Source organism: Phoxinus phoxinus (genome assembly GCF_949152265.1).
Source record: "Phoxinus phoxinus genome assembly, chromosome: 22".
Taxonomy (NCBI): domain Eukaryota; kingdom Metazoa; phylum Chordata; class Actinopteri; order Cypriniformes; family Leuciscidae; genus Phoxinus; species Phoxinus phoxinus.
In genome coordinates, this window is record NC_136897.1 from 12,182,724 (window position 1) to 12,471,081 (window position 288,358).

Below are 288,358 nucleotides of genomic sequence, written 5' to 3' on the forward strand. Positions count from 1 at the left end.
CTTGATGAAAGTTATGGAAAACTTAAATGTGGTTAAACAGCTGTTATGTTTTTTGTGTTGTTGCTGAATCAACTTGAAGCATGCATTTGAACAAACATAATTATGAAAAAAATATATGTAAAAAAAAAAAAGCTTAAAAAGGAGATTGTAAAAAGCTTTAATTTACCCTGCCTTATTGTAACCTAATCATATGTTTTCGTACACTAGAGGTCGCTGTGATCCACTAGATTCAGTGTCAGCGCTGATTCTCACAGCTCTCGCCGGGTGCAGTGGCGCGCGCCTGTAATCCAAGATACTGGGAGGCTGAGGCTGGAGGATCGCTTGAGTTCAGGGGTTCTGGACTGCAGTGGACTATGTCGATCGGGTGTCCACACTAAGTTCGGTATCGATATGGTGCTTCTGGGGGAGCCCAGTACCACCAGGTCGTCTAAGGAGGGGTGAACCGGCCCAGGTCGGACACGGATTAGGTCAAAGTCCCCGTGTCGATCAGTAGTGGGATCGTGCCTGTGAATAGACACTGCAGTGCAGCCTGAGCGATACAGCGAGACTCAGTCTTTTGTGTCCACAGTTATACCCAGTGTCGAATAAATTCAATCACATCAATTCATTATTTTTCATCAAGATGGTAAATTAAATGTGAATATTTTGCACTGATAATTATTTTAACAATCGAAAAACAACATCTGTAAATCTATAGATTGCCTGAAGCCATAGCAAAATTATTCATTTATTAAACTATAAATCAGTTTGATTAAAACGATAATCAGATATGTTAAAATGAATGAGAACAGATGACGATAAATAATCTTATGTGAAAGGCTAGTTGAAATTTATGTCTGGAAAACTTCTGCTATGTGGCTTAACAGTTATTGTGTGATGTTGTGTATTGTGCTAAAACCAGTTGAGGCATCCGTAAAAAAAAAAATGCAATTTTGAAAACACTTAGCCTATATTTGACCAAAAAAATAAAGCTACAAAAGAGATTGTAAAAAGCTTTAATTAACCCTGCCTTATTGTAACCTAATAATCTGTTTTCATACACTAGATGTCGCTGTGAGCCACTAGATTCAGTATCAGCGCTGATTCTCACAGCTCTCGCCGGGTGCAGTGGCGCACGCCTGTAATCCAAGATACTGGGAGGCTGAGGCTGGAGGATCGCTTGAGTTCAGGGGTTCTGGACTGCAGTGGACTATGTCGATCGGGTGTCCTCACTAAGTTCAATATCGATATGGTGCTTCTGGGGGAGCCCGGGACCACCAGGTCGTCTAAGGAGGTGTGAACCGGCCCAGGTCGGAGACGGAGCAGGTCAAAGTCCCCGTGTCGATCAGTAGTGGGATCGTGCCTGTGAATAGACACTGCAGTGCAGCCTGAGCAATACAGCGAGACTCAGTCTTTTGTGAGTTATTTTGTAGTAACAGTTAACAGTTATTGAGTAACAGTTATTCTGTGGGTGTCTAAACAGCAGCAAAAACGAATGATCACAAAATAAAGCCCTTTATTGGCCAAATAAATTCATCCAGTCCATTATTCATTTATTTTAATAAAGCACATTTTTCTATATAGCTACCCTGTTAGATAAATTTATACCAATGCGTTATATTTTTCTACTGAATATCACAAATGTAATTTAGATGTCAATATTTTACAAATAGCCTATATAATACTGATCAAACAGCTGAAAATCTATAAAGCAAATGATTAATTGGTTAAACTAAGATTTTTTTTTTTTAAGTTAACCAATTAGAATAGATTAAGATAAATAGGCTGCTCATATGGTAGATTAAAAAGTCAGGCTAGGTCCTACATGTGGTTAGACAGCTATAATTTAAATGTAATGTGCTAAAATAATTTAGCAATTAAAAAAAATGTTTTTGAAAAAAATGTACCACTTACCTTTAACATAGCTACCAAAGAGATTGTAAAATGCTTTAGTTAATCGGATCCCATGCCTAATCGTTTCCTGGAATTTAGTTTTCATACACTAGATGTCGCTGTTAGCCACTAGATTCAGTGTCAGCGCTGATTCTCACAGCTCTCGCCGGGTGCAGTGGCGCGCGCCTGTAATCCAAGATACTGGGAGGCTGAGGCTGGAGGATCGCTTGAGTTCAGGGGTTCTGGACTGCAGTGGACTATGTAGATCGGGTGTCCTCACTAAGTTTGATATCGATATGGTGCTTCTGGGGGAGCCCGGTACCACCAGGTTGTCTAAGGAGGGGTGAACCGGCCCAGGTCGGACACGGATTAGGTCAAAGTCCCCGTGTCGATCAGTAGTGGGATCGTGCCTGTGAATAGACACTGCAGTGCAGCCTGAGCGATACAGCGAGACTCAGTCTTTTGTGTTCACAGTTATACCCAGTGTCAAATCAATTATATTACAAGAATTCCTTATTTTTAACTATAGTCTTTCAAGATTGTAAATTAGATGTCAATATTTTATTATAATAATACATAGCCTAGGCCTATATTTAACAATCGAAAAACTGTAAAGATAGCCTATATAGCCTAGCAAATTATTCATTTATCAAACTAAAATCAGTTTGATTCAAAAATAATCAGTTGCGTTAAAATGAATGCAGATGAGGATAAATACTCTTGGTAGCCTATATGCGCTATGAAAGGCTAGATTAAAGTTGTGTCTGGAAAACTTCGGCTATATGGTTAAACGCTTATTGTGTGATTTTAAATATTGTGCTCAAACAACCTGAGGCATCAGGATTTTTAAAAAATGCAATTTTGAAGACACTTATCTTTGACCAAAAAAAGCTACAAAAGAGATTGTAAAAAGCTTCAGTTCATCGTGCTTACGTCTAACAGTCTGCTTTCATACAGGGTGCTATGCTATGAACAAACACTCTTATGTGAATTGCATAATGAAATGCAATAACTCTTGATGAAAGTTATGGAAAACTTAAATGTGGTTAAACAGCTGTTATGTTTTTTGTGTTGTTGCTGAATCAACTTGAAGCATGCATTTGAACAAACATAATTATGAAAAAAATATACGTAAAAAAAAAGCTTAAAAAGGAGATTGTAAAAAGCTTTAATTTACCCTGCCTTATTGTAACCTAATCATATGTTTTCGTACACTAGAGGTCGCTGTGATCCACTAGATTCAGTGTCATCGCTGATTCTCACAGCTCTCGCCGGGTGCAGTGGCGCGCGCCTGTAATCCAAGATACTGGGAGGCTGAGGCTGGAGGATCGCTTGAGTTCAGGGGTTCTGGACTGCAGTGGACAATGTCGATCGGGTGTCCACACTAAGTTCGGTATCGATATGGTGCTTCTGGGGGAGCCCGGTACCACCAGGTCGTCTAAGGAGGGGTGAACCGGCCCAGGTCGGACACGGATTAGGTCAAAGTCCCCGTGTCGATCAGTAGTGGGATCGTGCCTGTGAATAGACACTGCAGTGCAGCCTGAGCGATACAGCAAGACTCAGTCTTTTGTGTCCACAGTTATGCCCAGTGTCGAATAAATTCAATCACATCAATTCATTATTTTTCATCAAGATGGTAAATTAAATGTGAATATTTTGCACTGATAATTATTTTAACAATCAAAAAACAACATCTGTAAATCTATAGATTGCCTGTAGCCATAGCAAATTATTCATTTATTAAACTATAAATCAGTTTGATTAAAACGATAATCAGATATGTTAAAATGAATGAGAACAGATGACGATAAATAATCTTATGTGAAAGGCTAGTTGAAAGTTATGTCTGGAAAACTTCTGCTATGTGGCTTAACAGTTATTGTGTGATGTTGTGTATTGTGCTAAAACCAGTTGAGGCATCCGTAAAAAAAAAATGCAATTTTGAAAACACTTAGCCTATAATTGACCAAAAAAAAAAAGCTACAAAAGAGATTGTAAAAAGCTTTAATTAACCCTGCCTTATTGTAACCTAATAATCTGTTTTCATCCACTAGATGTCGCTGTGAGCCACTAGATTCAGTATCAGCGCTGATTCTCACAGCTCTCGCCGGGTGCAGTGGCGCGCGCCTGTAATCCAAGATACTGGGAGGCTGAGGCTGGAGGATCGCTTGAGTTCAGGGGTTCTGGACTGCAGTGGACTATGTCGATCGGGTGTCCTCACTAAGTTCAATATCGATATGGTGCTTCTGGGGGAGCCCGGGACCACCAGGTCGTCTAAGGAGGGGTGAACCGGCCCAGGTCGGACACGGAGCAGGTCAAAGTCCCCGTGTCGATCAGTAGTGGGATCGTGCCTGTGAATAGACACTGCAGTGCAGCCTGAGCAATACAGCGAGACTCAGTCTTTTGTGAGTTATTTTGTAGTAACAGTTAACAGTTATTGAGTAACAGTTATTCTGTGGGTGTCTAAACAGCAGCAAAAACGAATGATCACAAAATAAAGCCCTTTATTGGCCAAATAAATTCATCCAGTCCATTATTCATTTATTTTAATAAAGCACATTTTTCTATATAGCTACCCTGTTAGATAAATTTATACCAATGCGTTATATTTTTCTACTGAATATCACAAATGTAATTTAGATGTCAATATTTTACAAATAGCCTATATAATACTGATCAAACAGCTGAAAATCTATAAAGCAAATGATTAATTGGTTAAACTAAGATTTTTTTTTTTTAAGTTAACCAATTAGAATAGATTAAGATAAATAGGCTGCTCATATGGTAGATTAAAAAGTCAGGCTAGGTCCTACATGTGGTTAGACAGCTATAATTTAAATGTAATGTGCTAAAATAATTTAGCAATTAAAAAAAATGTTTTTGAAAAAAATGTACCACTTACCTTTAACATAGCTACCAAAGAGATTGTAAAATGCTTTAGTTAATCGGATCCCATGCCTAATCGTTTCCTGGAATTTAGTTTTCATACACTAGATGTCGCTGTTAGCCACTAGATTCAGTGTCAGCGCTGATTCTCACAGCTCTCGCCGGGTGCAGTGGCACGCGCCTGTAATCCAAGATACTGGGAGGCTGAGGCTGGAGGATCGCTTGAGTTCAGAGGTTCTGGACTGCAGTGGACTATGTAGATCGGGTGTCCACACTAAGATCGGTATTGATATGGTGCTTCTGGGGGAGCCCGGTACCACCAGGTCATCTAAGGAGGGGTGAACCGGCCCAGGTCGGAGACGGAGCAGGTCAAAGTCCCCGTGTCGATCAGTAGTGGGATCGCGCCTGTGAATAGACGCTGCAGTGCAGCCTGAGCGATACAGCGAGACTCAGTCTTTTGTGTGAACAGTAATTCTTTGGTTGACTAATAAACAGCAGCAACAACAAATGAACACAAAATAAAGCCCTTTATTGGCCAAATAAAGTTATCCAGTCTAGTCTTCATTTATTATAATAAAGTACTCAATTGTTCTTAATGGCTACCCTGTTAGATACATTTACACCAATGCTTTATATTTTTTTCATACTGTATCACAAATGTAATTTAGATGTCAATATTTTACGGATAGCCTATAATAATACTGATCAAACAGCTGAAAATCTATATACAGCAAATGATTAATTGGTTAAACTAGATCATTAAAAAAAAAAAAAAAAAAGTTAACCTGATGTATTAAAATGAGCTATAAAAGATTAAGATAAATAGGTTACGGAAAACTCAGCCTAGGCCTACATGTGGTTAAACAGCTATACATTCATGTTGTGTATTGTGCTGAATTAATTTAGCTTTTTTTAAAGTTTTTTTTGAAGAAAATGAACCACTTACCTTTAACATAGCTACCAAAGAGATTGTAAAAATATTTAGTTCAAAACGCCTAATCGTTCCCTATAGTATTTTGTTTTCATACACTAGAGGTCGCTGTGATCCACTAGATTCAGTGTCAGCGCTGATTCTCACAGCTCTCGCCGGGTGCAGTGGCGCACGCCTGTAATCCAAGATACTGGGAGGCTGAGGCTGGAGGATCGCTTGAGTTCAGGGGTTCTGGACTGCAGTGGACTATGTAGATCGGGTGTCCTCACTAAGATCGGTATCGATATGGTGCTTCTGGGGGAGCCCGGGACCACCAGGTCGTCTAAGGAGGGGTGAACCGGCCCAGGTCGGAGACGGAGCAGGTCAAAGTCCCCGTGTCGATCAGTAGTGGGATCGTGCCTGTGAATAGACACTGCAGTGCAGCCTGAGCAATACAGCGAGACTCAGTCTTTTGTGTCCACAGTTATGCCCAGTGTCGAATAAATTGAATCACATCAATTCATTATTTTTCATCAAGATGGTAAATTAAATGTGAATATTTTGCACTGATAATTATTTTAACAATCGAAAAACAACATCTGTAAATCTATAGATTGCCTGTAGCCTAGCAAATTATTCATTTATTAAACTATAAATCAGTTTGATTAAAACGATAATCAGATATGTTAAAATGAATGAGAACAGATGAAGATAAATAATCTTATGTGAAAGGCTATTTGAAATTTATGTCTGGAAAACTTCTGCTATGTGGCTTAACAGTTATTGTGTGATGTTGTGTATTGTGCTAAAACCAGTTGAGGCATCCGTAAAAAGAAAAAATGCAATTTTGAAAACACTTAGCCTATAGTTGACCCAAAAAAAAAAGCTACAAAAGAGATTGTAAAAAGCTTTAATTTACCCTGCCTTATTGTAACCTAATCATATGTTTTCGTACACTAGATGTTGCTGTGATCCACTAAATTCAGTGTCAGCGCTGATTCTCACAGCTCTCGCCGGGTGCAGTGGCGCGCGCCTGTAATCCAAGATACTGGGAGGCGGAGGCAGGAGGATCGCTTGAGTTCAGGGGTTCTGGACTGCAGTGGACTATGTAGATCGGGTGTCCGCACTAAGTTCGATATCGATATGGTGCTTCTGGGGGAGCCCTGGACCACCAGGTCGTCTAAGGAGGGGTGAACCGGCCCAGGTCGGACACGGAGCAGGTCAAAGTCCCCGTGTCGATCAGTAGTGGGATCGCGCCTGTGAATAGACACTGCAGTGCAGCCTGAGCGATACAGCGAGACTCAGTCTTTTGTGTTCACAGTTATACCCAGTGTCAAATCAATTATATTACAAGAATTCCTTATTTTTAACTATAGTCTTTCAAGATTGTTAATTAGATGTCTAAATTTTATTATAATAATACATAGCCTAGGCCTATATTTAAAAATCGAAAAACTGTAAAGATAGCCTATATAGCCTAGCAAATTATTCATTTATCAAACTAAAATCAGTTTGATTCAAAAATAATCAGTTGCGTTAAAATGAATGCAGATGAGGATAAATACTCTTGGTAGCCTATATGCGCTATGAAAGGCTAGATTAAAGTTGTGTCTGGAAAACTTTGGCTATATGGTTAAACGCTTATTGTGTGATTTTAAATATTGTGCTCAAACAACCTGAGGCATCAGGATTTTTTAAAAATGCAATTTTGAAGACACTTATCTTTGACCAAAAAAAGCTACAAAAGAGATTGTAAAAAGCTTCAGTTCATCGTGCTTACGGTAGTCTAACAGTCTGCTTTCATACAGGGTGCTATGCTATGAACAAACACTCTTATGTGAATTGCATAATGAAATGCAATAACTCTTGATGAAAGTTATGGAAAACTTAAATGTGGTTAAACAGCTGTTATGTTTTTTTGTGTTGTTGCTGAATCAACTTGAAGCATGCATTTGAACACACATAATTATGAAAAAAATATACGTAAAAAAAAAAGCTTGCAAGGAGATTGTAAAAAGCTTTAATTTACACTGCCTTATTGTGACCTAATCATATGTTTTCGTACACTAGAGGTCACTGTGATCCACTAGATTCAGTGTCAGCGCTGATTCTCACAGCTCTCGCCGGGTGCAGTGGCGCGCGCCTGTAATCCAAGATACTGGGAGGCTGAGGCTGGAGGATCGCTTGAGTTCAGGGGTTCTGGACTGCAGTGGACTATGTAGATCGGGTCTCCTCACTAAGTTCGGTATCGATATGGTGCTTCTGGGGGAGCCCGGTACCACCAGGTCGTCTAAGGAGGGGCGAACCGGCCCAGGTCGGAGACGGAGCAGGTCAATGTCCCCGTGTCGATCAGTAGTGGGATCGTGCCTGTGAATAGACGCTGCAGTGCAGCCTGAGCGATACAGCGAGACTCAGTCTTTTGTGTTCACAGTTATACCCAGTGTCGAATAAATTGAATCACATCAATTCATTATTTTTCATCAAGATTGTAAATTAAATGTGAATATTTTGCACTGATAATTATTTTAACAATCGAAAAACAACATCTGTAAATCTATAGATTGCCTGTAGCCTAGCAAATTATTCATTTATTAAACTATAAATCAGTTTGATTAAAACAATAATCAGATATGTTAAAATGAATGAGAACAGATGAAGATAAATAATCTTATGTGAAAGGCTAGTTGAAATTTATGTCTGGAAAACTTCTGCTATGTGGCTTAACAGTTATTGTGTGATGTTGTGTATTGTGCTAAAACCAGTTGAGGCATCCGTAAAAAGAAAAAATGCAATTTTGAAAACACTTAGCCTATATTTGACCCCAAAAAAAAAGCTACAAAAGAGATTGTAAAAAGCTTTAATTAACCCTGCCTTATTGTAACCTAATAATCTGTTTTTATCCACTAGATGTTGCTGTGATCCACTAGATTCAGTATCAGCGCTGATTCGCACAGCTCTCGCCGGGTGCAGTGGCGCGCGCCTGTAATCCAAGATACTGGGAGGCTGAGGCTGGAGGATCGCTTGAGTTCAGGGGTTCTGGACTGCAGTGGACTATGTAGATTGGGTGTCCACACTAAGTTCGATATCGATATGGTGCTTCTGGGGGAGCCCGGGACCACCAGGTCGTCTAAGGAGGGGTGAACCGGCCCAGGTCGGACACGGAGCAGGTCAAAGTCCCCGTGTCGATCAGTAGTGGGATCGTGCCTGTGAATAGACACTGCAGTGCAGCCTGAGCAATACAGCGAGACTCAGTCTTTTGTGAGTTATTTTGTAGTAACAGTTAACAGTTATTGAGTAACAGTTATTCTGTGGGTGTCTAAACAGCAGCAAAAACGAATGATCACAAAATAAAGCCCTTTATTGGCCAAATAAATTCATCCAGTCCATTATTCATTTATTTTAATAAAGCACATTTTTCTATATAGCTACCCTGTTAGATAAATTTATACCAATGCGTTATATTTTTCTACTGAATATCACAAATGTAATTTAGATGTCAATATTTTACAAATAGCCTATAATACTGATCAAACAGCTGAAAATCTATAAAGCAAATGATTAATTGGTTAAACTAAGATTTTTTTTTTTTAAGTTAACCAATTAGAATAGATTAAGATAAATAGGCTGCTCATATGGTAGATTAAAAAGTCAGGCTAGGTCCTACATGTGGTTAGACAGCTATAATTTAAATGTAATGTGCTAAAATAATTTAGCAATTAAAAAAAATGTTTTTGAAAAAAATGTACCACTTACCTTTAACATAGCTACCAAAGAGATTGTAAAATGCTTTAGTTAATCGGATCCCATGCCTAATCGTTTCCTGGAATTTAGTTTTCATACACTAGATGTCGCTGTTAGCCACTAGATTCAGTATCAGCGCTGATTCTCACAGCTCTCGCCGGGTGCAGTGGCGTGCGCCTGTGATCCAAGATACTGGGAGGCTGAGGCTGGAGGATTGCTTGAGTTCAGGGGTTCTGGACTGCAGTGGACTATGTCGATCGGGTGTCCGCACTAAGTTCGGTATCGATATGGTGCTTCTGGGGGAGCCCGGGACCACCAGGTCGTCTAAGGAGGGGTGAACCGGCCCAGGTCGGAGACGGAGCAGGTCAAAGTCCCCGTGTCGATCAGTAGTGGGATTGCGCCTGTGAATAGACACTGCAGTGCAGCCTGAGCAATACAGCGAGACTCAGTCTTTTGTGTTCACAGTTATACCCAGTGTCAAATCAATTATATCACAAGAATTCCTTAATTTTTAACTATAGTCTTTCAAGATTGTAAATTAGATGTCAATATTTTATAATAATAATACATAGCCTAGGCCTATATTTAACAATCGAAAAACTGTAAAGATAGCCTATATAGCCTAGCAAATTATTCATTTATCAAACTAAAATCAGTTTGATTCAAAAATAATCAGTTGCGTTAAAATGAATGCAGATGAGGATAAATACTCTTGGTAGCCTATATGCGCTATGAAAGGCTAGATTAAAGTTGTGTCTGGAAAACTTTGGCTATATGGTTAAACGCTTATTGTGTGATTTTAAATATTGTGCTCAAACAACCTGAGGCATCAGGATTTTTAAAAAATGCAATTTTGAAGACACTTATCTTTGACCAAAAAAAGCTACAAAAGAGATTGTAAAAAGCTTCAGTTCATCGTGCTTACGGTAGTCTAACAGTCTGCTTTCATACAGGGTGCTATGCTATGAACAAACACTCTTATGTGAATTGCATAATGAAATGCAATAACTCTTGATGAAAGTTATGGAAAACTTAAATGTGGTTAAACAGCTGTTATGTTTTTTGTGTTGTTGCTGAATCAACTTGAAGCATGCATTTGAACACACATAATTATGAAAAAAATATACGTAAAAAAAAAGCTTAAAAAGGAGATTGTAAAAAGCTTTAATTTACCCTGCCTTATTGTAACCTAATAATATGTTTTCGTACACTAGAGGTCGCTGTGATCCACTAAATTCAGTATCAGCGCTGATTCTCACAGCTCTCGCCGGGTGCAGTGGCGCGCGCCTGTAATCCAAGATACTGGGAGGCTGAGGCTGGAGGATCGCTTGAGTTCAGGGGTTCTGGACTGCAGTGGACAATGTCGATCGGGTGTCCACACTAAGATCGGTATCGATATGGTGCTTCTGGGGGAGCCCGGGACCACCAGGTCGTCTAAGGAGGGGTGAACCGGCCCAGGTCGGAGACGGAGCAGGTCAAAGTCCCCGTGTCGATCAGTAGTGGGATCGTGCCTGTGAATAGACACTGCAGTGCAGCCTGAGCGATACAGCGAGACTCAGTCTTTTGTGTGAACAGTAATTCTTTGGTTGACTAATAAACAGCAGCAACAACAAATGAACACAAAATAAAGCCCTTTATTGGCCAAATAAAGTTATCCAGTCTAGTCTTCATTTATTATAATAAAGTACTCAATTGTTCTTAATGGCTACCCTGTTAGATACATTTACACCAATGCTTTATATTTTTTTCATACTGTATCACAAATGTAATTTAGATGTCAATATTTTACGGATAGCCTATAATACATGTTTAATGATCAAACAGCTGAAAATCTATATACAGCAAATGATTAATTGGTTAAACTAGATCATTAAAAAAAAAAAAAAAAAAAGTTAACCTGATGTATTAAAATGAGCTATAAAAGATTAAGATAAATAGGTTACGGAAAACTCAGCCTAGGCCTACATGTGGTTAAACAGCTATACATTCATGTTGTGTATTGTGCTGAATTAATTTAGCTTTTTTTAAAGTTTTTTTTGAAGAAAATGAACCACTTACCTTTAACATAGCTACCAAAGAGATTGTAAAAATATTTAGTTCAAAACGCCTAATCGTTCCCTATAGTATTTTGTTTTCATACACTAGAGGTCGCTGTGATCCACTAGATTCAGTGTCAGCGCTGATTCTCACAGCTCTCGCCGGGTGCAGTGGCGCACGCCTGTAATCCAAGATACTGGGAGGCTGAGGCTGGAGGATCGCTTGAGTTCAGGGGTTCTGGACTGCAGTGGACTATGTAGATCGGGTGTCCTCACTAAGATCGGTATCGATATGGTGCTTCTGGGGGAGCCCGGGACCACCAGGTCGTCTAAGGAGGGGTGAACCGGCCCAGGTCGGAGACGGAGCAGGTCAAAGTCCCCGTGTCGATCAGTAGTGGGATCGTGCCTGTGAATAGACACTGCAGTGCAGCCTGAGCGATACAGCGAGACTCAGTCTTTTGTGTCCACAGTTATGCCCAGTGTCGAATAAATTGAATCACATCAATTCATTATTTTTCATCAAGATGGTAAATTAAATGTGAATATTTTGCACTGATAATTATTTTAACAATCGAAAAACAACATCTGTAAATCTATAGATTGCCTGAAGCCATAGCAAAATTATTCATTTATTAAACTATAAATCAGTTTGATTAAAACGATAATCAGATATGTTAAAATGAATGAGAACAGATGACGATAAATAATCTTATGTGAAAGGCTAGTTGAAAGTTATGTCTGGAAAACTTCTGCTATGTGGCTTAACAGTTATTGTGTGATGTTTTGTATTGTGTTAAAACCAGTTGAGGCATCCGTAAAAAAAAAAAATGCAATTTTGAAAACACTTAGCCTATAATTGACCAAAAAAAAAAAGCTACAAAAGAGATTGTAAAAAGCTTTAATTAACCCTGCCTTATTGTAACCTAATAATCTGTTTTCATCCACTAGATGTCGCTGTGATCCACTAGATTCAGTGTCAGCGCTGATTCTCACAGCTCTCGCCGGGTGCAGTGGCGCGCGCCTGTAATCCAAGATACTGGGAGGCTGAGGCTGGAGGATCGCTTGAGTTCAGGGGTTCTGGACTGCAGTGGACTATGTCGATCGGGTGTCCGCACTAAGATCGGTATCGATATGGTGCTTCTGGGGGAGCCCGGGACCACCAGGTCGTCTAAGGAGGGGTGAACCGGCCCAGGTCGGAGACGGAGCAGGTCAAAGTCCCTGTGTCGATCAGTAGTGGGATCGTGCCTGTGAATAGACACTGCAGTGCAGCCTGAGCGATACAGCGAGACTCAGTCTTTTGTGTGAACAGTAATTCTTAGGTTGACTAATAAACAGCAGCAACAACAAATCAACACAAAATAAAGCCCTTTATTGGCCAAATAAAGTTATCCAGTCTAGTCTTCATTTATTATAATAAAGTACTCAATTGTTCTTAATGGCTACCCTGTTAGATACATTTACACCAATGCTTTATATTTTTTTCATACTGTATCACAAATGTAATTTAGATGTCAATATTTTACGGATAGCCTATAATACATGTTTAATGATCAAACAGCTGAAAATCTATATACAGCAAATGATTAATTGGTTAAACTAGATCATTAAAAAAAAAAAAAAAAAAAAGTTAACCTGATGTATTAAAATGAGCTATAAAAGATTAAGATAAATAGGCTACGGAAAACTCAGCCTAGGCCTACATGTGGTTAAACAGCTATACATTCATGTTGTGTATTGTGCTGAATTAATTTAGCTTTTTTTAAAGTTTTTTTTGAAGAAAATGAACCACTTACCTTTAACATAGCTACCAAAGAGATTGTAAAAATATTTAGTTCAAAACGCCTAATCGTTCCCTATAGTATTTTGTTTTCATACACTAGATGTCGCTGTGAGCCACTAGATTCAGTGTCAGCGCTGATTCTCACAGCTCTCGCCGGGTGCAGTGGCGCGCGCCTGTAATCCAAGATACTGGGAGGCTGAGGCTGGAGGATCGCTTGAGTTCAGGGGTTCTGGACTGCAGTGGACTATGTAGATCGGGTGTCCTCACTAAGTTCGATATCGATATGGTGCTTCTGGGGGAGCCCGGGACCACCAGGTCGTCTAAGGAGGGGTGAACCGGCCCAGGTCGGACACGGAGCAGGTCAAAGTCCCCGTGTCGATCAGTAGTGGGATTGCGCCTGTGAATAGACACTGCAGTGCAGCCTGAGCGATACAGCGAGACTCAGTCTTTTGTGTTCACAGTTATACCCAGTGTCAAATCAATTATATCACAAGAATTCCTTAATTTTTAACTATAGTCTTTCAAGATTGTAAATTAGATGTCAATATTTTATAATAATAATACATAGCCTAGGCCTATATTTAACAATCGAAAAACTGTAAAGATAGCCTATATAGCCTAGCAAATTATTCATTTATCAAACTAAAATCAGTTTGATTCAAAAATAATCAGTTGCGTTAAAATGAATACAGATGAGGATAAATACTCTTGGTAGCCTATATGCGCTATGAAAGGCTAGATTAAAGTTGTGTCTGGAAAACTTTGGCTATATGGTTAAACGCTTATTGTGTGATTTTAAATATTGTGCTCAAACAACCTGAGGCATCAGGATTTTTAAAAAATGCAATTTTGAAGACACTTATCTTTGACCAAAAAAAGCTACAAAAGAGATTGTAAAAAGCTTCAGTTCATCGTGCTTACGGTAGTCTAACAGTCTGCTTTCATACAGGGTGCTATGCTATGAACAAACACTCTTATGTGAATTGCATAATGAAATGCAATAACTCTTGATGAAAGTTATGGAAAACCTAAATGTGGTTAAACAGCTGTTATGTTTTTTGTGTTGTTGCTGAATCAAACTTGAAGCATGCATTTGAACACACATAATTATGAAAAAAATATACGTAAAAAAAAAGCTTAAAAAGGAGATTGTAAAAAGCTTTAATTTACCCTGCCTTATTGTAACCTAATCATATGTTTTCGTACACTAGAGGTCGCTGTGATCCACTAAATTCAGTATCAGCGCTGATTCTCACAGCTCTCGCCGGGTGCAGTGGCGCGCGCCTGTAATCCAAGATACTGGGAGGCTGAGGCTGGAGGATCGCTTGAGTTCAGGGGTTCTGGACTGCAGTGGACTATGTCGATCGGGTGTCCACACTAAGATCGGTATCGATATGGTGCTTCTGGGGGAGCCCGGGACCACCAGGTCGTCTAAGGAGGGGTGAACCGGCCCAGGTCGGAGACGGAGCAGGTCAAAGTCCCCGTGTCGATCAGTAGTGGGATCGTGCCTGTGAATAGACACTGCAGTGCAGCCTGAGCGATACAGCGAGACTCAGTCTTTTGTGTCCACAGTTATACCCAGTGTCGAATAAATTGAATCACATCAATTCATTATTTTTCATCAAGATGGTAAATTAAATGTGAATATTTTGCACTGATAATTATTTTAACAATCGAAAAACAACATCTGTAAATCTATAGATTGCCTGAAGCCATAGCAAAATTATTCATTTATTAAACTATAAATCAGTTTGATTAAAACGATAATCAGATATGTTAAAATGAATGAGAACAGATGACGATAAATAATCTTATGTGAAAGGCTAGTTGAAAGTTATGTCTGGAAAACTTCTGCTATGTGGCTTAACAGTTATTGTGTGATGTTGTGTATTGTGTTAAAACCAGTTGAGGCATCCGTAAAAAAAAAAAATGCAATTTTGAAAACACTTAGCCTATAATTGACCAAAAAAAAAAAAAGCTACAAAAGAGATTGTAAAAAGCTTTAATTAACCCTGCCTTATTGTAACCTAATAATCTGTTTTCATCCACTAGATGTCGCTGTGATCCACTAGATTCAGTATCAGCGCTGATTCTCACAGCTCTTGCCGGGTGCAGTGGCGCGCGCCTGTAATCCAAGATACTGGGAGGCTGAGGCTGGAGGATCGCTTGAGTTCAGGGGTTCTGGTCTGCAGTGGACTATGTCGATCGGGTGTCCGCACTAAGATCGGTATCGATATGGTGCTTCTGGGGGAGCCTGGGACCACCAGGTCGTCTAAGGAGGGGTGAACCGGCCCAGGTCGGAGACGGAGCAGGTCAAAGTCCCCGTGTCGATCAGTAGTGGGATCGTGCCTGTGAATAGATGCTGCAGTGCAGCCTGAGCGATACAGCGAGACTCAGTCTTTTGTGTGAACAGTAATTCTTTGGTTGACTAATAAACAGCAGCAACAACAAATGAACACAAAATAAAGCCCTTTATTGGCCAAATAAAGTTATCCAGTCTAGTCTTCATTTATTATAATAAAGTACTCAATTGTTCTTAATGGCTACCCTGTTAGATACATTTACACCAATGCTTTATATTTTTTTCATACTGTATCACAAATGTAATTTAGATGTCAATATTTTACGGATAGCCTATAATACATGTTTAATGATCAAACAGCTGAAAATCTATATACAGCAAATGATTAATTGGTTAAACTAGATCATAAAAAAAAAAAAAAAAAAAGTTAACCTGATGTATTAAAATGAGCTATAAAAGATTAAGATAAATAGGTTACGGAAAACTCAGCCTAGGCCTACATGTGGTTAAACAGCTATACATTCATGTTGTGTATTGTGCTGAATTAATTTAGCTTTTTTTAAAGTTTTTTTTGAAGAAAATGAACCACTTACCTTTAACATAGCTACCAAAGAGATTGTAAAAATATTTAGTTCAAAACGCCTAATCGTTCCCTATAGTATTTTGTTTTCATACACTAGAGGTCGCTGTGATCCACTAGATTCAGTGTCAGCGCTGATTCTCACAGCTCTCGCCGGGTGCAGTGGCGCACGCCTGTAATCCAAGATACTGGGAGGCTGAGGCTGGAGGATTGCTTGAGTTCAGGGGTTCTGGACTGCAGTGGACTATGTAGATCGGGTGTCCTCACTAAGATCGGTATCGATATGGTGCTTCTGGGGGAGCCCGGGACCACCAGGTCGTCTAAGGAGGGGTGAACCGGCCCAGGTCGGAGACGGAGCAGGTCAAAGTCCCCGTGTCGATCAGTAGTGGGATCGCGCCTGTGAATAGACACTGCAGTGCAGCCTGAGCAATACAGCGAGACTCAGTCTTTTGTGTCCACAGTTATACCCAGTGTCGAATAAATTGAATCACATCAATTCATTATTTTTCATCAAGATGGTAAATTAAATGTGAATATTTTGCACTGATAATTATTTTAACAATCGAAAAACAACATCTGTAAATCTATAGATTGCCTGTAGCCTAGCAAATTATTCATTTATTAAACTATAAATCAGTTTGATTAAAACAATAATCAGATATGTTAAAATGAATGAGAACAGATGAAGATAAATAATCTTATGTGAAAGGCTATTTGAAATTTATGTCTGGAAAACTTCTGCTATGTGGCTTAACAGTTATTGTGTGATGTTGTGTATTGTGCTAAAACCAGTTGAGGCATCCGTAAAAAGAAAAAATGCAATTTTGAAAACACTTAGCCTATAGTTGACCCAAAAAAAAAAGCTACAAAAGAGATTGTAAAAAGCTTTAATTTACCCTGCCTTATTGTAACCTAATCATATGTTTTCGTACACTAGAGGTCGCTGTGATCCACTAAATTCAGTATCAGCGCTGTTTCTCACAGCTCTTGCCGGGTGCAGTGGCGTGCGCCTGTGATCCAAGATACTGGGAGGCTGAGGCTGGAGGATCGCTTGAGTTCAGGGGTTCTGGACTGCAGTGGACTATGTCGATCGGGTGTCCTCACTAAGTTCGATATCGATATGGTGCTTCTGGGGGAGCCCGGGACCACCAGGTCGTCTAAGGAGGGGTGAACCGGCCCAGGTCGGACACGGAGCAGGTCAAAGTCCCCGTGTCGATCAGTAGTGGGATCGTGCCTGTGAATAGACACTGCAGTGCAGCCTGAGCGATACAGCGAGACTCAGTCTTTTGTGTTCACAGTTATACCCAGTGTCAAATCAATTATATTACAAGAATTCCTTATTTTTAACTATAGTCTTTCAAGATTGTTAATTAGATGTCTACATTTTATAATAATAATACATAGCCTAGGCCTATATTTAACAATCGAAAAACTGTAAAGATAGCCTATATAGCCTAGCAAATTATTCATTTGTCAAACTAAAATCAGTTTGATTCAAAAATAATCAGTTGCGTTAAAATGAATGCAGATGAGGATAAATACTCTTGGTAGCCTATATGCGCTATGAAAGGCTAGATTAAAGTTGTGTCTGGAAAACTTCGGCTATATGGTTAAACGCTTATTGTGTGATTTTAAATATTGTGCTCAAACAACCTGAGGCATCAGGATTTTTTAAAAATGCAATTTTGAAGACACTTATCTTTGACCAAAAAAAGCTACAAAAGAGATTGTAAAAAGCTTCAGTTCATCGTGCTTACGGTAGTCTAACAGTCTGCTTTCATACAGGGTGCTATGCTATGAACAAACACTCTTATGTGAATTGCATAATGAAATGCAATAACTCTTGATGAAAGTTATGGAAAACTTAAATGTGGTTAAACAGCTGTTATGTTTTTTTGTGTTGTTGCTGAATCAACTTGAAGCATGCATTTGAACAAACATAATTATGAAAAAAATATACGTTAAAAAAAAAGCTTGCAAGGAGATTGTAAAAAGCTTTAATTTACACTGCCTTATTGTGACCTAATCATATGTTTTCGTACACTAGAGGTCACTGTGATCCACTAGATTCAGTGTCAGCGCTGATTCTCACAGCTCTCGCCGGGTGCAGTGGCGCGCGCCTGTAATCCAAGATACTGGGAGGCTGAGGCTGGAGGATCGCTTGAGTTCAGGGGTTCTGGACTGCAGTGGACTATGTAGATCGGGTGTCCTCACTAAGATCGGTATCGATATGGTACTTCTGGGGGAGCCTGGGACCACCAGGTCGTCTAAGGAGGGGTGAACCGGCCCAGGTCGGAGACGGAACAGGTCAAAGTCCCCGTGTTGATCAGTAGTGGGATCGCGCCTGTGAATAGACACTGCAGTGCAGCCTGAGCGATACAGCGAGACTCAGTCTTTTGTGTGAATAGGTATTGTGTGGGTGTCTAAACAGCAGCAAAAACGAATGAACACAAAATAAAGCTCTTTATTGGCCAAATAAATTCATCCAGTCCATTCTTCATTTATTTTAATAAAGTACATTGTTCTATATAGCTAGATACCCTGTTAGATACATTTATACCAATGCGTTATATTTTTCTACTGAATATCACAAATGTAATTTAGATGTCAATATTTTACAAATAGCCTATAATACTGATCAAACAGCTGAAAATCTATAAAGCAAATGATTAATTGGTTAAACTAAGATTTTTTTTTTAAAGTTAACCAATTAGAATAGATTAAGATAAATAGGCTGCTCATATGGTAGATAAAAAGGCTAGGTCCTACATGTGGTTAGACAGCTCTCATTTAAATGTAATATGCTAAAATAATTTAGCAATTAAAAAAAATTTTTTTGAAAGAAATGTACCACTTACCTTTAACATAGCTACCAAAGAGATTGTAAAATGCCCCATCGTTGCCTGGAAGCGCGGGATCGCACCTGTGAATAGACACTGCAGTGCATCCTGAGCGATACAGCGAGACTTTTGTGTGAACAGTAATTCTTTGGTTGACTAATAAACAGTAGCAACAACAAATGAACACAAAATAAAGCCCTTTATTGGCCAAATAAAGTTATCCAGTCTAGTCTTCATTTATTTTGATAAAGTACATTTTTCTATATAGCTACCCTGTTAGATACATTTATACCAATGCGTTATTTTTAGCGCATGATTTATTTTTTATAAATATTTTTATTATTTGATAAAAAATGCGATATTTTTATCAACCGTAGCAGGTCAAAGTGTCGATTAGTAGTGGGATCGCGCCTGTGAATTTGCATTGCAGCCTGAGCGATTGCAGTAAAGTAGAAAAAAAATTTTTATGATTTTATCACAACTTCTCTTTTGTCAAATCAACTTTGATAACTAATGTGTGAAGATAACATACTATTTGGGTTTCTGTTTATTAAACCATTCTTATTCACTGTATTACAGTAACTCAAAATTTTAAGGCAACAAGGTAACTTGCTTTTTTAAGTTAAACCAACTTTTTTTTTTACAGTGCAAGATGACAGTTGCAGTGTCTGTTTAAATTGTGCATGCTCAAAATGTAGTCTGACCGCATTAAGTACATCTTTAAGTGTGTTGCCAGAATTGTTGGGAAAATGGTTTACACGAAATGTAGTGCTGAATAAGCACATCTAAACCACTTTGATGGTGCAAAAACAACTGAAATAGTCCAAACTGTAAAAGAAGTCTCTGCAGACCATAATGCGAAGAAACATTTTTATTTTGTCTTCATCAGAGCATCACAGGGATGCCTTTTAACAACCACACAAAAAAAGCAAAAATACACATAATTACTGTGAAATAATATTAAAGAATATTTACAAAATGTACATCTTTCCACTGTCTAATATTGATGAAATAAGTAACCCACTATATTCTGCGAGGTGTCAAACTACAGCATTCACGTCTGCTTACAAATCAGGTGAAATGCAGTCAATTTCTCGCCACAAGTTTGACATTAAGCTAATGTAAAAAAAGTAAATCTGACATGTTGTGTTCTAAATGTGACAAACTAACAGCACAGGTACAGATGGAGTTTGTGTGAAATGGCATTTAGCGCGAGTCGCTGCAAAGACAGTTTTACGCATTCAAAAAGCTACTAGCGTTTTTTAACGCTAATTAAGGCCTTAATTTTACATTAAGGAATTAAAGGCTCCGTGGACATGTATCCAACGTCGAAGAATTCTTGATACCGTTGACTGATGAATCCTGAAGAGCTGACCTAAGAATTCCTCAGACAGTTTGAGGTGCAGCTTCATCAGAGTAAGAAGAAGTTCCTGAGTAGGCTTGAGCGACTGTTTTGCACTAATAGGAACAACTGATGACACAGAACTAAACAATAGCATGAAAGTCTGTAAATTGGGTAGTCCTGTGAAATTTTTCATTTTGTTGTCATCAAAATGTGACGGATCAAGAGAATGAAGTTTTAAGTCACTTTCTAATCCATAAACTTTTTCTCTCAGTAATTGGCATTCAGTGTTTAAAGATTTGATCTGTTCATGTAAAGAGGAGATGTCCCTGTGTGTTTCATCCGTCTGGACCTCAGTGCCTTGGACTTCAACCGTCTGGACCTCAGTGCCTTGGACTTCAACCGTCTGGACCTCAGTGTCTTGGATTTCAACCGTCTGTAGCTCTTTCTTTAAAGCAGAACTTTGATGCAGGTTCATGAGAGCTGTTGCAGCTAGCTCTTTACTTGTGTTGGCACTGACAAATCGTTTCACAGAAACTTCTCGAAATCGTTGATATCTTTCCAGGTTGTTGACAGCCCGAATTCGATCAGCGGTGGGCGTGAAACTGAATAAACTTGGCACATAGTCAGGGTGTAGAGGATCATCACTCTTTTTACCTGAAAGAAACAAAAAATGTTTTAGTAACAACATTTGGACTAAATTTCTCACAAGTTGACTAAATAATCTCTATTCTTAGCCACTGGCTAATAAATTGTTATATTTTGTTTGCCACACTGTAAATTTTTTTGCTGCATTACATTTTTAAGTACAATCAACTTGGATGTTTATGTCATTTGAACTTAAATTACATTAAACTAACTTAAAAAAAAGTTGAATCTTGTATAACTTTTTTGTATAAATTGTATAAATTTATTGATCATATATTTTTTTTTTACAGTGCAGTGTTTGAGTTACAGGTAACGAATAAGTTTAGCACAGATATTTTCACTCGCCTAAATTTGACCACACTGAGTTTTTGAGACTTTCACTGTCTGTGTCTTTCCAGCAAGCGCTGGCATGTAACATGTAAATAATGTTTTTTATTTTTATTATTGAGACTAATAAGAAGCCACTGATGGTGTTCTGAATTATTCAGTGTCTGAGATATTAGGTGGAACTGGGCAGCGCATACAAGAATAATCATGAGTTTCCGGTTTCGTGTTAAAATATTAGTGAGTGCTCTTTGGAGCACAGAAACTTTCAAAAAGGTAATTACATCAGCGTCGAAGAAAGTTAAAAATATATAATTGTTCATCTAGGCATAAACTTATATAGATTATATTGTGTGTTAATGTTTATTTAAATATTCATCATAACATATCGTTAGGATATGCTAAAGGTAAATGGGCCAACAGCTGTAATACAAACTTATAGCCTAACATTAAATTGTGAAATTACAGCAGGGTTGCTTATTTTAATTGACCAACACACATTTGATAGTTTCATCAGAACTTTTCTAACCATAGTTACTCATACACTAAATATCTCGTTTTGGAGAAAAAAGATTGGGATTGTTTATCATCTAGGCTACACTATTCATGCATGTGAAAAACTTCAGAGACTTCGCTTTGTGATTAAAAGCCTTTTGGAATAGATTAAATGAGCAACAAATTAAGGACTAGCAAAAATAATCATGAACATAAAACGAATTTACTCATACCATAGAAATAAAATAGAATTGAAAGGAAAACAAAATGATATGTTGCTTCTCTTATAAAGCAACATTTACTTCGTCGTAATATCAGAATAAAGCTCATTACAAAATTAATAATAGTAAACACGTTTATTGGAGAGGATGTCAGTTCATAATAGGAAAAACCCAAACAGTTCTGACACCAGCAAACATTGACTTCATGAACAAACTGACAACAATGGGTTTGAATAGGTGCTAAAGATAAAGGTCGATCTATACTTTCGGACTTGGGGCTAAATTAAAATATCAGGGAGGTGAAGTGCTGAATCTCAGGGGGGACAGAATATTTTACGTCTAAGGGGTTCGGCTAACAAAAAAACCCGTCGGGAACTCCTGGGAGGTGTGATCGCAAAATTCACCATACCTGACACAAAATGGCAACTGCAAATCCAGGTTTCGCTGCCTGGATTCCAGTTGTTTCTGCAAAGTGCAGCGATCCATTTGGTTCTCTTTTCTTTTGCTTTCGGCAGTCTATAAAAAGATAGATTCGATTTCTTGTTGAACCTGTTTTTACAGTCAATCGCAGAACAGCTCTTTCCCATAGTAGTGTTTTCTTTTTTGCAGTGCTTTCAAGCTGAACACAGCACTGCCACTCAGTGGGTTTAGCAACCACAGTGACTTCCGCCTATGACGTCAAGTGCAGCAGAGCATTGGGTACGGTGACCGAGAGAGCTCAACGCACTGCAGAAAACGCATGCATATAGAGAGAGGACACCAGTGGGACCAGCAAATATGGCTTGTCATTGGGGAAGAGCAGGAGAGAACAGTGTCAATTCTTAAAATGACTGCACACTGTAGTGAAATAATTCGTATGTGCGCAGGCGCGTAGCTATCTTTCTTTACAAAGTGACATCGTAAGCTACTTGTCCGGCATGCATAGCCTAATTCAGTGTAGTTTTGACAGATCTGTGAATGGGAATAACCATAACGTTGTCATCTGTACAAAGAAAACACCTTTCTGTTTTCAGCACATAGGCCTAGTTGTCGTGTAAACGTACCCTCAGAGAACTTCTAGTTTGACAACGTGTAAATAGCCTAATCACTATACTCGATATCTGATGTTTAAAAAAATTCACCTTTCAGATCATGGACAAAATAGTCATAAATAGACGTAGAGCGATCTCCTATTAATATTATGTCTTCAGTTCATTAGCAAACAATAAATTATTTAGGCTACTATCAATAACATTTTGTGTTCATGAAGTAAAAAAAATGACATCGAAATTACATTTGTGATAGGCCTACAGTATGAAAAAATAGAATGCATTATTGTAAATTTATCTAACAGGTTAGCGAGACAGAACAATAGAGTAGCACTTTATTGATAAATAAAGACTGGACTGGTAACAATTAAGTTTGGCCAATAAGGGCTTTTTGTGTTCAGCTGTTGATATCATTCCCACAAAATAAACTGTGCACACAAAAGACTGAGTCTCGCTGTATCGCTCAGGCTGCACTGCAGTGTCTATTCACAGGCGCGATCCCACTACTGATCGACACGGGGACTTTGACCTGCTCCGTCTCCGACCTGGGCCGGTTCGCCCCTCCTTAGACGACCTGGTGGTCCCGGGCTCCCCCAGAAGCACCATATCGATACCGATCTTAGTGAGGACACCCGATCGACATAGTCCACTGCAGTCCAGAACCCCTGAACTCATGCGATCCTCCAGCCTCAGCCTCCCAGTATCTTGGATTACAGGCGCGCGCCACTGCACCCGGCGAGAGCTGTGAGAATCAGCGCTGATACTGAATGTAGAGGCTAACAGCGACATCTAGTGTATGAAAACAAAATACTAGGGAGCGATTAGGCAGGCTGAACTAAGGCATTTTAGTATGTCTTTGGTAGCTATTGATAAAGTTAAGTTGTACATTTTCTTCAAAAAAAAAAAAAAAAATTTTTTTTCTTTTCTTTTTTTTACATTTGCTTTAAATTAATTTAGCACATTGCACAAAATAAAAAACAGCACGTTTGTGTTTACAATTTAGCAGAGCACGCATCTAACAACCAATCAGAAACAAGACTTACAGTAAGTGAAAGTGTGTCCTGGATGAGATTAAATTATTCAGTGTTGTGGACATCACACCTGACAGGGAACTGGACCTTTTGAAGTCAAGTTGGTCTTGGCATCCTTATTGGCTGAAGATCTTGTGAGTTTAGAAACACTAAACTACAGACAGTTTTGATTATGGGTTGAAATGAACTGACTATAGGCCTATTAAGACTTCATGAACTTAAATGGATAGTTTCATTAAAAAATAAAAATAATAATTCTGTCATCATTACTCACCCTCAAGTTTCAAACCTGCATTTCTTTCTTCTGCTGAACACAAAGGAAGGTCTTTTGAAGAATATGGGTAACCAAGCAGTTGATAGACCCCATTGATTTCCATAGAATGGAGGGGGGAAATACTATAGGTCATTGGTCCCATGAACTGTTTGGTTACCGACATACTTTAAAATATCTTCACAGAATACGAACCAATCATGACCATTACATTGGGATGCACTGAGGATGAATTGCCTGTTTGTCTGTCTAAATTGCCTGTTTGATACACCTTTTTGTGTCATGTTTTATGCAGAAGTTTGATTATCACACAAATTAGAGTTAATCATCCCTACTCCAAAGAAGTTGCAGCAACAATAACCTTAATGACTACTGCCCTGTAGCACTCACACCCTTCATCATGATGTGCTTTTAGAGCTGATTTTGGTCATGACCAACATCAATGCCACTATCCCACCCACACTGGACCCTTACAGTTTAGATTCAACACTGCAGATGCCATGTCACATGTACATAATCTTCAGCCATGTTCACTCTGGACAATAAAGACACTTACATCAGAATGCTCTTCGTTGACTTTCATCACAATAGTAAACTCACCAGCAAACTCTCCATTTTGAAATAGATCCTTGTTGCTTTTGTTATAAGAAAGATCTTGTGCATTCAGCATAATACCTCCTTTTGTGTTCAGCAGAGGAAAGAAAGTAGCCTACGTCTCTGAAACAACATATTTGAGTGGCTACAGGATAACACCATTTTAATTTGGGAGAATTAGTAATTTAACACCACACTTTGTAACATGATCTTGACTTCCCAACTAACATATCTCAGACAGGTCAGAATTATCTACTAACATCTGGCTCATGGAGCATGTGCAATGACCACAACAAACAACTAGAGCACTAAAAGCACTGACTGAATCACAGTCTCACAGTTCCAATTTCTCAGTACTGAGCAAAAAAAAAAAAAAAAATTGGCCTATATTTTATTTTATTTTGAATATTCTTTAATAAAGAATTAGCTTGCTGAGGAATAATTGACGAATGGTGAATTATTAGAAAGGGTGTGGATTATTCAGTCAATTATTTTTACACACCTCGAAACATTGTTCAGGTAATGTATTTCAAGACGTTTTTCTAGTTTTTGTCATTAAAACGCTCTTGTGTGCAGGACTCATTTTAGAGCTATGGTGGTTATTAAAGAGAGAGAGAGAGAGAGAGAGAGAGAGAGAGAGAGAGAGAGAGAGAGAGAGAGAGAGAGAGAGAGAGAGAGGAGGGGCATGTGCGTCAATATTATTTAATTTATTAATTCATTCGTTTGAATTGATTCGTTAATTCTTTTTTTCTATTAGCCTATTGACAGTAGGTTATAGCCAAATAAACGAAACACGGTCCGTGTACGTTTTGATAGTTTGTTTTTTCGTTTGAACCAAAAAACAAAATAACGAGAAACCACCTTATTTTCGTTTGTCGTTTGAAGCCAAAAACAAAGAAACGGTCCAAAAAGAGCCGTTCTCCCGTTTTTGGTTTCTGAATCCAAAAACGAAAAACGTCTAAACCAAATACAAATAACGGTCCGATTTTGGTTTTTGGAAATTCCTTTTTTCATTTCTCCGTTTGAAGATCGCCTTAAAAGAAAGATAGGTTGGCCACGTGACCTGAAAATAATAGTAAATATAGCCTATCAAAATAAAAGCCAAGCTTTTAGAGCGGTCATAATATGCAGCACCAACGTTATACCAGAGTAACGTTGGAAGAAGAAAAAAAATCAATAAATAAATAGGCTTATATAAACCTGGACCGAAAAAAATATGTTAGCAACAGTGGTTTAATATCGTGCCTATACACATCACCACGTTTAATGAGCGCATTTGGTTCAATACAGTTGGTAATATAGGTTAAGAACTTATTGTGTGTGCAGAGTTGTTACTGTTAGCGCTATATTATATAATTAAATTAATATTTATTGTGGTTTCCACCGTAATGGTGGAAAAATAACTAAATATTCAGACGCCTACCGTAGGCTATACGGTGATGCATTGCTGTCACATAAATATATATTTTTCCCCCAAGGACATGTAGTCATACAAAATATGCATTTATCTCCTATGATTTATCCACATAAAACTGATCGCCTATCATGTCTTTATCATAGCCTACATCTACGTTCAAAAAGCTTTAAAAGCAAATAGTAGCAGCCCCCAATCAGGCAAAATTAATCAATGACGCCCTTTTTTTAAAATATATTTATATAGGCCTAGCCTATAAGTTTTTTTTTATATAATTTATTTTTGTTAATAGGCTATATTACCTAGAGATATAATTAAACAAAACACATCTAACAAAACATAGCCTAAGTTGTTTATTTTCTACAACATTGTGTTGTTCTTATTATGTAAAATTAACGAAATGTAAATCTTCGTCTTTATAACAGAAGATACAATAAAATACAATAATCTTCAAGATACAGCCTACAATCTTCACATGTATGGTCACCTTATAAACAGTCCTTTGTGTGGTGGAATAAGCAATGTTAGCTATATATAGGCTAATGGTTAGTATCTTAATTTAAACTTTATTTTATTATTTTATTAGTTCACTAATTATGCTTACTCAACTAATTTAATGTAAAGAGCTGACTACTTAATGTCAAATATTAAATGTAGGCTATTGATTAGAGTTGCCATAGATAGACTAAAGATTTTTCTAGTCATTAATTTAAGTAATTAGGACTAATCGCGCGTTTATTCAATCCTGGGTGCATAGGCTATATTCCGCGCTCAAGCGCATGCATACAATTTGCCACAAAGCACCGGCAAAAGTAGGCTAATGATAATAAATGTGTCTGAAAAAATAACGAAGCATTTTAATTGTTTATTAATGAACTAGTCTTTTCTAAATCAGTGTAGGCTGCCTGCAAACATATCTCCATACATCTCCGCTGTAATTTAGCCTATGCGCCTTTCATTCTGACAGGATTACATCAGCCTATTTGCTTTCGATTGGATTTTTTTCGTTGGTGGACATTTTTTTATAAGCTTTAAATAGGCTATAGATAGCTATATTTCTCATGTCTGTGAGGCTTGTCTATACACTGTTTTTCAGTTCATTTTTGAGACACGCTCCAATTCACAAAGATCATGAAAGCACACCCTGTTCGTTTTATTTTATTTTACAAAAGCACAACGTTTTCTTGTTCTTGTGAGTTTACACAAATAAAAGTAGTTACGACTGATGTATTATTCTTTTCTGTATGACCAGAAATTATGGAGTAGGCCTATTTTAAGTTGTTTCCACTGTTGATAGGAAAATGCGAGTGATGGCACCGGCGCCTCCATGTCATGCAGTGCGCGCTCCACACTCCGCACAAACACTCGGATATGCGCTTAATGCGCTTAAATAGCAAACATTTTACTTGGTTAATGTTAGAGCGAGCGGCCATGCCAGACGGATAATGCCATAGCCTACTCTTCATGTTTAACAAATCAAATTCTGTTGGATTTTTTGCGCCAGTTTGAAAAGGGCGGCTGAAACACTGCATACAGATGCGCTGGTGTTTTTCTTTAAATAAATTCGTTTAGGCTTTAAAATAAATATTGGTTGTGGGCTAATGCCACAATAATTTGTTAATTTTATTGGCAACTTATATTTTTCGTTTTTTGTTTTGCATTGAATAGGCTACCATTTAAAGGATTTGCTGCACCGCAATGCCATCCTCATAGAAAGACACGTTAAGAGCCACCTTTATTTTCTTTATAATAAAAGGGTTTCTAAACGCTGCTGCTATTGGGGGCTGCTATTTCTTCAGCTTTTTGAACGTAGATGTATGATAAAGACATGATAGGCGATCAGTTTTATGTGGATAAAGGCATATTTTATACATGACTTGTTGGCATCTTCGAGAGACAATGGTTTAGAAACCAGGACTACACATGTCCTTATAAGGCCAAGAAAATATGACGTTTTAACGACATAGCATCTCATTATTATGACAATTGAGCGGAAAAAAATAATATTTATGTGACAGCAATGCGTCACCGTAGCCTACGGTAGGCGTCTGAATATTTTGTTATTTTCCCATGCACCCTTACGGTGGAAGCCACAATAAATATTAATTGAATTATATAATATAGCCTAGCCCTAGCGCTAACAGTAACAACTCTGCACACACAATAAGTTCTTAACCTATATTACATACCACCTGTATTGAACCAAACGAGGCGCTCATTAAATGTGGTGATGTGTATAGGCACGATATTAAACCACTGTAATAAACTACTGTTGCTAACATACTTTTTTCGGTCCAGGTTTATATAAGCCTATTTATTGATTGATTTTTTTCTTCTTCCAACGTTACTCTGGTATATAACGTTGGTGCTGCATATTATGACCGTTCTAAAAGCTAGGCTTTTATTTTGATAGGCTATATTTACTATTATTTTCGGGTCACGTGGCCAACCTATCTTTCTTTTAAGGCGATCTTCAAACGAAGAAATGAAAAAAGGAATTTCCAAAAAACAAAATCGGACCGTTATTTGTATTTGGTTTAGACGTTTTTCGTTTTTGGATTCAGAAACCAAAAACGGGAGAACGGCTCTTTTTTGACCGTTTCTTTGTTTTTGGTTTCAAACGACAAACGAAAATAAGGTGGTTTCTCGTTATTTTGTTTTTTGGTTCAAACGAAAAAACAAACTATCAAAACGTACACGGACCAAACACAAAGCCCTTTTAACCATTTCCTATTTGGAATGGAATAACGAGGAATGAAAAAACAGCTCGTTTATTCGTTTTTTTGTTTAGTTTAAAAAACGAAAAATTAGATTTTGGCTCGAATTTTCATTTTTCGTTTGTGGTTTACAAATCGGTTTATGGGTTCGATATTTCGTCCGCGCATGTGGGCGGCGCTGAAACGCCCCTTTCATCTGATTGGTCAAACCGCTCCGCCTTCAGTACGAGCTTTTCTTTCTGTCGGCAGAATAAGAGTCAGTACGAGTGCGGCACTAACATTATTGCACTTTGATAAAATAATGTCTGAAACCACCACTCACTTTTAAGTTACTATGCACAATATTTGAAACAGAAATATGTTCCAGCGACCCCATTAATGTGAGCTACAGTAGGCTATGACAGATTATTTTAGCATGATGTATTTCTCATTGATAGTGCAAATAGTTCCGTCTCTTTGGATAAAAGGGAAGTGGAAATAAAAATCAACATATAGGCTGAACTGTACCATGTCCTTAACATTAGATGTCCGTAGATGGCCTAACTGTTAGCTACGTTAGACTTAGGGGATAACACAGTGTGTACAGTATAAAATCATTATGGTTCCCATAAAACATGAAAACCCAACAACCCAATGGGAATATATCCTTGTTGTGTAAAACATCTGTTCATAATCCGTAATTATACAATTTCAATAGGCTACGAATAGCACCGGGATCGAGGCGTCTGGAATAACTGCAATGATCAATCCGCATTTTTAAGACAGCTAATTTTATAGGCTAATATTCAGAATGTCCTCGTATAATGCCAACGACCGCTTCCTTTGAGAAATATGGCAGACCACCTTTTTTAAACTGTTATTTAAGATTATTTGTGCATAAATGTTTGTGCATAAAAGTCCGGACAGACAGACAGACAGACAGACAGACAGACAGACAGACAGACAGATAGACAGACAGACAGACAGACAGACAGACAGACAGACAGACAGACAGACAGACAGACAGACAGACAGACAGACGGACAGAATTTTAAATGTGTTAGGCCTATATAAATTTAGGCACAAGTATTACAAACTACAATAGCCTAAACAGAACATGGCAAGCCATGGCAACTTGTAGGCTATAGCCTACTTAAAAGGAAAACAAATTTGCTGAGTAAAAACAGAGCTTGTGTTGTTGAATCATATTTTTTCTAGTATATCTTAAAATATAGAGCTCATGACAAATAAAAGTTCCAGATGGACAAATTTAAACGCAAAAAACAGTGTGAATAACAACATCTTAGAGTGGCAAACTTTGAAGTAGGGTTCAAGTTTTAATTAGTTGTACAGCTTGAAGTGTAAAGCTTGTTCTCATACACAGATATGGCCTATTTATGAATGAAATTCATGCATTTATTTGTCATTTAAACTGATGCAAACAGGAAAAGAGAGTAGAAAAGACGTATTATCCTGTCGCCCCCTCTAGTGGAGAGCATGAACTATTACGGCCTTCATTGCTCAGATAATGCAAGTCAATGGATTTTTTGGGAAAGTATGTCTGACCAGTTATAAACATAGACAGGATATAAAGGGTTATAAATGATATAAGCGAGTCAGACCAGTCTGGAGGTCTGAGCTGAGTTTGGTGAAGCATTAAAGTGAAGCACTAGGCGGAGTCAATTTCTCATAATAAATAATAATAATGTTTAAAATATGCTGCATGGCTTTCTCAAGTCAACATAATGAAGACAACTCAGAGAAACATTGACCAATTCAGAATGTAATAAAATCGTATTAGTTTATAATAAAACTAATAACATTTTAAAGGTATGCTGTGCTCTTCAACCGACATGATTTTAATCAATCCCAAACCCTGCTAATTTTGACAGTATTAACGTTCACTGATTTTAGCTTCTCTCTTTTCTTTCTCTTTCTTTTCATGTGAACTGAGTAGGCTACACATGCTTACATTCATAAATATAAACTTTATTTCTATTCAATTTTCAAAATTACTAAATTAGTAGAGTGGTAAATGTTACACATTATAATTGTGTTACATATAATAGTAGCCTACAGTTCAGCCTATTATTGGTTTTTATTTCCACTTCCCTTTTATCCAAAGAGACGGAACTATTTGCACTATCAATGAGAAATACATCATGCTAAAATAATCTGTCATAGCCTACTGTAGCTCACATTAATGGGGTCGCTGGAACATATTTCTGCTTCAAATATTGTGCATAGTAACTTGAAAATGAGTGGTGGTTTCAGACATTATTTTATCAAAGTGCAATAATGTTAGTGCCGCACTCGTACTGACTCTTATTCTGCCGACAGAAAGAAAAGCTCGTACTGAAGGCGGAGCGGTTTGACCAATCAGATGAAAGGGGCGTTTCAGCGCCGCCCACATGCGCGGACGAAATATCGAACCCATAAACCGATTTGTAAACCACAAACGAAAAATGAAAATTCGAGCCAAAATCTAATTTTTCGTTTTTTAAACTAAACAAAAAAACGAATAAACGAGCTGTTTTTTCATTCCTCGTTATTCCATTCCAAATAGGAAATGAAATGATCGGATGATACACGGACCCTAGGCCTATTCATATTTATTTATTTGTTATATTATCTGCAATAGGCTAATTAACGAAAACCCGGGCAGCAGGACTATCAATGTATTTATATATTCAGTTTACTTTTCTATTGATTATAGATATGACTATATAGGCCTACTTTATTTATATAGGCCTACTTTATTTATTAAAATTAAACTGCACGTTTCCATTGACTGAAGTTAGACATCGAAAATGGCAGATCAAGCGCATGGGGCTACATGTTTTTTCTTGTTATGAATTGTATCCTATTTTCCGTTATTACAGTTAACTACGCTAAATTAAATTAAACTGTAATGGGGTCAAGACCTGCCTGGAACTACTTTAGCCGTGCGTTTCCCTGAAAATAATAGCACACCTTAAAAGTCCGTCAACCAATCAGATTCAGGCATTCAAAAACTCCGTATAGTAGCCTATCCAAACAATTATAAGGCATAGTAAATGGTTATATAATAAACGCAACGTTTTGGATTTAAACATATATATATTTTGTTAGATTTGCTCATTGAATGCTAGTGTCAAGCATTAATACTGTCTGAAGAGTTTTGAAGATGAAGAAGATGAGGATGGACTGAAGACTGATACAAACGTAAACGGCATAGTGTTCATGTAATAGCACTATACACACGAACAACAACCTACCAAGAGTAAATGTGAGGAACTAAAATACACATGGTGGTGAAATAAATTATGAGCTGTGATGATTTATGTCCATGGAAACAGACGAGTGGCGGGAAACAAAGACAAATAACAAGTGTCTGATGAAAACAAAACTAAAAGTCTATGAAAATGAACCTAACTAACTGAACGTAACAGAATAAATGTACCGTTTGATGGGGAGATGCAGATGTTTTGTAGCACATTTTATTTCTCTGTCTGTATATGGCCTGTTTTTTTGTGCCATCTCAAACGTTTATAATATTTTCACTTTTAACTGATTTTATAGTTTAGAAATATGTAGGCCTATCCCTAAACTGTGTTAATATCAAGTACATACAATATTCTGACTGTAGTTTCAACCAACTCACTATCAGGGTGTGTTAAAGCATCAATACAATTTTGCTAATCTTTTTAATTTGAATTAAAAACTTTTAACTTTTGATTTTAATCTGTACTAGCCTACTATTGCTATAACCAGCACACAATAGACTAAATTAAAGACACTTCCTTAATCTAAGGATAGGACTCCTAACAACCTAATGAGTGATAAATTATAATATTCAAAACTATTATGAAAGTACACTCAGTCATAAGCTTAATTCATGGGTGAGGCTATACTTTTCTCTAATGTCACTATAATGGAAACTGGCCATTTACAAATAGCCAAATAACAGCAGGTGCTTAGGTGAGACATTTTAAAAGATCACGTATTAGTAAGTGTTATCAACTTAATCTTATGGTGGGGTGAAACCATATGACTTCACTTCATTCAGTCAGCACATATGCTCAGCCAGATAGGACTTAGCATATACTGTGATGATGAAGGGCATGGCCCCATGTTTAATTCACATGTAGGCCTATAACTTATAGTGATTATAGGCAGTAAAGAGTTCAACTTATTTGCTCCGCCCTACACTTGTGCACATCAAAGAAAGCTTCAGTTTTGGACGTTACCCATGACACACCCACACAACTCCATAAATATGAAAATATTGTCTTATTTTTTGATAATGAAGATTTACTATTGCAATGGCTTACAGAATGGATCAAATGCAACATGGATTGTTAGCAATAACAAAACCTACAGAATACTGCATGGTGAACTGAAGTTGTGTTCACAGTTGTATTTGCTGTGAAATATTTGCATTTGAGAATTTCTTAACAAAATCTGTGATTCTCTCAGTGAAACCTATTGCGGCATCCAAGAATGTTGAAATTTCAATCTCATGGCATTTCCTAACTATTTTACGGTTTGGCAAATTTGAGGTCAAACCTCAAATCTCAAAAGTTTTTTACAATCTGCTATGACTCATTGATACAAATTCATATGAAATTCCCACCTTATACAATGTAAAAAAATATTGTTGGTTTAACTTTATCAAAATAAAGTGAGTAAACTTACAATTTTAAGTTAATATTTGAGTTAATACAACAAAGGAGATTGGTTTGATCAACAGAAACTCAAAATATTATGTTATCTGAACCACATAAATTATCTCGATATCTCGATTTGACAATAGTAAAAATGTTGTGATAACAAATCATGAAAATATATTTTTTATATTTTTTACAGTGTAAAATAGTGGCGAAAATGTTGGTATAAAAATTAACATTTGCACGCCATCAATGTGTTTTTAATCTCTTTTATATCACACTGCAAAGAAACTGGCCAACCAATTTTGGTCACATGCCTGTTACATAAAACTATGACTTCTGGCACTCATGAACAGAACAACATTTTACTAAGTGACAGTGCAGCAGATATTTTGACATTTCCATTCTAACTTTTTAAGAGTACAGTAGCCCATAGTTTTAGCGGGACAAACCATTTGCTTATAGTATTAACTCAATTACACACCTAACACTGGGAGAAAATATATAAAATGAATAAAGGAGATAAATCATTTTAAATGGACAACAAATAACCAAAAATGACATTCAATTCCCACAAAACAATACATTGGAAAATCTGACAACATCAGGTGTGGAAGAATTTCATAAATCAAGATTTGTGTCATAAATTCACCATCCTTGCATAACCTTAAATTGCATGAACTCTTTTTTTCAGCTCTTAACCGACAAAGGGCGTAAAACTGGCACAAACCACTTTCACACACACCCTACACCTCCTCCCATCGACAAAGTGCAGGACCCGCCCTGGGTTTCCATCTCTATAAGAGGTCAGAGCCAAGCTCAAAGGTGCCATCCTCGCCAGGACAATCTACCGGTTTCCTTCAGTGTCCTCTCTGGATCCATCTCATTTCTGCATTTATCCACCATGTCATTCTCTATGCGTACGTCATCCTGCCACGGTCCCAAGACCATGACCTCAAAATCCATAGTTACTCCAATTAGCTGTGGTACAATAACTACCTGTAAACCTAAAGCCTACAGTGTGTGTGGCTATGATTTTGGAGGAAACACTCGCATCTCTTCCTCCTGTTATCGCAGCGTTGGTTGCTACCCAGATCTGCGTTGCAAAATTGGTGGAGGATTTGGACGTAGTGGCAGACTGAACAATGGAGGAGTGGGAACCATGTTTGGGAACTGTGACTACAACCAGCTGAATGAGAAGACCACCATGCAGAGCCTGAATGACCGTCTGGCGTCCTACCTGGAGAAGGTGCGTTGCCTGGAGGCTGCCAATGCCACTTTGGAGGGGCAGATCCGCGAGTACTATGAGAAGAAGGCGCCGATCTGCCTGAGGGACTACAGTTGCCACTGGAACACCATCAATTGCCTGAAGGAAAAGGTACACGTGTACTTTCATAAGGGATGAAATTATGAAAAACGTAAGTATGCTCTAGTCTATTAATATATTTTTATATCAATGTTCTACATTGTAGATTGGAGCTGCTACAATCCACAACACCAACATCCTCCTGCAGATCGACAACTCTAAACTGGCTGCTGATGACTTCAGGATGAAGTGTGTTCTCTTAAATATATTCCTCTGTAACCAGTTTGGTAGCTTTAGCATCTTAACAGATTGTATTGTACAGATTGCTAAACATGATTGTATATTCCCCATCCTGCCACTCTACCAATTAGATATGAGCATGAGTTAGCAGTGCGGCAGAGTGTGGAGGCTGACATCGCCAACCTGCGTCGCTTGCTGGACCAGATGATCCTGTCAAAGGCCGACCTGGAGATCCAGATTGAGACTCTGCTGGAAGATCTAGCGTGTTTGAAGAAGAACTACAAGGAGGTTAGTTTGCCTGTAGCAGATTAAACGTGGTCTTGACAGCTTGAGTTATGAGCAAGGTGTGCTTAGAAAGAACTTGCAATTAAATGAAAATTCAGGAGCCGTGTGTAAATGAGATATAAGACCTGATGCATGAGTCATGTGTTGTTACAGGATATGGAAGCACTACTGTGTCAGTTGACAAACACAAGAGTGTGTGTGGAAGTGGATGCCGCTCCTCAGCAAGACCTGAACAAGGTTTTGGAAGACATCCGTTGTCATTATGAGACCATCATAGATAAACACCGCAGAGAACATGAGTGCTGGTTCAATGAGAAGGTGAGACTTCAGCCTCTGTTTCTTTGATTCATCTAGAGGTGAATCCTAATTTGCCATCATATATAGTGGCAGACATTTGATATTAAAACAGTAAACAGTACATTGTGACAGTTTGCATTACAAATTATTATAGTTCTCATGTTGTGTGTGTTTCTTACTCTCTTTAAGACGGCACAACTGTGCAAAGATGTGGCCTGCCACACAGAGTGCCTAGAAACCTCTAGGTCACAGATCTCAGATTTGCGGCGTACCTTGCAGTGTCTTGAGATCGAGCTACAGTCTCAGATCAGCATGGTGAGAAATTCATGTTTAACACGTTCATTAGCTAAACTAGCCTGAAAAATATCATTGTTTATGTGATTTGAGCTAGAATATCCGACTGTTGAAATTTGAACAGATTTGAAAACACTGCATCATAAACTATATCGTAAATGTTTAAAGAGAAAAACTGGGTATCATACACTAAACCACTGATGATCACACACTCACAGACTTTTATGTCATAGTTATATTTCGGGTCTGTTATGAATATGGCCCCTGAGTGAACTGGCATGCCTTAAAAAGACTTTGGTGAGATAGGAGGAGGAATTATCTTGAAATTGTATAGGAATCCTTTATTCCTTCTGCCTCTTGTCTTCACCCACACAGAAAGAAGCACTGGGGTGCTCCCTGAGGGAAACAGAGGCTAGGTACAGCGCTATGCTAGCAGGCTTTCAGAAGCATATCAACTCATTGGAGGCAGAGCTTTGTCAGGTGCGCTCTGGCATTGAGCAGCAGGGCAGAGACTATGCTGTACTGCTGGACATCAAGAGCCGTCTGGAGCAGGAGATCGCCACTTACAGGTGCCTCCTGGATAATCAGGGCATTCAGTAAGTTCATCTTTTTATTTTTAAACAACTGAACAACACAAGGATGGGGAAATGGGTGTTGCATGATGTTTTCGTCTGAAAAGACTTCACTAATGGACTAATCATTTTCCCCTCTTACAGGACTCAAGGACAGGGTAAATAAAATCTCTCTTATTTTGTGGCTGTGGGGGTTATTTGGGCCAGCTTCAGATTGTACATTATTTAATTATCTTTTTTTCTCTCCCTTTCAGGTGAGGTGTTTCTGTGTGCAACACCATCCAGTCTAAACATTAGTCAAATGTAAACAAGCCATATGAACAACATCAAATGTAAACAAAGAATTGAATGAGGTTGTAATGAATCTATATTAAACATTCTGTATTGACAGTCTTACAAGTTAAGTTGAGAAGCACAGTTTTATTTTCTGTCTTGATGTATTTCATGTTAAAACAGGTAGCTTGGAAATCTGCAGAAAGTAAATTTTGACTATGTTTAAGAGTCCATTTGTTTAAAAAATAAAAAATATGTATTTTAATTGATATTTCAACAATTGATATTCTGACTGAAGAGTCATAATTATGCATCATGAGTCATGACCTTTAATAAAATTCGACCCCAATATTTTTGTCTCTGTTTCTATATTTTAATGGAATGTATGAATCAATGATAAAACACCTTGTGATTATGTTATATGAATTAGAGTTCCTATTTCATAGTTGAGAGGTTATTTTAACTTTATCGATCCACTTTATTTATTAAATATGATTTATGTATTCATATTAGTCTAATTAATAGGCTAGTACTGTTTGCATGTTTAAAGGATAGACCAGATTTACATGTTGATAAACAGTCTCACGGGAGTTCGTGACAAAGTCACGAAATTTAGTCTATGTCGATTCATGATCGTGAACACGAATTTCCCTTTTTTTCGTGTCACTCAGCACGACTTTCAATCTAAAGTATTTAGGAAGTATAAGCTATATTTCGTGTCTGCACCACGTTTTTCTTTCTACAATCTTGAGCATTGTTTTTTCTCATTTGTCATTATTTTTTTTAAACTTTAAGCGCCACATTAGGCTACTCAACATTCTGGTCCAGCAAGCGACGCAGGTCTTTTGTTTCAACAGTTATTCTGTGGGAGTCTAATAAACAGCAGCAACAACAAATAAAATAAATAATTATTTACCCAGTCCATTCTTTATTTATTATAATAAAGTCTAAATGTACTAAATGCCCTTAATGTACCAAATGTACTAAAAGTCTAAATGCCCTTTTAGATAAATGTATATTATAAATGTATATGCATTATATTTTTATACTGTCTCACAAATGTAATTTAGATGTCAATATTTTACAAATAGCCTACATGTTTTATTATCAAACAGCTGAAAATAGATATAGCAAATTATTAAATGATTAATTAATTTAGAAAAATTAACCAGTTGTATTCAAATGAACTAGAATAGATTATAAATACCTACTCTCAGTGAAAACTCAGGCTATAGGGCCTACATGTGGTTAAACACCTATCATTTAATCTTATTGTGCTAAATTAATTATGCAAGTAAAAAATTTTTTTTTGAAGAAAATGTACTACTTTAACAATATAGCTACCAAAGAGATTGTAAAATGTTTAACATTCTGAGGGAACCCGCTTATTATAAACCCATCCAATGTGCAAAGGTGCATTTTTGACATAACGCATCACCCAGCATACCCTATTAAAAAAGTCACCGCTCGCTATTGTTTAATTTTGTGCATTGCACTACATTACTTAAAGCATTAATGTTTAAAAATGCATTTTGCCTGTAACCAGCTACCAAAGAGATAGTCAAACATACTTTTTTCATACACTAGATGTCGCTGTTAGCCACTAGATTCAGTATCAGCGCTGATTCTCACAGCTCTCGCCGGGTGCAGTGGCGCGCGCCTGTGATCCAAGATACTGGGAGGCTGAGGCTGGAGGATCGCTTGAGTTCAGGGGTTCTGGACTGGAGTGGACTATGTAGATCGGGTGTCCTCACTAAGATCGGTATCGATATGGTGCTTCTGGGGGAGCCCGGGACCACCAGGTCGTCTAAGGAGGGGCGAACCGGCCCAGGTCGGAGACGGAGCAGGTCAAAGTCCCCGTGTCGATCAGTAGTGGGATTGTGCCTGTGAAAAGACACTGCAGTGCAGCCTGAGCGATACAGCGAGACTCAGTCTTTTGTGTGAATAGTTATTCTGTGGGTGTCTAAACAGCAGCAAAAACGAATGAACACAAAATAAAGCCCTTACTGGCCAAATAAATTAATCCAGTCCATTCTTCATTTATTTTAATAAAGCACATTTTTCTATATAGCTACCCTGTTAGATAAATTTATACCAATGCGTTATATTTTTTCTACTGAATATCACAAATGTAATTTAGATGTAAATATTTTACAAATATATAATACTGATCAAACAGCTGAAAATCTATAAAGCAAATGATTAATTGGTTAAACTAAGATCTTTTTTTTTTAAGTTAACCAATTAGAATAGATTAAGATAAATAGGTTGCTCATATGGTAGATAAAAAAGTCAGGCTAGGTCCTACATGTGGTTAGACAGCTATAATTTAAATGTAATATGCTAAAATAATTTAGCAAATACAAATTTTTTTTTTGAAAAAAATGTACCACTTACCTTTAACATAGCTACCAAAGAGATTGTAAAATTGTTTTCATACACTAGATGTCGCTGTGAGCCACTAGATTCAGTATCAGCGCTGATTCTCACAGCTCTCGCCGGGTGCAGTGGCGCGCGCCTGTGATCCAAGATACTGGGAGGCTGAGGCTTGAGGATCGCTTGAGCTCAGGGGTTCTGGACTGCAGTGGTCTATGTAGATCGGGTGTCCTCACTTCGATCGGTGTCGATATGGTGCTTCTGGGGGAGCCCGGGTCCACCATGTCGTCTAAGGAGGGGCGAACCGGCCCAGGTCGGAGACGGAGCAGGTCAAAGTCCCCGTGTCGATCAGTAGTGGGATCGCGCCTTTGAATAGACACTGCAGTGCAGCCTGAGCCATGCAGCGAGACTCAGTCTTTTGTGTGAACAGTAATTCTGTGGTTGACTAATAAACAGCAGCAACAACAAATTAACTCAAAATAAAGCCCTTTATTGGCCAAATAAAGTTATCCAGTCTAGTCTTCATTTATTATAATAAAGTACTCAATTGTTCTTAATGGCTACCCTGTTAGATACATTTACACCAATGCTTTATATTTTTTCATACTGTATCACAAATGTAATTTAGATGTCAATATTTTACAAATAGCCTATACAATAGTACATGTTTAATGATCAAACAACTGAAAATCTAGAGATAGCAAATTATTAATTGGCTAAACTAGATCATTTTATAAAAAATATAAAAAAGTTAACCAGATGTATTCAAATTAACTAAGATTAAGATGCATATTCTAGCCTACTCTTATGGTAGATGGAAAACTCCGCCTAGTTAAACAGCTATACATTCATGTAGTGTATTGTGCTGAATTAATATAGCCTTTTTTAAAGTTTTTTTTTGAAGAAAATGAACCACTTACCATAAACAGTAGCTACCAAAGAGATTGTAAAAATATTTAGTTCAAAACGCCTAATCGTTCCCTATTTTGTTTTCATACACTAGATGTCGCTGTTAGCCACTAGATTCAGTATCAGCACTGATTCTCACAGCTCTCGCCGGGTGTAGTGGCGTGCGCCTGTAATCCAAGATACTGGGAGGCTGAGGCTTGAGGATCGCTTGAGTTCAGGGGTTCTGGACTGCAGTGGACTATGTAGATCGGGTGTCCTCACTAAGATCGGTATCGATATGGTGCTTCTGGGGGAGCCCGGGACCACCAGGTCGTCTAAGGAGGGGCGAACCGGCCCAGGTCGGAGACGGAGCAGGTCAAAGTCCCCTTGTCGATCAGTAGTGGGATCGCGCCTGTGAATAGACACTGCAGTGCATCCTGAGCTATACAGCGAAACTCAGTCTTTTGTGTGAACAGTAATTCTTTGGTTGACTAATAAACAGCAGCAACAACAAATGAACACAAAATAAAGCCCTTTATTGGCCAAATAAAGTTATCCAGTCTTCATTTATTATAATAAAGTACTCAATTGTTCTTAATGGCTACCCTGTTAGATACATTTACACCAATGCTTTACATTTTTTCCAACTGTATCACAAATGTATAGATGTCAATATTTTACGAATAGCCTATAATACATGTTCAATGATCAAACAGCTGAAAATCTATATACAGCAAATGATTAATTGGGTAAACTAGACAATTTAAAAAAAAAAAAAAAAGAAAAAAAAAAGTTAACCTGATGTATTAAAATGAGCTATAAAAGATTAAGATAAATAGGCTACGGAAAACTCAGCCTAGGGCCTATATGTGGTTAAACAGCTATACATTCGTGTTGTGTATTGTGCTGAATTAATTTAGCTTTTTTTTTTTTTTTTTTGAAGAAAATGAACCACTTACCATAAACAGTAGCTATACCAAAGAGATTGTAAAAACATTTAGTTCAAAACGCCTATCGTTCCCTATAGTATTTTGTTTTCATACACTAGATGTCGCTGTTAGCCACTAGATTCAGTATCAGCGCTGATTCTCACAGCTCTCGCCGGGTGCAGTGGCGTGCGCCTGTGATCCAAGATACTGGGAGGCTGAGGCTGGAGGATCGCTTGAGTTCAGGGGTTCTGGACTGCAGTGGACTATGTAGATCGGGTGTCCTCACTAAGATCGGTATCGATATGGTGCTTCTGGGGGAGCCCGGGACCACCAGGTCGTCTAAGGAGGGGCGAACCGGCCCAGGTCGGAGACGGAGCAGGTCAAAGTCCCCGTGTCGATCAGTAGTGGGATCGTGCCTGTGAATAGACACTGCAGTGCAGCCTGAGCGATACAGCGAGACTCAGTCTTTTGTGTGAACAGTAATTCTGTGGGTGTCTAATAAACAGCAGCAACAACAAATTAACTCAAAATAAAGCCCTTTATTGGCCAAATAAAGTTATCCAGTCCAGTCTTCATTTATTACAATAAAGTAGCCTACTTTTCTTAAAATTGTTCTTAATGGCTACCCTGTTAGATACATTTACACCAATGCTTTATATTTTTTCATACCAAATGTAATTTATATGTCAATATTTTACAAATAGCCTATACAATCGTACATGTTTAATGATCAAACAGCTGAAAACTATAGAGATAGCAAATTATTAATTGGCTAAACTAGATCATTTTATAAAAAATATAAAAAAAGTTAACCAGATGTATTCAAATTAACTAGAAAAGATTAAGATGCATATTCTAGCCTACTCTTATGGTAGATGGAAAACTCCGCCTAGTTAAACAGCTATACATTCATGTAGTGTATTGTGCTGAATTAATATAGCCTTTTTTAAAGGTAGCCTATATTTTTAAAGAAAATTTACCACTTTCCTTCCACAGTAGCTACCAAAGAGATTGTAAAAAATATTTATTCACCCTGCCTAATCGTTCCCTGGAATTTTGTTTTCATACACTAGATGTCGCTGTGAGCCAGATTCAGTCTCAGCGCTGATTCTCACAGCTCTCGCCGGGTGCAGTGGACTATGTTGATCGGGTGTCTGCACTAAGTTCGGTATCGATATGGTGCTTTTGGGGGAGCCCGGGACAACATGCAGGTCGTCTAAGGAGGGGTGAACAGGTCGCAGACGGAGCAGGTCAAAGTCCCCGCGTCGATGTATTGTACTCCGTTCAGGTTCTGGAGTCACCTTTTCATTTCCATGAGACCTCAAAGTGCTTTGGGGGAAAATAGAGGAACTTCAATGCTATAAAAGGGTTATTTAAGATATTTTAACACCTGTAAGATCTCTTATGCACTTTAAAATGTAATAAGTTGACTTTACTTCAACTTGTTAATCAAGTATAGCCTACTCAAGTAGCCTACTCCTGAATCAAAATCATTAGTTGTGTTAACTTCTCTTTAGAGTTCACATTACAGGAAAATACCAGGAAACCGATTGCCATAAAAAAAAACAAGTAAAGTGAAATAGAAATAGTATGTAGTACTGATTACTTAGTTAGTATAGTTCATTAACACAAAAGAGAACTAAAAAATACCTGTAGAGAGTACTTGATAATTTACTTTAAATTAAATTTAATTGTTACCATTGTTGTGTTTTGCATGCTGAATATTGAAATCTGTGTGACTCAAGCGAGATCAATTACAAGATTGTCACAAATATAAAGAGATTATATAAACCTAATTAACATGTTCACAAACTGTTTAGGACATAGGCCTATAGGTGTGTATGGGTTGTTAAAAATAAAATAAAAAGATAATTTATAAATCACAAAGTTGTTTGTGGTGGTGGTGATTAGACAATATTTGTGGTGACGTCACAACCGTGTTGCATTGTGGTATATGGAGCTGCCTGAAGTGTACATATGAAGTAGACCCACTCCCTCGGTCAAAATCGAGGGAGCGAGCGAGGGTCTGTCCATAAACTCCCCTCGTCCACTTTACGAAGTGGAACACACTTCAAAATGGTGCCAGGGATTCCCCCGAGGGGAAGTGCTTAGGCAAGTTCACAAGTGTGTGTCTAAAGGTGGACTGGAACACTACGCAGCCCAGGAGTAGGCTACAAGTGTGAATATTTTTTAGGACCATTTAACATTTCGAATCATGCCCATTGTAAAAGTATAAAAAATATCTGTGGTATCAGAGGCGAGGCCAGAATTCTCCGGATCGTTTGAGAAATAATTTAATTTAATGAGTGAAATTTAAATATTATGAAGCTAGTGTACTGTATACCCTTTTCTTTATTTGCCTCATTGTATAAGCCTAAAGGTAATGTCTGCAGTCCTGTATGACTATCCCAGCATGCACCATGGCAGTGTGGCCAAAGCTTTTCAAACAAGTATAATTTAAGCTACTCTTTTGAAAGAAAGAAAAAAGTTAGCCACACAAGCTTACAAAAAGGCTCTTAATACATTGAACATAGCCTACATTAAATATACATAAATATGATATATATAGACCTATAGGCCAGATAATTACTAAATATCAATATATTCAAAATAAGATTCAAAATAAAAGAAGAAAACAGAAATGTATTTGCCTTCGTCTTATGTCTTTTTTGTGGTATGTGATCACATACCATAAACAGCATGCACCACCATTAACAGGTGAGTCTCCTAATCTCATTTTACTCACACGCACACGTCATTAAAAAGAAAATTGCACATAAAATTACACATGGTTCTATTACAGTAAGTCAAGATATTACTAGACATTCCATTGCTTTGTGTGCCCTTCACTAAACAGCTAAATTATTGAATTAGTCATTAAGTGTAATGAGGCTACTTGATTTTGCAGGCTGGTCACACATTTACACCCATGATCAAGGTATTTTTCTTGTCTGGTGCTTTCCGGGTATCCGAGCCTTCACACATCTGACTGGAAGAAAACTATGCTGGAGCAAATACGATAATGAAATAATGCTACAGGGATCCCTCATTTTAAACATGCAAACACTTTGCAGTCTTTTTATCTAACAGGTTCTTTATAAAAAAAAGTCTATAGGTTATTTTCCTCTTAATATCTAAGTTAAGAAAAATCTTTACCTGCTTTCCTGCATATACTTCTGTGGCTACAAAATTTCTCTTATTAATTTGCTTCTCTATAATTCTTGTTCTGTGATGTGCATGTTTTTCAAACATTCTTGTTTAATGCAATGTTTAACACGTGTGTGTTAAATTAAAAAATATATATATTTAAATCACACGTAATATTACTTTAAAATGTTTCTTGTCAATGACCTGATACGTTCTTGCTTGATGTTTTTAAAAATGAGCTGATTTAAGTCTTGAATCTGACAAACACGCATAACTTGCTGAGTAAAAAAACAATAAGTTAAAGGTACTTAATTTTTGTATGCATATTTTGCATTACGTAAATTTCACATATGAAATTAAGTAAACTCTACTTAATTTCCTGAAAGCAACAAAGAAAATAAGTCATTTTAACTCGGAGGGTTGAGTAATAACTATTTAGTTAAATTTTCCTTTGCAATACATTTCACTTAAACAATAACACATTGAATTAGACTCCACTTGTAAAGTATATGCTTTATTTAAAACATCTAATAATAAATATGTCCTATGTATCTGAACGTATCACTTAAAAACACAGAGACCTCAATACTTGGTACACAATACACAATGACGGTAACATTTGATGGATTGTTTTTTTGTTTGAATGTGTCATTTTGAGTAGAAAATTAACTCCAAATGTCACAAAATGCCAAGTTACTAATCGGTGATAAATGATCAATGATAAAACAGTGTAAATACAGCTGGAAAACCTCATTAATTATTCAAGGCCCAGTGCATGATGGGAACACCAGTATCAGAAAAGTTGAGTAAATTTACTTAATTTTATAAGGTTGATATTTACGCTTTAATTTCTACACGCTTGAATTGAGTAGGCCTACTACTAGAATTTACTTTGTTTTTTTTATTCTTGTCTGAACTAACGTTTTCATGTAAATTACATTGGTTTTTTCTGTTGTATTTACTTCACCACAAAATAATTTTTATCAGTACAGTTTCACATAAGCCTCCATATTAAAAGAAAATTCTGAGGAGAAATCTTTGGAAAAAACTGATTTCTTGTATTGAAATGAAGCCTCAAGAAGATTGAAATACTTTTTAGATGGAGCAGGTTTGAATATCCTTGGTGGAATCACAAACTTAAGCCTTATTTTCTGTTGAGACTTTTTTTTGGACTGATTTTATGTTTTAGGAGACCTAAAGAGACCCCAGTGATACTTGTAAAAACAACAACAAAAGTCATTTTTAAAATTCACTCTCGTTTTATCATCAAATTATTTTAATAGGCCTCTCTGACCTTACCATGAAGATTAAGTTTTGTTGTGCTTAAGACTGTCTTTGTTGTGAATGCATTAGTCTGTTCAGTGACCTTTGAGTCATGTGTATAAATTAAACTCCACCCGAACTGACTCTGCTATTTGTTATGTCTGCATAGAGTATGAATTGTTAAACTTAATCATAAGTTTCTGCTTAATCCACTGGGGCACCATCTTTTATTCAGACATAAATACACACACACATACATTCCTTTGCAGTTTCCTCATTAGGGTGGAAACTCAACTCTCTGGTAATTGAGTACCAATGCTGCTGGTGCACGCACACACACACACACACACACACACACACACACACACACACACACGCACGCACACACGCACGCACGCACGCACGCACGCACGCACGCACGCACGCACGCATGCACGCACGCACGCACGCACACACACACACACACACACACACACACACACACACACACACACACACACCCATCAACAGAGTGTAGAGCCGCCCTCGAGCTCTAACTATATAACAGGACAGAGCTTGGTTTAAAGGCACCATATACTTCAGGACAACTCTAAAGACTTTTTGTGTCGTGTCCCTTTTGCATTCATCCCATTTCTGCATTGATCCACCATGTCATGCTCGAAGGCCTGCACCGAGACTTCTCTGAAGACCTGCTCTGAAACCTGCTCCATCACATACCCTGACACCTGTCTGAAGACCTGCCCTGAGACCTGCTCTGAGATCTGCTCCAAGCCCTGCTCCTTCACCTTCCCTGAGACCTGTCTGAAGACTTACCCTGACACCTGTCTGAAGACTTACCCTGAGACCTGTCTGAAGACTTACCCTGAGACCTGTCTGAAGACTTGCTCTGAGACCTGCTTAGACACCTGCCCCAAACCCTGCTCTTTCACCTTCCCTGAGACCTGTCTGAAGACTTACCCTGAGACCAGCTCCGAGATCTGCCCCAAGCCCTGCTCCTTCACCATCCCCGAGACCTGTCTGAAGACTTACCCTGAGACCTGTCTGAAGACTTACCCTGAGACCTGTCTGAAGACTTGCTCTGAGACCTGCTTAGACACCTGCCCCAAACCCTGCTCCTTCACCATCCCCGAGACCTGTCTGAAGACTTACCCTGAGACCAGCTCTGAGATCTGTCCCAAGCCCTGCTCCTTCACCATCCCCGAGACCTGTCTGAAGACTTGTTCTGAGACCTGCTCTCACACCTGCCCCAAGCCCTGCTCTTTCACCTTCCCCGAGACCTGTTTGAAGACTTGCCATGAGACCTGCTCTGAGATCTGCCCCAAGCCCTGCTCCTTCACCTTCCCCAAGACCTGCCCCGAGACCTGTCTGAAGACTTACTCTGAGACCTGCTCGGACACCTGCCCCAAGCCCTGCTCCTTCACCTTCCCCGAGACCTGCCCCGAGACCTGTCTGAAGACTTACTCTGAGACCTGCTCGGACACCTTCCCCAAGCCCTGCTCCTTCACCTTCCCCGAGACCTGTCTGAAAACTTGCCCTGAGACCTGCTCTGACACCTGCCCCAAGCCCTGCTCCTTCACCTTCCCCGAGACCTGCCCCGAGACCTGTCTGAAGACTTACTCTGAGACCTGCTCTGAAACCTGCCCCAAACCGTGCCCTGAGACCATAATCATTCCCCGTCATTGTGGTACAGTTGCACCCAAAGCCTACAGTGTTTATGGCTGCGGTTTTGGAGGAAGGACGCGCATCTCTTCCTGCTCTTTTCGTTCGAATACTTGCACCCCATGTCCACCATACAGAATTGATGGAGCATACGGATGTCACGGCGGACTGTACAGTGGAGGACACGGTGAAAGATTTGGTGCAAGAATCATGGCTGGAGGGTGCTATGGAGATTATGACTACCTCCAGAAGACCGAGAAGGCCACCATGCAAAACCTGAATGACCGTCTGGCATCCTACCTAGATAAGGTGCACTTTCTGGAGGCTGCCAATGCCACTCTGGAGAGGCAGATCTGCGAGTACTATGAGAAGAAAGGGCCAATCTGTCAGAGGGACTATAGTTGCTACTTAAAAACCATCGATTGCCTTCAGGAAAAGGTACAACATTGAAGTTTTGAGACAATTAAGGGTGGAAATCTTGAGTCTGATATCTGAGATTCTAATAAATATGACACAGATTCCTGATTCAGATTCCTGTGAAGTGAACTGAAATATCACTGCATATAAAAACATTTTGCAGTAACACAATGTAAATATTATTGATAAGAAAATAGACAAATGTTTGTTTCAAAGTTATAAATGAGCTACATTGATAGATTTTTCAATGCTCTTCATTGTAGATTAAAGATGCTACCATCAACAACGGCAAAATCCTCCTGCGTATCGACAACTCTAAATTGGCTGCTGAGGACTTCAGGATAAAGTGAGTTCTGTAAAGACATTTTCAAATATAGTTATTTTCATACTTTTCAAAAGGCAAATAAAGACAGAATGATAACCCATATGTTGGAAATGTAATATATGTACACATATGAAATATACATATATGAAATATATCCACATATATAAAATATATATGCCCATATATAAAACCTATTAGAAAATGGAACAATTGACATATAAAACCAGCCCATATATTTTATATATGTATAATAGTGTTTTTTCATATACATGTCACATATAATTATCAGTTTTCAAATAGAATTTGTGTAGTATTTGTTTTGTTTTTATGAGCTGGTCAAGAAGAAGTAAAATAATAATAAATAATACATTTTATTTAGATTTAGAATCTTTATAAGATTCGAAAATGAGATAGAAATTGAAATGAAATGTGGATATGTACTTGATCTATAGACTTGAAATAAATAGTTAAATAGTAAATAGTTTGGCATAACATATCGGTGAAATATGGTCAAAACATACAGTATATGAATAATATATAAATTATATAAATAATAATCATATACATCATATTAATATATGTCAATAGGCTATACTCATTTATTATGGCAAATTTATATATGTTAAAAACCTATATCAACATATATGTAGAGATATGTATATATGTGATAGCAATATATTGTCTTATATTTAGCATATATGACGGCATCACTAGCGATAGGGACATATGTCATATATTACATTTCCGTAAGGGAAGCTCTAATTTGTGTTCCTTTATCGTGTAAGTAAACAGTAAAGCATATTACTTTTTTTTTAAAGACAATCAAAAACAGAATAGAATGGCAAATTAGTCCCTCAAAGTGAAGCACAACCTCTGGCTGGCACATATATAAACACAAATGCATCCAAGCAAATGCACATACATACATATACAGATGTTCATTTGAACAGATGTAATCCAGCCATATTTTTATATAGTGATAGAAGAAACAATGAAAAATAACAGCTTACTCCCTAATCTTTTAAATTTAACCAATAGTTAAAGATGTGTTGCTATATAAATCTTTGTTTGTACATAGATCATTGTCATGTTTAGACATGATCATTTCATTCCCCTCCGACCTTTTCACCAATCAGATATGAGAATGAGTCGTCGATACGGCAGTGTGTGAAGGCTGACATTGATAACCTGCATTGCATACTTGATAAGACATGCCTGGCAAAGGCCGACTTGGAGATGCAGACCTGCGCTCTGAAGGAGGAGCTGGTATATTTGAAGAAAAGTCACCAGGAGGTTTGTAGCAGTTTGCCTGTAGCAGAATAATCGTATGAGAATTTTGTATGTTTTTACAGTAAATGAAGATGGAAGGAATCATTTAAATTCACAATTTAAAGCCATAATGCTTTAACTATGTGTGCTTGCAGAATGTGGAAGCACTACTGTGTCAGTTAACAAACACAAAAGTGTGTGTGGAAGTGGATGCCGCTCCTCAGCAAGACCTGAACAAGGTTTTGGACGAGATCCGTTGTCATTATGAGACCATCATAGATAAACACTGCAGAAAACAGGAGTGCTGGTTCAAAGAGAAGGTGAGACTTTTAATTCCTCTACATGTGAACACTAATTAGCCATCATAGTGGCAGACTTTTGATTTTAAATTGCGGTTTGGAGTGGTATTACAGTAATAGTGAAACAATATAGTCCAGTGAATCACAAGTTAATAATATGTGTGTTTCTGACTCTCTTTAAGATGGCAGATCTGTGTAAAGATGCTGCCACCAACACAGATTGCCTAGAAACCTCTAGGTCAAAGATCTCAGATTTGCGACGTACTTTGCAGAGCCTGGAGATCGAGCTACAGTCTCAAATCAGCAAGGTGAGACACATGAAATACAGAATGTGATGGACAGAAAGAAAGAAAGAAAGAAAGAAAGAAAGAAAGAAAGAAAGAAAGAAAGAAAGAAAGAAAGAAAGAAAGAAAGAAAGAAAGAAAGAAAGAAAGAAAGAAAGAAAGAAAGAGAAAAGGATTGTGAGAGGCAGTGGAAAGAGAGTTTTGGTAATACATCATCTGAGAAACGAAAAAGGCTTAACTAATGTTAAATGTTGAGTTGTAATATTTTCTCACATATGTGCGTGTTAATCCATGACTTCCAAAACTAAATTAAGGCAAAGTGGACAGTGAAGCAGTAGCTGTTGTTTACAATCGCCAAAAGTTTTCAGCCTTGTTCTTTAGGTACAATTTTTAGCTGTCTTTGTTTTGTTCTATTCAAGTTAACTGTTTTTGGATTCATGTAAATTTTTCTTTTTTCTTTTTGACTGTTCTCATCACCCACACAGAAAGAAGCACTGGGGTGCTCCCTGTTGGAAACAGAGGCTAGGTACAGCGCTATGCTAGCAGGCTTTCAGAAGCATATCAACTCATTGGAGGCAGAGCTTTGTCAGGTGCGCTCTGGAATTGAGCAGCAGGGCAGAGACTATGCTGTACTGCTGGACATCAAGAGCCGTCTGGAGCAGGAGATCGCCACTTACAGGTGCCTCCTGGATAATCAGGGCATTCAGTAAGTTCATCTTTTTATTTTTAAACAACTGAACAACACAAGGATGGGGAAATGGGTGTTGCATGATGTTTTAGTCTGAAAAGACTTCACTAATGGACTAATCATTTTCCCCTCTTACAGGACTCAAGGACAGGGTAAATAAAATCTCTCTTATTTTGTGGCTGTGCATGGGGGTGGTTTGGGCCAGCTTCAGATTGTATGTTATTTAATTATCTTTTTTTCTCTCCCTTTCAGGTGAGGTGTTTCTGTGTACAACACCATCCAGTCTAAACATTAGTCAAATGTAAACAAGTCATATGAACAACATCAAATGTAAACAAAGAATTTAATGAGGTTGTAATGAAACTGTAATAAACATTCTGTATTGACAGTCTTACAATTCACAATTAAAGACCACTTGAGTTTTCTTTTCTGTCTTGATGTATTCCATGTTAAAACAGGTAGCTTGGAAATCAAGCTCATTTTGACTATGTTTAAGTAGTCCATTAATAACTCTAATTTTATTTTAACAAGCCTTTTTTAATTGATATTCTGACTGGGAGAGTCATCATTATGCATCATGATTTAATAAAATTCAATCCCAATATTTTAGTTTCTATATTTAGATTATTCACTCAATGTAATGTATGAATAAATAATAAAACACCACCTTGAAATTGTTATATGAATCAGAGTTCCTATTAAGTGGTTATAATAACATAGTGTAGGCACTTCATTATATATTAATTATGTATTTATATTAGCTATAGAACTATTTTTACAAGTTTAAAGGATAAACAAGATGTAAATGTGTAAACAGAATTGTTAAAATATATAACATTTATTCTTATTTCTTTTCTTTTCTTGAGGTTTACAAAAGTTCAACATTTTCAGACAAAACAAATATTTTGACAATATCATTACGGACCTGTTATTAAAAGGTTAATTTCATATCGGCCTGCAGCTGAATTATTACCCTATCAATATTACTAAAGCAATAAAAGTATGACGATAGAATCCTACAAAAGAGATTATAAAATGCTCTTACCGGGAGCTTGGTTTTGGATAGACATAAACACAAACCTGAGCACCCGGTGAGAGCATTTTATAATCTCTTTGGTAGGCTATATTGTTAAATGTAAGTGGTTCTTCAAAACACACACACACACACACACACACACACACACACACACACACACACACACACACACACACACACACACACACACACACAAATAGCACATGCAATTAAATTATAGCTGTTTAACCACATGTATGTAGCCCATTTATATTAATCTATTCTAATTTAAATAAAATAATCTTAGTTTAACCAATTCATCATTTGCTGTATAAAGATTTTCAGCTGTTTGATCATTTGTATTATAGGCTATTTGTAAAATATTGACATCTATACCGTAAATTACATTTGTGATAGGCTACAGTATGAAAAAATGTAAAGCATTGGTGTAAATGTATCTAACAGGGTAGCCATTAAGAACAATTGAGTACTTTATTATAATAAATGAAGACTAGACTGGATAACTTTATTTGGCCAATAAAGGGCTTTATTTTGTGTTCATTTGTTGTTGCTGCTGTTTATTAGTCAACCAAAGAATTACTGTTCACACAAAAGACTGAGTCTCGCTGTATCGCTCAGGCTGCACTGCAGTGTCTATTCACAGGCACGATCCCACTACTGATCGACACGGGGACTTTGACCTGCTCCGTCTCCGACCTGGGCCGGTTCACCCCTCCTTAGACGACCTGGTGGTCCCGGGCTCCCCCAGAAGCACCATATCGATATCGATCTTAGTGAGGACACCCGATCTACATAGTCCACTGCAGTCCAGAACCCCTGAACTCAAGCGATCCTCCAGCCTCAGCCTCCCAGTATCTTGGATCACAGGCGCGCGCCACTGCACCCGGCGAGAGCTGTGAGAATCAGCGCTGATACTGAATCTAGTGGCTAACAGCGACATCTAGTGTATGAAAACAAAATACTATAGGGAACGATTAGGCGTTTTGAACTAAATATTTTTACAATCTCTTTGGTAACTACTGTTTATGGTAAGTGGTTCATTTTCTTCAAAAAAAACTTTAAAAAAAGCTAAATTAATTCAGCACAATACACAACATGAATGTATAGCTGTTTAACCACATGTAGGCCCTAGGCTGAGTTTTCCGTAGCCTATTTATCTTAATCTTTATAGCTCATTTTAATACATCAGGTTAACTTTTTTTTTTTTTTTAAATCAAATGATCTAGTTTAACCAATTAATCATTTGATGTATAAAGATTTTCAGCTGTTTGATCATTAAACATGTATTATAGGCTATTCGTAAAATATTGACATCTAAATTACATTTGTGATACAGTATGAAAAAATATAAAGCATTGGTGTAAATGTATCTAACAGGGTAGCCAATAAGAACAATTGAGTACTTTATTATAATAAATGAAGACTAGACTGGATAACTTTATTTGGCCAATAAAGGGTTTACAATATTATTTGTAAAATATTGACATCTACATTTGTGATATTCAGTAGAAAAAATATAACGTATTGGTATAAATTTATCTAACAGGGTAGCTATATAGAAAAATGTACTTTATTAAAATAAATGAAGAATGGACTGGATTATTTTTTTTGGCCAATAAGGGCTTTATTTTGTGTTCATTCGTTTTTGCTGCTGTTTAGACACCCACACAATAACTATTCACACAAAAGACTGAGTCTCGCTGTATCGCTCAGGCTGCACTGCAGTGTCTATTCACAGGCACGATCCCACTACTGATCGATACGGGGACTTTGACCTGCTCCGTCTCCGACCTGGGCCGGTTCACCCCTCCTTAGACGACCTGGTGGTCCCGGGCTCCCCCAGAAGCACCATATCGATACCGATCTTAGTGAGGACACCCGATCTACATAGTCCACTGCAGTCCAGAACCCCTGAACTCAAGCGATCCTCCAGCCTCAGCCTCCCAGTATCTTGGATCACAGGCGCACGCCACTGCACCCGGCGAGAGCTGTGAGAATCAGCGCTGATACTGAATCTAGTGGCTAACAGCGACATCTAGTGTATGAAAACAAAATAGGGAACGATTAGGCGTTTTGAACTAAATATTTTTACAATCTCTTTGGTAGCTACTGTTTATGGTAAGTGGTTCATTTTCTTCAATTAAAAAAAAAAAAAAAGCTAAATTAATTCAGCACAATACACAACATGAATGTATAGCTGTTTAACCACATATAAGCCTATATGCTGAGTTTTCCGTAACCTATTTATCTTAATCTTTTATAGCTCATTTTAATACATCAGGTTAACTTTTTTATTTTATTATTTTTTTATCAAATGATCTAGTTTAACCAATTAATCATTTGCTGTATAAAGATTTTCAGCTGTTTGATCATTAAACATGTATTATAGGCTATTCGTAAAATATTGACATCTAAATTACATTTGTGATACAGTATGAAAAAAAATATAAAGCATTGGTGTAAATGTATCTAACAGGGTAGCCATTAAGAACAATTGAGTACTTTATTATAATAAATGAAAACTAGACTGGATAACTTTATTTGGACAATAAAGGGCTTTATTTTGTGTTAATTTGTTGTTGCTGCTGTTTATTAGTCAACCAAAGAATTACTGTTCACACAAAAGACTGAGTCTCGCTGTATCGCTCAGGCTGCACTGCAGTGTCTATTCACAGGCGCGATCCCACTACTGATCGACACAGGGACTTTGACCTGCTCCGTCTCCGACCTGGGCCGGTTCGCCCCTCCTTAGATGACCTGGTGGTCCCTGGCTCCCCCAGAAGCACCATATCGATACCGATCTTAGTGAGGACACCGGATCTACATAGTCCACTGCAGTCCAGAACCCCTGAACTCAAGCTATCCTCCAGCCTCAGCCTCCCAGTATCTTGGATCACAGGCGCGCGCCACTGCACCCGGCGAGAGCTGTGAGAATCAGCGCTGATACTGAATCTAGTGGCTAACAGCGACATCTAGTGTATGAAAACAAATTTCCAGGCAACGATTAGGCATGGGATCCGATTAACTAAATATTTATACAATCTCTTTGGTAGCTATGTTAAAGGTAAGTGGTACATTTTTTTCAAAAACATTTTTTTTAATTGCTGAATTATTTTAGCACATTACATTTAAATTATAGCTGTCTAACCACATGTACGACCTAGCCTGACTTTTTGATCTACCATATGAGCAGCCTATTTATCTTAATCTATTCTAATTGGTTAACTTCAAAAAAACGATCTTAGTTTAACCAATTAATCATTTGCTTTATAGATTTTCAGCTGTTTGATCAGTATTATATATTTGTAAAATATTTACATCTAAATTACATTTGTGATATTCAGTAGAAAAAATATAACGCATTGGTATAAATTTATCTAACAGGGTAGCTATATAGAAAAATTTACTTTATTAAAATAAATGAAGAATAGACTGGATTAATTTTTTTGGCCAATAAGGGCTTTATTTTGTGTTCATTTGTTGTTGCTGCTGTTTATTAGTCAACCAAAGAATTACTGTTCACACAAAAGACTGAGTCTCGCTGTATTGCTCAGGCTGCACTGCAGTGTCTATTCACAGGCACGATCCCACTACTGATCGACACGGGGACTTTGACCTGCTCCGTCTCCGACCTGGGCCGGTTCACCCCTCCTTAGACGACCTGGTGGTCCCGGGCTCCCCCAGAAGCACCATATCGATACCGATCTTAGTGAGGACACCTGATCTACATAGTCCACTGCAGTCCAGAACCCCTGAACTCAAGCGATCCTCCAGCCTCAGCCTCCCAGTATCTTGGATCACAGGCGCACGCCACTGCACCCGGCGAGAGCTGTGAGAATCAGCGCTGACACTGAATCTAGTGGCTAACAGCGACATATAGTGTATGAAAACAAAATACTATAGGGAACGATTAGGCGTTTTGAACTAAATATTTTTACAATTTCTTTGGTAGCTTCTGTTTATGGTAAGTGGTTCATTTTCTTCAAAAAATTAAAAAAAAAAGCTAAATTAATTCAGCACAATACACAACATGAATGTATAGCTGTTTAACCACATGTAGGCCCTAGGCTGAGTTTTCCGTAGCCTATTTATCTTAATCTTTATAGCTCATTTTAATACATCAGGTTAACTTTTTTTTTTTTTTTTAATCAAATGATCTAGTTTAACCAATTAATCATTTGATGTATAAAGATTTTCAGCCGTTTGATCATTAAACATGTATTATAGGCTATTCGTAAAATATTGACATCTAAATTACATTTGTGATACAGTATGAAAAAAATATAAAGCATTGGTGTAAATGTATCTAACAGGGTAGCCATTAAGAACAATTGAGTACTTTATTATAATAAATGAAGACTAGACTGGATAACTTTATTTGGCCAATAAAGGGTTTACAATATTATTTGTAAAATATTGACATCTAAATTACATTTGTGATATTCAGTAGAAAAAATATAACGCATTGGTATAAATTTATCTAACAGGGTAGCTATATAGAAAAATTTACTTTATTAAAATAAATGAAGAATGGACTGGATGAATTTATTTGGCCAATAAGTGTTTGTGTTAGATGCAATGAACAACCAAGAGCTGATTCAATGTGCGTCTTTATTCTGCATACTCCATCTTGAACTAACGTCAAAACCCGGGACCAACCACGTCACAACAGGATACAACCATATATGGCATTTCACCGTAACATCTCCCTTTCTTTACAGCGTTGCCCTACTTCACTAAGAACCCTCTCCATTAATTAACAAACCCGAACATGAGAGTTTACTAAACCAACTTATGCTGTGCATTACCAAAACTGAACTGTATTACTGGTGCGTTAGTCTGTCTACAGCACTAAGGGAAACTCATAAGTCAAGTCTCTGTGGTGGACGTGACTGACGGCCGCTGCGCGTAATGATCAGGGTTTCACGCTGTGCAGGCCAGTTAGTCACTGACAGCCTCCGTTCTTGAACTTGCTCTGGCCCACATTCTGTGCTGCCCGATGTGTCGCCCTCTCTAATTGCTGTTTCACCGTCGCTGGCCACCGAGCCCTGACTGATCCCTGCTTCTTGGTGATTAAACTGGGCGGGGCGCTCAGCCCTTCGCAAATCCACGCGGTTGCGCCTGTATAATGTGCCATCCACATCCACCACATAAGACAGCGGATTCACTTTTCCCAGACACTGGCCTCTCCGCCACCGTCCCGTGCGGTCTCCAGGCAGTGGTTTCATCCTGATGTGTTCGCCGACATTAAGCTCTGGGAGGTCTTTGGCTCTCGCGTCGTAATGGAATTTCGCCATGCGCCGTTTCCACCTCAGTTTCTCCGAAACTCCTTCGACCACCTTGAGGAAAAGCAAAATGTTTGTCATGGGAAGTCCCGACCTAAGTCTGCGTGACATCAGTCGCTGTGCAGGACTGCTGTCCAATCCCTCTGTAGGCGTGTTTCGCCAGTGTAGAATTGCTAGCCATGGATCTGTTCCGTCGAGTTTTGCCCTCTTACAGAGCGATTTCGCAATCTTCACTGCAGATTCTGCCTTTCCGTTAGATTTTGGGTGCTGGGGAGAGGATGTGACATGCATGAACCCCCACTGGGTCGCAAATTTTCTGAACTGTTCACAAGCGAATTGCGGCCCGTTGTCAGTGATCACTTGATCTGGCTGGCCGTGACGCGCAAACTGCACTTTGCAGCGTGTAATGACTGTGTCCGCCGTCAGATCTGGCAACTGATCAATTTCCCAGTAATCTGAGTAGTGGTCCACTATGATCAGAAATTCTCTGCCACCGTACGCATACAGGTCCATACTAACCATTTGCCAGGGGCGCACAGGGATTTCATGGGACATCATCGTTTCCTTTTGCTGGTTGTGCGCATACTCGTTACATGCAGGACAATTAGCCACATAATCATTTATCTCTCCACGCATGTTGGGCCAGAACAGCGTTTCCCTCGCCTGTCTGTAACAGGCTTCTCCTCCAATATGAGTGGCGTGAATGCGATTGAGCATTGCTGCTCTCAATGCCTTCGGTATAATGGCACACTGACCTCTGTAAAGCACACCATTCTGAATGTTCAGTTCATCTCTGATTGGCCAATACTCGCGCACCGAGAGCGACACGTTTTCTTTGCGTTCAGGCCAGCCAGTTAACACGATCTTTGCTAGCTCCTGCAGTGCGTCGTCAGCTTTGGTCTCAGTCACAATTTGACGGAGACTGATGTCTGTCACGTTGAGATGTAGGGCTTGGTCTATGAATGAGAGCACAACCTCGGCGCTGTCCATGGTACTCACATGTTGTTGTTGTGGTCCGGGCTCGCTGAACACCTGCTTGTCGAGCGCCGCCCTGCTCAGTGTATCACTTATGTACATCTCTGGACCAGGCTTGTACACAACATTCAGGTTGTAGCTTTGAAGCTGTAATAACATGCTTTGGAGGCGTTTGGGAGCATTAAGAAGTGGTTTCTTAAATATTGTCATGAGGGGTTTATGGTCAGTTTCAGCAGTGATTATCTCCCTGCCGTAGAGATAGTGATGAAACCTCTGACATGCGAACACGATGCTCAAGCATTCCTTTTCAATTTGGGCATAATTTTGTTCAGTTCTCGTAAGCGCCCGAGAGGCGAAAGCCACAGGTTGTCCTTGCTGCATCAGACAGCAGCCCAAACTGTTCTTGCTGGCGTCGCTTTGTATTGTTACTGGCTTGTTTATGTCGTAATACTTCAAAACGGGCGTGTTCGTAATCATGCGTTTTATTTCTTGAACTGCCTCTTCGTGTTTAGGGAGCCAATGCCACGCTACGTCTTTGTCCAGAAGCCTGCGAAGCAGCTCGCATACCTCTGAAAGCCGTGGGAGAAACTTGGCCAGGTACGTCACAAATCCAATGAAACGCTGAACTGCTTTTACATCCTGCGGTGTCTGCATTGCCAGGACTGCTTTCGTCTTTTCTGGGTCAATTCGTAATCCTTCCGCTGACAATATGTGGCCATGAAAGTGCACCGCTTTGAGTTTGAATTGCACCTTTTTTTCGCTCAGCCGGAGTTTCACAGCTCTACATCGCTCCATCAGAGCGCGGAGATTTCTGTCGTGATCTAACTCGGCCTCTGCGTCCGAGTCACCGCAACCAACAACCAGTATGTCATCCGCTATGGGCTCTATGCCTCGGAGTCCCATCAACAGCTCGTGTTGCTTACGTTGATAGATTTCTGGTGCTATGGAGACGCCGAAGGGCAGTTTACACCATCTCATCCGCCCCCATGGTGTCCAGAAAGTTGTCATTAAGCTGCTTTCATTATCCAGTTTGCAGTGCAGAAAGGCATCGCGAACGTCCACCAGCGTGAACAGACGTGCTTTGGGTAGTTTATAAAGAACGTCTTCCAGTGTTGGCATGTGGTAGTGCGATCTTTGCAGTGCTTGATTAAGGTGTTTTGGGTCTATACATATTCGTACTTTGTCTGGCTTGGCTATGACTACCATGTTGCTGATCCATGGTGTAGGTTCCGTGGCATTTGTGATGTGTCCGTCTCGCATGTATTTATCCAGCTGTTCTTTTACTCTGGCTTTCAAGGCCACTGGCACGTTCCGTGGCGCGCATTGCACAGGTGACACGCTGCTGTCGAGCACAAAACGGACCTCTCCTGGGACTGACTCGACTGGGTCATTAAACACGTCCTTGAAATTGTCAGTCAACTGTTGCTTTGTGAAAGACATGTCGGAGTGTGCAATCAGTCTATGAAGCTCTTCTGGGATGGTAAATTTCATGAGTCCTAGACGCTCACATGTGTCACCCGAGAGTAATGGCTCTTGATCGGCCTCGACCACTTCAAAAACTAGCTTGTGTTTGGTGCTTTTTACTATGCATTCTGTTTGAAATCGTCCTAGGGAAAGCATTGTGGCACCAGAATACAATTTCAGTCTTGTTGTGCTCGGCTGCAGGGGGCTTTCTGGATCCAGTTTCTCTTTGATTATACGGCTCATAACGTTGCAAGTTGCTCCCGTGTCTAGCTGACAGGCCTGCTTTCTTTTGTTAAGCGTCAGGTTAACGAACCATCTTGGACCTGGAGACTTCACTGTGTCAATGCATTCCTCAGCAGCGAAAAGTCGACCCTCGCTGTAGGGCCCTTGCTCGTCCTGACCATCATCCATCATTACATTCACTCTGCCGGACCTGTCGGCTCTCTGACGGGCTCTACACACCTTAGCGAAATGATTCAATATACCACATGATCGACAAGTCTTTCCATATGCGGGGCACTGATCTCTGCCTTTCTTGTGACCACCCCCACAATACTTGCAATTCACAGTTCTGAGCGTTTGCTCGTTATTCACTTCCCCATTCCTGCGTTTCAGCCTTTGTGCTTGTGCAATATTCACAGTGTCATTGACTGTGTTGTCGATAGATTTTACCCGTTGTTCTGTCTTTTCTGCCAGAAGTCAGCTGACGTTCACGCAACAGGTGCCGCCTTGTGTTCTCATTTGCAATGCCCAAGACAAGTCTATCGCGAATCATTTCATCTTTGAGCTCCCTGTATTCACAGGTTGATGCTCGTTCCCGCAGCCTCGTGAGAAAGCTGTCTATAGGCTCGTCCACCTCCTGCTTGCAGCAACCGAACATATATCTTTCGTAGATCACATTTTTCGCAGGCTTGAAGTAATCCCCCAACGCATCAAGTATGAGTGTCGGATCCTTCGTTTGTTCCTCACTCAACACAATATTATCACTGTAGATATGCCGACATTCATTACCCATTAATCGCCGCAGCGCTGCCGCTCTCACCTCTTTGGCCATCTCAATAAGCCCGGTAGCTAGCTCATAGTCCTCGAATTCCGCTCTGAAATTGTCCCAATTTTTGGATATGTCCCCTGACATCCGCATGCCCTCAGGGGCAGGAATGCTGCTTAAAGCCATGTTCAGGATTTGGTGTTCACGTCTGACACCATGTTTGTGTTAGATGCAATGAACAACCAAGAGCTGATTCAATGTGCGTCTTTATTCTGCATACTCCATCTTGAACTAACGTCAAAACCCGGGACCAACCACGTCACAACAGGATACAACCATATATGGCATTTCACCGTAACAATAAGAGCTTTATTTTGTGTTCATTCGTTTTTGCTGCTGTTTAGACACCCAGAGAATAACTATTCACACAAAAGACTGAGTCTCGCTGTATCGCTCAGGCTGCACTGCAGCGTCTATTCACAGGCACGATCCCACTACTGATCGACACGGGGACTTTGACCTGCTCCGTCTCCGACCTGGGCCGGTTCACCCCTCCTTAGACGACCTGGTGGTCCCGGGCTCCCCCAGAAGCACCATGTCGATACCGATCTTAGTGAGGACACCCGATCTACATAGTCCACTGCAGTCCAGAACCCCTGAACTCAAGCGATCCTCCAGCCTCAGCCTCCCAGTATCTTGGATCACAGGCGCGCGCCACTGCACCCGGCGACAGCTGTGAGAATCAGCGCTGATACTGAATCTAGTGGCTAACAGCGACATCTAGTGTATGAAAACAAAATTCCAGGCAACGATTAGGCATGGGATCCGATTAACTAAAGCATTTTACAATCTCTTTGGTAGCTATGTTAAAGGTAAGTGGTAAATTTTTTCCAAAAACATTTTTTTTAATTGCTAAATTATTTTAGCACATTACATTTAAATTATAGCTGTCTAACCACATGTACGACCTAGCCTGACTTTTTGATCTACCATATGAGCAGCCTATTTATCTTAATCTATTCTAATTGGTTAACTTAAAAAAAAAAGATCTTATTTAACCAATTAATCATTTGCTTTATAGATTGTCAGCTGTTTGATCAGTATTGTTTGTAAAATATTTACATCTAAATTACATTTGTGATATTCAGTAGAAAAAATATAACGCATTGGTATAAATTTATCTACCAGGGTAGCTATATAGAAAAATTTACTTTATTAAAATAAATGAAGAATGGACTGGATTAATTTTTTTGGCCAATAAAGGGCTTTATTTTGTGTTCATTCATTTTTGCTGCTGTTTAGACACCCAGAGAATAACTATTCACACAAAAGACTGAGTCTCGCTGTATCGCTCAGGCTGCACTGCAGTGTCTATTCACAGGCACGATCCCACTACTGATCGGCACGGGGACTTTGACCTGCTCCGTCTCCGACCTGGGCCGGTTCACCCCTCCTTAGACGACCTGGTGGTCCCAGGCTCCCCCAGAAGCACCATATCGATACCGATCTTAGTGAGAACACCCGATCTACATAGTCCACTGCAGTCCAGAACCCCTGAACTCAAGCGATCCTCCAGCCTCAGCCTCCCAGTATCTTGGATCACAGGCGCGCGCCACTGCACCCGGCGAGAGCTGTGAGAATCAGCGCTGACACTGAATCTAGTGGCAAACAGCGACATCTAGTGTATGAAAACAAAACTCCGGGCAACGATTAGGCATGGGATCCGATTAACTAAATATTTATACAATCTCTTTGGTAGCTATGTTAAAGTTAAGTGGTACATTTTTTTCAAAAACATTTTTTTTAATTGCTAAATTATTTTAGCACATTACATTTAAATTATAGCTGTCTAACCACATGTAGGACCTAGCCTGACTTTTTGATCTACCATATGAGCAGCCTATTTATCTTAATCTATTCTAATTGGTTAACTTAAAAAAAAAAAGATCTTAGTTTAACCAATTAATCATTTGCTTTATAGATTTTCAGCTGTTTGATCAGTATAATATAGGCTAGGCTATTTGTAAAATATTTTCATCTAAATTACATTTGTGATATTCAGTAGAAAAAATATAACGCATTGGTATAAATTTATCTAACAGGGTAGCTATATAGAAACATTTACTTTATTAAAATAAATGAAGAATGGACTGGATGAATTTATTTGGCCAATAAGGGCTTTACTTTGTGTTCATTCGTTTTTGCTGCTGTTTAGACACCCACAGAATAACTATTCACACAAAAGACTGAGTCTCGCTGTATCGCTCAGGCTGCACTGCAGTGTCTATTCTCAGGCACGATCCCACTACTGATCAACATGGGGACTTTGACCTGCTCCGTCTCCGACCTGGGCCGGTTCGCCCCTCCTTAGACGACCTGGTGGTCCCGGGCTCCCCCAGAAGCACCATATCGATACCGATCTTAGTGAGGACACCGGATCTACATAGTCCACTGCAGTCCAGAACCCCTGAACTCAAGCGATCCTTCAGCCTCAGCCTCCCAGTATCTTGGATCACAGGCGCGCGCCACTGCACCCGGCGAGAGCTGTGAGAATCAGCGCTGATACTGAATCTAGTGGCTAACAGCGACATCTAGTGTATGAAAACAAAATAGGGAACGATTAGGCGTTTTGAACTAAATATTTTTACAATCTCTTTGGTAGCTACTGTTTATGGTAAGTGGTTCATATTCTTAAAAAAAAACTTTAAAAAAAGCTAAATTAATTCAGCACAATACACAACATGAATGTATAGCTGTTTAACCACATGTAGGCCTATAGGCTGAGTTTTCCGTAACCTATTCATCTTCATCTTTTATAGCTCATTTTAATACATCAGGTTAACTTTTTTTTTTTTTTTTATCAAATGATCTAGTTTACCCAATTAATCATTTGCTGTATAAAGATTTTCAGCTGTTTGATCATTAAACATGTATTATAGGCTATTCGTAAAATATTGACATCTATACATTTGTGATACAGTAGGAAAAAATATAAAGCATTGGTGTAAATGTATCTAACAGGGTAGCCATTAAGAACAATTGAGTACTTTATTATAATAAATGAAGACTAGACTGGATAACTTTATTTGGCCAATAAAGGGCTTTATTTTGTGTTCATTTGTTGTTGCTGCTGTTTATTAGTCAACCAAAGAATTACTGTTCACACAAAAGACTAAGTCTCGCTGTATCGCTCAGGCTGCACTGCAGTGTCTATTCACAGGCGCGATCCCACTACTGATCGACACGGGGACTTTGACCTGCTCCGTCTCCGACCTGGGTCGGTTCGCCCCTCCTTAGACGACCTGGTGGTCCCGGGCTCCCCCAGATGCACCATATCAATACCGAACTTAGTGAGGACACCCGATCTACATAGTCCACTGCAGTCCAGAGCCCCTGAACTCAAGCGATCCTCCAGCCTCAGCCTCCCAGTATCTTGGATCACAGGCGCGCGCCACTGCACCCGGCGAGAGCTGTGAGAATCAGCGCTGATACTGAATCTAGTGGCTAACAGCGACATCTAGTGTATGAAAACAAAACTCCGGGCAACGATTAGGCATGGGATCCGATTAACTAAATATTTATACAATCTCTTTGGTAGCTATGTTAAAGGTAAGTGGTAAATTTTTTTCAAAAACATTTTTTTTAATTGCTAAATTATTTTAGCACAATACATTTAAATTATAGCTGTCTAACCACATGTAGGACCTAGCCTGACTTTTTGATCTACCATATGAGCAGCCTATTTATCTTAATCTATTCTAATTGGTTAACTAAAAAAAAAAAGATCTTAGTTTAACCAATTAATCATTTGCTTTATAGATTTTCAGCTGTTTGATCAGTATTATATAGGCTATTTGTAAAATATTTTCATCTAAATTACATTTGTGATATTCAGTAGAAAAAATATAACGCATTGGTATAAATTTATCTAACAGGGTAGCTATATAGAAAAAATTACTTTATTAAAATAAATGAAGAATGGACTGGATGAATTTTTTTGGCCAATAAAGGGCTTTATTTTGTGTTCATTCGTTTTTGCTGCTGTTTAGACACCCACAGAATAACTATTCACACAAAAGACTGAGTCTCGCTGTATTGCTCAGGCTGCACTGCAGTGTCTATTCACAGGCACGATCCCACTACTGATCGACACGGGGACTTTGACCTGCTCCGTCTCCGACCTGGGCCGATTCGCCCCTCCTTAGACGACCTGGTGGTCCCGGGCTCCCCCAGAAGCACCATATCGATACCGATCTTAGTGAGGACACCCGATCTACATAGTAGTGTTAATTTTGTCACATATTTTTAATTTAGTCTTAGTCTTAGTCTTGTGCCAAATGTCCTTGTTAGTCTTAGTCATATTTAGTCATTCACAGATCTTTTTTTGTTAGTCTAGTTTTAGTCTACTAAAAGTCTCATCATTTTAGTCTAGTTTTAGTCAAAGGAGAACTTAAGGTATCTTAGTCAAGTTTTAGTCGGCTAAAAGTGTTTTCATTTTAGTCAAGTTTTAGTAAAAAAAATAGTCTTTTTTTTTAAATAACACATTATTACTGAGATTATTTCTGATTAACATTTCAGTATAAAAGTGTTTCACATATCTCAAATATTGGTTAAATGTCAGAACCTGACAAAATACACTTGTTGAATGATTTTTGTTGAATGCAACTGTTAAACATGTCTGGTTTTCAATTTCTGAGGAGACACATTTACAAATGAGGAACCTGTTCTGAAGAGTATTTTATTTTAACCAACATAATTCAAAATCTGGGGCCCAACAGACGACTGAAGTTACAAAGGCGCGGGAAGACGTTTCAGGAAGGGGTGCTCCCCGGTGCTGAGTTTTTTTCACGATGATACTTCATGAGGCACACGCGTGCGGTCTCTTGCTCTCTCTCCGCCGTGCACGCGCTACGCGGTTTGGAGCACAGTCTCTGTCTTGCGGGCGCGCTCGCTCTAGATTCCGGAGATTTTAACTAATTCGTGGGCATCAGTGAGCCGCTATAAATATGCGGGAGACTCCCGGAACTTCCAGGAGGCTATTTTTTTGCAACAGCGCGAACTCATTCGGAATATTTTAAAGGCGTAACAGCTGATGAAAAAGCAGAGACGATTGTAGACGAAAATGAAGAGAGATTTTATCTTATTTTTTATTTTATGCAAAACATTTTCGTCTCGTCTTTTTTCGTCAACAATAATGCATGTTAATTTAGTCTTAGTCAGCGTTTTTGAACAGTAGTGCAGTCTCGTCATCGTCTCGTCTTAGTCATGGAAAAAAAAGTCGTTGACGAACATATTTCGTCTCGTCTCGTCTGACGAAATTAACACTACTACATAGTCCACTGCAGTCCAGAACCCCTGAACTCAAGCGATCCTCCAGCCTCAGCCTCCCAGTATCTTGGATCACAGGCGCACGCCACTGCACCCGGCGAGAGCTGTGAGAATCATCACTGACACTGAATCTAGTGGCTAACAGCGACATCTAGTGTATGAAAACAAAACTCCGGGCAACGATTAGGCATGGGATCCGATTAACTAAATATTTATACAATCTCTTTGGTAGCTATGTTAAAGGTAAGTGGTTCATTTTCTTAAAAAAAAACTTTAAAAAAAGCTAAATTAATTCAGCACAATACACAACATGAATGTATAGCTGTTTAACCACATGTAGGCCCTAGGCTGAGTTTTCCGTAACCTATTTATCTTAATCTTTTATAGCTCATTTTAATAGATCAGGTTAACTTTTTTTAAAACTTTTTTTTATCAAATGATCTAGTTTAACCAATTAATCATTTGCTGTATAAAGATTTTCAGCTGTTTGATCATTAAACATGTATTATAGGCTATTCGTAAAATATTGACATCTAAATTACATTTGTAAAACAGTATGAAAAAATATAAAGCATTGGTGTAAATGTATCTAACAGGGTAGCCATTTAGAACAATTGAGTACTTTATTATAATAAATGAAGACTAGACTGGATAACTTTATTTGGCCAATGAAGGGCTTTATTTTGTGTTCATTTGTTGTTGCTGCTGTTTATTAGTCAACCAAAGAATTACTGTTCACACAAAAGACTGAGTCTCGCTGTATCGCTCAGGCTGCACTGCAGCATCTATTCACAGGCGCGATCCCACTACTGATCGACACGGGGACTTTGACCTGCTCCGTCTCCGACCTGGGTCGGTTCGCCCCTCCTTAGACGACCTGGTGGTCCCGGGCTCCCCCAGAAGCACCATATCGATACCGAACTTAGTGAGGACACCCGATCTACATAGTCCACTGCAGTCCAGAACCCCTGAACTCAAGCGATCCTCCAGCCTCAGCCTCCCAGTATCTTGGATCACAGGCGCGCGCCACTGCACCCGGCGAGAGCTGTGAGAATCAGCGCTGACACTGAATCTAGTGGCTCACAGCGACATCTAGTGTATGAAAACAAAATACTATAGGGAACGATTAGGCGTTTTGAACTAAATATTTTTACAATCTCTTTGGTAGCTACTGTTTATGGTAAGTGGTTCATTTTCTTAAAAAAAAACTTTAAAAAAAGCTAAATTAATTCAGCACAATACACAACATGAATGTATAGCTGTTTAACCACATATAGGCCTATATGCTAAGTTTTCCGTAACCTATTTATCTTAATCTTTTATAGCTCATTTTAATACATCAGGTTAACTTTTTTTTATTTTTTTTATTTTATCAAATGATCTAGTTTAACCAATTAATCATTTGCTGTATAAAGATTTTCAGCTGTTTGATCATTAAACATGTATTATAGGCTATTCGTAAAATATTGACATCTAAATTACATTTGTGATACAGTATGAAAAAAATATAAAGCATTGGTGTAAATGTATCTAACAGGGTAGCCATTAAGAACAATTGAGTACTTTATTATAATAAATGAAGACTAGACTGGATAACTTTATTTGGCCAATAAAGGGCTTTATTTTGTGTTCATTTGTTGTTGCTGCTGTTTATTAGTCAACCAAAGAATTACTGTTCACACAAAAGACTGAGTCTCGCTGTATCGCTCAGGGTGCACTGCAGCGTCTATTCACAGGCACGATCCCACTACTGATCGACACGGGGACTTTGACCTGCTCCGTCTCCGACCTGGGCCGGTTCGCCCCTCCTTAGACGACCTGGTGGTCCCGGGCTCCCCCAGAAGCACCATATCGATACCGATCTTAGTGAGGACACCTGATCTACATAGTCCACTGCAGTCCAGAACCCCTGAACTCAAGCGATCCTCCAGCCTCAGCCTCCCAGTATCTTGGATCACAGGCGCGCGCCACTGCACCCGGCGAGAGCTGTGAGAATCAGCGCTGATACTGAATCTAGTGGCCAACAGCGACATCTAGTGTATGAAAACAAAATACTATAGGGAACTATTAGGCGTTTTGAACTAAATATTTTTACAATCTCTTTGGTAGCTACTGTTTATGGTAAGTGGTTCATTTTCTTCAATTTTTTAAAAAAAAAAAGCTAAATTAATTCAGCACAATACACAACATGAATGTATAGCTGTTTAACCACATGTAGGCCCTAGGCTGAGTTTTCCGTAGCCTATTTATCTTAATCTTTTAAAGCTCATTTTAATACATCAGGTTAACTTTTTTTTTTTTTTTATCAAATGATCTAGTTTAACCAATTAATAATTTGATGTATATAGATTTTCAGCTGTTTGATCATTAAACATGTATTATAGGCTATTCGTAAAATATTGACATCTAAATTACATTTGTGATACAGTATGAAAAAATATAAAGCATTGGTGTAAATGTATCTAACAGGGTAGCCATTAAGAACAATTGAGTACTTTATTATAATATATGAAGACTAGACTGGATAACTTTATTTGGCCAATAAAGGGTTTACAATATTATTTGTAAAATATTCACATCTAAATTACATTTGTGATATTCAGTAGAAAAAAAATAACGCATTGGTATAAATTTATCTAACAGGGTAGCTATATAGAAAAATGTACTTTATTAAAATAAATGAAGAATGGACTGGATGAATTTATTTGGCCAATAAGTGTTTGTGTTAGATGCAATGAACAACCAAGAGCTGATTCAAGGTGCGTCTTTATTCTGCATACTCCATCTTGAACTAACGTCAAAACCCGGGACCAACCACGTCACAACAGGATACAACCATATATGGCATTTCACCGTAACATCTCCCTTTCTTTACAGCGTTGCCCCACTTCACTAAGAACCCTCTCCATTAATTAACAAACCCGAACATGAGAGTTTACTAAACCAACTTATGCTGTGCATTACCAAAACTGAACTGTATTACTGGTGAGTTAGTCTGTCTACAGCACTAAGGGAAACTCATAAGTCAAGTCTCTGTGGTGGACGTGACTGACGACCGCTGCGCGTAATGATCAGGGTTTCACGCTGTGCAGGCCAGTTAGTCACTGACAGCCTCCGTTCTTGAACTTGCGCTGGCCCACATTCTGTGCTGCCCGATGTGTCGCCCTCTCTAATTGCTGTTTCACCGTCGCTGGCCACCGAGCCCTGACTGATCCCTGCTTCTTGGTGATTAAACTGGGCGGGGCGCTCAGCCCTTCGCAAATCCACGCGGTTGCGCCTGTATAATGTGCCATCCACATCCACCACATAAGACAGCGGATTCACTTTTCCCAGACACTGGCCTCTCCTCCACCGTTCCGTGCGGTCTCCAGGCAGTGGTTTCATCCTGATGTGTTCGCCGACATTAAGCTCTGGGAGGTCTTTGGCTCTCGCATCGTAATGGAATTTCGCCATGCGCCGTTTCCACCTCAGTTTCTCCGAAACTCCTTCGACCACCTTGGGGAAAAGCAAAATGTTTGTCATGGGAAGTCCCGACCTAAGTCTGCGTGACATCAGTCGCTGTGCAGGACTGCTGTCCAATCCCTCTGTAGGCGTGTTTCGCCAGTGTAGAATTGCTAGCCATGGATCTGTTCCGTCGAGTTTTGCCCTCTTACAGAGCGATTTCGCAATCTTCACTGCAGATTCTGCCTTTCCGTTAGATTTTGGGTGCTGGGGAGAGGATGTGACATGCATGAACCCCCACTGGGTCGCAAATTTTCTGAACTGTTCACAAGCGAATTGCGGCCCGTTGTCAGTGATCACTTGATCTGGCTGGCCGTGACGCGCAAACTGCACTTTGCAGCGTGTAATGACTGTGTCCGCCGTCAGATCTGGCAACTGATCAATTTCCCAGTAATCTGAGTAGTGGTCCACTATGATCAGAAATTATCTGCCATCGTACGCATACAGGTCCATACTAACCATTTGCCAGGGGCGCACAGGGATTTCATGGGACATCATCGTTTCCTTTTGCTGGTTGTGCGCATACTCGTTACATGCAGGACAATTAGCCACATAATCATTTATCTCTCCACGCATGTTGGGCCAGAACAGCGTTTCCCTCGCCTGTCTGTAACAGGCTTCTCCTCCAATATGAGTGGCGTGAATGCGATTGAGCATTGCTGCTCTCAATGCCTTCGGTATAATGGCACACTGACCTCTGTAAAGCACACCATTCTGAATGTTCAGTTCATCTCTGATTGGCCAATACTCGCGCACCGAGAGCGACACGTTTTCTTTGCGTTCAGGCCAGCCAGTTAACACGATCTTTGCTAGCTCCTGCAGTGCGTCGTCAGCTTTGGTCTCAGTCACAATTTGACGGAGACTGATGTCTGTCACGTTGAGATGTAGGGCTTGGTCTATGAATGAGAGCACAACCTCGGCGCTGTCCATGGTACTCACATGTTGTTGTTGTGGTCCGGGCTCGCTGAACACCTGCTTGTCGAGCGCCGCCCTGCTCAGTGTATCACTTATGTACATCTCTGGACCAGGCTTGTACACAACATTCAGGTTGTAGCTTTGAAGCTGTAATAACATGCTTTGGAGGCGTTTGGGAGCATTAAGAAGTGGTTTCTTAAATATTGTCACGAGGGGTTTATGGTCAGTTTCAGCAGTGATTATCTCCCTGCCGTAGAGATAGTGATGAAACCTCTGACATGCGAACACGATGCTCAAGCATTCCTTTTCAATTTGGGCATAATTTTGTTCAGTTCTCGTAAGCGCCCGAGAGGCGAAAGCCACAGGTTGTCCTTGCTGCATCAGACAGCAGCCCAAACCGTTCTTGCTGGCGTCGCTTTGTATTGTTACTGGCTTGTTTATGTCGTAATACTTCAAAACGGGCGTGTTCGTAATCATGCGTTTTATTTCTTGAACTGCCTCTTCGTGTTTAGGGAGCCAATGCCACGCTACGTCTTTGTCCAGAAGCCTGCGAAGCAGCTCGCATACCTCTGAAAGCCGTGGGAGAAACTTGGCCAGGTACGTCACAAATCCAATGAAACGCTGAACTGTTTTTACATCCTGCGGTGTCTGCATTGCCAGGACTGCTTTCGTCTTTTCTGGGTCAATTCGTAATCCTTCCGCTGACAATATGTGGCCATGAAAGTGCACCGCTTTGAGTTTGAATTGCACCTTTTTTTCGCTCAGCCGGAGTTTCACAGCTCTGCATCGCTCCATCAGAGCGCGGAGATTTCTGTCGTGATCTAACTCGGCCTCTGCGTCCGAGTCACCGCAACCAACAACCAGTATGTCATCCGCTATGGGCTCTATGCCTCGGAGTCCCATCAACAGCTCGTGTTGCTTACGTTGATAGATTTCTGGTGCTATGGAGACGCCGAAGGGCAGTTTACACCATCTCATCCGCCCCCATGGTGTCCAGAAAGTTGTCATTAAGCTGCTTTCATTATCCAGTTTGCAGTGCAGAAAGGCATCGCGAACGTCCACCAGCGTGAACAGACGTGCTTTGGGTAGTTTATAAAGAACGTCTTTCAGTGTTGGCATGTGGTAGTGCGATCTTTGCAGTGCTTGATTAAGGTGTTTTGGGTCTATACATATTCGTACTTTGTCTGGCTTGGCTATGACTACCATGTTGCTGATCCATGGTGTAGGTTCTGTGACATTTGTGATGTGTCCGTCTCGCATGTACTTATCCAGCTGTTCTTTTACTCTGGCTTTCAAGGCCACTGGCACGTTCCGTGGCGCGCATTGCACAGGTGACACGCTGCTGTCGAGCACAAAACGGACCTCTCCTGGGACTGACTCGACTGGGTCATTAAACACGTCCTTGAAATTGTCAGTCAACTGTTGCTTTGTGAAAGACATGTCGGAGTGTGCAATCAATCTATGAAGCTCTTCTGGGATGGTAAATTTCATGAGTCCTAGACGCTCACATGTGTCACCCGAGAGTAATGGCTCTTGATCGGCCTCGACCACTTCAAAAACTAGCTTGTGTTTGGTGCTTTTTACTATGCATTCTGTTTGAAATCGTCCTAGGGAAAGCATTGTGGCACCAGAATACAATTTCAGTCTTGTTGTGCTCGGCTGCAGGGGGCTTTCTGGATCCAGTTTCTCTTTGATTATACGGCTCATAACGTTGCAAGTTGCTCCCGTGTCTAGCTGACAGGCCTGCTTTCTTTTGTTAAGCGTCAGGTTAACGAACCATCTTGGACCTGGAGACTTCACTGTGTCAATGCATTCCTCAGCAGCGAAAAGTCGACCCTCGCTGTAGGGCCCTTGCTCGTCCTGACCATCATCCATCATTACATTCACTCTGCCGGACCTGTCGGCTCTCTGACGGGCTCTACACACCTTAGCGAAATGATTCAATATACCACATGATCGACAAGTCTTTCCATATGCGGGGCACTGATCTCTGCCTTTCTTGTGACCACCCCCACAATACTTGCAATTCACAGTTCTGAGCGTTTGCTCGTTATTCACTTCCCCATCCCTGCGTTTCAGCCTTTGTGCTTGTGCAATATTCACAGTGTCATTGACTGTGTTGTCGATAGATTTTACCCGTTGTTCCGTCGCTTCTGCCAGCCGGCATATTTCGACAGACTGTGACAAAGTCAGCTGACGTTCACGCAACAGGTGCCGCCTTGTGTTCTCATTTGCAATGCCCAAGACAAGTCTATCGCGAATCATTTCATCTTTGAGCTCCCTGTATTCACAGGTTGATGCTCGTTCCCGCAGCCTCGTGAGAAAGCTGTCTATAGGCTCGTCCACCTCCTGCTTGCAGCAACCGAACATATATCTTTCGTAGATCACATTTTTCGCAGGCTTGAAGTAATCCCCCAACGCATCAAGTATGGCTGTCGGATCCTTCGTTTGTTCCTCACTCAACACAATATTATGACTGTAGATATGCCGACATTCATTACCCATTAATCGCCGCAGCGCTGCCGCTCTCACCTCTTTGGCCGTCTCAATAAGCCCGGTAGCTAGCTCATAGTCCTCGAATTCCGCTCTGAAATTGTCCCAATTTTTGGATATGTCCCCTGACATCCGCATGCCCTCAGGGGCAGGAATGCTGCTTAAAGCCATGTTCAGGATCTGGTGTTCACGTCTGACACCATGTTTGTGTTAGATGCAATGAACAACCAAGAGCTGATTCAATGTGCGTCTTTATTCTGCATACTCCATCTTGAACTAACGTCAAAACCCGGGACCAACCACGTCACAACAGGATACAACCATATATGGCATTTCACCGTAACAATAAGAGCTTTATTTTGTGTTCATTCGTTTTTGCTGCTGTTTAGACACCCAGAGAATAACTATTCACACAAAAGACTGAGTCTCGCTGTATCGCTCAGGCTCCACTGCAGCGTCTATTCACAGGCACGATCCCACTACTGATCGACAAGGGGACTTTGACCTGCTCCGTCTCCGACCTGGACCGGTTCACCCCTCCTTAGACGACCTGGTGGTCCCAGGCTCCCCCAGAAGCACCATATCGATACCGATCTTAGTGAGGACACCCGATCTTCATAGTCCACTGCAGTCCAGAACCCCTGAACTCAAGCGATCCTCCAGCCTCAGCCTCCCAGTATCTTGGATCACAGGCGCGCGCCACTGCACCCGGCGACAGCTGTGAGAATCAGCGCTGATACTGAATCTAGTGGCTAACAGCGACATCTAGTGTATGAAAACAAAATTCGAGGCAACGATCAGGCATGGGATCCGATTAACTAAAGCATTTTACAATCTCTTTGGTAGCTATGTTAAAGGTAAGTGGTACATTTTTTTCAAAAACATTTTTTTTAATTGCTAAATTATTTTAGCACATTACATTTAAATTATAGCTGTCTAACCACATGTAGGACCTAGCCTGACTTTTTGATCTACCATATGAGCAGCCTATTTATCTTAATCTATTCTAATTGGTTAACTTAAAAAAAAAAGATCTTAGTTTAACCAATTAATCATTTGCTTTATAGATTTTCAGCTGTTTGATCAGTATTATTTGTAAAATATTTACATCTAAATTACATTTGTGATATTCAGTAGAAAAAATATAACGCATTGGTATAAATTTATCTACCAGGGTAGCTATATAGAAAAATGTACTTTATTAAAATAAATGAAGAATGGACTGGATGAATTTATTTGGCCAATAAGGGCTTTATTTTGTGTTCATTCGTTTTTGCTGCTGTTTAGACACCCAGAGAATAACTATTCACACAAAAGACTGAGTCTCGCTGTATCGCTCAGGCTGCACTTCAGTGTCTATTCACAGGCACGATCCCACTACTGATCGACAAGGGGACTTTGACCTGCTCCGTCTCCGACCTGGGCCGGTTCACCCCTCCTTAGACGACCTGGTGGTCCCGGGCTCCCCCAGAAGCACCATATCGATACCGATCTTAGTGAGGACACCCGATCTACATAGTCCACTGCATTCCAGAACCCCTGAACTCAAGCGATCCTCCAGCCTCAGCCTCCCAGTATCTTGGATCACAGGCGCGCGCCACTGCACCCGGCGAGAGCTGTGAGAATCAGCGCTGATACTGAATCTAGTGGCTAACAGCGACATCTAGTGTATGAAAACAAAATAGAGAACGATTAGGCGTTTTGAACTAAATATTTTTACAATCTCTTTGGTAGCTACTGTTTATGGTAAGTGGTTCATTTTCTTCAAAAAAAACTTAAAAAAAGCTAAATTAATTCAGCACAATACACAACATGAATGTATAGCTGTTTAACCACATGTAGGCCCTAGGCTGAGTTTTCCGTAACCTATTTATCTTAATCTTTAATAGCTCATTTTAATACATCAGGTTAACTTTTTTTTTTTTTTTTTATCAAATGATCTAGTTTACCCAATTAATCATTTGCTTTATAGATTTTCAGCTGTTTGATCAGTATTATATAGGCTATTTGTAAGATATTGACATCTAAATTACATTTGTGATATTTAGTAGAAAAAATATAACGCATTGGTATAAATTTATCTAACAGGGTAGCTATATAGAAAAATTTACTTTATTAAAATAAATGAAGAATGGACTGGATGAATTTATTTGGCCAATAAGGGCTTTATTTTGTGTTCATTCGTTTTTGCTGCTGTTTAGACACCCACAGAATAACTATTCACACAAAAGACTGAGTCTCGCTGTATTGCTCAGGCTGCACTGCAGTGTCTATTCACAGACACAATCCCACTACTGATCGACACGGGGACTTTGACCTGCTCCGTCTCCGACCTGGGCCGGTTCGCCTCTCCTTAGACGACCTGGTGGTCCCGGGCTCCCCCAGAAGCACCATATCGATACCGATCTTAGTGAGGACACCCGATCTACATAGTCCACTGCAGTCCAGAACCCCTGAACTCAAGCGATCCTCCAGCCTCAGCCTCCCAGTATCTTGGATCACAGGCGCACGCCACTGCACCCGGCGAGAGCTGTGAGAATCAGCGCTGATACTGAATCTAGTGGCTAACAGCGACATCTAGTGTATGAAAACAAAATAGATGTGTATGCCACACAGAGTGCCTAGAAACCTCTAGGTCATAGATCTCAGATTTGCAGTGTCTGGAGATCGAGCTACAGTCTCAGATCAGCATGGTGAGACAATTCTCTGTTTATTTGAATCCACATGCGCATTAGCTTAACTTGCCTGAAAAATATAACTGTTAGTGTGATTTGAGCTGGAATACACAACTGTTGAAATCAGAATAGATTTTAAAACACTGCATCATAAACTTGGACATAAACAATTGGCACTCACTTTGACTTAGCGGTCCACACATTGCACAAATAGAGCAGTAAAGGAACCCGCATGGAAAAAAGAGAAGGTCTTGCTGACCTCCTTAAAGACGAGTTAGGTTAAGTGAACAAGGACCCCCAGTCAGGCCGGCCAGCGCAGAACAGCCCTTTGTTGTGTGGATTCAATTAATTTACACATATATACTCATACATATAGGCTACTTATTAAATACATAAATCTGGATCAAGTAAATCATATTATGTTGTGTATGTTGAGTATACTTACGCACAGGATCCAAATTCATATTTATATATTGTATACCCATATACTTATATACATATACATTAATATGCAAACGCTCACATACACACACTCACATAGATATAAATAATTAACTGTAAACTATAGCTTGTTTTTAAAAATAAAATATGGTGTGGCAATACAGTGTTAGTCTTATTATCCTTTGGGGAATCAATTCATTGGTGCTATTTTAGCATCCAATGTAATGTAATATGACGACATTGGATATGATATCAGATACAACTAGTACAGTATTATCTAGATAAAAGAGGAGTGGAAATTGTTTTGTGAATGTGTCCATAGATTTTTGGCTATTGTAGTTAGTCTTTAATCGGATATGTTTTCTCTTAGAATTGAGTCCATTGTGCAATAGAAATCAGTTTTTTTTGTTTGTCCAGTGTAGGAGAATTGTTTTCTAGCTAGAGACAAAAGTACTGGAGCAGTGTATTCTATTGTATTGGGTGTTGTTAAGGACGCCTATATCAGGCAAAGTAATCTTTTTAAAGAACAATAGTTAATGGCTATTCATGTTTGCAGGATCATATGACTAATAATTCTTAAAGCTTAATACACATATTTAAACATCAAACCAGCTGAAATCTATAGATATAGCAAATTATTAATTTATTAAACTAGTCAGTTTAATTTAAAAATAATCAGATGTAGGCTATTAAAAATAACGTGAATTGACTAAAGGGGTGATGCCATTTTCACAAGATGTAAAATAAATCTCTGATGTCCCTAGAGTGTGTGTGTGTGTGTGTGTGTGTGTGTGTGTGTGTGTGTGTGTGTGTGTGTGTGTGTGTGTGTGTGTGTGTGTGTGTGTGTGTGTGTGTGTGTGTGTGTGTGTGTGTGTGTGTGTGTGTGTGTGTGTGTGTGTGTGAGAAGTTTTAGCACAAAATACCCCACAGATATTTTTATATAGCATGTTAAAGTTGTCATTCAAAAACGCACCGTTTTGTGCCTGGCCCTTTAAATGTAAATGAGCTGCTGCAGAGGGCGGGGTTTCAAGTGCTCATGTGTGTTAGCAGCTGCGATTACCTCAGGCAGACACACTAAAATGAGGAAAGCAATTTAATGACCATACATGCTGGAAAATAGCTATAGAGTTTTGTTAAATATGTCCACTATATTAGGCTACATATTATATTTTTACTTATATCATTAAAATATTATAAAATTTATATTATAATAAAGAACGCATTATATTTCAAAGTTGTTATTTTTAACCTTTAAAAATAGGCTAGGGGCAAGGGCTCTCTATGTTTAGCATTAGTGATTTATTTTTTAACATGTATCTACTGTAACTAATAATTATCGAAATGAATCGATATTGAATCAAGATGTCAAACAATAATAAATACAATAACCTGCCAGTTATTGTAACCATGCAGCTAAACATTGTAACATGTTGTCAGTAAACTTAATAAAAATAAGTTACCAAATGTTTTGACAACCACAACTTATTGTGATGCAAGTTTTATTTTTTTCACCTTTGACAACAATATACCAAAGAGATTGTAAAATGCCTTTGTCCACATTGCCTAATCGTTCCCTAGTATTTTGTTTTCATATACTAGATGTCTCTGTGAGCCAGATTCAGCATCAGCGCTGATTCTCACAGCTCTCGCCGGGTGCAGTGGCGCGCGCCTGTAATCCAAGATACTGGGAGGCTGAGGCTGGAGGATCGCTTGAGTTCAGGGGTTCTGGACTGCAGTGGACTATGTAGATCGGGTGTCCTCACTAAGATCGGTATCGATATGGTGCTTCTGGGGGAGCCCGGGACCACCAGGTCGTCTAAGGAGGGGTGAACCGGCCCAGGTCGGAGACGGAGCAGGTCAAAGTCCCCGTGTCGATCAGTAGTGGGATCGCGCCTGTGAATAGACACTGCAGTGCAGCCTGAGCGATACAGCGAGACTCAGTCTTTTGTGTGAACAGTTATTTTGTGGGTGTCTAATAAACATATTTTGTGGTTGTAGCTTGTTCAGTGGGATATAAGGGTAAAAAAATAAATGTTTATAGATTGATAAATTGACTAGCTAGCCTATAGGAATTACATTTATGAACTTGAATTTGAATGAATTTTATTCGTTTCTATTTCACTCATTTACTCAGATGACAGAACAAAGTCATTTTTGCAGGTTTGGAACAACTTGAGGGAAAATAAATGATGACAGAATTTTCATTTTTGGGTGAAATATTCCTTTAACCCCACATACTTTTCTCACTTTCAAATTTGTAAACTTTCTTAGTTGTTCAATCTTTATGGCCATTGCTGTTTTGCAACACTGAACGGCGTATCAAATTGTTGGTTTTATATCGCCTCTCTCTGGAAGATATGTGAAATGTTTGTTAGTATTCATTGACTGCATTCCATGGCCGGATGGAGGCGCTGTTTCACACTTTATTAATACCCTTCCCCAAAATGAGGCCAATCTGACTTTTCAAGAACAGTGCTCAAAGTATAAGAGCAGTCTTGTAGACTCAGATGGATAATAAATAAAGCTTTACAAAATGCTTTGTACAAAACATGTCTCTTGACATGGGCAGGGTCAATATCTGCACACAAATCCCATGTGCAGATGGGGGGTAATATTCAGGTTTCATTGACCCTTTACATTATTAACTCTTTAAAGAAAAATAAAGAAAGATCAAAGTATTAAAACTGAATACAATTGGATTTAAAGTTAGTTTAAAAAACAACCCTGAAAAAAACAAAGGCTTGCCTAATCTGACTGTTTCTGGGCCAAAAGTCATAGCATGTCCCAATTTAAATATTTATGTCATAACACATATTTATTCTTAGAATATTCACAAAATATTGCTATTCTTATTTGGATACTTTAAATCAGTAGTCTCAGATCTATTTCAGTTATAACATCCTAAAGATAACCTATTGATAGCATTAACACCTTCACATTTTTAACTATAATAGCAAATATTTTTATTAAAAATTGCAATATGTTGTAATTTGGAACTGTTGTAATATGGAAAACAGCTGATGATTCTTCAACAAGTCTCTTTTTTTGTTTCACAGAAAAATAACAAAACTGTAAGTAAACAATGACATATAACCTAGTATAAATTCCAATAAAATCCTAATCAAAACCACTAAGGCTTGGGCCATGGCGCGCCCTCTACAGATTTAATTTCATATTGCACAGATAATCAAAGCATTTTCCCGTCCAGATGTTCCATGTGTTCTGTTTTTCCGTTCTGCTCAGTTCATCAGAGAAAATAGTGACAAGTCCGATTCATTTCCGAGAATCGATTCTTTTGAACAGTTCATTTAAAAGAAACGTTAAAAACGGATTAAGCTAAATTTGCGTCGTGACTTGGCATGTTACATGCTTTAGTGTCATAAGCTCTACAACACTCACATAAAAAACAAACAAACAAAAAAAACATACAGGCAAACATTGCTATTATTATGTTTTGTAGTGTGGCAGTCCAGTTTCGTGTAGTTAAGGTTCTTCAGCTCATAAAATCATTTAAAATTTATGAATATAATTTGAATTTACACTAAATATAAAATTATTAAAATTTGCCATTTGCAATGGTCAACATTTCTAAACATATTTATCAAAAACATTTAATTAAATATTTTAAATATATACTAACATTTCTTTTAAAACAATTATTTGTAACATTTCTGCACTTTGACTTTTAAACTAGCTACTTTTTGCTGAATCAGTCAAATCCACGATTTTTGTTGCGGTCACAGTTGTTTGGCGAATTTATATATCAAATCAATTCAATTTGAGCATATTGAGCTATTTGAGCATACGAAACAACATTTATATCAGATTTTGTTGCTGGTTTGAAATATGTTATTTAATTGTGTGAGCTCGGCCAGCAGTTTTGGAGATTTCAGAATTCCCCCATTGATGGATGCCCGAAATAGCGGAGTGCCAGGAGTCGTTGCAAATATGGCCAGCACCGAGTGAACAGACTTTCCTCGAAAGGGACTTTGGTTCAAGTTGATAACGCAAATGCGCCGCCTTTACCAATCCGATTTGTTAACGACTCGTTCATTTAGATTAGTGAACGAATCATTCAGACCGGTTTGGTGAGCCAATTTAACCGATTCACTGAAAAGCTTCGGACATCTCTACCCGAAGAGGGGGCGGGGCACAGCGAGGACCATCTCCAACGGGTTGTATGTTGTTTTTCATGAGTTGTCGGGTGTCTCTGTCAGTCATACGGCTAGCCCTACCCCGCAATCCGACTCCAATAGCGAAGCCCGTGTCTCCGACTCTCCGAGCAAGCAAACTCCCAGTCCGTTTTAATTCGGTCTCCAGCGTATCGACATTATTCAGCATGCCCGAGCGGAGGCCCTTCGTGCGGTTGCCCACTGACGTCTACCCCGTCAACTACGGGCTGCGCCTCAAGCCCGACCTCATCGACTTCACCTTCGAGGGCAAACTGGAGGCAGCCGTGGAGGTAATGTTGAACCTGATGCCATGCAGCCCATCTGCCCCCCTCTGGTCTGGGCCCCAATGTCATGCCATTTTAATGTTAAGCCTAGTTTTTCACTTTGCATTTTTATAACTGCTGATAGTGTTGTTGCTGCTAATCTAACGAGCTACCTGCTAGTGAACCAGACAGCGGCTTTACACACCACGTCTTTCATATTTACGAGTCCCAGCATGCTTGAATTGTATGATTTGTTACTAAATACTTAAACCTGGTATCCTCTGAGGTCTCACTCTCACAATAAAGAGAAATTAAGCAGTTAGTTTGTTGCCCCGCAAGCTAAAGCGCTAACTGGCGCCACACTGCTAACCACGTTAGCCTGCAGAGCTGCTGTCAAAAAGCACGTATATACACACTTAAATGTCGTAATTTAACCTCCTTCCAGGTTATAGTTTTCACGTACATGACCGAGACGGTGAATCAGTCCTGTCTACAAGCTCCTGAGTCACTCTGAGCCTGTCTGACAGTTTACATGATACTTTATAGCTTACAATAATCACAGTGTAGCGCCCGAGGAAATGCTCAGGTGCAGGATGGACTTTGTGGCTGGGGATAAAATAAGTCTAAAACACATATAAATCATCAAAATATGAGGGTCGTTAAAACTGATAAAGATTATACATGATCTTAATTAATCGTTTTATGTCTTTCATAAATAGTTGGTCTTCTCTCTCTCTCTCTCTCTCTCTCTCTCTCTCTCTCTCTCTCTCTCTCTCTCTCTCTATATATATATATATATATATATATATATATATATATATATATATATATATATATATATATATATATATATATATATATATAGTGTGTGTGTGTGTGTGTGTGTGTGTGTATATATATATATATATATATATATATATATATATATATATATACATATCAGTGGATCTTTGTACAGTCGCAGCCGTTACTACTGGGTAAATTGCTGGGGTTGATACTGTAAACAAATAGAAAAGACGGTGGAGGTAAATGCGGGCCAGATGTGATGAAATTGAGGTCCGGCCTATATCATTGCCCTTTGCGTAAGATTGTTTGTGGAGCCTTTTTATAACTCAACAGCTTCACACGTTTAGTCATGTTGTATCCCACTCTCATGCAGCTGTGTTGTGAAAGTTGCCTTACAGTTGATCTTTGTCTAGATGCCAAAACTCATTGGAGCATGAGATTAACTACATCCCCCACAATGCCAAACACATTATGACTGTCATTGTGGACAGATATGGCTCCCGTTGATAAACACCATTAAAATAGTGTACTGCTAGTGGCGGCCTTTTGTCACATGACCAGCGAACTCATTGCATCCAAGTCACATCCAGCTTCAACAAGCCACATGTGCCCTCTAAAGCTTTACCTTGGCAGCCTCAAGCCGCTAAACACAATGCGTACCTTTATGTAGGATACAATTCACCGTAAATGAAGCGTGATAATAGTTAGGTTGAGGAATAATTAAAACAGACTCTGGGATGTATTGTGTCTCTTTGTCTGTAAAAACTAGCTTATGGACATGAGAGCCTGAAAGCTATTGATCGTCCCGGGAAAGTTTCACTTCAGCATTATGCAATAAATGCAGTCTTAAACAGCCCATTGCAACATAAGAGGCCATGCAAACTGTTGGTCTTTTTATTCGTAATCTGATTATATATGCGCACGTCAGAATTTCATAGCAGCAGGAGATGGCCCTTGAGCCTCAGAAAAGCCGTGAGGATTCAGGCGGTTCTTTTTCCATGTGCTCTATATTTGCTTGTTCTCCTGGAGATTTCCTACAACAAAACGAGAAGAGTGAAATCGAATGTGATATGAGCAAGGATCGAGCGAGCGATAGGAGCGAGGATCCCAACACAGTTGCTCAAAGTTGTTTCCTTTTTAGTGTTTTTTGAAAGAAGTCTCACCAAGGCAGCATGTATTTGATCGAAAAAACTGTAATATTGTGAAATATTATTACAGTTTTAAAATATAGTTTATTACTGTAATGTGTCAGGTGATCCTTCATAAATCATTCTAATTATTCTATATGCTGATTTGGTGCACTAGAAGCATTTCTTATTATTATCATTGTTGAAAACAGTTGTGCTGCTTAATGTTTTTGAGGAAACTGATGCATTCTTCAGGATTGATGAAAAGCTCAAAAGAGCATACGAATATATTTATTTGGGCATTTCAGCATTTATTTGAAATATAAATATTTTGTCACATTATAAATGACGCTTGATCAATTTAATGCATTCTCACTGAATAAAAGTATTTGTTAAAAAAAAAAAAAATCTTACCACAAACTTAATTTTATCATTTTAAATGTGAGGTTTATTTATCTTTCTGCGTCAGAGAAAGACCCTGGCTTAGTATTTACTAAACCAGGAAGAATTTTTACTGCACTGATTCATTGTCTGGATTTTATGTAAGTGACGTGAGATCGTTTCATTTTTTTTTTTATGACTGTTATCTGATACAGTTTGAAACAAAGGAAGGTTCATGACGCTTGCAAAAGGCGATGAAGTGTTAATAGAAAAGAAACCACACACCAAATACTGAAAACTGAGGATCATGAAACTACTGGACCCATATGAACATTAAAACCGAACTGTATGTCATTGTTCTTGACAGGTTACGCAAGGGACAAACCAGATTGTGATGAACTGTGCTGATATAGACATAATTACTGCTTCTTTTGTGCCTGAAGGGGGGGAAGGTGAGTGCAACTCAACTGTAATCCACATTTTAGTGATGTATTTGCTCGACTTTTGCCTGATTGCTTGTTCGACCTGCATTCAATGTTTATAGTCAGTTTTTTATTTTTAGGATTAACCGTGCTCATTTTCTCCCCGTCCATTTAGAAATTAACGCTACAGGATTTAACTATCAGAACGAGGATGAGAAGGTTACCCTATGTTTCCCCAGCACTCTGCAAAATGGTAAAGAACTCATATTGTGGCCTGGAAGAAGCCCTCTGCTGTCATGTCAACAGTCTCTGTGTAATGAGTTGCTATAGTGGGTTTATTGACACATGAAAGCGGCTTCAAAGATTGAATGGCCTTTCTTGCTCTGTCCTTCTGTTTTATGTGCCTTTTGTTTGGTTTTTTAATCATAGGCTTCTTGTTTTTCAGGGTCAGGATCATTGAAAATAGACTTTGTTGGAGAGCTGAACGACAAAATGAAAGGCTTCTATAGGAGTAAATACACATCTCCTTCGGGAGAAGTCCGCTTCGCTGCCGTCACACAGTTTGAGGTAAACTCATATCAGGGTACGCGGTTCATTCATTTGTTTGCTTGCTCACTTTCTCTGCCACTGTTTGCTTTATCATTCGTCATGTCCCTCTCTCACTCTTCCTGCTCAGTCATTCACTTTCCTCTAAGATCTTGACTGTGTCTCTCGATAAAGACATTCACATTCGCTTTTGTCCCAAGCGACTTACAAATGAGGAAAAACAAGCAATTTATTATATAGGAGCCTATAATGGAGTCATGCAGAAGTAAAACTAAATAGTGAACTTTTTTTTCAGGCCCCCCGTTATAATGTATGTCTGGCGTGTTGTACCATTTTAATATATTTACTGGTTTTATTTTGATGCTTGCATTATAAATCCATTAAAATATTCATTATTTAAGTACTCATGCTTATTACATTCATACTTGATAGATTTTAATGTGGGAGGGATATGTAACTGAAAGTTTAGCCTCTTAGCTTGAGCTTTGGTTGAAGTTAACTTAATCAGGGCTCAATGATAAGGATGTCCCGCTGGCTCTGGGCCAGTGCAAGAGAGTTGATGGAAAAGTAATTTGCCCTTTTGGTTGAGTGATGCATTGCCACTGAAATATTTACATGCATTGATCTTGTGCATCCATTTTTATGCCTTGCCAAGATTAAGCATTTGGTTTTCGTTGATGTTGTCTAAACTGTTGTTGTACATTTTGCTGATTCTCCTGCAGGACAGTGTTATCTAGCTGACTAAGATAGAAGAGGTTTTGTCGAAATTAGCACAAAAAAAGCTTGTTATAGTCTTGTTAAACTACACACCAATCAGTAATGTTTTGCATCGAATGCCTTCGTATTCCAGCTAAACTTGTTTTATTTACGGTTTTACATTACATATGTGTAATATTTCAAGCTTATTGCAAATTAAAAAAAAATTAATGAAGAAAAAAAGTTGGTTACTTAAACATTTTGTTACTTGAAAATGTTAGAAAAAATTATATATATATATTAAAAAAACGTATAAAAAAAAATATATATATATAATTATTATTTTTTTATCAGTAAAGTTTTGCATTGCATGCCATAATTTTCCAGCGAAAGTGTGTTTTATTTATGGAGTTACATTACAGATTCCTTTTTTTTTTATAAAAAATGAGAGAAATTGGTAACCTAAACAGTGTGTGAATTTAACCGAAAATTAAATTAAATTAAATGTAAATAATTATATAAAAAAAAAATTTTTAGCACTTGGCAATTGAAAATATTGGCAGGGCAAGTAAAGATCGAAACTGCTGGATCAGAAGATCAGAATAGGGTGCTTTTGTGCATCTTCAGTCTTTGATGCCATGCAAATATCCCTGCTCGTGTTTGCATCACTGCAACCCATTCTAATCCTGAATCCTCTCTTCCTGTCTCGCTGTCTCCATCTCTCTCGACGTCTCACCCGCTTCAGGCCACGGACGCACGTCGAGCTTTCCCTTGCTGGGACGAACCAGCTATCAAAGCCACTTTTGACATCACCCTCATCGTCCCAAAGGAGAGAGTAGCCTTGTCGAATATGGTATGTGTCATTTTTCTTTTTTTAATCCTTCCCTCTGGAAACAAACGTCCCTAAATGGCTTTATTCACATTACTGTCAGACTTGTGTATTATCTAACCCAGGCCCAGAGGCATTGTGCCTACCCTTGCAAGTCATGACACTTGGCACACATTAAGCTTACTGCGGTAGTCGGTGTTACCGATGTTACACAGTGCTGTACACCGATTAGATTACTTGGCCACCAATGTCGTTTAATTTTTTTATAGAAAATAAAAAGCATTTAGTTGAGTTGGACATGGATGCTATATTTTTAAACTGAAAGTGTCTGCTCTGCTTCAGCTGAGTTTATGATGATAGTTCGACGTGTGGTTCTGAGAGACTAGTTCCCATACTGAACACACAATATTTCAATCGTGTTTCACTCTCTGCAGAATGTTGTTGACCGAAAGCCATATCCAGAGGATCACAGTCTGGTGGAGGTGAAGTTTGCCACTACACCCATCATGTCCACCTACCTGGTGGCGTTTGTCATCGGCGAGTATGACTTTGTGGAGAATACGTCGTCGGACGGTGTGACAGTCCGTGTGTACACCCCTGTCGGAAAAGCAGAGCAAGGGAAATTTGCACTGGAGGTATGAGAGCTGTTCCCTCAGTCTGTGATGGTTTGCTTTTTCTTTTTTGCTAATCAAATTCAAATCGGTTTAGCTTTCTGTAGTCTGAATCCCCCAGATGAAATCTGATTTTTACAAACCTAATAATATTTTAAAAATCTAAATTTTTAATGTTTTTATTTTTTACAAACATTTGATTAAAATAGAAGAAAAAACGACACTACTGTTTGACCGTTGAGTCAGTATGTTTTTTTTTAAGAGGGAGAGAGAAATTATTACTTCTATTCAGACAGGATACAAAAATGAATGAAAGAGTTTTACAAATAATTTCTGTTTCAAACAAATGCTGTTGTTTCTTTTTATGATTATTTTATTTAATAATATAAACATTTTAGTACTATATATGGTATACAGTGTATTTTTTCATCTATAACTGATAAATAGCTGATAATAAAATTGTATAGTATTTGGTCTAAATAAAAAATAAGCGCTAAAAACTAAAATAATGATGCAAGTGAATTTAAACATGTCAACATTTTAATGCACAGTATGAGAAATAGATATTAATTTATTTAATGCCAGCTGTGGTTGTAATAATACTTTGGTTGTTAAAGTATAAACCTTTTTTTCTTTCTTTTTTCCAGGTTGCTACAAAGACCCTTCCGTTCTACAAAGATTATTTCAATGTTCCTTATCCGTTGCCTAAAATTGATCTAATTGCTATTGCTGATTTTGCTGCTGGTTTGTATCCTTTACATTATAAATTAAACATCTGTCGTAATACACTTTGTCTATTATGTTTAACTAGTTTTAACTTTTGGATTTCTCTTGTCCTGTAGGTGCCATGGAAAACTGGGGCCTTGTTACTTACAGGTGATTTTATGTTTTAAAAGAAACGAATAGCAAACCTGAGACTTCATAAATCATCATGAAAACAGAACCTTGTGCCTTTTAAAAGCAGCTATTCAAGAGAGCTTCATTAATATTTCATCTTTCTTGGTTGCATGTTAATCCCCAGCATACCTCAATAATATGAGATGCATTATGTTGTTTCGTTCTTATGCATTTTTTATTAGAAAATGTTGTGATTGTCCCCTTGCAGGGAGACAGCTCTGCTGATTGACCCAAAGAACTCGTGTGCGTCGTCCCGGCAGTGGGTCGCCCTGGTAGTCGGCCATGAACTTGCACATCAGTGGTTTGGGAACCTGGTTACCATGGTGAGTGTGTTCAAATGTTCATGCTACATAACTTTTTTGTAGGTCACAGTGGTATTTGAATATAACCGTGTTATTCAGGTTGCTGAGAATATGTCTCTTACTGCAGGAATGGTGGACTCATTTGTGGCTTAACGAAGGATTTGCATCTTGGATCGAGTACCTTTGTGTTGACCACTGTTTCCCTGAGTACGACATCTGGACCCAGTTTGTATCTGCGGACTACACCAGGGCTCTGGACCTGGATGCGTTAGATAACAGCCACCCTATTGAGGTCTGCATGAGATGAGTGTGTCTCCCCCATAACCCCAAGCTCTCCCAGTGTGTGTCTCTGGTGTTTGTTGCTTTTACGTGTGTGTGTGGACAGCAGGAAGTTTTGATTTGCACTTTGTTTGTCAGTCCGTCTGTCTACTCAGCCATATCTCTTACAGCATTTAAATTCCAGACCCAGATTTAGCCTAATGAAATATTGATCTCCGAGTCATGTTTCAGTGCGTGTGTGTGTGTGTTTCTTTTGCATCGTAGGTTGATGTCGGACACCCTTCAGAAGTGGATGAAATATTCGATGCCATATCGTACAGCAAAGGGGCATCTGTCATTCGCATGCTGCATAACTACATTGGCGATGAGGTGAGAGTCACGCTTTTGGCCAGCTTCAGAGAGACACACAGTGTAAATCTGGCAGACAGGTGGTCGATGTGACTCCCCCAAGAGGATGTATGAAAAGACATGCTGCTTATCTGTCTATTGTGCTAGAGTCTAAGATCTTTAAGCATTTGTAATCTGACAGATGACTTTTGTTAGTTGTTGCAACCATAGTTCCAGCCATCATTAACACTGACTGACTGACACTGTGTTCACACTTGGCACACTTGGTTTGATTAAAATCTGTGAATGCTGTTAGTGCGGTTGATTTGAATATTATTAATATTATATAATAATAATAATATTTTATTATTTCTCCTTGCAGCAGATCTTCATTTGTATATGTAACAGAGGAATTCCTTCCACTGTTTTGACTCATTTACATACTTATAAGCTCTTTGTGACTTCTCAGCTGGTAAAAATAGCATCATATGTACGCACTAACAAACAAGCGCTTTAGCCCGGCACATAGCATTGTTTTGGTTGTTCCGTAAGTTCCGTAGCAAAATATACACCATAGAAGCTGTTTTATGTTTTGTATCTTTAGGTTCAGTGTTAAAAATGACCAGAATTAAAGGAATCATTTTCTTTTTTTGTTCCGGACCTAAAGAACTAAGAGAAGTGTGAACACCCTTAGATTCATTCACTTTTTTGCAGTTATATTTAGAGCTTTGGTTTTGAATGATATTTGGTTTTGAATGATATTTGATTGAATGATTTTTTTTTTCTAGGATTTTAGAAAGGGAATGAATGCTTACCTTTTGAAGTTTCAGCACAAAAATGCATCTACTGGTAAGTTAACTTGCCATAATATTTGTGAAAATTAAGCTTTAATTTTTATTTTGATGACTGAACAGCCTAATGACCTTGTTAAACCCAAATCAGGATCCTTTATAGCAGATTTTAGGCCTGTTAAGATTATTATATCACATCACCTGTTAACAATTATTTAAAATCCAAATTTAGTTCTAGAATTTGTAGAAAAAATGAGTCTTAAATATCTAATCTAATTGTTTTAAATGTTAACTATTCAAACTGGGTTTTAACCATGAAAACTGCCAAAGAAGCTGGGATTGTGGTTAAAAACAAAATATAAATTGTTTGATCTGCATTTAACCAAGTCCCAACTTTAAAAAAAATGTGTCTTTGGATATTCTGTTACACTCAGATGCACGTCACAATAGGGAAGAAAATATCTGTCACTACTTCTGCTTCATGGCTACTTTAAATATGAATAAATTACTTCTTAAAGCTGTAGTTTGTAACTTTTGGCACTATAGCGGTTAATAAACATAACTGTGTGCTTCTTGCGGTTTGTCTATGACGATTCAGGCAGGTGGTGGTACCAGTCTAAAATAGTCTGAATATAAACGCTTATTACAGGTGTAATAAGCACCTTCAGGATAAGATTCAGGATAAGTGATTCAGGATAAGACAAAAACACGGTTCGGAAAATGGATTCATGATGTACTCGCATAAATTTTGAACACAAAAAAAGTTACGGACTGCAGCTGTAAAGTCTGTGTTTATAGGCTTACACTGTATTTGGCATGAACACAACTCAATTAAGTCGTAAATCACAGTTATTTGTATGATAATTACTCATTAGCCACTCATTAGTTCATAATCATGGCAGTTCTAGCAGTTTTATCTTGAACTCTAGAAAGCTTGCAGTGTGTTGAGGGAGTTTCACTGCATAAAATTTGGATGATATTTCTACAATTTAATTTGAGCTTTACTTTTGTCCGTACTTTGATATTTTCTTTATACTAACTAACTTAATACATTTTAATACAGTATTACAAATGACATTTTATAATATAAATTTGCCATTTATTTTCACTTGTGCTCCGTGGACTGCTATTAGGAGAAGGTATCCATAAGGAAGTGATTAAGCATTGCCTTGAGGCCAATGATCCGATCCAAACAACAGAAATTACAGCTGTAGAGTAATAACATGGTGTTACAATGTAATTCTGACACAGCATAGTATTTGGCGGGAGAGTTGTGGGCGTGTGATCTGCCACCAGTGTTGTTATTATGCTTTGTTAATTGTTGTGTAGTCAGAAAGAAAAGGTGTGACGTTCTCTCTTTCTCTTTTTCTATCCCAGAGGACCTATGGGAGTGTTTGGAGCAAGCAAGCGGGAAGCCTATTGGCGCAGTGATGAATTCCTGGACCAAACAAATGGGCTTCCCTATTTTAGTTGTGGATCAAGAGCAGGTAACATTTACAGACCCATTCTCATCATTTTTGTTTGGTCATCATCCAGCACAGTGGGAATGTTTTTCTTTCAAATTTCTCTGGATGTTCTTTCCCCTAAAGTTTTCAAATACAATTTAAATAACCCTCGGGGTATTGGGAAGTCTTGCTGAGATGGACTATGAGCTTCTCAGGGAGCATCTGGTAATAACAACTGTTGTCTTGGCAATACAAGATGTAATCAGAGCTGAAATAATTGCTTTTGATTTTTTTTTTTTCCCTTTCCAGCATGGCAGTGACCGTGTGCTGAAAATGTCTCAGAAGAAGTTCTGTGCTAGTGGACCACGTAATGGTACATGAAAAAAAGAGAGCAGTTAAACTAGGCATTGAACCCGCTGACTGTTTAACAATTTATTTATCTGTCTTTTTCTGACTCTGTTATACCCTAATTTCCGTGTGCTAGAAGAGGACTGCCCCAATTGGATGGTTCCCATCAGTATCTGCACCAGTGAGGACCCGAGCTGCACTAAGATGAAGGTTCTGTTGGACCAGCCTGAAACCACAGTTAACGTCACCAACGTTGCACCTGACCAGTGGGTCAAGGTCAGATTGCTGTGTTTTATGTATTTTATAGAAAAGGCTATTTATACTTCAAATATCATAGGTCATATTATGGAAAATGGTATAACTAAAACAGCTGCTTAATTTTGGGGGTCAGAGAGGTTGAAAAAGGATAAAACTAAATTCAAGGTTCCTATGCAGTTTGGATAAGTATGGAATTAGATTTAATTTCCTGGTAGGGGTGGCCGATTATACCGGTAGAAATTTGTCAACTGGAAGAGATTTTGGACTGTCATCTCTGTCATGTTGCTGTGCTGCGAGGTCACGCTTATCACTTGCATGCGTTTTGCAGCATTGCGGTTTAAAAACAGGTGATTTTAAACCATTGAAGCCCAATTAACAACTAGCCGCCTAATTGGAAACCGCCTGAACGGTTAAATACACATACCTATGTGTCAAAGTGACCATGTATTTGCAAGTGAACATAGTCATTTATGTCTTAAGTGAACGTAAACAGTTGAGAAAGAAAACACACGAGTATATTGGATCCGTGCAGTCTGTCTTAAAGTGACAGCATCCAAATTCACCTGCTGTCATTAATATTAAATAAATAAAAAGAGAGAGAAACTTGGCTGAATCACTTTTGTAACTTTAATAAGAATAAATGTATATTTAATTTACACAGTAAAGACAATGCATTGTTTTATTATGCGTTTGATTACTTCATACATTTTATGTATGTTTCTAGTGCTTGACATTTTTCAATTTCATTTGTCTTTGTTCTTTTGTCGTTTTTTTTCTTTGCTCTTTATCAGTTTACTTGTCTTCAGTAAGCTAAGCTTGAGAGGTTTTTTTTGGCTAGGATTGGTTTTTTAAATGGTATTGCAATTTAACAGAACTGAAAGTATTATTAATTACAAAGGTATCAAACATTTTGATATCATAACCTTATTCAAAGCAAAAATAACTGTATCATGTGATCTATATCGTTATTGTGAAATAAAATATAATCATAATCATGATTTTGGTCATATCGCCCACCCCTATTACCAGGTCTGGAAAAGTATGTAAAAATAAAACAGTCTGGAAACACACATATTTTTCCACACATTATTTACCCTATTTAGGTTTCTAAAATATAAAAGTAAGAATTTCTAAATTTATCATATAAGCAGAGTGAATTCATGGCAAAATTTAGTGATTCTTTACCATAAGCGAGTCTCTTTTGAACTTCACTAAAGAATGTGTATGTGCCACTCAAACCAGCAACAGATAAAGGAGCAAACAATCATTTAGTTCAGACTGTACTCTGCTGTTTGGTGGTCGTGCAACATCAAACCACGATTGCATCATCAAAACGATGTGTCAGAGGTGATATATGCAGGCTATAAAGCATTTTAGGTTCTTCTCATCATTCAAGCGTATGATATCACTTCAACAAAACCAATGAGGGAAAAAACGTATACTTCTAAAAATATTTACAGATGATTGTACTATTTAACAAATAATGCTGCATAAATCATTTATGTTAAATATGGTGCAAAAATGTGTAGGAACCCTGTAAACGACAGCATCTATGCAATCTATATGTTCAAACTGTGTTTGTTTTCTTCCATGTGCAGATTAATCCAGGTACCGTAGGATTCTACAGGATCCAGTACAGCTCAGCCATGCTGGAGAGTCTTCTGCCTGGTATCCGAGACCTCACACTGCTGCCTGTGGACCGCCTGGGTCTGCAAAACGACCTCTTCTCTCTGGTGAGACGCCACACATGAGCCTGAATCATTGGTTTGCAAGTCAGAGTAAAGGCTCAGGTCTCCACCTTGAGTCAGTTCTCAAGTATTTATGATGAAGACTTGAGTGAAGAGTCAAGTTACACACAGTCTTATGGAAGTCAGGTTCTTTTAAGCCTCCAGGTCTGACTAATACATTATAAATGATCAATCAAATCGTGTGAGTTTTGTTACTTAAGCTCCAACAACAACAAAAAGACTTACAAGACTGCTGAGAAATGTTGTTGAATTTTAGCTGGAACTATACATTTTTTAGGAAGGGGTTATCAGAAACTGTACCGTGCAAGTATTTTTAATATCCATTGGCCTATTTCGGTTGAATTTATAATAATGATCTAGCCTATTCATACAGCACCAAAAATCCAATTAAATGTATTATATTAAATTTGTAAAAATATAACTAATTATGTGCTTGTCTTAGTGCTTCATTGATTTAGTATTGGTGTTTCAATGAGCTCTTTTATAGGCTACAGTTCTTTTTCAGTGTTGCTATCATTGTGTTCAGTGTTACTGAAAGGTTTCTTGAGAAAAGCAATTTCAACAATATCATTATTCATCTCTGTCTCTCCTCTCTGTCTGTTACCACCTTCTGTTTTTAATAGTGTTGTGCTGTCTGTCTCTCTGTCATGCCCTCAGGCTCGAGCAGGTATGATCAGTACTGTGGAGGTGTTGAAGGTGATGGAAGCATTTGTGAATGAGCCAAACTACACGGTGTGGAGTGACCTGAGCTGTAATCTGGGTGTTCTGTCCTCTCTGCTCTCACACACTGACTTCCACGAGGACATCCAGGAGTTCATCCGAGATCTCTTCACCCCTATTGGCATGAAGCTGGGATGGGACAGCAGAGCCGGAGAGGGTGAGAGCCAGAACTCAAAATTCATAAAGAGATAGTTCACCCAAAAATCCAAACAGTCATAATTTACTCACTGTCATTCCAACCCTGTTTGATTTACTTTCTTCTGTGGAAAATATAAAGAAGATAATTTGAAGCTTTTGAGCCCATTAACTTTGATTGAATGGGAGAAAAAAAAACTTTGTTTCACAGAAGAAAGTCATGCAGGTTTGGAACATCATGGTAAATGTGTCAACTGTACATTTAAAGAGTAGAGACCATATTCTGATATATTCCATATTCTGAGACCATTTTTTTTTTTTGCTCAAGTCCATTTGTTAGCAAATGTTTTTTTTTATACTATAATGGCTCGTTTCCACTGAGAGGTACAGTACGGTTCGGGTCGGTAAACCATGATCCGGCTAGCGTTTCCACCGCCAACAGTACCCTTACTTGATAGGCGTGGTGTTTGCCGGAAACAAGCGATCGACATCATTTTCGCGCGAAGCAGAAAGTGATCGTAAACAACAATGGATGACATACAGCAGATCTTGTTCTTGCTTCTCGACATGTTTGTCACAAGACGACAAGCGCCGACATTAGGCATTTCTCAATACCAAGTACGCAAAGTTCGGACTTGCCAAGTCTGACTCAGGAGAATGACTCCCGGTAATTCTTCTATTGGAACAGCGCGTTCTTGAAAGCGTCACTCAGCTTACTCTGCTACTCCGGTTATATGTACATTTTAGGCAACAATAACACAAAATGTGTTATAAAACACCACTCATCCTCTTCGTTTTCATTTAAATAAATTTGAAACCTTATAGGCACACAAATGTGGTTCAGGGAATGCATATTGATTCACTGCATGTGTAACATTAGCCTATTTATAACAACACAAAATATAAAACACACCCGTTATTCCAGGCAATATGTGCATTTGTACAAATGTTGCAATAAACAACATTACAGTGATAATCTTAATTAAAAATAACAAAACTCAACTATCTCTTTTTGTTAAATTTCAGTTTTATCAATCATAGCCATTATACAAGTATAAGTAAAAGGTACAAGAAGCTATACAATAAGAAATAAAGAAAACAATTCAGTCAAATATACAAATTCAGCGCTATAGTCTAACGTAAAGTTAAGTTAAAGTAAATTTAAATAGCCTAAATATATGAAACTTCACTTAGCCCTCAGCCAAAACGATTGGCCAGGGAACGAATTATATCCCGTTATGTCTACACAAGACAAATTATATCTCATGTTTCTCATGATCGCCTGGAATGGATCTCACAACCTGGATCAAATTTTCATAAATCTTTATAAATAAACCACAGATTTGAGCTTTAAACAACTACATTCTCGCCTGAAAAACTCTTAAAACTACATTTCGTGACACTAGTATTATTTTTCAACTGTATATAAAAAAATGGCGCTTCTAATGTTTTCATTCCCCTTGAAGTGACGATTCTCTGTCAACCAATCAACATTCGTTTCGGCACTTTGGTACCATTCACAACTTTTGACAGTGGAAATGCAAATAATTGTGCACCGTACTGTACTGTACCACTCAGTGGAAACGAGCCATAACAGTCATGATTTAGTTTTACATGACAATTTTCTATACCTTCTAAATGTTAATAATATTGGTTGATATCTTTACATGTGCAATGAGTGATAGCTCACCTGCCAATTTGCTAAATGCTGTATGGGAGTTGATATATAAATGTGTGCGAGCAATGAGCATATGTTAATGTTCTCATAGTTGGGATGTAATAACCATGGCAGTATCACAAGCCTTTTTTTTTTTTTTTTTTTTTGCATTTAATAATGGTCAGGGTTAGGATTGTCACAATACTAAATTTCCTGTAGTCAATACCAGTATCAGGAAAATTTAATTTTTCACACTACATAATTTGAATGGAGTGTTTTAATGAACGCTAAATAATAAAGTGTTTGTATTTGTCAAGCTTCAAATCGGAATAGATTTTTTTTGACAACAACTGCTCATTACACACGTCAATACACTATTTATCCGTATTTATGTGCGAATTGATCCTCTCGATACAACTTCTGTATCACAAGTATTTGCACTTGCGCAACAGTCAGACGTTCGTCTAGAATCTGGACTGTTTCCCTCACAAAAGTTTGTTTGCATGGTACATTAATCCCTTTTTTTACGGTGAAATATCTTGTTTTAATTTAGCTCAATGCTTTTTGGTTGATTAGTTCTCATTCATTTGTCATGAGACATTCAAATAAAGTGCTCTTTCGTTTGTTGCCCCTCTCCCCTGTCTCTTGTTCAGGACATTTGGACGCCCTGCTGCGAGGTCTGGTGCTGGGGAAGCTGGGTAAAGCGGGGCATAAGGCCACTCTGGAGGAGGCCCGGCGGAGATTCAAAGAACACGTGGAGGGTAAACAGATTCTGTCTGCAGACCTCAGGAGTCCAGTGAGTCCTCTAGCATTACCATTTATAACACAGACATTTGCATCATGCTGCACTTAGCATGTATTGTCATGGAGAAAGATGCCAAAGCTTAGACTTTATTGGTGGAGACAAAAAAAACTGAGATACTTGGGTACCTTCCAACTCTTTTTAATTAGCTCATCCACAGTTGTTATCAAATCTACTAGCTACTCCCTAATAGTGGCATGGTCTGTTTTGAAACATTTATCACATGTTGAAGGCCAAAGAAGAGATTACTATATTATGCAGGTGCAAGTTTAGCTAAGGTGAGACCTAGAGTGTCGTGCAGTCAATAGGGGCTTTTGCACCGGTTAGTTCTGGGAACTAGCCAACAGGGTGGTCCCCCTGAGAACGAATGGTTCCCCTAGGAACATTTTGCTGTGTGCGTTCGCACCGCCAGTAGGAACTCTGAAGTGACGTAAGCCACGCTTGTTGTTGTGACTTTTATTTTGACGGCGCGGTGGACCTTGAGCCTGAGCTCATAGTGCTTGCATTTTCCGTGTTCGATTAGTTTATGATCTGTCTAACACGTTATTAGATAGAACTGTTTTACAAAGAAAGTAGACAGTAAATGAAAAGGTATTAGCGTGCCGTGTGGTTGATGTCCAATCTTGCTAGATGAGCAGAAACAGTAGTCAACATTTGAAGTGGATCAAAACCTTTCATTAAAGTTATACATTCATTTTCAACAATATCCGTTCTTGTCTTAGGACAACTTTGATTAACTTTTTTGATCCACTTCAAATGTTGACTAATGTTTATCTTGGTCCCGTCAAAGTTGCATTAGATTTTCTCCTCAGCTTAAAGGTTAAGAGGTCCATCTATCACTGTTTTCCATGTTCATAGAGTTACTTTGTGGAGTAAATAAATAGGCTATAATCTGTGTTTACACAGCTTTTTAAAAAAGGGCAGGTGCTGGTCTTTCGCATGCGTTCGGGCAATCAGTGTACACTTACGTCACTGGTAGTTCCTGTAGTGCTGGTTTAGACCCTACTCTGAAGTAGAAGCTAAATTAGTTCCTCCAAAAGGAGTTCCTAGAACCAAAATTGTTCCTAGTTCCTGCGGTGCGAACACGCCAAAAACCGAGTTCTTTCGCCAATAATTCTAGGAACTATGAAAAGGTTCCTCTGGTGCGAAAGCCCCTTTTGTTACCCATAGCTTGAAGGCCAAAAGAAGAGCTTACTATTGTTATGAAGGTGCGAATTCATGGCAAGTTCAGCTAAAGGGAGATGTACAATGTACATCACAGAAGCCTGAACAACCACCTCGCTTTTAAATCGCTTGTAAATGCCCATGCGGCCGTGCGCTTTTTACCTTCGCTTTCGAATTAGCAGCGATTCTGGGGAGGAAATTGCTTGAATGTTGGGTTCATTTTCATTCTTAATGAAAAACACAACAGCAAAACAGTTCAATGACCAACTCGCTTATATTAAACATAAAACTGTCATTAACAAAACGAATAAGCACGGCAGCCTCATTCTTGTGGTGTGTGTGTAAAGGGTTACCTCCGGATGCTGCCGCCTTCATCAGGCAAAGTTTACAGATTGCCTCAATGTTTGCAGGTTCCCTATTAGCATTGGGTTTAACTCTAAAATATTGGTAATGTGGCGCTTTTACATTTAGTTTTGAAACCAAATCTTCCCCCATCGTCTTGTCAGTCGCTCGCCTCACTCTCGTCACATGATAAATTAAATCTGACTCATGCTGCTGATCTGTGCTGTGAGACTCGTTCGGCTCACTCTGAATTGAGCATACACCTTCAGTTTTTAATTGTGGTCTCTGTTCTCTGACTGAACTAAATTATTTTTATTACCGGTACTATAAAAAAAAAAATTCAAAACGATGGTGGGGGTGGTGCCGCTGTGGGCAAGTGATGTAATAGGTGTGCGGCTGAACACCATGTAACACCAGTTATACTGACTATCGCAGCAAGCCTAGTTTCAACATGTCCCTGTAAACAGGTTCTTTTTTTCTTCATATTTGTAGGTGTACCTGACAGTTCTGAAGCACGGAGACAGCACAACGCTTGACACCATGCTCAAGGTGACAATTTACACGTGTCTAAACATTGGTTACAGCGTTAAAGGTGCAAACAAACAAAATGGCATCTTTCATTTTCTGTGTTCAGCTTCATAAGCAGGCAGATATGCAGGAGGAGAAGAACCGCATCGAGAGAGTGCTGGGAGCCATTCCCGCTCCTGACCTCATCCAGAGAGTGCTTAACTTTGCCCTGTCGGTACGTGAATACGCACACGCTTACTGTAGAAAATAGGTCAGACTGTGGACAATTTTAAAGCACCAGAAACACGCTTTCCAAGAGTGTGAAATGTTTGAACAGATACATGGAATGGCAGGAAACATTAGTCATGTCCTTTTAGGTGAATCCTGCTAAACCTGTCAATAAGGGTGGGTGATATGCAAAATCTTATTTCACAATGATGATATATATCAAATGGAAGCTTGTTTACGTTTGACTTAACTTGCAATTACGACTTTATATCACGCAATTCTGAGAAGAAGAAAAAATGATTGTGATAAAAAGTTGCAATTATCTTTTAAATGTTTTTTTTTTTTTTCTCTGTGGTGGAAACAAGCTTCCATAAAATCATGATTATAGCTATTTTTGTTATATTTTTAGCTGTTAAAAAGAAGACCAAATAATACAAACAAGTGGAAGAATATAATAGAACAAAGATACAAATTAAATAAACTTTCAGGTACAGTAGGCTTATTTAGCATAAAATAAATACTACATAAATTGAGTAATCAAATGTAAAAGTAAAACACTGCATAGTCTTCTCTGTATGAATTAAATATAAATTGATTCTTACTAAAGATACAAAAGTTTTAGTCTAGAGTAGTGAGTGATTTTCTCCGTTTTTTGTTGTTTGATTGACATTAATGACAGAGAGCAGCAGGTTTATAAAGGGCTGTCACTTTAAAAATTAATATACTGATACACATCCAGTTTTTACCCAACTGTTAGTTCATTTAAGACGTAACCGACTTGTATGTTTATGTATCTTTAATATTGTTGAATTTAATGTTTAAAGATTTAAACAATTTTCCCCAGGAGATCAATAAATCACCATTTTCATCTCTCGCTCATTTTTGAATTAACATTCTCACAAGAAATCCAATCTGACACGCTCATTCTCTGAGCTCTAATCTGAATCTGTAGGAATGAAACCTCTCCAGTGACGGTGTGAACAGTGACACTGATTCTGGCTGTGGTATTTTTAGGAGGATGTTCGTCCCCAGGACACTGTGTCTGTAATCGGGGGCGTAGCTGGAAGCAGCAAACAGGGGCGCAAAGCTGCATGGAAATTTGTTAGGGACAACTGGGAAGAACTTCATAACCGTTACCAGGGCGGCTTCCTCATATCAAGACTCATCAAGGTGAAACAAGTGCAATTAAGATGAGAAATACTGTACCAAATCTAATTTGATTGTGTATAATCACTATGTGTATATATATATGCAGTGTTGATGCGTTGTTTTTGATTCTTCACTGCAGCTGACAGTGGATGGGTTTGCAATAGATAAAATGGCTGCTGAAGTTAAGGTGAGCATCATCTCATGTCACTTGCAAAGCCTTTTTTGCATTCTACAGACAATGTTGTCCAAAGTGAATGGAAATTTCTGTAATATATGATTTTCTAGTTATGTTCTGCTTGGAAATTGTATTTCATTTGACTGGATTTTGCTTTTGGGAAGAGTAAAACTTGCTTTACTATGCAAGCAAATTGTTCAGTTGATTCACAGCCGGTTCACTAATCTGAAGGATTTATTAGTAAATCAGATTGAATATGAATGAGTTATAAGTCCTTATACAGTTATATAAAAAGAAATGGTTCAAAAAATGTTTAAACTCTACAGGAGCACTGTTAATATAATGTATTTAAACACACAAAAAAAAACTGAGTATCACTTAATGTACGAATGCAACTCAATTATATAACAAAATATGAAACAAAATGGTATTTGTTCACATTTTTAAAGTTTCATTGTCTGTTTTGATTTTCACTTAAAAATTAATGAATGTCATTATATAAGTTGGATTTATTTTCAAGAAATATAACATGTAACATATCAAACATAACTTGTCACAGAAGGATATTTGTCTACATTCACATGATGCAATAGATACCAATAGAAACAATAGATATCCTGTTAAAGATGAAGATCATTTGAGTATTAAGTTTAAAAAGAGACTGATAACCACTGCAGGTTGCTGTTCTTCACAGAAACCGATTTGTTTTTTTTGTTTTCAGAGTTTCTTTGAAAGTCATCACGCACCAGCGGCCGAGCGCACGGTACAGCAGTGCTGCGAGAACATTCTCCTGAACGCCGCCTGGCTCAAGAGAGACGCAGATGACATCCACCACTATCTCCTGCAGCGGAAAGCGCCCCCTGTCTGACCTCCGAACTTTGACCCCTCCCTGACCTGCTCACTCACTCCAAAATGAGCATCATCTGGCTATCTTCAGCGAAAACAGAAATGATTTCAAAACTGCAACTCCATCTTAAGAATTTCCCAAGAGTCAATAAAGAGAAGTGAAACTAGGAAACAAGACCGTTATTCACGCTTGAGTGTGACGTAGTTCCCCATTCTGCCAGTGGGAGGCGCAAGTGTACTCGAGCAGAGCTGTGACTGAGACGCAAGAGATTCTCCATGTTATTTTACGAGCTGGTAATGCATGTCAACACATCGTTCCCTCAGTATGGCACTCCTCTTAATGCAGTGGTATTATAACGCAATCATCTCTCTTTCCTTGCATTTACCGGTAAAAAAAAAAAAAAAAAAAATCAAGCATGATGTTGAAATGCTCAATTTTAAGTTTGTTTGTTTGTGTTTTCTTTTGTTCTGTACAAATGACGATCTCCTCCTCCAGTTTTATTTAGTAATGGCTATATACGCATTTGACCCAGAATCCTCTGCGGCGTGACTGGGCAGAATGGAGGTTAAAGGTTGGGATGCACTGGTAACTGAACGGACTCTATGGTAACGGCTCTGAATCCCATCGTTAGTAACGGTTAGGACTGAAGACGCATAAGCATGGTACTGTGTGTATATTGTAAACTGCGAGCATTAGTTCTGAGACCTTCAATTAATCTGAAATGTGATTATATATACATCCGTCTTTGCCCTTGTCTCCTGTACGTCACTGTCATCTGTTGTTCAGCACTTCCAGAGGTTCACACCTCCAGAAACTGCGAGAATTCAACACAATGGAAGTCAGAAAAAGTCATTAGCATCTGCCATGATAATGCAAAGCTGTTAGAGAAACATTTTATAAGATCTATTTAATGATTATTATTTTACTGTTGTTGAAATCAAAAAACGCCCCCCCCCCAAAGAAAAATCATGATTTGACCTGGTTTCAAACTTGGAGGCCTTAAATTGGTTAAGCGTATTGTTCGATGGCATGGTACCCTTGTTGAACCCTAAACAGAATTTATTATCTGATGTGGCGCCCAATGTGGTTCATGATCATCAAAATCTGTCTCTAAATCTTTCCCTGAAATGTGCTTTTGTTTAAAAATACAATTGATGTTCATTAAAGAAGATGAGAAAAAATATGGGCACAACTGTATTGTTGGAATGCTATATTGGATTTGTACATGTGGGGTATGACTCTTCTTCATGCTCTTTATGTTTTTGTGCATTTTGTAAACGATACACAAATGAACATGTATTCCTTCAATGTATATGCCATAGACATTCAAATGAGTGTTTCAAAAACATATCACTTATGAATATAAATGTAAATAATGAGTTTAAATCGTGTGCAGCAGGTACAATGGGAGGAAAGACGAGGACTTTGATTTTATCAGCATTACTAATGCTCAGTTTTGGTCACTGACGCACAGATTTGATGATGAAAGTTCACCTATGTTTGCACAGGTTTTATTTTGTTCACTGTGCAACATGCAGACTGCAGTTTGCATATCTGAATGAATTTGAATAGCAGATTTCAAACATCAATGATAGTGTCACAGAGTCTGATTTCACAAGATTTTCATTACATTATTGCCGAAGACAACAAAAACTATAGGCAATAAAGAAAATCACATATCATGCAAGAGAGGAACCTTTTGCAATGGACTGCTTGCATTTATAAAAATATAAAAAAATTACAAGTGATTAATCTGTGTTCCAGCTTTAAAATTAGCTGGTAGCTTAATAAAAGCAGTCATGAAAAAACTGGAAATAAGATTTGTTTAAAAATGTCATGAGAAATAAAATCGTGTAAAATCGTTCGTTTCTATAGTGAATTATGTTTCGTTTTTTTTTTCGATATGCTCAGGGATTAAATATTTTGTCGGCTGTAAAATGTTCTTTGAAAATGCATCTATATAAAATTATCCATAAAAAAAAACCGTTCATCCACCAATGACAAGCGTAATAAGAGGTCAGATACTGTAGTGCCTCTCCTCTCCACCGGAGGGCGCTGATGACAGATCCGCACTTGTTCGCCATTAATCAGAAGAAGTCGGTTGGAAGAACATGGCGACATCCATTTGTAGGACGTTGAAATACTTTCAACCGATAACATGTCAAAATATTAAGGTATGGAATTATTAAAATAATACCCCTACAGGGCACATACATTTGAATGTGTAAGTTAATGCGGCCCGCATAACTTCAGTGAACTGAATTATATTTATTGAGTGTCAGCTAGAGACCTCTGTTATAAATGTTTGGGTGATTTATTTCCTTGTTTTGTTTTTTAAGTAAATGCTACAGCTTTTGTAAAAAAAAATAAAAAATCAAATATTAATTTTAATGTATACTCATTTATTGCCAAAATCCCTCTTTCGTATAACCCAGTGTGCCGCGTCGTTGCTGGACGTGCGGTTGGTTCCGGTGTTGGTTCCGATCCGCACGAAGAAGCGCTTCTTCATTCCTCCAGCGGTGAATGTGAAAGATAAAACACAGGCCGAGCAGGAGGTTAAAGCCCGGGCTGCGGGTATGGTGGTCCGACAGCAGTACACAGAGAGACCCATCAACATCTCGTGCACAGGTACGCATGTCAAACTACTGTCATTGTGCACAAATGCAAACTCTTACATTCAATACACTCCTACTAATCATTTAGTAATTAATAGTAGCCTAAATTACTTACACACAACTTTTAGAAATTTGCACAATAATTTTCAATGTCAGATGTAACTCACACAAGCCTTCCATTCAAAGCGTTTATAAAGGGCTATTTCACCTATAAATGAAAATTCTGTCATTAAGTACTCACCCTCATGTCATTCCAAACCCGCAAGAATTTCGTTCATTTTCGAAACACAAATGAAGATATTTTTGATGAAATCTGAGGGGTTTCTGTTCCTCCATTGACAGTTACGCAACTACCACTGATGCTTCAAAAAGTTCATAAAGAGACCGTAAAACTAACCCATATAAATTGAATGGTTTAGTCAATTTTCTGAAGGGACTCGATCACTTTATATGAGATGAACAGATTTAATTTAGGCTTTTTTTCACTAATAAACATTTATCAACTCGCACATCAGTTGTGTTAAACAGAAGCTCAAGCATGTTCGCTTGACTTGCGAGAACAAATGAGGTTCGGTTAAGCTTCTGTTTAGGTTCGCTGATCAATGTTTATATGTGAATAAAAGCCTAAATTCAATCTGTTCATCATCATATGAAGCGATGGATTCTCTTCAGAAAATTTGGATTAAACCTCTCAATTCATATGTATTAGTTTTATAATTCTTTATGAACTTTTGGAATCATCAAAGTGGTAGTTTTGTAGACTGTCAATTGAGGGATGGAAATCTCTGAGATTTAATCAAAATGATCTTCATTTGTGCTTTGAAGATGAATGAAAGTCTTATGGGTTTGGAACGACATGAGGGCGAGTAATTAATGATCGATTTTTTGTATTTTTTTTGGGTGAGCTATCCCTTTAAGATCATCGCATGAAACATTTAATAAAATCAACACATTTATTCAGCAAGGACGTATTAAACTAAAGTAATAAAAATGGACAGTAATCACCTGTAATGTCACAAAAGCTTTCTATTTCAAATAAATTCTGTTCTTTTAAACTTTCTATTCATTAAAGAATCCTGAAAAAAAGTATCACGGTTTCCACAAAAATATTAAACCGTTTTCAACTTTGTTAAAGGAACACGCCGACTTTTTGGGACTTTAGTTTATTCACCGTTTCCCCCAAAGTTAGATAAGTCCATACATACCCTTTTCATCTCCGTGCATGCCGTAACTCTTTCTGACGCACCCACCGCTAGCCTAGCTTAGCACAAAGACTGGAAGTGAATGGCTCCAGCTAGCATACTGCTCCCAATAAGTGACAAAATAACGCCAACATTTTCCTATTTACATGTTGTGATTTGTATAGTCACAGCGTGTCCAAATAAGAAGGTCACATGAGATACAGCCATCATCTAACCGTATACATACTGGGAACTATATTCTCAGAAGACGAAGCACTGCTACTTCTGCGGAGTGATTTGCTCACAGCACCTGAGAAGCCCCGTGGTGAGGAGCAGAGAGTTCGCTCAGAGTGTTGCGCTAATCACTCCGCCCAAGTAGCAGTGCTTCGCCTGTTGAAAAGTCAGCGTGTTCCTTTTAATAACCAAAAAATTTTCTGAAGGATCATATATGGCACTAATGATGCTGAAAATGTAACTTTGCCATCACAGGAATGCATTACATTTTAGACAAAGTTATTTTGAATTGTAATAATGTTTGAAAATATTACAGTTCTACTGTATTTTGAATTTTAAAAAATGCAGCCTTGGTGAGCATAGAAGACATACAAAAACATTGAATACATTTAAAAAAATCACACCAACCCCCTAACGTTTGAATGTTAGTGTACTTTCAGCCAAGTGTGTCCAAACCTTTTACTGGTTCTGTATTAGTACATCAAGTTTTGTGATATACGTCTAGTTTTTTGTTCAGATTCATCTTCAAAACCTTGAAGTCTTGAGCATTGCTCTTCAGATGTTTAGATGATAAATGGTTACATAAGTGATGTTGGATTTTCACATTATGGTTAGTCATCGAATGTGATCTTTTTTTTTTTTCAGCTGGCATCTTTGATCCGTACGTTCCTCCTGAAGGAGATGCTCGCCTCTCCACTCTGTCCAAAGAAGGTCTGAAACAGCGCACAGAACAGCTGCGTCAGAGTGCAGCGTCACAGCTGTCGTAAGGCCCACCTCTGCCTCAGTGTTTCCTACTGCCAGTCAAATCCAACAGAACTATGCTGGGCTAATATTGGTATGGTTTTCTGTTTTTCCAGGATTCGTAAAATAAAGGATCATGACCCCGATTTCTCCTCTAAAGCATTTCCAGGACTAGCTCAACAGATCTTCGTAGACGCTCATGCAGCGCTCACACAGTAAGAAACCAATCTCATTTTATCAACAATAGTTACTGCTTCAGAGTTGACTGTACTGTTAGATTTTTTCAAATGTTTTTGAAAGAAGTCTCTTCTGCTCACCAAGGCTGCATTTATTTGATCCAAAAACAGTAATATTATAAAATTTGTAAAAATACCTGTTTTCTATTTGAATATATTTTAAAATGTAATGTATTCCTGTGATGGCAAAGTTGAATTTTTAGCATCATTACATATATTTAGAAATCATTCTGATATGCTGATTTTCTGCTCAATAAACATTTATTATTATATCAATGTTGAAATGGAAATCCTTTGTAGCATTATACACTAGCATTTAAAAGTTTGGGGTCAGTAAGAATTTTTTTGGAATGAAATTAACACTTTTATCCAACACGGATGCATTTAATTGATCAAAAGTGACAGTGAAGACATTTATAACATTAAAAGCTTTCTATTTCAGATAAATTCTGTTCTTTTAAACTTTTTATCATCAAAGAATCATGAAAAAAATATTTACACAACTTTTTTCAACATTAATAATATAATAAATGTTTCTTGATCATTAAATCAGCATATTAGAATGATTTCTGAAGGATCATGTGACTCTGAAGACTGGAGTAATGGTGCTGAAAATTCAGCTTTAGTCACAGGAATTTCAAAATATATTCAAATATAAAACAGTTATTTTAAATTAAAAAAATATTTCACAATATTCCTGTTTTTAGTGAATCAAATAAATGCAGCCTTGGTGAGCAGTATTAACTTTCAAAATCATAAAATCTTACCCATCTAAAACTTTTGAACAGTGTATGTGGTGTTCCTTGTCTTTTCCAATTTCCCCCACTTATAACATCTATATTAATCATGTATTTGCATAAATGTCCTCTTTCCACAGATTTAACAAAGAAAAGCTCCATTCTTTGGTGACAGAGAGGTGTTACCCTGTAAGTAAATCTGTGTATTAATAATTCAATATGAATTATAGTGCAGTGTGTCTTTGTTCAGCATTTCAGATTATCCAACCTGTGTGTGTGCATGTTTTGCAGGAGATGGTTCGGGGGAACCGCTATAAGACTCTACGCTGGCACTTCATTGAATCACTGGAGCCGCCACGGGTGGTCCATACACGGTGTCCTGACATGATCAGCAAGGGTAACCTGTACGGCCAGGTGACTGTCCGCATGCATTCTAGACAGGTGAGTGAAGAAGAATGGGATTATGTGGGAGTACAGAGTTTGGGCTCATGATACCACTTCATTAATCCATCTCTCAGACATTAGCAGTCTATGACCGTTTTGGCCGGTTGATGATGGGGGATGAGGATGAACCCAGAGACGTGCTGGAATACCTAGTGCTGGAGAGGCATCTGGTCAACCCTTATGGATGCTGGAGACTTCACGGCAAGATTGTTCCAGCATGGGCTCCCCCAAAAGATCCCGTTGTTAAGGTAAATGACTGCTATTTGTTTCCATAAAAGTGATCATTTACTTCATATATATATATATATATAGCTGTATTTTGTACTGACTTTTTCCAAGATATAAGAGTTTTTTTTAATACTTTATATGCAATTTAAAAACAATCTAATAAATGTGGTGGGTTTGGATTAGGTGTGTGAAGGAGCAAAATGTGGAATTTTTAAAAGTGAGAGATGTTACTTAATATCTGACATCTGATTTCAACAGACTGTCATGATTCCTGGTCCTATGCTGAAGCCCGGGGATGAGTTTGAGAGTCTGAATTACCAGGTACCAAAGCCGAAGGCAGTGCAGTGGTATAAGTAATTCTGAATGTGGTGCCTTACTCCACCCAACACAGGTCCACTCTGTACAGACTGATTCCTGATCATTAAAATAAATATTACTGTATTTATAAAACCTTGGGTTGTTGTTTTTCCCACCACATTTCATTAAAACAAAGTTAATTGAACTCAAGTACTTTTAAATACATGCACATATTGATTTGTTACCTACAGTGATCAACATGATGTTAATTCATTACACGTGGAACTGGACGAAATCAAAACCTTGCAGTTGAAAAGTTTATTTCAGAATGCTTAATTGACAGAGTTTCAAGAATATAAAAATAAAATGTTGCATTTTTTTATTTTGACAGAAGTTAGTGGAAACTTTATTTGGCTACTGTTGAAAATTGACTGTTGGTTCTTACAAAAATCTTACTTCATACAAAAGCGCAGTCTTTGTGTTCCTGGTTTGAAAAGCTAACATTGCAAGTACATTCAAAATCACAGAATAACTCAAAAACAAACTCTAACTCTGGTAGGAATTATAAATGCAATCTAATGGTCATTACTTGTGCTAATCTCTAGTTATTTTAAGAAGAACGCAGCATGTAAAAAGGTTGAATTAAACACGTTTTGTAAACCCTCATTTAGTTTCACATGCTCACACAATGGGACTTAAAATTGTATTCTAAAAAAAACACAATAAGAATGTTCTGGACTAAACCACTCAATTCACAAATCAAATTTAAATCATTTTTTCTTAAAGATCAAGAGTTTGGCCTAGATAAAGATTATATTGTATGACCATTTTACTGTCATTTTACTGCTATTTGTAATTCAAAGTGCTATAAACAATATTATGAAAGCACAACGCTCACAACGGTTATAAACCTAGGTTCTGTGAATAAAGCCTAGTTTTTTCCACAATCATAAACCTTGTTGGCCCTTGTATCACTTTGCACTTTAAGGTTTGCTAATATTTAGTTGACTGATGTTTTTGGAGGGTGGAGTTTTGGAGGAGAAGGTATGTGGTTGGAAATGCCTGAAATCACACAATTACAACACTGTTGTATTAAAGTATGTTATATGGATATGTAGTAGCCGATACAGTAAAGTGTTACCTTTTTTTAATTAATAATTTTTGAATGGGACTTCTTATCAGAAAATACTTTGGTGAGATCATGTAGATTTGTAAATTGTTAACCAGTCTTGTTGAAATGCCTTATTTGAGAATTTGAAGTAAAACTTATAACTTGTTTGTATAAACCATTTGAGTAATGCAGAGACTAAAGATCTGTTTAAAATATGTAGCAATGAACAGTAGCAACATGGATCTATAACACCATCCAGAACACCTTGTCTCTTCACTTACTTGCTTGATAATATTAGTGCAATGTTTTTGGACTGAAAATGTGTAGAATTAAACTTTCTAAATGTTCAGGTGATACAGGTTTTACTGACAATATAATCTACATAGCCATACGAACACAAATGCACACAAAACAATACCAAATTAAATGGGGGTTTGTTTTAATGTAAGGCTGAAGGGAAATGTGCACAGGAGAGCAGTCTGTCTTGATATCAGCCAGTCTTCAATTTATTAAGCAGAGGGAGATGGTTGCCGTTCTTAAATGACGGTCAGTGAAATGTGCTGATGGCAGTGGTGGGACATTCTGCATAAAGCTGAAATGTGTGAACAGTGGTCCATTTTGTAATAAGCCTTTCAAGGTATATAAAGCACAATGATACTGCCCTTGTGGGTCACAAGTCTGAAGGAAAGATGAAGGCCTCGGCAGCAGTTTCTGCATCATCGTCATCTTCCTCTGGTATCGTCTCCTCCCAAGTGAAGACATCTGAGTTATCATGCATTTGCATAGATTCTTGTCTGCCCCCTTCCATTTCCCAAGGGCACATTGCGTCACGCCGAGCCAGAGGTGGGTTAACCCTCGTCTCTTCTGCGGCCTGTGTGCGTGTGTCTGAAGGGTGTATGTCTTGGGCAGTTTGACTTTTGCTGCTTTCTGTTGTTGCTGCTGTTCTTACGTCATTTTCCAAGGGACTGACAGATTCTTGACCACTGTCTTGCCTTTTTGATGGGGCAGCATGAGTGCAGTCTTGTGGCACTATTTGTTGGGGTGATGCTTTTGCCTCCCATGGACAGACATTTGAATAGACACTTTCTTGCTTTAGCAAGGTTTTCACTGGCTCACCTGTCTCCCATGGACAAACATCTGCAAGAACACTATCTTGTTTCTGCAAGGCTTTCGAGGGCTCTCCTGTCTCCCATGGACAAACATCTGCATGGACACTTTTTTGTTTCTGTAAGGCCTTTGTGGGCTCTTCTGTCTCCCAAGGACACACATCTGCATGAACACTATCTTGTTTCTGCAAGATCTTTGTTGGCTCTTCTGTCTCCCATGGACAAACATCTGTACGCACACTATCTTGTTTCTGCAAGATCTTTGTTGGCTCTTCTGTCTCCCATGGACATACATTTGTACGCACACTATCTTGTTTCTGCAAGATCTTTGTTGGCTCTCCTGTCTCCCATGGACAAACATCTGTACGCACACTATCTTGTTTCTGCAAGATCTTTGTTGGCTCTCCTGTCTCCCATGGACAAACATCTGTACGCACACTATCTTGTTTCTGCAAGATCTTTGTTGGCTCTTCTGTCTCCCATGGACAAACATCTGTACGCACACTATCTTGTTTCTGCAAGATCTTTGTTGGCTCTCCTGTCTCCCATGGACATACATTTGTACGCACACTATCTTGTTTCTGCAAAATCTTTGTTGGCTCTCCTGTCTCCCATGGACATACATTTGTACGCACACTATCTTGTTTCTGCAAAATCTTTGTTGGCTCTCCTGTCTCCCATGGACAAACATCTGTACGCACACTATCTTGTTTCTGCAAGATATTTATTGGCTCTCCTGTCTCCCATGGACAAACATCTGTACGCACACTATCTTGTTTCTGCAAGATATTTATTGGCTCTCCTGTCTCCCATGGACAAACATATGCATGAACACTTTTCTGCTTCTGCAAGGTCTCGACAGTTTCACTTGTCTCCCATGGAACGACATCTCCACAGACACTTTCTTCTTTCTGTATGGACTTCACAGACTTGTTTGTTTCCAATGGACACACAATTACACTAACAGTGTCTTGGTCTACTTGCATTGATTCCTTGTTCGTAGCACCTTCCCTCTCTAACTTCTCAGAATCCTCTACTTCCCATGGACAGACATTTGCTTTCTTAGTCATTGTCTCTTTTAAAGAGGATCTTGTAGTGTCTTTTGTTTTTGACTCTGTCTCCCAAGGATTAACAGGTGGTGGTGGTTCAGGGAAATCATTTTCTTCTTGTTTCAGTGTTTCACTTGTTTCAACGGAACATGCAGCTCTCTGAGCTGGTTCTTGGTGTACTGGACTTACATGAACATAAATGACCCTTTCACCAGGTTTTATTGTGTCACTAGGAGTTTGGAGGAGGATGGATCCCTGTCTAACCTGAGAGCTATTTGTGTCTATTACATAAGAAGGGCATGCTTCAGGCTTTACATTTACCTGCTTCTGGGTGTCTCTAGACATAGGGACTTCAACAGTGGTATTACATATATTGTCTTCTGTGATTTTTGATGGGTCAGTGTCGGTTTCCCAAGGACAGACATCAGCACATATGCCCTTGGTTTGTAATTGCTCTACTTCCACAACTTCCCAAGGACAGACATCAGAAATGCTGGTTTGATGAAAAGGTTTTGGGACATCCCATGGACACCTTTCAGTATTAGGAACAGACAATAAAGAATTTAGTTGGGACTCAACGCCAACATTACTTACTGCCATAGAGAGTACTTGCTTGTCACTGTATTGTCTTTGTAATACACTGTCGTTTGCATTTTGCTTCTTGACTTCCAAGATAACCTCCTCTGACTCCCATGGACAGATGTGAACTGGAGCAGTATGTTTGGGGCTCTTTTCAGGAGAATCTGTTGATGGCAGCCGTATTGCTATTTGCTTTACGAGGCAAGGTTTTGTGCCTATGGTAGTCATAGCCCGCCTGTGTGCCTGCGGGGTACGTTTGTCTGAAGCTGCACTGCCTGGGGACAATCTCGTGGATGTGGACAGGGATTTTTGTAGTGTTCCCTCCTTAACATGACTTTCTTGTAGGCTTTTCTCTTTGCTCATACTTCTTCCAACTTCCCCAATGCTTTTTGCTGTAAGGAGATTTTGGGTAGCAGAGCGGAAAGAGAACGCCCGAAAATCCTTTGGCTTGTTGGAGACCGTAAGTGGCGACCCTGGAGCACTACAGGAGATTGGAGGCTTGGGTTTTGTGTAATCAACATCTGACTGTATACCATTGCCAGTTTCTGTTGCAGTGGGAGAAGGAGGTGGTAAGTATTCCCAAGGACAAACATATATTAGCGTTGGTGACGAGGTAGCTCCAGGTGATTTGGGTTCTTCTTGATTTGATAGAGAATATGTGACATGTTTCTGATTCTTGTTTGCAGGCTGCTCCTCTGGAACCTCCCATGGGCAGACCTCTGCCTTGTCAAATGACTCTGAGAGCAAGGCACTTGAAGTCTGCTTCTTTATGTCGACATCCACAGTTAGCTGGGGCTTTTCTGCTGGGGCAGCTTTGCCATGAAGTGACACATTTTCAATGCTTCTACAAGGAGTCACAAAGCGATGGTCATTTCGTTCTATATAGCTGAGTGACTTTTGAAACCTGGTTGGCTCGGGAAGTAGAAGGTTAGTGTCTAACGATAGATTGTGGGCACTGGCAGACTTACAGATCAGCAATGTTGTATTGATGGATCCTGTGTCAGAATGTTGTGAAGCCCTTCTGTCTGTTATGCTCTTTATGGAGCAGTTTAAAAGGGAGACCTCTCTATCTGGGGTACAGTCATAGGCACTATGGGACTTTCGCAGTTTTGGAGATGGCTGCATTAAAGTTTCATTCATCGTGTTAATCGTGTTAATGCTTGGGGTTTGATGACATTTGTAATAGGATCCGGATCGGGTTATAGTTCCTATTGCAGCACTGACATCCTTGTCTTCACGGCTGCATTGCCTGCTTAAACTTTCTGGAATCTCAGTGATCCGTTTTATAAGCGATCGTCCAATACTGAGGCGAGAGCTGCGCTTCTTTGGAAGGTGGGGATTGGTGTTTGCCATCCTCTTGGTCTTGTGGACTTCCAACTGAGAATATAGTTTCTTCAGCTCATCCTGGTGTAGAGGAGAAAAAGGGTTTCAGTTGAGGAAAGTAATTGGGAGCAATACAGTAGGACGGTTTTTGTGATGGTATGTACTGTACAAAACATGATGTTCAAAAGGCACCAAATTACAGGGTAATATTTCAAAAGAGGACAAGTTAAAGGTAAAGGAGGAGGAGGCTAGCAAAAGTACAGTAGTTTTTTTGTAAGTTGATTTTTAATAATAAAGATGCTCAGGGCATGTTGGCTTATGGGGACCCAGGTTTGAGTCCCATTCCCCCCTCTCCCCCCTTGCTACACTCTTCTTATTTAAAAATATCACAGAAAACTAGCTTTATTTATCTTGTAATTTATGAGCTTTTTGTTATGTTTATTTAAGTTCCGGGTATACTTCATTTCCCACATTCTGCTCCGTCTCGTGCACTGTTGTGTCAGCACAGCTTTCAAAGTATACTCAACCTTGGATGGGTGAGTTCAACACATGCGCTATAAGCTACAATTGCTTTTTTTATACTCTACCAAACATCAGAGGCCACCACTGAGTCTTGTCATTTGCGGATAGAAGGTAAGTAGTGGTTCCGCCATTGTATGCAAAGATTAGAACATTGTATGCAAAGAAACAAAACAAAACTATATTGAAGAATACTGTTTTTTGTATTGTTCCTTCTGTATATTTCTTTTACCCCTTTCACACAGAGCGTTAATTCCAGAAAATTTCCATATAATTGCTAGAGGCCTTCTGTGTGACCGCGAACATGTTCCAGGATTGATCCCGAGATGGGGACTTAATAACATTGCCGTAATCAATCCCACAACGCGCCCTGTGTGAACAAAAGGCAGAACCAATGCCATTAGGGTTGTGTCGTAGTAATGACGCTGAAGCTGAGATGGTTCGCCAGCTTAGTGGAGCGGTACGCGATGCGCTATGATCGAATCAGAAAAAAATCTCAAACCTGGTTTCTCAAAAGAGAAATCGCTGATCAAATGCAAACTTAGACGCTGCGGACACATTACACATCACATCCTGATGTCTCTTGTCTTTATGGGATGTGCGTGAACGCACGCACAGATTCCAGAAAATCACTGGCAGTGTGAATGAATCAAAATCAAACGATCCCGGGACAAATCCCGAGATTATTATCAGTGTATTTTATGGAATTCTGTGCATATTGCCACCTAGTGGACTCTTCTGTCTCAACATTCACCTTGCACATGCTCTGTTGTACACAACACAAAAAAATTGGACTGCATGCAGACCTGATGACAAAAATGATGTTGCACAGACAGTGCACGGACAGTCGCACAACGCAGACGGACAAAGTATACATTGAGCTTTTGTGTAACGTTTATTAAAATATATTATATGAGAGTTTAGATTTAGTTAATATTAGTTTGTTCACCAATTTACTTTACTGAAAATGTACTTACTAAGTAGACATTGTCATTAAGTGTTAGTGTGTGTCCTTTTCTTAAAATGGAAGTGTGAGCATGCGCGTGTTAGTAGGGCTGCGGCAGGGCAAAGTGTTTTACCCGAATGTCATCAGGGTCCAGGCTGTGGTCACTCCAACAGTTAGAGGTGAAACTATTGTTGAGGTAAGAACACGAGCGTCGCAATTCCACTTCATCCTCGTATACCTCTGCAGCTATTTCCTCTCGGCCTGGCCGTGACATGTGAAGAAACTGCAACAAACACCAACGCTGATTTGTACATGGGTATAAGCTACACAACAAATGTGAGAAATGTGACAGGATTTAATAAATAGAATCTAGTTTGCATGTTTATGCTATGTATTAAAAATATGTATTTTGCTGGAAATGTACATACTTTTGAGTGTGTAATAAAAAGTGTATTTTTGTAGGGTATTCTACTACATCATAAAAGTTTTTCTTTGTGTTGCCACAAACCTCTCCTCTTCTGCTACGCAAACAGTTTTTCGGTGATATTTGCCAGCAAGCATGCATAGATGCACACTTCAGAATTCATCATGCAAGCTCCATTGGCTTACTATTTTTAATATACTAAAATTCTAATCAGGCATAATATTTAGGACATTACAGTATGTGAATTAGGAGTGAAATAGAAGTGTTTTATGTGTTATTTATATAGCTAACTGTGATTTACCTACTACAATTGGATGACATTTAAAAAATAATTAATGAATAGGTTAAAAAACGTTGCAGGTAAAAAATGATACTTTATACAGTAGCTACCTTAGGTACAAAAAGCAGGCCGAGTGTTACAGTAATTGTGACATGCGTGTGAGCGAAGAACAGCAAGAGCATCCAGTCAGGATGAATCGATGGCCTGGCAAATCTGCAAGTGACAAGAACAAAGAAGTCAACAGAACAAACTCTGTTGTTTGTGTTAAAGCAAAACAACTTTATTCCCCCCACCTGAGAAGATGAAACACGGAGGAGAGGAGTAGCTCATTGTGGATAGCGATGCTCATGTAACGTGGTTCGTGAAATGCTGAAGGTACCGTCTTCACTGCACTGCACAGGAAACTGCCCCAGCACAGAAACATCAGCTCCGCTGAGAGTGAAAAACTACTTTATTTTTTATTTCAAAGGTTTTGTTTGTCACATACACAAATGTACACAGCAGAAGAAACTTTTTATGAGGAAAAAGGGTGGAAGGCCAATATTAATTTTTCATTTGTATTATTTATTCTTAGGGTTACTCCATTTGGTTTGAGCCAATGTTACCTTTTCAAGGTCAAAATATCTATTATTTAATGTTTTCTTTAACAAAAAATTATGTTGGCACAATTGTAAATGTTTATAGAGGTTCTCTCTGAGCTATAATTTCCTGTTTAATGGTTTTCTTGACAAGTTACAATAGTTATCACAATAGTTTTGATTAAGTGCATGCCAAGTAACGCAAGTTTTTTCCCTAAAAATGTTAACCTTGAAATTACAATCTTCAGACAGTTACCCCAACTATAATTTTGAACCCTATGAAAATATCAAAATGACTTTAACTTAAAACGTTAATCATGGAAGACATGTATTTAAGTTGTATGAATTTTATAACTTTATAACTATATAAAGTTAGTTATAAAGTTATAAAATTTTATAATTTTATAACTTAACAAGTCCAGGCTAAAATGTGAGCATCAAATCAAAATGGAAGAAAGCTATTTACGTACAAGCACCAACAGAAGAAGGGATATGTATTTAAAAGAAAATATACAGTGTTAAGTATTATAGGCTAGTGCAGCAGTATAAAAAAGCAAGGTTAATGTTGTGTAAGCTGTCTGAATATGCCAGAATGGTTGTATAAATCTATTTTATCTCCTGGTGTCATTTCAGTTCAGTTCTTCATTTACTTAGTCTAATTTATGACATTATAGCAGTAACATCATTATTTTTGTGGTATTTTATTAGTATGGCAGGTAGTGGTTAATGCTGAATCATATCCAATGACAATGGTACTGTGTTCAAATCATCAACTAAATGCTTCAAAGAACATTAAATTATCCAGGAGCATTCATCCTTTCATTTGTCTGATCTACTAATGTGCCCCAATTTCAATTAATCTCTCTGCCAGACACCCAAGAAAACCCATGGACTACTGCCACCAGTCAGGAATGACATCACTTACCCACGGCCATCATGTAGTCCCACCGGTCCAGGTCGCACACGTTGAAGCCTTGTCCTTCTGAGGTGGAGGAAATGATCAGCAGTGGAACATTTCGGTCTCGATTCTGCAGGACGCCAACTGTCCATGCACACAGGAACCAGCTGACAGTAAGCACTATAACTCCCAGCATCCTCAGCACACCCGTGGTGGTGATGTACGGCACTCTCTGGGCTGTACGCGACAGGAAAACCCTCAGAACCCTGGAAATATGGCGCATCACATTCATTTTGGGAGTTTAAATGGGTTCCCTTATCAGCTTTTTTTTTTTAACAGATCACAGACTTCTGGTGTAGTCTTAAAGGTGCACTCAGTTATTTTTTCCAAAAAAAATACATACAAAACTTTTGAAAAAAGTAATAAAAAGTTAAATTATGTGCACTCATCTGTAGCTTAATAAAAGCTGTTTAAATTTACCAGCAGCGGTTCAACTCATGGAGGCCGACATGTAGCGACCTTGTTGGACACGTTTGTTAAGGAACTAATTTGATTCTAAATTCTACAATGGAGACATTCAATTAATTCATATTCTACAATTCTACAATAAACCAGTACCGCTAAATCACATGAATAATTACTGAGTGCATCTTTAAGTGCCTTAAGAATAGCATCTTATTACACAACATTTCATCTGACAGATGTGCAGGTGGGACAGTTAGAAGGGAGGGTTGAGTTTGATAAAGGACTGGACTGAAGTGCCACAGACCGGTACATCTTGAGCGTCACAGTTCCATAAACAATGGCAAAGCCAAGCAGACGGACCCAGCGGAGAAGAATACACCGGAAAGTGCTGGGTTTGAAGTATAAAATGAAGACCTGAAAACAAGAATAAAATTAACTGATATTATTGGTGGAAGGTGCAAAAATGCTTATTATACAATGCATAATGATGAAAAAAAAAATGATTCTGTGATTATATTTTCAACCTCATGTTGTTCTAATCCCACATGACAAAATTCGTTAAGAACTCTCTTATGTTCACCAAGGCTGCATTTATTTTTAGTATTTTGGAAAGTAAAACAGTAATATTGTGAAATATTGTTACAATCTAAAATAACTGTTTTCTATTCGAATATATTTTAAAGGGGTGGTTGAGTATGATTTCACTTTTCTAACTTTAGTTAGTGTGTAATGTTGCTGTTTGACCATAAACAACATCTGCAAAGTTACAACGCTCAAAGTTTAAAGCAAAGTAAGATATTTGCTAAAAGGACTACAAAAGACTGGTAACATTCCTCCCGGGTTAGTGACATCACCAACCCTAAAATGTACATAAACACCGCCCGGAAACATGCAGTCCATGTTGAGAAGAGGAAAAGTTGTTGTATAAGAGTACTTGTGAGTCAGCTCAAACTTTAGCATCTGTCTTTTCACATGCAATAGAAAGTCACTCTGTGTGCATCTCACAACAGTTCCTATACGAGCGATTTATAGATTACCATGACAGAATATCCTAATTGAAGATAGTTAACTCCACATCAGCAAAACCAATTCATCAACTACCATTCAGAGACGTCTTGTTGCGTCCTGTTTAATTAACAGGATCAATTAAATAATAATGAATTTATGTTTAAATTATTAAACATAATTTAATGTTCTTTGAAGCATTTAGTTGATGAATGCATCCTGTTGCATTCTACATGTTGTCACTTCTGCTTGAGTCTCTCCATCTTTGTCTGACTCCGTTTTAACATTGAAGGCAGAACAATTTCTGTCATTTTAGTGTGTCTGCGGCAGCTGCTAACACACACTTGAAACTCCGCCCTCTGCATCAGCTCATTTGCATTTAAAGGGCCAGGCACAAAACGGTGCGTTTTTGCTAACCCTCAAAAAGTGACAACTTTAACATGCTATATAAAAATATATGTGGGGTATTTTGTGCTAAAACTTCACACACACTCTGGGGACATCAGAGATTTATTTTACATTATTTTACATTTTACAAATGCCCATCTAAAAAGGGCATTTTATCACCCCTTTAAAATGTAATTTATTCCTGTAATGGCAAAGCTGATTTTTCAGCAGCTGAAACGTTTCTTCAGTGTCACATGATCCTTCAGAAATCATTTTAATGTGCTGATTGCTCAGTAACTCTAACCTAGTAAACAAGTAACTGTGTGATTTCTTGATCATTTTCTGCCTCCTAAGTGCCACCCATGCTATTATGATTTCAACTGCAGTGCAGTAATCTGAAAAGAAGCTTTGAATCCCACACTCACTGGAAAGTAAAGCAACAGAGAGCCACACAGGATCATTTCCAGCAGCAAAAGCCCTGACGATCGGATCCGCTGAGAGACAGAAAGATGGTGAGAAGTGGAGAGGGGAAGCAGAGGTGAAATTACAGAAGTACATGTGGGACCTCTTTGCCTGAAATGATGCATCATAACACGTGGCATTGTAAGATATATCATGTTAAGATATACCGCATATCATATTAATCGCGTGCTGAAATCTTACCTTGGTTCTTCTGCACTGATATGCTACCAGCATGCTAATAAGCACAAGGACCATGAAGAGACCCTGCACTGTCAGGACGCCCGTTCTCAGGAGCCAGTCTTCCTGCACCCAACACGGGCCTCCGTCCTCACACTCAGCACAGCCAGGCCAACAGGGCAGACACACAGGGACTTCTGGGTAACAAGCTTGGGTACTATTCACACGGTTGTTCCCTGTAACACCATATATCATCATTTTTCTTTTTTAAATAACCCCATTTTAAGTGTATTTAATTAATACTTTCACCGTGACCTATATAATCATACAGCTTAATCGTCAAAAATACAAATAACTTGAGTTGCATTAATTATGCACTTTAGTCTAAAATCTCTCTGTTTGGATGGGGGTGTCAAGGGCCTAAAATGAACACTCGTCAAGCGCCAAATGCGAGTAAAAACTACTGTTGGCGAGTATATGAAACGGTGTCAGTCGCCAGTTGGCCGGTAACATTTTTATGAATTCTAACGATGCAAGACATGAGAACATGAACATAAACAGATGTGAGCCAGTGCTGCATCGTCACGAAAGTTTAAGCGTTGCCCATTTAAATATTTAGCGCAAGAAGACACGAAAGGGAACTCAGTTTATTTGTGCGCACAAACATGAACACTTGAACAGACATATTCAAACCAAATTATGTCAAAATGCCAGTCTTGCAAGTATCTTCGTAAACATAGTCAGTTATGTCTTAAGTGAACTTACTGTAAGTACTGATGTTTATCAGTATATTAGACCCGTGAATTAGCTCTTAAAGTGACAGCAGCCTAATATTCCTGCTCCTGTCTGTGTTTTTAACTGGGTGGGACAGGATTGTGTGTGAGCCTGAGGGTGGTTGCGAATACAATGCTATATATTGTAGTATACTATGTATTGTTTATATGCAATATATGCAATTTTAATTGTACATTGAGGTTAATTTATCAACATGTTTTCATTCTTAAAATCTACTATAGTACAATTTTAATAGATTGTTAACCCCGAGATTCTTCACGTCAGTGAATAAATAAATAAATCCCCTTTAACTGTTCGTGTGCCCTCATGGTCAGTTGGTAAAACTTTTGTTAAACATGTCTGGGTTCTAGTCTGCCCTCGTATAGGTTTCTCAGAGAGTCTCCGCAACAGCTTTTCGCGATAGATTGAAGCGTTCGTCTGCGAAGACTTGATGCTGTGCACAAGCCTGATAACAGCGGCAATGGACACCCAACATGATTTCAAAAACATCTCATTCCAGCGCCAGATCGCCTCTTATTTAACAAACGAACAAAATTAATATTCTGCTAGTCAACTGGAGATGTTGCATTTGCATTTGGTACATCCATGCCACAAGATGCTTCAAAAAGTGGTGGGGACAATATCAACTCTGGCAAAAAGTGGTGGGGACAAATTACGCCTATATGGTTTTTAATATTATTTAAACAACAAAAGACAAATAAAATCCCTCAGCTCAAATCCCTCAGCTCTACACTGAATAACTTGTTACTTTAATAAGGATTAATCTGTTTTGTGCCTGGTAAAAAAATATATTTATGGCCGGTAAAAAGTTAGTTTTAGGCCCTATCGTTTTTGCCATATATACATAAAGAGAGGAAAAGCTCAATAGTTCCAAAGAAAACAGGAAAAATTCTGTACAAAAATACATCAAAGCTAATGTTTCAATGCCTTTCTCCAATAAATTACCCAATCATTAATTGAGATACTTTTATATGGCATCATGTTAGATATATCTAATTAAATAAGTCTAAAACCACTGTATAGACCCACTTTGCAACTGATTTTTGTTTATTTCAAGCTTACTTTTGTTTTGAATGTCTGGAACTGGACTGTAGTAGCCCTTTTTACATCGGCAGCAGTACTGACCCATCCGGAAGCCCTGTTGTGGGATGGGCTCACACTATGGGGAAGAGAAAGAACGAGAGGTGAGGTCAAATGGCTTGCTCCTAGAAAGGGGAAATCAACACAGATGTTTCTGCCAGTATGATTGTGTTCTCTCTGCTTTCTGCCATTAATTGCATGTGTGGTCTCTCATCGGCAGTTTATCTGTGAGAGTCGGCTGACCCACACATCAGACTCACTCTGAGTTAATCTAAGCTAAATCCTAAATGGAGGGGTAATACCTCTATTGGCAGAGCTTTATCTTTTTATTCAAGGAAATCCAGCACTGTTCACATACATTTTATGTTTTCACTTAAGAACAAGATTCTTGTTTAGAGGATATTGTCCTCTTGAAGAGGAGCAATTGAGAATAAATAAAAGAATAATAATTACTTAGACGCTATGTATCTCTTATTCAGTATCTATTCAGAAAAATGGTTTTGTTGATTCTTAAAGTGGAGTAATGTTTTATTTTACAGATATTTACCGTGTCAAGTAATTCTTCTGGGAAACCAGCACTTTACCGAGCAGTGTGTAACCTTTAAAATATACATGGGACTATATCATAGATCATGTCAGTTTAATGTTATGACACAAAACTGTTCTATTAATACGTTGCTCCTTAGGCGGATCAACTCAATTCTCATTAAATTCGTTCAGTGTGCCAAATCCTGCCGTTGCTTAACCTGCCAACACCTGTGAGCTTGTGCTCAGGTAGGTCAGGATGATGGGGGGAAGGGGGGGGGGGGGGGGAAGGGGTGTGTATGAGCCTCCGCCTTCTGGGAGGGGGTCAGTGTGTGTGTGTGTGTGTGTGTGTGTGTGTGTGTGTGTGTGTGTGTGTGTGTGTGTGTGTGTGTGTGTGTGTGTGTGTGTGTGTGTGTGTGTGTGGCAGGGGGGGGGTATGTGAGCATCACAGGATTATCAGCCTAATCCTTCAGATCATCCTGCACCCAGTGCTCACATCTTTAAATAGAAGGTCTGGATGAAAGTGGGAGTATGATGATGGAAAAAGTGGGAGCTGGAAATGGGAAATGTAGCCTATATAACAGTCCAGCAACACAATGAGTAAAGCAGGTGATGTTTTAATGTTTCTTAATAATAACCCAAAATAATATTGAGATGCCAGATCTGAAGGCAACAGGCATTATGAAATGTGTAGTATTAAAGGTAAAAGGATTGTTAACCCAAAAATTAACTTTTTTTTCATAATTTACTCACTGGCATGTTGTTCTAAACCTGTTTGACATTCGTAAGTGAAAAACAGACAAAAATATTTTGAAGAATATTGGTAATCAAACAGTTTTGATTACAATTGACTTCCACTGTATGGACAAATACATTTAAAAAAGCATGTGTGTCCGACAAAGGGAATAAAGTCATACAGATTTGCAACAACACAAAGAGTAAGTTTTGACAGAATTAAATTTTTTAGGTGGACTACCCCCAGTAATGGCCTAAGTACATATAATCTCAATTGTGTAAATTAGTAAGGAATGTCAATCCAAAAACATGACGATATAATTTACAGGAAAAAATATTAGAGGAGAGCATGATAACACAATTCTAATGCTATCATAACAGCTACATTACAGTGGAGAATGAAACATGCTCACAAAGACACTTACAAAAATAAATCACTTCACCACAAATGTCCTCTTGACATTTAGTGACAGTGTTTTGAGTGGATCTCTGAATGTGTTCTGGCCCTGCTTGTTCCTGGTTAGTGAAATCCTCCCATTCAGCCTATATATATCATTCTGACCGTCTGAAGAAGAGCTCTGAACCTACAATATAGCAGCTTCTTATGACAATGAAAACAGATTGACCTTTAAAGTCATTTTAAATACCCGAATTGTGTTAAGAACCTGCTTTCAGTTTTTATATATATATAAAAAAATGCCGGTGATACTTTACAATAAGGCTCTATTCATTAGCTTTATGCATTATGTGAGCTAACAATCTTTATTAATCTATGTTAATTACTAAATATACTAATACATGTTTAATACTAATACAAAACAATGGGACCGCAGAAGTCGTACAGGTTGGGAACAACATAAGGTTAAGCAAAAAAAATCTTTTAATTTGGGGTAACCTTGCCCTTGTGAAAAAGAAGTGTGCTTAATTGTATTGAAAGCGTACTTTTTTTGTGCTTAATATCATAAAAGTATACTTTTTGAAAAGTGCACTTGCAGATAATATAATATAGTTCAAATTAAATACCACTTAAGTGTACTTAAAGGGAATGCACTTTAATGACAATATTTCTTAACACACTTAAGTGCACTTTTTACAAATGCACTTTGTAATAATGTCTAATTAAGTTTAACTTAAAGTAAGTACACTTTAATCACAATATTTCTTAACACACTTAAGTGCACTTTTTACAAATGCACTTTGTAATAATGTCTAATTAAGTTTAACTTAAAGTAAGTACACTTTTATCACAATATTTCTTAACACACTTAAGTGCACTTTTTACAAATGCACTTTGTAATAATGTCTAATTAAGCTTAACTTAAAGTAAGTACACTTTCATCACAATATTTCTTAACACACTTAAGTGCACTTTTTACAAATGCACTTTGTAATAATGTCTAATTAAGTGTAACTTAAAGTAAGTACACTTTCATCACAATATTTCTTAACACACTTAAGTGCACTTTTTACAAATGCACTTTGTAATAATGTCTAATTAAGTTTAACTTAAAGTAAGTACACTTTTATCACAATATTTATAAACACACTTAAGTGCACTTTTTACAAATGCACTTTGTTATAATGTCTAATTAAGTTTAACTTAAAGTAAGTACACTTTCATCACAATATTTCTAAACACACTTAAGTGCACTTTTTACAAATGCACTTTGTTATAATGTCTAATTAAGTTTAACTTAAAGTAAGTACACTTTCATTACAATATTTCTAAACACACAAGTGTCAGTTTTCTACATAATATTTGACAATAAAATGTAATTTATGAGAGGAGTTCTTTATTTAATATTAATGTATTGTACTTTACATCTGTGTAGAGAATACTTTTAATATCATTATGTTGATCTAAGTAAATTAAACACATTTAGTTGTGAGCAAAGTTAAACAAATCTAAACAAAATTAAATTGCATTTAAATTCAGTTAAAATACATTTCATTTAAATTAGACTACACTACACTATAAAAATGATTGACTTTTAGTTAGGTGAATGAATCAAGTTTTGTGAACTTACAGAGTCTAACAACACAATGAGTTTGAACAGAAATTAAAAAGCTGAAATATAACCATGCATGAAATATATTAACTTTATTTAATGCGCATGCGCCAGAAATACTACGTCACGATGACGCACTACTTCACTAGAGTTTGAAAAATGCACTGTTATGTTTCTGTAATCGCGATTCGTGAGGAAAGGAAACTGAAGCTGCGCAATCAGGAAGAGAACGCCACGTTTGATTACAGATGAGACGTTATACTGCAATAATGAGTCAAGTAAGTATATCTTGATGCTTTCTTTATTTTAAAATTTTCACCGTAACATGGCAGTTGTTATTGCGATTAAGAGTGTAACACATTAAATTATTTTCATCGCAGACAGACGCAATAGACTCGGGAGGTGAATTAATCAGGTTTTCAATAATTTATCTATGATTGCATTCTAATAATTTCTTACATCATAATATGTTCGCGTGTGGGTGTGTTCGACGAATTTGGCTGCTGAAAAAATATATAATTTAATTAAACCGACTTTTTAAATCATTTAAACATTACTAAATGACAAATTTGCTAAATACAGATCCAATATTGTAACACTCGAAGACATTTATATACATTTAATACATATAATCAATGTTATAACCACCATAAATATTTAATATATCACTCTAGAAATAATGCTTGTAATGTAGCATTATTTTTTTATTTTTGCATTTGAAGAGTGAGTTGTTCAGTTACTATTTGTTTTGGAATATGTTATTTTTTTGTGCTTATCTTGAGTTACACGTTCATTTTGCAGGATCAGTTCATATGTGATTGGAGAGACAGTGGAAGCGGTGTGGAATCACAGGCCTGTATTGATGAGGTGATGTTAACGTTACATAATTTGTCATGAATTGTTGCACAGACAGCACACCCTGATCAAGCTGAAACACTGCTATCAAGTCACTTACTATCCCTATAGCTTTTAAATACTTTAAATCTTCTCCATTTGTAAGTAATAAATTCCCACCTGTGCATTTACAGATGCCCCTATAATCATCATATATTTTACAGGTATCAAACCAAAGGAAGAGGGCCGCAGAATTGCTGTGTCAACCGTGGTACCAGTAAATACAGGAACATCCTTCATGAAGATTTGCGCGGTAAGCTGAAACTTACAAGCCAAGATGAGGAAACGTTTGCATGGGTCTTGGGTATGGAAGTAAAATAATGGCAAATGTTTTTGAAACAAAAAAGCCTGTTGAATTGCACTACTTGAAAAAAAAAAAAATGCATTGCATTAACTATGCTTGCATTTTAATGCATTGTATTTTTAGGGCTTGCATTGGGTTGAAATTTAAGCTGTGAATATTTCCATTAAAAACATTTCAAACCCATTTTCATTATTAAAAATCCAATAATCCATATTCACCTTTAATATTTTACTTCAAAAATATTCAAATGGTTTAAAAATACAACCTATAATATTTAACAGGTGATTTTCGGTCAAAAAAATGTTTCCGCTTCGCAAATTCAGTGGTTGGACAGTAAATTCAACTTTAACATCCAGGAACTGCTAGCCTGGAAATCCAGACCCAAATCCGAAAGATTAAGGGTCTGGCATTGAGTAATATAAATCACCCAACTCGAGGGGCGGCACCAAGCATGTATTTGAAAATCTCAATGCACGCAATTGGATAATACTAGTACGACCAATCACAACTAAGCCCCATACGCCTAGCTACCAGCGGAGCTAACTGGTAGATTAGACTCTTGCCGGCAAAACAGTAAAAACATCCTTCTTACAAAGGAACGTTTCGAGCACCGTCTTCTGTTCCTCTTTTAGATAAAAGTCTAACTCGTTCATTGTAGCGGCCAAAGCTGTTTCAAACAACTGGTGTTCATCCACAGCCATCTTGCAATGTTACTAATGACGAATAATTTGTATCATTATTTTCGTCACCGACATTTTTTCACAGACGAAAACGAGAGGATAACTAAATAAAAAGCAGTTTTAAATGACGACAACTATGACGAGAATTTATTGACATTTGATTGGGCAATGAATAAACTGCTTCATCAGGGCAGTACTAAATAAAAAGAGAACACAATTTTTTGTTATCCCTCTTATTACTATAATTATTAACATTTTGCAGATACTGCAAGGTGTATAACTTTAAAGCGCAACTATATCTATCACTTTCATTCAATTGAGCCAAATATAATAATGGACTGGATCTGTTTTTATAAACAATTGTTTTCCTTCTGTTTTTGTTTTCTTTCTTCAAGGTATTTTTTCTGACTTTCCTGCTTCTCTGGAACATTTCCAGAGAGCTTCTGGGACATAGACATAAACAGCACTTTCCAACAACTTCAAAACATTTGGTGACAAACGATTTTGGTTTTCTTGTTTTTATGCCGTTGGAGTTCTTCAGATTTTGTTTTGTTTTTAGACAAACTTACATTCACTGTAATTGAGTAAGATTTTAGAAGAAACCATTTGGTCCTGTTGGTGCTAGTAAAGGTTTAAGAGCTTTAATATTTTTACTTTAATATTAAGTCTCATTTGCTAACATTAGTTTATACATTAGCCAAAATGAACTAACAATGAACAATTTATTTACTGTATTTATTCATCTTTGTTAATATTAGGTGTGTGTGCGCGTGTGTGTGTGTGTGTGTGTGTGTGTGTGTGTGTGTGTGTGTGTGCGTGTGCGTGTGCGTGTGTGTGTGTGTGTGTGTGTGTGTGTGTGTGTGTGTGTGTGTGTGTGTGTGTGTGTGTGTGTGTTATGGGGACCAAATTCCAAATTACCCCAAAAGTAGTAGTACCAGTAAATTACATGGAAACAAAAACAATTTTATATATCATACAGAATGTTTTCTGAAAATGTAAAAATGCATAATGTTTTCTGTGATGTTTAGGTACCTTGGTATTTGAGGAAGAAAATGATTGTGCATATAAGCTTCATTGTCCTCCAGACTCTTTCTAAAGGAGTTAAAGTGTTGTAACTGTTTGTGTTTATGTATAGTGTTTCTTTTGATTGTAACTAGGTTATTAAGAGATTTTTTTTTATTAAAATTTGAAATGTACTAAATTACAACTTTATTATAATTTTTTTTAATTATAAATGTATTTAATTATATAACGAACGATGTACATGTATATTACATTAAAGTATATTTTAGTTCACATTAATTGCGTGTCAGTATATTGTGTAGTGCACTTTAAGTATATTTTAAAGACATTAGAAGCAGTAATGAAAGTAGATATAAAGTTGTATTAAAGTCCCACTTAAGTTGTTCCAAAAAATCACTCTTAATGGCAACTTATTGCATTTTATTTCAACTTAATATGTGATACATTTGAAATTAATTACGCTTAATGTGCATTGAGTGCGCCCAAAACAATACATTTAATTCACACTTAAGTGTATTTTTAACTGACATTAAAGTATATTTTAGTTCACATTAATTGCGTGTCAGTATATTGTGTAGTGCACTTAAAGTATATTTTAAAGACATTAGAAGCAGTAATGAAAGTAGATATAAAGTTGTATTAAAGTCCCAATTAAGTTGTTTCAAAAAATCACTCTTAATGGCAACTTATTGCATTTTATTTCAACTTAATATGTGATACATTTGAAATTAATTACGCTTAATGTGCATTGAGTGCGCCCAAAACAATACATTTAATTCACACTTAAGTGTATTTTTAACTGACATTAAAGTATATTTTAGTTCACATTAATTGCGTGTCAGTATATTGTGTAGTGCACTTTAAGTATATTTTAAAGACACTAGAAGCAATTATGAAAGTAGATATAAAGTTGTATTAAAGTCCCACTTAAGTTGTTCCAAAAAATCACTCTTAATGGCAACTTATTGCATTTTATTTCAACTTAATATGTAATAAATTTGAAATTAATTATACTTGATGTGCATTAAGTGCGCCCAAAAGATTGCATTTAATTCACACTTAAGTGTATACTTTTAAAGTATATTATTTGTGTAATAAGTACACTTTATAAAAGTACACTAAAGTGCACTTTTTTTTCACAAGGGTGATAGAAGGGTTAACTATCCCTTCAACTAATGAATTAAACCTTACTGCAAAGTGTTGCCAAAATTTTAATGAAACTTAATGACATGCACACTGGCTTCGAGACCATCTGCAGTAGGTCAAATATTAAAAAAGTATTGGTCAATAACAGTGTACTCTCACCTCCATGCTGGTACGATTACATTGGTGTGTGTTTGCAAACCAGAAGTCTCCACTGGCACACTGATCCACATTGAATCCCTGGACATTGACATCAATACGGATCACACCCCTACCACCAGAACGCATAGAGAGACAACAAAGATACAGTAGTGACAACAAAGTAACAGTAATGACAGAAGACTTGAAATGAAAATAATGGGATGGTTAACCCAAAAATGGACATTCTGTCATCATTTGCTCAGCCTCATGTCATTCCAAATCTGATGACTCTCTTTCTTCTGTGAAATACAAAACTTATTCAAGTCAAGTCAATGTTGTCCGATGGGGTTCTGTTTCAGACCCCATTGAGTTTCATTGTATGGACAAAAAGAAACAGAAACATTCTTCAAAATATCTTATTTTGTATCCCACAGAAGAAAGTCAGTTATCAAGATGAATAATGAGTAAAATATGACAGAATATCCATTTTTAAGGGGACTATCTCTTAAAAAGGGACTATTCCTTGACTATCCCGTCAAGTGAATGGCCAGAGATGATTGAAAGACATACAAATTTGAGCATGCAAAAACGAGAAACTATTTAAGTTAAGTTGAAGAAAGTGCACTGACCTGAACTCTGGGCTGAGGTCTGGCTTCAATCCGTAAAATGGCATTGAGAGGCTGAGTAACCACCCTGGCAAAAAGCGGCCATCAACACACTCAAGGAAAGGGACTTCGCCCCACTGAACCCCGCTGCTATTGATCACATAACTATCCCCACGTGCCCACTTGGGAGTATCTAGGGTGCTTAGGTCATTTAGAAGAACCCGTTTAGACAAGATATGGAGGGGTGGAGAGCTAGACTTGAATGAATCAAACCAGCTTTGGTCAGGGGTAGGAGGGCGGAAGCTGCTCCAGACAGGCGTCAGGTCCTGCAGGAGAATGTCCTGGGTTGTGCCTTTAGAGGCACGGAGCACCAATTGGGGCTGTTGGATTGTGGGGTCTGCGTCGAATGTTAGAAAAGCTCGTCTGACCAGTCCTGGCCTGTCCCCTTCGAGCATGGCCCGGACCAGCGCGTGGTACCACTCGATATCCTCTCGTACACTTGTTTCTCTCAGCTCACTAGCTTGAAATATCAGGTTGAGAAAGTTGGCCGCATTGGTCAGAGACGCTATGGCTTGGTGCAAGAGAGGGAGAAGCTCTCTAGGCGGAGTTCCCCGCTGAACAAGCAGCTGGAATGTCTGTGTGCAGGTGGAGGAGGACAAGGCGGACGAATCGCCAAAGTAGAGGTAGTTCTCCACGGAAGACCGGTCATCCTCCGTGCTCACTTTTACAGGAGCAGGACTGGTGGGTAGGGGGCTGGGTGACAAGCTGTTCCCTGCTAGGGTATTTGGGTCAGTAAGACAGGGTGTTGGGGTGAACTCCAAGCTGGACGTGTCCTCAACTTCAGACACAGTGAGCTGAGCAGAAAGCAGGCTAGGCAGTAGAAGCAGAAGAGGTAGCACACAAGCACACAGGCCCATCCTTGTAGAAACTGCTCCTCCGATGCTTTTTGTGAAGGAAAAGATCAGCTTTTGCGTTTTCTCACATCCTGAAAGATGCTTTCAAAGTGCAGCCCTCCATGTCTTCTCTTTCCCTGGCTTTGCCTCTTCTCTCCTTTTCTTGTTAACCGATTGACACAGGTGTCAGTGGTGATAGTTTCAGTGCAACCGCACTTTGCTGCCAACTGTGTCAAATAAGTGTGCGTTCACACGCGGACTGACATGCACTACTCATTTTCGAAGATTAAGAGGAAGCTCAACAACATTTATGCTCCATGCGTCCTACAATAAGTTGGTCAGGTCCTTTCTGGATGTGATGCTGGAGTTAACAGGCTTGCAAGAAACTGGAGTGAGTAACAAAGATCAACAAGAAACCGAGAACATGTGGAATACCCCTGTTCCTCTCTCTCTCTGCTTACCTCTTCACTTACTCTGCAGTCCTCCAGTAAATCCCTCCCACTCTCCCATCTCTCTCGCTCCCTCTCCCAATCTCCCAGTTCTGGTGAGTGCTGAGAGAGGCACATCTGTTAATGTTGGATTGTTATGATGAGTGTATGTGCATGAGGATGGATGAGAGGATGGGAGGGTAATCCTCTCGGTTGGGTATGCATCAGAATCTCACCGCTTTGTGGATTAACCCAACACTCCCCGGCTGGGTCAGTCATGAGTGGTCTTTTATGGACTGTGTGTGACATTGTGAATATGTGCATGCAGCGGTTTACAAGTCTGCATCTGTTTGGCAGATGAAGTGCACTGACATGCTAATCTCTGATAAGCAAATTGAGTTTTGAACTGCAAATGTTTTGAGCATCAATCAGGGAAATTAAAAAAATAAAGAAAGAAGAAAGCATGTTGCACATGTGTATACATGAATGAACGTCTGTCAAATATGTGTATGTGAGTGAGATAGAGAGAGATGATTCAGACAAATCCAGTCATACTGGGTAATGCAGGCAAATCCTTGTTTTGGTGCCATGGCAACAGGGTTCTGAGATTCAACACTCATTCCTGTGGGGCCCCACCCCCACTCAGGACTGCAGAGGCTGTGACTGTGTGTGTGCCCCTAAACATATGTGTGTGTGTCTATGTACATGCACACCATTCTCAAAACATAAACGGTGTAAATGTTTTTATTTTATTTGTATGGATAGATCTGTGTTTGTGTGTGTCAGGCTATGTGCCACAGTATTGTGTGCATATATATTTGAGAGGATGCTGTCAATGCATGCAATATTTGCAGATGAAGTACCATGAAAACATATTTTCCTCTGGATATTTGTGTAAACCCACTGTATTGAAACCCATAAACTCCTTGTGAACAGCAGGTTTTTAAAGGGCTCTGTGTGCATGTGTAAATTGTTTGTGTATAGCGACATCATTCGGTCGGTCGAAGAAATTGCATTTCACAAATAAAGCTCAAATTTAAAGTCTTGACCACAGAACAATGGGTGGATGTAAACAATAACTGTATTTTGTCTCAATAGGCCTTTAATTGGCATAAACATCATGCGCATTGATTTTGCAATATCTACAGGCATAGATGATACTAAAATACTTTTGTAACATTACATGCTATAATATTCCATCTAACCGAATTATGCTACTTCTTTTCAAATGATTATTGCTGCCGCTTTTATTATAGCATATTCATTCAAATGCATTGAAATGTTTGTACTTTAAAAACAAATATATTTGTTCCAACATTTAAGATTAAAATGGTAAAAACATTTCCATGTACATTCATAAAAACCCTGATGATAAAAACAGCCTATGTTATGATAAATTATTAGTTTAAATAAGTTATAATTTATAGCCTACATGCTACATAATATAATGAATAACTGGTATTATATTCTTTTGGTTCTATTTCTATTTGACACCATGCTTTATTTTTATTTTCATTTTTTTAAAATAATTATTAGGATGAAAGTCATTATTCAATTGATTAATTCGTGCAAGTCAGTTATCGTTGACTCATAATGCAACCGATTTGCAAGGAGAGTTTAATTGTGTTGAATTCGTGCGGTAAGGCGATGCCACTACAATTGATGCATCATAAACATCAGTTGGTAAGGCCATCTTCCAGACAACAGCGCGGTAAATGACATGAAAGCAACATTACAGCACGGTGCACGTCACTAAGGGGGACAGCACATAGCCTGCAGCCAAGTGGACAGCAATGGCACCGATAAGACCAAACACGAAACGCATCGAATTTGCGGAAGTGAGCGGGCGGGTGGGGCCTCGACAGTAATGTGACCACAGACGCCGTTAGGATTGCGTGAAACGAAGCGTTATGTATGACCCTACAAAGACCCGTGGAGATTTTTAAGGCCGGACGCGAAATGAGACGAGGACGTGCGCAATGTTGAAGGAGCGACTGAAATAGAGTTTAAATGCACTAATTGTCTGGCGCTGAGTGAGAGGGCTAACTAACACCAAGAGGATTACCATCATCACACAAACGAGATCTCATGACTGGAGCAATGTGAAACGCTGATATCGCTCATTCCTTCAGTATATTGAGGAATAATAATGAACAACGCGCAAGATATGTCTCCCGATTTTGTCTTGATGCGCCTGGTCTCCGCGGCCGAGGATGACCGCTTGGACGAGGAGAATGGGAATCTGTCATCGGGCAATGGACTGACGGTGGCTATCAAGGGGAACTTTGAATGCACGCAGAATCACGGCCACATCTCGGCGGTGAACAAAGCTCCGCAGGCCAGCGGAACGGAGGCACCTGACGCGGGAGTGATGGCGACTAGACCTGCGCTGTCTGTGCCGCCGCCTCCTCTTCATTCAGCCGAGGCCCACGGGTACGATCTCACCCACCGAGGTGGAATGGGGCCTCAGCTGTTGGTATTCAGAAACATTTCGAGAGACTCTGAAGGATTTGCCGAGAACAAGTCGGAGGATCAGCGTAGGGCTTTTGAGGAGCAAGCGGTACTCGCTTCGGAGTCTGGCGCTGTGGACGCTCAGCATCCGCCTACATGGACGCTGCATCCACAGCTCAAACTGCCAGCGGTTGCTACGGATACGGAGGGAGCCGAACTGTGTCACCGGCATCGCTTGATCACAGACAAACAAGACTGGCCGCCGATGGTGGATCACAAAACGGGCTCGATGACAGAGCCGGGCTGGAGCTGCACGACGGCTCTGCCTGAGGGTCCTGTCCTGGAGCTGGCGAGGAAATTCGGCGAGCTGGGAGTCGCTCCGGTACCCGAATTTCTACTGAAGGACGGCGAGCTGCAGCACTGCTCGTGTCAAAGCATGCTCGGCTCGGCTGGAATCAGGCAGGGAGATGACCCGACCGAGACCAGCGATGCTCTGCTGGTTCTGGAGGGCCTCGGGTCAGAAGAAGTGAACGGCCTGGGCATCAATGCCTGTCAGAAGACCGATTCGCAAAACAATGAGCCGGGTGCGTTTGCGCTCAAATGTTTCCCGTCGGTGCTGTCCGGACAAGCTATGGCGGTGTCCGGGGGACTTTGCTCACCGGCGTGTTGTTTGTTGCGAGACTCTGTAAACACCAGGCCTCAGGCTCCCAACACAGATAAACTGACTCCCGAGGTTCTATCCCAAGCTGCATCCAGCCAGGACACCCCGTGCTCCAGCCAGGCGTCCACACCGAAGGCCCGGTCGGACAGGAGCACGACCCGGGCGCATCTTTCCACGGCCAGCGGAGGAGAGAAGACTTTGAAAGTACCAGGGAAATCCAGGAAGGGCTCGCTTAAAATACGCCTGAGTAAACTTTTTAGAACTAAAAGCTGTAGTGGCTCTAACAACCTTTTGGACAAGAGACCTTCAGTCACGTTCTCCATATCCTCAGCGGGCAGTTTAGTGGACATGTCTGGAGCGAGCGGTGGGGAACAAGACACAGCCAGGTGAGTTCTTCTGCCCAAACAACCTTGGAATTAAATATAGAAGATCATGTTTATATTGTTGTATTCTTTTATTAATAATTTGTTCTATTCTATTCGAAAACAAGATTTATGATTTTCGAGCTCCCTCAGGAATTTTCTTTCTTTCTTTCTTTCTTTCTTTCTTTCTTTCTTTCTTTCTTTCTTTCTTTCTTTCTTTCTTTCTTTCTTTCTTTCTTTCTTTCGAATGGCATCTTATGATTAGTTAATGATTTTAGTTAAAAAGCTCTGAGGTTGACATAATTTGAAGACAATTTCATGGTTGTTTTCATACAATATAAACTACACAGTCATACCTCAAAAGTGGACTTTTAAGCAGTTGTGTTTTTTTAAATATTGCTTTTTTAAATATATATCTTTTGTAAATATAATATTAAATAACACTTTACAATAAGGTTCATTAGTTAACCTTAGTTAACATGAACTAAGAATGAACAATAGCCTACTTCAGCATTTATTAATCTTAGTTATTATTAGTTTCTACATTTACCAATATGTTAATAAAATCAAAGGTTGTATTTGTTCACATTTGTTAATGCACTGTGAACTAACATGAACAAACAATGAACAGCTGTATTTTTATTAACTAACAAAGTTAGTGATACTGCTGACACTAAATATTGTAACAAATGTATTGCTCATGTTAGTTAATTAATACATTATCTAATGTTAACTAATAAACCTTATTATAAAGTGTTACCAATATTGCTTTAAAAAGTTGATAACAACTTGCCACGTAGCCTAATGACTACAACTTTCACAAGAACATGAGTTTTTGTGCAACTGTTGTAGTCCTGGTTAGTAATCTACATATGGTTCCTTCAAATTTTGTGTGTAATTTTATGGAGTAACCTACACTGTCAGAAAAATGTACAAGAATTGTATCTACACTGTAAAAAAATATTTTCATGATTTGTTATCACAACTTTTTATCTTTTGTCAAATCAACGTCGATAACGAATGTGTGAAGATAACATACTATTTAGAGTTTCTGTTTATTAAACCATTCTTCTTCGTTGTATTAACTACATTTTTTAATTACAACAAACTCAAAATTTTAAGGCAATTAAAAAACTTGCTTTTTTAAGTTAAACCAACTTTTTTTTTTACAGTGTAGGGGCACAACAGCTTGTCACTGGGGTAGCACTTAAAGGGACAGGTCACCCAAAAATTCTGTCATCATTTACTCACCCTCGAGGTGTTACAAACCTGTATGAATTTCTTTATTTTGCGGAACACAAAATAAGATATTTTGAAGAATGTTGGTAACCAAACAGTTTATGGACAATTTAAATTTTTGGGTGAACTATCCCTTTATAGGGAATATATATAGAGGATATCTATCTATAGAGAGTTGTCCCTTTAAGAGCACACGCTGTTGTGTCCCTAAAGATAACATTTTTACACATTTTCTTAGGAGTGTAGAAAAACAAACATTGATGTACTATTAAATAATAAACCTCTTTCTAAAAACCAATTGGGAAATTGCATAGAGAACCTTGAAGTATTCTGGGTTTACCTACAAATAGACAGCATTATGGAACCAACTATGGTCTTCATCCCAAGAATATTTAACATTTCAATCAATGATTTAGCCCCACTTCACACACAACAGTGATCGAAATTAACCAGGATTTTTTTTTTAAATCTCTCATAAAATGTCTCTCATAAAACACATTTCATGTGTTGTTCACCTGTTGTACTTTTGATTTGTTTTTTTATACGATAGTCGCAAAGTCATAATTGACCTCAGGTGAGTCAAGTGTGATTATATGTATACTTCTAATTCATTATAAACTGTAGATAAATAAATAATTATATGATAAACTTTGAGATACAGAATTAATGTAAATGAATGTGTTGTCTTTTTTTATTTTAATAATTAAAATGATGATTGTCTTTCTGCAGCCAACCTGGACTAACAAGGGCACAAAGTGCCTTCTCTGCGGCCTCTTTTACTCCCGTTTTCACAGGTAAACGAAGATTTAGGGGAACATATTGGGTTAGACGCTAAAGGAATCCTTGGAATACATTAAATGAAGGCACATTTGCAAGCCAGTAATGAGCTTACACAGTGCATGCGAAATATAATGACACAGGCACACGATTTGGATGAGATTAGTCTCATTTTAGGGAGATCTTTGGAATTATGCTACATTATTGTGACAAATGTTGTTAATGTCGTTCTTATGGCTCTTGTCATTAAGTACTATTGCTCTGGTTGCAGGAGAGACGGTGTCGTTGGTGGATGTGGACATCTCTCAGAGAGGAAGGAACTCCCCTCACCCCCCCACTCCTCCACCTCCCCCTCGGCGGAGCCTCAGTCTGCTAGGTGAGCCCCACTACAGATGTTCACACACACCCTTGATCTCTTTCGTTTCTGCTTTCCTTCATTCTTACCTTTCACATCTCCATCTGTTTCATACTTTTTAAATATTTCTCCAGTAACCTCCCCTAACCCCCCGGGTATCTTCCCTTCGTCCTTTGTACTGTCACCTCTATCTACGGTTACTGTACATTCAAAAGTTTGGGGTCAGTAAGATTGTTTGAAATTTTTGAAAGAAGTCTCTTATGCTCACCAAGGCTGCATTTATTTGATCAAAAACACAGTTAAAACAGTCATATAAATCACTTTTCTATATTAATGCGTTGCTTTCATTGTAGCACACACACATCACTCACACACAGAGATCTTAGATTGCACTGTACACACAGAAAGTTCAGTTTATTCATAAAATAGCTTCGCTACTGAACCGCTGCATTATATTTCTCAGCAACGAGGGGGTAAAGTTGATGTTTTTTAAGTAATTATAAGGAGCTTTCGCACCGTAGGAACCTTTTCATAGTTCCTAGAACGTTTGGCGGAACTAGTGCCCTGAATTTTGTGTCACACCGAAGGAACGAATTTAGTTCTAGGAATTCCTTTTGGAGGAACTAATTTAGCTTCTTCTTCAGAGTAGGATCTAAACCAGCGCTATAGGAACTACCAGTGACGTAAGTGTACGCTGATTGGCCGAACGCACACAAAACACTTTGAACACTTAAACACTTAAAAGCTTTGAAAATATAGATTATAGCCGGTACTCCAGAAACTAGATAGATGGATAGATGGACCTCTTAACCTTTAAGCTAAGGAGAAAATCCAATGCAACTTTGAGGGGACCAAGCTAAACATGATTATCTGTTTCTGCAACACTGGACATCAACCACACGGCATACGCTAATAACTTTTCATATACTGTCTTTCTATGTATAACAGTTCTATCTAACAATGTATTAGACAGGACTGTTAGACAGATTGTAAACTAATGAACACGGAGAGTGCTCGGGCTGGCATTCTCAGCGCCGTCGAAATAAAGGTCCTCCTCGCCGTCAAAATAAAAGTCACAAGAACCAGCGTGGCTTACGTCACTTCAGTCGAGTTCCTACTGGCGGTGCGGATGCAACCAGGAAAACGTTCCTACGGGAACCATTAGTTCTCTGGGAACCACCAGTTCCTAGAAGTACCCGGTGCGAAAGACCCTGTACTCACTGCTTCATTGTTGGTCTCAGACAACATCAGGACTGTCTACTCACCTGTCAATCAAATATTCATAAAATTTGCCTTTAAAAGAAAATAATGATCTGATAATATAGGAGCTTGCGGGGTTTTTTTTTACTTTTAAAGTAAAAGATCAAAGTACCTCCCCTCAAAATCCAAACACAAGTTTTCACAAAAGAATGTTGAGATTATGTTACTGCAGTTTTAAAAGATGATCTGTTTCACCTCACCTCTGTGAGCGAACCCAAGGCGGATGTTAAAGATGCCGCGTAGGACGTCAACGGACGTTGCTTACTCTAACACTTTGTCCTTTCATTTCGCCTTTTTTATTCGACCTTCATTCTTTTCATTTCATGGTTACCGGAGTCTCTGATTGCATTCGGAAAGCATAAAATTCAGAGAAGCGCCACTTAAAATGAATTATTGTGCAAGCCTACATGTGGTTAAACTTTACCAGTATTTGGCACACAGATGAGCAGTGCCTTTTCTAATAAAGTGAGACCACTGCACAGTTTCTTCCTGTTCATCAGCTCAGTGTGGTCTTTGAGATTGAAGTGTGAAATTATCTCAATACTAGAGAGATAGATTTTAGATCTGAAGCGGTCTTTGTCATGAAGGAACAAAGATGATTGCGGGATTATTCAGTCGTTTAAAAAAAAAGATTATTTTTTTCCAAGGTTGTTTAGGTTGAGAGTTGAGGTATATAGGAATATTCTGAGTTCAATAATTAAAGGAATAGTCCACTTAAAAGTTAAAATTCTGTCATGCTTTACTCACCCTCAAGTCGATTCAAGCCTGTATGAATTTCTTTCTGCTGCTGAACACAAAAGAAGATATTTTGAAGAATGTCGGAAATCAGACAGTTGATGGACAGCATTGACTTCCATAGTAGGAAAAAATACAATTGAAGTCAATGGGGTCCATCAACTGTTTGGTTACTGACATTCTTCAAAATATCTTCTTTTGTGTTCAGCAGCAGAAAGAAATTCATACAGGTTTGAAACAACTTGAGGGTGAGTAAATGATGGCAGAATTTCCATTTTTAAGTGAACTATTCTTTTAATCTCAGTGTGCATTTGTGGCATGATGTCGATTAGCATAAAAATCTAACGACTTGTTTATTGAAAAAAGAAAAGAAACATGGAGGTTTTGAAAGTATTTAGTATTGAATAGAGACAATTTTTGTAGTGTTTAAAAGTAGAAATTTGAAGCTTATAACTTTATAACAATCACTTAACATTCATTATTTTGTTAAAACCTATACATATTTGAGCTGTGATGCTGTTTAAATAATTTTTTATAACTTTACACTGTAGGTAGGTAAGTGATTTTTCCATTGCAATCATGTTAACGCTCTTATTGTTTTTAAATATTATTATTATTTACTATTGAAACAATTAGTATTTTTTACTTGTACGGATTGGCCACATTCAATTCCTTAGTAAAAGCTTCACTGTAACCCATAATTATTTGTTAAAAGTAAGGGAATAAAAAAATAAAAAAAATTGTGATAATCGACATTGCCACAAATGCTGTTAAATAAGATTGTATTGAACCAGTTTTATCATATATGTATCTAAAACTAGAGCCATGAAAAATATAACTTTCGCTGAAATAAAATAAAAAAGACTAACACTTATTTTGTTTACAACATTACTCATTTTCATTTAGTTTAACAAAGTTATAGTTTTAGTATAACAAAGAATAGTATCTCAATTGAACACTTTATTAAACCCGCAATGTTCCTTTAAGTAAAAAATCCCACAATTTTCCAGTGTCGTGAGTATGTGATCGAATGCACATACCAGCGTGTGGATTTACCCATGTTGTTTTCCCATGCTTCAGTTCCCCATGTCATATGCTTCCTGTCACGGTGTCTTAGTCTTCAAGTGCTATAAGAGGATCAGATATTGTAACATAATTGGAGGATATGTCTTGCTCCTTTATGGTTCATACAGGCAAAACTACTATATTCATACATAAATCACAGGTCATTGAATGTAATATTCATGTTGTCTAATCAAATCCTTCTGAAATCTGGCTGCATTTTGATCTATTTTTGGTAAGCATATTGTTGCTGTCCCTTTGCACTAAAGCTGAATGGTGTTAGGGCTGATTTTAGTCATGTTCTGATTCCTCTTCATCGCCCCAGGCTCCTGTCTCATTCTAATAGACTTTAACCTTCTCTACGCTTCCATTGCTTTTTCTATGACATCTCCTTATTCTCCTGGCTCTGAACCCTCCCTCCTGCTCTCTTCCAGACGATATAGGTGGGCCGCAGCCTGGGCCTTTCCTAGTGAGTGTAATGGGGGCGTCCCTGCAGTCTCTCCCTCTGCCTCTTCCTCCTCCTCCCCCTCTCCACGCCACCATCCAGCATAGTCTCAGCCTCAATGGTAAGACTTGGGTGCAGTGGAGGGGGCGGTGTGTGTTTAAGGGTGTTTCAGGGCACCTTTCTGGTTCTGAGAGCAGACTCCAACATCCCCTTCCCTTTCTGCGAACCGGCTCATTCTCCGCCCTCAGAAGCAACTTTATTCCATCAAACATAAAGGGAAATGGAATAAAGTGTGAATGTAACTGTGATGTTTCTTGTGAAAAGCAAAGGCAAAGACAATACATGGCATCTGCCACATGTATCGTTTTGTCAAACAAAGGCTTTGGTTGACCGCGTGGTTTCGTTTCTCAGTTCCTTTCGCAGTTTGAAGAAAGAAGGCAGTGTGACTAATGTGCGTTTATAAAGAGAGGAAGTGTGAGCGTGATGGTGCCATACAGTAGAGTTCCAACTTAAGCTTTGTAGTTCATTTGCTGAAGAACTCATACATGACTTTTGTATAAAACATGAAGGTTGATGGTAGTATTAAAGATTTGGGAACTTTATTATCTATAACAGCATGTACACATATTTATATGTAGTTGATATGACATTTCATCACTGGCTATGTTTCCATCCAAAGTTTCCCTCCCATGTGTTCAAGAGAACAAAACGATCACTTCCTGGGAAATTAGCGCAACATTTCTGTAGTAAAATGGAAGTTGCTGCAAATCAGGAAGCCACTAGATCTTTTTCTCATAAATGCCTTGCGTTCAGATGTTTGGGAACAATCATGTGAGACGCTTCTGGGGGGGTCATAATACCAAAGAATTCTGATGACAGACTTTGGCTCAGACATTTCAAAATGATCGAACTAAAATTTGAGATTCTGTGCACTGAAATTGGTCCACAGGTTAGTTATAAACCGCGTCCACTGTTGAGAAGTGGAGTGAGTTTTTTGTTGCGCATCGAGGGATTCATTCTGTAAACGTGTTTCCATCGTAGTTTATGCGCATGCTTCTTATCGGATAAAAAATGTATCTGCCTCAATTGACCACATATGTTTGTTTTTTTATGTGCATTTTTAGAATGTATGCACATATTGGCGTTTCCGTTCAGCGTTTTCTTTTTTTTATGCATTTTATCCCAAAATTCTCATAAAAATATGTGGATGGAAACATAGCTAGTGGAAGATGTGTCCTGCAGTGTGATATGCTATAGGGGAGACGCTGTCACAAGATGTCACTGAGGGAAGTTGTGTGTTTGGTTTTAAACATCCAGTTCAGAACCCTATTAACCCTAGTGAAAAATATATTCACCAAAATGTATTTAAAATACCTTTATTTTATGCTATGTACTACAAACACATTTATATATTTATGTACTTAGTATAAATACCCTGCAATTGTACTTTTGATATCCTAAATTGGTATACCTAAAGTCTGCTAAATTGGAACAACTTATTTTGGACTCTAGTTATCCAGAAATAGTGCTGAGGTCCAACTAAAGATATACTTCAGTATATTTGATTGTGCTAAAGTGGAACTTTTGCAAATACACTTTAGGCACACTTTAAATATATTGCATTTAAAGACTAATGTTATACATAGATCATACTATCCTTACTAATAGTGATATTAAAACACATTTTATGCTTAATATTAATAAATGTGCATTGTGCAATTTTTACGACCCCTGAGATGGTCAATCAAGGGGAGGGGAGTCACATTAATTTTGCAGAAACACATATTTGCAGACACAACATAACTTTGTGAGAAGTAAAGGCTAATACACCAGGACGCACAAGACGCACCTCAGAAATATACACAGTATGGGTAAAATAAGAAAAATAAAGATAAGAAACAGGCACTTATATAAATAAGAAAAATAGGGAGAATTGGAGAAGGAACACGGCCGGCTTCCAAATCAAAGAAATAAACAAAAACAAAACCAAGCTAACTTGCGGCCCAATCTCTAACCAAACTGTCAAAAGAAAGTAATGAAATTAAAAGTCTTTGCATCCTCCAACACACTACCTTACCTACACTAACTACCCAACGGCAAAATACAACAGGTGGAACTCGCGCCTAAACTAGTGTATGTAATACAAAGTGAAAAACCTGAGTGTGCACAATGTATGTCGCGCGACCTATTACCTGTCCTACTGCAATAACAGAGGTAGAACAAATGGAGATGAAACAGAACACAAGCCGGTTACATACAATTAATAAACACACGGCATGGGATACACAATTTCACTATACATAGGGCTGTCACAGAACATAGTTTCAAAGCGTCTATAGGGCCTTGCGAGTGGCATCTCCTCTCCACTTTTATACCGCGGTGCACTGATCTGATTGGAGAGCGTCACAGGAACATTGCGACCAGGTGAACGGCGTGGGCCAATAGAACATAACTAAGAAAGTGAAAGTAAAAGAGAAAGTCTCAGGAAATAAAAAACATTAACGAAGCTAGGATGTTACAGCAATAAAGAAGTACTCCAAAAAGTCTCAAGCAATATCACAGTAAATAAGTTAGTGTATTTGTAGTATACTTAGTATGAAATAAATATATTTTAAATACATTTTGGTACAGTTTTGTTTTTCACTAGGGAAATTCAAATAATTGATTTAAATTCTGTTTCAAAACAACTTTGTTTTGCTCTTGCTGTCAATAGGTCAATGTCTGTTCAGTGAATTGTATCTTTTTCAATGACAATAATGGTGAAAATATTTATTTTTTGTATCAAACACTTTTAAAGTTTGTGCTGATACAGAAATAAACCTGCACGGATAAATAGTCACTGGCGTAAAAAAAAACGTGACAACTAGCCCTTGTCTCATTCAAATTCATTAAGACATATTTTAAATTACATATAAACAAATAACATATTTAGTTTAATTCTTGTCTGATTGTTATATTCAACAATTTTAATAACCTCATATTATTAACTTAGGATGTTTGTAATTTTAACAATTTACAATTATAACACTGATAGGCCTGTCATACTGTTAAAAACTTGACAAAATGGTCAAAATTTTAGATTAAAATGATTGAAACTGTTATTTGTCAACTTATACTGCCGTTCGAAAGTTTATGATCAGTTGAAAACACTTTTATTCATGAAATCTATGAAATTATCAAAAGTTACAGTAAAGATATTCATAATGTTACAAAATATCTCATAAATGCTGTTCTTTTGAACTTTCTATTCATCAAAGAATTTTGAAAAAAAGTATCACGGTTTACACAAAAATATGAAGCTGTTTTTCAACATTACTGTTTATTGAGCAGCAGATCAGCATATTAGATCATGTGACAAACTTTTGTCTTTAGTAGTGTATATTTGTTATTTGTCAAGAGACGATCTACACCAAAGAAAAAGTATAAGTAGTCATTTAGTTGAATGGGATACTAGTCTAGTTCAGTACTAGGATGATCAGAACTTAAAATTTGCTGGTGTATTAAAAAAATGCTCCATTTGTGTCTCAGATGCTTTCTTCCGAGCACTTCCTCATTCGGCCGCGTCACCGATGGACACTGCGGCCCCTGCCAGAGTGGCCCCGGCTCCGATCATGTGTCCATTGAGAGGAGCCGATTCCAGCAGCTTCACTGCCAGCCTGAGAGAGCTGGAGCGGGTGAGAGACAAAAGCAGTCGATGTAACAACTGACAATTTCCAGTCACATGATTGTAACATCATTGGGCATGTTTATCGGCAGACCTTTTTAACTATGAAACATATCTGTGGCTTCCTGTGGTTGTCCATATCATTTAGTGGGTTTTGCATGTTTTCTCTATAAGCAGCTTTTGTTTAGCACTGTTGGATGGTCAGTGTGTGTTTGTGTGTCTGCAGTGTGGCTGGTATTGGGGGCCGATGAACTGGGAGGATGCTGAAATGAAGCTAAGAGGGAAGCCAGATGGCTCGTTTTTGGTGCGGGACAGTTCAGACCCACGATACATCCTCAGCCTCAGTTTTCGCTCACAGGGAGTCACACACCACACGCGTATGGAGCACTACAGAGGTAAACACACACACGTATAGGGGTGTAGCGGTACACAGAAGTTACGGTTCGGTAGTGCGTACCTCAGTTTTTTGGGTCACCGTTCGGTACAACAGGAAAAAGCAACGAATCCCCAATGCTAGGTTTCTTTTCATTTATTTTGAACAGACAATAGTGCAAATTACAGTTAGCGGCATTTAGTCATCTAGTTGGTACAGTACAGCCTCTTTTAATGTATTATTAAGCACTAAGTAGTAAACAGAATGAACTCTTACATAGGTCAATTTTTTTTGTAGGGCTGATAAAAACCCCCAAAAGGTATTGGGTTAGCTACAAAACTGTGTTATAAAAGTACAAAATAAATAGAATAATGAAAAATAACAACTTTTTTTAGAGTTAAATAACATGCTGTGACAGTGGCAGATGCAAAAAGTTCAATATTACGCTTTCTCAAGAAATCACGAAGGAAAAAAAGAGCCTACTTCACCTTTCTCCGAGGAGACAGCGAGTTAAGCGCCACCTGAGGCTTTTCATTTCCAGGACATGCATATTTCATCACTGGACAGTAAGTGAGACTTCAACGACACAAATCGGCACATTATCAAATGATCTTGTCTCATTATAATACCGGAAACATCTTAAAATACTTATTTAGATAAGAGTAGTACATCATTTGAAACTGTCTATTTTTATTTGTGTACACTCACAATAAAAAAAAAACATTGTGCTTTTGTAAAATAAAGAAAACAAACTTTCGCTTTCTTCCAACCCGGTTTCCTTTTCGTGAAGTTTGTGGAGCACATTTTTTTATTGAAACTCAGTGTATAAACTCTTGAGCTCTTGAGTGCCATCTGAACTCTTGTTTTGGGTTGGTGTGTAGACCGTCTCTTCTTCCTCTGTTCTTTTTCCTGTTGTGGCTGTTAGCAAACAGCGTTGCATTACTGCGCGCGCCCCCTTCTGGATTGTGTAGATGGTCTGTGACTGACTGTATTCGTTGTCTGACTGTATGCACCGAACCGTGACGTCCATACCGCGATGGTTCGGGACGAATACATGTACCGTTACACCCCTTATATAACACATATCTATAAACACACACATACTCCTTTTTGGCTTGTCATTCTCGTATGTGTAGCCAAAAAACACATGAAATCCTATGTTTACAAACCCAATCTGATGAAGAGCCGCTGGGCTTGAAACGTCATCTGTGGTGATATTTTTCTTTTAGAGCTGTGGTAGCCAATTCTTACTTCCTTTTTTTCCAATCTAAACCACATCCTCAGAGTCAGATTAAAAGGTAATTGTTGACTACACCGTCTGAAGAAACGTACAGACTTAGAAAAAGATTACATCTCATCACTTGCAGAATGACAGAGCGAACAGTAAACATCAAAACAATAGTCATTAAATGTTTTCACACCCACATTTTATTTCCTGCATTCCTAAATAATTTTTTTTGTAATTTATTAAAGTGCATTTTTAGTGCTGTCAAATCAATTAAATGCGATTAATCGATTCTAAAATAAAAGTTTGTGTTTATACAATACAATATATGTGTATGTATATATATATATATATATATATGTGTGTGTGTGTGTGTGTGTGTGTGTGTGTGTGTGTGTGTGTGTGTGTGTGTGTATAATGTATATAATATATATATAAACACTAACTTTTATTTTAGAATCGATTAATTGATTAGACAGCACTAGCTTTTTTATATTGGTCTAATAGAAAATGATGAGTTCCAATTTAAACCTGTTTTGTTTAGTTTGTCTAAAAGCAAATAAAAAATTTATAGAAACAATTTTGTTTAAATAGTTTTTTCACTCAACACCAGAGTGTTGGCTACCTTCTGGTTTTGGTATGGTTTTCTGGTAGGTTTTTTTTGTGTGTTGTTACTACACAACAATATGATGCATATTATAGACATCACAGTAAACATTAGGGTCTTTCGAAGTTGTATTTGTTTATTGTAAGTAAACTAAACTAAGCATTGACTAATAATATGTTTTAGTATTATCCTAAGTGAAATTCTACTTTCATATTACAGCTATTTTAGCTTTTGTTTATAATGAAAGTTGGAAAGTTGTAAAAAGCAATACATATATGCATATATGGCTTATTTCTAATAAAAATTATTTGATATGGTCTTTGTAATAAATAATAATTTTACTTTGTAATAAATGTTTTTGTCTTTGGGGAAAAAAAAGAGTTATAAATATAATTTGAGAAATACTAATACATTTTGTTGTGACAAAGTATCTTTTTTTTCCAGTGTATTTCTTTTCCTTAAAATTTGCCTTTAACTCTGCAGGAACCTTCAGTTTATGGTGCCACCCTAAATTTGAGGACCGCTGCCATTCTGTGGTTGAATTCATTGAGCGAGCCATCATGCACTCTAAAAATGGAAAATTCCTCTACTTCCTACGTTCACGTGTACCTGGTAAGGCTACAAATACCCAGCTTATATGACAAGACATTATTAAAATAGGGACAAAAAAAGTGGCTGAACCTATTTAGCTTTCAGTTTTAGTAATATTAGTACTTCAACATAGTGTTTATTTTCATTTGATCCTATATTCACAGCTTTGTTTAAATTAAAGTTCCCCATTATACTGTTATCTTTAACGTAGTGTGTAGAATAGCAGTTTTTGAATATAAGAGGTCTGCAAAGTTTTAAAGATCAAAGTGCACAACAAATAAAGTTATTGTCTCCTAAAAGAAACAATCGACTCTGAATTACTGAAACGAGTCGTCAGTAATCCCAGTCTAACTTCTGTAACATATCTATGTAGGTTTGTCTTTATTGGCTGCCTGCGAACAATTTCTGCATAGTACTTTTAGCCAACCTCAAACACTTTTGGTATGAAACAAAGTCTCAGTTTTTAAATTTCGCCATTTTTTTTAAGAAATTCAAACAAATAAAATTTGTTTGAATCAGAAAATGGATTTGTTATCTACAACATGGAGAAACATCCGTGAATGTCACTCACAAACATTACCAGGCAACCTGTAGCGGCACATAAAAACAATCCAAAGACCGCTAAGGAGCTGAGTGGAGGAATAACTTCTGTGACGCGTTTTTCTTTGAAGCTTGCATGTTGTTTTATTTTGTTCAGGTTTGCACGGTCAACAAAATATGTGCTCCAGCACTCACCCCCATTCTTCCATCCAAACACACACACACAACAGGTGTTTTAACCCCACTTAATTAATGACACACCCCTTATCATTTGGTCACATGACTTTCCCGTTATATGGCTCCTACACAACCAGTAGCGGGAACGCCCACTAGCGACCGCACCGCCAGCCACTGGCGACCTGCAGCGACAAAGTCGCTTGTAGTGTGCACGCACCTTTACTGTTCGCATCACTGTGTATACAAGTGCTAAGGAAGCCTCCGGAGCTGAAATTGGGCATTTTGTTTCCGACACATGCTGTGAGCGGAAGACCAATCACTACAGACTGGGACATCTGACCAATCAGAGCAGAGTAGGCTCTCGGAAAAAAGAGAACGGATACGTTATTAAACAGTTTCAGACACTCTGAGAAAAGAGGTGATTCTGCAATGTATATTATGAGAAAATTAAAGTGTTTTTTGACCTTTGGATGCATGTAAATCTATTGTATAACATCACCAAAAAAAGTTTAAAATAGCATAATAGGGGCAACAAAAACTATTTTGAATAGTTTTAGTTTACAACCATGCTTTTTGTCTGAAGTGTTTGTGGGTGTGGGAGATGAAAGGTCAGTGTAAGGAAACGTCTGGTGTCTTTCTCAGGGTTGCCCCCGACCCCCGTGCAGCTGCTCTACCCAGTCTCACGCTTCAGCAATGTGAAATCCCTCCAGCATCTGTGCCGTTTCTGCATCCGGCAACTCGTCCGCATAGACCACATCCAGGAGCTGCCCCTCCCCAAGTATGACTCACTCACACTTTACATTATTTTGATTTCTGGTACACTATAATTCTAAAATTTTAAGTCTGTAACATATTTTTGAAAGAAGTCTTGTATGCTCACCAAGGCTGCACATTTTTTTTTATTAAAATACAGTACTGTAATATTGTGAAATATGATTACAGTTTAAAATGACTGTTTTCTATTTCAATTTATTTAAAAATATATATATTTATACCTGTGATGCCAAAGCTGAATGTTCAGCATCATTACTCCAGTCTTCAGTGTCACATGATCCTTCAGAAATCATTCCGAATCACTGATCTTAAAAACGGTTAAATATTTTTGTGGAAACCATAACACACTTTTTTTTCCAATTCTTTGGTGAATAGAAAGTTTAAAAGAACAGCATTTATTTGAGCTAGAATAGTTATTTTCAGAGGTTATGGGTGTATCACATAGGTCTACCCACTGTTATTAGGTATTATTGAAATAAAATTGCTCAGCAATTTAAAGGCAAAAAAATGTGCATACAAAGTGTCTATAAATACGAACTTTCCTATTTTTCACATCTTAGACCGCTCATTGTCTACTTGAGGAAGTTCTATTACTATGATCCAGAGGAAGAAATGTACCTGTCAATCAAAGGCATGCGCCAGGCAGCAGGTGTGGAACAGGAAGCCGAGTCTGAAACATAGCCAGAACGCTCCTTTTCACTGTAAGTACTTGCAGCAATGATTGTTCTACATATAGTATGTTGCACCCAATGCCCTGTAGTCAATGTATTGAATTAACAAAACATAAATGGGTTATTTTTTAGGATTTCTGTGTGTGGGTAATAGATGGAACAGCACATGGACACTTCCTGGTGCACAGCTCTGCTCCAACTCCCTGCCAGTCTTCCAGCAGAAGCCAATGAACATCAGCCGACTGGCCCCTCCTCTTGACCAATACGCGGACAGAGGGAGTACAGAGGAGTGCTGGAATACTGTCTATGTTGAGCAGGCAAATAAATCCAGAGACTGACATGATAGACAAAGGACTTGAAAGGACACTGGACAGCAAACAGTGGACTTAAAAAAATAATAAGTTAAACAAAAAACCGAACAAGGACATTTGACTTGGGGTACTAGCAAAAGCCTTCATCTGTAGGTTATATTACACTGGAGTTTTTAAACTGGCCTGTTTGTGAATCCGTCTCTGTTTGGTTCTTCTTGCTTTCCTCATCAGGCCCCTGCCCCTGGGTGGAGTGTGTGACCCCTTTATTTGTCCTTTCCCTGATTGTAACTCCTTCAGTCTGATCAGGCCACATGAACTGTATTTTGAGTAAAGACAAAGTAAACTTGAAAATAAGGTGGTTGACTTTTTCACATTATTCATGATTAAGGATTATAATTGCTTGAATTTAAGTTGGTCTCTCCATTGGATGCATCCGTTTTTCCTTGCAGATCTCTATGAGTTACCATGTGCTTGTTTGTTTGATTTGGGCACGTACTATCATGGTGATTGCAATTTCAATTAATTCCATGGTGGATTACATGGTGTTCTGTATTAATAGCATTGTATATGACTATGATAATCTTTCAGTACCATGGTATTACCAATTTGTTACCATCATTATACATGGTAACACCACAGTTCTTTTTTTCTGAGGGATGTTATCCTAAACTTTTAGAATAACTGGGGATATACACGTTGTATTTTCATGTTTTAAGAGGACTTTCCACAAGACATAATGATATTCATACTGTACAAACGGTATATTATATACCCACATTAACCCTACCTCTAAACCTACCCAATCACAGAAAACGTTCTGCATTTTTACATTTTCAAAAAACATCACTTAGTATGGTGTATAAGCTGTTTTCCTCATGGGGACCAAACATTTTTTTTTTTTTTTTACTTTGTGGGGACATTTTGACCCCATAATGTAGGGTTTACCAGCCCCCACACACACGTTTTCTTAGCTATCTAAATGAGGACGTTGCATAGATTTCTATTGTTTTTATATGCAGCTGGTTATAAATACTATAACATACCATTTTTATAAATGAGGACTTCCCCCAAAAGGAGCTTCGTCAGATTTAGCTAAATTTAGGGCACAAATTTGTCCCCAACACATGTAAAAGTAGGTACACCCACATATGTATATCCCATACTTCAGTTTTTATACTCAGCTAGGAATGCATAAATTCAAAATTAAACTAATATTGGGGTAACATAACAAATAGCTTTTACAAAAAGCAAAATGTCATGTTGAAGAATGAAAGCATTTTGTTGTTGAGAAAGCAGCTGGTTGTTGCATTATTGAGATGCACCGTCCATCACCTGTAGGTTGCGTAACTCGTTTCAGAAGACAACAACCAGATATATTCTGATGGAGCACCCACCGTCCACGCAGGTTGATCGATCAAAATTGTTGTCAATTACTTTTGATTGATATGCTGTTTCCATTTCTAACTGGGCGAGCTAAACGTCAGTGAAATTCAAACCGGTGTATTATTGGTTCGGCTTATTATTTTGACGTCTGCACAACTCCCGCCTTTCTCCTGACAACTCGACAACCTATTGGCCAGATATGTATCCTTCAACTGTCACAGGAATACTACCATATCCCATTGGCCGGAACAAACGTCAATCATACAAATGCTGTACTCTGAGTGGTCAGAACCGCTATCTCTCGCTGATTGACAAGTAACCAGATTGGCCAGAGGGCTCTGGTGGGGCGGTATCTCGTGTGGGCTCTTCAAGGCTTCACGGAGAGTGAATGTCGTCATGAGCGGTGGGTAGGAATTATAACGTTGGTGTTTATATTACTATGTTACTTTCATAAACATTCTATTGAACGAATGAACCGATATATATTTTATGTCGTAGCTTGCACACACGAGTTTTAAAAATCACACGTAGCACGGCGATTCTGCCGAATGCACACTTCCGGAAACACGGTTCTTTTCCGCAGCGAAGAGTTTATCTGGCTAGTTAGCACATTAGCATGCTAAGCAAGCAGTTTCCTCCTCCATCAGCGCACTCTTGAGTCTGTCTGCCCGCAGACAGAATAACTCTTTCACAGCGCGCTGCATGGACGCAGAAAGACGTAAACGTGTGGACGGCTGATTAAAACATGATATAAATAAATACTTTAAAGCACTCAATCATAATAGCTCAAGCACTTGCAGACATCAGACGTTTAGCCTGTTAGCGTTAGCCGCTGGCTTCAGCCTGAAGCTTTAATCAAATTGTATTTTGCATTTACATAGACGTAAAAACTTAATTTTCTTACCTCCAACCACGAATTTTACTGTTAATACACTCGCTTCGGTTATCAGCGTGTGTGTCATGGTTTTCACCCTGATTAGCTTGTTGTGAGAGTAAGTTTTTCATGTAGTAAAGTTGCAAAACCGTTTAATTTGATGGCAGAAAGATCACTGTGGTGTCATTCCTTTCGACTTACTATGAAATGTAACGACTTCAAATAAAGTGTGTAACTAGTTAATTTTGCTAGCTCTGACAGCCAGTTAGCAAGCATCATAACATCAAGTGTTTATTTTGGGTTGCGATCTGAGTTATTTTACATGCGTCGTCAATGACGAGACAGTGCTGGTTGTTTACCAAAGATGTATTTATATATAGCAGAGCAGTGGATCTCAGTTCTGGTTCTGGAGGAGCCCAGCACTTCAGGACCAGGATTGAGAACATCTTATGGTGTAAAGTGCCACTGAATGCTATTAGTGGCTTGGGTTTTAAACCCTAACCCGCTGAATCGCTCCTCTCCAGGGTTTAGATTACAGCAGGTAACGCCTCCTTTGATACAGTCATAATTCATAACTGAAAGTGCATGCCATTCATGTTTTGTTTATTTTGAAAAATCCATTTATTCGATTTCATTATTTCCAGTTCTCTATGCAAACATTGATCACAAACTGTGGTGCTTTAGAAAATAAGGACATGCAAAGTCTAAGCACATAATTATAGTAAATGAGTTCAAATAAGTCCTGCTACCTTATTTCATTCTCAAAAGGAAGTCACATTTGGAGAGGTTTTTTTTCCCTTGCATAAATAGTCACCTCCTTCTTACAGATCAAAAGGACAGTATGGCCACCACTGTCGCAGTCAGCCCCAGTGAATATCTTCAGCCATCCACCACCGCTTCACAAGTAAGGTCCCTTGAGGCGATATTTTTACACCATTTTTTTTTTTTTTTTTTTGAGATGCACTGATGTTAATTAAATGTTTTTTTTTAAACAGAGAAGACAATAATTATCTTCATGTTTTCAATTAAATCTTACCGAGTCATTTGAAATGCTTAAATTACATTTCCAATACTGGTAATTCTCAGATGATATGTTTTTATATATTTCACAATCACATTATGACATATTCAAATAAAATGTCTCATCAATATTGAGAATCTTTTTTTTCTGGCATCATATTGGTTTTTGCTGCAGTTAATGTTGAATTTGAAATAATAATAAAAAATTTTAATGAATATAAAGGGGGTAAATGTTGCAATAACTTCTTGGTAATAGTCAGCGCTTTCATCAAAACCTGAATATTCACACTCCAAAAAGCAAAATAATTTACAATTTTTATTGATCGCATGGGGAGACAAAAATGTTTCGGCTCTCAAGCCATCTTCAGTATGACAGTCAAAACTTTTAAATGTTTCTGTATTCACTCATGAATTAGAGGTTATTCAGTAGATAAAATGCAGTTTTAGTTTATGAAGTTCTGATTGTTTAATATGCTTGCGTTCCCTGGACCCGAGAAAGGTGCAAATGGTGTCAGCATTTTTTTTTTACTGCTTTAGGAAAGTTATAAGTGCATGTGTAATTTTCTGTAGAGCATCATGGGCAATGTAGTTTTTCGCCACAAATTCCGCTGTTAAACATGATTATTTTAAGAATAAGTTGAAATAAACCAGGCTGACGGCTTCAACAGAAGCAAATAGCATTGATTAACAACCTCGTAGCTCACTGTAGGGCTGTCTTTAAAGGTTTATAATTTTCAAAGATCTATTTTTTAACCCAACTCTATTATTATTACTCTGGAATACTTCATTCTGATTGGTCGGTGCTGCATTCCACAGTCAAGTTTTTTTGGTATAATTACTGCTAAACAGTATTCATTTTGTATTTGTATTGACAGCTGTCCAAAACAACAGTTTTCTTACATAGTGGCAGTTTAATGTCTTTTGTCTCTTTCTCCACACATAATGAAATATAGATATATTTTTTTGTCATGCTTATAATATATACTAATAATTTGCTTCTGGTAATTGTGTATTGACACGCTCACGTGTAGGATTCACAGCCTTCCCCACTAGCACTTCTGGCCGCTACCTGCAGTAAGATCGGGCCTCCTGCCGCCCAGGCCCCAGTCAGCACACCACAATCTCAGCCAACCACGCGCCGTCTGCACCCCATCAAGCCCGCCCCGATTGCTCCGGCTCCACCCAAAAACCTTGGCTTCCTCTCAGCGAATAGGAATGTCATCCAGCTGCCTGCGGGACTTGGTGCGTCAGGGGCCAGTCCCTTTGTCTTCACTATTCAGAGCCCTTCACGTCCAGCAGGCACATCCAACGCCAACATCCAGTACCAAGTGATCCCTCAGTTCCAGGGGTCTCAGACCATTCAAATGATGCCTCAGGGAGGACAGATCCAGATCATCCCCGGAACCAACCAGGCCATTTTCACCTCACCTGTCACAGTTCAGGCTGCCACACAGGCCCCGCCTCCTCTGGCCCCAGCGCCAGTATCCCAGCATAAGACGGTGGCGATCAAGCCGTCCTCCCAAAAGCGGCGGCAGAATAATGCCAATGTAAATTCTAACGTTGTACGACTCCCTAGTGGACTCACGCTCCCTCTTAACGTTACTACTAGTGACATGGGAGGAGCGCATATTGTAACAGAGACTGCTGCTGCTCCAGTGAAGGGCAAGAGGGGAAGGAAGAGACAGGTGGCTATAGCCCCGCCCCCCCCTGCCCCTCAACCGGCCTCACCTCCACCTGTAGCCGAGCAGGTTGAAGCGCTGCTGATAGAGACCACAGCCGACAACATTATTCAGGTATGCGCATTTCTGTAATTCTGCTTTGGCTTTTTTAAATCCTTGAGTGCTTTTAGCTCATACTTGTGTCATTTTGTGAATCGCTGGTTTCCTGGATGTCGTCTGACAGATTTATACATTAAAATGACCTTGTTTGCTTTACGCTGTTCTCTGTTGGCATGTGTGTTAAGGGAAAATCATTATCTGTCATTTTCGGTCATTCTTATAAAAAAAACAGCTGTTTTGTTGTTGTTGCACAACCTGTCCTATTTCACAATTAAAAGATATTGAGAAAAGATATTATGATAAAATAAACATGCTGTTTTTAAGATTGTGACATTGTACTTGACCGTTAAGTAAGACCCATGTAATTGTCACTATCATAATGCAAAAATCCACTCTACATTACTGTACATGCAAAAAATAATATTTGAAGTTATAAAGTATATTTACACCATATTTGTTTTAATGTTTTTATGCTGATTTGAAATAAAATAGTTATTAATGTGCATTAATCTTGAATAATTATTAATCATTAACATTTAACAATAATTCAATAAAAATGCCTGTTATTTTAGTATTATTAATATACTTCTATATTTTTATAAGTTTTTTTAATTTAGCTTTTTAAAAATGTTGGTTTTCATGTTTGTTTGTTTTTAAATTATTTGGAGATAATACTATAAGAGAGACTAATACTAAACTATTTAAAGATTATTTCAGTTTTAGTTTGCATTTCTTTTCAGTTCATAATTTTAGTGCTTTAACTTGTTAAATACGTTGTTAACTTTGTTTCAGGTAGATGCCACGGCAACATTTCCCATTTTAATTTAGATTTTAATTTTCATCCAATATTTATATTTAATTAAATTTATTATAGCTGCATGAAAAATATAGTTTTAGGTAATAACCCTATATAAAATAATGGTATTAAAATGGTAATTAAAAAAATCCAGATAATGTCACATTGCAAGAAATGTTCCTGAAAATTAGCTTGATAAATTAGTTTATTTTTTGAGTGAAATAGGGCCTGGATATGTTTAATTGCTTTTGTTGATTGCGTCTGTTTCTAATAATGTCTTCCTGTAACAGGCAGGAAATAATCTCCTGATCGTGCAGAGTCCAGGGGGGAATCAGCCTGCCATGGTGCAGCAGGTGCAGTTGGTTCAGCAGAAATCCGACCAGCAGGTCGTCCAGATCCCCTCGCAGGCTCTAAAAGTGGTACAGGCCGCCTCTGCCACACTTCCTCCTGTACCACAGAGACAGACAGTCACGCCCAGTGTACAGGTGTCCCCCCCAGAATCCACACAGGTACGTCAAAACACCTTATTTTATTATCTCTTTTAGAGGTCGACCGACTGGGGATTTTACCGATAACGATAACTAGGTGTGCCCACGCTGGCCGATAACCGATTAATCAACCGATAGTATTTTCGTTCATTCATACTGAATGAAAACAAACATAACACATACAATAGTGCTGAACCTTATTTCAAACATTTCAAAACAGTAACGAACCATAAAAATGTAATCTACTTTTTAAATAGGCCCTATATATGTATAAAAAATGTAATTATATCTTGATCATCAAGTGCATTAACTAATGTTAAGAAATAACAACTTTAATGTAAAATGTTTAGTAAATGTTGAAATGAACAATACTTTTACTAACCTTAGTTAATGTTACAAATGGACTCTAATTGTAAAGTGTTATTATTATATAAATCCAAACAGTTGTGTTTAAAGATGGCCATCTTTAAATATCTACACAAACGCCATAGCATTGAAATTTGACACATTTATATACTCTCAAACTTTATTTGCTTCTATTTTAGAATGATTTTCTAATAAAAATAACTAAATGTGTATTACAGTGATGATGAAAAAAGAACTGAAAACAAATTAGTTTCTGATTTGTTTATATGTTTGTGTCGGCCGCATGAACATACATTTTGCTTTTTCATGACACTAGCTTTAAATATGTAACTAGCTTTAAATAGATGGTAACATCGTGACATTGAACATTTGGGTTGGGCTTGTGTGTGTTTTTGTTGCATTGTTTAACTGCTTTAGGTCCTAGTAATGTTGGCGTCCTCTCAGCCTCGACAGCAAACATACTGCTGTTCTCCACTAATGCAGCATCTAGTCAACATTTAATTACTTTATAATGATATGAAAACATGTAGTGTAGTGTAATTTATACATACCGGTTCATTGTCTGTTTTTAATCCGCATCTGAAGTGTCCCGCACTGTTGATTACATGTCCATTTGCAAAGAATCGAAATAAATCATTAGTTATCTAATGCATGTGCTCTGCTGTGCCAGGTGCTGATTAAAACAGCCTCAGGTGAATGGCAGGCTGTACAGCTACAGGAGACCACTGTGTCCACGCCAACAACACCCACCAGCACCCTCACATCTACGATGGTCACTAAAAAGGCTCAAACAGGGACAAGGAAAGAAAGGACTCTGCCTAAAATTGCCCCGGCTGGTGGGGGTCTGATAACCCTGAATGCAGCCCAGTTAGCTTCTGCTGCTCAGGCTGTTCAGACCATCAATATTAATGGTGTCCAGGTGCAGGGTGTTCCTGTAACGATCACCAACGCTGGGGGTGAGTGAGTCCTGCGTTTTGACAAACAAACGCAAAAGGCTGTGTTTAATTATTATTGATTCGTGTTACTTAACTCTCGCAAAGACATTGTGAATGGTGTTCATATGAGCTGCATTTTGATTGATGCGTTCGTGTCTTTCAGGCCAGCAGCATCTCACAGTGCAGACGGTTCCAGGCGCAGGTCTGCAGTTGGGCGGTGTGCAGACACAAACACAGACCATGCAGATGGAGCAGACGCAGACACTCGCACTGGAACTGCAGAGTCAGCCAGGAGAGAAAAAGCGGCGTATGGCCTGCACCTGTCCAAACTGCAAAGACGCAGAAAAGAGGTAGCAAAACTTTTATTCATAAAGGCATTTAAAAATCCAATCAATCGCTTGATCATTAATCAATTAACCATGAATGAACATCTTGATGTGAAAAGAATGAAAAGAATGAAAAGATTCAGTACAACTTATTAAAATCTGTATCACGCTTCATGTAATCTCTCAATCAGTGTTGCAACCACGGAAAGACGTCAATCAAACAGCTTGAGAACAATGTCATGTCACGTTACATTTACCTCAGAAAAGCCATTCAGTGACCATAAACTCAATATTCAGCTAGAAAAAAAATGTTTCTGCTTAATATATGCAGTATATTAAATAATAATAAAAAATAAAAAAGTTGTTGAATAAATCCGTCAAGGTTTTATGACAGCCACCATTGAAATGTTTATATTTCAAGAAACTAATTGGATTGGAAACATAATTATGTCATTATTATTATAACTTTATTATTGTAAAAACTTCCTTGTGTGTATAAAAAAAACATTTGTATACAAATCAGTTAATTTTAACTGTCAATATTATAGTAATATAGTACCAACTGACTCCCTGTATAGTTAACAGCATTTTTAGATTTTTTTACCTGATACACATCCAAAATGAATTGATATCAAATTGAATTTTGTTAATCAAAATCGATTGGTAAAATTTGTATCAATATCCAGCCCTTGTAAACATAACTTAATAAAATCCACAGAGTAAGCTTCCTTTTCATTTATTTGAAATCATTTAAAAAATTTTTTCCTAAATTCTGTTGTTTTCTGTTTTGTTTTCTGGATTCATTATTTTATGACTTACATAATTTATCATCAAAAATGTAATGAATTCTTAATCTATCTTAAAATGTAATCAAATTGAAATATAACAATTTATTTACAACCATTTTTTTGTCAAATAAGGCTCTACACAACAGAACTCTTGCTTAAAATAGTAAAAATAATGATTGTTGCTTAAGTGTTTGTATTAGACAGAACTGTGCCGTTCATTCACACAAAGACAAGCAGAATATTCAGACTTGCATGCAGACTTTGTAGGGACGCACACCTGATAATATAGATGTAAGCTAAATATCGAAAATGTATATGTTTATTATTAATATCAAGGATTTATTTTTCCAGATAAATATCCGTATTGATTTATCGCCCAAACCTAGATTGCTTTCCTAATGAAATCTGAACTAGGGCCGCAACGACGCGTCGACGTCATCGATTACGTCGACTATGCAAATACGTCGACACGCATGAAATGCGTCGACGCGTCACATTCATTATTTACGTTTAAATATCGAGTAATGGCGGCTTCTGCTCCAGCTCATGGTGAAAATGACAATCCACGGTCATCCAAAGTATGGGAATACTTTAAACTACAGCCGAACAGAAAGATGCTTTGTTTACTATGCAAAGATGTCATAACGTTACCATGGCAGCACAACTGCTATGAACGAGCATCTTAAAAGGATATCCTGTGACTCCGCGAACTCAAAACGACTTTCATTTATAACTTCAACTTAAATCTGTCAACGAAGCCTTCAGTGCATTTAAATTGCCCGTTTTTAAAAGTTGTGTATGCACATGTAGACTAGAGACATGCACTCCCGCGGGACCCAACACAACAGAGTGTGGCACGGGATCTGATGGCCGAGTGCGGGCGCGGGCGGTAATGCACTCGTGTGTGTGTGTGCTGGTTGCGGGAGAATAAAACGATTCGCGGGACTCCCGCAAAATAGAAATCTATAAATTGAACATCTCAAAACAAATAAATTGTCATTCATCTGTTGCACAAAAGCAACAAGAACAACTAAAACAAAATAGAAACGATTTACAGGCCAGAGTCTATCTATTTATAACATGTTTGCAGCGTTTAACAGTGTAGCCTATCACAGACATATGTGTTGATTTCTTGAACGCAATGGCCAATCAGAAGCATTTAAGATGGAATCTCCTCACCGCTCAAAATTGACTTTTTGTTCAGTGCTGAATTCTGCATACTGGCAAATCGATATTATGAAAGATTCATTGTGCAGTCAGTTTCATTGATAATAACAGAGATGTCCGCTTTTAAGGAATTATTAAGGGAGAAATCCATCCCACGCATGTCTCTAATGTAGACTTTAAAAACAAACAATAAAGTTATATTTACATATTAACAGTAGCCTAGTCTGTAATCTAGTGTATGTGAACCTTTTTGCAAAAAAAACACAAGTGCATTTTCGGACAAGTTAATTGAGTAAATCATACTCCCACTACGGTACTTAATTACAGAGCTATAGTAAACACATTTCCTAAATAGACCTGTGACTGTATACATCTTACGAAATAGTACCATTAGTTAAAAATAAAGTTTAAAATGCTTCCTGTTCGCATATTTCATTACCCTTTCTGAAATACAAAATTTATTTTTGTCATCATTCATAATTTCATGTTATAATAATATACAGATGCACTACCCTCTTCAAAATACAGCTGATATATTGTTAGCATTCTTTAGCATAACTGAATTTTTTATACTGGGAAATTTCAAAGTATTTTTCAGAAAATGAATTAATAAAAGTTTGAAATACTAATGTAGAAGTTGTACTTATTATTTATTGGAAAGTTTGCCAATGGATAAATCGGCTAATCCCAAGAATATGCATTAGATTAATCGGGAAAATAATCGTTAGATTAGTCGACTAATCGAAGAAATAATCGATAGATTAATCGACAACAAAAATAATCGTTAGATGCAGCCCTAATCTGAACCCAGATAGTAAATCTGCTTGAATTCAAACAATGAAGCTGTTTTTGGTTCTGTTCCATATACAGGTTTATTACCATTCGGGTATAACTGTGATGCAGATTTCAGATCAGATTTCACAATGATCGAATTTTTCAATGGCACACTTCTGATTACCATTTTATAATGAATGGCTTTTATGAAAGGAAATACTCATTGTGGCATCTTATATTTGGTTTTTATTCGTAACAGGCCAGGAGAGGTGGGGAAAAGAAAACACATCTGCCACATAGCAGGCTGTGAAAAGACCTTTCGAAAGACGTCCCTGCTGCGGGCGCATGTCCGACTGCACACAGGAGAGAGACCCTTTGTGTGCAGCTGGGTCTTCTGTGGAAAACGATTCACACGCAGTGACGAGCTCCAGCGACACGCCAGGACACACACGGGTATGCAACCTCCAAATATACACATGCACAAAATACAAATGTGTTGCTTCGCTGTGTAAATTCTCTTCATTATTTATTTATTTATTTATTTTTGGTCCGTTTTCAGGAGACAAACGTTTTGAGTGCAATAAGTGTCAGAAACGTTTCATGCGGAGCGACCACCTCACAAAGCATTACAAAACACACATCAACACAAAGAGCCTGTGAACATCTTTCACAGGGTTTCAGGAACTTTGGGGGGGATAAATAAGAAAAACGCTCTTCCCTGGGCTTGAAGGATGGGAGGAGATATAGAGGTCAACCTTCCTTCACGTGTACGACATGACCCTGGAAAGTTACCTGTTTATAGCAGCTGTTTCAGGGTAGACTACACTCCCGCTGTCCACTTTTTTACTCGCTCTTATTGTCAGAGGAAGGCTGGCAGGCCGTAAAAGTGCGGCCCTCACCTGAGATTCGCGAAGAACATGGGTGCCATTTGTGTCTTGGTGCGGAAAGGACGTCTGTCTCAGCACCAACAGACACTCCAGCCAAGAAAAGAAGAAAATAAGTTACTTTACCCCCCCCCCCCCCCCCCCCACCCCCCATTTACAATTTTTCACATGTATGTTTTGGTTGTTTTAGATATCATGCCCCTCACAATGAAGTGTAGCAGCTAATGGACAGTGTTTTCTGGCTTTTATTGTGTAAATGTTTGTTTTCATACATACAAACATACATTTGTACATACTATGGCAAATTTGAATACAAAAGCGGTTTGGACAAACTCTTTGACCCAGTTAAATTATTTTCAGTTATTAAATGATTTTTTTTAATGTCTGCTTAGAATTTTAAACGGAAGCTTGAAACTTTGTATTACTTTAGTTGATTGGTTTTAACAGTGAAGGTTTGGGAAAAAAATATTTTGGCTTTTACATACTTGTCCAATGTTAGACAATCATGTCATGTGTATAAAGGAGATAAATAGGAGAGTAAATATCTTGGGATTTGCTACACGTTTAAAGGTTGATCATCATATGAAATAAGGAATAATTTATTTAAAAGAAAACGTAAATGGAATTGAATGTATGCAGATTGTGTCTGTTAAAAGATTGCTAATGTGTCCATTCAAAAAAAAAATGTAGATAAGAAGTCATGTTTATGTTCTGTTGTAAAGCAAGAAGAAATTTCTCACAAATGTGATGAAAATGTGATTGTGGTAATACCAATTTAAATGTTTTTATTTCATTCAAGGTACGTGTAAAGCGGCTACTGGATTTAATGGTTTGTTAAATTCAGTCATTCCATTTAAGTTAATCTAAGTTTTTGTCCAAGCTCTCTAAAGGAGGCCTTAAGAGGGGAAACAAAATCTGTGCTCATGTATGTTTGTATAGTGTCTGAGTTCATACTGCTCTATTTGGGTGTAAAATGTAGGATAATTGTTACATAAATGTGTATTGGCTGTTGTTGCCAAACATGAAAGATGTGGACTGTGTACAGTGTAAATGAGAAGGAAAAAACAACAACATTGTATAGTTTCATTCCTATAATATGTAAGACTAATAGATTACCCTTTTTATTGACTAAAAGTTGCCTTAGTCTGCAGCACCCCATATTTAAAGAGATTTGTCTTTTTCCAAGGAACTGCATTTGTAGACCTGCTTTATTTTTTTTGTCTAACTTATAAAGTGTTACGAAATGCCAATTTATGTGCACTGACCAAATTCAGGGTTTTCACTGAGTGGATAATTTAATTATTTGGTTTATGTACCTACGTTTGATTTGAAAGAATAAAAAGTTATTTATCTATCCTTGATAAACCCCACATTTAAGAGCCCTGGCTTTGAATATCGGTAGGTAAACTTGTGTTTGTATAACTTGTATTGAGGAGCTTAGACCAGAGAACTTGCTTTCTTTTTCTACAGTCAGACCACCTCTCCCACTCACCTAATAAAGCATAACACAAAACAGCCAGTGTTTCTCTGTTTTTGAATGCAATACTTCAACCAAAAATAACATTCTTCTTCATCATTGACATCATTCTCACGTTTAAGCCACATAGGCATTTTTGTCATCACTATGTGTCAACATCAGGGGCAAAGCTTGTGGTACATTTTAGACTTGAGAGATAAATGTGACCTGATCAAGTTATTCCAATTAAACTATGGGTGTAGACCCTGTTAAATTTATCGACAAATGGCTGGTACGTTTAACAAGTGCAGAGTAACTCTTAATTCATATAATGGGTCTATAATTAGTCACCATTTTGCACAAAACAAGTAAAAAATGTTTTTTTTTTTTGTTTGTTTTTTTGCTGCTGCTGCTGCTGCTGCTGCCATAACCTATTGGGAGCAAACAAAAGAAAGCACATGGAATGTACTGATTTCCTTCACGGGAGGGCTTTGAGTCATGTTATGGACATGTTTATAAATGCCTCTTCACGGTTGAGCGCCTATTCTGAGGTCCCCATCTGGGACATCGTGAGCTCACTGAGAGGACATATAGCTCCCCTACCCTTTTGGTTGATGTTAAAGCTAAAAGAAAAGTAGTCCTCATACAAAGACTCTAAATATCCACTTGTTCAAGTGGCTTATAAGGTGCTGAGCGTAGCACCACCTGCAGGTCCCACTGAACATGCATTAAGACTTTAACATGGACAATCCAATCCGGACTTTTAACAAGACTTTATTATCCATTAACATGGATTAAGACTTACTGCTCCCTTAAGAAAAGCCAATCAATACCCCCCATTCATTTGCGAAAACCTGATGTTGCCACAGTCCTCCCCATCCGGTAAGGGAAGTATCCATTGTCATTACTTACCTGCGTACCAGAGGTGGTCCCATTGGTACACCCCTTCACAGAAATCGTTCTTGTCTCCAAGGCCTCAGATGAACATAACAACTGGTTGATCTGAAAAAGGGGTATTCCAATTGTGGACTGCCAACAACTGTCTGGCTACCAGCCAGCGCTGAAATGAGCGAAGGTGTAAAAGGCCTAGTCTAATGGCTGATGAGGCTAGCTGTAAAACGCTGAGATAAAGTAACTTGCATCAAACCTGGAACTTCGCTATGGCTCCCCGTATAACCTGCCTCCTGCACGCTGTGAGGGTGGCCCTCATCGACATGCACTCCCAGGAAGCGTATTGACTAGCACAAAGGCAGCTTTTCTGTAGGTTTACCTTCAGTCCTAATACAGTGACATGCTCCAGTAAGCGCTGTCTTGCTGGCGGCCTGTTGAGGTGTCCTGGCACAGAGCAACCAGTTTTCCAGGTACAGGAGAATCATCATACCCTCCCGCTGTAGAGGTCCTAGTGCCACTTGGATACATCGTGTGAAAACACAGGGAGAGAGGGAGAGGCCATATGGCAGGACTTGACATTGGTATGTCCTGCCCTGGAATGTTAACCGAAGAAACTTTTTGTGATGGGGTGCAATTGGGATGTGGAAGTACGCATCCTTCAGATACACAGAATTAAACCACCTGCATGGTACGATGGCTTGCAGGACATCTATGACATGCAGCATGCAGAAAGGAAGGTGTTTGAGACTCCTGTTTAGTCATCTGAGGTCCAGGATGGGCCTGAAACTTCCATCCTTCTAGCAAACAAGGAAGTATTTTGAATTAAATCCCCCAGGATGGTTTCTGGGATTTACTATATCTATTGTACCCTTCTCCAGTAGCTTCAAGACCTCCAAAGATAGAGCAAAAGCTTGACGGAGGTCCCGAACCACTGTGGGTCAAGTATGTGTGCATGGAACTGAAGACTGTAGCCTGTCTCTAGTGTGCCAGTGAGCCACTTGTTGTTCGTAATCCCTCTCCAAAGCTGTATTTGAGAGGTTGAAAAGTGACCCGTCACAGACCCTGGATCATTAGCGACAACAGAGAGTGGATTCATTATCCCTGGAGGGAGGGGGGGTGTTGTGAAGTGAGCACGGGACAGCAACTCTGGTGCAGTATTGTCCGGTAGGGTAATGTTCATAGTAGATTCATGAAGTGCTAACAATAGATGAGCCATGGAATTTCCTACACAGCTCAAGCCTGAGTGTTATAAATTCTGACCAATAGATCAACAGTGTGTCTGCATGGCTCTACTGGAGGCGTGTTACCAAGGCCCTTTTCCTGGGCCTCAGCCGTTGTTGGGTGAGGGAGCTGACAGAAATGCAGAAAAAAACAACCTCTGTAAAGTCATGGACAGCTTGGAATTAAGAAATCCTCTTGCTGAGAGACTGGGTGATCGAGGTTTGAATGGCCCAACACAGGAAGAGGTGGGTCCAAATTCAGTTTAGCGAGTGCCATCTTGAGGGTATCCTGCAATGAAAATACCACTGAAGAAGTTTCAAAGATGTCTGTATCTCTGGTGTAGTTTGACTGGAGCGGGCGGTCTGACAATAGCCAGGCCACTCCTGACATCCTTTGATGGAAAAAAAAAACCCTAGTCCTGGCAGACCTCTACACGGGTGTATTATTGTCCTTATCTAATCCTTATCTAATTAGTCAGAAGCCGCAAGAGACAAGGGTTCCTCTTTGGAAAAACTGGAAGCCAGCTCACACCTGGGCAAAGGAGAGGCCAACACACATGCCCTTGTCCCCTCAATCACATTTCGATAAGTAACATTGATAATAACTTAAGGCAAGTGTGACATTGAATATGGGCATCAATAAGATAAGATAACATCAATATTATCGTCCACACCAGCGGACGATATCGTTCTGTTTTTTCTAAGCGTGTGCTTGTCTGCAGCTTTAAATGCTCAAGCTCATTAGGATGGATTCTGGTTGGCTGTCAATGTTTTTATCGGTCATCAGCTGGATAAAATCGTTCTGAAAGCGGTTTCTCTGGGCCGTTATCGATATAGCTGTGGTGTGAATTCTGCTATTCTTTGAGAATGATTTTTAGAACTATATCTTTATCGTTACCTTTGTAGTTATCGTCCTGGGTGTGTAAATCCATAAAACTTCATAAAGTTCATAAAACTGAGAATTGATTAAAATCGAGAAATCTATCATTTTTACCCAGCCCTGGTAACTGTAATGATTCTGAACTGTAAAAAGCCTTCATGTGCTTGTAGAACTTGTAATTACATTTTGAAAACTTTCTGAGAGCTAGCAACGACTTGTGTGGCCGCTGTACCACCTGACCACTGCAGATTTATAATAGCCTAACTAATAAAAAAAAAGTTTTTATAGACAATTAAACAGTCAGTAATGAAATAATAACAAATAAATAATTACATGCAATACTAGCACTAATAAATACAATATAGAACAAATATACAAATGAAATAAACAGCCGTGAATAAGATACATTTCCACTGTTGAGTTAATTTCTTAGTTATTTGATTTGTGCAACTCAACCTTTACACAGCCCCAGTTTTCATTTACGTTTATTGTATTGAAAAGAGCAGATTTCTGCCTATTTTTTTACTTTTCTACAATTACTAAAGAAAGTCGGTTTTGGAATTACATGAATAAGTAAATAATATTTTTGGGGATGTTATTTTTATGTGACTAATAAAGGACCTTTATTTTGAAGGCGAATCACTCACTCGCAGCCTTTTGAAACGCCTTCGCAGTGTTTCGCTTCACGCTTCTAGCTGACGTGCGGAGAGATGCCTGGAGGATAAAAACATTGCCAGTTGCTCGTTACTCACAGGTAGGAAGCAGAATTCATAATACTTTACTTCAGAAAGAGTAGAAACTAACGCGCGTCCTACTATGTATAAGGTCACACAACAAAGAAACTAAAATCAATTTATCAGAGTAATTATGAAATTATTTATACGTGAAATTGGCTGTGGCTTAAAACCTAGGGAGCTGCCTACCTGGGCAGCACCTATGTTGCCCAAAAGTGCTGTCTAGGTAGGCTGCTCACTAGGTACGCACCCATTGTTTGTTTGTTAGATGAAGTACTGTGTATGCACTTTGCCTGTCCCTTCACATCCAAACCCTTTTTCGCCCTAGGACCTTATTTCAGCCCTCAGGGGTCTCCAGAGGCCATGGGAGGGAATACAGGTCTGTTTGGAGCAGCTGAGTTTATATCAGAGCTCTGTCACACTAATGTAGACAGACCATTTCCTGTGTGGCAGAATGGCACCATCAGTCCATGTGTTAACCAGCTTTTGTTGGGATCACTGGCCCATGCTATTATTGCCATCATCAGTGCCTGTTACATTAGTAGTGTGCCCAGGTGAGTTAAAGCTATTATATAAGACTTATGCTGAAATACACTACCATTCAAAAAGTTTCCAGTTTCAACATTGATAATAATATGAAATATTTCTTGAGCATCAAATCAGCATTAGAATGATTTCTGAAAGATCACGTGACAATTGACTGGAGTGGAGTAATGATGCTGAAATTTTGTTGCCATCACAGGAATAAATTACATTTTAAAATAGGCTATATTCAAATAGAAAACAGTTATTTTAAATTGTAGTAACTTCACAATATTATTATTTTCTGTATTTTTGATCAAATAAATGCAGCCTTTGTGGGTGTTACAGCCGGCTCTCAGGCTGCAACAAAAAGGAGACCAGACGCGTCATTTCACAACCAAACGTTTATTTTAACCCAAGGACGAACAAGCCTATCACAAAATATATCAGGGACCGGCCGGGCGGACAGGACACTCAGCTCAGCTCAGCGCAGCGCAGCGCAGCGCAGTCCAATCCAATCCAGTCACAGCATAGACCACCGAACTCCATACCGAAGACGAACGCCAAACAAACTCCCCGCCGCCTTCACGAGCAGTCTCCACCATATTTCACTCCGCATCGAACAAGCGTCAGGTGTGTCAACCACGCCCCCTCCAGACGGCCCCTAAAACACACATAACCAACAACACACACACATACGCACAGTCTAGACTGAGACGTCACACACACCCCCCTTGAAAAACCTCAAATCCATAACAATAAAAAAAGAAAATAGAATAAAGAAAAACACAAAACATTGAAAACCAAATACATCCATGAAGAACTTCTGTGAAGTAGTAACCTATAATTGAGAAAACAAATTCAATCCACTTCCCTCCATCTCACCTATCCATCATCTTCATCCCCAGCAATCCGGATCCTGAAAGCCATTTAAGGTGATACAGAAATTTGTAGGGAGTACAGGAAAAGTCGACAACATAGTAATCACCAATTACATAGCCACATCAAACGTACGAGACAACGCATCCGCCATGATGTTATCAACCCCTCTAATATGCTGATTATTCAAATTATACGGTTGTAGAAATAAAACCCACCGCATCAACCGCTGACTAGGACTTTGCAATGAATGCAGAAATGTCAGAGGATTATGATCTGAGTATACCAGCACCTCTGCGCCTCCCCCCACATAGACATCAAAATGCTGGAGCGCCCAGATCATAGCCAACGCTTCTTTCTCAATCACTGAATAATTCCTCTGATGTACATTAAACTTTCGCGAAAAGAAACATACAGGGTGATCCACTCCATCTTGATCGGATTGTAACAAAACTGCCCCTGCTCCTACGTGACTTGCATCAACCTGCATTTTAAAAGGCTGACCAAGCTTAGGTGCCGCGAGGACTGGGGCTGTCGTCAGTAACAATTTCTAGGGGTGTAACGGTACGTGTATTCGTACCGAACCGTTTCGGTACAGGGCTTTCGGTTCGGTGCACGTGTGTACCGAATGACCAAATGCAATATTTTGTGTGCGGAATATAGGTACATTTTCGTGTTTCCACACGAACATATTAAGTGGCGGAAGTCTCCGCGTTCAGCGCAAATCCCGCCCTGCAGCTGATTCTAAAGTTTTACCATAGACAGTATATAAGAGTTTTACCAGTGTTTTACCCGTCGTCACTGTAACCTAAACCAATGAAATAGACTGCAGGGCGAAAAAAAGCTTTTCCGCTCTGCGTGCGCCGCCGCACTCTCCGTTCCGTGTGTGTGTGTGTGTGTGTGTGTGTGTGTGGGCCCGCTGCGCTCTCTGCTCAATGTTCGAGTCCGTGTTTGCGCTGCGCATTCTGCTCTGTCGTTAACGGCCCAAACACTCCAATCATGTACCGATCACCCACTGGAAAAGCAAAGTCCGCTCAAATAAGGTGAAATTTCTCAGTAGTACACTTCTATTTGCTGAGCTGGTATAGTTATATATATCTGAGGAATTGCAATTTATAACAGCAAATTGTGCAATTAATTAGTTCATTTTTTTATCGATTCCCAGCCTTAATTTTTAAATATGAGCAGGCCTACAAGCTGGGATTGGTAATGCTGCACTGTAATCATAGTTATTTATTTATATTTTTCATTAAATTTATTATGTGATATTGGTTTGAGACTGAGAGTATTTTATTTAGTGGAAAACTTTGCAGCAGTATTTTATTTATTATTCTTTTTTTATTTTATATATATGTTATTATATTTTATTAAAAAGTGTTTAAAAAAAGTGTAAACAAACTGTTAAAAAAAAGTTTATAGTAATAAACAACCTGCAGTTTAATGTTTGCATTTCTTTCCCTTACTGTACCGAAAATAAACCGAACCGTGACTTTAAAACCGAGGTACGTACCGAACCGTGATTTTTGTGTACCGTTACACCCCTAACAATTTCACATTGTCAAATGCCCTCTGACAGTTAAAGGTCCATTCAAACTTCATTGAACCTTTCAACATACCTGTCAATGGGGAAACAACCGTGGAAAAATTAGGACAAAAACTTCGATAGTAGCCAACGAGCCCCAAAAAGCACATCAACTCCTTTTTTGTCGATGGAGGAGGAAAACCTTCAACCGCTAAAATTTTTGCTTGCAGTGGACGTACTTGGCCCTGTCCCACCTCCTTCCCCAAGTACTTCACTGTGGCTAGGGCAAATTCACATTTCGACAAGTTGACTGTAAGGCGTGCTTCAACCAGACGATCAAACAACGCCCGTAATCGCTGAAGATGCTGCTCCCAAGTATCACTAAAAATAATAACGTCATCCAAATAAACAGCACAACCCTCCAAACCCAGAATCACCCGATTCATTAATCTCTGGAAAGTTGCCGGCGCATTTCGCAATCCAAAACTCATAACGGAATACGAGTATAGCCCTGAGGGTGTAATAAAAGCAGTTACCTCTCGGGCCCGTGTTATTAACGGCACCTGCCAGTACCCCTTCAAGAGGTCCAGCTTACTCACAAACTTAGATGCACCAACTTGGTCAACGCAGTCCTCCATACGAGGAAGAGGAAACGCATCAGGCTTAGTTATCTTATTCAACTTCCGATAATCCGTACAGAATCTGTGTGTACCATCTGATTTTTTTCACTAACAAGCAGGGCGATGCCCAACTAGAAAACGAATGTTGGGCTATGCCATTATCCAGCATATACTGAACCTCAGAATCTAACACTTTTCGCTTCTCAAGAGGAACCCGATAAAAACGCTGCCGTATTGGTGGCGCATCACCAACGTCCACGTCATGATGTATCAGATGCGTGCGTGACTTAGCAAACTCTCGAAATTCCCAAGTGCTTCAGAATTTTTTAGACGCGGTAACAACTCACCATTCCCGGGTGCTTTCACATCCTCCCCAGTAGAAAGACTCAAGTACTGTGACGGCAACAGAAACAGGGCTTATGTTCACCTCAGGGCTACGGGAGAAATATGGTTTAAGCAGATTAGCATGACAAAGTTGGTTAGCTTTCTTTCGATCAGGAGTAGCAATGATATAATCCTGTTCCGAAACCCTCCGTACAACGGTATAAGGGCCAGAAAATTTTGCACAAAACGAAGATTCTGGGTAAGGCAACAACACTAATACTTGATCGCCCGGACTAAAAACACGAGATTCCGTATGGCGATCAAACAATTTTTTCATTTTTATTTGCGCCTTCTCAAGACATTCTCGCGCTTTCTGTCCTGCAAGAAACAAACGTCTCCTGAACCCAGTGACATAGTCAGACAACTTTTTAGGTGGTTCCTTACCCTTTAACTCAGAGTTCTCAAACCGGTTCCACGGAGGGCCTAGTGTATGGAGGTTTTTGGTCTTTCCCTTCAATTAGTGCCCAATTAAGACCTAGACTACCAGGTGAGGGGAGATCTTAACCAATTAGTGACCTACTCAATCAGTTTGGTTCAAGGTAAAAGAGAAAACCTGCATACACTAGGCCCTCCGTGGAACCGGTTTGAGACAACTGCTTTAACTCATCTTGCAAAACTGCGAGTGGACCCCGCACCGTGTGACCAAACACTAATTCGTTTGGACTAAAACCCAAACTCTCTTGTGTCACCTCCCGGGCAGCAAGCATTAACCAAGGCAGCCCGTCCTCCCAATCCCGGTTCAATTCAACACAGTACGCGCGCAACAGCGACTTCAAAGACTGATGAAAACGCTTCAATGCCCCTTGACTCTGAGGATGGTAAGTGCTAGACTGGTTGTGTTTCACACCAAGCTGTCTCAAAATCTCTGCAAACATTCCAGACATAAAATTTGTTCCTCGATCGCTCTGAACAATCCTAGGTATTCCAAAGATAGAAATGAAATGCGTCAAAGCTTTCACCACAGCTTTAGTGGTGATCTTGCGCAAGGGATATGCCGCGGGATAACGGGTTGTTTGACACATAACCGTAAGCAAATACGAGTTACCCGATTTAGACGGAGGCAACGGCCCCACACAGTCAATCATTATGTGTTCAAAAGGTTGACTTATTACCGGTATCGGACACAACGGCACAGGTTTTAAAACCTGATTGGGTTTACCAACCATCTGTCAGGTGTGGCAAGTTTTAATAAATGTTGCTACGTCTTTCTTAAGACGAGACCAATTAAATTGCCGCAAAATACGGTAATAACTCTTTTTCACTCCCAAATGGCCTGCAACATCCCCATGGGCAGCCCTTAATACAACCTCCTTAAACTGATCTGGCACCACTACCTGAATTATCACCTCACCGCCTGAATCCTCATCTTGATTACTCCATTTCCTCAACAGCAACTCTTCCTGAACAAAGTAGCCGTTTGCCACACTCTCCATCTCCTCAGGGGGCACTACAACAGCAAACAAAGGTTGCAAACCAGGATCTTTCTGCTGCGCAGCGACTAACTCACTACGAGTAATAGGAGAAAGAACAGTTAACCCAGGTGCCTCAACATTTTGCACTTCTGCACAATCGGATACCGTAGTTACGGTTAAACGAGTTACGGCACAGGACACAAACACCTCAGGGAAATCACACGCCAATTCATCAATTTGCCCCTTCAATGGAGTAAACAAAACTACAGGTGGAGGAACCACATCTCTCCACACTCGCCCCCCTGCCAAATTATTTCCCAAAATTACCAAAACGCCATCAACAGGTAACGACGGACGCACTCCAATGGTTACCTCTCCTTCCACTAATTCAGATTTCAAATGAACTCTGTGCAAAGGCACAGACAACGTCTGCAGCCCTATCCCCCTTATCAATACGTTTCTCTCTGCACTTGAGGCAAGAGAAAAAGGTAGGATCGACTCTAAAATGAATGATTCCGATGACCCAGTATCTCTCAAAATCCTAATTGGTACTTTATCAATACCATCAGGTAAAGATACGAACCCGTCGGTAATAAATGGAGCATAATTTAAATGAGAATCGGTCTTTAGAGTTTTTGATTCCATTACACAATCAGGGAATACTGGCAGATTTCTGGAAGTAGACACGGTCTCTACCAACAATGTGGGAACAAAATTGATATTTTTACCTCGTGATCTCAGTTTGCCGGCCAACACCGGACACTCATTTTTCCAGTGTCTACTGTTAAAGCAATAATGGCAAACATTATCATCAGTTTTCCCCCGCACAGAATTAACCGATCTCCGAGTAGGAGGCACAACATCAAAGTTTCGTGAGCGTTGCTGAGGCAGATTTTCTCTAAAACTAACACCACTACCTGCACGCGCATCCGCAAATTCACTCCTATGGGTTAAAATGAATTCATCCGCCAATACAGCGGCTTCAGCAACCGTACCAGGCTTATTTTCATTGATATACGTGGCAATGTTGTCAGTAACAATGTTTCTAAACTGCTCCAACAGAATCAAATCTCGCAACTCTTCAAAAGTGCTCACATTCGATGCAGCACACCACCGATCAAAATGCCCAGTCAGCTCTCTCCCCACTTCAACATGAGTTTGACGTTCTCCTCTCCTCCAACTCCTAAAACGCTGACGATACGCCTCTGGAACCAACTCATACACTCTCAGAATAGTAGACTTAACCTTATAATAGTCTTTTCGATCTTCCACCGTAAGTGCCATATAGGCCTCTTGTGCTCTACCCGTAATGACACTTTGAAGCATCACTACTCGATCAGCACTAGGCCAATTACGTTCCTCCGCAATACTCTCAAACAACGAGAAAAAAACATCAGGATCACGTTCATTAAATTTGGGAAGCAATTTTAAATTCCTTACCACATCAAATGCACGCGATACTCTCTCCTGTAATTGTGCACCCTCAAATGGCATTTTACCTTCACTGATCAACTTTAACCGCTGAACTTGTAACTCAAAATCTCGTGACAGCTTCTCAGATTCCAGCTGTTGAGAATGTTTAAGCTGCAATAATTCTATTTCGCGTCGTTTAAGCAAATCGTCCATTTTTTTAACCTTTCCAATTCTACTTCACGTTCTTTAACTACTTTAGCCATCTCTCGACTATGTATTTGCTGCATCTCAAGGATCTCCTTTTTCTGATCAAAAGATAAACCTGAAAAAAGGTCCACCAATTCTTTCGTTTCCCCTGTAATCTTTACAATATCAGATTCAAATTCCTTCTTTTTTGTTTTTACCTCCGAAATGGACAAAATTTTCCCCTCACTCAACTTTGCCTTCAAAACCATTTTTAACTCATTTTTTTTTTAACCGTTCATCTACATCTCTAATGCCATAATGTTCCACAAGTTCCCACAATTGTCTTTTAGCAAGCGCATTTAATAACTTCTCCGACGGAGCTTCAATAAAATCTTCAATGGATGCCATATTTTCCAATTCAAAATTACGAATTCACAAATTCACAGGTAATAAAAGATTTTTCACAAGTGATCAAAACAGAGCATTCATTCATATGTTCCCCTTCCTAAACTACAACCATACCCCCCACTATCTTACCTAAACCTAAACCTAATCTTCATGCAACTCCCCAGAGCCGAGCGCCTTTAAACACTAAGATACCGCTGGTAGTGAAATAAGCAAATTGCCCAATTCCCAAACCACGGCAGTGTACTCAGCCCAGGAGTCTGCACAAAAATAACAAACTAAAACAACAAACCAACGCTAAGCGTTGCTACAGCCTAACAGGGGAATGAATTAAATCTCATCTTGTCATTTATCACATCGTCACTTACCCATGAAAACGTGAACAAATGGTGTTGTTGAATTCTCACGTCCGTCTCCCGCAAAATGTCCTCAAATTATTCAAACGAAAATCATAATACATGTGATTAACGCATTCGTTTCGCTTTATAGACGAGCCCCCATTTGTTACAGCCGGCTCTCAGGCTGCAACAAAAAGGAGACCAGACGTCATTTCACAACCAAACATTTATTTTAACCCAAGGACGAACAAGCCTATCACAAAATATATCAGGGACCGGCCGGGCGGACAGGACACTCAGCTCAGCGCAGCGCAGCGCAGCGCAGTCCAATCCAGTCACAGCATAGACCACTGAACTCCATACCGAAGACGAACGCCAAACAAACTCCCCGCCGCCTTCACGAGCAGTCTCCACCATATTTCACTCCGCATCGAACAAGCGTCAGGTGTGTCAACCACGCCCCCTCCAGACGGCCCCTAAAACACACATAACCAACAACACACACACATACGCACAGTCTAGACTGAGACGTCACAGTGGGCCTAAGATAATTGTTTCACTTCAAAACATAAAAAAAAACATACCAACGCCAAAGTTTTGAAAGGTAGTGTATGTAAATCTCAAAGTGAAAGTCAACGTCATGAAATCCGAATGGACCGTATACTTGCATAAAATCTTATTCTAAAGGGTCAACAGGTTTCGCTACAGGTTCAAGATGGGCATTTAGAATCACTGTGCTGACCAACAGAAAAATTATTAATTTGAAAGTGAGCTGCCTATTTGTAATAGACAATAGCCTAGGCCTTTTTAGCCTAAAATTTGCCAAAATTTCGTAAATGTGACCGCAACTTTAGTCATGATCAAATAAATTCTGTGTAATATCCCTCTCAGAAATACATCAGATTATGGATTTAAAGTGGGTTGCATTTGATATTGACTTTCATTATGTTAATTATGTTAATGTCAAAATACTTTATATACTGTATATAATTATTGTTTTATTACCTACAGACTTACCCATATTGTATCCTCGCTTCCCATCGGATGGGGCTCCAGGACCGCATCGACTGTGCTGTTGGCTCTCTTGTTTTTTGGAGATTTGGTCCTGGTTTTTGAACTCCGGGCCCCAGACATTTATCTGGATGTCTTGGCTGATGGATGTGGCATACTGGCCTGGATGGTACATTTTGGGGCCGTTTTGGCCTTACAAAGGACAATGTACAGAAGGACTCGAGGTCCTGCTGTGCTTCCTTTGCTGCTTATTCTCTCCATCCCTAATCTAGCTTTTATCCTCACTGCCCAGATCCAAGAAATCAATCGCCTTGGAGTCTCAGAGCCTCTGCTGGTTGTCCGTCTTGCTCTAACAGTAACCAGGGCTGCTCTGGTGCTGGTCTACCTCTTTGGTTATATCTTTCCCTGTTACAGAACTCAAAGGGACATTCTGTCTTGTAATGCAGAAGATGAAGTTCCATTGATCGTCTCCTTTGAACCCGATGAAGGGGTGACTGTAGCCGAGGATGGCTGCAACTGGCTGTCCAGGCTGCTCTACCTGTGGCTGAACCCTTTGCTGAAGCGAGGTAAACGTGGAGAGCTGGAGAGGCCATGTGACGTCTTCCAGCTGCCACATCGCCTACGCACCAAAGCAGTCAATCTCCGGTTCTACCAGTGTTGGCAGAAATGTCTCCACCCAAGAGGTCAGGAAAAGCCTGCGAGACTGGACAGACTTTCGAGAGGAAACCTGCAGGACAACTCTTGGAGTGGGGCAGAACCAGAGAGGATATGTGAAGGAACGCAACATGATGTCAAACTTCTGCAAGTGTTGCACAAGGCCTTTGGTCTACGCTACTACCTGCTGGGTGTGTTGAAGTTAGTAGCTAGTATGCTAGCTTTTGCAGGACCCCTGCTTCTCGGTCAATTGGTGGGTTTCATGGAGACAGAGGGGGCACCACTGAGCAAGGGTGTGTGGTGTACCGTGGGACTGTTTGCTAGTACCTTTCTTGCTGCCCTGCTGAGGAACGTATTTGTTTATGAAGTATCAAAGGTTGCGTTAGAGGCTCGGGCTGCTGTGATTTCCACCATATACAGCAAAGCTCTAAAAGTCAGTGCGCCTGCTCTGGCTCGCTTCAACATGGGCGAGGTTGTCAACTTCATGAGCACAGACACCGACCGTGTGGTGAATTTCTTCAACAGCTTCCATGAAGTTTGGAGTCTTCCCTTCCAGTTTGTCCTTGCACTTTACCTGCTTTACCTACAGGTGGGCGTGGCCTTCTTGGGAGGAGTGGGCGTGGCCGTGCTGCTCGTGCCTTTCAATAAAGTCTTGGCTTCCCGAATTCTAGAAAACAATAAACATATGCTGCTACACAAGGATGGGAGAGTGAAGGTGGGACTGTTTTGTATATGTAAATCTAATGATCTGGAATATTTTTTATTTAATCCCCTGGTTTCACAGGGATTAAAGGGATAGTTCACCCAAAAATGAAAATTAGCCCATGATTTACTCAGCCTCAAGCCATCCTAGGTGTATTGCTTCAAGGTGAGTAAATCATGTGCTAATTTTCATTTTTGGGTGAACTGTCTCTTTAAGCCTAGTCCCAGACTAAAATGCATGTTTGAGCTGTTTTAGCTGAAAGCAAATTGCACTGACATCTCTTAAAATATGCCTTTTACATTGTTTCGTCTCAAGATGCACACCGTAATGTTTTATATATGGCACGTTTATAAAAGCCAACTAAATGCCCCAATTGAACTAAGGCATAATCCTGGTTTAAACTGTCTGTGAAACTGGGCCAATGTGTCTTTGAATTTGGCTTTAAGTAAATGCACTACCATTCAAAAGTTTGGGGACTTTTTTTTTTTCTGAGAGCGAGAGATATTAATACTTTTTTTTTTTTAGCAAGGATGCTTTAAATTAATCAAAAGTGACAGTAAATACTTTTACAAACTATTTTTATTTCAAATAAATGGTGTTCTATTGAACTTTCTATTCGTCACAAAATCCTGAAAAAAAGTATTAGGATTTACACAATTAAGCAACATTGATGATGATGATGATGATGATGATGATGATGATAAATGTTTTTTGAGCATCAAATCAGCATATTAGAATGAACTGAAGGATAATGTGACACTAAAGACTATTTTAGCTTAATACAGATACAGTAGATTTAAAAATATATGAAAATAGAAAGCAGTTATTTTAAATTGTACGTTTAATTAAATAAGCCTCGGCAGCCTTGGTGAGCATAAGAGATTTCTTTCAAAAACATTAAAAAATATTGCCAACCCCAAACTTTTAACAGTAGTGTAATACAGTGGTTCTCAACCATTGTTGTTGATGACAGGAGCCTTGAATTAAAAAATATTTTCTACCGCTGGTGTAGTAGCTTCCAGTGGATAATCAAATATCTGATATCTTTTGTCTAAAGCTAATGACAGAGATACTCTTCGGAATCCGGGTCCTGAAGTACTATAATTGGGAGGAGCACTTCACTCAAAAGATTGCGGAGGCCCGTAAAAAAGAGCTCCATCACCTGAAAGTTCTGAAGTACCTGGATGCTGTATGTGTGTACACCTGGGCTGCTCTGCCCGTGGTCATCTCTATCCTCACATTCATCACATACGTCCTGCTGGGGAACAATCTCACTGCTGCAAAGGTGTGTAGGTCACACTTTAAAGGATTACACTGGCTTAAATACAACAGCCGTCGCATTGTCTTCTTTTTGAAGTGTAATAAACCACAGCTTAGAACGTTTCTTTAAAGGGGAACAGATCTCCTCTGCTTTTAAATAGTTTTGAATGGCTGCGTTTTATATTTTGCTTGGCAGGTGTTTAGTACTCTGGCTCTTGTGGGGATGCTCATTCTTCCTCTCAATGCCTTTCCCTGGGTGCTGAATGGAACCCTGGAAGCTAAAGTGTCATTAGACCGTATTCAGCGCTTCCTCACGCTACAGGATCAGGACCTCACCGTCTATTACACCCAAGGTACCTGACCTGTTTCCTAAAGGTTAAAATAGTCCATAGCACAACCCAAAAGTCTGGTGTTATTTTATTGTTTTTCTCATTTATTGTACTGTTATAAAATGGCTCTCTGGGATACTTTATTCAGATGCAGGATTTCTGTTGATAAAAATCTGATAATTATAAAAAAATAAAAAAATAAACGGTCACCTAAATTAAACACTCTATGTAGGCAAATTCATATAATTAATAACATCGATGAATAGATCTAATTAGTGTTTTTCATATCTTTCATTTATTTTTCTGCAGTGTGTCCTGAGGACCCTCTGTCTGCTGTTCAGATGGACCAGGCGAGTTTCTCCTGGAAGCAGCCAGTGGATTCAGATTCTGTCAGTGTGCCTGATGACAAGACAGAGGATGGTTCACCACTACCACCACCACCACAACCACACAGCAGCTTTTATCTGCATGCACTCAATCTCAGCGTTAAAAGGGTATGTGCAAAAAATGTTCTTCAAATATTTTGTTGCAGGTTTGAATACCGGTAATGCAAAAGTAATGTTAGTTTGTAAATGTCTTTGCTTTCTGACTCCAGGGCTCTCTGGTGGCTGTGGTGGGAAAAGTTGGTTGTGGGAAAAGTTCTTTGTTGGCTGCCATAACAGGAGAGCTTACCAGGTACTAATTCATAAAATCTCTACTGCCCTACAAAGGCAACAGGCAGTAACTTCAGCTTTGGTCAAAAATTAGTTATTGATATTTTTTCCTTTATCGTGTGGATAAGTACTGTATCTTGATTCAATTCCGTTGTATTTTCGAGAAAATAATGGGTTGTCTTAACAGTAACTTCCAAAAGCACAGGCGAAACCATGGCAGAACACCGTAACACCAGTTACTTTTCTTTGTCTTGTTTTGGAATGCTCAATTGAGTAAGAGGGGTACTCTGCTATTGTTTAGCCGTTGTTTAAAATGTACTGTGCCGGCCTGGAGTTACGGTAATCTGCCTTTGTTTTAATGTCCATTAAAATTTGCTGCGTTTAAATTGTACCCTGTCATACATCTGTCACAGAAGCACTTCTGACACACACAATACCTGAATAAAATTGTAGGTAAAGCAAATAGTTGTGGTTGTTTTTACTAATAGCATTAAGGATGGCCCATTGCTCTCGAAAGAAAAATGATAGTTGAGATGGCTTTGAAACGTAGACATCAAGGTCAAGTAACACAAAAGATGCATTAGACAAACAAATTAGATATTTAAATACTTATACATATTGATATTTAAAGCCTTCATTATTTTTGCATTTTCATTTGTTGCTTTAAGTGGTACAGATATTACACACTTAACCTACTTCATTATTTTGTGGTTTTGTCTCCTGTAGGTGTGGAGGGGAAGTATCTGTTCAGGGAAGAGAGCAGGGATTTGGATTGGCAGCCCAGGAGTCATGGATCCAGCATGCAACAGTGAAGGACAACATTCTTTTCGGCAGGGACTTTGACAGCATGTTCTACCAAGCTGTGATTGAGGCCTGTGCCCTTGCTGATGACCTAAATGTGGGTGTATATCTAGCTATCTTTATTTAGCATGCAGTTTCTCTTATGAATTGCTTGTTTGAAGTCTATGGAAAGTTCTAACTGACACAGCTGTGCTATTTTGTTCAGATCTTGCCCGGTGGTGATCAGACAGAAGTGGGAGAGAATGGTGTGACTCTGAGCGGAGGACAGAAAAGCCGCCTCGCTTTGGCCCGGGCTGTTTATATGGTGCAAGGTTTTTTTTTAAGTCATATTAGATGTTTGATTGATGCTCTAAAAGGCCCAAACAGAAAGTTCTAACAGATTTGGGCAGAAATTGAATGTGTGTATGCACATTTCAGGATAAAGAAATCTATTTGCTGGATGATCCTTTAGCAGCTGTGGATGCTGATGTTGCCCACCATCTCATGGAGAAATGCATCTTGGGAATTCTCAAAAACAAGACCAGAATTCTTTGTACTCATCGGATAGAGTTTGTGGAGAAGGCAGACGTGGTGGTGCTGATGGACAATGGGATGATTGTAAAAACAGGTACCAATCGTCACAGACATGCCCTATTTGCTATTTACTGTCAAAAAACAGGAACTTCGTGAGTTTATTAATGCATTGACTTGAATTTACTAATAAAACTCTCTGCTTTGTCTGTTTTTGTGGTTAAGGGACACCAAATGAAGTCCTTTCTTTGGTAAAAACCCCTAAAGACAGCAAGAACAACAGCAATGCCAAGGAGAAAGGTACTGATGCTTTTCAAATCAGTGAGCGAACCATTTCCATTTTTTTTTTTCACTCTGATTTATACAAATAAATCTTCTTTCTCAGATGCTTTAGTCAGAGAGGAAGTGGAGGCCAATGAGCCAGAGCTAGAATCAGAGCTAAAGTTGTTTGGGGAGGAGCAGAAGCAAATGGGAAAGCTGTCCTGGGCTGTGTACTGCTCCTTTTGGAGAGCAGTGGGTGGATGCTTGGCGTTAGCTGTTCTGTTCTCCCTTTTCCTAATGCAAGGTACTAACAACAACTGTAACAATATGAGCTTCATGTATTATAAAAGCATCGCTGTAAGATAGTCACTGCACTACTGTACAGTCAATGCTTTGATTTGCTTTATACAGCCACCAAAAATGTGTCCGACTGGTGGCTCTCTCACTGGATTTCACATATGAAGGACAATGCGACTGAGCTGGTGACACTGTCAGCTGATCCACTCTTGATTCTGACTTTCCTGTCTCCTGAGAGACTTATGTGAGTTACACATTTCGTTAAATATTTTTTCTATTATTTACACTACCATTTAAAAGTTTGGTGTCAGTAATATTTTTTATTGTTTTTAAAAGAAGCCTCTTCTGCTCACCAAGGCTGAATTTATTTAATCAAAAATACAGTAAAATGGTAATATTGTGAAGTATTATTGATGCAGTGTGATGCAGGCAGACGATCAATGATAATGATGAGATTAAATTTTGAATAAGGAATAACACATTTTATTAAATATAAAGGCAACAAATTAATTGAGTAAATATTAAATTTGTAATGGGATATAAGTTTCAAGATAAGATGGAAAAATAAATCTATTTTAGAATAGATTATAATAAAATCCAAAGTAGTGTATCTAATAGATGAATTTTGTGAAGATCAGAGAGTATAGAGCAAGAAAGACCCAAAATAATATATTTGCAGAATGTAAGGAGAGGAAAAAGTGAAGAGCGTAACACTTTATTTTAAGGTGACTTAGTTACACGTTACTACACTACTTACTATAGTATGGTAATAACAGTAAATTGCATAATTACAAGTAACTAATCCTAAACCAAACCGTAACTCTATAATAACTCTATAATGTAGTTAATTAATATTACTATAGCAATAGTACTTATTTGAGTAATGACAATGTAACTACATCACCTTAAAATAAGTTGTCACCGAGAAGAAGCTCAGAGTCTTCTGAGACTAAACAATTTATATGCTGTGCTTCTGTAACAGAAAGAGACTAGGGAAAGTACTTTTTAACCCTTTAAACCTGAAGTGTATTAATAACCATGTGAATTTACCATTTTGATAAACTCTTAAAGGGACATTTCACCGCGGGAAAGATGAATTTAAATTGGGTCATTTATGTAGTAGAAATGTTAAATTATTTTAGAAGTTGGTGCCTTCTAGACTGAGAAAAGCCAGAAAATTGATTTTTGGCTCATGTGGCTGAAAGACAACAACTCCCAGAATGCACTTACTTCACTGCCCTACGAGGCCATCCCGAGCCACGCCTACCGGTTACAGAGGGCAGTATCGGAAGAAGTTTGACTCGAAACTGAAAAGTCGCCGTTTTAATAGTGAGTCTCTGTGACGATTTGGTTGATAAATTAATTTAAATACTAGCGGGGTTTTTTTTCATCAAAATGGTGCTAAATTTCTTTGTACTGGGATGTACAGCCATATTGGCGGGTTTAAAACATGCGGAACTAGCTCCTACTACTGGCTGTAGTCTCTAGCCTCTGGCGATTTTTTGCGTCATCCGAGTTTTTTTCCAGACACCCAATACACTACAGAAATCTCTCGTCTCAGGGGGACATGGGGGAGGGAAGCACGGTCATTCACGGAATATACTACCGGGTTTCTACTGATACAAAGCTTAATGCTAATCTGTGAAGTGTCCCTTTAACGAGTGCTGAGTCGTCCCTCTAAACTGTAGTGTACCGCCGGCGGAAATAAACAATCTATAACTAGCTATGAAATAAATGAATAATCATATTTTTAAAATATACTGCCTTGATCAACACAAATAGGTATCATTTGAAAGCTTAGAGTCTGATTAACTCCTAAGTAGTGCTGAGTTATTTGCTGATAAAAAAAATAATATATATTTTCATAATTTCTGAAATATTTTTTTGTACAACCTTTACCTAAACTTGAGCAAGTTTTTTTAGGTGAAGGCCCATATGTCAATAATGTACAGATGTTGCATTTATGTCACGTTTTTGCTTGTAACTTCATAAAACATGCTCAGATCGTGGCAAAGCATTATTTATAGCAGATTCTCCTGATTAAAAAAGAGCCCAAACTAGTTTTTTGTTAAAGATATGTAAAATTTCCATTGAGCACACTTTTTTTTTGTCTTTTATCAGCAGTTTCTCAGCATGATCATTTTATTAATATTTATTTTTTTATTTAAAACATTTTCTATTGAACGTACCTGCCTGCCTTTGTACTCTCCTTGCTATAGTTTTGGAGTTATGAGTCTTTACTTTTGTGTATGTCACTCAAAATAACTCAAAATATGCCTTTAGGGCTTAAATGGTTCAAATTCTTTGTTCTTCTCTTGCTACCATTTAAGGCTGCACTAAAGACAAAATGCATCCTATCAGGTCTTATTACCGTAGGTCACCATGTCCTTGTACTCAATTGTGGCAGATCTTGCATTATCTCATGTCTGCAGAAATGAAAACAGACACACATCATGCAGTCAAGTCTGAAGGAAAATACACTCAAAGAAATCAATAACATGTACAGGAAAGAAATCATGTAACATAATGCATAAAAAGGATCTAGAATTCATAAAGAAACGATTAATAAGATTCATAACAAAACATAAAAGAAATTAATATAATACATCAATAAAAATAATACAAATCCAAAAATTAAAATGTGAAAGATTTCACATACATTAATTCACATTATATAATTTTCAGCATTATTAATCATTCTAATATGCTGATTTGGTGCTTAAAAACATTTATTATAATTATCTATATTTAAAACAGATGTGCTGCTTAATATTTTTGTGGAAACTGTGATATATTCTTTGATGAATAGAAAGTTCAGAAGAACAACATTTATTTAAAATGTAAATAAATTAAGTAAAATAATTACTTCACCTTTATAAAGGCAGAACGTTCTATAATTGCATATTTTCCAATACAATAAGACTTGCATTCTAATACTAAAATGTCATGTTTTTTGCTTCTGAAATGAAAATAACATTGGAATGTTTACTTGGAGTCTGGATTATATCTCATTTAAACGGATGTCAAAATCTTATTTTATGTCTTATAATGTTCTGTTTTAGGTAGATGATTTACAGGAGTTTTGTTTCTGTCTTGTGCCACAGTTGGAACTCATTTAACTTGACTCGATTGGTTGATCTCTGTCTACTCCATAACTCCTCAGATTTCATGCACCTGACAGAGGTTCGGAGACTTCAGGAAGTATGAGCTCTGAGCTGAAGTTTTACATGACTGTGTATGGATCTCTGGCGGCAGCGAACACTGTATTTACAGCTGCCCGTGCGTTTCTCTTCGCGTATGGAGGAATCCGTGCTGCTACTGTCATTCATACGAGACTTCTGTCTAGTGTACTGAAGGTAATGATCGTTGTCTCTGCATCTCTGATTGGGAGCTATTATTAAGCCCAGTTGAATAAAAGCAATCGCTCAAATGTGTAAAAAATAAAAAAAAAAAAAAAAAAAAAAAAAAAAAATGTTTTCATATGTCACTACTTGGTTTAATATTTTGTATCTAAATACAAATGTAATATATAATCTAAATGTAATATTATTATATCCAAGTCATTTCAATTATAATATATAATAATGTATAATGTTTTTTTAAATGTGTGTATTTACATTATTCATATGATTCTCCCATTCTAGGCCACTATGACGTTTTTTGACACTACACCCTTGGGCCGTATTCTGAATCGATTTTCCTCAGATATTTACTGTGTGGATGACTCTCTCCCCTTTGTCTTAAACATCCTCCTGTCCAATGTGTTTGGGCTGCTTGGGATGCTTGTCGTCATGACCTACGGGCTGCCTTGGGTGCTACTTCCTTTGGTTCCTCTGGGGGTTCTTTACTACCAAACTCAATGTTTTTATCGTCACTCGTCCCGTGAGCTGAAACGCCTGTGTAGCCTCACTCTCTCTCCAGTTTATTCACACTTCTCTGAAACCCTCAACGGCCTGTCCACAGTGCGGGCCAGTGGACACACTGCCAGGTATGAAAACTAGCTGTACTTTTTCCTCAAATCATTTAAATGACCTTGAATCAGGGTTTGGTTTTAAAGAAATGTCTGGGTAACTTAATATAAAATGTAACATATATATATATATATATATATATATATATATATATATATATATATATATATATATATATATATATATATATATATATATACACAGTGCCTAGAATAAGTGAACACACCCATCATAAGTTGACTAAAAAGAGCAATAAAAAAATTGGTGTCCTTAAAGGTTGGAGTTTTCCTAATTTTTAAAATTAAGGCATTAAGATCAATTTCCAAAAGATTTTTTTATTCCTCTTTTTATTCTAACTTTAGCATGGGTGTGTTCACTTATTCTAGGCACTGTATATATACACACTGTATATATTTCATTAAGTAAATAGCTCTTTTTTGGACCATTAATTATTTTATTTATTTATTTTTGCATTGTGACATTATTAATTGATGCAAGATATCTCCTTCTCACAATACAATAATGAAATCATTAATTTTTTCATCAGCATAAATTAAAATCGGTACAGTAAATGCTACCATTTTACATTTAAATAATGTGTCATTTTGTTAATATTTTATGTTGCATAATTCATGCTGATTTTAATTTTAAGTGATTTTCACTCGTGAATTACAGTCGTTTCTTCTGTAATTTTTCTCATTTGGCTTTGAGGTGAAATATGACCTGGACATTTTACTGACAGGGAGATTCACCCCTTACAAGCAATACAAATATTTTACATTTTTTACTAAGAATGAAATAAACAAACATGGTTCTGTGTTATGTGTTCTCTCAATACTAATTACTAACTAATTCAATTATCTACTTGATAATATCACACTGAGATGAACATTGAATACAATTGACTAATAGTGATTGTAATCCTGAATAAAACTTTATTTTGATGTGTTTGAGAGCAGATTTGAGGAGGAGAATGAGAGGCGTGTAGAACAGAATCAGCGGTGTCTCTTCAACAGTAATGCTGCCATGCAGTGGCTGGACATTCGGCTGCAGATGATTGGTGTTACCGTAGTAACCGGCATCAGCGTGATCGCGGTGATTCAGCATCAGCTCAAATCCATCGATCCAGGTTAAACTCTTTATGAGATAAGAGTATAAATTGACATTTTTGGCATTTAACAGATGCTCTTTACCAGATTGAATTAAAATGGCTTTAGCTTCATGTCAACAGAGCATTCTCTACTGGGAAACAAGTGCTACCTTTACAAACAAACAAATTCACATTCACAGACAGATTCACATGTACTTCATTGGTTTCTTATTGGGACATTTAGGAAACTTCGCTCAACTGAACTATTATCCAATTTCATAAGATCATTGTCCAGTTCAACCATAAAGCATTTAAAATGGTTTTAAGATGTTGAACTTTTAAGTGCTTAAATCTTCTCTTCTCTTCTGCTGTACTCTGTTCTGTCAGGTCTGGTAGGTCTGTCACTGTCCTATGCACTATCCATCACCAACCTGCTGTCAGGGCTGATTTTCAGCTTTGCGCAAACAGAGATGCAGTTGGTGAGCATTGAGCGTACCGAGGAGTATTCCACTAACATTCCCCAGGAGCCTCAACAAGCCAGCATTGAGGTAAGAGGAGTGATCGTTTGCCTAAACTGAATCAGGACCAGCTGTGATTTCTAAAAAAAATGTAACAGTTTCAAAACTTTTTGTAAGATTATTAGTAATAGTCTAACCTTTCAATAAATATATTTAATTTATAAAAAATATATATATACAGTTGTTATAAAAATTATTCAACCTGCATTGCAAATCAGGTTTATTGGCTAAATTTACAGACTTCCAGCTGTTTGCAATTAACCAAACAAAATTAATTGAAATAGCTCAACACAACAAATGTGGTTCCCCCAAAGTCAACTAAAAATGAAATTTTTAATGACTTCTGCCATCTCAAAAATATTCAACCCCTTCATGGCAAGCATCTTTAGCTGTTATGACCTGCTGCAAACGAGATGTACAGCAGCTTCTGGCAGCATTTCTAAGGAATCTTAGCCCATTCCTCATTAGCAATGGCCTCCAGTTGAGTAATGTTCTTGGGTTTACATGCTGCAACTGCCTTCTTCAAACCCCACCAGAGATTTTCTATGGCAGGGGTCGGCAACCTTTTTGTCATGAAGTGACATTTAAAAATTTCGTAGCTGGCTAACAGAAATAGTGCAGAACCTCAAGTAGGCCCTATTTCTGAAGCAATTTTTCATAAAAATTAGTTGTTACTTTTGTCAAAATCCTTTAGTTTGTTTGTTTTCAGTTTTAAATTAGACTTAGAATACCAGGTTTCCAATGGGCCTGTTTACACCTGGTCATTAATGTGTTTTAAATGATCAAAAGCTATCCGTTTTGTTAAAACTGTTCCATTTAGAATGGGCAACGGAGAGAGAGAGAGGCACTAGCATTGGTATGATCATTTATTACTGTTAATGAAAGATGACTGTGCTTCAGGACATAGCCAAACTTTGCTTCATTTGCGTTAGTTTGCGCGTCGGCTTGCTGAAGCGATGCTCAGCTACTTCTCTGCAGCGATGCGTGCTATAGTAGCGCTGTCATATCTGGGTACCGGGAGCCGATATAAAACGCTCTCGCATGTTTAGTTTTTACTAGGGCTGTAACGATTAATCGCGATTAATCGAAAACCAAAATAAAAGTTTGTGTTTACATAATAAATGTGTGTGTATTGTGTAAAATTATTTTGTATATATAAATACACACACATGCATGTATATATTTAATAAAAATGTGTTATTTATATATAAAATAGTTCTATTTATATATAATATAAATCATATAAAAATATATATGCAGTATATAAATGCAAATATTTGCAAATAATATACACAATAAATGCAAATAATTATACACAATACACACACATATATTATGTAAACACAAACTTTTATTTTGGATTTCGATTAATCGCGATTAATCGTTACAGCCCTAGTTTTTACCTTAAGCTGTCAGTCAGTCACTTGTGTGTGTGAGTGATGCGCAGTGGATGGGAATGGTTTGTCAGAGCGCTTTTATTGACTTGTGCAGTTTAATTCTCACACTTTGATAGTATGTATAGCTCCTACCTTAATATAACAAGCTGTGTTACTATGATGAATGATTACCTCAAAACGCAGATCTGTATGCAGGTACGAGGTACTTTATCTGAAAGAAATACATACATCTCTCTCACTTTTGCTCAAGTGCCAGCGATTAACCCTCAGCGATTAGTCCGTGTTGGCACGCATGCCATAGGTTGCCGACCCCTGTTCTATGGGGTTCAAGTCAGGTGACTGTGATGGCCACTGTAGGATCTTCCAGGACTTCTTCTGTAACCAAGCCTTGGTGGAATTTGAGGTATGCTTGGGATCATTGTCCTGTTGGAAGGTTCAATGACACCCAAACTTTAGCTTCCTCACTGACGGCATGAAGTTTTCTCCTAGGATTTTCCTGACACTTCAATAAATCCATCTTGCCTTCCACACGCTGCAGGTTTCCAGTGCCAGAGGATGCAAAGCAGCCGCAGAGCATCACCGAGCCCCACCATTCATAACTGTAAACAGTGTTCTTTTCAGCATATGCTTCATTCTTCTTCCTCCAGGAATACCGCTGATCCATAGGGCCGAAAAGTTCCAGTTTTGTTTCGTCGCTCCACAGAACAGAATCCAAAAACTGGGGCTTATTTATATGATTTTGAGCAAATTGGAGCTGACTTTTCTAGTGCTTTTGGGTCAGTAGTGGTGCATGTCTTGGAGTTCTGGTATGTGTTTAGTACGTGCCTTACTGTGCAAGCTGAAAACTCAGTGCCTGTGGCCACCAAGTCTTGCTGCAGGACCTTTGCAGTCACTCAAGGGTTTTTCTGAACCTGCCTTCTCAGAAATCTGGTTCCTTTAACTTTGAACTTGTGAACTATGCTCTGGGAACATTTAGTGCCTTTACTATATTTTTGTATCCTGTTCCTTGTTTGCGAAGGGTGATGATATCTTCTTTTAACTTTTTGGACCATTCTTTTTAATTTGATTAGTTGCATCAGGTGCTTGAGACAACACCTGTTTTGCAGATTTGTGCTGTTTGGAGGGATCCTTTTCTATTTAGGGGGTTGAATAATTTTGAGACTACGGAAGTCAATAAAAGTTGCTTTTTGAGTTGCATTTGAGGAAACCACTTGAAACATTTGTTGTGTTGAGCTATTTCAATTACTTTTGTTTGATTTGTTCATTGCAAACAGCTGAAAGTCTGTAAATATTTGCAATAAACCTGATGCGTGCGTGCGTGCGTGTGTGTGTGCATAAACTAGCCACTTTGGCAGGTTGAATTTTATATTTAATATATACTAGAGGTCTTCACGGGTCCAATTAGATCCGAAAACCTGAGGTCCGACCTGTGAAATTGCGCGTACTACGCATAATTTTACTCATTCCCGTAGATTTTGTGCTCACACCCACAGTGCACGCACATAAAGCCGCCTCTCAGCACTAAATTTAGTTATTTTTCGCTGCTTCTTGCGCTTAAACAGTCAAATAGACTCAAAATAATGACAAAATGTCGGTCTTGGCGAGTATTCACGACATAAACAGTCAATTATGTTTTGACAGTTGAGAAAGAAAATGTATGTGTTACAGTATAATAGATCCAAATGTCAGGTCTTAAAGTGACAGCAGCCTAATACACCTGCTGCCAAATAATGAGATAATATATATATTTTTAAATATATATATATATATATATATATATATATATATATATATATATATATATATATACATGGCAGTTTTTACCCATGGTATCGATGTCCAAATTGTGGCCAGTGAAAATGCTGAGTAGCTAGTAACTTTGGAAAACCACTAGCCAGTGACTGGTGAGCAAAAAAGTTAATGTCAAGCCCTGTAGAGCCTGTATAAAACAAAAACAAAATCCTTAAAGTGTATAGCACAACCTTAGCTTAAAACTCTACCATCTACAGGTTCTAGACTCGTGGCCTGAAAAGGGCAGTGTTGAGTTTGTGGGTGCTGTGTTGGCGTACAGGCCAGGTTTGCCCAACGCTCTTGATGAGGTCAGCTTGGAGGTTTTACCAGGGGAGAGGGTCGGCATAGTGGGGCGCACAGGTTCGGGGAAATCCTCGTTGTTCCTTGCCCTATTCCGTATGGTGGAGCTGAACCAGGGTCAAATACTGCTGGATGGAGTTGACATCAGCTCGGTCAGGCTTGGTAACTTGCGGTAAGTGTTGCAGTCACTGTTTTGTTAGCCAGCAAAACTAACATTCCAAAAAGTACGATACATTATTTTTTATATTTATTTCTTTATTTTTTGATTCAGCAACGTATTCAATTGATTAAAAGTGAAGACATTACAAAATATTTTATTTAAAATAATTCTGTTCTTCTGAACTTTCTATTTATTAAAGAACTCTGAAACCTCATGGTTTTGACAAAAATGGTAATGGTCGCTGAAAATTCAGTTTTGCCATCACAGGAATACATTGTATTTTAAAGTAAATTAAAATAGAAAATTGTTATTTTAAATGTAATTTTTTTTTTTTATATATATATATTACTGTTTTACTGTGTTTTTGATCAAATAAATGCAGCCTTGGTAAGCATAAGAGACTTCTTTTAAAAAACATCAGACAACATTACCGACCCCAACCCTTTGAAGACATGTCAAAAATGTTTATTTGACAAATGATCCTAAGAATAGTCCAGAACTGTAACTATTTCTTATGCATTTTATTTCATAAGTCTAACTTAAAGTTCCAGATTAAAAGCAGATTTAGAACCTCAGATTTTCAGTGTTGTTTCAAGGAGGTCTCGGTGTGGTCTCAGACTTTAAATCTGCATTCAAGTAAGTATTAGTTTTGTTTGTGTCGCCCTCCATAGATCAAAGCTGGCCATCATCCCTCAAGATCCCTTCCTCTTCTCCAGCTCAGTGCGAGAGAACCTCGATCCCCATGGCCATCATCCAGACTTCCGGTTGCTAGACGCTCTTGAGCAATGCCACCTGGGAGATGTAGTACAGAGGATTGGTGAGAGTTGATCATCTTTGATTGTTGTGTTCAGCTTGTTCAATTCAAATCCATCTTCTCTGAAAGGATTTATCCAGGACATGAGAAAATGCTTTTTAGTTTTCATATTAATTTAACATTTTTTGTTTTTTTGGCACTCTCTGTCTATCCCATTACAGGTGGCCTGGATTCGGAGGTTGGAGAGAGGGGAAAGTCTCTGTCCGTGGGTCAAAGGCAGCTGCTGTGTCTTGCTCGTGCTCTACTCACAGAAGCTAATGTATAAAACTAATGTATAAATAACTTCAAACAAATATCTGTTTTTCCCTCTTAATATATTAATCATGTACTTTATTGTTCATTTATGGTCCAATAGATTTTATGCATTGATGAGGCCACAGCAAGTGTCGACCAAAAGACTGACATGCTTCTACAAAAAACCATCAGAGAAAAATTCAAGGATAAAACCGTTCTTACCATCGCCCACAGGTCACAAACTGCTTTTATACTTCCATATGATTTATACTTGAGTGTTTACATTTTTTTATTTTATTATTAAACTTGATAATGTGGTTTTATTTAATAAAAAAGAAGTAGAAAAGATCCCTTTATCCAACTTTTGTTTAGTAATGCGGAACTGATTGAAAATGTCTAAACGCAGTCACACCCAAGCGCAGTTTTGTGAGCCATTTATTAAATGAAACTGAATACAAATTTGTCATGTTCACATTGTAAAAGTATAACTCTTTTATGATCGTTAATACCCTGAACTTACCAGAATTATCTCTGTTAACCTTTGTACCGAACAGCCACATTTATAACATACTAGCAGGTATTTTTAGGTAATCTTAACATACCAGTGTTACATGCTAGTTAGCGCATCACTACTTTAAGAAGTTATTAAAGGGTGTCTTGTTGTCTGATTGATAGCACTCAATCAAAACCTAGAGACCCTTTTTTTTCTTCTACCTTTTTAATTATCATGTTTATGTAACATTTATGTATTAGATAAAGCATCGGTAAAGAACATTTCTCTTGCCATACAACCCAACCTGGTTTTTCTTATCCCACAGACTGAATACAATCATGGACTCCGACAGAGTACTGGTGATGCATGCTGGGAAGGTGGTGGAGTTTGACAGCCCTGCTGCTCTGTGCCAAAGAATGGACTCTTTTTTCCAGAAACTCTTACGTGGAGGGGAAGAGCAAGTTTAAAATACTGTATTTCAGAACAGAATGTTGTTGGAGTCTGTTGAATGGACATAGCATATGTGAAAATACCTGCAGTTTATATCATGTTGTGCCATGTAGAACAATGTAAAACTCAGGGGAAAATGTTTGTTTCATAAATGGTCAAATTTTTAAAGATTAAAATGTAAGTCTGTTTTAGAAATAAATGGTTTTTTTTTTTTAATTATTTGTCTGTTTTAGGTTTGTATTTTTTATAAGAGGATCTACTCAAATTTTTCCGTTTTCGAACAGGTAAAACACGTGTGAGAGTCTCACTGTATTTTAATATTTATTTCTGTGATTTCAACTCATTACCTCTATGGAGAATTGACAATGCGTGATTGGTTTCATTAGAGGTGTGAACGTTTAACCACATCTCCACCCAGATGCCTGGGTGAAAGTGAGTACACCTTGTACAGGTGTGTGTTTCCCAACACATGAGTCATATGGGAGTACATCTGTGCATAGTTTAGTCTTTTTCAACCTTTCTTTTGAGTTGCTCCCATCAATCTAGAATTAGGGAGAGGTTTGTTATTGTTATGTCACCCTGCCTCCATGATGCTGAAGCTTTATGAGGTATGCGTTCGGCCAGATTGAGGGTAAACCAGTTTGTCCACTCTTGAAGTGTATTACTTGCTGCATTGAGAATTCCATAAACAGTAGGAAGAGAACAGAGGTAAACACGGTCTCGTCCTGTGGAAACTCTTCAGCGTGGCACAGTATCACCGCTGATATTGAACAAGGATTTAAAAGCTCATTGGATTCAAGGTAAGGCTTTTCTTTGCTGTTAAAGTTTACAACAGTACTTTTGACTTCACTGTTTTTGCGTAAAACAGTTTGTATAGTTCTGAAAATAAAGTTTGAATGTATAGCAAGTGCAGCAGTTTCTGTTGTGTACGACTGCAGCGCTTGCACAAGTTATGCTGATTTAATCTTGTTTTTACTGCAATTTACAAATGGGTTGATGTATTTATATTGCAAATTGCATTTAACTTGCATATTAAAACGAGAAGCATTGCACAGGGATGGTTACAAGGCAGTTATATTATGTTGTGACTGAGTGAAAGAGTACTTTACCATTATTTCGTTGGGGACTACTTTATCAACAAATTATAACTGACTAGTACCTTATATTGAAAATAAATCTTCTGAAGCACATTTTTAAGATCCTGTATATTTCATCTGTGATTACTATGGTAAATGGACTGCATTTATATAGCGTTTTTCATAAACTGCATTTATCATAAACTGTAGATAGTAGTTAGTAATTGGATTGTTTTTGGAGCCGGTTTCATTGAAGTAAGACAATGACATCTTTATAGTTGAACAGGTTATCAAAATATGTATCCTTACAGATGATCATGGGAGCACCTGCCACCTCTTCGATTACACATGTTTAACACCAAGGGTGTGGTTAAAAAGGTGAGGTCTGTTCACATTTTTTTTCAAATCTGGGCTAACCTGTTCTTAACGCCCTCTTGTTACATTATCCTTAAACAATTTGTTGAATACCTCACAGTTTCGTCTATCTGTTTATCTGCCAGTGGGAAAAACGCAGACAATTCTATTAAGCATGAATGTGTTTCAGGATTAATTGTGCACCAGGATAAATGTCCTTGGGCCAATTGGCAAACTCTAATGTTTGCATTTGCTCAGTCTTGTTTCATTCTGAGAAGGTGTGCTTCTTTTCGTTTACTGATTACCCATTTGTTCATAATTCATTCTGTCATTGAATTATGACTAGCCATTTACAATTACACGTGTGCCAATAATAATTAGCACTGGAACTTGGGTGTCTTGTTGCCGCTGAATCATTTCTTTTGCATTTACAGGTTTGAGTTTTGGAGGCTTTTATTCACTGTAAATGTTTACAAGTGAAATGGTATGTTATCACATTTTTATCCCATCATCTAAACTATATTTTATGCATTTTGTGTGATCTGTCAAATATATTTTAAATCCTTGTTTAATTTGTTATAAAGAATAAATGACGAGTGATTTATTTTTAAAAAATGCTAGTAGAGCATTTGGTTTCTCATCAAAAACTCATGTTATTCTGTTTTTTATTTTACATGCATTTAATTTCACTAAATTTTGAGGGGGACAATACATAATAGTATTGTAATTTGCAGGCTCTTCATCGAAGAAGCCTTTCTGACAGCCTACTGTCTGAAGATGATAATGTCTCTGGAGAGAGATTGGAGTACTCAGACCTGGACTTTTTTGAAGGTACAGCACTGTTTGATTATGAATTTTGTACATCTATGCATATTTTTAAGTATCATTCTTTTACAAAACATTTGTACTGTGAATAAATCTGCTTTTGCCATGAACCTTAATATGGTGAAAATAAAATGATAAAATACATTTCCATTTTTAGATAATGAAATTGTCGGTGCCAGTGGTCAGTTTGATCTAAAGAGGAATAAACAAAAGAAAAATGAAGTTGTGGATATTTTGACGTTGATTGATAATGACAAGGAGGTGATGAAGCATGGTTTGAAATCCAGCAAGAGCTTGGAAAGTCTGGATGTCAAAGCACCAAATGAGGTATGTGGACATTGCATTCACATTTTTTTGCAACCCTAAATCATAAATCATCATGATTTGTTCTGATTACAATGTTTCAACAGGTGTGGAAAGATTCATATGACAAGCTCTTCAATACTAAAGTCAAGAAATTCATGAAAGGAAACAAAGATGCTAATGAATACAGACATGGCACACAAAATGGTCCAGCGACAGCCCAAACACTTGACAGGAATGGCAGGATAAACGTTGCAGCTTTACTTGAGAATGCAGATCGGAAAGGTCTCACTCCATATGAAACAGAACCTGACGAGAAAGTGGATCATGAATGGCCTATGATCCATTATGGTACCAATGATTCTACAGGTGAATACATCTCTAAAATCAAAGGCAACATTGCAAGTGATGTTTCATCACATCAGTCCAAAATGAACTTACCCGATGTTGGAAGTGAAATCAACCTACGGGGTCGAACACATACAGATTCAAACATAAATGTTGGTATTGGTACGCCAGATTCAAATCTTACACTGCCAAATACCCAAGGATCTCCAGTAATGCACCTCACAAAAGGTCATTTCAAAAGCCCAAATGCATTGCTTAATTCTTCTGATATGGATATGGATATGGATGTACCATCAATTAATGTCAAGAAGTCCAAATTTAAAATGGCAAAATTTAGCTTCTCTGGAAACAAGAAAACAGACATCAATTATGATGCAAGTATGAAGGGGTCAAAATTAGCATCATCATCCCCTGAAGTAGCTGCAGGTCTTAACGGTTCTTCTGGTATACAAAATAATGGACCAAAAGCTGATTTCAAAGGTCTGAAAACAGACCTTCCAGACATAGACATGCATTCTGGAAAACTGAAAACACCCACTTTCAGCATGCCAGATTTTGATCTGTCAGGAAATAAAATGAAGACACCTGACTATGATCTAAAGACCCCTGAAATGGATCTGTCAGCTCCAAAGTTTAAGGCAGACTTTGATTCACAAGGTATCAACATCAGAGGTCATAAGCCAGATATCACAGCCTCAGACATGGATTTTGATATTCCTAAAGGCACATTTAAAGGATCAAATTTCAAGAAACCCAATCTTGACATGAATGCACCTGACCTCAACATAAACGTCCCTTCGGATAACCTAAAGCTGCCAAAATTTGGCATCTCTGAAAACAAGACAGTAGGACCTGATCTTAAAATCAAATCTCCAGACCTGAATCTCAAAAGCCCCAAAATGAAGGGAGGAATCAATACCCCAGACATGGATCTGAATCTGCCTGAATCTGATTTGAAAGGCCCAAACCTAGATATCAAATCACCCGATATTGATGTTAATGGCCCTTCAGAAAAATTTTATATGCCAAAGTTAAAGTTGCCCAGTTTTGGCCTTTCAGGTTTGAAAGGGCCACGTATGAATGTGGATGCCGACATTGATCAGCCTGACCTTAATCTGAGTGCATCAACTCCGAAACTAAAAGCAGGAATAAATGGTCCTGACAGTGACATTTATGGACCTAATTATGATTTCAAAGGTCCGAAAACAGACCTTACACTACCTGACATGGACATGCCATCTGGAAAAATGAAAATGCCTACTTTCAAGATGCCTGATTTTGGACTCTCAGGGCCCAAAATAAAGACTCCTGACTATGATCTGAAGACGCCTAAAATAGATTTGTCAGCCCCAAAGTTTAAGGCAGACTTTGATTCCCCTGACTTCAACATTAAAGGCAATGAGACAGATATCACAGTACCTGACACAAATGGTGATTTCCCTAAAGGTAAAATTAAAGGACCTAATTTAAAGACACCCAGTCTTGACATAAATGCACATGACCTTGACATAGATGGCCCTTCAGGTAAACTAAAGCAGCCAAAATTTGGCATCTTTGGAAGCAAGACAGTAGGACCTGATCTTAAAATAAAATCTCCAGACCTGAATCTCAAAAGCCCCAAGATTAAGGGAGGAATCGATACACCAGACATGGATCTGACTCTGCCTCGGACTGATTTTAAAGGCCCGAACTTCAATGTCAAATCACCTGATTTTGATGTTAAAGGCCCATCAGGTAAATTTAAAATGCCAAACTTAAATATGCCCAGTTTTGGCCAGTCAGGTTTGAAAGGGCCACATATGAATGTGGATGCTGACATTGATCAGCCTGACCTTAATCTGAATGCATCAACTCCCAAACTAAAAGCAGGGATAAATAGTCCTGACATTGACATCCATGGACCTAATGCTGATCTCAAAAGTCCAACAACAGACCTTAAACTTCCTGACATCCCATCTGGAAAAATTAAAGTGCCCACTTTTGAGATGCCTGATTTTGGTCTTTCAGGACCCAATATGAAGATGCCTGACTATGACCTAAAGACCCCTGAAATAGATTTGTCAGCTCCAAAGTTTAAAGCAGACTTTGATTCCCCAGACATCAACATTGGTGGTCATAGGCCAGATATCACAGCACCTGATCTGAATGTTGATTTCCCTAAAGGTAACATTAAAGGACCAAATTTCAAGAAACCCAATCTTGACATGACTGCACCTCGCATTGACAAGCCTTCTGGAAAAATGAAAATGCCCACTTTAAAGATGCCTAAGTTTGGCGCCTCAGGACCAAAAATAAAGACACCTGACTATGATTTGAAGACCCCTGAAATGGATTTGTCAGCCCCAAAATTTAAGGCAGACTTTGATTCCCCAGACATCAACATTGGTGGTCATAAGCCAGATATCACAACACCTGATCTGAATGTTGATTTCCCAAAAGGTCAAATTAAAGGACCAAATTTCAAGAAACCTAATCTTGACATGAATGCACCTGATCTCAACATAAATTCCCCTTCAGGTAAACTGAAGTTTCCCAAATTTAGCTTCCCAAGTGGCAAACCAAAAGGCCCAGATCTTAAAATCAAATCTCCAGACCTGAATCTCAAAAGTCCCAAAATTAAGGGAGGAATCGATACACCAGACATGGATCTAAATCTGCCTCAAACTGATTTTAAAGGCCCGAACTTAGATGTCAAATCACCTGATTTTGATGTTAAAGGCCCATCAGGTAAATTTAAAATGCCAAACCTAAATATGCCCAGTTTTGGCCAGTCAGGTTTGAAAGGGCCACACATGAATGTGGATGGTGACATTAATCAGCCTGACCTTAATCTGAGTACATCAACTCCCAAACTAAGAGCAGGAATAAATGGTCCTGATATTGATGTAAATGGACCTAATGTAGATCTCAGAGGTCCAAATACAGATCTTACACTTCCAGACATTGACAAGCCTTCTGGAAAAATGAAAATGCCCACTTTAAAGATGCCAAAGTTTGGTGTCTCAGGACCAAAAATAAAGACACCTGACTATGATTTGAAGACCCCTGAAATGGATTTGTCAGCCCCAAAGTTGAATGCTGACTTTGATTCCCCAGACATCAACATTGGTGGTCATAAGCCAGATATCACAGCACCTGCTCTGAATGTTGATTTCCCTAAAGGTAACATTAAAGGATCAAATTTCAAGAACCCCAATCTTGACATGAATGCACCTCGCATTGACAAGCCTTCTGGAAAAATGAAAATGCCCACTTTTAAGATGCCAAAGTTTGGTGCCTCGGGACCAAAAATAAAGACACCTGACTATGATCTAAAGACCCCTGAAATGGATTTGTCAACTCCAAAGTTTAAGGCAGACTTTGATTCCCCAGACATCAACATTGGTGGTCATAAGCCAGATATCACAACACCTGATCTGAATGTTGATTTCCCAAAAGGTCAAATTAAAGGACCAAATTTCAAGAAACCTAATCTTGACATGAATGCACCTGATCTCAACATAAATTCCCCTTCAGGTAAACTGAAGTTTCCCAAATTTAGCTTCCCAAGTGGCAAACCAAAAGGCCCAGATCTTAAAATCAAATCTCCAGACCTGAATCTTAAAAGCCCCAAAATTAAGGGAGGAATCGATACACCAGACATGGATCTGACTCTGCCTCGAACTGATTTTAAAGGCCCGAACTTAGATGTCAGATCACCTGATTTTGATGTTAATGGCCCATCAGGTAAATTTCAAATGCCAAACTTTAATATGCCCAGTATTGGCCTGTCAGGTTTGAAAGGGCCACACATGAATGTGGATGCTGACATTGATCAGCCTGACCTTAATCTGAGTGCATCAACTCCGAAACTAAAAGCAGGAATAAATGGTCCTGATATTGATGTACATGGACCTAATGTAGATCTCAGAGGTCCAAATACAGATCTTACACTTCCAGACATTGACAAGCCTTCTGGAAAAATGAAAATGCCCACTTTAAAAATGCCAAAGTTTGGTCTATCAGGTCCAAAAATAAAGACACCTGACTATGATTTGAAGACCCCTGAAATGGATTTGTCAGCCCCAAAGTTTAATGCAGACTTTGATTCCCCAGACATCAACATTGGTGGTCATAAGCCAGATATCACAGCACCTGATCTGAATGTTGATTTCCCTAAAGGTAATATTAAAGGACCAAATTTCAAGAAACCCAATCTTGACATGAATGCACCTCGCATTGACAAGCCTTCTGGAAAAATGAAAATGCCCACTTTTAAGATGCCAAAGTTTGGTGCCTCGGGACCAAAAATAAAGACACCTGACTATGATCTAAAGACCCCTGAAATGGATTTGTCAACTCCAAAGTTTAAGGCAGACTTTGATTCCCCAGACATCAACATTGGTGGTCATAGGCCAGATATCACAGCACCTGATCTGAATGTTGATTTCCCTAAAGGTAACATTAAAGGACCAAATTTCAAGAAACCCAATCTTGACATGACTGCACCTCGCATTGACAAGCCTTCTGGAAAAATGAAAATGCCCACTTTAAAGATGCCTAAGTTTGGCGCCTCAGGACCAAAAATAAAGACACCTGACTATGATTTGAAGACCCCTGAAATGGATTTGTCAGCCCCAAAATTTAAGGCAGACTTTGATTCCCCAGACATCAACATTGGTGGTCATAAGCCAGATATCACAACACCTGATCTGAATGTTGATTTCCCAAAAGGTCAAATTAAAGGACCAAATTTCAAGAAACCTAATCTTGACATGAATGCACCTGATCTCAACATAAATTCCCCTTCAGGTAAACTGAAGTTTCCCAAATTTAGCTTCCCAAGTGGCAAACCAAAAGGCCCAGATCTTAAAATCAAATCTCCAGACCTGAATCTCAAAAGCCCCAAAATTAAGGGAGGAATCGATACACCAGACATGGATCTGACTCTGCCTCGAACTGATTTTAAAGGCCCGAACTTAGATGTCAGATCACCTGATTTTGATGTTAATGGCCCATCAGGTAAATTTCAAATGCCAAACTTAAATATGCCCAGTATTGGCCTGTCAGGTTTGAAAGGGCCACACATGAATGTGGATGCTGACATTGATCAGCCTGACCTTAATCTGAGTGCATCAACTCCGAAACTAAAAGCAGGAATAAATGGTCCTGATATTGATGTAAATGGACCTAATGTAGATCTCAGAGGTCCAAATACAGATCTTACACTTCCAGACATCGACAAGCCTTCTGGAAAAATGAAAATGCCCACTTTAAAGATGCCAAAGTTTGGTGTCTCAGGACCAAAAATAAAGACACCTGAATATGATTTGAAGACCCCTGAAATGGATTTGTCAGCTCCAAAGTTTAAGGCAGAATTTGATTCCCCAGACATCAACATTGGTGGTCATAAGCCAGATATCACAGCACCTGATCTGAATGTTGATTTCCCTAAAGGTAACATTAAAGGACCACATTTCAAGAAACCCAATCTTGACATGAATGCACCTCGCATTGACAAGCCTTCTGGAAAAATGAAAATGCCCACTTTAAAGATGCCAAAGTTTGGTGCCTCAGGACCAAAAATAAAGACACCTGACTATGATCTAAAGACCCCTGAAATGGATTTGTCAGCTCCCAAGTTTAATGCAGACTTTGATTCCCCAGACATCAACATCAGAGGTAATAAGCCAGATTTCACAGCCCAAGACATGGATGTCAATGTTCCTAAAGGTATATTTAAAGGACCAAATTTTAACAAACCCAATCTTGATATGAATGCACCTGACCTTGACATAAATGCCCCTTCAGGGAAACTGAAGCTGCCAAATATTGGCTTCTCAGGTAGCAAACCAAAAGGACCCAATTTTAACATCAAATCTCCAGACCTGAATATTAAAAGCCCCAATATTAAGGGAGGAATTGATACCCCAGACATGGATCTGACTCTGCCTCAAGCTGATTTAAAAGGCCCAAACCTAGATCTCAAATCACCTAAAATTGATTTTAATGGTCCTTCAGGTAAATTGAATATGCCAAAGTTAAAGTTGCCCAGATTTGGCCTGTCAGGTTCGAAAGGGCCACATATGGATATGGATGCTGACATTGATCCGGCCGACTTTAATCTGAGTGCATCAACTCCCAAATTAAATGCAGGGTTAAATGGTCCTGATATTGATGTACATAGACCTAAACTTGATTTAAAGGGTCCAAACACCAACCTTGCATTTCCAGACATGGACATGCCATCTGGAAAACTGAAAATGCCCACTTTCAAGATGCCTGATATTGGTTTCTCCGGACCCAAAATCAAGACACCTGACTATGATCTAAAGACCCCTAAAATGGATCTCTCAGCGCCAAAGATTAAAACTGATTTTGATTCACCAGACTTCAATATCAGAGGTCATAAGCCAGATATCACAGCCCCAGATATGAGTGTAGATTTCCCTAAAGGTAAAATTAAAGGACCAAATGTCAAGAAACCCCATCTTGATGTGAATGCACCGGACTTTGACATTGACGCTCCTCCTGGGAATCTTCAATTCAGCTCTCCAAAGATGAATTTCAAAACCCCCCGAATTAAAGGAGGAACTGATAGCCCTGACTTTCAAGGCCTGGGGCCTGATGTTGCCTATACGCAAGTACACACTTACAACTATGCCGTCCCAAGAGGTAAAATAGAGTCAGCCAGAACAAATGATCTTGATATCAGAATACCATCTCTTCAGAAATATGGTGCCACAGAATTGAACATGCAGGACCCATATTTCGACTTGAACAGAGACATGACATTTTCAGATAAAGCCCAGTGGCCTGCAATGCAAAAACATCTCTCCAGCTCACCTGATTTTACAATGGCTTTACCCACCTCCAAGACCAGAATCTCTGGTGTACCTCCAACATTATCAGATGTTTACTACGGTAATATGTCTGGGGCACTCAGGTCAAGAGATCATAAAACAAACAACTTTGGTATTGATGACAACTGGAACAATATATCAATGCCTAAACTACAAGTTACAAGAAGTAGAGAGAATTTGGCTGTGAGAAATTCAAATATGGGTACCATGCAAAGATCACCCCATATGGGAGGTAATGCAGGTTATATGAAAACTCCTGGACGTAATTACACTACTGATGACATATGCTACACCTATAAAGGAATGCCTAGAAGAGATGGATGGGGAAATGGGCAAACTGAACATAGTCGCAGACAGACAACGAGACGTCTGCAAATGCATGCAATGGATCTGGAGGTTCCAGAAAGCACTTTGAAAAGTTCAAAATTTAGGGTTCTTAAACTAATATAGTAGTAAAATTAAAAGGAAGGTATGCGAGCGATAAGAAGGAGCTTGTCCTTGGTTGATTAAAGTAGCCTGTTTGTATAAAAAACTGGTTGAGCAAACTTAACACGGATGAAAAAACCTTATAGAGGAGATGTTATATTGGAAAACATAAACTTGCACTTATAGATCATTAGCCTCTTTATAAAAACATTCTAAATACAGTGTCTAAATCTTTTTTATTTTTTATAATTACAATAGTATGTGGAGCTTGCCTGATTAAATATTGTAAATCATAGGCTATATATTTTGTATAGTATATAAAATGCTACAGTGATGTATAAATACAATGTGGATGAGTTATACATGTCAAGAGTTTTGTCTGGAAAATAGTTTGTCTGTGTGTTTGGTGAATGTCTTGTTTCTTGCCATCTTTTTAAAATACTTATATTATGTCATATATATATATATTTTTAGCATTGTTATGCTCAGTGGACTGGGGATTATAATTTTTTTGAAGGATGTACATAAATAATTTGTAAAATATTCCTTCTAACATTTTTTGCTACCTCTTTTGTTGATATATAAAAGTAGCTGTGTTATTATAGAATACTTAAGATGTTATGTGATTGAAATAAATATTAAATATATACCCTTTGCTGAAGTGGTTATTTTGAAAAGGTTTACTTAAGTGTTACATTAAAAATATCAAACCTGGAAAGCTGTTATTAACATTCTTATAGCTCATTTATTAAAGAACAAACAAATCACAAAATATTTACATTTTAGAGCTAGCACGTTAGAGCTTAATTGTGGACTTATTTCAACTAAATTGTGATTGGCCTTCTATCTGTCATTTATTTGCATACTGAATTGTGATTGGAATTTTGTTGAACACCTTTTATTATATCTGTTACTGTCAAACTGTTGCTGCAGTTTTGTCTTAATGAAGACTTTTCTCCTGGAATGAGAGGTGCTGTTGCGCTTGTGTGCATACGGGTTTGAATCCAGCCTGGGTCATATCCCAGTCCTCTTCTCTCTTTTTTCACTGTACACCTTACGAGAGATGGATATTTTTTTCACCTAGCAACTTAGCGTGATGTTAAAATATTTGGAAATTGTTGGAAATTCATTGATTAAAAGGGTGAAAACTATCAAATAGCCTAATATTATGCAATATGTTGTTGGTGACCTGTAGAGGCAAACAAATATGAAAATCTATCATATAGCCTAAAATGATGTAGCTATAGTTAATATAGTTTTTTTTTTTTCAATTATTATGTTTATTGAATTTTCATTATAATACAAATATATAACAAGATGTTGATCACAAAAAGATCACAACAAATACAATAGCCTACAATAAAATAAAATAAAATAAAGAAACACCAATAGCTCAGATTTTTATATAAAACAGGACTACGCTTTTATAAAAGAGATAAGAGAATAAAAACAAAACAATAACATATTTCAAAAAGATGCAGAAGAGGACAAAGGTTTAATGTCCAGAGAGTTAAACAATTACAAAATTCCTTGTAATATAGGGCGAAGATGATTTTCCAAATAGTCTAGGTCCAGAGTTTATAAAACTGGCATGTTTTTAGGTAAGACACTCCAATGGAATCAACTCAAAAATAACCTTATGACAACTTTTAAGAGATTTATCACTGATCCAATTAACATTAAGTAAAAATAAAATAAAAATTATAGGGCTAATAATAATTCTAGCAGCAAGGGATAGAATCAATATTATACAATTTCTAATTAGCAGATGAAATACTTCCATTATATGAAAAAGCGACTTTTATAACTTCAAAATTAAAATCTCTAGGCATTTTGACATTAAATTAAAGTTATTAAAAATAGCATACAATAGTTTTAGTTACCAATAATAGCCTACCATAAATAAATCAAACAAAATGATAAAGTGATTTAACGACGTTTATAATGTTTTTTAATCAGTAATAATAAACTACCTTTGCGTTTTGGCAGATGCTTACCATTTCAGGGTTACGCAAGGGAAATAGTTACAGGTCTTGCTTTCCGGATGGAATCGGATTTTTTCGGCCTCTTGCCTCCATTTTGTACCGACTGGCTCCGGGATTTCCGGGATTTCGTAGAATTGGGTTCGCTGAAGTCCTGCGGTCCGCCGTTGAACAATATCGCCCTCGATCATTGGGCAGCAATGTTAATAGCAACAAGCGACCCGGTTTCGTGAATCTTTGACTTTCGGGCTTTCATTTCACACTGTGAACTGTTTGGAATAAGTTTGCAGAGTTGGCATTAACCAGCCTTCAGAATGACAGCGGACCACAGTAAACTCTCGCTAGACTAGTTACTTAGTTACCAGTTTTTATTCGGTGGCCGATCAGACTGCGGATCATCGGCGAAAGAGCACTACTGTTTAACATTGATGTTGTTTGGGACAAGATCTCACACCGCAAACGACAGGTAAGCTTTGCCAACGTCTTTATAGCCGGAAGAGATGTGAACGTATCAATGTAACCTATTTGTTATTGTTATGACATGTTTTAATGGATTACACAAGTTATTTAGCGCGACGTTTTTGCATTTACGGGTTTAACGTTACTGGTGTTGTTTTTATTAACGTTAATCAAGGAGTCGTTCAGACAGGTTTTGTGAACAGGTTCAAACGATTCATTGAAATGATTCGTTTCAAATGAAACTTTTGTTTACAAATCTCCATCATTGGTGTTGTTCACATCGTTAGTCGCTGAAATGTTTTGGTTTTGCCCAATACAAGTGGTAAGTGTGTTAAATATAAGTGGTTAAACCTGTATCACGACTGTTCAGGATCCCGTATGGGATGACAGGTAAGTTATGGTCTCTTCGGTCTGTGTGCACACGCACAGTATTTGTTGACTCAGATGATAATGTTAAGCAACATTACACAACACGTTATTTTCACAATCTGGTTTGACCTCCTTCATTATTCTTTTCCTTCTTTCTGCTCTGAAATGATTTTAAATCTATGAACATTGGTCTGACATGACAGCAGTTTATGATACTGATCTTAAATAGTAAGCTATGCTATGCTTCAAATATGGTATCTTTATCTGCTTGTAGAGATATCGTTTAGTAGAGTGCCAAACTACATCAGTCTAATAATAGTCTTTTGAACAAACCTTTAGACAAAATTTTAAAAAAAAATTAATATGCTTTTTAGAGTAGGCTATGTTTTGTATCATATTTGATACATCAGGTTTTATGGCCTATATGATATGGTGAGAATCATAAATATGGTAAAGATTGTATTTAAATGCTTTATGATCAAAGCTCTGTATTTTTTAATAATTTGCAATGCAATACAATAACGATTGAGAGATGTAAACATTCCTCAAAAGCCTAATGTATTGTATTTGACTCTCACATTTAACAATTTTCTTCTGGAAAAAAGATATGGATAATCAAGTTAACCTAAGTTGCTTCAGTCCAGTAAATGTTCATTTTGAAATATATTCTTACGTTTACATTATAAAAATCATTAAGATTTCACAAGAAAAAGTCATCCACGATCTGAATGAAAAATTATACTAGAATACCTTTTACTTGCTAAAAAAGTATCGATAAGAGGACAGAAGGCATGAAGATTATGTCTTTCATCAATTTCGACCAGGTTGATAATTTAGAGGCCTTAGAAATTCATTTATCAAAAGTGATACTGTAAAAATGTACCATTGAAATCAAGTCTACACTTTTTTATATAGTTTATTGTGAGTCTAGTAAAAAATAGTTGTGGATGTATTCAGAGACAAAAGTAAATTTTCTCACAAAATGTTACTGGTGGGAATAAATGACAGCCTTATTTGACACCAGGTATTGTTTTTGTGCTATTGATGTTGATCTTGCAGTCCTGATCAAAATTATACATATCATTATCACAAACATTTTCTTGCAACAGCTGTGTGTGTAAGGCCTCTGACAGATCTGGTATGGCTGATTAGAGAGAGAAACTCGCCTGCCTGTTTTGGCCTGTTATGTGAAGAATGCTATTTTCTGGATTGACTAGCTATGTTTTGCGGTGTATTTGCTTTTAAAAGTTCAATAGGGGGTTTCTTGTAAGATAAAACTCTCAGGTTGTATTTATTTACCACATTTTGGGCAGTTTGCCTTCTTCTCTTTGTAGACACTGTAGCCTATGTTTGCCTATACACTGTATACAGGTTACCAGTTTGCTTAGTAGAAGCTGGTTTATTTATTTATTGTAGTATCCATTTGTAGTCGATCACATGTAGATTTCAGGAATCAACCTATATGCAATATTTGTTTTAGTTTATTAGGTTTGTGTGCTAACTTTGGAGTTTTATTCATTCATGTTCATAGACAAGGCCATGATGACATAGAGAGCAGCGACAGGCGTTTCAACAACAGTGTGTAATAGCTTGAATGTAAATTAGATGAGCCATTCAGGTCATAAGCATACAGGTTTTATTCAGTGTTTGCCACAATCCCCATGCTTTAGCCATTTTCACACTCTCTCACTTCCATTAGTTGTTGTGTGACTGCAGATCCTGCTTAGCGACATTCCGGTTAGTCCTGCTGCAGTTTTGTATCACTCCACTTCATCTGTGGATGTGTGCTAGCACTCCTGTCTGAACTGGGAAAGTTTCTGGAGTTCCATACTGGAAGGAAGATTAGTGGGGGGGTTTTATTATTTAGTTTTATTCTATATAACTCTGCCCACTGCTGAGTAGATCCTGGAAGTGTCAGGTGGTTTGAGAGGTACTGTGACGCTACGTTGATGATGTTCCACCAATGAGTGCCACTGTGATGAGTCGTGGTTTTAACTTTTAAAGGATTATTTTAGCGACGACCGTCTTTTTATTCAGCTTTTCTATTGCTATCTGAAGTCTGATGGCTGTAATTCTTTCACCTTGCAGAGTTTTTGTGAGGATACCGAGTGCAGAAGATTGAGGTGACTTGACGTCTCCCAAAATTCACCAGGATGCCGATTCCTCCTCCCCCCCCTCCGCCTGGACCTCCACCACCCCCCACATTTAACCAGGTCAGTGTAAAGCAAAGAGTGGGTAGCACATGTGTCAGTTCTCGCTGAGACGAATGCAGCAGTTTTTTATTTATTTATTTTTTCCTCAGATTTTAAAGCCGCCTCTCCTTACTTCATTGAGTTCTTTTTTTTGCTGCTTATTGCACTTAAACAGGAAAATACACGCATACTATAAGCGCTGAGTATTCAGGTAAACACAGTCAGTTATATTTTAAGTAATCGTAAACAGTCGAGAAATAAAGCGCGTGTGTTACAGTATAATAGATCCAGGTGTCGGGTCTTAAAGGAACACTCCACTTATTTTTGGAAATGGGCTCATTTTCCAACTCCCCTAGAGTTAAGCAGTTTTACCGTTTTCGAATCCATTCAGCCGATCTCCGGGTCTGGCGGTAGCACTTTTAGCATAGCTTAGCATAGACCATTGAATCCGATTAGACCGTTAGCATCTCTCTCAAAAAAATGACCAAAGAGTTTCGATATTTTTCCTATTTAAAACTTGACTCTTCTGTAGTTACATCGTGTACTAAGACTGACAGAAAATGAACAGTTGCGATTTCCTAGGCCAATATGACTAGGAACTACAGTGCTATGCATAAGTTTAGACACCCATGCTAAAGTTGACTAAAAAGAGGAATAAAAAATCATCTTTTGGAAATTGAACTTAATGCCTTAATTTAAAAAAATAGGAAAAATCCAACCTTTAAGGACACCAATTTTAAATGTTCTTCCTTAAAATACAGGGTGCATAAGTTTGGACACCCCTATGTTAAATTCCCATAGAGGCAGGCAGATTTTTATTTTTAAAGGCCAGTTACTATATGGATCCAGGATACTCTGCATCCTGATAAAGTTCCCTTGGCCTCTGGAATTAAAATATCCCCACATCATCACATACCCTATACCATACCTGGAGATTGGCATGGAGTACTTTCCATAAGATCATCTCTCAATGCAAATCAAACCAGCTGTTAGGCTAACTGAAATAAAACCATGCCAATCTCCAGGTATGGTGAAGGGTATGTGATGATGTGGGGATATTTTAATTCCAGAGGCCAAGGGAACTTTATCAGGATGCAGAGTATCCTGGATCCATATAGTAACTGGCCTTTAAAAATAAAAATCTGCCTGCCTCTATGGGAATTTAACATAGGGGTGTCCAAACTTATGCACCCTGTATTTTAAGGAAGAACATTTATTTATTTACGATACATTATTCATTCACAAAGAAAATTGGTGTCCTTAAAGGTTGGATTTTTCCTATTTTTTTAAATTAAGGCAATAAGTTCAATTTCCAAAAGATGATTTTTTATTCCTCTTTTTAGTCAACTTTAGCATGGGTGTCTAAACTTATGCATAGCACTGTATACTCTCATTCCTGCGTAATAATCAAGGAACTTGATTATTACGCAGGTGTATTAGGGTGTTGCCCTCTATCTCCAACTTCAAAAGACAATTAAAACATAATTTTTTATTAACCTATATCTAATTTTCCAAAACTGATCTTCATGGATTACTGGGATGTATGTGTATGTTTGTATGAGTAAGTATGTTGTTGTAACGTATGTTATGGTACATTTTGTGTGTATCTATTGTTTCTCACTGTACCTTGTCTGTAACTAACCATTTAAGAACTATGGGCCTCTACTTATAAGCTTTTTTTTGCTTCTTTGGGAGACCCATTTCACTGTACCTAATCAAATCTGTACCTTGAAGAGGTATTGAATGAAATAAATCTTATTATTATTAAAAAAAAAGAAAAAAAAAGAACTGTGCTGCTGTACCAGTAGCGCAATGATATTACAAACTTAGTGCCGGTCACGTTGGAAGTTACCGAGCTGGGGACTATTTTCAGGCGCTGCGTAATATAATTGCGCTGCTGCACCCATGGTACGGCAGCACAGTTCCTTGATTATTACGCAAGGAACCGACTAATATACTGGCTGCTAAATAATGACATAATATAATATCTATATAGAAGTTTTTACCCATGGTAACCACTAGCCACAGTGGCTGGCGAGCAAAAAAGTTAATTTCAAGCCCTGTGAGTGTAAAAATTTACATATTTAATTCTTAAATATCATTAGGTTTAATTCAGAAATGTCATTATGGTTTATATATTTTTCAAGGCCATTATTTTACAAAAATAATATATATATATATATTATCATTATGTTTTTTGAGTTTGGAGAGTGACACAACACAAGGCTGAACTAACCTTGACATACAAATCAAATCAGATTTTTTTTTAGAGACTTTCTTTGATTCACAGTCATTAGGGTTTGCAGAGGTTCTCTCTATTATATTATTTACAGTTTTATGATTTGTATGTATGTTTCTGCATGTTGGTCAACCAGATGACTTTAATTTGGTGGAGAAATTGTTTTTTTTTACATTAATAAGCAGTTACTTTAAAACAAAAAAATACATGTAATAAAAAATTATGTATTAAAAAAAAAGAAAGATGCCCCACAAAAAATATTCAGAAATGACCAACAAATTTCAGCATAGAAATTTAAGTCAATGAATTCAAGTCAATTTTAATATATAATATTTAATAAACTAATAGATCTATTTTGCAACATACAAATGTGTTTACGTTCAGGCGAACACCGCAACTCCGAAACTCAATCAAAATGAAGGGAAAGGAAGAGGAGCTCTGCTGTCAGACATCTGCAAAGGCGCCAAACTGAAGAAGACCGGTGCGGTCAATGACAGAAGTGCACCGATCATTGAAAGTAAGTCAGCTGTGTGCTGTGTGCTTTTATGCTGAAAATACAGTTCATGTTTGACATGACCTGCCTAACAATTTTTTGTTTTGGCAGAGCCTGGAGGTCGAGGTGGCAGTGGTGGTGGTGGAAGTGGTGGAGGTGGTGGCGGTGGCGGAGGTAGTGGAGGATTTGGAGGTGGTTCTGGGCCGAAGGCTATGGGTGGGTTGTTCAGTGGAGGAGTGCCTAAACTACGACCAGTCGGAGGCAAGTTCCCCTTTTACATCAAGTACTTCAATGATAAGTTGTTATTCTCATCTCCAACTGTTTTTTAATGTGTCTGCACAGACAGCACTGTAGGACGGTCAGCGTTGCGGCCGCCTGGCTCTCGCCCTCGTGCTCCGAGTCATTCTGAAACCGACGGCCCCAGTCGTGGTGATGGAGGTCGCTCCTCACCTTCTGAACAACCACGAAACCAACGTCCCACCCTGCCAGATGTCCCCAAACAATCTGCTGCCAGCAGCTCCGCAAAACCCGCCAACTCCGCTCCACCTCCACCCCCGCCATTCAATCGCGGTGGCAACCGCGGACCCTCAGCCCATCAGAGTTCTGGGGCACATAGTCGTGAGAAACCCCTTCCACCACCACCACTTGTAAGCAAGGGGCCTCCACCACCTCCATCTTCTGCTCGCGATGGGCCCCCTAAACATCACCCCGTTTCATCTCGCTCCTCTTCATCCTCCTCCTCTTCTTCAAACGCACCCCCACCCCCTCCTCCTTATCGCCAGCCGCCGTCTGCAAATGGAGACCCTGCCCCGGAGTTGCCGCAGAGGCGAAACTCGCTGAACAAGAGAGGCCATGCCAATGCTAACGTCCGTAGCCAGGCCCCTCCACCGCCTGCACAGCAGAACAGACGACCCCCACCGCCAGTACGCGATCCAGTGGGCCGCAGCACAGGTAAAAAAAGTTTGAAGCGGTTTAGGTCACCTCAACATGTAGTCTCACTATAGAGTGCCTTCCCAGTCAGTTCCTGAGGGATCCCTTTTCTTCCAAGGGATGTAAAAAAAAAAAGAAAATCGCTAAACAGTTTTAAGCCATGAACCAAACCAACTTGCTACGAGATGAATCACAACAATACAAACTTAGATTTGAAGCAACAAAGTGTTTGAAAATCTGACAAAAAGAGACGACTATGTGCTTAACCACTTTAATGGGGAAAAGAACTATAAAGCATTTTCAACGACACAATTGAAAAAAACTATAGATACATATAAAACTATTGATTTAAAGATGTTGATTATGTAAACAATAAATTTTAAAGTTTAAAGAGCGTAGGGAGATTAAATCGATAGTCATTTGCAGTGCTTCATGGGAGTGGACGGACAATAAATTGTTTCCCTTGGTGCGATTTGTTTGTTTCTCTGCAGATGGGTAATGTAGTTTTTCACCAGTAATTTGTCTGGTAAATGCAATACACAATATAAAAGCTGTTGAAACACATACATACCATCAATTAACAACCTTGTAGCTTATAATAGGTCTGTTTATAAGTTACTGTTTAAAACCTATTCCTCTATGGAGAAAATGAATGGGATTTTTACTTCCAAGAATCTATATACTTCCTATAATCCTATGAACAGAAATGTGGAATTTGGCTGCAATGTTCACAATGTTTTTTGGACGGACGGATGCACATTGTCACACTCATGTCACACAAAAATTATTTAAAAAAATGCACCATCAAAGCACCACACGTTTTCCATTGGTCTTGCACGCTGTGCTCCAAGTCTTCTGAAGCTGTACCGTACATTAGCTTTGTGTGAGGAATGAAATTTCACACATGGCTTCTGAAGACTCGGAATATAGCATACAAATCCTATGTGAAGTATAGTTTGCTGCTTTTAGAGCATGACAGTCGTGATGCACCAAAAATTCAGCAACTGAAAAATAAATATATATATTTTTTGGTTTCGTCTAAAAGTTCCTGAGTGGCCAGATCACTTCCAGAAACACTGATGTGTAAAACTAGAAGTGCCAGAATCCCATAACTACTAGAACTGCCACAAGCCGTAATTTTGACCGCTAGATTCCAAACTCTTTATCTTTAATGATAAATACCCAATTGAGAAATGAATGCATTTATTGCATATTATTTATAAGTTTAATTATACATTTATAAATAATAATAACATTAGTAGCCTACCGCAATTATTGCATATTTACAACAGATAGGCTATATTTCCATATCCATTCAACATAACTCAGAACAAGATAATAACAACTAAAATTATCTTATTTAATTATAAAAAAAATATTTTAATATAATAGAGAAAATAGTCGAATAACTTGTATATAATAGAGAACATCTACATCTACATTGTTTGTAGAAATTAGCATATATGCAAACACTCAGGACCGCTACTGACCTTTCCGTTGACCGTGAGAGGGACAAAGGTCAACCGCGGGAAACGTAACAAAAGAATACTGTAAAATTCAGTGCGGTCAATATGGCCGTCATGGCCGTTCTAGTGTTAATTAGCTCATTTTTAACTGATTTAGGTTCTATGTTATGTACACAACGTGGATAAGCTACAAGGCGTGTGGATACACTTCACCGTGACCAAAAATGGTGCAAAAGAAGCAAAAAAAAATATTTGTTCTGCTGAAATATCTAGAGATTCCCTCTTGAACTTTATTACAACTGGTTTAATTCATAACCTGAGAAAACGGCACACTGAATAGTGTACATAGTTCAGTTACCCAAATTGAATTACTGAAACTGAAAACTTGCATCGCTACCGTCTGTTTTCATCCCATTTTACTTTTATTGTGTGGTAAAGAGCAGTGTAAATATTCTGCCAAATATCTCCTTTTGTGTCAATCAAGGATTTACTACAATATATTCCTGTGAAATGTGGACATCGTTTAAAATGACTTGTTCATGCAGCTCCTCAGGTTCCTCCTCCTGCGTCTCGTAACGGGGCTCGGGAAACGCCACCCCCTCCACCCCCTTACCGTAGCGGGCCACAAACGTCTTCTGAACCCCCTAGTAGAGGAAAGCCCCCTCCTCTCTCCTCTACAGGACGTCAGTCTTCAGGACACACATCTTTCCCTCCTCCTCCTCCACCTGTCCGGAATGGACATACGTCATCTGCCCCCAAGCCTTTTTATGGTGAGTTCCATCAAACCGATGATGTAATCTTTTTTTTTGGAACATCAGTTCATCATTATCTTAGTTGCTAATTTGTTTATTTGTAAGGAAGTATCTGTAGATCAGAACTTTGATTTCCAGCTAGTCTGCCGTACTGTATCTGAAATCTACTGTGCACCAGCACTTGGAAACAAAAACTGCAGTCAAATGACCTCTCAGTAATTCAAATGCAGCTCTCGTATTTCCTCATTACACCCATCCACAAAGCCTTCTCAGAACACAGAGATGTAACGTCAGATAAGTCGCCCTGAAACATAATAAGGTCATAATTTTACCCTACAGTCAGATACTTATCAGTAATTTACAAAAAAACACACGCTTTTAATGTTTTTCATACAGGCTTCCAGTAGACAGCTATAGTGCAAATGCTGGGTTAAATACATGTATACATTTTAAGATAATATTTGATCATATTGCTAACGGTTTTACAGTATATGTTTAAAATGTTTGATGTCTCTTCTCAGATGATTTTGAGTCAAAGTACGACTTCCACCCTATAGAGGACCTGCCTCCACCTGAAGAATATAGACACTTCCAGAAGACCTATCCCAGCAAAAACAACCTGGGTAAAGACCCGATGATACTGTCTTTGACCCACAGTTTTTCAATAAAGACAAACTTGTACAGATTTTGTTCTACACATTTCCTCATGTCCTCTCTATCTTTCTCCCGCTTTAGGGAGAGGTGCTCCTCCACTGCCTCCTGTTGGAGGAAGATGAACGCAATTCAGGGAAGAGAAGGACCTAAAAATCTGATACAAACACACACAACTACGTACATGCTGTATACAGTACATTTGTAAGTGTGTTTGTCACACGAACGTTAATTACACATAAAAATACACTAATATTTCTTAGGGAAACACTTAATATCCAAACCACTCCAGAATGCTGTACCTCTAGACCTGAAAACACTGTGCAATATTCCTGTGCTGCCTAGACAATGCACCTTCTGTTATTGTGTCTGATGACAGCGGCACAGCAAAGCAGCCAAGGCAGAGTAGACAACTCCAGTTACCGTGAAGCTAGATGTGTACATTCCGCTTGTTTCTTACAGCAACCAAAGTTTTTTTTATTCATTGAGAAAATGTGTAGCACTTGTAGATTACGGATGTCTATGCATATCAGACACAACGTCTGTATTTCTCTGGACAATCATTTTACTGTCACTTTTTATCTTTACTTTAATTTTCTTTTTTTGCTTTCCAAATCTATCAGGAATGAGGTCGGTTAAATTGTAAACGTGTTTGCTTACACTACAAAGGCTATGAAACAACCTCGTTTATTGCTCGGTCCGCAGTTGTGTTTTCCTGGTCACGCTACAGAATCAGAGCCAATGTTGTCATATAAGTTTTAAGAGAAGATTTTAAAAAATATATATTTTTCTTGGCTCTGTTGAATCTAAACTACTTTATAACTGACCAAATACACACTAAGTGCCAGCGGATCTGCGGAAGACTGTGTTTTTGAAACTGCCATCTTCTGGATCATCTGCACCCTTTTTCCGGCTGGGTACCAATGTTTCCGGGTCATTTATAGATTGTCTTTTTGTTTTAAACCTAAGCTGAATTTCAGGAAATAAATTTCAGTAGATTTTGTATAAAACACTACATGTTTTTCTAATTGGCATTTTTTAATTGTGTTGCATTGTATAATATGTTATAAAGTGACCAAGTGAGTTAATGTTCAGGCACTTCTGTCCGTTAAGTATAGAAGCTACTATTGGGATTTGGTGACGAAATCATTCTGACTTGTAAATGCCATTTTATCTGTTTCTGAATGTGTTCAAATTTATGACAACATAATTGTGAAATAAAAGGTGGGGAAGGGAATTATATTTTGACTGTACTTCTTTACGATAAGGACATAATATAAATGTCTATCTTAAAATTATTGGTTTAATACACTGCTTTATAATTGCTCTTTTGCATATATTCACAATATTTCATATTTTAAGTTATTTCTTAATGCATATATTGTTGCTACATGTATTGTGTTACACACATTATGTGGCTTACTATAACAACAGAAAACATAGTTGGAATCACATTTGCATCTTATTTTCCTAGCAGATGAATGATAAAACACTGATAGCCAATCAAAATCCTTCCTAAGTGAATAAAAAATAAACAGTGTTATTATGTGTTTGGTGTCCATGCTAATATAGTTACAATTCTTGGTGTAAATGGGTTTTAATACAAACATTAAAAAACATGAAATAAATATGAAAGCTTGAAAAGTGTGTTGGACAATGGAATGCCTTTGAGAAAAAAAAGGTTGAGAACCACTGATCTATGAACCAGGATAAAAATACACAATGCATAAAAAAAGTAGTCAAGTCACCTTTATTTATACAGATTGTATCAAAGCAGCACCAGCTACACAGTGATAACATGAAAATAATACAACAAGTTTGCTTCTTGAAGAAAACTCACTGTCACAAACGCTAATACTACTAAGTAACTAATATTAATGGTTAAATCTATAAAGTAATCTGTAACTTTACTCGTTACATCAAAAAAGTAATTGATTATGTAATGCAACACTACTGGTCTTATTCTGAATATATTTTAAATATACTTTAATATACCCTACACTTTTCTTCTGGTTTGATGAGGAAATCACTCGAAACATGTCACAATAGTTGTTTTATGTATTTATTTATAAAAATACATGTACTTTAGTGCTGACTCAGAGAGTAAAAATCTCATCTGGATTTCTAGGTCAATATGTAAACACAAACGCTGTATTGTCTTTCTTTTAGTAACTCTGATTGAAAAATAATCCATAAAAATAGTTAAATAAGTTTTCTGTATGTCTTACATTAAATTTGTTAGATATGTTCTTATATTGTAATAATTTAATATTGAATCTCCAAACTAATGAAGAAACAATGTAAAGACAATTTATTTTAAATGTTTAATGGCATCTATTTACTAAGGACTATGAATGAAGGCCAGTTTCACTGATACTGAAGTCTCGATCTAATGGATTTTTTTGCCATTAATTATAGCCATTAAACATTACAGTATAATTAAAAGCCATAATTTTAGCATTTAAATAGGCTTTAAAAATATATAACTTAACTTAGGGAACTTAAAATAATCTTCACATAAAATAATTATAATAAATGTCACATTTTACCGTGCCTTCACTATAGCAGGGCTAACCACCGGATTTTTGTTTTAGATTTGTACTGGCTCTGCCAAAATTTTACATTTTCATTTAAGACATTTGAACTAATTTAAGACGGTGCTTACGAGGATACTAGTCAACAGGCATTTTGATATAGTTTTGTGTTTTTATACATTCAAGTGTAATAAGACTTATGAAGTAAAAAAAACAATGCGATTCAGACTGGCGTACTGTCTGAAAAGTGGCTCTGTGCGTTTGTGATAGGAATAAATCAATCAATAGTATTATTGATTGATTTATTAAATTGAACATCCCCAACTGAGCAAGCCAAAGGCAACAGTGGCAAGGAAACGAAAAACTCCCATCAGGTGACCTAATGGAGAAAAAAAAAACCTTGGGAGAACCCAGGCTCAGTCGGGGGCCAGTTCTCCTCTGGCGGTTATGAACTAGAGGCCGGATTTAACTTTAAGATTAAAACATTTATATGAATGCCTGGCCGAAGAGATGCGTCTTTAATCTAGTTTTGAACTGGGAGAGCGAGTCTGAGCAACGAACAGTATCAGGAAGGCTATTCCAGAGTTTTGGAGCTAATGTGAAAATGCTCTCCCTCCTTTGGTGGACTTAGATATCCTAGGTATAACCAAAAGCCTCGAATTTAGCGATCTTAAAGAGTGAGATGGATTATAGGGCGATAAAAGATATGTTAAATAGACTGGAGCTAAGCCGTTTAGGGCTTTATAAGTCAGTAACAATACCTTATAATTAATACGGAACTTTATAGGTAACCAATGTAGTGATGATAAGATCGGTGTTATATGATCATATTTTCTTGATCTAGTAAGAACTCTAGCAGCTGCATTTTAGACTAACTGTAGCTTGTTTACGGAGGATGCAGGACAACCAGCTAATAGAGCATTACAGTAATCTAGTCTCGAGGTCATGAATGCATGAACTAGCTTTTCTGCATCAGAAACTGATAGCATATTACGTAGCTTAGCAATGTTTCTAAAGTGGAAAAAGCCTTGTTTCAAAGCAGCTTTACAGTGATAATAGGAAATTAAAGTAACAGAGATTGTTTTGGCTTTACAGCAGTTATTGTCCAGCTAAAGTTAGTTTTTGATTGATTCACTTCCGTCACAACGAGCATTAGTTATTAATTTAGGGGCCGCTAGCTTTGAAAAATGTATAATACAGAATTTTTCATCGCTTCCACGTAGCCACATGAACCGGAATTATCCCGACAACGTTTTATCTGTACAGAGGTAAAGGGAAGGGAAGGGAACGAGGCCTTCACAGGGGAGAGACTAGTTGACACTTCAGGACTGCGTTGTCGTCGTGTCCAGGCGCAGGTCCTTCATCAGATCCGGATACGGCCTGGATCCAGCGGACTGCGGTAAACCTTGGCATAAACAGAGAGACTAATATTAGCGTAGACGCCATCCTTCTTATGATGTAACAAGTATATCAAGATTAATGGGAAGTGTTCCCGGTTCTCTCCCTCTCACACAGAACACTGAGTGGCCACTCCCCCTCTCACACAGCACACTGAGTGGCCACTCACACTGCATACTAAATGGCTACTCCCCCTCTCACACTGCACACTGAGTGAGCACAGCGCAGTACCAGAGACAGAGAGGGTCGAAGAAAGCAGCGGAGCTTAAGTAGCGTTTTCTCAAAGAAAGTAGCGGAGCTTAAGTAGCGTTTTCTCGAAGAAAGCAACGGAGCTTAAGTAGCGTTTTCTCATAGTTCACTGTGTAGCCTGCTCCCTCAATCGTTGCACTTATTTTAAGGGCCCATGCTTGGCCATAATGTAGCGTGTGAACAACGCGCATCCACTTTGATTCTCTAATATTAACAGACGCAGCAGTTTTCATTTTTGCAAATCATACATTATTACAAGGAAAAATATTAACACACGAGGGAAATCATTGTTGTGTCCGTGAAGATGTGAAAAAAATCTAGATTAGGCTACACATTTACCCAAATTATACGCCTGTTTAACCGAAGCTAATTTGGGTGGGTTTCTCCCATCATCCCCAATGTCACTTCTCTGTGTTTTACGGCCCTGACGAGACCGTCGGTCTCCTCGGCTGTGAACCGCTCCTGGCGTGCGCCTGGCAAATCCGCCGTTATAATAGCGATCCGCCATGAAACAAGCGCGCCTGCTCTTAAAGGGAATGTGAGAGGACGCTCTGATTGGTTTATTTCACGTTACGCCCTAACCACACCTATGAATAATGAAGCTACTTTAGACCAACCCCTTTTAGATTTGCGCCGGGCGTAAGAGGCATTTATCCCGCCGGGAAAATAGCAACAGCGCCCGAGACCCACCCACAAAGTTACTTGCGCTTTGACACTTGCGTTTCAGATCGTTAAAATAGGGCCCTATGTGCCAAATTACAAGAGAGAAGAGCAGCACCATCCCAGGAGGGATGAATACCATCTTTTTTCAACAGGTCAGGTCTGCTCCAAAAACTCTTCCAATTGTCTATGAATTCTATATTATTTTGCGGACATCACTTAGACAGCCAGATATTGAGTGAGCAGTCTACTAAGTATCTCATCACTCCTGCGAACAGGAAGGGGCCCAGTGCCTGACATCATACTTGCGAGTTCACACACCTCTTTAACGTAATTTTAGTGATCTCCGACTGGCGATGTCGAACATCATTAGTGCCGACGTCAATAATAATCTTAGAGAATTTACGATTAGCATTAGCCAGCACTTTTAAATTTGCTTTGATGTCAGGCAGAGCGCCTGGCAAACATGTGACTATCGTGGCTGGTGTCTCTATTTTCAAGTTCTGTGTAATAGAATCGCAAATAACTAGGGCACATTCAACAGGATTCTCAGTGGGTGTTTCACTGAGAGGGGAGAACCTGTTTAATGTTGTTATCGGAACGGAAGAGCATTTTTTTGTCCACCGACTACAGCGTCTCACGGTCACCCAGTTGCCCTGCTGCACGGGCTCTACAGCCGGAACTGAACAATGTACAGAGTTCACTAAGCTATTCGCATCCAAAGCAGTATCTAAAGCACTTGCACTCTTACTATCCTCGATTAAAGTTTGGATGCGTGTCTTTAGTTCTGGAATCTTCTCCGTCAGCCTGACTGTTTTCCTGCAATTATCACATGTAAATCCTTCAATGCTGACAGAGAATGCTATACTATATATGTGACACGAAGTGCAAGTGAAAATAACAGGAGAAGACATTACTCACCGTGTTTGTTGACTGATTCTACTTACCTTAGTTGCTTGATAAACTTGTAAAAGGTGCGAGCGCCTTTTTTAAAAAAAGACGGCAAGCACAGATGGCAGGTTAACAGGCTAGCGAGATACTAGCGTATTGTGCTAGCAATAATGATTTATATAAAAGCTAGCGATGTCAGATTAATGTAATGTCAGATTGATGAATAAGTTAAAGGAACACTCCACCGTTTTTTCATATTAAACTATGTTATTGTTGATACATACCTCTCTCGTCTCAGTGAATCGCTCTGGCGTGCGACAATTTGATAGCACTTAGCTTAGCCCAGTTCATTCATTAGGATCCAAACAGAGATGAAGTTAGAAGCGACCAAACACCTCCACGTTTTCTCTATTTAAATACAGTTACACGACCAAGTATGGTGACACAAAATACAATTTTAAAACTTTAAAAGCGGGTAAAATGGATAACTATAATGTATGGCGGAATAGCATTTGGGAGCACTTCGACTCGGCCCAGTAATATCATCACTCCTGAAAGAGAGTGAAAGAGAGGGAGAGGATTTTTCAGGAGTGATGATATTACTGAGCCGAGTCGAAGTGCTCCCAAGTGCTATTCCGCCATACATTATAGTTATCCATTTTACCTGCTTAGAAAAGCGCCACGTTTTATTTTGTGTCACCATACTTGGTCGTGTAACTACTCGTGTAACTGTATTTAAATTGGGAAAATATGCAGGTGTTTGGTCACTCCTAACTTCATCTCTGTTTGGATCCTAATGAATGAACTGGGGTAAGCTAAGTGCTATCAAAGTGTCACCGCGCGCCAGAGCGATTGAGTGCACGCACTGAGACAAGAGAGGTATGTATTAACTCGTCTTAGTTAAGGGAATAACATAGTTTAATATAAAAAAACGGTGGAGTGTTCCTTTAAATTGAGCAAATAAGAACAGCAAGGGATGATAGTAAATAGAGATTTCAAACAGAAAACTATCCAGAGCTTACAGACGCAGACCAGCAGCAAGGCAGACAGGAGCAATCGATCAAAGGCAGACAGGAGCAATCGATCCAAGATTCTACCACCATTCTTGTCACAATAAACAAACAACATAAAAACAAATGCACAAAAAATAGGTAGTCAAAATGTGAATATTTCTTCAACGCCATTAGCAGCTGATTTTAGGCTCAGTACCTGAACCCATGAAGGGGGCAGGATTTCCTCCAAACCAATCCGCCGGCTTGGGTCCTGCTGCAGGAGACACTGAATCAGATGGCAGCATTCTGTGCAGAACAATGAGAGAGAGAGATTACGATTCAAAATTGTAAACAAGTTTTCACTGTATCTATTAGCATGCGAAACAAATATTTGGTGTTATGTGATTCAAAACAGTGGGATAGTTCTTCAAGTGTTCTCCCAGTCCCTGTAAGAAGAAACATATTCTTAATTCAGCTACTCAGCGACTCATTGGTGTGAAGTGTGCGTGTGGTGCACCGTACCTCTATTGGACTGTTTAAGCTTCATCCTCATCATCTTCATGGTTGTTGTTTAGCTGCAATTTACTTACCTTGCCATATACCTGAATGAATAAACGTTTGTTATTGTTTCTCACTACTTCTGCGAGTCTGTGTTTTCTGACAGTTATAATACATACCACAAAATTGATTACAAGCAGATTCCATTTGGACATCCCAGCATCCGAAGTCAATCAGTTTGATCCTGACTCTTTCTGGCTTGATCAATGTTGCTGTTTACATTTTCCTGTTTCTTTTTTTCTTATAGGATGGCCTGAAACAAAATACAGAAATCAGAGTTATTGTCTACATACGTTACATTTAGAAGAGATTTGACTTCAGAATTGTGTCACAAACAATAAATATACGCCATATAAAAACAAATGCATAATAATAGGGAGTCAAAATGTGAATATTTCTTCAAAGCCATTAGTAAAATTCCTGCATTACCAACAATCATAGGCTCAGTACCTGAAACCATGAATGGGGCAGGATTTCCTCCAAACTAATCCGCCGGCTTGGGTCCTGCTGCAGGAGACACTGAATCAGATGGCAGCATTCTGTGCAGATCGATGAGAGAGAAAGAGAGACGGGAGAGTCAGATTACAACCTTGAACATTACATTTGCTATCTTTGTAATAAGCTGTACGATTTAAGATTCTAAACTGTAAGTTCAGAACTTCCAGAATTCCTGGCTCAAGTTTTATCTTTTTGTGATGAATGCCATCTTACCGTGTGACAAGCCAGGCTGATTCCAAATGCCCGTATAAATCGCCAGAAGTTCGATGGGTTCTGGAAAGTGTCCACACACCATTCTGAATAAAAGGACTCCCAGTGACCACACAGTTGCAGGATTCCCATGGTACCTGCCCTCTGTTCTGAACTCAGGGGGGCAATAATCTTCTGTGCCTGAAGGAAAGACATTGTGTCTGATGAGTAAGCTTGAAATATATTTATAGGATATGCTACAGTTTAAGTCCTAAACTACAGGTTTAAGTCTTAATACATACCAGAGAATTCATTATATGCAGATTCCTTCAGGAGATCCCCGCATCCGAAGTCAATCAGTTTAATCTCGAATGTTTCTGGATTGATCAGCAGGTTCTCCATCTTAATGTCACGGTGGAGAACTCCACGGGCACTGCACACGTTAGCGGCGTGCGTTACCTGCCACATGACAAGTCGTGCTACAAATTCATTGAGAGTTCCTCTAAAGAGGCTAATGTAGTTACACAGATCTGCGCAGGGTGAGGGGCGCTCCAAAACCATGATGTAGTAGTCAGGCTGGTCCTGCCAGTCCAGCAGCTGAACGATCTGTGGAACTTTAGGGTCCCAATTAACCAGGATTAACAGGCCGACCTCTAATGGAAGGGGTGCGGGATGACCAGGCTAGAAGATAGATAATTTTTATGATTGTTAGATGGGGTTTATTTTCCCAAATAAAGATTTAGCCCAGTCTTGAACAAATTGTTTACATGTATTAAATTTTAAAATGTGAAAAAAACTTGGAGTGGTCTACTTACAATGGCAATGTACTGCATATTCCTCGGCTTTCTGGCTATTTTTACTGCCACCTGATCAACAAAACAAAACATTTGTCAAAACAAGTGCACTGAAAGTGGACATAATATACACTAATATTGTATGTAAATAATGATACCTCAAGGCCATCCTCCAGGCGTCTCCCTTCATAGACAGTGCCGAATCCTCCATGACCAAGTATTCTGCCAAACTGATACTGGCTCAAAATGTTTTGCGGATATGCAGGCAGCTGGACTTCAAGGCCACTAAAATGAGGCTCCTGAAAACTATCTTCCACTACATTTTGATATAATGCAGGAAATATTAAACAAAAACATAATTAAATTAAATAATAATGAAATCCTTCATACTCACACATTATGATGATTCTTCAGTTAGGGGCATTAATGATTAGGCTTAGGGTTAATTAAGCCTCAATTAATGGATACTCATATCTAGCTGAAAGGTTATGTCAAGTTTTTGTTGTACAGAGCAAAAAAACAGTTACAGATTCTAATGGCGAGGTTATCTGATTTACCTTCAGCATGTCTCTCGTATATAGGCACAGCAGCCTCATCCTCCATATGCTGAGCCTGACCCTGATCCGAGCTGCCTTTCGGGTCACAGAAAGAGAGCTCGGACGCCATCTCAACACTATTCGTCCTCCTTCGCTTTCTCTCAGGCCCCTCATCCGTTGGTGGTGTACTTTGATGGCAGTCGTACATTTGAGAGCTGTGAGAACTCCGTTTTCTCTTCTTGCTGGTGGTAACAGTTGTCCATGTGTTTTCATCTGTGTTTAAAGATTGAACAGAAGTCATGGAATACAAATCTGATCCTGCTCTTAATTAAACTTTAATCAATTGCGTTTTGAAATAACGTGTGAAGGTGTGGATTTTTTCTGGATTTTTACAGGAAATACCCCTATTCTTCAATAATGGGTGCCCATATTTAGTTTAAAGTGTTTTTGAAGCACAGAGATGTAGTTAACAAAACCAGTTACCAGTTACATGTCTCATAACATGTTCATTTGATTTACCATCAGTGCTTCTCTCAATAGTCTGGTCCTGCACTTGCTGAAGCTGACCTGGGCTGGCTAATGTGTCAGAGGAATAAAAAGATGGCAGCTTCTCAAAACTACTCTTTCTCTCCTGATCATTTCCCTCACTAACACTGTCGTACTGATGGTACAAAAAAAAGCAGAAAGAAATACAGGGTTATTGTCAACATAAACTGAAGAGATTTGACTTCAGATTTTTTCTTATGCCACAACAGATAAACAACATATGAAAACAAATGCAAAAAAAAAAAAAAAGGACTCAACATTTAAAGTAATTTGTAGCTGATAATATAGGCTTAGTACCTTAAACCATCTGTGGAAAATAATTTTCTCCAAACTAATCCGCCGGCTTGGGTCCTGCTGAAGCAGGGATCGAATCAGATGGAAGCATTCTGTTAAGAACAATGGGTGAGAGAGAGAGGGATGAGAGAGTCAGATTATAACCTTAAACTTTACACCTGCTGTCTTTGTAATAATAAACTGTAAGATTTGACCACGCTAATCTGTAAGGTAAAAAATTCCGGAAAAATTCCTGCATTACCAACAAGCCCATCTTTATAGCCATTTGGCTCAGGTGTTACTTTTCGCGTCTTTTTTCTTTGTTCTGTTTAGTATGATTCAGAATAACAATTTGTCTCTTTGATACCATCTCACCTTCTGAAACGCCAGGCTCAAGCCAGATGTTGTCATCAATCAACTCCAGATCATTGCTTTCTGGGAATCGTCTACACATCAATCTGAATAGAAAAATTCCCAGTGACCACACAGTTGCAGGATTCCCATGGTACCTGCCCTCAGTTTTGAACTCAGGCGGGCAATAATCATCTGTGCCGGAAGAAAATACATTTTGTCTGATGAGTAAGCATGAAATACTACTGCATGTTTTCAATGTATCCATTAGCATGCAACAAAAATGGTTTTATTTGATTAAAAAACATTGGTGCATCAATTTAGGACTGGTGACATTTCCAAACCAGGTGCGAGACGAGAAGTTTCCACTGACAATGGGTTAATAGTTTACCGAAAAATTTAAATTATGTCATCATTTACTTAGCCTTATGTTAATACTGTATGAGTTTCTTTCTTCTATTGAACACACAAGACGATATGTTGAAGAATGTTGGTAACCAGACAGCCGACGGTAGCCTTTGACTTCCATAGTAGGGAAAAAAATACTATGGATGTCATATCAATGGCTACCGTCAGCTGTCTGGTTACCAACATTCTTCAACATATCTTCTTGTGTGTCTTTTGTACAGGTTTGGAACAACATAAGGGTGAGTAAATAATGACAGAATTTTCCTTTTTCGGGTGAACAATCTCTTTAGAGGGAAAACTAGAAGTCCCTTTAGAGCGTCTTGTCTGGTTAGGATATACTTTAGCTTGTCACTAGAATTGAAGTCCTAAACTACAGGTTTGAGTCATAATACATACCACAGAATCGATCATAAGCAGATTCCTTCAGGAGATCCCCACATCCGATGTCGATCAGTTTGACCTCGAATGTTTCTGGATTGATCAGCAGGTTCTCCATCTTAATGTCGCAGTGAAGAACTCCGCGGACACAGCACGTGTAAGCGGCGCACAGTGTCTGCAGCATTATAAACTTGGCTATGTCCTCACTAAAGGTGTCTTTGTGACGATCCAAAAAATCCATCAGATCTTCGCAAGGTAAGGGGCGTTCCAAGACCATGATGTAGCGGTCAAGCTGATCTTGCCAGTCCAGCAGTTGAATGATCTCTGGAGTGTTGGGGCCCTTATTAACAAGAATTAATAGACCTACCTCAATTGGAATGGGTGCGGGATGACCAGGCTAGAAGACAGATCATTTTAATGATTGTTAGACTTTTAGTCCATACCTATATTGTTTATATGTTTTAAGTTTAACAATGTGAAAAAACATTGGAAGCGTAGTCTACATACAATGGTGATGTATTCCATGTTCCTCTGCTTTCTGGAAATTTTTACCGCCACCTCAAGGCCATCCTCCAAGCGCCTACCTTCGTAGACAGTGGCGAATCTTCCTTGGCGAAGCATTCTGCTGATTTCATATTGGCTCAAAATGTCCTCTATTAAAAGATACATAATTAATAGTTTGAAAAATATTTATAGGGTGGCATGAGGACTACGAGCGGTGGCAACACCAAAGCAAGCATCCATGCATAATTCATATGGATTTATGGGATCTATCATACACATTTGGATGAATGAATATGCAAAACAGCAGCGTTAACACAAAAATCATCTATACTGTTTAAAAATTAATAAAAAAAGATAAACAAAATGTCAATATTCACTTATCCAGGGCACCGAATCATTACATTGTATATATTAAACACATCAAAAGCTTAAAAAAATGTCTCTGAGCTTGTAAAAGCTAGTCTACTATCTTTACTACATAGCCTACATAGAGAAGAGAAGTTTTATTATTTTACGTAGGCTATCTGGATGATATATAAATCACAAGTTTAAGTGACATTTTTTCACATTGAAGTGCCACTGCTTAAAAACAGCACAGGAAACGCTGATTATATATATATATATGCTTGTGTGTGTGTGTGTGTGTGTCTGTTATACTGTTATGATTCTGAGGTGGCAATGCTTTATTTTCCGTAAATTAACATGAAACTTTAGCACTGAAAAGTGTGTAATCTTTGAGATTATAGCAGTAAACTCACCCTCAACTGTCAAGTCCACTTTGTTGCCAACTGATGCTGGACTGACGGGTCTGTGGTGGATTTGAGCTGGAGGGGTTTGAAATTGCAGATGTTTAGAGGTAAGGACTTCAGACTGGTCCTCCACTTGCTGACCCTGACCTGGCCTGAAGAAGTTAAGAGATGGCAGCTTCTCAAAACTATCCTTCCTCTTTCTCTCCTGCCCCTCATCAAATCTCTCATTCCTCCTCTTCTTTTTATCCTGCTCCTCATCAAAGTGCTCATTCTTCATCCTCTTCCTCTCCTGTCCCTCATCAAATCTCTCATTCCTCCTCCTCTTTCTCTCCTGCCCCTCATCAAATCTCTTTTTCCTCCTGTTCTTTCTCTCCTGCTCCTTATCAAAATGCTCATTCATTCTCCTTTTTCTCTCCGGCCCCTCGTCAAAACTCTCCTTCCTCCTCCTCTTTCTCTCTGGTCCCTCGTCAAAACTCTCCTTCCTTTTTCTCTCCTGCTCCTCATCAAAACTCTCCATCCTCCTCCTCTTTCTCTCTGGCCCCTTGTCAAAACTCTCCTTCCTCCTCCTCTTTCTCTCTGGCCCCTCGTCAAAACTCTCCTTCCTCCTCTTTCTCTCTGACCCCTCGTCAAAACTCTCCTTCCTCCTCCTTTTTCTCTCTGGCCCCTCGTCAAAACTCTCCTTCCTCCTCCTTTTTCTCTCTGACCCCTCGTCAAAACTCTCCTTCCTCCTCCTTTTTCTCTCTGGCCCCTCGTCAAAACTCTCCTTCCTCCTCCTCTTTCTCTCTGGCCCCTCGTCAAAACTCTCCTTCCTCCTCCTCTTTCTCTCCGGTCCCTCGTCAAAACTCTCCTTCCTCCTCCTTTTTCTCTCTGGCCCCTCGTCAAAACTCTCCTTCCTCCTCCTTTTTCTCTCTGGGCCCTCGTCAAAACTCTCCTTCCTCCTCCTTTTTCTCTCTGGCCCCTCGTCAAAACTCTCCTTCCTCCTCCTCTTTCTCTCCGGTCCCTCATCAAAACTCTCCTTCCTCCTCCTTTTTCTCTCTGGCCCCTCGTCAAAACTCTCCTTCCTCCTCCTCTTTCTCTCCGGTCCCTCATCAAAACTCTCCTTCCTCCTCCTCTTTCTCTCCGGTCCCTCATCAAAACTCTCCTTCCTCCCCCTCTTTCTCTCCTGCTCCTCATTACAACTCTCATTCCTTCTCCTCTTTCTCTCCGGCCCCTCGTCAAAACTCTCACTCCTCCTCCTTTTTCTCTTCGCCATCTCATTTCCCCCACCAACAGTAACGGACTGATAGTACCCAGCCGCATTAGTGCTGGGTGTTGGGGGTGTAATTTGATGGGACTCGTACACCTGAGCGCTGCCAGAACTCATTTTTCTTTTAAGAGCCATGATAATTGCACTAGGAAAACTGCAGAATTATCAGTGAGAAAACCGAGAACAGTGAAGCGCTTTTTCTAACTGTTGTATAGTTCCACGCGCATGACGGGGCTTCATTATGACGTCACTGTTAATCCGCAACCGAGGCATGGCTTGTTCTGAACTTTTTCTGAAGAATGTTTATATTTTGTTTAGCCTACTCATTATGTAAATATAATAAAATGATACAAACATATCAGCATTTATATTTTGATGTATGGAAATGTGTACTGTTGAAATTGAGTTCTTGTCATTTTTCACCCGTTGTTAGTGTTAACGTTACACACACACACACACACACACACACACACACACACGGTCGGACATTTGTATGATCTTGTTAAAATTACTAACGTGCAGATTCTGCAAGGTGTAGCCTACGTAAGGTTGTGACTGCAGCTGCATTTATTATGCATGTTACTGTTTAATGTTTATTTTCAACATTATTCTCGAGGTCGGACATCCGGGACTTTTACTCCCATAATGTCAAAAAATAACTAGGAAATCGCCAAAACGCGAGAATGATTCTGCATTAATTTAGTGTAAGTGGCGATGGATAGTGAGTAATAGAGTAACGTTACCACCACTGTTCAAAATGTGACACATTTCATTTGACAGTTCAATAAACAAGTAATTCATATTAAGTCACTTACATTTTAGATTTTGGCTGATTTCAGCAGCGAAAATAGTTCCAAACAAAGATCACAGCAGAACCATAGCGCATCTCACACCGTTTTTATTACTGAATAACTCAGCGTTTTGAACAATCGGTTGAGTCAAAGATTCAAGTACCTATTCATAAACAACTGCCTCATTCCTAAAGGAATCAGCCGTTTGAACGAATCGTTTTGTAAATGACTCAATGACTCGCTCATAAAGACGGTCGCCTGGCTCCATCTACTGGTGGTTTAGTTTCGTGTTTAAAAGTATTCTTTCCAACATTTCTTTTTTGTATATTAAAAAAATATTTAAAACAATCTCATAACATTATTTAATGCAGTTGTAATTTTTCAGTGTAAATTATTTAATTTGACTGGTAACAGTCCTATAGTGTCTTATTATTCTAATTTAATTAATTGATCAAATTTAAGAATTTAAAGTGAAAGATGAGGCATAATTCTAAAAGATTAGGGAAAATGCCCTTTATAAAGGTTAAAATATCATAAACATTCAGATTTGAATATGTCAAAGCTGACTGAACACTGATGATACTTTTGCTTCAGAATAAATTATATTTACAACACCCAAAAAAATTCTGGACAAGCACATTTTTTACTCGGACAAATGAATGACCGATTGACTTCTCCAAAGGACAAGGCAAACACATGAAAAGGCTTAATGTCGAACCCTGAGTTATATTTGATATAGTTTTATGGTTATGTGGCGAGCCTGAGTATAGTTTTACACATCAGACCAGTCTATTCTGTAATGTTAGTGATACAGCTGTTTTTGCACATTAATCTGATAATAAATGTGGCACACCCAGTTTTTTCTGATGCACACCCAGAGTCTCTTTTCTGGCTACGCTAGTTATAATAATAAAATATTATATATATATATATATATATATATAGAGAGAGAGAGAGAGAGAGAGAGAGAGAGAGAGAGAGAGAGAGAGAGAGAGAGAGAGAGAGAATTTTAGCATGTGCAGGATGATGTGAGAACTGAACTGAGCTGGACGATGACGTTATTTTTTTTGCAGAACTAAAATGAACTAATTTAATAATTGATCTTAACAACGAAACTGAATTGAACACTGAACTGACTTTCAATTCTGAATCAACACTGAACAGATTTTCCTGTTAACACTGTAAAGCTGCATTGAAACAATGTTTTGTATAAAGAGTTATATAAGTGACTTGACTATTATTCAGGGAAATACATAAAAACATTGTCTTTTTTTGTTTTTATTGCACACATTTATAAATCTTCAAAAGAGGCCATCTTGACATTATTTTAATAAAAATAAAAAAAGTAAACTGCCCTTCATTTAGGCTAAAACACAAAATGAGATATCTTGACAGTTCAGTTGAATCATTTATTAATGAATGTCGAATCAAACAGAATCCCAGTCAAAGAAATACAGCTGAATTACACTATATATCATATATAGGCAGCACATATTCTTAATGAAAGGGGTTGTTATTGTCACCATGCCTATGACAATGAAGAAATGTAGCCTATAACTTCAGATAACATGTCAATCTTAATTAATAGTAAACCATTTAAATTATGTGTTCTATGCTCAAGAAAAAAAATGTAAACCCTATAAAATGCATAAAATACATATTGAAACCGTCACATTTCTAATATACATTAATCTGACCACCCTCGACCACAAATAGCACGTGGAGGTTAGCTTAAGCAATAAACAATTAAAATAGAAAATTTGAGTTGTTTCAGATGCTCCGTCACCGAATGCAAGCCTGCCCTGTGGAGACAGTCAATCCCATAATGCCTTGATGTAGCGCATGCGTCTTCCGCAGTTCTCCAGCCTCTCAGGAACACTTTTATTGACATGTATCTGGTTGGAATTCGATAAAACGATACAAAATGGTAAAATACCAACATGAGTTAAAACAAATGTATAAGAGTGTAAAATATGATGGTGGAATACTTGCCTTCTCTTTATGCAGCATTTCAAACTGCAGTTTAAAACCTTCTTAATATTTCCCGGGAAATTCTTTCCGCCAAAATACCAACAAAGATACAATATACGCGCCTTTACAGTCAAGTCAGTGGGGGAAGGGACTAAGAAGAATCCTATTGGTTCCTTAAAACAAGAGGGACTTGGGCAGCCAATGAAATGCGTTGTCACAGGTCAACGTCACACGCCGGCGCCTCAGCTGTTTAGAGGAGGAGTTCACAACAACACATTTGGCGCTAGTTTGACGGCGGGTCAGTGTGGTGAGAGGAGCATTGAGGCTTACAAGTGAAAATTATTACCGCAATTTCAATACAATTTCAACTTTAAGCAGGTAAGACATTCAATATGTTCATTCTTTAGTCCTTAAGAGATTGCTAGGTTGTAGTTTCTCTAAATGAACTACTTTTATACAGTGTTGTTCAGCGCCTGAACAAACCGCTTGGCGCCAAATGACCCACGACAGAAACTAATCGCATTCAGTTTACAGTATTTGTAGGAGGTCTGCACGTGTTTTGATCGGCAACAAACACACCTTTTTAATTTGTAAATTGTATAGTAGTGAATTCGAGCTGATAGGAAGCATTGTGTGCGTGAGCAAGATAAGGAACCACAAAGCGCCTGTAGGGTCAAAACCGCCAAATAGAACATTCATGATCTTTGATCAGTGTGATTCGGAACAAAAAATAAGACTTGATGCTATTATACTAAACACCCCCAACAGGTTTTATGTTCGGATGTCTTTGTTAATCACTCACACCCCAGAGTCTACAGGAAAAACAACACTTACTTGCTAAATTCCTCACGGTTTCCCCGTTTTCTCCCCAAAGTACAGTTTTGATGCAACAGATGCTCTAAAATCAAAATGGGAAAGCTGACACTGAATAATTGGCTAACTATTAAAGCTTTGTGCATTGCAGATCACTGATTCCCAAAGTTATCACTGTGCTTTTCTTTGCAGATCTGCTTCCTGGTTTTAAACAAAAAATGCCCAGCACTCGCTCACAGAATCAGCCCACCCTTCAGTTCCCTAGAAGGAAGTCTTCCAGGTTGGGTTCTCGACCTAAAAGCTCCTCCGAGAACGCGGTGGATGTCCAGGCCACCCCTCTGTCCCCTAGAAAGACCAATGTGGGGGATTCGCTTGGCGTCTGTCAGTCTCCCAGAAACTGTGTGTTGAAAAACACCTCTCTGTCTGAGCGGCTGCCCCTGAGCCCCCGGAAGCGCACAGGTGTTTAAATCATTGCCTTTAAACGACCATCTTGGTTGCTGTACTTGTAGTAATGTGGCGTGCTTTATCTTTTATTTATGAAGCTCTTGTTTGTGTTTCAGGTGATGAAAACGGATGTAACCTCTTACCTTCTATGCTTGGCTCTCCGCCTAAGCAGCGCTGCGCTCCTCTGTGCTCCCCTCGTAAACTGTCCTTCAATGAGAACACACCGGTCTTCTCCTCACCTCCACGTCCCACCCCGTCCTCACCGAAAATTCCCCTGTCACCTATTTCTCGTCCATCGCCAAAACGGCTGCATGAGACCCCCTGTACCAACCCGATCTCCCGTACAGAGGGAAAGATCCCTGTTACTCGACTGTTTCCTGTCAAAAGTAAGTTTTAATATTTATATTAAAATTGATGTCACATATTTTTGACACTTGATAATTGATCTATACCGTTATCCCTGTAGAATCGGGCTATCAGAGCATAAAGCAGGCTCTTCACACGGCGGTGCCTGAACGTCTTCTCTCTCGTGAGACAGAGAGAGCGGCCATTGTCTCCTTCCTGGAGAACCATGTAGTGTCCGAAAAACCCTCCAGCCTCTATATCTCTGGAGCTCCTGGCACAGGCAAGACTGCCTGTCTAAACTGTGTCCTCCAGGAACAAAAGGTGAGCTCAAGAGAAAATATGGGCGTATGCAAATAAAAAAGCATGTCTTTTAAAATACTCTACCATTAAAAAGTTTGGGGTCAGTACGAATGATTTGGAAGACATTAACTTGTATTCGACAATAATGCAGTACGTAAATTGATCAAAAGACCTACATTTCAATTAAATGCTGAACTTTAGACTCATTAAAGAGCATTGGGGGGAAAAACGCATTTATTGATTGAATAATAAGAAATGTTTCTTGAGCAGCAAATCAGCATATTATAATGATCTCTGAATGATCATGTGACTGAAGACTGGAGTAATGATGCTGAAAATTCAGCTTTGCCATCACAGAAATAAGTTGCATTTTAAAAATTAAAATAGAAAATTTTAAAAACAATTTAAAAGTTTTAAAAAACAAAACAGAAGTTTTGAATGGTAGTGTACATCTGTTTTAATTTTTACAAAGCAGAGCAATGTCTGTCCGATATGTGAAATTGTGAAACATGAAATTATAGCAACAACTGCGCTTATGTTTATTTACTTTTTTATTTATTTAATTTTTTTATTGAAGTCATCTGACCTCTCTTCTGTTTCCAGGCTCTGTTGAAAGGAGTTCAGACTGTGCTCATCAACTGTATGAATTTGCGCAGCTCTCATGCCATCTTTCCATTGCTGGGAGAGAGACTGGGGGTCCCCAAGGGTAACAGCGAGGCTCGGCTGGAGAAACACCTGACCAGTTCTGGGCCCACTGTGTAAGTCAGCTCGCACTCACATCGCTCATGCTAATTTGCATGAATTGTTTCAGGGTTTTAGCCTAGTTTGTTGGCCTTGTTCATGCGATTTAAATCTTATTGTGGTATTTTTTTTTTTTTTTTGCGCAACAGGCTTTTGGTTCTTGATGAGATGGACCAGTTGGACAGCAAGTCTCAGGAGGTTCTCTACACGATCTTTGAGTGGCCTTACCTGCCCAAATCTCGCGTTTGTCTCATTGGTAAGATTGTTATAACAAATTTGTGGACATTAAAGGTGCATTAAGTGATTTCTGAGAAACAGTGTTGATATTTTAAATCAACCCAAACAAACACACCCCTCCCTTCATTGCTCCACCCCCAAAATGCCTTTTATCATAGCTAAAGCAAAATAATTAGGGCTGTCAAACGATTAAAATATCTAATCGCGATTAATCGCATTGTCATAGTTAACTCGCGATTAATCACACATTTTTATCTATTCTAAATGTCTCTTTCTTTTTGTTCCATTATTTTTTTCTAATTTTAATGCTCTTATCAACATGGAAAAGTGGATCGGCTTGCTTTGTGCCAATGTTTTTTATTGAAAACAACATACTGTTCAATTTCACACTAACATTCTCACTTGGAGCAAATAATCTCTAACACAATGTAACACTGTCCATCAATAAAAGGGTGAAAGAAATACTGACGAGGTAACGTTACTGATATTGACGAGTGGGCGTAGAAACGCATCAGCTGTGTGTGTGTGCTTGACCATCGAGTGGTATTTCAGACTGGACGTGCCGCGATGACAGCTCAGTTCACAACGACAAAACACACATCACTTTGGTCTTGTCAATAGAACCATTTGGCAACTTTTTAAAAGTAAACTTTACATTCAGAATCTTATTGGCATCCATTTCGTTGTCTCGCGCTCATCATTCATCCACTCAAAACGTAACGTTAAAGTGGGTCGCACACCGGACGAGAAGCGCAGCGCCTCGTATTTAAAATTCTAACACATTATTCTCTATGAGTGTACACACACGGCGTTTTTATTGCAGGCCATAAACTGAGAAAGCGCGCGTCCGATGTGCGATACGAGTTGTCCTAGACGCGGCTCGGCGCTGCGCTTCTCGTTCACTCTTTGGCCGGTTCGTATCGCAATCCCAAACAAGTGTGTGCGGCATGCCTGTAGTTTTGTTTCTGGTCTAGCTAGATCCGCTGTGGTGTTGTAGTTTTAACAACGTTACTAGTTGTTGCAAAAGCATGTGAAAAAAACTATAAAGTTTGCTAGGCGTTAATCTCGCGATAAAAAAAATTTATGCCGTTAAAATGGGTTTGCGTTAACGCCGTTAATAATGTTACTCGCATATGGAGCAGAAACGACGTATCCTCTGTGTCCGTTTTCAGTGTTTCTCAGAAATCACTTCCTGCACATTTAATAACTGACTAATTGTTCTGCAAATGTTCTTCTATACAAAGCGGATTGTACTGAATGTCTGCTGACGTGACCTTTGACCCCTTAGGTATCGCTAATGCATTGGACCTGACGGACCGTATCCTTCCTAGACTCCAGGCAAAACCACATTGCAGACCCAAACTGCTCAACTTTCCTCCTTACAGTCGTGAGGAGCTCAATGCAATCGTCCAAGACCGGCTCACACAAGTATGCCTACTTGCCTATTTTGTTACTTGCTCTTATCCAGTCTCACATTCTGAGGTAATAATACATTGGCGTGTTTGTGCGTTTAGGTATCAGGTGAAGGTGTTCTGGATGCCGCGGCGGTTCAGTTCTGTGCCAGGAAAGTCTCAGCAGTGTCAGGAGATGCTCGCAAAGCACTCGACATCTGCAGGTAAGAGAACAGGCTCTACTGCTAAATCTCCAGCACAAGTGTGACGATTAGTTTTGTGAGGTTCTCACACATCTGTCTATACTTCAGGAGGGCTGTGGAGATCGTGGAAGCGGATGACCGGTCTAAAACAACATCCGAACCGGCGGTCAGCCCTAAAGGTATGAATTACTGTACAAGATGTTGTGGGAAATAAGTCGCACCAGACTATAAGCTTTGTTGAAAGGAAGAAAAACTAGTTATGTTAACTAGATCTAGTCGCAAGTAGTTATATTCAGAAATGATATAGAACACTGGTAAATAAACTGAAATGACATTAAACTGTTAAAATGAAAATGAAATATTTTTGTTCCCCTTACTCCTAAACAAATCCTTAAATTCACAGCAGAACTGTATTCAGAACAGAATGGGAAAAATAAGGAAATTTTGTAGGAAATGTGCTTTATAAAAATTAAAAAAAGTCAAATATGCACACTTTGCATATATTCTAAAGCAACTTGTATGCAATTAATGTCAAGTGCACAAAACAAGTCATGGGACTTTTCAGATAATAGAAGCGATTTATATTCTGGGAAATACAGTAGATTGTCTATTATTATACAAATATTACCAAATTAGGCAAAATGTCCTATTGTGGTCAGATACATTGTTACAATATATTAGTGATGGGCGTTTTCAAAACTGCTTCATTAAGCTTCGAAACCTTTGCGAAGATTTGTTTTGAACCACTGATTCGGAGTGTGTATCAAACTGTCAAAATGACGAGTTCAGTAAACGAGGCTTCTTTACGTCATAAATGTTTTAAAATTCCTATGGTTTGTAACTAGAGGACGATGATATCTGTGAACCAGCAGTGTCCATATGGTTTTTTCCTGATTTTGATTTTTTTTTTTTTTCTTATACATTTGTAGACATTTTAATGAGATATATATATATATATATATATATATATATATATATATATATATTAAAAAGAACCATTGTAGTTAAGTCTCTCATTGGCCTGATTGACCAAGTTCTCCATAAATCAAACGAAGTGAGCCCCACAATTTAATAACATGTAAAGACACTTCAGGGTTTTTTTTTAGTTTGTTTTTTAGCATTTAATATATTTACACTTTCAATAAAACATTGACAATAGGTTTTGCTGCATTTACACCGTTCTGGCCAGCAGGCTTCACCAGTGTCTCGTTTCGAGCCCTTCGAAACTAAATCATTTTGTGAAGCGATTGGTTCAAGCTTAGTTTCTCATAGCACTAGTGATTATCATTCCAGCATTATTTAGAAAGAAAATGAAATAACGAGGGATTTGTCTGGACTCTTGTTGCAGTGTCGCGGGTGAGCGTTCCTCAAGTGGCACGGGTTTTGTCTGAGGTGTATGGCGACCGCATGGCATCCAGCAGCAGGGACGGTGAGAGTTTCCCTCTGCAGCAGAAACTTCTGGTCTGCTGTCTGCTCCTGATCATCCGTAACGGCAAGTGCAAAGAGGTCCAGTTGGGCAAGGTGAGTCAAAGTTTGATCAAATGTTTCCATAACTGAAAGGGTTAGTTCACCCAAAAACCTCACCCCCAAGCCATCCTAAAATAAGGATATTTTTCTTACAAAAACACTTCGCTTCAGAAGGCCTTTATTAACCCCCTGGATCCATATGGATTGCTTTTATGATGGATGGATGCACTTTAGGGCTGCAACAACGAATCGATAAAATCGATAAAAATCGATTATTAAAATAGTTGGCAACGAATTTCATTATCGATTCGTTGTGTCGCGCGACACGGAGATGTAAAAAAAAATTGTGCGTATATTCTGTGCTATTGTTAAGCCCCACAAAAGGGACAAAAACATTATAAAGCATCATAAAGTTGTTGTGCACTATATTATAAGTGTTCTGAAGCCATTATATAGTATAATGTGAGATTTTAAGTCATTAAATTCAAGATCACGTACACTTTTCCCTCCGCTGCGGCTGTCAGTCATTCTCCATTCAGCATCAAACAGCGCGTCGCGTTCGGTACGACAGTCAACACGATGAACAACTCTCTCCAAGATGATTCAATGTTACTATAATTATATTTGATCTGTAGATAAAGGTCTATGGTTTTACATTAAACAACTTTATCTTGCTGGACTTTATTGCTGCATCATGTTACTTTCTACCGGGTTTCTCTCAACACTGGAGTAGAGTCAGCAATATAATTGTTCTTCACGCGCACAGTAACTGACATTTAAAACTGTTAAAAGAAAATGCTCAATAAACTATTGCATAGATATATACTGTATAATACACTACGCTTCAATATGCCTTTCCTTTGTGATTTTAACTTTTCAATCCGGACTCGAAGCGCAGCGCGCTGTGACTCGTGTTGCTTCAAGCGCATCATTCTGCGCTCGGGATGCGCATAAGCGCTGTGTGCCGCACTGTATTGGGGCCTTTCATATCATAATACAGCGACACAATGAACGATTATTAATAGCCTTTCTAGTTCTGTACTATCCATAATGTTGCTGCCTCATTAAACCGCTGTGCTATACATTTAAAACATGTCTCAATTTTATAGTAGGCCTAGGCTATAAAATAATTAATCTTTTAGATTTTTGTTATCTTGTTTTTCATTAATGTATTTTACAACAATACAAAGAGCAATGTGTAACGTTTTACCAAATTTAGTGTTACACTTATTCTCATATTTGTTCCGCACTAAATGTTTTTTCATGGTCAGATTTAATACAATTAGTGTGCGCTTGTGATTTTTCTAGACTAAATTGTATGCTTAATTATCCACTAATCTAGTTTATAATAGCATTTATGGTATTATTTTTATTTTTTATTTTTTTTGTAATGAAGTTGTCTGTATTAAGTAGATTGTGTTTAACACACAAAATAGTGATTATCAGTTCAACACACATAGTTATAGAAATTCTACTTGATTTAAAAAAAAATTGCCCTGGTATAGGATTGGTATTGGTATCGGTCGATACTCAGAATTTTTGGTATCGGATCGGATCGGTTCTGAAAAAATGGTACCGGTGCATCCCTATCAAGGAGCGACCTGTTTGTGCACTTTCTGAAGATTTTTTTGCACTGTGAATTTGCACTGTCAGTTCTGTTTTTGAATAAAGGGTTGGAAATGAATGCTTTTTTTTTTATTTTATTTTTATCCGATTAATCGATTAATCGAAAAAATAATCGACAGATTAATCGATTATTAAAATAATCGTTAGTTGCAGCCCTAATGCACTTTAAAAAAAAAAAAAACTCGCTCCCATTATAAAGTGCCAGGATATTTTTTGGGTGAACTAACCCTTTAAGTGTAAATGTTTAGACTACATTGAATAAGTGTTGGTAACCCTGTTTCTGTTTCTCCAGCTGTGTGAAGTGTACAGTAAGCTGTGTAAGCAGAGGCAGGTTGGAGGAGTCGGACAGACGGAGTGTCTGTCTCTCTGCAGTCTGCTGGAGAGCAGAGGAATCCTCATTCTCAAAAAGGCCAAAGAAGCTCGCTTGATTAAAGTAAGAGCATTTATGAATAGTATGGCTTTCGAATCATAAAGTAATCAATACTTCAATTTGTTACAATTTATTGAGGGTTCTAAATTGAAAATGTATTCTTTCCTAGATCTCCCTGAAGATTGAAGAGCGAGACGTGGAAAACGCTTTGAAAGATCGAACTCTCCTTGGTAGCATATTAGCGGCTGGTCTGCCATAATCTACACGAGTTTTAACTTTTTTATTATTTTCTTTTTTTCCTCACTCCTTTAAATATTTTATATTGATGAGCTGTGAAAGTCTTCATTAAAATGAGATGTGCTGTTTTGAAGGGGGATGATTTGATCCAAAAGGGTTAATGTCATTTTATTATGTTTGTGTCAAACGTTTTACCTGCCTTTTGATATGTCATTCTTCTTCGATGCTTCCAAACAGAAAATATTGTCCTCTATTTTATTTTGTACATCAACTTTGTAATGTTTTTTTGGGGGATACACTTTTAATAAAGCAATGTACATGAGTTTGAGAAAATATCCTCATTTTACACAGGTTTTACCATGTTCTCGTTTAGAAAACACAATATAATTAACTCAAGCATTGCAGTGTAAACTCTAATAGCACACATATATCCATTTATGCAAACAAGGAAATTTCAATAATCAAAGGCTGCCTCCGATCCCTCTGTGGTCATGGCATAAGTTGGTACCCCCTGTCCATGTCATGCCACAACGGGACTGCAGTATCCCGAATCTACATGTATTTAACTAGGTTCAATATTGAGCAGTGTTGTTTCCTCTTCCCATCCCTAGGAGATAATTATATAGTTATGGTTAGTTTCCTGGTAAACGAGGTCAGCGGATTCATGAATATAGGAAGGTGATTAGAGATGACCAAGAGGAGTGTAAGTATAGTGAATTGTTTTGGATGGAAGTGGACAGGTTTTCCATGGAGACGCAATCTATTAGTAAGTTCTTCCAAGATGCAAGTACGGGTGTTCCTTAATTTCCAGTTAATGAGGATCGTTTTTTTTTTTTTTTTTAGCACCACAAGGATTAGTTGACTTCGGATCAATTAAAAACTAACACTAAGTAGCAAAACTGATACACCAATCAGAATCTCAGGATAATATAAATAGGAGCACAGGTGTATCTTCACTGTACTATGTACAGTAAACTTTGTTTTGTAGTACTGTATTTTTGCAGAACTGAGAAATGACTACCGCTACCTAAGAGAAAGTCTATTGACAGAAGACCAATAAACTAGTATTGTATACTAATGAAATTTGGATAAAGGTTTAAATGCGTAATTTATTTTTTACTGTACTCTAACAGTATACTGTTAATTAGAGTACAGTAAAAAATAAATTACACATTGTGTTGAATACAGAGTTCATATTAAATTTTTTGGTATTTGAACTTTTCTTCTTTAGTGCTTTTCATCTATGAAATTTTGTAATTAATGATTTTTTTCTATATCTGGTATCTGCACTCTTTCATTAATGTTGTATACTGTAATAGACATTGAGCTGGAAAATCATCTCTGAATCCCAATAAAAAGTTGTGTTACAGTGTTATGAAATGATCTCACTAGATGATAAATGATCTCACTTAAACAATTTCAACATCCCAGTCACAAAGCATTAGATAACATGGTTTTATTTCTTTTTTTGGACAAAGTATGAAGTAAAAATGCTACAAAGAATCCCTTTGTCAGTTAATATGTGAACAAATGTGGAGCTAGTTTTTTATAACACAAGGTTTAATCGTTTAGTTAAACATTAGTCCCTTTTAATCAGCACAGCATTTATTCATCACGCAAATAATAAGAAAAATCTCCATACACATTGCTTTGCAAGTCAAACAAAATCAGTATTTCCTTGTCGATACATTAAGACAGTTTAACAAATATATGGAGTGGAAAAAAAAAAACAAGTGGGAAAAGTTCACAAGAACTCCAGTATTTGACAGTCTCAGTTAAGGGAGGAAAGATAATGCACTGCACTGAGATCCAAGCGCTGTAGAAAATCAACATTCCAGGCATTTCAACTCACTAATGCTGATTTCTGATCAGCTCCGATCACTCGTCTGACTAAAACCACTGTGAACGAAGCCATAAAGCTGACCTCAGGTCAGTTATTGTGAGATTGCAAGTCTAAATCATTGATCGCATTTTCCAAAATCTTAAAACTATAAAAAGCAACGTGATTATCATTATAAAATATTTGAATAAAATCTCTTTGGCATAGTTAACCAGTCCTCTTACCAACGAAGTATTAATGCACCCATAAGAAACACTAAAATATAACATTTTCTACAAAAAGACATGTAAAATGCAACATGCTGTCATCCTTGTATAAAGGAAGGGTAAAGTTGCTCGATTCTGCCTCTCCCAGCACAGCGAGAATTGCATATAGTACAGCAGTGTCAGTGTGTGTTTACTGAGAAATGGACCACAGGCACCCAGCGATGAAAATAAAATAAAATAAACTCTGCTGGGAGTTTCTGTCTAGTGTATTTTTTTATAATCCTCTTTCAGTGGAGCTCAATTCATAATCAGGCTGTGAAATAAAAAGAAAACACTCAATTTAATGCAGTTACAGACTTCAGCAGGTAAGTCCAATCTTATTTGAGTATTTGAATGACAAAGTGTATTTGAGTAGTACTGACCAGTTAGTAGTTGTTACTTTCATGGTAGGGTCTGGCTATGGAGTTGTAAGCCATGCCATTCCCATATTCGTCTAGCATTTCTTGATCTAGAGGCATGCCCTCCATATGCATGACATCACTGAATCCTTGATATCCATTGGGCTGGCTGTAGCCTTCGAGATCTGTACGAGACAAGGCACGAGACTGCAAAAGGTTAGCCATCTGCACAATGTTATAGTCTCTACAAAACCAACAATGTGTTTCAAATCTTTATAGATATAGCTGACAGTCGTAGAGATAAGTAGCTGGTAAATCATGGTGAGATGATATACTAACCGTCCTCTGGAAGGCCAGGATCCATCATGTTGTGGTGTGCCTAAGATGTTAAAAAAGGACATTGTTACAAAAACCTGCTCCTTATGTACATATTTCTGATAAATTATCTCTTTTGTTGTGATTTGCATCACAATTTCCATACAACGATTTCCATACAAAGGACCATTTGGCTTTAATGTCAGTTTTAAAGTCAACATGAAATTTTAAAAAATGACTTTTGTTTTATGGCCAATGTATTATAGACATCTGACATGGATACATGTCCCTTGTTCCAATTTCACAAATGTGGTCCCTACTATAAAGACCACTTTTCAAGAGCAAATATGATAAAATTAGGTCTATATTTGTTTTTCTTTTTGAATATCCTGTTTCACTCTGAAATATGTCAAATTACGGAAGCAAAAATGTTAAAAAGCTCTACACCACCAGGGGGCAAACTTACCAACTCCCAAGCACCAGCGTCATGTTTGAAGAGCGAGTGTGTGAGCTCCACTGATACTCTTTTCTTATAGTCAGGGTTTTTGTCCTCAGAAATTCGGAAGAGAACAGCAGCGGCATAGGTGGCTGAAAGAAAAAAAACACACTTTGTTACACGCTTAACACCAAAGTATACTTCACATTTGATGCAAACTCTCAAGTGTGAACACAGCCGAACGCATAGACTTTTTAAGTATACTCTATTTTATAGCATGCGCAAACAAAGGCCCTTGAAACGTGTACACTACAAAGTTTCAGAACTTCTCTCCAGAAGTTATGAGTGATAAAAGTGTCTTTGTACTTGTTTAAACTAGAGATGCGTGATTATCTTTATCCCCTCACACAAGAGCTTGTCAACGAGGGAATCTATCTAAAGTCTTGAGTAGTTTGTTGTTGTCCTGTCTCCTTAGTTTCTTTTTTGACTGTGAAACAACGGCCCAGGCCAGTGTTGCCAGCTTGTGGACAAACTAATTAGATCCAAAAAATTCTAGGAGCATGTGCGAGAGAAAAATCTGGCTTTGAGTGTACAGTACTCAATAATATGCTGAAGATTAAATCTACTATGCGTTGGTTATGCTAACCTCTTAATCAATCTGGTTTTGCTTGTTTCTCTGATGTTTCTCTCTTACTCACCAATTCCTTCATTGCTGGAATGGAGGAGCTCCATGAGAGGCGCACAGGCTCCTTCCGAATCAATGATATTAGCTGACGTTTTATCAAGAGCCAGTTCACACAGAACACCAGCTGCCACACGCTTGACGTTATCCAATGGAGAATACAACAGCTGCAGGGATAGAAAACAGATGTCTATTATATACACACTGAGTATTTTAGACTGGGGGCAAAGGCTACATACAAACGCGCTCTCATACACACACATAAAAACGGTCACAACATAGTATATTGGTGGAAAGGTGTAAGAGTTACCTGAACAAACAGAGGAATGGTGTCCATGCTGGCAATGGTGGCTTTGTTCATAGGATCTCTGGCCAGGATATGCAGAGCACCAGTGCTGCCCTCCACGATCTCTTCCATTCTCACCCCATCCTGAGAGAGAGAGAAAAAGGGTAATTTAACGAATTAAGTGACAAGTGAGGTGTCCAAGTCGCAACATCTAGCTATGGGGGTGCCTCAGGGCTCAGTGCTTGGACCACTTCTCTTCTCCATCTACATGTCATCACTAGGATCTGTCATTCAGAGACATCGTTTTTCCTATCACTGCTATGCTGATGAGTGATGACACACAACTCTGACGGTCTTCCAACCAGACAATTTGACGGTAGCTGCTTGTATCTCAGCCTGGCTGACTGACATTTCTTGCTGGATGAATGACCACAACCTTCAACTAAACCTTGCGAAGACAGAGCTGCTTGTGGTCCCATTCAAACCAACACTCCATGACAACTTCTTCATACAGCTAGGTTCATCATCCATAACTCCACCCAGGGGCCTCATTTATAAATCTTTGCGTAGGATTTGCATCAGAAGTGGCGTACGGATGAAACATAGGAAGTGCGTACGCACAGAAATATTCGGATTTATAAAACCGTGCGCATGCACATCCTACGCAGTTTTCCCTTAATAAAATCACAATCAATTCTAAATGTAGCGCAGAGGGGAAATAAAAAAAACTTAACTTCACTCAATGTGAAGTAGAAGTTATCGTTGGCGAGGTGGAAAATGTTGTTTGGAGGGCACAGTGTGGGCATTACTAATGGCAAAAAGGCACTTGAGTGGCAAAAGGTTGCAGACGCCGTAAATGCTGTAGCCTCACAACCTCTGACCGTGGCCAAAATAAAAAAGAAATAGTCGGACAAGATCAGCCATTGTGGGTCATTACGCATTGTGATGGGGCATTTTATTTCCATCCATTTAATTGCATCTGACAAGCTACAGATGTCAGTTATAATCTACGTGGAAATGGGAAGTAGTTCAGTGCAAATGTAATTTCTTGCAGCTTTCTGAATGGTTGAGACATACGTCATACGTTATTTTATCAAAAATAAAACAAACTAAAGGCATATGCATGAATACCATGATTCCGTAGCTGATGAAGAAATTTTTACTATGAAAACAACTTTCCCCAGTGGACAATTAATACATCTATCTATCTATTTATCTATCTATCTATCTATATCTCCCTAATTATCTATCTATCTGTCAATCTAATAGGCTATATGTCGAACGTCGCATTACGAAACCGGAAAACAGAAGGCATCGCTTCCGGTTCAGGTCTTTTGTATGTGCTTCATGCATTTTTTTACTGTTTTACTCAAGATAACTTAAAAGGAGCAAGCAAAGATGATCATAACCAATGTCCCTCGCATGTGAAGATCGATATTTAAAAGTAAAAAAAAAAAAAATCTTCACACTAACGTTAAGATATTTAAATAGAATAAAACGCCAATAACAAAGTGAGATAGGTAGGTTAGCTGATTACCTTAAAATTCTATAGATATCGGCGTCAGTTCATACGGCTGTTAACACTTTCTATGACAAGCGGATGCGATGAGACCAGGTTTCCGGTTTCGTCATGCGACGTTCGACATATACCCTATTGTTATCTATAGGCCTATCTGCTCCGCCAGACGGACACATTGACGAGAATATCAGTTTTGTACATTATTTCGTTCTGTTTACCATATTATTTATGAGGATGAATTGCATAACATGACAATATTATAGCAGAACATATTTCTCTTTTCTTTTTGCAAATATGTGTTAATTTGCATTTCTGTTTTAATTTTCGTTTGATTTTGTTTGTTTCACACTGCAGATCGATCGAACGAACGGGTGTTCGTGTAGGCTGTTAATTGTAAGACTTGTTTTGTGAAGTCTTCATGTTATTTATGAGAGGCAGTATTGCCATTCCTTTTACACAACGGTCTAGTTTCACACACTTTCACGTGTTTCTTCCATCTGCCGACGCCGGTGTCGCCATTTCTCATTTCACCCGTTTTTGGGCATACGCCTGGGTCAGAGCTTGCGTGAAGGACCGCACATTTTTCCGTGAAGTTTGCTTTTTATAAATGCCAATTATTGCGTAGCGAGCGGCGTACGCCTTCTTTTGTGCGTGCGCACCGTTTATAAATGATGCCCCAGGACAGCCAGAAACCTTGGAGTTGTGATGATGATCAGTTGAACTTCACAGACCACATTGCTAGAACTGCCCGGCCCTGCAGATTTGCCTTATACAACATTAGGAGGTTTAAGCCCTTTAAGTTCTTAGCCATTTTCAAGAAATGGCTGAAGACGCATCTTTTTTTCGGCAACACTTGACCCGTTAATAATAACACTTACTTTTTCTACATATAAATATAAAAATATATAAATGTTTTTAACTTGCATGCACTGTGCTGGACTAACTTGGGTCACAGCATATTTTGCCTTGTTAATTTTATTGCTTCTATTACTCTCCTTATTTGTACATTGCTTTGGATAAAAGTGTTTGCTAAATGATTACCGTATTTTCCGGACTATAAGTCGCTCCGGAGTATAAGTCGCATCAGGCAAAAAATGCATCATGAAGAGGAAAAAAACATATATAAGTCGCACCGGACTATAAGTCGCATTTATTTAGAAATTTATTTCACAAAATCCAAGACCAAGAAAATACATTTTTTCTGGAAAGGCAAGTTATTCAGCTGCACAATAGCACACAGAACAACAGGCTGAATAGGTGTCCGGCATGTTAACGTAACACAGGGTTTCCCGCAGCACTTTGGAACTAAGCAACACACGCCTGCCGCCTTAACTACGTCGTCAACAAAAAGTATATGAGCGATATCCGCCGTGTACTCTGTCCTGTTTAGAGCTTAGATTCTCCCGAGCCCGATATTTCCCCCGCTATACTCGGGCCGGGCCCGTGATCTAGACACGTGCGGCGCGGGACTAGATTTGATGGCCGAGTGCGAGCGCAGGCGGTAGCCTAATGCACTCACTATGTGTGTGCGGGCTGCGGGAGAATGAAACGATTAAATATAAATATATATGAATAAAACATAAAAACTAATAAATTGTTATTCATCTGTTGCAGAAACGCAACAAGAAGAACTAAAACAAAATAGAAACGATTTACAGGCCAGAGTTTCAATTTGTAACATGTTTGCAGCGTTGAGCGATTTGTGTTGATTTCTGGAAATCCCCTCACCCCTCAAAACGGACTTGTTCAGTGCTGAATTCTGCATGCTTGCAAATCCTCGGATTATAAAATATATTATGAAAGATTCATTATGCAGTCAGCTTCATTGATAATAACAGAGATATATGAGATCGCGATGAACTCATGTCAGCTTTTTAAGAATTATTAAGAGAGCGAGCATTTGCGCACATTCATGGCAAACCAGCCTGCTTGCTTTTATGTTAAATTAACAGTGGATTGTGAATGTTAATGCTTTAATAACATAATTTATCAGGAGCATTTATGCTGATGTGTATGGCGACACGTAGGCTAACACAAAGTTAAGTTACACAGAGTTATCCGCTGATAAGGTCTATGTGCGATGCAAGGCGCTGCCGCGAGGCTAGAAAGCTCCTGGCTGTTCTAGAAAGGAGACTGATCCAATGCAGCAAAGATATTTAACGGCTGAAGTCCGTAGTAGCCTATTGCCTGTTGGCTCTGTTGTATCCCCAGAATTCCGATCGGCGCACAGGGACTAAAATAAATAAATATTTTCACAGAGTAAAGTCTTCTCTACGAAATGCAATGCAAGAGATCGCACAGGCGCCTCCGCGTCCTGATTATATGTCTGCTATATTTGCTTCTTATTTATTAATTCCAGGCAATTGGTTGATGAAACATTGATTAAAATTAAGATACAATTTATACAAAACGAAATTCGAGGCTTTTTTTACAAAAAAAAATATTAATAAACTGGTCAAAATCATCTCTGACCCATCTTATGATCCTACTCATGCTGTTCACGGTTTATTTCTATACGGGGGAATTTCTTGCTTTTCAACCACGGTAAGAAAAAATCCATACGTCCCAGCCCTAGTAGACGGTAATGTTTTCTCTTGGTTCATCTCATTCAGTATGAATTCATTTTGATATATAAGTCGCACCTGACTATAAGTCGCAGGACCAGCAAAACTATGAAAAAAAGTGTGACTTATAGTCCGGAAAATACGGTAAATGTAAATAGGAAACAGTAGTCTGTACACTGTAGATGTGTGTATTGAATTGTAAAGAAGTAAAATTATTTTAATGTGTTCTCAATTATTTTGATTCGTTTAGTACTTTTTAAGAAAAGATTATAATAATTAGAAAATATTTGAATGTGATTTTTTTAAACGACATATTGTCATATGAAAAATCAGTCAGTATGTACACAGATCCATGTCTCAGGAGTTAGTTGAATGCTGGATGTGTTGGATACTTAAAAATAACTAGAATTTATTCACCAAAAAAAAAAAAAACTGACTCATTGGGGTCATTCATTTGGAAATTGATGTATACTAGTTGGGTTACATGTTTTTGATACACTTAAAAGCACTGACTGAGTAATTTGTTTGGGAATTGGACTCTTCTGATTGTGCTACATGTTTTTGAATCAATAAAAAGAACTGGAACATAGGAGTCATTCATTTAGGAGAGTCCTTTTTAAAAAAAAATGGTTAAACCCTTGGTTCCCCACCCAAATGATGTGTCCATGTTACAGCGACAGGTGAGGAATGCATACCTGGTATTGTTGTTGAGCAGATGAGCCGTGTTTCTGTGCATCCTGATGAGCTTTTAAAAGCAAAGTGACCAGTTTGGGAATGGCTTCAGCGTCTCTCAAAGGACTCTGATTGGTTGGACAAAGTGCCAGGTTACGGATCAGACCAACCACAGCCTGTGATGAAGACAAACGTGAGGTCAGCAAGATATGGTTATATATTGCACAACAGGAGACCCAATAAGGCCCTCTATGGTATAAACTACTAATTGAGAGGGAGACACCCATAGAATATTGTCCCAGGGCCTGTGAATTTATGCAACAGCCCTGTCACACAATTAATAAACCTAGAAAATTAAATGCTTTTACATTCTGTGGCTTATTAAAAGCCGTTATACTCTACATACGGCCCCCTCCCATCAATTTTACATGATTTAACTTAACCTGCCTATTTTGGACACTTTCAATTGTGGAATGAACGAAGGGCAACAAAAGCTCCTGTGAATGGGGTATTTCTACAGTGGCACTGTTTTAACGCTTCATCCACACCAATAGGTGTCAGTATATAGCCCAAAACAACTATATAGTAAAATGAAACAAATTAATAAAAATAGTGCACCTTTAATTGATTTGATCAATATGTTTTCCTGAAAACTTTTAGGAATGAAAAAAAAAAAGGTTCTTAAAAATGTTTTGCAAAGCCATTGATTGCTCACTGTGGAGCTAATTTGTTCTCTCTATTTTTCTCTCACTTACCTTAACGACTGGCCAGTAGTAGGGATGATTGAGCAATTTGACAATAGCGGGGATGCCGTAATAGGTTCGTACGGCATTTTGTGCAGTCTCAGCATCCGGGTGCCGGCTGGTGAGGTGGCGAAGGGCACAGACAGCTGGCTCAATCACGTCCTGTTTTGAACCGGCCCTCAGGATGGTGTGAATCAATGCCTCCACGCCGTTACTCTGGGTCACCTGTGTTTTGTTGCGTGTGTTGTTGCAGGTGAGGTTGGAAAGGATGCCTGTTGCGCAGGTCAACATATTAATGTCTTCAGATGACAGCAGACCAACAAGCACTTGGAGCAGATTTTCCATTCCGTCCTGCAGGGGTCGACAGAGAGCATACGTTAGCACCAATGAAAAATGTCAAGTTCAGTTAAAGCAGCAAGGCTTTGCCATTTTATTTGGAGTACACTTTGTATAGAGCAGCGGTTCTCAATCTTTTTGACTCAAAAGGACCCCCACTGTCCAAAACAATATTCAAAGGCCCCCACCATATCACTATATTCTATCCTCTTACACTAACCTTATTCCTAAACCTTATAAATCATACTAAGTGATGTTTTTGCTATGATGTAAAAGCTGTTTTCCTCATGGCATGGAATCTGGATATTGCTTTGTGAGGACATTTTGTGCCATGTTGGGTTTTCATGTTTTATGAGGACATACCTATAGACATAATGATTATTGTACTGTACAAACATACAGTTCTCGCAACTTCTAGAATCATGAAGTTATCGAATTTTGGTTAATGAATTGTGGTTAATTAATTTAATATGATGTATTGACTCTCCTAGTTTCTGTTAATTAAAAAAACATTGAAAACTAGCATTTTCATAATTACAGCAGAAATAATGGAAATATGTGTATATATACAGTTTGTACAGTATAAAAATTATTCTGTCTATGGAAAGTCCTCATAAACTATGGCAACCGGAGTTTGTGTGTGTAAGATAGTTAAGATGGTGTTAGATGTGTATATTGACCTGTTTGGTTGCAGCATCTGACAAGTTTCTCAAGGTCCACAGGCAGTTTTGCGTCAGACGTGGACTAGAGCTGTTCAGATGCTTACCAAGAGCTTGCATTCCACCTGATAGAAAATGTTAGATTCATTTATAAAAAAATAAAAAATAAACATCTTTGTTGCTTGAAACACCAAAAATGAACTGAAATAAAATATTGAACAAAAAACTATTTCAACTAGTTGAATTGAAATGAAAAATACAAAAGCTAATTATATATTGAATTATATAAAATATAATAGCTAATTCTATATATATATATTGAATTATATAAAATATAATAGTATCTCAATTACACTAAAATGACACTTGTGAGTAGTGCTTTTAATTGTCTGCCAGGCAACCACAATTTTGATAAAAAGCCACAATTTCAACTATCATTCATGTCCATAGTGGACTGGTACAATTAACAGTAAGTGTGACGGTTGCTTTACCAAGCACAACTGATTAAAAACACTAATTACTATATTTGGAAGAGCGGTTCAATTTTCCAGTTTGACTTACCAGCATCTACAATAGCAGGCTTGTTACTCGGGCAGACAGAGAGCACTTTGAGCACACGGCTAGTGGTCCAGAGCAGCTTCTCATAGCTGTAGGTTCTCATGATGCTCACTAGACCCTCAGGGCCACCGTTTGCAAGAATAATCAGCTGTGAGACAATCAGACGTTTACATGACAAACAATCACATTTTTTAAAGAAACTCAACTTAAAGAACAAGAACTCAAGAAATGACATACATTTATTTGTATTATTTTGTAAGATAGTAATGTTATTAATACATTAAAATAATAAGAATAGGTATCATTTATATATTTTCAAACCGATATATACACACAACTATATTTACAAAGAAATTATATAATTTATATACAGTAGGCCATTTATTATATATATATATATATATATATATATATATATATATATATATATATATATATATATATATATATATATATATATCATGATATATGCATGATCAACATGCATAACATAAACCATAAACACCTTGCTCTCCTGGTTGCCATAGGCCAGCAGCTGTAGGCAGTCTGTGGTGATGGCCAGGAACTTTTCGTTGCTTTTCTTCAGCAGGGGAACCATCCTCTGCAGACCGTCAGCCAGACGCACCGCCATCTTGGCTCCCTCTTGGTTTAGAAGCAGGTTATGCAGGGTGGTGATGGCATAGAAAAGAACAGATTCCACCGGAGAACTGAAAAAGAAATGGGTTGGATGGTTCAAATCAAGATTCATTTCCTAATAGTTAGGGATATCGACATTCGGACTAATGTAAAAAAAATAACAACATGAATTTAGTTTAGGGTGTCACATATATAGTTTATGGAAGCATTATTAATCATCACATTTTTCTTTTTTTCTTTTGAAATGAACAGTTTACCCCAAAAATTAACATATCGTCATAAATGTCTTCCCAACTAAACTCTCCATATTTATTTCACCAAAGAAAAAACAAAAGGAGATATTATGCAGAATATTCATGCTTGGTTTTAAACACTAACACTTTGTTTTAGGAATTTAAATGCCTTTCTGCAGCTTTTTGAAGTTCAAATCAAATACAAATATTTCCTCATAATTAGGAATATCTACGTTCCAAAAATAATGTAAATAAAACATAAACAAACAATAAATGTATAAATTAATAGCTTTAGTCTAGGGTGATACAACTATAACACATGAACGCTTTAAAAAAAAAAAAAATCAAATTTTCAATAGTTTATTCCAAAAATGAACATTTTGTTATATCATATTCATCAATGAAATACAATAAACGCATGAATAAACTACATCAATAAGATCAAAATACCTGAGCTTGGTATTACAGAATTTAGAACACACTTTTTTTAAAGACATTTTTTGATGTACGAATCATCGTCCACTTTCATTGTATGGAAAACTGAGGCTTGGACATTCTACCTAAAGTCTCATTTAGTGTTTTACAAAATAAATAGTCACATGGGTTTGTTTTTAGGCAAACAAGTCCTTTACTTCAGTATTCCAGTCTCTCTCACCTCAGCATGCGCACCAGAGCTGGAATGCCCCCTGATTTGAAGATGGCGAGCAGCCCCTCGCGTTCGTGTGAGAAGCTGTGCAGGATGCTGGTCGTGGCGCGAGCCGTCTCCATGTTGGACGTGTTCTGCATAGCTCTCACTACGGCGGTCACCATATGCTGGGACTGCATCATACCCAGGCGGGCCGCCTCCTTGCGGCTCAGCTGGTTCACGATCATAGCTGCCTTATTCACTACGACCTGAAGGCAAGAGAGAGGGTCAACAGTCAGGACATGAAGCTACAGTACATAAATCACGTACTTCACTTTCGTATTCGTTTTTGTGACGTAGAAATAGATAGAGAGCAGTGACATCATCAGATGTTTAATACAATATAGGTACCGGGTCGTCATCGTTGAGGAGTTTGGTGAGCTCTGGAATGGCGCGTATAGCGAGGTCAGCATCATCCTGGTAGTTGATGAGGTAAACGATGGCGTCTTTGAGTTGCCGAGATGGTTCGGCTAGCTTCTGAACGTTGGTTTGCTGGGACATATCGATCTGTGTGGAAACGACGGTCATTCCCTCCGTCGTCTCAGGATACATGGCTTCCCTCACACGCGTGGCACGGGTCATTGTTAATTGAGACTCCACATCTATAAAAGAGCGTTATACAGAAAGAATTATAAACTAAACTACATTTTTGCATTTTCTATGCTTATTTTTGGAGGGAAATAATCTGAAATAAATCTGCATTGTGTGGATCCTGGCAAAGGCAATTGGTAAACTGATATGGGAAAGTTACTACATAATAAAATAATTTTGATATACAGTATATGATATGTTTTTCACCTGCAGGTTTCCCTGTGGTTGTGGTTGTGGTAGTGGAGGTGAATTTCTTGCTGTACTCGGTTCCATTTTTGTCTGAGCGAACCGTAGTGGCTCCTGATTGGATGCCTGAATCTGTCCCGTAAAGCGACTGCTGCCACTGTGCGACCTTCTCCATGCCTTGGGCCTCTGCCACTGGTACAAACACACACCATGATTTGAGTTGATCTATTACCTCCGTTTCGTCAAAACCATAAAAAACACCCTCTCAAGTTACTCCAATAATCGTGCAAAGCATCATAGAACATAGGAAAAAGGGGGATGGATGATCTCAAAGCTAATAAACGTGGATTACAAGGCACAAAACTCCAATGTTTATTTCGTTTTTAACCCCTTAACTGTCCCATATCGGGACACTTGGTGCTCTTTTTTTAATTAGCTTTTTATCCCATCACATATTTTATTAATCATCATAAATTGGGTATCAGTCAAAAACATACACCCTCTGTATTCATCCTGTGTAAACCATTGACAGACATTACGTTACCATTGATATTGTATTCAAATTCCTTTTGGCCCATCCCCCTAGTGGGCGGACTCTCTAAGAGTTATCGGCATATTTTAAAGATTTTTAAGTTTATCAGTTAAATAATTTAAACAGTTAAATGTATGCTTCAAATCTCAAAATGAATGTATATTTTTATACTGTACATTATAATGTTGTGATGCCTAAATTCACTTGTAGCATTTAAAACAATTTATTTAAAGGCAGGGGAAGATTTGTTCCAGAAAAATGTTTTGTTGGTTGAAAGTCTCTTCACATACTGATAGCAACCAAGTTAAGTAGTCTAAATGTGTGTGTGTGTATATATATATATATATATATATATATATATATCATCTGTGGAAGGTGCAGGAGCATAAAATGCCCATCCAATCATTGCATTCGGTCAGATGCATACAATGTCCTCCCTGCCTGTCAACGTATATATTTTCATACCTCCGTGCGCGCACCTGCTCGCGCAGACATCGCACGTTTCATGCAATGCAGAGTAAGACAGACGTCAGTCACAGAGTACCACAACCGAAACAGCAGCCGCCTTTTACAGTTCTTCCTGAACCAAAATAATGAGCTTACGCTGAGTTCACACCATGACTAGTGTAATTTTGAAGAGATGGAAACCCGTGACGTTATACTCGGAGCTGTTCGTGTCTCAAATGTATGCATTTTAACGGCGATACTCAAAGCCGAAATTAATCTACAGCAGTCAGGTGGTACAGGTCAGTGCTCTTTAAGTTGTTTAGATTCATTATTTTTATTGTAATGCTATGTGCTGCTTTGCAAACTCTGCTGTGCACGTGCGCTCAAGTGTTTTGAAGGCATGGCTTTGGAGACACTGTGAAGGGAGGGAGGGATCTCATGCTTTCAAAGCTATCTTGCTATTTCTAGCTTACACGAAAATTGCCAACCCTACCTTTAAGCTTTTTTAATTTTTATTATTATTATTATTAACATAAAATAGTAAATAAAAGTAGATTTTAATACTGGCCATTTAGTGGGTATCAAGTCAAATAAAGTCACCTTTCTTTCTATAGCGCTTTATACAATGTAGGCTATATTGTTTCAAAGCAGCTTCAAATTAATAAACAGGAAAATAATAGTAATGAATAATTAGTGATACAAACTTCATCAAATGAGACAAATTTCAATTCTGCTAAAGCAGCTCTACAGAAGACAATAGTGTCATTATTCAGCTGAAGTCAATTCAGTTTAGTTCAATATTTTCATTATTGCAAAAGTTTCATTTTCATCCAATAGTGCAAAGTCTGCAGAGACTTTTGCAAAGACAAGTGTCTTTAAACCCCAGTCATGTTATCAGTCATAATTTTTAAATAATAATTGGATTACGTGGAGTTTTAATATTGTAATAATTACATGTACTTACAGTTCATATCCATTTTGGCCTCCCGGACTCAAACCAAACACCCCAAAAGTAAAACCTGTAAAACAAAAAAACAATCGTGGATTAAACCGATTTTTTTTTAAAGCAGCTGAAGCTCATTAAAAATGTAATTAAGTCATCCTGCAATCTGTTCTTGATCAGCAGGACAAAACACCATAAGAACCAGAAGTTCAAACAAACACAGGCAATCGAAACTGGTGCAGAGGATCATGGGAGAAGGGGGGAAGCAGGGAGGGAGGAGGTCCGTAGTGACGTGGGAATGCCAGCGGTAGATTTTGACCCTTGGCTTCTCAAACAAGGCGTGTGAGCTAATGCTTGACTGTGAGCACAACAACCTCACAAAACCGGCTCTGCATGTTTCGACATTTACACAACAAAGCCCTCCCTTTTTTCCAACTCTCACACATTTAAACACACAACTACAAAATCCATTTCAAGTAAAAGCACAATATGGGAACAGTATTATTTCTTAAAATCCATTTATAACTTAAAACAAGGCAACAATAAAACCTTGTTTTCAAAATAGCCAGGAACAGACAAAATGGATTTGCCTGCCATAACTTTTTTTCCTTTTAGTTTGATCTGCACAGCCATTGTACTGTCTCCCTCCTGGCTTTTTTAAACTCCTCCTCATACATTATCAAGTATTTCTCTCCTACCCTCCTTCAGGTACTCTACAGTACATCCTCAATTTCTCTTGGTCTCTATTATAGCACATTCTGACTGTCTAACCAAAACCTTTGAACTCCAGAGGAGAAGAAGAGCATTTATCAAACATTTAGACTTTTTATTTTTATTGATCTGATTGCTATCCAATTGGGTATAGGCCTAAACATTCAATTTACACTTGGTCACATAAATGTGTCTCCATAAAACAGAAATAAATAATCTGATCTACTACGTCTGTATTATATGCAAATATCGGTTTTGAAGTAAAAAAAAAAAAAAAAAGCACTTGGCTTTCCACTTCAAGCCACATCTTGTATGCACTCAAAAGACAGATGAAAACACTGACAGATCATATCTACCTATAAGGACTGCCCGATGGCCTGATTTGCACGTTTTTAAGCCTTGCCAATTTAAATATTCAAGCGCAAGAAGACGTGGAAGACTGCGTAAAGAAGTTGTGTGCGCACACATCCGAAGCGCGTACCCAGAAAGCCGCTTCTCAGACAGCGTGCGAATGCTGAATTGAGCTGAATTTCACGTCTTCTTGCGCTTGAACGGAAAATGACGTCAAAAAAATTCTGGTCTCAGCATGTGTATCAGTATTGGATCTGTGCAGTGCAGCAGCCTATTAAACCTGCTGCTTTTGTCTGAATATTAATCAAACAACAAAGGACAAAGAAAAGAAAAATCACTCACTGCTCTTAACTGAGTTAGGCCAGTAGTTTGTTGGTGTCACATCCTTATTTATTAAGGTTATGCATCAAAAACAATAAGGACAATAACTAGGACTCTTTTATTCATCTTATTTATTTATTACTTTTTTTGTGGTGGGGCCAGTGAAATTTTTGGCATGGCAAGTACAACTTTTACCACTGTAGAAAATAGTAGAAAAAAATCCTTAGTGTTGTGTCAGTGAGTATTACATGACATCATATCTCTTACTAGTGGACATGACAATGTGAAAAACGGTGGACAGAGAGACATCTACGGATATACGACCTGCACCATCAATGACATGTATAAGTGTTTTAACTCTAGACCATGGGGAAAAGTTGAATGATAAAAAATAAAATACAAATCCCAATTTCAAATCCCAATACTTAAAATCGCAATTCTTAAAATCACAATAATGATAGTACTACAGATGAATTAAAACATTACTATGTATTAACCAAGCACCTAAATGCACAGTGAAGTGGTTTGATGGATTCAATCCAATAAACTTTTCAAAATGCACTAATCCGATCATTCCTCAAACAGCAGGAATGCCTGGCTACTACAACCCTACAATCAAAAACCAATGAAAAGAAAGATAGTAACATTTTAGACTCACTAAAATATCACGATCAACAAGCCTGTTTCATGTACATGTGCCGTACTCAACATAACATCATGAGAACAGATTGAACACATATTTTGGATGCCTTGCATGTCCACACTCGAAGACTGCAAGTGCCAGTCTGTGGTGTCCCTGAAGAGTTTTTGGCTAACTTTTTCTTTGAACAGCACAAACAACATTTCTAAGCAGATGTTTGTTGGTTTGCAACTGCTGTGAGCATTTACTCGTGCCAAAATATCCCTCAGGCAGACATAAATAGTCCTTTGTGTGTTACTACACTACACTGAAACGGTTCTTTAGAGTTAAGAATGTATTTATTCGACTAGTTTTCGTTCAGAGTCATAATTGTAAAGAGGTTTTTGCATATAAAGGGTCCAGTGAGTGGTAACTCCCTTCGCTATTGCAATGGCGTCCGTACACACCTAGCTGGGTGTAGCCAAGTTAAAAGCTTGTCAAAACACGTAAAACACAACAAGCAGCAACTCCTGCCAGGCCTGCAGGTGAATGACACCAATTGCCTGTGTGAAAACTGGGTGTGGGTGTTCTCAAGAATCACATTTACACACCCATTTTGGTATGTTCATACACCATACTGTAATTTGCACACACACACACAAAAAAAAGAAGCTATAAAACCACAGATTATGACAGATTAGTTTAAAATAAGCTCTGCACCTTTCTGATTATGGTCATGGACCAAACGATTACACTTAGTAAGTCTTACTAGTGCATACTTGCATGCAGATACAAGGTCTGTTTTAAAGGGTGAGGTCAATCACACAACTATAGTGACACACCCAAAAAATAAATGAAAAAATCCTACAGATTTATACTAAAGGAACAACCTGTGTGAGGGAATATCTAGACATCGAGTGCTCTTTTGACTTGAGGTATTAAGCAGCCACCCACAATATTATCTACATCTAGTGTGCTATCTGCTGAGGGGGGAATGATTTATGAACCATTGATTCACTGCTGTTTTTGAGCTCATATGAGGCATGTACTGTTGTCTCTACTTTGGACTTCACACACAGTTGGGATGATGATTAGTTAATGAGTAAAGGTTTATTACTGTACATTCAATTTCGCACTGAAAAAACCGAGCTACATATCACACGCCCTTCAGACTGATCACTCACCCCCACCCCCACCCGACCTGCTCCACCTACCTATCCCTTAACGGACCCAGGGCCTCGGTCGACTTAGCCGTTTCTGAAATGTGTTTGAGTCAGAATGAGCTGTGGATATGACACATCCCAGAGCTGATTCCCAAAACTCTAATCCCGGTGTGACATTCAACACCAGTCCATGGTGTGCTACCTCTCCCACCCACTTTCTCTTATTCACACCCTGTCAATGACGACTTTCTGTCATGTACTGGCACATATTTACAAAATCGTGCCTACACACAATAGTATACAACACTGATCATATGAACACTGAAAGCATTTTTTTAATTCAATAAAATTCAGTGAATCAAACCGACCAGCTCTAAAATGAAAACAAATTTAAAACAAATCCAAATAAATAAAAAAACTGTGGTTTTAATTTTATGTGGGACTGAACTCACTCCTTGAAAAATTGACATCACTTACTGCTCCTTTAAGATAAATTTGTCATAATCTAATGCTTACTTTATGTAAACATGTGGAAAAATAGTATGCACAAATAAATATACAATTTCGACCAATACTGGTAACTGATCATCAGGTTATACAACAGTTGCTTGGTGACATGCAAATCTTGTTGCATTGGCTTCTTTTGAAAAAAATAAAATAAATAAATAAAATGTGAAAGTTGTCTTCCACCACGGTTTTTACTGTGTTCTTACTGTTCCTATGCATTTTATAATATTTATGTAGGTTTACTATTATTTAGCTAAGTTGGCATGGACTTTAAGAAAGCACAAACTGTAGGGAAGTGCTCATTTAAACTATTCACTGAAATATTTTTTTCAGTAAAAATAGGTTTTATCGGTCCCGTTTATTTTGTATTTGTTTAATTGTTCTAAATCATCTTGTGTATTTATTTATTAATTAATCATGGTGAGGCAAGAGTTCATTTAAAAAAAATGGTATGCTCCAATTAGTAAACAGGAAAATGTGTGTATTTAAGGAAGCCGTCACTATATAGAGGAAAGGAGGATTGGATGACGGATTATGGTTGAGTGCACTAAAACTGGCCTCAATGGTTGAAGAGGAGAGTTGGTGTTTTAGTACCAGTTCTGTTTTTAGACTGTTTCATTGATAATCTGTTTTATTTCTGCTCTTGATCATATTTATTTGCACATCTGCTTGTAATAAACACCTTTTTGGACGCCAACATCGCTCCCGTGTTTACAACTTGGTGCGATTCTCCTTGTGACCATTCGGGTCCCTATCACAGTAAATGGCTAAATTAAAGTTACTTATTAACTTTATTTTTTACAGAACCCTACTGTATCCTTTTTGGGTTATGTACACAAAAATCGCTATTTGTTTGTCTCAATCCCTCACATTTCCCTGTGCCTCGCTTTCACATGACCTGATGGCTAAAGAATGTCAGAATCAGATGTGCTGATGTTGCTCATTCACACAACAATACTGAGTACTGACAGTGCAGCCAGTCACCATAATCTCTTTCTCACTGCCCAGCCCTCAGGACAGACAGGGAGTGCCACTGATAAGACTCAGGTTTGTGTGGTCTTCTCAGAGTCAACCTCTTTTAACACCTCTCATGATATTTGAAGATTTATTTGTCCTATATATTAATTGATTCCCAAGTACATTAAAATCCAATTCATACATGCAATGATTTGAATACACAGAGATAAGCATGTCTTTAAATATCTGAATTCAAATTAATGTATATATTTATATAGTTAAAATAGTTAGTTCGGGTCCCTATTTTAACCGGTAGTTAAAATACTCACATTTTATGCATATTAATTTTACCTTTTATTTTTAAAGTGGGTATCATATTTAATCTTATGTTATACTAATTGTGTTTTTTTTTCATGTGAAATACTTCCTCATTGTAGGTTTATTATTAGCCAATCAAAAATGTCAGGGTGATATAACTGTCCTAACATAAACATGAGGAAAAACATCTTGTTACAACAATGAAATTCTTGACAGGAAATCTTACCAAGTAGTTTGACAAACTTATATTATTATTACAAAATTGATTCACTGCTTATTAACATTTGAAGAGGTTTTATCCACCAAATCAAAATAACAAAATTCATGTGGTGCAACCAACATGCAGAAACAAATCTGGAAATGACATCATAGAAAAGACTACAGGTCAATAAGGGCCAAATGTAGTGCGACTCCTCAAAAACGTAATTCTATTTATTTATTAATAATTCATGATATTAAGGGGTAAAGAAAACATTACTTTTTACTTGATGGTTACACCACATGACAATTTTAGAGTCATTAAATAAATACTTTTCTTAAAAATGGTGTAAAAGTTTGCAAAAAATCAGATGAAACCAACATGAATACGAATAACTTTCTAACAGTTATGTTCCTGATTGATAACAATCAGGTTTTATTTTAGTTTACTTTTTGGAAAATTAAAAAGTTTCTTCTACGAATAGAACGTTCATCACCCTAAAATCACAGTATACTCAGTCTTTATTTTTACAGTGACCATAATGAGCCATTTCCATATTTACATCTGAATTACTGCCAAAAAGCAGCCATTTTGGATTCAGAGTCAGTCTCCAGAGATTATACTGCTGCTATGCCTCATAGCTTTAATTCAGTAGTAAGAAATCCAAATCCACCCACACACACACACACACACTATTAATGACTTTGTGACCTGGTAGTCACCAGCTGAGCCCATACTGCTGAGAGCCTGCTGTGTCTGAGATCTCCCCAGACGCTCAGCTTGCTTCCGCTGGAGATAGCAAGTGGGCGAGCAGGTGGTCTGCACTGGCTCGGGCCCGCGGGTTTCTTTAACCCCAGAAGAAATGCACACACAGGCCTCTCAAAATGTAGATCCATCAACCAGCACATCCAATTATACAGTTATCATAGGAGGTCAAATTAACACAAATGAACAAATTATAATGTACATTTATTTATGACTACCGCTGCCTACCTCCAGAATATTAGATAGCTATTAGAGAAGACTATTATTAGGCCTACTATGAACAAAGACTTTGAAATCAAAATGTTTTTGTCCAATGTCAGAAGTTTCCTTCCATCCTACAGCACAATAAGATATCGCTAATGCAAGGTATCCCAAAATAAATGGTTTTTAAATTACATATTACATTATATTACTGAAACTAAAAGTGATCAAATTAAACACACACAACGTATCAAGCTAACATCTTTGCTTACTAGCTTAGCATAGAGCTAACTTGTTGTGTATTTCTTAAAGGGATATTTCACCCAAAAATGACAATTTTGTCATCACTTACTAACCCTCAAGTTGTTCCAAACCTGTATGAGTTTCTTTCTTCTGTTGAACACAAAAGAAACATTATTTTAAAGATGTTGGTAAGCAATTGACTTTGCAATGCAATGGCTACGTCAACTGTCTGCACCAACATTCTTCAAAATAGATATTTTGTGTTCAACAGAAGAAAGAAACGCATACAGATTTGTAACAAGAGGTTGATTAAAATAAAAAGGTGAACTATCCCTTTAACCAGAAATGTGTGTTGTGCTATCTATAGTACAGTAAATTATTTTCGTTCAACCTAACAAATAATAATTGTGCATTTGGCAATTCATTTCACTTTTTGTTTCGCTCTAGACCTTTGGATGTCTACAGTGATAGAACGGTCCTCTGCAGAAAATTTGTCTTCCTCAAAACTTTATTAAAATTGCCTCTGCGCCCAACTTTATATCTTTCTCCGCCATTGACAAGATTTTCCATCATTTGTGACACAATTGGAGGGAATTGCTTCCCTCCAATTGACTTTACTTTAATATGGTAGAGGGCGCTGCTACTCGTCTTTATAGTCAAGTCAAGTCAAGTCATCTTTATTTATATAGCGCTTTTTACAATACAGATTGTATCAAAGCAGCTTCACAGTGATAACATGAAAATAATACAAAAAATAATTTCATCATCATCCACCTTTAAGGCAGATCTATAATATTGTTGAATATTGAATGTCCCCAACTAAGCAAGCCAGAAGGTAAGGCAACAGCGGCAAGGAACCAAAACTCCATCAGGTGACAGAAGGGAGAAAAAAACCTTGGGAGAACCCAGGCTCAGTCGGGGGCCAGTTCTCCTCTGGCCAATGAGTAAACAGTGTATGAAGTTCAGAATGAATCAGAGTATTTGTCCAGTTCCGGTTGTTTGAAGTCAGAGTGGAGACTTTATAGCATCTTCGGATCTAAAAACAAGTGAAGAAAAATATCTGCGTATTCCAAGAGAGGATAAAAGATTACATATTCATAAAACAAAATATTCTGGGGGTTAGAAAGTTTTGTGTAAATTATACAAAAATTCTGGTGCTGGCTGGCAACTTTTAAGAAAACAATGGAAAAGGGTTAAATATTCAATATGCAAAAGTTCACTGGTATGGTACTGAACTTGAATGTTCTTCTTGTGGCCAAACAAAACAATGCATATTCTGCTCATGTTGCACAGCATTGTTACTGCAAAGTAGAATGCCCATTTTGGAAAGTAATTATGAGATAAATGCATTATCACGATGAATAAGCAGCAGTAGGTAAACTCCTCTGGAAGCAGTTGATGTGTAACACCACAGTGAGGTATCCAGGCGTGTACGAACAGGCTGAGTTTTTTCAGCCTCAAGCTAAACCATTAACACTATTAAATGACATGCATGCATGTCTAGAAAAAACAGAATGTTCATGATTGATAACAACATACAGATATGAGAAATTTTCAAAACAGCACATTTTCAAAGCGACTTGTCAATTAATTGGTCTTAAGGACTAAACGTATTTTAGGGGGTGTCACATAAACGTTCTTGCAATGAAAATGTACACAAGAGTGTAAAGGAATAATAACTAAATGAAATGATCTTGAGACATGATTTTTAAAAGGCGTTCACACAAAGTACGACAACTATTTCAGCATCCACACCAATGCAAAATAATGTTCTGTTGATTATAAGCATGTGCTGCAGTTTTTTGTCAGCTGCCCCTTTAAATGCTTAAGCTCTTTCAAGACGGGTGGATCGATCCTGATTGGCTGTCAATTATTTTATTGTTCGCCTGCTAGAAAAAATTAGCTCTGAAAGCTATTACAACTAAAATTGTTCCTCTATGTCATTGTTGTAATAGCTGTGGACTTCCCTATTTTCATAGAATTAGGCTGATTATTAAAACTTTAGGCTATATCATTATCGTCTGTGGAGTGAATGGGCTTTAAAAGTTGTTTGTAAAAGACAATATTTTAAGATGACTTGTCAAGTTAAAAAATGAAGATGCACTTTTTCTATACTAACAGTCTAGCAGGTAAAGCACACGGTTAGCATGCTAATCAAAGTATTGTGACAAGTTTTCAAAGCTAAAAAATGTATTAAAGAACTACTAGATACATGTTTGTTGGATGTAATCTGTAATGCATAAATGTTTTGAGCATTTAAACAGTCCAGTTTTAGCTCAAATAATCTGTGAATCAGTGTTACTGACACAATACTGCACATGGTCATGGTCCATACTATTCTACTTACATGCTTTAAAAGCTAAATGATGGGCATTTGGTCACGGGTGTTACTTGCAGTAAGTGCTTAGATTAACACAGACAGGATGAGACAAGGCATTAGCAAACCCTGTCTGTCTGCTCGCTACATCCTTGTGTCTCCATTCAGTTCGATGCGATAGATTGAGAGATATGCGATAGGAGATGCGATAGGAGAGACTCTGAACAGTGGGCAAGTCCAGTTTCCAGTCTCATGTAAATATTCAGACGTCGTCATCTATCCCATAATCCCTCTTCTGTTTTAGGCCAGTTGAGATGAAAGAGGTCATTCCTTCTGAATGGAGCACTTGACTGAATGTGGGCAGCTGTGTGACTGCCTGTGGCTTGATGGACTATCACTAACAATTCATGTTATTGTCAGACGTTTCTCGTCTGAGTCATTAGCTAAGGCACTTAACGGGAAGTGGCGCGTTATCGGAGACAGAGTCAGAGTTTCTGACATCTTACCAGAATTCTGAGGACTAAGTTTCAACATTCGACCCTCCTGGTTTTTGAAACGCATCATTTCAAATAGAAGGAAGCAAGTTCATCATGTTGTCTGTGGTTCTCATAAAGCACATTGAGACATTTCTTCCACAGAAAGGAGGCAAGCTGCTTCATCGTAGGTATGCTTGAGTTTGTAGAGCACAACTGAGCCAATGTGACAGTTGTTTAATATTTCATCGGTCTGAGATGTCCTGAGGGAAACCTGGCTGGTACTGGATGGATCACTGAAAAAGATTTGAAAGAATACTACACTATTCTAGAGCACGTTTAACTCAGGAAGACAACCTGGTTGGTTAATGTTTGACAGAAGTAGAGACTGAATTAAGATACTGCTTTATGAAGAGTCGGAGTATAGCTAGACTTGCACTAGACAAGAAACAGAAACTAGATGTACTGTATAGAGCTGCAAGATATATATCGGTACCATTTGATGACTAGCTGAAAAGAAAGATTTTGTAAATGTATCTCTAAATTGTCCAAATTTTACAAAAACACTAACAATTTAAGGTTACACTTTATTTTAAGGTGACAGTTACATTTTACTAACTCAAATAAGTACTGAGTAATATTAATTAACAACGTACTTACTATAGAGTTATGGTTAGGGTTTGGTTTAGGGTTAGTAACTTGTACTAATTATGCATAGTTTACAGTGTTATTTCTATAGTAAGTACATCTTAAAATAAATTGTTACCCAATTTAATAACACTGAAAATGTTACTTTAATAAATCTCAAAATGAGTATCTATTTTTCATATACATTATAAGATGCAAATTAACTTTTAAAGCATTTGATTGATTACAGTTTGAAGCATTTTATCTGATATTTATTTAGACAAAAGACTATACAAAAATACATTTATGTTAGCCATTTATTTAGTGGCATAAACTAAACTTAAATGTACAGTACAGTGATGCTATCTTCTAAACTAGAGAGAACAAACATGTGGTTTTGTCCTTGAAAACAAGGTAGTAGCTCATGCTGTTTCAACTCATAGGGGTCACCTGAGAACAAATACACCATTACAAAGGACAATGGGAATGTCCTTCGCTACTGAGTAGAATAAAATGGAGGCCTCTTTAGAATGATTATTTATTACCCCGAGTCTCTAGTGTGCAAAAATTCCCTGAACAGCCCCTTTCTCCACCTCTCCCTGGTTACTATACACCTCCCTAGCCCTGAATTAAGGAGTGGAGATGTTCTGTCTTGATGATACATGCCCGGAACCTCCCACAACTCTTGACTCATGTTGAGCGAAGCTGTTTCTTCACAGGAAAAGTGGTTTTGATACAGAAACGTACAACACATCATTATTTTTTGACTTCACACCCGGAATATCACACAAATGCTTGTTAAGCTTATCAACTCACACTCAATTTTCAAGTTGAGATTGAGAACTTAATTTGGGGTTCCTCTAACTTCCTCTACTTCCTCTACTCGCTACTATCACAGAAACAATTATTCATGTTATGCAGTGTTAAACTCACTTTTTTCACTCTGTCTGTCAGGATGTGACGGTCTGAGGTTAGTTTTATATTGAGTGGAATTTGACTCCTCAAATTCCACTCAATGAAAAAAACAAGGGGGAGGGGGCAGAGGGCCTACTATGTTCCTTTGTGACTGCTCAGTGTTAATTCAGTAGGTCTGTGTTGGTGTTGAGAGTGTTTACTGACATCTGAGGAGAGCTTTGTTAATATTTCATGAGAGCTGAGCTGACCGCACCAAGTACGGAAAAGATATCAGTGTGCAAAAAGATCCTAGACAGGTAATTAAATGTGAATCACACTCAAGTTATACCGATGCTACTACACAATGTTTCAAGCCCGCTCACAACAAGAATTATAACTATAAAAATAACTAAAACATTGAATACTAGATGTCTGATAGGTCCTTTACATTCAATCTTCAATCATTTACTTTTATGGCACAAGCTGATTGGCCTCTGCTGATTCTGCAGCCAAATGCCACTATTTAAATGCTTGCTCAACATTTAAATAGTAAAATTCATTGTTCACTGCAATCTGGCCATCAGATTTCATCTGAACCCTCTACCGCCCCCAGCTCCACCCGTCTCGATCTGCTACGGGATTTATGCATGCCTATTCATGCAGCAGCATATCTTACACACTCACAGCAACATGTCTGTGAATCTATTGGCATAACAGATCTAGTTGGCCAAGACCAAACACATTGTCATCCATTAACAAGCTAAAATTATTCTGACAGTTCTGTAGTTCATGATTGAACTAACTACATTAACATCCACACCAGTGGACGATAACGTTTATTAGTGGGCTGCAATTATGTTGCCTGCCGTTTTAAATTCCCAAGCTCTTCAAAGTCAGGTGGATTCTGATTGGCTGTGAAATTTTTGTTCATTTATCAGCTGGAAAAAAAAAATATTTTAAATGTGATTCCAATGATGTTCCTCCATGTTGTTATCATTATAGTTGTGGTGTGGACTTCCCTATTCTCATAGAATCAGAACCATATAGTTATTGTTAACATCCTTGGTGTAAACAGGCCTTTACAAAGAGTTTCAGGTTTATAAAACAATTAACCTAGAAAAGTCCTAAAGAGCAATTGGCTTGGCCATGTACAGATTATGAAGCTATCAGACAATCTTATCCATCTCAGCCAGCTGGCCATTCACTAAAGATTTCATACCGCTAGGATCTCACTCCACGTTCATTAAAGATACATGGCACATTAGGGATTATAGATATGGAGAGAGTGTGTAAAGGAACACTCAGTGACGCATATGCTGGGACTAATGCCATAAAACGCAGCAGACATGAATTATACAGAACGGTAGGGAGGTAGAAAGAGAGAAGTAAAGATAAAGATGCTAATTGATCTAACAAAACTGTAAAATACAAGCAAACTGATATCCTAAGCGAATGGTGCTTATGGGTAATCTCCTTTGCCCCCTCTGAAAGTGTATTTATGAAGAGGGGATCACGCAGCCCCTTGCTGTCCTAATGTAGGACAATATCAGGGATTTGTGCCTGTAGGGGGATTAACGGCTATGTGTGAGCCCAAATGCTGTAAATCTCATCCTAAAACCAATGCCAGTCAATCGGTTAAGCAACCAGCTGGCCCCTGACTGCACTACTAATGTGCACAACTCAGGAACTCCCACAAAGAGCAAATGCCACATCCTGTCTGTGTTAATATCTTCTACAACTGACCCATATAATATATAAATAGACTGTCATATGGTCTTTCATCTGTCCATATTTATTTCACATTTTGTGAGAAGAAGAAAAAAATCATATCCTTGTCTCGCAATCATCCTCCTTCTGTGAGCCAATAGGGCATGTTGATGCCATCCAAAATCCAACTTTCAATTTGGTCCAAAACTGGACTCTGTAATGCTGGCTAAATCCATGTCATTAAGTTTTGAGGAATTTAGTTGCTTCTTTAAGAGATTACCACTCACAGAGGACATGGCTTCTTGCGTCCTTGCTAACCAGACAAACAGGAAAGGGTGTATCATAAGGAACGTTATTTCCTCCGAGGCAGATTATACACAAATTATTTCTTTTACACGAGTAAACACTCATGACAACCTAAGTGGAAGCTTAATTATGAGAAAACTTTGATTGTATCGTATTTATTCAGATTGAACGGACTACAGATAAGTCAGCTTTTCAGCTGTGCTCAGTCACAGTTGGGAAGTAAATAAAACATGGTACAGCCCCACACAGACACATGATCTAACATAAGACCCAGAGTAACAATGTAAAAGAAAGAGGCATAAATAACTTAGAGTCTGAGACATGTTATATTAACTTGGTTTTCTTTTACTTCTTTAAATTGCACCATACCAGGGTCTATAACACAGTTTGGTTTAAATGTATGACATGCAAGGTGTGGCAACAGACCAGCATTCAAACCATGCTGATTTTGTCAAAAACCAGTGGTTATATGTCAACAGTACACATCAACATCAGCTGTTTCCCAACAAAAGCTAGGCTATACATTGTAGAATCTCACAAAATCCAACCAGAGAGATCTAGTGCTGAGTGTCATAAAGGGATAGTTCTCCCTAACATCTCATAATATATATCCGTTAAAAAAAGTCAAATATTTTTATTTATTTTGTATACAAAATAGTAAATAAAAAAGTTATAGGCCTACTGCAAGTTTAAACTCTAAAAGCTCGCGAAAAGAAAATAGTCTTTGCATGAGAAGGAAACCATAGCAACAGCTGCTCTATTCCTGTTTGTATCGGACAGTAACTTAGGCCTAGTAATACATCAATAAACGTAGCTAAGTATTCTAATTACTTATCAAGTTAACATACATATATCGTTTTTTTTATTATTTTTTTATTTTATGTTTTTAAATGTCTTTAGAATAGTTGACGCTTAGCTAACGTGCGCTAGAGGCGCCAAAAGACAAGTTGTGTTGCGCAAGAAGCGATAACAGAAATTACTTGGGGGAAATTATTTTAAAAAGTTGACCTTTTACTGCTGACAGCCTCAGTCGCTAACTACTTTTTATAGCACTTTTTTACATAAAAAATCAATGGTAACAGATCTCCCTTTGTATCCTCAGAAGAACACAACTCCTACAGGTTTGGAGGGGGGCAGTTGACAGAATGTTCACCATTAGTTGAACTAAGTTACTCCTTAATCTATCGTACAGCACTTTAATGTTTGATTTATTGTTAATTTGTTAGACTGAGTATGCCTATAATTAGGCTATTACGTATGTTTAATGTCAACAGTTGACATTACGAAAAGTATATGGGGGGTTGCTTGTGTTTCTTTGTTGGGGACAAACACACCAGCGTAAGTTAAAGGCTATACAGCTGAATGTTTATAAACTAACGTATGCTGTGTACGATTAAATAGCGAGTTTTTAGCGACATGCACTAAAAGTTTGGATCAGCTGTGTAACCAGACACACGGAAGTAGGAGCGAATATCGCACAGGTAGGTAAACCAACACCGACAACCCAGATCGCCACAATACGCCACTTTCTCAAAAGAGCTATCCGAGAATTACTGGCTGCTTTATAGGATCAATGTTTTAGACTGGATTATAAACAGATAAAGTTGAACTCTAACAACAAAGGCACAAATTCACAAAAAAAAAACAAGCTTCTTCTAAACTAAATATACGATTATAAAATCCGATTTTAGTTTACCTTTAAACGCTCGTCTCCGAACACTGCTCCTGACAACGATCCAAGAGTCTTTTAGTTTTCCCCACTGACCGCACAGAGTTCCAGGGAGTGCGACACTTTCTCTTGCATTCAGATGAGGCTGAACAATGTGCGCTGGGGAGAGAGGGCAAAGTCTCCTCCAGAGCTCCGCCCCCGATACTATACGAGTCCCGCACCACACCCAAACCCACACCTCCGCACTCTGACCAACACACACGAGGCACTTTTCAACACTTTCACTGGAAATCTGATTGTTTTAGTCGCTCATCATTGGAATATAATTAAAATGCATCACATAAGAGGTTTAAACCATGCATAATCAACTTCAAAGTATTTGATTGATTACATAAAATATTTTCAAAGCATCAGCAGCACACTCAGTAAAAGCATGGGGAAGGATATGTAATGGTAATAACAATTATTAATTGCAATACAGGCTACAATAAAAGTAGAATATATAGTACCCTAGCCTAGGCCTATAGTGATTGAAGCAATGGCTGGAAGGCGTATTTCGTTTCTGGTTTGTGATCATTGATAAGTAGCCTATTTGTCTCTGCATTCATAATCTATCTGTCATAAACTTCTGTGCTTCTCAAAAGCAGTGAGATCTTCTACCTGTAGGGCATATTCCCATGCACATTAGCGACAGCGACCACACCTCGGCATTACGACACAGGGTGCTGCGTCATGACTCATGTTATTCTCAGACAATGCAATATGATGACCTGTCTGTCTAATCACCTCTTTAATACTTGTCCGATTCATTTAAAGAGCTTTTGTTCTACACTTTTCTCAGGCTTCAACCAATTTAATTGGTTACACAGTCCGCAAAAGTTAGATCTACACGTTTTATTAATATAGCCTAATTATGGGGGGGGGGGGGGGGGGGGGGTAAAACTCTATTTAGTTTGTTTATTATACTTGTCAGAGTTAGTAAGAATCAACAATATTGTATGCCCCCATTAAAATATCTCCTGAAAGACAAAACAGTATTGAATTAGGCCCTAACAGTATAGATTTTACATAATATTTGTATTTTTGGAATATATAAAGACAATGAGCGCTCATGCAACAAATCTGTCACGTTTAAAAAAAAAAAAAAATCTGATGTTGGCTTTGAATACTGATGCATTTGCCAATTATTTAATTGCTGTGGAGTGAGTGATTCAAATGACTGTTTACCAATGTACAAAACATAGTTTAGAAGAAAAGGAGGGGGAGTGAAATGCAAGAAAGGGGTGGAGGAGGGAGAGGGGTGTGGCTGGTACACCCATTTGTGCTAAAATCATGACAGCTGTAAGAATAATAGAAGAAGTCAAAATCAATTGGTCAAAAAATTAGGAAGTTTAGCAAAGAATAAAAGTACATGTTGGATTCATGTAAACTGCTTTGGATTTCAAAAAACTACTTCTGCTTTGGCTTTTTGACACATTACCAGGAACAAAGACGTGCAAACAAAGAGCTCAAAGGGCTGCTTTCATTACTGATCAATACTGTTGCTTGGGATCTGTTCATGATGATTCTGAACTGGACAGTGCCAAATGGATATTTGAAAACAATGATCTTAGAACAGAGTGAAGAAGTCAAGTCAAGTCCCTTTTGTTTAAATGACACTTTATTGTTTTAAAGCAGCTTTAGGGATAAAGAGGAAAATAATGAATCAATAAATGCACCATTGGTGCTCGGGCGCTAATGATTCAAGCAGAGTCCAATTCTGCTATACAGCAGCACTAAAAATAGGCTACTATTTGTCATTGTTCATTGTTCAGCTAAGGTCAGTTCAGTGTTGATTCAGTTCCGTTCAATAACAAACATTATCAAATATGAAACGATTTTAAATCCTTTATAAAGCAGCTCAGAAAACAGCACTGTCAGAGAAAAGGTACAGCGCTGTGACTGGGGCAGTACTGGTACAAAAGCAAAAAGGTACTAATCATTTTAAAGCACACGCACGCACGCACGCACACTAATATATGCACACTAATATATACTTTTATAATATACTTTAAAAGTATATATATAATATATACACACTAATATATACTTTTAAATTATACTAATATGTACCTTTAAGTACTAACACACACACACACACACTGGTTTGTGGCTGGCAGTGTTGTTTTAGTTGTTTGAGATACTATTATAATTTTAATATTTTGAAATTATAAGTTTTTATAATTTTATAATTTAAGTTTTTATTTTACATATTTTCCATTTTAATTTCAGTTAAAATCTTAGTTTTTTTTATTATAAGTAGCTATAGTTGTATTCATTTTAATTTTTTTATTTTAGTAAATCACGTTAAAAAAATAATAGTTTTAGTTACATTTTTAGTTTTATTTAATTATAATGTCCCTGGATTGTGGTCAATATTTCAGAAAAGCCTTATAGTCTAAAAGGAGGTCAGAGGTCAGCATTCCCAAGCTGCCTTTCATGCTTAGCTCAGGAAGCCAAAATAGCTCAACATGTGCAGCAGACACACACATGTGTCCGCATCCACTGCTCCACTGAATCAGCTCGATACTCTTTAGAGAGGATCACTGAGAAAGACATTTTATAATAAACAGCCTCATTGTTTTAAAGAGAAAGAAGACATATTGACATGATGCTGACCAGTGCGAATGAAAGCAAGCAGTATTAAAGGCCATCTTTGTTAAATGATTAAGCTGTGAAATATGTTTTGCAGGAGACTTCTAAAGTCTAAAGGCTGGCAAATAATGCTAATAACTATATCATACATACCCTTGTCACTTTCATTCAAATGTGAATTATGTTGTTAGAAAGAGTATAATTTTGTCTTCAACCACCATAGAAATGCAGTGCAATCCAGACTTACTTTCGCTAAATGTCTAAATGTCTCTGAAATGTCAAACCTGATGATTTTTGTACTTTATTCTAAGTCAGTTTGATTACAGTTTTTTTACAGTCGCTATATGGACACAGTTCTCAATACTTAGGTCACTTTTTCAAAACTCTTCACACAGTTCTCCTAACCAACTTTCAGCTCGGCACAGCAGTTAATTCCATTCAAAATGCAGTAAAACTACCAAATCACTTCATACATGTCTCAAATCAACATATTCTTCCATAACACTAGCAAAGGTTGACGGTCAACACACACACTTTATCAACCACAAAACAATGACCTAAAAAACACTAACAACAGGTAGCATTATACAATGTTTTCCTCTGTAAATCTCTACTGTTTAGAATTCACTGTAATATATGTTACTAGAATGAATTAGACATGATGCAGTATGCTTCAATACTTTATATATTTTATGTCTTCTTTTTTTTTGCACTGAGTAATTCCAAAGTACAAAAATGTGTCTACACACCATCCACCGATACAGATACAATAGGAATCAGCTGTGGTTGGTCCAATTGTTTTTATTCCATTGAATTTTTAGATTCAAAATATATTTCATTACAATGTTACTGTAGGAATGTGGCAAAATGCTGTGGTATACAGTTTTAGATTATGTTATTTTGAACTTAAGTTTAATAGTTTTGGAAACAGTAATCATGTGCAATTGGCCTGTAGGTACACAGAGTTTTGTCGCTTGTTGTGTCGAAGTGAGAAAAGAGTTCATGTAATTTAAAAGATGTAGTCATTGAATGCATTTTGTGCCAAAGCAATGATAAATGATCCACAGTTTAGCTCACATACAGTATAGGCTACTTCTGTTGTGCTCACTGTGTGAAGAGTTTTGAAAAAGTGACCTAAGTAGAGAAATGTGTCGTAGCGACTGTAAAAAAACTGTAAGTCATATTACAGTTTTTTCAAATGCTTACACACGATTTCTGAAACTGGCTCCATTTCTTGAAACTCCACACACAAAACCACAAAACACACACACAACATGCAAAACATCAGACATCTCTTGCAAAAGCAAACACTTCATTAACTCTTCCAAAAAGGGTGTTTTTGCGTAGTAACTCACACAAACATCAAATGATTAGCCACATACACGCTACACACAGATGTGAACAAATACTACTATCTTGTGTCTTTTGCTTGTTCAGTGTGCAACGGAGTGTACCGGAGTTTGTCAAACGTATGTACGTGCACAAATACACTGTATATACATGCACAACTGATGCATTTTACAGTTGTCGAACTGAACTGAATCAACACTGAACTTGAACTTGAGCTGAATAATAACACTTTTGGCTTGTTAGAGCTGCTTTTCTACTTGTTAGTGAAGCCGCTTTGAAACAATCTGTATTGTATAAAGCACTAGAAATAAAGGTGATATATTCAGTATATTTACAAAATAAACAGAAATGCAAGAGGTACAAATTTATTTGTTTCTCAAATTGAGTCTTCCTTTCTAAGTGATCGAATAAGTGTTTTCACACATGATCATTGAGTATAGGTAATCGGGAAATGATTGTGGCATTTAAATGGCAGTGTTTTTTAGAGGAAACACAAGAGCTGTTGGATTTGAGTGATGTGTAGAGAACTGTGTTCAGAGGTTTGCGAAAAGTATTTTTCAATTGCAAACTGAGTGTAAAGCATATAATTTGCTTGCAGTTTTGCAGACTTGGTCTGAAGTGAATGGTTTCACTGAGTGGGCCTCAAGTTCCACTTTAAGTGTAAGCAATTTGAAAAAACTTGTGACTTTAATGAATCAGTTAATGTAGATGCTACCACATTTGTGATTATACAAGGAATAAAAGATATAAGATTTATATATGTCACATTGAGCGAGAGGGTAAATTAATCCAAAAAACTATTGGTCACTCAGTGGATGCAGACACAAGCAGATGAGAAAATACTGGCTATGATGGAATGATAATAATGAAAGTTTTTCTCTTACAGATGCTGGTTGGAGAGAGAAAAAGGAGGGAGAATCACAGGTACGTTTGCTGGAGATGATGCAGGCACGGAAGATCAGGAGATGGCAGGAATGGGTCTATTTTCTTGTTCAAGGCTAGACAGACTGAACTGAGGTGTGTGCTTACTTATTGTGATGTTTGATGATGAGGTGCGCTGATGAGTGATAGATCAGAACTCTGGTGATTGTGATCATTGAGTGGTGCTGAGAGACTTTTCAATATACACAGTTCAAATGTTTGGAGTCAGTAAGAATTTTCTATAACGAAAGATACTCACCAAGGGTAAAAAAGCAAAAAAGGTGATTAAAAATACAATAAATATTGTGAAATATAATTAATTCTTTTTCATTATTATATATTAATAATTCATATAATAACTGTAGTTTATTCTTGTGATTACTTCAGTCTTTAGTGTGACTTGATCCTTCAGAAATCATTCCAATATGCTGATTTTGTCAACTTTTCTTATCAACTTTGAAAACAGTTATGCTGCTTATATATATTTTTAAAAACTGTATTTTTTCAGGATTCTACAATAAATAGAACATGTGAACAGTATTTATTTGATTTATTTGTATTTTTAAAAAGTAATTTAATTATACTGATCCCAAACAACATTTGAATGGTAGTGTAGCATATAACAACAAAAAAAAAGCATTATAAAAAAAACTTACTAAATAGAACTGAAACATAAACAACAATCAAAACAAGTCTTATTGCAGTACAATGACATGAAATGCATAAAATTAATAATATTTTTGAAGCCCAAAGAGTAGCAACTCTGATAAAATGTATAGGCCTATACTTTAACAGGCATATATTTGGATAAAACAGTCATTGACAAATGCATAGATTAACTTCATAGTATAGGGTGAATTCAGGTGGGCGACCGAGGAGTGTTGTAACACAGCCCAAAATAATACACATTAGGTAAAAGTGTTGCTTACAGTGACGTCATTTTGACGTTGGGACTAAAATAATAAACTATTGTACTCAAGAGTAGGCTATTGTAGTTACATATTGTTTAGAGAGCAAACAAAAATAGGTTCTTAGAACGTTTTAATGTGGTGAGGTTTGACAAGTCAGAAAAGAGTTGTGGTGATGTCATCAATATCATACTCACATCTCCTTTTTGAGGTCATAGAAGAAGTGGCATGTGATGTGAACGTGAGCAACATTTTGTTTATGAAAAAAAAAAAACTGATTTTAAGGAAAGAAATGAGCCTACTTTTTTATGAAGATTGTTTTTTTTAAACTTAGCAATCATTGTATTGTACAATTAACGTATGACTTACATAACCCAAAGTAGCCGTTTCTCTAGTTTAATTTGATACATTGCATTCATGCTAACTCCAAACACATGCTAAAACAGTTATGTTATGGCTGTTTGGGGTGGGGATATAGTTGTGTAACAGTTCATTAAAAATATTACAACCAACCCCTTATGATGATTCCGATGAGTCCATCAATCACATCCTCTTTTGAAGTCACATGCGTTTTTGTTGTTATGCATTGAGGGATTTATTCGGTAAATTCTTTATGCGCATGTCTTCACACCGGATTTTTTTTTACCCTTTAATGCAGAAACCCACATAACATTTTCAATCCACTTAAATGGATCTCCTGACAGCACAAGACACTGTTTTTAGATGAACAGCTGAGCATTCCTCAGTGATGGAGCGACCTCTGACGGAGCACGAGCACAGCGCGCGTTCACAGATCTGCCCACAGGCTCCTGACAGCCCGAGGCGCTTCCGACTCTTCACTCCGGGCCAAAGACATGAGCGATACATGGACATAGGAGGACAAACTAGATAAAGTAAGTTTCACATATTTATAAACAAACTGTCAACAGAATGAACTACTTGGCAGCTGATTCGTGAAACAAATAAGTTGGACAGAGAAGAGACTGTTCTCGTTGTTTGGCAGGGTGGGACTTTTCATCTCTACTCATGCATTGGATTACAAACATCTAGCTCTACATAGTTCACTTGATTGTATTGTTGTTGTAACGGTTAGGAGGATTCAACGCGCCTTTGCTGTTTAATGCAGTCTAAGTTATGTGATTTCCCCCACTCTAAAATAGTTTTTTATTAAACTCTTTTATCCGTCTTCTGCACTTCCTCATTACCAAATGTTTTAAGTTATGAACAAGAAAAAGTTGCAATGTTTTCTGTGTACACACTGCGCTTTTTACTGGAGCAAACTTTTAGGCTGAATGGACACATAGGGCATTTATGACCGGTGCTATCTGCAATGGCAGCTTGCAGTTGAATATATGTGCCCGTGTCCAGACTCCACGTTACCTACTAGCTCGGTGCTGAGCCCTTTAAAAAAAAATAAAAAAAATAGTATGAGCCCAAAATAATACACATTAGGTAAAAGTGTTGCTTACAGTGACGTCATTTTGACGTTGGGACTAAAATAATAAACTATTGTACTCAAGAGTAGGCTATTGTAGTTACATATTGTTTAGAGAGCAAACAAAAATAGGTTCTTAGAACGTTTGTTAATGTGGTTAAGTTTGTTTGGCTAAGGTTAAGGGAACCCAGCAAGCAATTTTGCATTCAAAAGACGTCTAGACGTCTAATAGTCGTTTAATAGCTAAATTGTGACTACGATTGACCATGACATGAAATTACACTTAGCCTACATCTAGTAGATATTATTGACATTGGTAACATGATGGGATACCATCTCATGCGCTGCCTGAACAAAGACTATAATGAATCAGTTTTGACTATAACTGGGCTACAAATAGCATAGAAATGAAATAAAACCAATCACATTGTAATCACTGGTGACTTAGCTTACATGATGGAATATAATTTATTTCGCAAGTTATTTTGGCAAAAACGACATGTACCCAATTCAAGTTTTTTTGTCTAGAAGTAAGTTACTCATAGCGGACTATATCGGGTCTATAGTTAACAGAGACAGTGAAATGATGGCTATTGCTTGCTGGGAACATTCAATTTGATAATTTTGCAAACATTATTGAAACGTTACCTTTGAGTGCTCTGTTCTCTGAACATTTAAGTATGTTAGATTGACATCCAACTAAACTGTTTCAGAAAGAAATGTTCCATGAATGATGTATAATGTTTAATAAAAAACAGATAACTTTGAAAGACCATTACTGCAAGACTGTTTGTTGCCAGAACGTTTCCTGTTAACAAGACATTAAAGGACAGTGTATTTGCTCTGTGAAGCTCCTTACTCATCAACTGGAATAAAATAATAGGAAATTATGAACATGAATGTGGGTGGAATATTTTCACCTGACATACAGTATATTTCTATAGGCTAATGGTTCTTTGATCCCTTTACACATGCTTTGTTTGAAATGGACTTTACCCTGAGTTTCTGGGAATTTTCCCACTGAAAATGACACACAGCAACCGATAGATGTAGACACACCCGAACAGATTAATTGTTTACAGATTAATGGTTTTACATGCACAAGAATATTCATGAAAGTTTAGGTCATATTCTTATTATGTTTGCATTATGTAACCCAGTTTCTGGAAATTTGTCACCTGGCATATGCCTGTCATAATAAAAAATTTCCCCTTTATTCAGAATATCATCTCTTTTATCTATGAAAATTTGCACATGTACAAATGAAAGTCTCATTTTACATTTTGAATGAGAATTAAGTTGATTAAATCACTGTGCATAATTTGTTAATAGTTATTATTGCAACTTAACTGAAATATAGGCTAGTTTTAACCAGAATATGGATGGACTTTAATTGGAAAATGTGCTTGTAAACATGGCCATTGTTCTCTGAATGGCCCCTGAATGGATTCATTTAAATACAGTTTGAGATTTATCATCAGTTTTCCACCTGTTCTCTGATTTGCTGAGTGTGGTCAGTCCTGCTCAGCTAAATAAAGCCTTTGCTATCAAATGCAAAACAGCGAACTCTGTAGTTTGTGCTTGTGCTAGTTGTGGAGAGAAGGAACAGGGACATAGAGAGTGTTTCCAGGATGATGTTAAAATAAGTGGTGACTCAGAGGATAGTCTGATTCTGGACTCATGGAAATCATTATATTGAGGAGAAACATGAACCGTGTTCCTGTTTTGAATAGCAGTTGTTATTTTTAAACACAATATCCTGTGCTGTCATTATATCACGTGAACAATACAAAATTACTCCAAATATTTGTTATTAACTTATTTTATCAGAGGTTAGCAACGGCCTTGGACATTTTTTCTCGCTCATGTCTGTGTTCCAGTCAGCTTGTTGCAAACACTTTATTTTTTAATCCAATATTTTGGTTCTGAATTAAACATTTTATGAATGCAATTTGTTATAGATTTCATGAACATAGTATGGTAGTGTGGTAGGGTTTTAATATTGGCATATCTGGTTCATAGACATGTTTTACATTTTTTTCAAAACTTTGGTCAACGTCCAACATGCATTAGAGGAAAGTTCTGTCGTCACAAATCACAAACATTATTTTCATCTTAAATCAAAATTCATTTTCAGTTAGAAGTGACATTTTAATAATTTCTGAAAAAAGTCTGACTTTTGTACACCACATTCAATGCGAGTATCCCATTTATAATCGCATTATGAGAGTGCCGTGCATGTACACGCATGCAGCATCAGTGATTATAATGGGTTCTATTTGCTTTTGACGGGGTGTTGGCAAATGTCAGCCGTTAAGCGACTGAATGCCAGTGGGCGGAGCCTATGGTGTGATGATGTAAAACTGTTTGTCGATGTCCTGCTTTGGAGGTTGTCATATGCAAATGTATTTTCCCGTGTGACGTCACAAATCCCACAATATTCAAATGAGTCGTTCTTTGGAGCTTGATTAAATAAATGCTTTGTTTATAATGTTTTAAGCTATGCAACTTGAAGGATGTTTTAACGGTACAAAGACCGCTTATATGTCAAAAGATCAAGGCAAATTTGATTTCTCATGTCATGACCCTGTTTGGTTTAAATAAAAAACAACCCCTGGAACATAAAACTGGCAGAAGCCGAAAAATTCTGTTATGCAAGTGTCAGCCGTATCATGACACTTATCAGTCATGACTGGAAATCACTGACACATAACAATGAGTGATTCAGTCATCAGTGAGTAATATTATCAAATTAATTAAGCATTGCAATTTAATAATCAAATGTGTCCACAAATCATTCATGAGTGTAAAAGGAATGATTAGGTTAAATAAATAGGTAAATCCATGAATTGATGAATTGAGCCATTTGATTAAATGGATGTGGTGAAACTGCTTTTAGCTGTATGAGCTGCAGAGCGCCGGCTCACAGATTGCCTCTCTTTATTCTCTCTCTCTCTTTTTAGCTCCCACCCACTCCTCTTACTCCACCCCCCCATCGCTCCATTCTACTCTTCTCAGTGCACAGGCCAGTCGATAGAGTGCGCAGAACAAGACAGGGCAACCTTGAGCAGGTGTAAAGGACAGTTTCAAGAAAGACACAGGCTCCTGTGTGTGACCTATCGTCTGTCTCCCCGGCTCTGCTTTCACCCAATGCAGAGATCATCTATCAGGTGCTGTAAGTAGCTCTAGACTTCTTTTATGTGTCTGACTCGCAGTTTTAGCTACAGCTGTCCGTACACCCTATTCGGGACCATCAGTTGTGCTTCAATCTGCTGCTGTTGCTGTATATGTTCATGGGATATGTCACAGATGGACATGAGTCATGACATCTTTGGTGCAGTCTGTTTTGGTTTCTTACATTGTTAGAGAGACTATAGAAACCCTAAATTGAAAAGAGACAAGATTTGTGAGTGTGTTGTACTCTGTTGTTGAACTGATATCAGTCCTGCTGTGAAATGTGATATATCTACAGTTTGTTTACAGGCCACTTGGCACTGTTGAGTTTTTGTGTTTCAATTATACAAGATCACGACTGTTATTAATAAAAAATACATTACAATACACATATCATTACAAATGTTTAATTGCTTCTAAATACCATATAACACATGATACTGTATATAATATATAGGCCTAGCTCTTAAGGGATTTGCATGTTGTTATGCCACAACATTGCTCATTGTGTAATGAAGGAGGTTAGCATAACAATGTTTTAAACAAATATTCAGAGGACTATGATCTAAAGATACTTCAAGTAGCATTTTAGAAATGTTGTCTTTTTTCTTAAAGGGATAGTTTCCCCCAAAATCTGTCCAATGTTGTTTCTAACTGAGTCTCTTTCTTCTGCATAACACAAAATAAGATATTTTGAAGGCTATTGATTACAAAACAGTATTGGTGCCCATTGATTTCCATTGAATGAATGAATGAAAAAAAACCATCTCAAAATATCTTCTTTTATGTTCTACAGAAGAACGAAAGTCATATAGTTTTGAATGACATGAGGATGAGTAAATTATCAGAGATTTTTTTTAATGAACTATCACTTTAACTAGTATGATTTAGCTGAATAAATCTTTTTTAGTTGTATAAATTCTTATTTCACAAACTTGCTGTTTTTTCAGTTATTTTGTCTCCACAAAGAATAGAAGGGGCAGGAGAGATTGACAATCCCTGACAGCTTTCCTGTTTCCTATTTCCTAACTAAAATGACTGGATATTTGGACATATTCTAAATCAAAGAGCATAGTAATCTACGGCAGTGTGTCAAAATGTGCAATGCTATATCAATATAGTCCGCATTATGCAGCAGACTAAACTTAAACTAATGTGTAAGTTTGCTCTATCTAGAAATTTTGCACTTTGTTTGTGTCATAGGAAATGTTTTAGAAAACATCGGATACTTCAATGAGTACCGAACATTGAGGTCTTTGTTCAGTGTGATTATATAAAATATACATACATTACTGCTCAAAGGTTTGGAGTCAGTAAGTTTTGAAATGAACACTTTGTTTCAGCAGGGATGCATTAAATTGCTCAAAAAGTGGTTGTAAAGACTTTTGCATTGTTACAAAATATTTCAAACAAATGCTGTTCTTTTGAACTGTCTCTTCATCAAAGAATCCGTAAAAAAATATTTTCAACAAAATATTAAGCAGCACAAATGTTTTCAACATTGATAACAGTAAGAAACAATTTATGAGCGATCGTGTGATCATGTGACTGAAGACTGGAGTAATGATGCTGAAAATTCAGCTTTGCCGTCACAGGAATAAATTACATTTCAAAATATATTAAAATAGAAAATAGTTATTTTAAATTTCACAATATTACTGTTTTTACTGTATGTTTGATCAAGTATGTAGCCTTTGTGAGCATAAGAGACGTCTTTCAAAATCATAAAAAATCTTAACCCTAATCATTTAAACAGTATATGATTTATTCTAGTCAGGATAAAGAAGATTTATTATTTGATAAAGAAGTGAGACATTGGTGTAGAAGTTACTGAAGTTACTTTATCCAGTATAACTTATTTTGGCCAAATGCTACGAAAACCGAAGTTATCCGGGATATTATATTAGTTTCTCTTGTGTTTTTGCTGGTAGGCAACAATAAGGGACATTGATTGTAGCTTATCAGATGATCACATTTATATGCACTGATGTCATTTGATACATGAGCATAACTTGGCTTGACCTCTTAATAGATCCCTGCCCAGCTTACCAGCACACATCACGTTTTCTTCTTCGTGTTACTGTATGACTGTTGACATCTTCTTCATATTACAAGTCTCATATAACGACATCATCTTTGAGGAAAAATGTTTAGAGGAAAAACTAATGACCCAAAATTTAACTTTTCATTTGCAGAGTTCAGAAGAGTGCATCAGTCCTACAGTTAGGAAGTTTTTTATTATTCATGTCCTCAGGTTAACGTGTAACACGCACCCAGCCCACTCTTTGTTAAGTATGATTTACATTGAGGTGAAAACCTGAACAAACTACCTGTCAGAGAGAAGGGAGGGGCTGGACAGATAGAGGTGATGTCATATTTATGACTCTGAGCCATTAAGTCTTTAGCTGGAGGTCAGAGCTGTGTGGAGAGTGTTCGGTTTCAAGCAAATAAACTTCACCGTGATTGTCGGCTCTCATTTTTGGATTCACATTGTCCCTGTATATTTAACTTTATTGTTGCCCTAAAGTCTCATAGGGCAATGGCCGTTTAATATATATTACAACAGTTTTAATAGAACCCATTTTATCTGTGCAGAGCCTTAAAGGAACAGTTTAAAGGAAGAATAATGTCATTATTTACTCATGTTTTTATCTTTCCAAACCTATATTCTGCAGTGTTGGGGGGTAACACATAACAAGTAATGCAAGTTACGCAATCAGATTACTTTTTGCAAGTAGCTAGTAAAGTAATGCATTAGTTTTAAATTTACAAGTTACTTTATTTCAAATAAATAATGCAAGTTACTTTGTTTTCCCATTTATTGACTGGCACCTCTCCAGTCCCCATGTTGAGAGAAGTAGGGAGTAAGTGCATGCAAACATGATGGTTGTAGTTCTAGACTAAAGGTGAGCATTCATTTTCTCATCTCACTTGCACAAAAACAGATTCAGTATCCCTTAAAATGAATAAAAACATTAATATGCTACTGCTAACTAAGAATATTACGCAAACCTGGAAAAATTAAATATGTTGAATTACATAAATATACTTTATGTATGTCATCTCACTTTATTAATCAATGTCTTTGCTGCTGACCTTCGATGATCCAATTCAGCCATAAGCAAAAATTACTTCATATAAATAATAAATGTTTTATTGCGTAAGTAAGAGTGTTAATATTCTCCTGCGTCCTGTATTCTTCTGCAATCCAGAATGGCAGCACAGCAAAAAGATTTATTTGAGCTGCTCCTACTATACAGGCGCGAATTTGCATTTCGTTTGAAACAACAAAAGATATCAGAATTTTCATATTTTTAAGCTAAATTGTTAAATTTTGACACTACCAAAATATAATAATATTGCAAAACACATTTCCACAACACTGCTTTTTTCAACTGCATATTGTATCATCAAAGTTTTATTTGCTGTACATTGTTTGTACAGTACATTGATACGAGCTCTTAACACATTATAGTCCTTCACGTCTATTGCGATCTCAAAATTCCGGCCACTTGATAATCAATTAAATATCCAAGTTGAATGTACCAGTTAAATATCAAAATCGACTGCTGGCGGTAGATCCTTCTCCTATTTAGCACCAAAACTCTGGAACAGTCTTTCATTGTCCGGGAAGCAGACACACTCTGTCAGTTCAAATCTAGACTAAAAACAGTTATCTTTGGCCTAGCATACACATAACACATTATAAACTTCTAGAATTCAATATTAGGCTGCATGGATTAGGTCAGCCGGAACCGGGAACACTTCCCATAAATCTGATGAAGGACCTGCGCCCGGACACGACGACAACGCAGTCCTGAAGTGTCAACTAGCCTCTCCCCTCTGAAGGCCCGCTTCCCTTCCCTTTCCTTTACCTCTGTACAGATAAAACGTGGCCAAAATAGTTCCGTTCGCATGGCTATGCGAAAGAGCTAAATAATTCTGTATTATACATTTTAAGGCCAGACAAGTAGTTTGTCTGGCCTTAAGGTCCAGACAGAGATCTTGAGGTCAATTTGTAAAGAAAGACTACACGCCTGTGGACATATATATTCAAACGCGCTTACCTATAGACTAAACACGTAATATGCATGTGCACGCCGTCAGCGTTTTCACAGGTTTGCGTTTGTAAATCTTGCGCAGAGATAAAAAAATAAATAAAATAATAATATATATATATTTCTTTATTTTATTTTTTTCTTCAAGGCTTGTACCTTGGAACCTTCAAGGCTTGCGTTCTCAAGCCACCAGGCACTGTTGTGCGAATTAGTGGGCCGGAGCGCGTTAAGGGTTTTCTGTTCGGCTGCTAAGTTAATAACTAATGATTTTTGCAACGGAAGTGAATCGATCAAAACTAACTTTAGCTGGACAATAACTTTATTCTAGAGCTGCTGTAAAGCCAAAACAATCTCTGTTACTTTAATTTCCTATTATCATTGTAAAGCTGCTTTGAAACAGCCTATATTGTTAAAAGCGCTATATAAATGAAGGTGACTTGACTTGACTTAACTTGACTTTGTACTTTTATGGTTTAGTTGTCCTTTTAAGTCTGAGAGAGTGTGTGCAGGACTGCTCGTAGGCAATGGTGATTGTTTGTATAGTCGGCACACATGATCAGATATAGCAGTGATAGGAGAAACTTATCTATCACCTGTTGGACAGAGACAGAGTTCTTCCCTTAGATCTCTTTTAGAAACACCTGATCTTGCTTGTGAGAGCCAACATCATGACTACATGATTTCAGACTGTACAGACGTGTTTGAAAATTTAATTTAGCTAGCAGTTCTTATTTAAAGATTATGGATCATCAAGCAGAAGGTAATGGATTATTCCTCATGCATTTTAAATGTTCTGCATCTCTTCATGGAAAGTGTCGTTTTTGAAGGACATATCCTCCGAAATTGTTATTTAATCTGATTTTGATTGTGCAGAGCAGACTGCCTTATTGCACTCATTTATATCTGTATCCAACCACACCTTTGTTGGTCAACTGTCCTGGTTTATTGCCGGCTATCAAGCTACCTGATCTGACTGATGCAAATTAGAGCAAGGGATTCTTGTAAATGACAGTAATTTACAGTAAATGAGCATATGCTTCCTTGTTTTCTTGATGTCTTTTCTTTGCACTGATTGTTCTAGAGATGTAAATCTTTCTGTTCACTGATAGACTGATACTATATCAGCCAGGCTGGTTAATTTCTAGATATTCGACCATGTTGAGATGTTTGGCATTAGATGATTCGCATGCTTCAGTATATTGCCACTAGAGTTAGTTCTCCTTTATGTCACTTACAAAATCTATCAATGGGCTATCAATTCATAAATCACATGTAGTTTTCACATATTTTTTGTCTGCCTTAGCAACTGTTGCCATCTGCCATGCATATTACCAGATGAGTTTTGCTCTTTTCTCATGTAAGTTTCAGTGTTGTACAGCTGTATAATTTTAAAGAGAATTTTTGCCAAATTATTCCAAAATACAGTAAATCATAATTGTCAAGGCACTAATAATACTGGCACAAGAGAAGTTGTTATTATAAATTTTTTATATGTAATTATACAGTATATGTTATTTTTTTTTTTTTTAAGTTTTCTATGCCTCATTTTCTATCATTAAGTTGCATTATTTTAACACTGGCATTATATTAAGTTTCTGCCACCTCAAGATATTTTGGCATTGGTCATTTAAAAACTATATTGGTCAACTAATATATGTGATCAAGGTGAGAGAGAACAGGACAATTGCATTAACCTTGACAGGGTTTATCAGGGAAAAAACTGTTAAATAATGATTTTCCTTTTGAACTGCATGTATAATCCTCAAATAGCGGATTTGTTTGATTTTTGCATAGCACTTATTTTGATGGAAAGAAATTTTTGTATGGAAAGTTACAGTTAAAGTGTGTCCTGTAGCAAAAAAAAATGTGGATGAGCTAAATTTTTAAATAGTGATTATCCTTGTAATAATTGTTTATCTCAGGACTTGGTTGATTATGATTATGATAATGTGTTATTTGTGTTTACAATGTGATTTATACTAGATTATTAAGAGTGAGACTGTAAGGACACATGTAAACAAACTTTGGCAATGTTGTAAACTTAATAATTGGTGTTCAGTAAATAAGGAACACTGTATACTTGCATATAGACGTCCGTGTGTACGTGTTTGCATGAGCCCTTTTATATACTGTTTGTTAATTGCCAATAAAAGCCCACTGACAGATGCATCATGTGACCAAGCCGCACGTTCACAGTCCTCAGGTCTCCTAGGAAACGGTCGGTTCAGAGTGCACTTTCAGCCAAACACATGCTCTCTGAACATTGAACTTGCCCCTCCCCCTAACTTAAGCCGTATTTCAAGTGTGTCCGTTCTGATAGGCTGAAAAAAGACTTTCTTTGTTCCTCCTCTCTCTGCCTCTCCCACTTTCTCTGGTTTTATCACGCTCTCTTTCTTCTGGCCTCCCTCTTTCTCTGAGAAGAGGAGAGCCCTAGAGACTATGTGAAAGGACACACGTAGGCACCTCCAGCAGGAGTTTGGTTGGCAGTGAGTCCGGTTTTGTGTACAGTCACCTTGAGGTTGTCCGTCATATCTGGCTAAAAGTGAGAGTGACTTAAAACCTTGGTCAATATTTAAAAATCAACAACAAATATAGTGTTCAAATTTGTTTTGGAATCTAAAGGGCGCTGCAGTGATGATGTATTTTTGCAGGCCTATCCCTGGTTTCCTTGATAAAAATCCTATAGGATTTTCCATTGTATTTTGGGTTATTGCAGAAAATAAGCTCAATTACTCTGTTTATCATTCTTACATGTTTTGTTCATGACGATGAGCTTCACATACTAACACAACTTTTATGAATATTTAGGTCTTATACAATTGCCAGAAGTAAAAAGCTAAATGTAGACTTTAAACAAACTACAACATGAATCTGACAACTCGTTCAGTCTTTATTTGAAAAATATTTTCTTAGTTAGAATAGTTTTCAAGAGTGCAATTATAACAACGAGGCGGTGAAAGTGAACTAGGGAGTAGTTGAGTTTACCTTTTCGGCATGATGTCGTTTATTGTCCCAGACATCTTTTAGCCACTTGTTAGCAACAGACTACAGGGGATGATGTATTTTGTGTCGTAGAATAAAACGTGAAAATATCTTGAGCTTGTGTTAATACAGGCATTTAACCAAAAACGCATTGAAAAAACCCATTGAGTTCAGCACGATAGAACTGGAAGTACCGGTACTAAAATGGTAAATGGTTTTGGCCTATTTATGCAGCACTCTATTGAATTTACACTAAGCCCTGCCTTAAAACGTTACTGACCAATCCTACACACCTGTAGCCATATTTTTAGACTAAGTCTATGTGTTTGGACAGATTTATAGAGAATTTACAGAAATTATACAAAAACACTGCAAAATGGGGCATTTAGAATATTGACACAAGATCGGGAGCTTATAAGCGGTATTATAATTGTTGTTCTTGTATCTCTTATAAATCTTATTGAATACTTTTATTCAGCAAGAGCCATTTAAATTCATCAAGAGACAGTAAAGCCATTTTATAATGTTAAAAAACATTTCTATTTCAGATAATTCTGTTCTTTTGAACTTTCTATATATTCAAGAATCGTGGAAAAAGCACAACAATAATAAAAATAATATTATTATAATAATAATAAAAATAAGAAATGTTTCTTGAGGATCAATTCAGCATATTTGCATTTTTTTTAAGGATCATGTGACTCTGAAGACTGGAGTAATGGAGTAAAAACGTTTTTTTTTTTTTTTTTACTGTATTTTAGATCAAATAATATTTCTTTGGTAAGCATATCCAGTTTTGTGTTAAATATCTTACATTTCTGGAATCACCATTTGTTGCACTGATTTCTTTGTGGGACACATTATTGTGTAGAGTGTGCAATGTGCATAATATATTCTAAACGCATGTGTACAGTATGTATGTTAGAATGCTATTCTGATTCAGTTGTAAGCACTTTTAAATTAGGCTTCTCTGTTTTCATCAATTGTTAGAAGTGTTTGTTCAGATCTGATTCAGAATTTGTTTTATCATGTTTTTGTCTTACTAAAATTGGCTTATTGAACAATTAAATAAAAAAATATTGTATGTTAGGATACTTTCCAATTTAACAATTTATGAGTACATTTAGCTACAAATCTGTTCACAAATATCTCCAATTCATTCCTACATTCCTTTTGGATGTTAAGTAAAGCTTGTCTGATAAAACAACAGTAACAAAAAAGGCTGAACTTAACTCTGTTGGAGGAGTGTTATTGGTTCAATCATATTTTACCATTGTCATCACACATCCTTTACTAAAATTCCTGATTAAACATGTGATATATTCTCACCACTGGGTATTTGTTTCAGAATGTCATGACTCAAAAAAGTCATGAATGACATTATATGCCACCAGCTGAATTATTTATAAGTGTGTCATGTCATTTGATATTGGATCTGATAGACATTTTCACTGAAAGATATCAAGCTGAAAGTAACACTACTGTCGTTACGTGAGGGCCTATCAAGTTTCACATCAGTAGCACAATACAATCAATGGCCTGCTTTCAATGAACATGATCTGCCTGAGCATCATTGTTTTCATACGCCTTTTTCATTTAACTAGATACTCATGGGGGAGTCTTTAATACACAAAAAAAGCTATTTTCTTATAATCAGTTTGTTAATGTAAGTGTACATTTCTCTCTTTCTGTCTGCCTCCACCAGGTCACATGAGGACGTGTGCTTCCACACCCATTCTCTGATCCAGGAGAGTCTGTTGAAGGCCTCAAGCACCCATCACCCTGAACCCCAGCAGGCCTGTCACACTGTCTCACTGTTCTCCTTCTGCGCGCCCCCCTCAGCCCTCCCTGGAGCCCACAGGGCCCCTCGCCCTCCATGGAGAGCAGGGAGAGGGAAGCGGGACCCTCGCTCAGGAGATCGGCCTCACTCCTGGGAACTTGAGGGAGGATCCACTGCCAGCACAAGGCTTCCATGATGTTTCAACTCTCACAGGTACATGAAGGGGTTTTGTTGGTGTGCGATTTTTCCCAGGTTGCATCTGTTTGTTGTAGTGCCAACTATATGCTAATACGTTTAGCAGATACACTACCGTTTAAATGTTTGGGGAACAATACTTTTAATCAGCAAGGACCCATGAAATTGATCAAAATTGATAAGCTATTTATAATATATCTATAATCTATTTCAAACAAATGCTGTTCTTCTGAACTTTCTTTACATTAAAGAATCATGAAAAAAAAAGAAAATTAAGCAGCACAACGTTTTCAATGTTGATAATGATAAGAAATCTTGAGCATCATATCAGACAAAGGCAGGAAACATGCCGACAAAGGCAGGAAAGGTGGTACAAACCATAGTGACTAAGGAAGTACCTGTGTGTGCTGCTTTCTAATTATGGATTATTCTAAAAGCTCAAGAGTGTTTGCTGTAGCTTTATAATAGCTATTAAAGGGGTGGTTGAGTATGATTTAACTTTTCTAACTTTAGTTAGTGTGAAATGTTGCTGTTTGAGCATAAACAACATCTGCAAAGTTACAATGCTCAAAGTTCAAAGCAAAGGAAGATATTTGCTTTTAAAGAAAAGGACTACAACAAACGGCTGGTAGGGACTACACGACATTCCTCCCGGGTTAGTGACATCACCAACCCTAAAATGTACAAAAACCCGCCCCTGGGAACACGCAGTCCATGTTGAGAAGAGGGAGAGTTGTTGTAGTGAGCACATTTGTGAGTCAGCTCAAACTTTAGCATCTTGTCTTTTCACATGCAATAGAAAGTCACTCTGTGTGCATCTCACAACAGTTCCTATACGAGCGATTTATAGATCACCATGACAGAATATGCTAATTGAAGATAGTTAACTCCACATCAGCAACATAAATTCATCAACTAACCATTCAGAGACGTCTTGTTGCATCCTACGTCTTGTCACTTCTTCTTGAGTCTCTCCATCTTTGTCTGACTCAGTTTTAACATTAAAGGCAGAACAGTTTCTGTCATTTTACCTGCATGAGGTAATTGCAGCTGCTAACGATGCTGCCACCCTCTGCAGCAGTTCATTTGCATTTAAAGGGCCAGGCACATGCTATATAAAAATATCTGTGGGGTATTTTGTGCTAAAACTTAAAGGGATAGTTTACTTTAAAATTAAAATTCTGTCATCATTTACTCACCCTCAAGTTGTTTCAAACCTGTATTAATTTATTTCTTCTGCTGAACACAAAGAAAGATATTTTGAAGAATGTCGGTAACCAAACAGTAGTCTGTACCCATTGACTTCCATAGTATTTTTTTTTCCTACTATATAGTTGATAAATTATTAACTCTGCTGGCCCAGTTTGTGCTGAAAAAAAAAAAAATTAATAAAAGGGAAATTCGGCACTGGGATATCGCTAGATCGTCGGCATTACACAATTGCATTTTCCCCCGTTGCCAGGTAGAAGTGTTGTCAAACATTTCAATTCGGCACTGATTGGGTTGTTGCGATTAGTTGGCGCTGTTATTGCATCCCTAAGATCCACAACAATCAGTATTCCCTCACGGTTAAGGCGGTATCTTTGTAACTCCGTGTCATTGAGTGTCTCCAACACACTGCGTCGCGCGGACATTTTAAGATCCTTTGTGAATAGGTCTTAGTGAGTTAGGAGTCCTTTCGACTTCTTTTAAGCTGTCCCAGACTTAGGTGCTACTTTTAGGGCTAAAATGCTTCGTGAATTACTCTTAGTGAAAAAAATTAGGAGTCCTAAAGTTAGGAGTGACACGCCCATTATTTTTAGGAGTTGCTCCTAAATTCCCCAGTTAGGAGCTACTTTTAGCCTTAAAATTCTTTGTGAATACGGCCCCAGATGTTTTTACGTCCACACTGTAATTTTCATTTAATTTCTCAATCTGTAGCCTATTTGTTTCATTCCATCAATTAATACAATCTTCTAAATGAAGTAACGTACATTTACCTTAAATATCTAATTAGATATTTTCAGATCAACGTATTAAATGAACATTTAGAGTTGTGAAAGTAAATAGTTGTCTTTCTGTTCATCATACAGATCTGTGCTCCAGTGTGGATCTGCCAGAGGTGGAGATCTTCAGCTTGCTTACAGAAGAATTGCCCAAATACACTCTGCGGGCAGACCACATGTATGGGTACGAGCACGACGACTGGCTGCACACACCTCTGCTGCCACCAGAGGCCGCTATTGGACTTACACAGGAGCAGATCGATGAGACACTCAAGTACTTCTGTGAGTCCACACACCTTTCTCCCATAATATAGCCAACTGCCAGTGCTGGTTCTAGGCTTCTGGAACTGTCATTGCGTTCATAAAATCCCCAAAATGACCCCCTTAATCTGTTCTTTCAGTTTAAACAGTCAGTAATAATACTATAAAAAATGAAATTATAAAAATAGGTACAAGGTAGAAAGATACAAATGAAATTTAACAATTTAGCCTACTACTAATAAAAGCATATACAGAAATTTAAATAAGTAATCAAATTTAAAAAATAAATCTCAGCATAGTCTTATATAGGCTATTCTAAATTAAATATACATTTAGTTTTATTAAAGTTATTCAGTGAAGAGCAGTGAATGATTCTCTCATTTTCATTTGTTGTTTGATTAACACTAAATGACACAGACAACAGGTTTATTAGGCTGCTGTCACTTAAAGACCAAATGCACAGATCTAATATACTGAGTGATAAGCATTTGATTAGTTTCCCAACTGTTTATGTTCACTTAAGACATAACTGGCTGTGTTTAAGTGAAAACTCTCCAAGGCATTTTTGACATATTTGTTGTGTGTATTTGTCATTTAAGCACACACCCAAAGCCCAAAGAAGCCTATACTATACTATATAGACTGTATATTACGACAGTCATGTTACAGTACATGGTTTGACTGATTTTGATGTTATGTACTAGAAAGGGCGTCAGCGTCCCGCTTTAAACGAAAGGAATGGAATGCGGCATCATGTTTTCATAATCATTACAATTCAAAATAATTCTGGTGGTTCGGTGGTCCTTTGGCACTTCCTACTTCTTTTCCATTTCTGCTAAATCCAACCAAGTGTTTAATAAAACTTGGGAGTGTTTAAGAAAACTTGGGAGTGAAAAGGAAACGGGGAATAAGAGATAGTTCGTCCAAAAATAAAATTTCATCATCATTTACCTCATGTATGTCACCACAATTGATGATTTCAGTCATGCATTTTGGCTGTAGTGCAATGACAAATGAAAGATAGTTATTTAATTTGGGAAACAACATGTTGTCTTTATTACAATGATATATTCAAATGTATGCCAGTACGTCAGCTCACTGTGCCAATTACCGTACAGGCTCTAGTGCCACGGTTGACCCTGCCAAAACAATACTGTAATCCCAGCCACATCCCTTCCTCTTGGAGCACAGATGCAAATGCCATCAAGAGGATTAGCTCCTTACTGCTTAAGGATAATGAGA

General features: G+C 38.1%; 15 protein-coding genes across 31 annotated transcripts in view; 11 read left to right on the forward strand and 4 right to left on the reverse strand.

Moving 5' to 3' along the window:
• Window positions 1-19,810: 19,810 nt before the first annotated feature.
• LOC306990544 (uncharacterized protein) lies at window positions 19,811-22,635 on the reverse strand. The gene is made up of 2 exons (XM_079597497.1): window positions 22,387-22,635; window positions 19,811-20,946 (listed from the first exon to the last, which is right to left on the reverse strand). The coding sequence occupies exons 1-2, from the start codon at window positions 22,562-22,564 to the stop codon at window positions 20,234-20,236; spliced, it is 891 nt and encodes a 296-aa protein (XP_079453623.1). The 5' UTR covers window positions 22,565-22,635; the 3' UTR covers window positions 19,811-20,233.
• An 11,929-nt stretch (window positions 22,636-34,564) lies between these two features.
• On the forward strand, window positions 34,565-37,274 carry LOC306990409 (keratin, type I cytoskeletal 19-like; the record flags this gene model as incomplete). The annotated part of the gene is made up of 7 exons (XM_079597204.1): window positions 34,565-35,038; window positions 35,133-35,215; window positions 35,338-35,494; window positions 35,645-35,809; window positions 35,978-36,103; window positions 36,458-36,682; window positions 36,909-37,274. 6 exons carry the CDS (start codon window positions 34,565-34,567, stop codon window positions 36,680-36,682), a joined length of 1,230 nt encoding a protein of 409 aa, XP_079453330.1. The 3' UTR covers window positions 36,909-37,274.
• Window positions 37,275-47,384: 10,110 nt separating this feature from the next.
• Window positions 47,385-50,776, forward strand: LOC306990475 (keratin, type I cytoskeletal 42-like; the record flags this gene model as incomplete). Its single annotated transcript, XM_079597351.1, has 8 exons — window positions 47,385-47,627; window positions 47,870-47,952; window positions 49,068-49,224; window positions 49,356-49,520; window positions 49,682-49,807; window positions 50,269-50,489; window positions 50,610-50,623; window positions 50,724-50,776. Exons 1-8 carry the CDS (start codon window positions 47,400-47,402, stop codon window positions 50,774-50,776), a joined length of 1,047 nt encoding a protein of 348 aa, XP_079453477.1. The 5' UTR covers window positions 47,385-47,399.
• A 28,934-nt stretch (window positions 50,777-79,710) lies between these two features.
• On the forward strand, window positions 79,711-101,398 carry npepps (aminopeptidase puromycin sensitive). 2 transcript variants are annotated; one of them, XM_079597177.1, is made up of 23 exons: window positions 79,711-80,034; window positions 82,669-82,753; window positions 82,899-82,976; window positions 83,169-83,290; window positions 84,711-84,818; window positions 85,229-85,429; window positions 86,053-86,149; window positions 86,248-86,281; window positions 86,511-86,625; window positions 86,732-86,896; window positions 87,148-87,252; window positions 87,999-88,059; window positions 89,379-89,488; window positions 89,756-89,819; window positions 89,931-90,070; window positions 91,651-91,785; window positions 92,458-92,677; window positions 94,966-95,108; window positions 97,113-97,169; window positions 97,255-97,362; window positions 98,370-98,525; window positions 98,644-98,691; window positions 99,401-101,398. In XM_079597177.1, exons 1-23 carry the CDS (start codon window positions 79,753-79,755, stop codon window positions 99,545-99,547), a joined length of 2,781 nt encoding a protein of 926 aa, XP_079453303.1. In that variant the 5' UTR covers window positions 79,711-79,752; the 3' UTR covers window positions 99,548-101,398. The 2 variants fall into 2 exon arrangements, with proteins under 2 accessions (XP_079453303.1, XP_079453304.1); XM_079597178.1 differs by having other exon boundaries at window positions 89,934-90,070.
• A 167-nt stretch (window positions 101,399-101,565) lies between these two features.
• On the forward strand, window positions 101,566-106,589 carry mrpl45 (mitochondrial ribosomal protein L45). Its single transcript, XM_079597203.1, has 8 exons — window positions 101,566-101,700; window positions 101,962-102,154; window positions 104,202-104,319; window positions 104,414-104,512; window positions 105,411-105,459; window positions 105,562-105,711; window positions 105,789-105,962; window positions 106,201-106,589. Exons 1-8 carry the CDS (start codon window positions 101,638-101,640, stop codon window positions 106,297-106,299), a joined length of 945 nt encoding a protein of 314 aa, XP_079453329.1. The 5' UTR covers window positions 101,566-101,637; the 3' UTR covers window positions 106,300-106,589.
• Window positions 106,590-108,011: 1,422 nt separating this feature from the next.
• On the reverse strand, window positions 108,012-128,813 carry gpr179 (G protein-coupled receptor 179). The gene is made up of 11 exons (XM_079597174.1): window positions 127,507-128,813; window positions 126,899-127,007; window positions 119,406-119,502; window positions 117,573-117,784; window positions 117,335-117,403; window positions 115,822-115,931; window positions 115,080-115,318; window positions 113,870-114,008; window positions 113,687-113,789; window positions 113,006-113,155; window positions 108,012-111,488 (listed from the first exon to the last, which is right to left on the reverse strand). The coding sequence occupies exons 1-11, from the start codon at window positions 128,397-128,399 to the stop codon at window positions 108,021-108,023; spliced, it is 5,589 nt and encodes a 1,862-aa protein (XP_079453300.1). The 5' UTR covers window positions 128,400-128,813; the 3' UTR covers window positions 108,012-108,020.
• A 1,549-nt stretch (window positions 128,814-130,362) lies between these two features.
• socs7 (suppressor of cytokine signaling 7) lies at window positions 130,363-147,482 on the forward strand. 4 transcript variants are annotated; one of them, XM_079597179.1, is made up of 11 exons: window positions 130,363-132,301; window positions 134,067-134,090; window positions 134,246-134,310; window positions 134,565-134,669; window positions 138,140-138,271; window positions 141,679-141,824; window positions 142,041-142,209; window positions 144,503-144,631; window positions 145,970-146,105; window positions 146,662-146,802; window positions 146,905-147,482. In XM_079597179.1, exons 1-10 carry the CDS (start codon window positions 130,953-130,955, stop codon window positions 146,780-146,782), a joined length of 2,376 nt encoding a protein of 791 aa, XP_079453305.1. In that variant the 5' UTR covers window positions 130,363-130,952; the 3' UTR covers window positions 146,783-146,802; window positions 146,905-147,482. The 4 variants fall into 4 exon arrangements, with proteins under 4 accessions (XP_079453305.1, XP_079453306.1, XP_079453307.1 ...); XM_079597180.1 differs by lacking the exon at window positions 134,067-134,090 and having other exon boundaries at window positions 130,364-132,301; XM_079597181.1 differs by lacking the exon at window positions 138,140-138,271 and having other exon boundaries at window positions 130,365-132,301; window positions 146,905-147,481.
• A 1,326-nt stretch (window positions 147,483-148,808) lies between these two features.
• sp2 (sp2 transcription factor) lies at window positions 148,809-160,180 on the forward strand. 4 transcript variants are annotated; one of them, XM_079597193.1, is made up of 9 exons: window positions 148,863-148,887; window positions 149,721-149,881; window positions 150,168-150,244; window positions 151,392-152,153; window positions 153,225-153,443; window positions 154,459-154,744; window positions 154,887-155,073; window positions 158,038-158,231; window positions 158,338-160,180. In XM_079597193.1, exons 3-9 carry the CDS (start codon window positions 150,182-150,184, stop codon window positions 158,436-158,438), a joined length of 1,812 nt encoding a protein of 603 aa, XP_079453319.1. In that variant the 5' UTR covers window positions 148,863-148,887; window positions 149,721-149,881; window positions 150,168-150,181; the 3' UTR covers window positions 158,439-160,180. The 4 variants fall into 4 exon arrangements, with proteins under 4 accessions (XP_079453321.1, XP_079453318.1, XP_079453319.1 ...); XM_079597195.1 differs by lacking the exon at window positions 149,721-149,881 and having other exon boundaries at window positions 148,809-148,869; XM_079597192.1 differs by lacking the exon at window positions 149,721-149,881 and having other exon boundaries at window positions 148,860-148,887.
• A 3,594-nt stretch (window positions 160,181-163,774) lies between these two features.
• Window positions 163,775-189,432, forward strand: abcc10 (ATP-binding cassette, sub-family C (CFTR/MRP), member 10). 2 transcript variants are annotated; one of them, XM_079597175.1, is made up of 22 exons: window positions 163,775-163,863; window positions 164,172-164,397; window positions 172,536-173,904; window positions 174,950-175,177; window positions 175,349-175,505; window positions 175,791-175,975; window positions 176,077-176,156; window positions 176,861-177,032; window positions 177,141-177,239; window positions 177,353-177,542; window positions 177,671-177,745; window positions 177,831-178,010; window positions 178,118-178,247; window positions 181,167-181,359; window positions 181,648-181,991; window positions 182,934-183,103; window positions 183,452-183,612; window positions 186,989-187,242; window positions 187,902-188,047; window positions 188,206-188,303; window positions 188,400-188,512; window positions 189,097-189,432. In XM_079597175.1, exons 2-22 carry the CDS (start codon window positions 164,207-164,209, stop codon window positions 189,236-189,238), a joined length of 4,677 nt encoding a protein of 1,558 aa, XP_079453301.1. In that variant the 5' UTR covers window positions 163,775-163,863; window positions 164,172-164,206; the 3' UTR covers window positions 189,239-189,432. The 2 variants fall into 2 exon arrangements, with proteins under 2 accessions (XP_079453301.1, XP_079453302.1); XM_079597176.1 differs by lacking the exons at window positions 187,902-188,047; window positions 188,206-188,303; window positions 188,400-188,512; window positions 189,097-189,432 and having other exon boundaries at window positions 187,051-187,210.
• A 426-nt stretch (window positions 189,433-189,858) lies between these two features.
• On the forward strand, window positions 189,859-200,104 carry LOC306990396 (uncharacterized protein). Of its 2 annotated transcripts, XM_079597172.1 has the most exons (6): window positions 189,859-190,021; window positions 190,609-190,675; window positions 191,086-191,135; window positions 191,386-191,482; window positions 191,634-191,803; window positions 191,887-200,104. In XM_079597172.1, the coding sequence occupies exons 3-6, from the start codon at window positions 191,118-191,120 to the stop codon at window positions 199,417-199,419; spliced, it is 7,818 nt and encodes a 2,605-aa protein (XP_079453298.1). In that variant the 5' UTR covers window positions 189,859-190,021; window positions 190,609-190,675; window positions 191,086-191,117; the 3' UTR covers window positions 199,420-200,104. The 2 variants fall into 2 exon arrangements, with proteins under 2 accessions (XP_079453298.1, XP_079453299.1); XM_079597173.1 differs by lacking the exons at window positions 189,859-190,021; window positions 190,609-190,675 and adding an exon at window positions 190,798-190,929.
• A 1,305-nt stretch (window positions 200,105-201,409) lies between these two features.
• wipf2a (WAS/WASL interacting protein family, member 2a) lies at window positions 201,410-211,154 on the forward strand. Of its 2 annotated transcripts, none has more exons than XM_079597199.1 (8): window positions 201,410-201,843; window positions 204,294-204,418; window positions 207,021-207,153; window positions 207,241-207,390; window positions 207,472-208,080; window positions 210,071-210,295; window positions 210,799-210,900; window positions 211,013-211,154. In XM_079597199.1, the coding sequence occupies exons 2-8, from the start codon at window positions 204,359-204,361 to the stop codon at window positions 211,051-211,053; spliced, it is 1,320 nt and encodes a 439-aa protein (XP_079453325.1). In that variant the 5' UTR covers window positions 201,410-201,843; window positions 204,294-204,358; the 3' UTR covers window positions 211,054-211,154. The 2 variants fall into 2 exon arrangements, with proteins under 2 accessions (XP_079453325.1, XP_079453324.1); XM_079597198.1 differs by having other exon boundaries at window positions 201,421-201,843; window positions 207,241-207,394; window positions 207,476-208,080.
• A 6,333-nt stretch (window positions 211,155-217,487) lies between these two features.
• Window positions 217,488-225,642, reverse strand: LOC306990407 (serine/threonine-protein kinase pim-1-like). 3 transcript variants are annotated; one of them, XM_079597202.1, is made up of 10 exons: window positions 220,747-220,816; window positions 220,249-220,500; window positions 219,850-220,007; window positions 219,713-219,763; window positions 219,200-219,578; window positions 218,922-219,098; window positions 218,661-218,749; window positions 218,330-218,463; window positions 217,870-217,958; window positions 217,488-217,764 (listed from the first exon to the last, which is right to left on the reverse strand). In XM_079597202.1, the coding sequence occupies exons 2-8, from the start codon at window positions 220,433-220,435 to the stop codon at window positions 218,452-218,454; spliced, it is 1,053 nt and encodes a 350-aa protein (XP_079453328.1). In that variant the 5' UTR covers window positions 220,436-220,500; window positions 220,747-220,816; the 3' UTR covers window positions 217,488-217,764; window positions 217,870-217,958; window positions 218,330-218,451. The 3 variants fall into 3 exon arrangements, with proteins under 3 accessions (XP_079453328.1, XP_079453327.1, XP_079453326.1); XM_079597201.1 differs by having other exon boundaries at window positions 217,870-218,463; XM_079597200.1 differs by lacking the exons at window positions 217,488-217,764; window positions 217,870-217,958; window positions 218,330-218,463; ... (2 more) ...; window positions 219,200-219,578; window positions 220,747-220,816 and adding exons at window positions 221,071-221,159; window positions 221,422-221,592; window positions 222,202-222,580; ... (1 more) ...; window positions 223,446-223,511; window positions 225,498-225,642.
• Window positions 225,643-226,831: 1,189 nt separating this feature from the next.
• On the forward strand, window positions 226,832-235,985 carry cdc6 (cell division cycle 6 homolog). Its single transcript, XM_079597196.1, has 12 exons — window positions 226,832-227,822; window positions 228,450-228,716; window positions 228,818-229,087; window positions 229,168-229,367; window positions 229,950-230,104; window positions 230,237-230,343; window positions 231,613-231,752; window positions 231,839-231,939; window positions 232,027-232,097; window positions 233,267-233,439; window positions 235,304-235,444; window positions 235,551-235,985. The coding sequence occupies exons 2-12, from the start codon at window positions 228,476-228,478 to the stop codon at window positions 235,638-235,640; spliced, it is 1,689 nt and encodes a 562-aa protein (XP_079453322.1). The 5' UTR covers window positions 226,832-227,822; window positions 228,450-228,475; the 3' UTR covers window positions 235,641-235,985.
• A 1,074-nt stretch (window positions 235,986-237,059) lies between these two features.
• jupa (junction plakoglobin a) lies at window positions 237,060-266,173 on the reverse strand. The gene is made up of 17 exons (XM_079597191.1): window positions 266,094-266,173; window positions 265,461-265,680; window positions 251,107-251,161; window positions 249,185-249,355; window positions 248,738-248,988; window positions 248,357-248,595; window positions 247,338-247,539; window positions 246,836-246,980; window positions 246,296-246,399; window positions 245,292-245,630; window positions 244,560-244,712; window positions 239,806-239,925; window positions 239,512-239,662; window positions 238,844-238,965; window positions 238,402-238,441; window positions 238,087-238,247; window positions 237,060-237,977 (listed from the first exon to the last, which is right to left on the reverse strand). The coding sequence occupies exons 3-16, from the start codon at window positions 251,117-251,119 to the stop codon at window positions 238,090-238,092; spliced, it is 2,208 nt and encodes a 735-aa protein (XP_079453317.1). The 5' UTR covers window positions 251,120-251,161; window positions 265,461-265,680; window positions 266,094-266,173; the 3' UTR covers window positions 237,060-237,977; window positions 238,087-238,089.
• Window positions 266,174-271,934: 5,761 nt separating this feature from the next.
• The window catches only part of hap1 (huntingtin associated protein 1), a 32,179-nt gene continuing 15,755 nt past the window's right edge, over window positions 271,935-288,358 (forward strand). The window contains exons 1-4 of one of the 5 annotated variants that reach the window (XM_079597184.1): window positions 271,935-272,139; window positions 275,645-275,856; window positions 284,601-284,888; window positions 286,943-287,137. In XM_079597184.1, the coding sequence (XP_079453310.1) occupies window positions 287,032-287,137 (106 nt within the window). In that variant the 5' untranslated portion in view covers window positions 271,935-272,139; window positions 275,645-275,856; window positions 284,601-284,888; window positions 286,943-287,031. Of the gene's footprint in view, window positions 272,140-275,644; window positions 275,857-280,529; window positions 280,674-284,600; window positions 284,889-286,942; window positions 287,138-288,358 lie in introns of those variants that run through there. The other 4 variants (XM_079597186.1, XM_079597185.1, XM_079597187.1 and 1 more) reach the window with 4 other exon arrangements.

Bases quoted from the DNA above. Each gene is read 5' to 3' on its own strand.
- LOC306990407 (XM_079597200.1), bottom strand. From the start codon at position 222,804: ATGCTTCGCCAAGGAAGATTCGCCACTGTCTACGAAGGTAGGCGCTTG. The intron at 221,593-222,201 runs GTATGTATTATG...CTTCCGGCACAG, and splicing joins TGCTTATGATCGATTCTGTG to ATGATTATTGCCCGCCTGAG. The intron at 221,160-221,421 runs GTGAGATGGTAT...TGTTCTTAACAG, and splicing joins TGAGCCTGGCGTTTCAGAAG to AATGCTTCCATCTGATTCGA.
- cdc6 (XM_079597196.1), top strand. From the start codon at position 228,476: ATGCCCAGCACTCGCTCACAGAATCAGCCCACCCTTCAGTTCCCTAGA. The intron at 229,088-229,167 runs GTAAGTTTTAAT...TTATCCCTGTAG, and splicing joins TCGACTGTTTCCTGTCAAAA to AATCGGGCTATCAGAGCATA. The intron at 235,445-235,550 runs GTAAGAGCATTT...ATTCTTTCCTAG, and splicing joins AAGAAGCTCGCTTGATTAAA to ATCTCCCTGAAGATTGAAGA.
- npepps (XM_079597177.1), top strand. From the start codon at position 79,753: ATGTTGTTTTTCATGAGTTGTCGGGTGTCTCTGTCAGTCATACGGCTA. The intron at 92,678-94,965 runs GTGAGAGCCAGA...TCTCTTGTTCAG, and splicing joins GGACAGCAGAGCCGGAGAGG to GACATTTGGACGCCCTGCTG. The intron at 97,170-97,254 runs GTGACAATTTAC...TTCTGTGTTCAG, and splicing joins CGCTTGACACCATGCTCAAG to CTTCATAAGCAGGCAGATAT.
- mrpl45 (XM_079597203.1), top strand. From the start codon at position 101,638: ATGGCGACATCCATTTGTAGGACGTTGAAATACTTTCAACCGATAACA. The intron at 105,460-105,561 runs GTAAGTAAATCT...CATGTTTTGCAG, and splicing joins TGACAGAGAGGTGTTACCCT to GAGATGGTTCGGGGGAACCG. The intron at 105,963-106,200 runs GTAAATGACTGC...TGATTTCAACAG, and splicing joins CAAAAGATCCCGTTGTTAAG to ACTGTCATGATTCCTGGTCC.
- wipf2a (XM_079597199.1), top strand. From the start codon at position 204,359: ATGCCGATTCCTCCTCCCCCCCCTCCGCCTGGACCTCCACCACCCCCC. The intron at 207,391-207,471 runs GCAAGTTCCCCT...GTGTCTGCACAG, and splicing joins TAAACTACGACCAGTCGGAG to ACAGCACTGTAGGACGGTCA. The intron at 210,901-211,012 runs GTAAAGACCCGA...CTCCCGCTTTAG, and splicing joins TCCCAGCAAAAACAACCTGG to GGAGAGGTGCTCCTCCACTG.
- socs7 (XM_079597179.1), top strand. From the start codon at position 130,953: ATGAACAACGCGCAAGATATGTCTCCCGATTTTGTCTTGATGCGCCTG. The intron at 134,091-134,245 runs GTGAGTCAAGTG...GTCTTTCTGCAG, and splicing joins AAAGTCATAATTGACCTCAG to CCAACCTGGACTAACAAGGG. The intron at 138,272-141,678 runs GTAAGACTTGGG...TTTGTGTCTCAG, and splicing joins GCATAGTCTCAGCCTCAATG to ATGCTTTCTTCCGAGCACTT.
- sp2 (XM_079597195.1), top strand. The intron at 152,154-153,224 runs GTATGCGCATTT...TTCCTGTAACAG, and splicing joins CAGCCGACAACATTATTCAG to GCAGGAAATAATCTCCTGAT. The intron at 154,745-154,886 runs GTGAGTGAGTCC...CGTGTCTTTCAG, and splicing joins AACGATCACCAACGCTGGGG to GCCAGCAGCATCTCACAGTG.
- LOC306990396 (XM_079597172.1), top strand. The intron at 191,483-191,633 runs GTACAGCACTGT...TTCCATTTTTAG, and splicing joins AGACCTGGACTTTTTTGAAG to ATAATGAAATTGTCGGTGCC. The intron at 191,804-191,886 runs GTATGTGGACAT...ATGTTTCAACAG, and splicing joins ATGTCAAAGCACCAAATGAG to GTGTGGAAAGATTCATATGA.
- abcc10 (XM_079597175.1), top strand. From the start codon at position 164,207: ATGGGAGGGAATACAGGTCTGTTTGGAGCAGCTGAGTTTATATCAGAG. The intron at 175,178-175,348 runs GTGTGTAGGTCA...TTTGCTTGGCAG, and splicing joins ACAATCTCACTGCTGCAAAG to GTGTTTAGTACTCTGGCTCT. The intron at 177,240-177,352 runs GTGCAAGGTTTT...TGCACATTTCAG, and splicing joins TGGCCCGGGCTGTTTATATG to GATAAAGAAATCTATTTGCT.
- gpr179 (XM_079597174.1), bottom strand. From the start codon at position 128,399: ATGGGCCTGTGTGCTTGTGTGCTACCTCTTCTGCTTCTACTGCCTAGC. The intron at 117,404-117,572 runs GTAAGATTTCAG...TCTGTCTCTCAG, and splicing joins ATCAGTGCAGAAGAACCAAG to CGGATCCGATCGTCAGGGCT. The intron at 113,790-113,869 runs GTGGGGGGAATA...TGTCACTTGCAG, and splicing joins TCCGTGTTTCATCTTCTCAG to ATTTGCCAGGCCATCGATTC.
- jupa (XM_079597191.1), bottom strand. The intron at 248,596-248,737 runs GTACCTATATTG...TCTTGCCTTCAG, and splicing joins TCCTCAACGATGACGACCCG to GTCGTAGTGAATAAGGCAGC. The intron at 238,966-239,511 runs GTGAGTAAGAGA...TTTTTCTTTCAG, and splicing joins TTCCAGCAATGAAGGAATTG to CCACCTATGCCGCTGCTGTT.
- LOC306990544 (XM_079597497.1), bottom strand. From the start codon at position 22,564: ATGGGAAAGAGCTGTTCTGCGATTGACTGTAAAAACAGGTTCAACAAG. The intron at 20,947-22,386 runs GTATGGTGAATT...TGTTTCTTTCAG, and splicing joins CAGTTGCCATTTTGTGTCAG to GTAAAAAGAGTGATGATCCT.